The sequence below is a fragment of the Cherax quadricarinatus genome, chromosome 76, assembly GCF_038502225.1.
Source record: "Cherax quadricarinatus isolate ZL_2023a chromosome 76, ASM3850222v1, whole genome shotgun sequence".
Lineage (NCBI taxonomy): Eukaryota > Metazoa > Arthropoda > Malacostraca > Decapoda > Parastacidae > Cherax > Cherax quadricarinatus.
In genome coordinates this window covers 18,497,101-18,785,458 of record NC_091367.1, presented here as the reverse complement: position 1 = coordinate 18,785,458, position 288,358 = coordinate 18,497,101, and the positions used below count along the sequence as shown (strand labels likewise).

Sequence of the window (288,358 nt, the reverse complement as noted above, 5' to 3'; positions counted from 1 at the left end):
GGCACGACATGCTGGTGCCATCGAGTGAGGCATCGACAAAACTCGGCAACTGGGCAGGACTTCTGGCAAGCGACTCAGGAGGACACTTCTTGACTGGTACTGTCACTGGGCTGTCACTGCCGGCGAGCATGGAGTGAGCTGCGGAGTGAGTCGTGGCAGAGACGACTGTGCAAAACATCTGGGAGTCATAACATCATACACCAGACTGCAGTGAGAGAGCTAGCAGTCAAAGTGACATCTTCTTTGTGCAGGCTGCTCACTGAAGCTTGTGACACGAGGCTGACACAGCGCCTGCCGACAGGGCTAACTGCGGCTTGACGAGTATCATTCTCTCGGCAGTTGGAGTTATAGCAGAGGTTAGTCTAAGTGTCCCCAGACTTGTTTCTGTACATATAACTGCCCTCTGAAGGTCTGGAGGTGAAGTGAAACAAATCTCGATGGAAATCGTAGCAGGTACGATTCTGCAGAACATCTATGAGCGACGAGCATAAGAGCTTTCTGTACAAGGGGGCTCGGGCTCAGGTGACTTAGCACAGTGATGCTACTCAGGTCTGGCTCAGACCTCACTGGACACACGGAAACTACACACACCCGCGGTACATGCGGTACACTAACATGTGAGAACACTGACTGAGAGGAATTATTTAACACACGACATATATCTTCTCTCAATCTACTCGACAATACTGAAATAATTACTAGAAACACTCGATGTGACATTATGTGATGTCAGGCGTGATGTCACGAGGTGACGTCAGCAGACATCTCGAGGTGACGTCAGGCAGACATCGTGACATCATGAAGTTGGGCAGCAGCATCGGTGACATCAATGTGATGCAGGCAGAACATACAAGTGATGCTGAACACGTGACTTGAGAAACAGCGTGGGACGCTGTAGCATAGGGTCACTGGGACACCACTTACAATTCTCGAAGAAATTCGGCAAATTTCGGCTAGATCCTGCTTGTACCTGTGTCTGAATGCTCAAACGTGCAGACACGACATCAGGATAACTCGTTGAGAGATGGATGCTTCTTGTATAGGGTGATAAAGTGAAGATGACTTCATACTTTCCTTCCTCTCTCCGGGCAAACAACTGCTGCGACCACTGCTTCCCACTAATGTGAGCCACGATTAATTGGTAATGCTGGTAGCAGGGAGTAAATGATACGTCTTTGGAGGCTTCTTACTTTATTTGCAAAGTCGTGGTGGGTACACAGGCTTGTGTGTTGTGCCCATGACCCAGGAGAGCCATCCCACGAGAGAGAGCTAGTAGTAGGCCTTGTGTCCTCCTGCTAGGCCGCTGTGTGAGCGAGTGTGGGACCAGCTTCCCACAGACCTGGACAGGCCCAGAGGGCAGCACTTGAGTGGCGCGAAATATGAACTAAGCTGGCAGACAGCATGGCTATCTGTGCAGACAATACAGGCTGTCTACACATCACCCACACCATCACCCACCCATTACACACCCATCACTAGTACCATCACCTACATCATCATACACACCACCCAAACGATCTCCTACACCAAAATCCACACCATTACTCGCCTGTCAGCCCATTTATTAGTCACCTCTACACTTAACACTGACAAAACTTTATATATCCTGTTTGGTAACAGAGCAGGTGCTGCACAACTCTGTTGTGACACCGTGCAGGAAGGTGGGTGATGGTGGTGCTGTGTTAGTCGTGGCTGTGATACCGTGCAGGAAGGTGGGTGATGGTGGTGCTGTGTTAGTTGTGGTTGTGACACCGTGCAGGAAGGTGGGTGATGGTGGTGCTGTGTTAGTCATGGCTGTGACACCGTGCAGGAAGGTGGGTGATGGTGGTGCAGTGTTAATCGTGGCTGTGACACCGTGCAGGAAGGTGGGTGATGGTGGTGCAGTGTTAGTCGTGGCTGTGACACCGTGCAGGAAGGTGGGTGATGGTGGTGCAGTGTTAGTCGTGGCTGTGACACCGTGCAGGAAGGTGGGTGATGGTGGTGCAGTGTTAGTCGTGGCTGTGACACCGTACAGGAAGGTGGGTGATGGTGGTGCTGTGTTAGTCGTGGCTGTGACACCGTGCAGGAAGGTGAGTGATGGTGGTGCAGTGTTAGTCGTGGCTGTGACACCGTGCAGGAAGGTGGGTGATGGTGGTGCAGTGTTAGTCGTGGCTGTGACACCGTGCAGGAAGGTGGGTGATGGTGGTGCAGTGTTAGTCGTGGCTGTGACACCGTGCAGGAAGGTGGGTGATGGTGGTGCAGTGTTAGTCGTGGCTGTGACACCGTACAGGAAGGTGGGTGATGGTGGTGCTGTGTTAGTCGTGGCTGTGACACCGGCAGGAAGGTGGGTGATGGTGGTGCTGTGTTAGTCGTGGCTGTGACACCGGCAGGAAGGTGGGTGATGGTGGTGCAGTGTTAGTCGTGGCTGTGACACCGTGCAGGAAGGTGGGTGATGGTGGTGCTGTGTTAGTCGTGGCTGTGACACCGTGCAGGAAGGTGGGTGATGGTGGTGCTGTGTTAGTCGTGGCTGTGACACCGTGCAGGAAGGTGGGTGATGGTGGTGCAGTGTTAGTCGTGGCTGTGACACCGTGCAGGAAGGTGGGTGATGGTGGTGCAGTGTTAGTCGTGGCTGTGACACCGTGCAGGAAGGTGGGTGATGGTGGTGCAGTGTTAGTCGTGGCTGTGACACCGGCAGGAAGGTGGGTGATGGTGGTGCAGTGTTAGTCGTGGCTGTGACACCGTGCAGGAAGGTGGGTGATGGTGGTGCAGTGTTAGTCGTGGCTGTGACACCGTGCAGGAAGGTGGGTGATGGTGGTGCAGTGTTAGTCGTGGCTGTGACACCGTGCAGGAAGGTGGGTGATGGTGGTGCAGTGTTAGTCGTGGCTGTGACACCGTGCAGGAAGGTGGGTGATGGTGGTGCAGTGTTAGTCGTGGCTGTGACACCGTGCAGGAAGGTGGGTGATGGTGGTGCTGTGTTAGTCGTGGCTGTGACACCGTGCAGGAAGGTGGGTGATGGTGCTTCATCCACTTCTGCTCTCCAGGTAAAAAAAAATTGTATTTTATAGACAGGGTGAGATTTAATATTTACACACACACACACACACACACACACACACACACACACACACACACACACACACACACACACACACACACACACACACAACGAGTCATGGTACGCGACGAGGTGTCAGAGTGGGCGCCTGTGACAAGCGGGGTTCCACAGGGGTCAGTCCTAGGACCTGTGCTGTTCTTGGTATACGTGAACGACATAACGGAAGGGATAGACTCAGAAGTGTCCTTGTTTGCAGACGATGTGAAGTTAATGAGAAGAATCGAATCGGACGAGGATCAGGCAGGACTACAAAGAGATCTGGACAGGCTACAAGCCTGGTCCAGCAACTGGCTCCTTGAATTTAACCCTGCCAAATGCAAAGTCATGAAGATTGGGGAAGGGCAAAGAAGACCGCAGACACAATATAGTTTAGATGGCCAAAGACTGCAAACCTCACTAAAGGAAAAAGATCTGGGGGTGAGTATAACACCGAGCATATCTCCTGAGGCGCACATCAATCAGATAACTGCTGCAGCATACGGGCGCCTGGCAAACCTACGGATAGCGTTCCGATACCTCAGTAAGGATTCGTTTAAGACTCTGTACACCATCTACGTCAGGCCCATACTGGAGTATGCAGCACCAGTTTGGAATCCACACCTAGTCAAGCACGTCAAGAAATTAGAGAAAGTGCAAAGGTTTGCAACAAGACTAGTCCCAGAGCTACGGGGACTGTCCTATGAAGAAAGGTTGAGGGAAATCGGCCTGACGACACTGGAGGCCAGGAGGGTCAGGGTAGACATGATAACGACATATAAAATACTGCGCGGAATAGACGAGGTGGACAAAGACGGGATGTTCCAGAGATGGGACACAGACACAAGAGGTCACAATTGGAAGTTGAAGACTCAGATGAATCAAAGGGATGATAGGAAGTATTTCTTCAGTCATAGAGTAGTCAGGCCATGGAATAGCCTAGAAAGTGATGTGGTGGAGGCAGGAACCATACATAGTTTTAAGGCGAGGTATGATAGAGCTCATGGGGCAGGGAGAGAGAGGACCTAGTAGCAATCAGCGAAGAGGCGGGGCCAGGAGCTGTGACTCGACCCCTGCAACCACAAATAGGTGAGTACAAATAGGTGAGTACACACACACACACACACACACACACACACACACACACAAGGTTAGTTACAAGACTACGGGGAATGACCTATTAAGAAAGGGTAACGGAATTCTGCCTGACGGCACTATAGGACTGGAGGGTTAGGGGAGACATGATAACGATATACAAAATACTGCGTTGAATAGACAAGGTGGACGGAGACAGGATGTTCCAGAGATGGGACACAGAAACAAGGGGTCAGACTTGGAAGTCGAAGAATTTCAAGTTAGGAAGGATTTCTTCAGTCATAAAGTTGTCAGGAAGTGGAATAGTCTAGCAAGTGATGTAGTGCAGGCAGGAACCATACATAGCTTTAAGACTAGGTATGATAAGGCTCGTGCAGCAGGGAGAGAGAGGACCTAGTAGCGTTCAGTGAAGAGGCGGGGCCAGGAGTTGAGTCTCGACCTCTGCAAATACATATAGATGAGTACAAATAGGTAACTGAAGATTGAGACACTTATGCAGCATATGGGAATCTTTATTCAGGAAACGTTTCGCCACACAGTGGCTTCATCAGTCCAATACAAAGAGGAAGGCTTAAGGAGAGGAGGAGTATGAGGTAATCAGTCCCTCAGCCTGGAGTCGATGTGTTCAGTCCATCAATCTTGTAGAATGTACAGCATAGGGCCGTAGACGTGGCTTATGTACTGTAGTGAGGTGAGGTGAAGCAGGCGGAGGCGGGGTCATAGTGGTACCATCCACTAGTCGAAGTAGGTCTTCGTCCAAAGGTTGTATTGGACTGATGAAGCCATTGTGTGGCGAAACGTTTCCTGAATAAAGATTCCCATATGCTGCATAAGTGTCTCAATCTTCAACTTGTCGGTTTTCAAACCATTCATCACAAAATAGGCAACTACATATACAACTGGCCTAGTGTCTAATCGACATGTACCTAGGACAACATGGTAACAGTCAGCTAGAGGCGATGATCTTAATACGTCAGTGGAAACAGGGTAGCTGAGTGGTCTAGAAAACAGCTAACATATTCACGATATTTCAAGACGGGGACAGTCAAGCAGCAGTGTCACTCATACATCTTGTTTCGAAGGTTACCTGGAGTTTACCTGGAGAGAGTTCCGGGGGTCAACGCCCCCGCGGCCCGGTCTGTGACCAGGCCTCCTGGTGGATCAGAGCCTGATCAACCAGGTTGTTGCTGCTGGCTGCACGCAAACCAACGTACGAGCCACAGCCCGGCTGGTCAGGAACCGACTTTAGGTTCTTGTCCAGTGCCAGCTTGAAGACTGCCAGGGGTCTGTTGTGTATTATTATTATTATAATCAAGGGGGAAGCGCTAAACCCGGCGGATTATACAGCGCCTGGGGGGGGGGGGAAATGTGGAAGTCATTCAGGCTTAATTCGGGGAACTGGAGCACAGATCCAATTCCCTAAATCAAGAGCCCCTCACCAACATCAAGGAACCTTCCTTGAGGGGTGAAGGTTATGTAGAAATTACCAGAAGAAGCGTAGTCATCAGTAACACCAGGACGATTACAGAGATAACAGAACTGACTCGACTCACGAAATTGTAATGACACGATTGTAAACAAACTATACCAAGCTGGTCCAGTGGCAAACGTGACGGTCTGGAGTTTTGAGACTCTGATCGCGGGTTCAAACCCCACCCGTGGTATGGTTTATAACAGATCCTACCGCACAAATCTGTTAAGAGCTCTTTGACAAGCTAACGTTAGACAGAAAAGAAAATAATTAAATAATTTTGAACTGTTAGGACGCGTTTGATGCAGTACATAGCGAGAAACTGGAACAATATTGATAGAAATAGTCAGGAATACCAGGGAAATACAACACAATAGATGGATATTACTTAACACTATGGCAGTAACGAGTTACTGTCTGGGAGGAGGTGTCGGTATGAGTGAAATAAGTGGAGTTCCACGAGGGTTATTTGTACAAGTACTGTGTCTTATGTAAATACCTTTGTAAATTGTGAGTTCATTACCTTTGTAAATTGTGAATTCATTACCTCTGTAACTTGCTCAGCTATCAAAACTTTGAGGCCCAGTCCCTGGACCCATTATGTACCTCTGTAATCTTTTGACTACCGCCCACAGGATGGGTATGGGGTGCATAATAAACATATTAAACTAACTTATGTAAATGTCGTGCCGAATAGGTAAAACTTGCGATTTTGGCTTAAATAACAATGATCATCTTACCGAATAAAGCAAGCGAAGATATGTGTATGAAATAATTTCGCAAAAATCATTCTGAACATAACTAAAAATATATTTCATTGTGTTTATTATTAAATTACTGTAAATTTATCTAAAATATATTTAGTTAGATTAGGCTAAATTAAATTGCGCTTGTTATTTTAAGGATACATAAGTTTTCTAAGGTTCTTTTGGAACAAAATTATTAATTTTTGCATTAACATATATGAAAAAATGAATATCTTTAAACGTATAAGAGAAAATTTTATAAAGGGTTTAATTATGAGTTCATTGTAATTGACCAGTTTTACGTATTCTGCTCCACATAAACATGACAGAAGAAACTGAATCAGTGGAGTCGTTGTTTACAAATGATATTCAACAGGTAATGTTATAGACCAGTGCTAGTCCAGAAAAACTACAAATGTATTTTGACAAACTGCAAAATTTTCCATTTTAATGAGCCACGTTTCCTTTGTATAATTTATAGAGTCTCCCCTTTAAATGGTCCCGTTTTCTTGATAATTGCCAAGGGCTTCTATATCACTGGCAATATAATTATGTATATAAAATTACTTATAGCAGAGTATGGCCGAATTTTTGATAATTGCCACATTGCATTAATTTAGGCTATTATTACAATAATATAATAATGTCTTTATTTACTACCAGTACATGTACAAGGTATACAGACCATAGCTGACATCAATGACATACTACTGTATAGAAAGCCACTTGTAAATTAGGTACTTGTCCCAGGATGCGACCCACACCAGTCCAGTAACACCCAGGTACCCATTTTACTTATGGGTAAACAGACAATCGATGTAAAGAAACACCCAATGTTTCTACCAGCGCTGGGAATCGAACGCAGACCTTCGCCATGGGGTTCTTTTCTGGCTATGGGTACTGGTATGCCTTGGGACACCTAAAATATACAAGCACATCAAGCTTGATGTAGCCCAGAAATTAGTGTATCAAGTTATGATCGTGGAAAGCTTGAAACCAATCATGTGCGGCATTGTTTTTTTCCAATTTCGTCCAGAAATGTGATGTGGGACCTACGTAGGTCTAAATTAATTCAAGCTTTCCTCTAAGTAATAATAACCAGCTTTTAATAAAGAGAGTAAGCTTTATGTAAGCCTAGTATTTGTAGATGAATGGTTCAGAGAACCGACATGTTGATAAATTAGACACATGTGCAACTCTTGGGTATCTTTATTGAGGAAACGTTTCACCACACAGTGGCTTCATCAGTCCATACGTAGGAGAAACTTGAAGAACAGGAGGAGAATGAGGTAATCAGTCCCTCAACCTTGAGCCGATGTGTTCAGTCCATCAATCTTGGACTGATGAAGCCACTGTGTGGCGAAACGTTTCCTCAATAAAGATATCCAAGAGTTGCACATGTGTCTAATTTATCAAGCCTAGTATACACAACATACAATTAATTAAGAATGATTTTAACGGATTGCATGGACACATAAGAGAACTTTACACTGATTTAACCTAAGATAAGAAAATAGTCAAGCACTGAATTATTTCTGATCAGAAGAGACATTCTCCAGTTATTTCGTCAAAAACAATTTGATTAATAAAACTGACACATGATAACTTACTGTTGCGGCCCCCTGCCAAACTAGCGGTTAAATAGTTAACCTGCCGGCCGGCAGTACCACTGGGTGCGTCATCAAACCCAATGTGGGGACTGCTGAGCCGGCCTTAGAGTAGTAAGTTCCTGAGTGCCTCACGGTGCACATCTAAGCAGTAGGTACCTGACCACCTAAGGGTACAGTCTACTGGCTTTAGTAACAGTATGTACCTGAGCGCCTCAGGATACGCACCTAAGCAGTAGGTACCTGCACACCTAAGGGTACACGTCTACTGGCTTCAGCAACATTAAGTACCTGAACTCCTCAGGGTACTCATCTACGCAGTAGGTACCTGACCACCTAATCGTACCTATCTACTGGCGTTAGAAGAACCACTCACCGCAGCTCACTGAGTCTGTTGGCCTCAGTTACTTGACGGCCGCATTCAGTGAGCCTGCAGCATGGTGTTCGGCTAGCGGTGTGTCAACCGGCTTTGGAAAGGATTTACTGGACTACCGGTGATGTCTGTGGACTCACCGTCTACGCTGATCAACTGTGGGCTGGAATCATCAGATGCTGTTTAGTGGGACATTACATGAAGAAAAGGTTGGAGTGTTACACTGAACTGGGCCAGGACCGTAGTGTGACACTTAGGAACGTATGATGGAGTGGAACACTGAGATATGCACAGGACCGTAGTGGAACACTGAGATGAAAAGGGTGTCGTGGGACACTGAAGATGGCCTGGTTGTAGTGTACACTGAACAGTGTCGTGTGACTCCTCTTCAAGGGGGGCTCCTTGGCGTGGTGAAGAGGCTCTTGGTCTGAGGAATTAGACCTATCGGTCTTCTTCCTCAGACCGAACCTAATTACCCCCCAATCTCCCCTCCCCTATCCCATCCTCCCCTTTTTCCTTTCCTCCTCCTCCTCCCCACTCCTCCCTTTTGCCCTTCCTCTTTTTGTCCTTTGGGATTTCTCCCACAGGCGCGCTAGTTCCTAGGTAGGGGAAAGGACACCGGGGTCCATCCCATTCCGTTGAGGTTTCTTGGCGGTGGCGTAGTTTGCCGTGGCATCTGGATTGCCTAGGGATGTCCCGATCCCTCTCCGGTATCCCGGAGTAGCTTTGGGTGTCTTTTGGGCGACGGGTGTATCTCTGGAAGCCACCTTTCGGATTCCGGGGGTGGTGGCTGAAGGAGGTATGCTTTGTGGCGGATATCCGGCCGCCCTCTCTTTTGTCCACCGAGGTAGCTCGGCAGATGTGAGGTTGCTATCCCAGATTGCTGGTTTACTGGCATGAAGGGTAGGGTATGGCATGGGTTCCATGCTGCATCTGCGCTACTAGCGGTGTCGAGTCCTCTTGGGCGCGGAGGGAGATTTCTGGCCCTTTCATTCCTCCTAGGAACTATCCCTCCCCGGTCCCCCCTTTTTTTTTTCTTTTTTTTTTATTTTTATTTTCTTTTCTTCTTTCTTTTTTTTTCTTAAAAACAAAAAGAAAGAAGTAACCTAACCATGGCAGCCCTAGTCCATGAACCTGGTACCCCCGGGCCCCTTCTTGATACCGCACCCCGTTCTGACCCCGCCTCATCTTTGGACCACTCTTCAGACATTCCTCATGCCTCTGTACCTATTGCCGGTGCTGTTTCCTCACCCGCTTCAGGTACTGAGGCCTCGACTGACTCCTTCGATTTATCAGACCTTCGCTCTCCTCTGACTATGCTTCCGGCCTCTCCCTCTACGGTGCGGCACTTTTCAAATCGCCGACCCTTTCCACGTCGGACCAACTCTGGTCCCACGCCTAAACGTCAACGACAATTACCTGCTGATGATACTTCTCCACCTTCACCTTCTCGTTCTTCTCAGAAACGATCGACACGTCCTTCACTACCTTTCCACGCTCAGTTTCAGACTGAACAGTGGACTAAATTCTTCACTTTACGACCAACTTCCTCTACTGCCTATCTTTCTGACCATAGTATTGGCAAGGCACTCCTACGCCATGTTGGTAAAGATATTTCTTTTCATGCTCTTAAGAGCGGTACGCGCATCATTACCGTACAGAATGCTACCCAGGCTCGTGAGCTCTCTCGTCTTTCCCATATAGATACTGTTCCTGTCACCCTTGAAAAACATCATTCCCTCAATTCTTGTAGTGGTACCGTTATTCTGCCCCATACCATAGTTCAACAAAATTTCCAGACATGTGGCACCGACATTCTAGAACAGCTGGAACTCCAAGATCTCCCAATCCTCAAGGTAGACACTTACGTTCTTCCTGCCCGTGGGCGGAGACGATACCCTAGCAATGTGGCTCGTTTAACTTTTGACAGCCGAGAACTCCCATCCTCAGTTTATATAGCAGGACATCGGTTACAAGTTCGAAAGGTGATCCCTACACCACAACAGTGTAGAAATTGCTGGCGATTTGGCCATCCAGCGAAATATTGCAGATCTATCGCCGAATGCCCAGTCTGTGGTGCCGATGACCATTCTAATATGTCTTGCAATCGATCTCCCTCTTGCCTTAACTGTCATGAGGCTCACCCTTCGTACTCTCGCCGTTATCAGGTCTATTTAAACGAGCGGGAAATCCGTTACCTCAAAGAGACAGAAGGTCTCCCTTATGCCATGGCAGTTTCTCATCTCCGCCTCCAAGGGAGACTCCCACGTGTTTCTTATTCCCGTGTTTCAAAACGTCCCCCCACTTCTGGTATCCCATCTTCTACACCCACCTCTGTGGTTACCTCTCCCATAATCACTCCTGTATCTAATCCTTTTGCTGTCCTCGGCTCAGACGTCCCTACTTCAACGCCTCAGTCTAATCTCGCTTCTTCGAGTTCTCTCTTACAAGCCTCAGTATCGACGAGACCTCGTACGACACCTCTTCCCAATCGTCCCTCTACTTCTCAAAAGTCAAAAAAAGGTCCAGTAACACCTCCTACCCATCTTCCACCTCCTCATTTTACCCTCCCTATCTCTGTCCCTAGTTCTTCCCCTCTCACTGGCTCAGTTACAAGTGCAGAGGTTCACCCTCCTCCTCGTAATGTACCTTCCTCCCCTGTTCCCCCCCAAGTTTCTTCCTCTTCTGCCACCTCCCAGGTTCCTGTCTCTTCTGTCCCCTGCCACGCTTCTCCAGTTCCCTCCACCCTTTCGCATCCCCCTACCTTGGTACAGTCCAATACAGTTCCAATCTTTACTCATCCTCCCCCTACCATTCCCAATATTGTCTCCCATACGACATCTCTGAATTCCGAAACACTTGAAGCAATCTCTGAATATATTGCAGAGACCAAACCATCAATGGACACTGATCCACCTTCCGCTCTTTCTCTCTCCTCTGCTCCATCTGCGCAACTCCTTTCTTCACAGCGCACCGTTCCTTCGCTGCTTGAACATTTTCCACTGCCTCCGCATGTGGACTTTTCTAACCCTTCTAGTCCGTAGGAACCCTTACCTGCGGATTTCAAGTATCTTTATCATTGCCAATCATGGCCTTTTTACAGTGGAATATACGCGGCCTCAGGGGTAATCGGGGTGAGCTTCAGATGTTACTCTCCGAGTTTGCCCCTGTTGGTGTTTGCTTACAGGAACCAAAATTACACTCTGCTATTATTTCTCACATCTCAGGCTATAATTTATTGTATTCTTCAGATCCTTTTCCTGATGGGACCTTTAATGAAAGTGCCCTTCTTCTCCGCACTGATATTCCGTACCATCAGCTATTTGTTCATACTTCGCTGCATTACACAGCAGCCCGTATCCACTTACATAGGTGGTATACGCTCTGTTCTTTATATCTCTCTCCTTCTCGGGCATTATCTATTCCGGATTTTGCCTTCCTTGTTTCGTCATTACCGCCACCGATTCTGTTACTTGGTGATTTTAATGCCCACCATTTCCTCTGGGGGGGGTCTCACTGTGATTCCCGTGGAATTCAGTTAGAGGCTTTTCTTGCCACCCACCCCCTCCATGTTTTAAATACAGGTACTCACACCCATTTTGATCCTCGGACTCATACTCTCTCTTGCATCGATCTCTCAGTTTGCTCTTCCTCCGCCGCATTAGACTTCACTTGGTCTGTTCTCCCGGACTTACATGACAGTGATCATTTCCCAATCATTCTTACTTCCCCTTCATATTCGCCACCTCTTCACACCCCATGCTGGCAATTTAATCGGGCAAATTGGAACCTTTACTCACACCTGACTGTTTTTAAAGAGGTTCCTTCTTCGTCCTCCATCGATGAGCTTTTACACCTCTTCTCGTCCTCCGTTTTCACCGCAGCTTCTCATTCTATACCCCAAACTTCGGGCAGGCATTCTCAGAAATGCGTGCCTTGGTGGTCTCCTGCTTGTGCTCCTGCAGTACATTTGAAACGCGCTGCATGGGGCAGGTACCGGTACAATAGAACCACAGAGCGACTCCTTGATTTTAAACAGAAGCGTGCGATCGATCGCCGTGTCATCCGTGACGCTAAACGCACTTGCTGGCGAGATTATGTCTCCACCATCACCTCTGCTTCCTCTATGAGTGCAGTCTGGAAAAAAGTACGAAAACTGAGTGGTAAATATTCTCCTGACCCGGCTCCTGTTCTGCGGGTTGCCGGTGTTGATATAGCAAACCCACTAGATGTTGCCAATGAAATTGGCAATCATCTGGTCCGTATTTCTCAGGGACTCCATCTATGCCCCTCATTTCTTTCCTCAAAGTCTGCCAGAGAGTTAGCACCCTTGGACTTTTCTTCTCTCAGAGAAGAACAGTATAATGTGCCTTTTACACTTCAAGAACTGGAGGCAACACTCTCAGCTTGTCGATCATCGGCAGCTGGGCCCGACGACATTCATATTCGTATGCTACAACATTTACATCAGTCAGCCCTTGCAGTCCTATTACGCCTTTACAATCTTATTTGGTCACAAGGAGTTCTTCCACAGCTGTGGAAATCCGCCATTGTTCTCCCTTTCCGCAAACCAGGCACTACGGGACATGAAACCTCCCACTATCGTCCCATTGCTCTTACCAGTGCAGTTTGCAAAGTAATGGAACGTCTAGTAAATAGACGTTTAGTGTGGTATTTAGAGACACACAACAGTCTCTCCACTCGTCAATATGGCTTTCGTAAGGGACGTTCTACCATAGACCCCATACTACGCTTGGATACGTATGTTCGTAATGCCTTTGCGAATAACCACTCAGTTATTGCCATATTTTTTGACCTTGAGAAGGCATATGACACAACTTGGAGGTATAATATTTTAGCCCAAGCCCACTCCTTAGGCCTTCGAGGCAATCTACCATGTTCGGGTTAATAATGTGCTCTCCCCGGACTTTATCCAAGCTGAAGGTGTCCCCCAGGGATGTGTTCTGAGCACAACACTTTTTCTCCTTGCTATTAATGATTTGGCCTCTAGTCTTCCATCAAATATTTGGTCATCACTCTATGTTGATGACTTCGCTATTGCCTGTGCAGGCGCTGACTGTCACCTCCTTACAGTTTCTCTCCAGCATGCAGTCGACCGTGTTTCCAATTGGGCCTCCACACATGGGTTTAAATTTTCCAGCACTAAAACCCACCAAATTACTTTCACTAGACGCTCTGTCATCTCCGATCATCCTTTGTACCTCTATGGCTCACGTATCCCTGAACGTGATACAGTCAAGTTTCTGGGCCTCCTCTTTGATCGTAGGTTATCCTGGAAACCTCACATTACCTCTCTGAAGGCAACTTGTCACAGCCGGCTGAACCTTCTTAAAACCCTTGCTCATCTTTCGTGGGGAGCTGATCGTCGAACCCTCCTTCACCTACATTCCACCCTTATTTTATCGAAACTTGATTATGGTGACCAGATCTATTCAGCGGCATCTCCTGCTACTCTCTCTAGCCTTAACCCCATTCATCACCAAGGATTACGTTTATGCCTTGGTGCTTTTCGCTCTTCCCCTGTCGAAAGCAGAAGTGAACGTTCCATCCTTATCCGATCGCCGTGATGCCCATTGCCTGCGCTACTATGTACGCTCTCATGATCTCCGCAATCCTTCCATTTATAGAATGGTCACTGATATTAGTAGACATTCTTTATTTGTTTGCCGCTCTTGCTTACTCCATCCCTTCTCTCTTCGCCTTCATTCGCTCTTGTCTTCTCTTCAACTACCACCTTTCTATGTACATGTAGCATCTCACTTTTCCCTACCCCCCTGGGAAGTTCCAGCTGTTCGAGTCTGTTCTTTCTCCCTCCCTTGCTCGAAAGCCCAACTGTCTACGGTCGCTTCCCGCTCTCTTTTTCTTGACCACTTTCACTCTCATTCTCATGCCATTGCTGTGTACACAGATGGCTCTAAGTCTTCCGACGGCGTAGGATTCGCAGCAGTGTTTCCGGACAGCGTCGTACAAGGGCATTTACTATCTTCGGCTAGTATTTTTACTGCTGAATTATATGCCATCCTTACAGCACTTATCCGTATTGCATCTATGCCTGTGTCATCATTTGTGGTTGTCTCAGACTCCCTTAGTGCTTTTATACAAAAATTTGATACACCTCACCCCTTAGTCCTCCATATCCAACTTTGGCTACGCCGCATCTTTACCAAGCATAAAGATATTGTTTTTTGTTGGGTCCCTGGTCATGTTGACGTACAGGGCAATGAACAGGCAGACACTGCTGCGCGGTCAGCAGTACATGACCTACCAGTTTCTTATAGAGGTATTGCATGTACGGACTATTTTGCTGTAATATCTTCATACCTTCACACCCGTTGGCAACAACGTTGGTCTACTATGCTCGGCAACAAACTTCAGTCTATTAAACCGAGTATAGGATACTGGCCGTCTTCTTATCACCAGTGTCGAGGTTGGGAGACTACTCTCTCCCGTCTTCGCATTGGCCATACTCGTCTTACTCATGGATATCTCATGGAGAGGCGTCTTGCTCCTCTCTGTGAGAATTGCCAAGCTCCATTATCAGTCAGCCACATTCTGTTGGACTGCCCACTTTATCAACGAGCACGCAGAATTTACCTCTGTCGTCGTCTTCGCCCCGCTGCTCTCTCTTTACCTTCCCTTCTCGCTGATGGACCCACCTTTCATCCGGACTCTCTCATTGACTTTTTGACAACGACTGACTTACTTCACAAATTCTGATACTTTCAGCCCTTTCTACTTGAATCTCTTGCTACCCTCTACCCCCGTACTATCCCCTGCCCCGCTGTTTTCTGTAACCTGCTGATCATCCCCCCTCCCTTCTGCCATCCAATTCCCTTGCTTCCTTCCCTACCCTGCAGCGCTGTATAGCCCTTGTGGCTTAGCGCTTCTTTTTGATTATAATAATAATAAACAGAGAGATTATTCCACTTGACTGTTTCCACGCTACCCCTCAAGGAAGGTTCCTTGATGTTGGTGAGGGGCTCTTGATTTAGGGAACTGGATCTGTGCTCCAGTTCCCCGAATTAAGCCTGAATGCCTTCCACATCCCCCCCCCCAGGCGCTGTATAATCCTCCGGGTTTAGCGCTTCCCCTTGATTATAATAATAATAATAATGTTTCCACGCTAGAAGTTTGAAGCTGACCAGAAGATGTATTTTCCAGTTATTTCACAAAATCCAACAAAGTTTGTGCCTACGCATCCTTAACTCCACAAACGTTTCACCCATTTCATACGATGTATCACCCATTGAAGACTGACAAATCGTCAGAAATGTTATATATTAGGGGTAATATACTGCCTGTGGAACGGGAGACATTGTATTTCGATTCGTTCAAGAGAAAGACAAGTCTGGTTCCGTAAATCGAGACTCAGTCACCAGCATCATCGAGAAAATAATGGAATAAGGTATTAAATTAGCAAACTGGCCGACCAGAGGAGCCTTTGTGTAGTCATCCCGGGAAAATCAAAATATGGGTGTCCCGTAGCTCGATCACTAGCGCACTCGGCTCACACACTGAGGTCCGGAGTTCGAATCTCCTCTGGTAAGGCTGGAAAACATTAGGGACGTGTTTCTATAAGACACCTGCTGTCCTTGTCTCTGTTAACCAATCAGTTTAAAATGGGTACCTGGGTGTTAATCGACTGGTGTGGGTCGCATCCTGGGACAAAACTGACCTAATTTACCCGAAATGCTCAGCGTAACAAGCGACTTTCTATATAGTAGTATGTCATTGATGTCAGCTAGACCTGTATACCTGGTATATGTACCTGTAATAAGTTTATTATTATTATTATTATTATTATTATTATTATTATTATTATTATTTCTGCCTGTGTAGCAGTGAGCAGCCACGTATGCTAATACTCCCGGGAAACTTACACAAAATATATTAAATAAGCGATGAAATCTTGAAGATCATTAAATAAAGTGTTCTCGAGAAATAAACGAAATTTTTCTGATAATGTTTCGAGAAATTGGAAAGTTTTCCCTCGTTAAACTTAAAACGCCATAAAGTGGCAGATTATTTTTAGTTTGCTTTTTACATTTGCATTCTATTTAAAATTCTCTGCAATATTTTAAAGATTAATTTAGTTTTTTTATAAACCAAATTTGATAAAATTGGCAAAGTGACACAGCTTAAAATTAATAAAAATTCTTCTTAAGATGGACGATCATGTAGGTTTGAAGCTGATCGGAAGAGTCATTCACTAGTTATGACATGGGAAACAATTTGCATTAACACATTGACCGTTTCCCACCAAGGCAGGGTGACCCGACGAAGAAGAAACTCATCATAATTCACTCCATCACTGTCTTGCCAGAGGCGCGCCTACACTACAGTTATAAAACTGCAACATTAACACCCCTCCTTCAGAGTGCAGACACTGTACTTCCCATCTCCAGGACTCAAGTCTGGCCTGCTGGTTTCCCTGAATCCCTTCATAAATGTTACTTTACTGGCACTCTAACAGCACGTAAAGTCATAAAATCCATTTGTCTTCATTCACTCCTATCTAACACTCACGTACGATTGCTGGAAGCCCAATCCCCCTGCACACAAAACCTCCTTTATCTCCTCCCTCCATCTTTTTTTAGGAAGACCCCTACCCTGCCTTCCTTTCCCCACAGATTTATATGCCCTACAAGTCATTCTATTATGTTCCATTCTCTCTAAACGTCTGAACCACCTTAACAACCCCTCCTCAGCTCTCTGGAAAATACTTTTATGATCCCCGCACCTTCTAATCTCCAAGTTATGAATTCTTTGCATAATATTCACACTGCACATTGCCCTCAGACACATCTCCACTGCCTCCAGCCTTTTCCTTGTTGCAACATTCACTACCTGTGACTCACACCCATACAAGAGTGATGGTACCATTATTCTCTACGTTCCCTTCTTTGAATACTTGGATTACGTTCTTTGTCTCCACAGACTCCTCAGTGCTCCACTCACCTTTCCCCCTCCCTCATCAATTCTATGATTCACCTTGTCTTTCATAGACACATCTACTGACACGTCCACTTCTAAATATCTGAACACATTCACACCCACCATACTCTCTCCCTCCAATCTGATACCCAATCTTCCATTACCTAATTTTTTTGTTATCTTCATCACCTTACTCTTTCCTATGTTCACTTATAATTTCCTTCTTTTACATACCCTACCAAACTCGTTCGCCAACCTCTGCAACTTCTCTTCAGAATCTCCCGGAAGCTCAGTGTTATCAGTAAAAAGCATTTGTAACAATTCCCAGTTTGTTAGATTTTTTATCTCTTAATCACATACCTCTTACGAATACCCAAGCATTCACTTCTCTTACAATCCCATCTATAAATATATTGAACAGTCATGCTGACATCATGCATCCTTGTCTAATGCTTACTTTTATTAGATAATAATGTCACTTTCTCCTACATACTCTAACCTGAGCCTCACTATCTTCCTAGAACCTCTTTACTGCTATCAGTAACCTGCCACCTATTCCATAGGTTTGCAACATCTGCCACTTTGCTCCCCTATGCTCTTTCCAAATCCATAAATGAAGCAAAAACTATTTTACCCTTATCTAAATGCTGTTCACTTATATGCTTCACTGTAAACACTTGGTGTACACAACCCCTACCCTTCCTAAAGCCTCCTTGCTCATTTGCGATTCTGCTCTCTCTGTCTTACTCTCAACAGGTTTATTTTTACTCTTTTTTGCCTCCCTTGCCTTCAAACAAAGGAACTATGCATACTCTCTGCCAATCCTTACGTACCTTCCCTTCTTTCATACATTTATTAAATAAAAGCACCAACCATTTCAGAAATATATCCCCACCTGCTTTTAACATTTCTGTCTTTATCAAATCAATCTCAACTTCTTTACCCCCTTTCAATCTACCCACTGCCCCATGCATCTTTCCTACACTCACAACTGGCTCTTCCTCACACCTACAAGATGTTATACCTCCCTGTCCAATGCATGAAAACACAGCTTCTCTATCTTCATTATCATTTAACAGTTCCTCAGAATATTCCCTTCATGTTCCCTATACTTCCAACTCTCCATCAAATAACTTTCCTTCCTTATTTTTAGCTTTCAGATCTGTTTGTTCCCTAGGCTTTCTCAACTTAATAATCTCCAAAACTTTTTCATATGCTCAGCAAAAGCTGTTGATAGCATCTCACCCACTTTCTCAATTGCTCTCTTTTTACATTCCTTCACCACTCTCTTAGCCTCTCTTTTTCTCTCCATATACTCCTCCCGCCTTGTATCACTTCTACTTTGTAAAAATATCTCATATGCTAACTTTTTCTCGCTTACTACTCTCTTTATCTCACCATTCCACCAACTGCTCTTCTTCCCTTCCGCACCCACTTTTCTGCAACCACAAACTTCTGCTGAACACTCTAACATTACATTCTTAAATCTATCCCGTACATGTTCACCCTCATTGCCTCTACTTTGTAACTTGTAAATAACTTTATTTACAAGTTAAGTGCTTGATTTCTTTAGTCAACTACTTTATTTTGTTGATGTCTTTATGATGTACGAAAATATTTAATGACTCGAGTCATCTTAGGAATTAATGATCCCTGAAGAAATGATACCTGGGGAAGGGTACTGCCAGAGTAGAGTTGTTTGCTGTCCGTCTTGCTGTGTAGAAGTTCACTTCTCGATGTCCACGGAGTGAAGCCAATTGCGGTACTAAGAGAAATTGGCCTTATACAGTATCACTAAGGCCACTCATATCCTTCCTGTGTTGAAGGCAGTTCTGCCCAGGTCGGGTCCAGACGAGAGGTGACTCTGTTCTCTATGCTGTTAAGAAGTCGCAGATGAGACGGGGGATAGGCAATCCAAGAAAGTGGAGCATACAGTAAGTGTGAGAGTACTTATGCCTCATACAGAATCTTGCAACCACTACTACTGAGCAGATGAAAGATATGTCTAAGTGCTGTAAGCTTCCTGGCCTCTTTCTATGCAAGATTTACAACTGGGTCTTCATAGTCAGTCTAGAATCATATTTCACACCAAGTATCATCCCCGGGTACCAGCACTTTCCTATTCATTCTTGCCACTGATCCAGCGTTACCATCATTGTGTCTAGAGACGATCATCATTTGTGATTCCTCAGGAGAAAATGCAACCTTCCATCATTTTCCCCAGGCTGATATAGCTGTAAGCTGGTGATTGATGTAACTTAGAGCAGCTGGCATTTCCTCTCATGGATAAGTAAATGTCAGAATACAGCCGTTTGCATATGCATGGGATTCTGGGATTAGATGTGGTGTCGTTGAAATAGATATTCCATAACACTGGCCCAAGCACACTGTCCTGTGGAACACTTGCACCGAAAGAGCGTCTTGAAGGTAGTCACTGAGGAGGCATAGTTAAGAGCCGGCGATTCCTAGTGCTTACAGTTTTGCCAAATCTCTGTTACAATACTCAGTCGAAAGCACAGCAATGCCCCGTGCTATAACACAGTTGACCTTGGTTTCATCCAGTGACTGGTGCCACTTAATGGAGAGGTTTAACAGCAGATCTGCAGCAGAGTGAACGTTTCTGAAGACATGTTGACGGTCACACAGACGCGAGTAGTAGTCGAGAAACGCTGACACATGCCGTTAGATTATTGTCTCAAGAATCTTTCCATTGATTGACAGGAGTTACACTAGTCTGTAGTTGCTGATTCTCACACTTCTTACTTTTTTGAACACGGACTACATTTTTCTCTTTCCACAGAGGCCATTTTCACTGTGCTAGGCAGTGCTGATAGATGCGAGCTAGAGGTGTAGCTAGATGGGTGTGTACATCTAATTAGCAATCTTGGGCTCAATTTATCTGGGCCCGCAGCCTTTTCTTGGTCTAGCAATTTGAGGAGATAGGCTTCATCCTGCCTCATTGTCACTTCTGACAACTTTGACACAGGTTTTGCGGCTAGCCAAAAAGGGTCCCTTGCTAGATCAGGAACTTGCATCATGGCAGCAAAGTGTTCGGCAAAGAGGTCAACTTTCTCTTGACTGCTAGTAGAGATGATCACATCCTGGCGATTTATAGGTAGAATAATTTCATTAGGTGAATAACCTTGCCGGTCCGTGACCATAGGCCACCAAGTTTTGGAGTGCACTCTACCTGGCGCCAACTATCTTTTTGTGTCAGCTTTCCATCTAGAGATGGCCCACTGTTGCACTACTTCTATTTTGCCAACTGTCTTGCCTGTGCAGGTTCCCACTATGGAGAGTGTGATACCTCTCATACCTTCGCCAATCATTGTACTTAGCAGTATCAGCCTCTCTACAACAGAAGCCAAACAATAAATAACAAAAAAGGCACAATACCGTGACTGGAACGATACACAAATAACCCGCACATAGAAGAGAGGAGCTTACGACGACGTTTCAGTCCGACTTGGACCATTTACAAAGTCACACAGTGTGACTTTGTAAATGGTCCAAGTCGGACCGAAACGTCGTCGTAAGCTCCTCTCTTCTATGTGCGGGTTATTTGTGTAAAAGCCAAACAAGGCTGATTTGAGGGCTTCGTCATATACTGCAGGCGAGGGATGTGTTTCTGTTCAAGATTAAGGGTGTGTTCAATGGTTGTCAATGTCACATTGGTGGTGGTGAGCTCAGAGCAAAGGGCTGGCCAGTTTCTTCTTTCCTACAGCCAGGTTGTGCGTGTAGATTCTTCACCTCGTTCTGTTGCAATCCTCAAAGTCGTAAAGACAACCTTATGGTCAGATGATCCAACATAATCCAAGGGATGGCAAGTGACTGTACCTTCAGATATATCAGTCACTACTGGCTCTAGGGAGGAGGCAGAGATGTGAGTAGGGAAATCAACAGTTTCTTATGTCAAACACTGAAAGAAATCATCAAAGTCTCTCTGTATAAGGTATTGGTTGAGGCTATCAACAGTTATATGATGTTGAAATTTTTGTTGAAGCAGAAGGGGGTCCACTCCTCTCTCTCTCTCTCTCTCTCTCTCTCTCTCTCTCTCTCTCTCTCTCTCTCTCTCTCTCTCTCTCTCTCTCTCTCTCTCTCTCTCTCTCTCTCTCTCTCTCTCTCTCTCTCTCTCTGCAAGTGTTGGGAGACCAATGCTTTGTTATAATATATGTATGAGAGTTGCTTCACTGTGTCAAGAACCTGATTTAAGGCAGCTGAGAGAGTTAAGGCTCATTAGTATTTGCTGTGGATCAGCCCGAGCTGCCTCGTTGTGTTATAATAATTATGACAGTCTTCATAATGTCTGCTATTACCCATTATATGCTTTAAGACATGGCTCATTGAAGTTCCTTGTAGTATTTCTATTAATTATGTGGCTTAGTACAGCCACAAGTGATGATTTTTCATTTGGTATCATTCTTACTACGAACTGCAAGGATTTTCGATCATTTGAGTGAGCATTTCCTTAATAACCTTTACCCAAGGGTTATCTTTCTGTGTATTAAGTCACATGAATTAAATAACCCATATGTTATTATTTTAAACCTCACAATTTCTAAGAGACATACTCCTATCTGTGTAAACCCCCTGAATGCTTAAATCTCTTGGTATACTGTATATTACACAGTGTAAACGTACATCATTCAGTGGATGTAATGCGTTATACACTCTTCGGTATATATAATTGAAGGACATACACCTCTCAGTGTATATATACTGATAGATACATCTCTTGGTATATGCAGACTGAGGGTCATACACCACTCAGTATACGTATATAACCTTGTGTAAATATCCAAGGTGCGATACATAGTGTTGTCTAGAGTAGTAATCAGTAGTGAGGTGTTTCCCTTTCTAGATGAGACTACGAGTGCGTCTGGTGATGGTGTTAGCGGGGGCAGCAGCGTCTGCGGGGGCAGCAGCGTCTGCGGGGGCAGCAGCGTCTGCGGGGAAGACACCAAGAAACAAACGATATATTTTCTTCAACACTGACGCGCCTATCCTTCTGGGTGAGTTGACTCAATATCTCTGACCAACTCGGTATATTTTTTTTTAGCTAGGTTACTATTATTATTTGTGTGGCGAAGTGATAAATTCGTGCAAGATTGCAACTCCTGGGAGAATGGAACCTGTGGGGAGGAAAGCTTTTGATACAGTAGACCACGGCATCTTACTCCAAGAACTTGACCATTACGGTATAAAAGATCACGCACTTGTATATCTCAAATCCTACCTCACTAACAGGTATCAATATGTCTCCATTAAGGACTCAACCTCATCTACATGGCCACTTGGGAAGTGTCCTTTGTCCCTTGCTCTTCCTCTTATATATCAATGATCCTCCCAATGTATCATAACACCTGAAACCAATTCTCTTTGCTGACGACAAGACTTATGTCATCTCCCCTCCCCCCAAAATCTTGCCTCAACACCATTGTTAATGAAGAACTACAAAATATATCAACTTGGATGACTGCCAATGAACTTACACTTAACACTGACAAAACCTATATTATGTTTGGTAACAGAACAGGTGTTTCACAACTGAATATTAAGATCGACAACACTCTTATTGCTAAACATAATGAGGGCAAATTCCTGGGCCTACACCTTAACAGCAACCTGAATTTCAACACCCATATCCAACACATAGCAAAAAAAAGTACCCAAATCGGTTGGGATCCTCTCTAAGATACGTTATAACGTACCACAATCAGCACTACTCGCACTATACTATTCACTCACCTATCCCTACCTCACCTATGCTATTTGTACTTGGGGATCAACAGCACCAACACACCTAAAGCTAATAATAATCCAACAAAAAGCCATGGTAAGAATTATCACACAATACAATGCTAGGCAACTCCCCCCTCCACTCTTCAAAAACCTAAACTTACTGTGCAGAACATCCACACTTACTACTGTGCAACCTACATAGAACCATAAATTCCAATATTAACCTGAACTATAAAGCTTTCTTGATAGTTGTGACAGGACCCACAGGCACAATACCAGACACAAAAAATCTCTATGACAGTCACCGTGTCCGGCTAAATCTATACAAATGTTCAATTTACATTAAAAGACCTAAAATCTGGAACTGTCTGCCTGAAAACTCTACAACTGCAGACTCAGCCACCATTCCAAAACTTTTGTCAAAAAAACATATCTCCCTAACACAGCCCACCATCAGCTAACTACATGAAAACAATCCATTCATACACACACACACACACACACACACACACACACACACACACACACACACACACACACACACACACACACACACACACACACACACACACACATACACACAACACACACACACAACACACACACACAACACACACACACAACACACACACACACACACACACACAACACACACACACACACACACACACACACACACACACACACACACACACACACACACACACACACACACACACACACACACACACACACACATCCTCCTCATTTACACCTACACTGACCCAAATGACTGTTTAAAACATAAAACTCCAAATATAGCTGTTGCCTGATAAATCTCAAGGTAGTCATAAGTTAACCTGAGATACCCAATATAGGAGTTTTATGGATACTGTTTATCATACCAAGACAAAACCATTCTCAATACTAACTTTACAAATTGTTATATTCTTAAATGTTCTGAACTACCTCACTGTTGTAAATTTATTTAATTATTTGTAATTATAGAGTAAGAATTATTATAAGCCTACCCGAAATGCCTAGGCTTGCTAGGCATGCTAGTGGCCTTCTTTGTAATTATTGTTTTGTAATATGTAAACCACCCACAGAGAAATAGAGATTTGAATTTCGATTTGAGTTTGAGGAAGGGTAGAGCAGCAACAGCTCTGTGGATCAACAATTCTTTACGAGAGTCAAATTATCGTTGCTAGTAAATTATAAGTCAGAATAATTACTTAACTGGTTCATTGTATCACTCTTTATACTTACTTTGATGTTATACAAGTACCTTGATGATTTACCACTACTACCTTGATGAATTATCACCAGTACCTTGATGATTTACCACTACAACCTTGATGACTTATCACCAGTACCTTGATGACTTATCACTACAACCTTGATGACTTATCACCAGTACCTTGATGATTTACCAGTACTACCTTGATGACTTATCACCAGTACCTTGATGATTTACCACTACTACCTTGATGACTTATCACCAGTACCTTGATGACTTATCACGAGTACCTTGATGATTTACCACTACTACCTTGATGACTTAGCACCAGTACCTTGATGACTTATCACCAGTACCTTGATGATTTACTACTACCTTGATGAATTGTCACCAGTACCTTGATGATTTACCACTACTACCTTGATGACTTATCACCAGTACCTTGATGACTTATCACCAGTACCTTGATGATTTACCACTACTGCCTTGATGACTTATCACCAGTACCCTGATGACTTATCACCAGTACCTTGATGATTTACCACTACTGCCTTGATGACTTATCACCAGTACCTTGATGACTTATCACCAGTACCTTGATGATTTACCACTACTGCCTTGATGACTTATCACCAGTACCCTGATGACTTATCACCAGTACCTTGATGATTTACCACTACTGCCTTGATGACTTATCACCAGTACCTTGATGACTTATCACCAGTACCTTGATGATTTACCACTACTGCCTTGATGACTTATCACCAGTACCTTGATGACTTATCACCAGTACCTTGATGATTTACCACTACTGCCTTGATGACTTATCACCAGTACTTTGATGATTTACCACTACTGCCTTGATGACATCACCAGTACCTTGATGATTTACCACTACCTTGATTTATCACCAGTACCTTGATGATTTACCACTGCTAACTTGATGACTCACCACCAGTACCTTGATGATTTACCACTACTAGTAGCCTTGACTTATCACCAGTACCTTGATTTACCACTACCTTGATGACTTATCACCAGTACCTTGATTTACCACTACTGCCTTGATGACTTATCACCAGTACCCTGATGACTTATCACCAGTACCTTGATGATTTACCACTGCTACCTTGATGACTTATCACCAGTACCTTGATTTACCACTACTGCCTTGATGGCTTATCATCAGTACCCTGATGACTTATCACCAGTACCTTGATTTACCACTACTGCCTTGATGACTTATCACCAGTACCTTGATGATTTTCCAGTAGTACCTTGGTGACTTATCACCAGCACCTTGATGACAACAGTACCATGATGTCTCACCACCAGCACCTTGATGAATCACCACTATTACCTTGATGACTTACCACCAATACCTTCATGAGTTGTCACTAGAATCTTGATGATTCTTCACCAGTACATTAATGACTCTTCACCAGCACCTTAATTACTCAAGGGGACCTTGATGATTCTTCACCGGTACATTGATGACTCATCACCAGCACCTTGATGACCCTTCACCAGGTCCTTGATGACTCGTCACCAGGTACAGTGGTGACTCTTCACCAGTATTTTCGTGACTCTTCACCATCGCCTTGACGATCCTTCATTAGCACCTTGATTACTCATTATCAGCTTCTTAAATACACCTCACCAGCACCTTGGATACTTATCACCACTATATTGGTGACTCTTCACCAGTACCTTGATAACTTATCACCGGCATCTTGGTGACTCTTCACCATCACCTTTGCTTTTTCACCACCACCTTTATGACGTATCACCCACAGCTATGTGATCCTTCACCAGCACTTTAATGACCTTTATCAGCTACATGATTCATCAGCAGTACCTTCATGATTCATTATCACCTTGGTGAATCTTCACCAGCACTTTCATGACTCATTATCACCTTGGTGAATCTTCACCTGCACTTTCATGACTCATTTTCACCTTGGTGAATCTTCACCTGCACTTTCATGACTCATTATCACCTTGGTGAATCTTCACCTGCACTTTCATGACTCATTATCACCTTGGTGAATCTTCACCAGCACTTTCATGACTCATTATCACCTTGGTGAATCTTCACCTGCACTTTCATGACTCATTATCACCTTGGTGAATCTTCACCAGCACTTTCATGACTCATTTTCACCTTGGTGAATCTTCACCTGCACTTTCATGACTCATTATCACCTTTGTGAATCTTCACCAGCACTTTCATGACTCATTTTCACCTTGGTGAATCTTCACATGCACTTTGATGACTCATTATCACCTTGGTGAATCTTCACCAGCACTTTCATGACTCATTATCACCTTGGTGAATCTTCACCAGCACTTTCATGACTCAGTAACAGCACACTGGTGACACTTCACCAACACTTCGGTAATGCGTCACTAGCAACTTAGACACACTTTACCAGCACATTGACGACTCTTAACCAACAACTTGGTGACAATTCACACTCTGGGGTCCTTCACTAGTTATTTCATGATACATCACCAGCAGCCTGATGGACGTTTGTCAGATCTTGGTGAATAATCACCAGCAGCTTAGTGATCATTCGTCAGCTCCTTAGTTACCCTTCACTTTCTCCTTGATGACTTCTCACCAGCACCTTGATGATGTCCCTTCAACAGCATCTCAGTTACCCTTCACCAGCGCTTTAATAGCCCTTCACCAACCCCCTTGATAATAATAATAATAATAATAATAATAATAATAATAATATTAATTCTACAATTATAAATACAAGGTATACAGACTATAGCTAACATCAGTGACATACTACTATATATATTTTTTTTTATTCGCCGGTATTCTCCCGGCTCGGGTCTTTTCCAATAGTGGTGACCCGGTCTTGGCTCCCTATCTGGGGAGTGTCTCGAGACCTAAGTCTCCCATGGGAGGAGGTACAAGTACCCCCTCATCTTTGGGACCAAGTGTCCCCAGGCCTAGCCACAGTCCCCGCCCTCACGGGGCTCGCAGGGAGAAGCTAGGCCTCTGGTCTGCCATCTGTCCCGCCCCACAAAGGGGCTCGTGAGGATGGCAGTCTTGTGAGCTGCAGGTGGTAATAAGCTCAGGCCTCTTACTGCTATATGTTATGTTGTTATGCTGAGCATTTCCCGCAAATTAGGTCAGTTTTGTCCCAGGATGCGACCCACACCAGTCCACTAACACCCAGGTACCTATTTTATTGCTAGGTTAACATGGACAGCAGGTGTTTTAAGGAAACACGTCCTAATGTTTGCACTCGCACCAGGGATCGAACCACGGATTTTAGTGTGTGAGCTGAGTGCGCTACCAATCGAGCTATGGACACCCTTGCCTAAGACTTTTTTGTCTATTCACCAGAATTTTGGTGACTTTTCAATAGCCTCTTTACGAATTTTCATCAACACCTTGGTGACACATCACAGCACTTGGTGACTCATCACCAGTTCCTTGATGACTATTCACCAGTACCTTGAAGACTATTCACCAGTGCCTTGATGACTATTTACCAGTACCTTGATGACTATTCACCAGTACCTTGATGACTCTTCTCCAGCATCTTGGTGACTCATTTTTATAATCCTGAGTGGCTAACCCTCCAGGGTTAAAAATCCGAACGAAATCTTGTAACAACCCACCTAAAACGGAGAGTTACCAAACAGAAATCAACTATTTAAAAAATCACACGTTAAGGTTACAGGCAACACACATTCAGAAGTCTTAATTTACCTTACAAGACATTCACACCTACTTCTGTGTAATCTTTATAGGAAACTTAGCACTTAAATCTTCAACATTTCCTGGACATCTGCAATAAAATACGTAGGCATAATATAAGAAACAAGTACTCTTTGATATGCCTCGTGCTTGACTCACCTTATTTACAAAAAATTAATGCAAATTTAGGGTCCAAAAATTTGAAATTCCCTTTTGGTTTATCGTCGTATAACTGTTGGGGTCCCATAATTATACGGTAACTACCAGTTATTAGTTTCAAACAGTCGGGATAAGGGGTTAAACTACAAATTAGTTTATTCTTACACTCAGGTCTGGAGGTCAGTCTCTCTCTAGTTCCTGCTGATTAGCACCTGCTGGGACGTCTCATGAGTATAAGAGCCAAAGTCAAACTCATACATTACATATGTTTACCTGGAGAGGGTTTCAGGGGTCAACGCCCCCGCGGCTCGGTCTGAGACCAGGCCTCATGGTGGATGTTACTTGCTGCTCTGTTACACACTTTGTAAATATTGATATTGGTGGTGGGAAAATACAGGAACTCGAAGAACTGCTTTCGGTGTTTGGTATTTCTTGAAATACTACTACACTGCTGTACAAGTAATCTATCTTATAGCCTAGTACAGTGGTTCCCAACCTTCTCTTACTACTACACTGCTGTACAAGTAACCTATCTTATAGCCTAGTACAGTGGTTCCCAACCTTCTCTTACTACTACACTGCTGTACAAGTAATCTATCTTATGGCCTAGTACAGTGGTTCCCAACCTTCTCTTACTACTACACTGCTGTACAAGTAACCTATCTTATAGCCTAGTACAGTGGTTCCCAAACTTCTCTTACTACTACACTGCTGTACAAGTAACATATCTTATAGCCTAGTACAGTGGTTCCCAACTTTCTCTTACTACTACACTGCTGTACAAGTAACCTATCTTATAGCCTAGTACAGTGGTTCCCAACCTTCTCTTACTATTACACTGCTGTACAAGTAACCTATCTTATAGCCTAGTACAGTGGTTCCCAACCTTCTCTTACTCCCGCTCCCCTCAAGGAAGGTTCCTTGATGTTGGTGAGGGGCTCTTGATTTAGGGAATTGGATCTGTGCTCCAGTTCCCCAAATTAAGCCTGAATGCCTTCCACATCCCCCCCCAGGCGCTGTATAATCCTCCGGGTTTAGCGCTTCCCCTTTGATCATAATAACAATAATAATCTTACTCCCGCTCCCCTATAAAATTTTTGCTCTAACCTCGCCCCCCCCCCTACAATTTAAACTTTGTTCAAGGATAAACGATGTGGAATCATACTAAATTTTATCAAAAGATATTTATTTTACTTTCTAATATAATATGTGAACAAAAATCAGACTTACAGAAAAGAAACATATCACAGAATATTTGAATACACCTTACAAAAATAATAACTCTTGCTTGAAATATATACAAAAAAGTCAAATCAAGAACTAGGTGTCAAACCTTTAGAAAGGAATTTTATTTTTTTAATAAGTAAAAAAATCAAACATATGGACAAAAATGGATGTCTCCGATTAACATTTGAATATACCATACAAAAAATAGTTACTTTCTTTAAATATGTACAAGATAATAAAATCAAAAGGCTGGTAATTTTACTATGACAGTGAATGAATTTCCTGTTATTAAGAAGGACGCTTCTCGCACCCCTGGAATGATGTCTCGCACCCCCTGGTTGGGAACCCCTAGCTTAGTATCACAGACTTAATTGTACCTGTGTTCTTAACAACTGTTACCTTGATACAGCTTCACTACTACCGTGTTTATCCTTCACCACCGTCATAGTGACCATTCAACAGTCTCTTGTTGACTCTTCACCAGCAGTTTGGTGATCCTTCACTAGCGTTTTGTTGATCTTATTGTCTTTGTAAGTCTTGTTCTGGCAAATGTATTTTTTATATCTTTCCCGAATGTTGCACTTCGAGAATATCTGTAGCTTATGTGTTGATGTTGTCAGGTGTTTAACATATCACTTCAGATGGTGTTGTTAGGTGTTTAACATATCACTCAAGACGGTGTTAAGACCGGGTTATCATGTTAACGTAATGTCAGCTTTAAGACGGTGCTAAGACCTGGTCTTTATGTTCATCTAATGTTAGCTTTAAGACTGTGTTAAGACCAGGTCTTCACGTTCACGTAATGTTAGCTTTAAGACGGTGTTAAGACCAGGTCTTCATGTTCACGTAATGTTAGCTTTAAGACGGTGTTAAGACCAGGTCTTCATGTTCACGTAATGTTAGCTTTTAAATTTCCCCCTTTGTACTCTTTCCAGCCTTTCAGTTACTGGTGCCAATTAGCTTGGCACTGCCTTCAATGGCACCATTAGAAGGACGATCTTTAGACTTGGACACCGTGATGGCTGGGGAGGTGGTGGCTAAGAACCTCACGTGGGATCCTGCATATCAACAATCTTTGACTCAACTCTCTGTTTACTTTGCCCATCTTGAGGTAAATTTGGTGGATTTATGATTATTTTGATCGATATTTGCACTGAAGTGTATACGGTTTATATATGCAGTAATTTTTTTTTCTATTAACATATCGGCCATTTCCCACCAACATAAGGTGACCCGAGAAAGTAGAAACACTATCGTCATTATTCACTCCATCACTGTCTTTCCAGAGGCGTGCCTACACTTCAGATATTAAACTGCAATATATCAACACCCCTCCTTCAGAGCGCAGGCACTGTACTTCCCACCTCATTATCTCTCATTTCTCAGTGCACAGCAGGATTCAAACCTACACAGTCTGCGTGCATCTTGATAGTTGACAGGACCCACAGACATAATACCTGACACAAAAATCACTATGACATTTCCCGTGTCCGACTAAATCTATACAAAAATTCAATGTACATAAAGGGACCTAAAATCTGCAACTCTCTGCCTGAAATATATATAAATATATATATATATATATATATATATATATATATATATATATATATATATATATAATGTATATGTATATATGTATATATGTATATATATATATATATATATATATATATATATATATATATATATATATATATATATATATTATATATATATATATATATATATATATATATATATATATATATATATATATATATATATATATATATATATATATATATATATATATATATATATATACAGTGGACCCCCCGCATAACGATCACCTCCGAATGCGATCAATTATGTAAGTGTATTTATGTAAGTGCGTTTGTACGTGTATGTTTGGGGGTCTGAAATGGACTAATCTACTTCACAATATTCCTTATGGGAATAAATTCGGTCAGTACTGGCACCTGAACATACTTATGGAGTGAAAAAATATCGTTAACCGGGGTTCCACTATATTATGATAAATAATGTAAAGAACAGGAAGGGATATAGTTTTGGGAAGGTTGGTGCTATTATTTAATAAACATATAGAAGAGGTAAGGTACCTAAGGACTGGCAGAGAGCATAAGAACATAAGAAAGAAGGAACACTGCAACAGGCCTACTGACCCATACGGAGCAGGTCCATGTCTTCCCCGGATTAGCCCAATGACCCCCCCCCCACCCTAGCATGCATAGTTCCTTTGTATAAATGCAAAGGGGATAAAAGAGAGTGCAAAAATTATAGGGGAATAAATCTGTTGAGTATACCTGGTAAAGTGTATGGTAGAGTTATTATTGAAAGAATTAAGAGTAAGACAGAGTAGGATAGCAGATGAACAAGGAGGCTTTAGGAAAGGTAGGGGGTGTGTAGACCAAGTGTTTACAGTGAAACATATAGGTGAACAGTATTTAGATAAGGCTAAAGAGGTCTTTGTGGCATTTATGGATACACAAATAACCCGCACATAAAAGAGAGAAGCTTACGACGACCGAAACGTCGTCGTAAGCTTCTCTCTTTTATGTGCGGGTTATTTGTGTATCGTTCCAGTCACGGTATTGTGCCCTTTTTTGTTATTTGTTATGCATTTATGGATTTGGAAAAGGCGTATGACAGGGTGGATAGGGGGGCAATGTGGCAGATGTTGCAGGTGTATGGTGTAGGAGGTAGGCTACTGAAAGCAGTGAAGAGTTTTTACTAGGATAGTGAGGCTCAAGTTAGAGTATGTAGGAGAAAGGGAGATTATTTCCCAATAAAAGTAGGCCTTAGACAAGGATGTGTGAGGTCACCGTGGTTGTTTAATATATTTATAGATGGAGTTGTAAAAGAAGTGAATACTAGGGTCTTGGTAAGAGGTATGGAGTTAAAAGACAAAGAATCAAACACAAAGTGGGAGTTGTCACCGTTGCTCTTTGCTGATGACACTGTGCTACTGGGAGATTCTGAAGAGAAGTTGCAGAGGTTGGTGGATGAATTTGGCTGGGTATGTAAACGAAGAAAATTAAAAGTGAATATAGGAAAGAGTAAGGTTATGAGGATAACAAAAAGATTAGGTGATGAAAGTTTGGATATCAGATTGGAAGGAGAGAGTATGGAGGAGGTGAATGTATTCAGATATTTACGAGTGGACGTGTCAGCAGATGGGTCTGCAGAGGAGGGGTTGTTGAGGTGGTTCGGACATGTAGAGAGAATGGAACAAAACAGAATGACTTCGAGAATATTTAAATCTCTAGTTGAGGGAAGGCGGGGTAGGGGTCGGCATAGGGAAAGGTCGGAGGGAGGGTTTACAGAAGGTTTTGTGTGCGAGGGGCTTGGACTTCCAGCGAGCGTGCATGAGCGTATTTGAGAGGAGTGAATGAACACAAATGGGTTTTAATACTTGACGTGCTGTTGGAGTGTGAGCAAAGAAACATTTATGAAGGGATTCAGGGAAACCGGCAGGCCGGACTTGAGTCCTGGAGATGGGAAGTACAGTGTCTGCACTCTGAAGGAGGGGTGTTAATGTTGCAGTTTTATAACTGTAGTGTAAAGCATCCCTCTGGCAAGACAGTGATGGAGTGAATGATGAAAGTTTTTCTTTCTCGGGCCACCCTACCTCAGTGGGTCACCCTGCCTTGGTGGGTCACCCTGCCTTGGTGGGTCACCCTGCCTTGGTGGGTCACCCTACCTTGGTGGGTCACCCTACCTTGGTGGGTCACCCTACCTTGGTGGGTCACCCTACCTTGGTGGGTCACCCTGCCTTGGTGGGTCACCCTACCTTGGTGGGTCACCCTACCTTGGTGGGTCACCCTACCTTGGTGGGTCACCCTACCTTGGTGGGTCACCCTACCTTGGTGGGTCACCCTACCTTGGTGGGTCACCCTGCCTTGGTGGGTCACCCTACCTTGGTGGGTCACCCTGCCTTGGTGGGTCACCCTGCCTTGGTGGGTCACCCTACCTTGGTGGGTCACCCTGCCTTGGTGGGTCACCCTACCTTGGTGGGTCACCCTTCCTTGGTGGGTCACCCTGCCTTGGTGGGTCACCCTACCTTGGTGGGTCACCCTACCTTGGTGGGTCACCCTACCTTGGTGGGTCACCCTACCTTGGTGGGTCACCCTACCTTGGTGGGTCACCCTTCCTTGGTGGGTCACCCTGCCTTGGTGGGTCACCCTACCTTGGTGGGTCACCCTGCCTTGGTGGGTCACCCTGCCTTTGTGGGTCACCCTGCCTTGGTGGGTCACCCTACCTTGGTGGGTCACCCTACCTTGGTGGGTCACCCTGCCTTGGTGGGTCACTCTGCCTTGGTGGGTCACCCTGCCTTGGTGGGTCACCCTACCTTGGTGGGTCACCCTGCCTTGGTGGGTCACCCTGCCTTTGTGGGTCACCCTGCCTTGGTGGGTCACCCTACCTTGTTGGGTCACCCTACCTTGGTGGGTCACCCTACCTTGGTGGGTCACCCTACCTTGTTGGGTCACCCTACCTTGTTGGGTCACCCTACCTTGGTGGGTCACCCTACCCTGTTGGGTCACCCTACCTTGGTGGGTCACCCTACCTAGGTGGGAATCGGCAGATGTGTTAATAAAAAATAATAATAAATATTTATTTCCTTGCAAAGCTTACAATGAATGATTTACATATTACAAAATATTAATTACAAAGAAGGCCTCTAGCAGGCCTAGGCATTTCGGGCAGACTAATCCTAATTCTTACTCTATATTGACACAGGTTATGGAGCAGTACATTTTAATATATCTTATTACATACTGGGTAACTAAAGCAATAAATAAGATTTAAAATAATGAGGTAGAAAACATACAACAATAAAACAGTAAATTTAGTTATGGGAATGATAAGTCTTGGTATGATACACAGTTTCTGTAAAAGTTCCTATATTGGGAGTTTCTTAGGCAAACTTACCTGGAGTTTACCTGGAGATAACTTAACTTAAGATTTATTAAGCAGTAGTTGTATCAGGAATTTTTTGTTTACAGTCATTTGGGTGAGTGTAAGTGTAAATTAAGGGAATCACAGATTTCGAGAGTAAATCTGTTTTATTTTGGATGGGTTCATGATATGAATAAGAGAATACGTGGTTTTGATATAATTAGCTGATGGTGAGGTGTGTTAGGGAGATAAGTTCCAGATTTTAGGCCCTTTTATGTATATTGAATTTATATATAGATTTAGCCGGACACGGTGACTGTCATAGAGATTTTTTGTGTCTGGAATTGTGCCTGTGGGTCCTGTCACAACTATCAAGAAAGCGTTATAGTTCAGGGTTAATATTGGAGTTTATGGTTCTATGTAGGTTGCACAGTAGTAAGTGTGAATGTTCTGCACAGTAAGTTTAGGTTTTTGAAGAGGGGGGGGGGAGTTGCCTAGCATTGGATTGTGTGATAATTCTTACTATGGCTTTTTGTTGGGTTATTATTAGCTTTAGGTGTGTTGGTGCTGTTGATCCCCAAGTACAAATTGCATAGGTGAGGTAGGGATAGATGAACGAATAGTATAGTGTGAGTAGTGCTGATTGTGGTACATAGTAACGTATCTTAGAGAGGATCCCAACCGTTTTGGATACATTTTTTGCTATGTGATGGATATGGGCGCTGAAATTCAGGTTGCTGTCAAGGTGTAGGCCCAGGAATTTGCCCTCATTATGTTTAGCAATAAGAGTGTTGTCGATCTTAATATTCAGTTGTGCAACAACTGTTCTCTTACCAAAAATAATATAGAAGGTTTTGTCAGTGTTTAGTGTAAGTTAATTAGCAGTCATCTAGGTCGATATTTTTTTAGCTCTTCGTTAACAATGGTGTTGAGTGAGGCAAAATTTGGGTGGGAGATGACATACGTTTGTCGTCAACAACGAGAATATATATATAAACACTGATCTCTGGCCGAAGGAGACTCGAACCTACGAACCCTGGTACAAGGTACGCAGTGCTTTACCATTCTCACCACACTGGACCAATACCTTGGCGTCCAGCTTACGCTAGACGTTGATCCAAGGCAGCCTTTTCATCTCATCCCCTGCATGCATCGACCAACTAGAGATTTTAACAATGCAAGGAATTCGCAAGAGCAGGCGAAATATACACAAGGTTCGTAGGTTCGAGTCTCCTTCGGCCAGAGATCAGTGTTTGTGCATATATCGCCTGCTCTTGCGAATTCCTTGCATATATTCGCAAACAGGCGAAATTATTTACATTGTCTCTACGTCCACAGCAGGACTCGAACCTGCTAACTCTATATCAGAGTCCACAGTACTTTACCATGGAGCTAGACCCGCGATAAGTATGGACGCTTAGCCGAGGCTAAGCGATGTTTCCCCATACCCCCGGGCACCATACCCCCGGGCACCAAGCTCGTTTTGAAAGTTATTTCATCGAATCCTGCCACATGCAGTAGACAACGAAAGAGATTTGAAATGTTTAACAATTCGCAAACAGGCGAAATTAAGTACTGTAAAGTACTGTGGACTCTGATACAGAGTTAGCAGGTTCGAGTCCTGCTGTGGACGTAGAGACAATGCTTATATATATATATATATATATATATATATATATATATATATATATATATATATATATATATATATATATATAAATATATATATTATTTTTATTATCACACTGGCCGATTCCCACCAAGGCAGAGTGGCCCGAAAAAGAAAAACTTTCACCATCATTCACTCCATCACTGTCTTGCCAGAAGGGTGCTTTACACTACAGTTTTTAAACTGCAACATTAACACCCCTCCTTCAGAGTGCAGGCACTGTACTTCCCATCTCCAGGACTCAAGTCCGGCCTGCCGGTTTCCCTGAACCCCTTCATAAATGTTACTTTGCTCACACTCCAACAGCACGTCAAGTATTAAAAACCATTTGTCTCCATTCACTCCTATCAAACACGCTCACGCATGCCTGCTGGAAGTCCAAGCCCCTCGCACACAAAACTTCCTTTACCCCCTCTCTCCAACCTTTCCTAGGCCGACCCCTACCCCGCCTTCCTTCCACTACAGACTGATACACTCTTGAAGTCATTCTGTTTCGCTCCATTCTCTCTACATGTCCGAACCACCTCAACAACCCTTCCTCAGCCCTCTGGACAACAGTTTTGGTAATCCCGCACCTCCTCCTAACTTCCAAACTACGAATTCTCTGCATTATATTCACACCACACATTGCCCTCAGACATGACATCTCCACTGCCTCCAGCCTTCTCCTCGCTGCAACATTCATCACCCATGCTTCACACCCATATAAGAGCGTTGGTAAAACTATACTCTCATACATTCCCCTCTTTGCCTCCAAGGACAAAGTTCTTTGTCTCCACAGACTCCTAAGTGCACCACTCACTCTTTTCCCCTCATCAATTCTATGATTCACCTCATCTTTCATAGACCCATCCGCTGACACGTCCACTCCCAAATATCTGAATACATTCACCTCCTCCATACTCTCTCCCTCCAATCTGATATTCAATCTTTCATCACCTAATCTTTTTGTTATCCTCATAACCTTACTCTTTCCTGTATTCACCTTTAATTTTCTTCTTTTGCACACCCTACCAAATTCATCCACCAATCTCTGCAACTTCTCTTCAGAATCTCCCAAGAGCACAGTGTCATCAGCAAAGAGCAGCTGTGACAACTCCCACTTTGTGTGTGATTCTTTATCTTTTAACTCCACACCTCTTGCCAAGACCCTCGCATTTACTTCTCTTACAACCCCATCTATAAATATATTAAACAACCACGGTGACATCACACATCCTTGTCTAAGGCCTACTTTTACTGGGAAAAAATTTCCCTCTTTCCTACATACTCTAACTTGAACCTCACTATCCTCGTAAAAACTCTTCACTGCTTTCAGTAACCTACCTCCTACACCATACACTTGCAACATCTGCCACATTGCCCCCCTATCCACCCTGTCATACGCCTTTTCCAAATCCATAAATGCCACAAAGACCTCTTTAGCCTTATCTAAATACTGTTCACTTATATGTTTCACTGTAAACACCTGGTCCACACACCCCCTACCTTTCCTAAAGCCTCCTTGTTCATCTGCTATCCTATTCTCCGTCTTAATTTTAATTCTTTCAATAATAACTCTACCATACACTATATATATATATATATATATATATATATATATATATATATATATATATATATATATATATATATATATATATATATATATATATGTATATATATATATATATATATATATATATATATATATATATATATATATATATATATATATATATATATATATAGTTGTGTGTTGCGTGTGTGTATTGTGTGCGTGTTGTGTGTTGCGTGTGTGTGTTGTGTGTGTTGTGTGTTGTGTGTGTGTTGTGTGTTGTGTGTGTGTGTTGTGTGTTGTGTGTTTGTGTGTGTGTGTGTGTGTGTGTGTGTGTGTTGTGTATTGCGTGTGTGTTGTGTGTGTGTTTTGTGTGTGTTGTGTGTGTTTTGTGTGTGTTGTGTGTGTGTGTGTGTTGTGTGTGTGTGTGTGTGTGTGTTTTGTGTGTGTTGTGTGTGTGTTTTGTGTGTTGTGTGTGTGTGTGTGTTGTGTGTGTTGTGTGTGTGTTGTGTGTGTGTTTTGTGTGTGTGTGTGTGTGTGTGTGTGTGTGTGTGTGTGTGTGTGTGTTGTGTGTGTTTTGTGTGTGTTGTGTGTGTGTGTTGTGTGTTTTGTGTGTGTTGTGTGTGTTTTGTGTGTGTTTTGTGTGTTGTGTGTGTGTGTTGTGTGTGTGTGTTGTGTGTGTTGTGTGTGTGTGTGTTGTGTGTGTGTGTGTGTGTGTGTGTTTGTGTGTTGTGTGTGTGTGTGTGTGTTGTATGTGTGTGTTGCATGTGTGTGTTGTGTGTGTGTGTGTGTGTGTGTGTGTGTGTGTGTGTGTGTGTGTGTGTGTGTGTGTGTGTTGTGTGTGTGTGTGTGTGTGTTGCATGTGTGTGTGTGAGGGGGGAAAGTAGAGTGATAGCTCTAGGTCTTTCGTGTTGCAATCAACACATCATCAGGAGCTTGGAAAATTGCAGAAAAGAGGAGTACAAACAAGTAACGTTCCCCGAGCACTGCCTTTACTGGAGTGAGGACTATATATATATATATATATATATATATATATATATATATATATATATATATATATATATATATATATATATATATATATAATCGCGAACAAGCGATACAAGAAGGAATTGAATGACAGCTCTTGGCCTGTGATCTAGCTCAGACCTGTGAAACAGAATAATCGTCAAAGATACGTCAAGTTATACCATGAATTAAGTAAAGATCCTGGACTTCACCTTACGAAAGCAAACAAAGCAAATGCTATAGTAATTATGGGTAAGGCAGATTATACCGGAAAAAATTAGCATTTTTCTAGAAGACAGGGATACTTATGCGCCACTTAATAGGAACACATTGGACCAGTTTAATATTAAGTTGAATAAAGAACTTAGAACCTCACTGAGAGGTATTGAGGAACTGGTTAAAGAGTTACCAGCTAGGTCGGCGACACTCCCTTATATATACGGTTTGATTAACACCCACAAGCCTGGTTTTGTAGCAAGACTATTATTACCTAAGTAGTTTGTCAGTATTAACTCCATTGCTTGGCAACATCTCTGAAGCCTGCAAAAAAAAAAAGTTGAACTTATTGACAAATTGCAAAATGTTATGGCTAATGAGTTTAGAAAAGTAATTTTTGAAATCACGGTGTTGTTCACCAGAGTTCCTGATATCATTACTGAGTTGATTAACTTGTGTGTAGTTGATTGTAAGTCTGAATTTGAAGGGAAATATTACAATCAAGGGCAGTAAATGGCTATGAGAAATTTATCGACTTCCTTATTAAGCAATCTGTTTATGGAGGTTCTTGAGGCTAAGCTGTTGAAAGACGTCCTGTCCTGTGAGGCTAAATGGCTCGGATATATGAATGACATCTTGTGTCTTTGGCCAAATGATCTGGACCTGGGCCCCAGTGATCTGGACCTGGGCCCCAGTGATCTGGACCTGGGCCTCAGTGATCTGGACCTGGGCCTCAGTGATCTGGACCTGGGCCTCAGTGATCTGGACCTGGGCCTCAGTGATCTGGACCTGGGCCTCAGTGATCTGGACCTGGGCCTCAGTGATCTGGACCTGGGCCTCAGTGATCAGGACCTGGGCCCCAGTGATCTGGACCTGAGCCCCAGTGATATGGACCTGGGCCCCAATGATATGGACCTGTGCCCCAGTGATATGGACCTTGGCCCCAGTGATATGGACCTGGGCCCCAGTGATATGGACCTGGGCCCCAGTGATATGGACCTGGGCCCCAGTGATATGGACCTGGACCCCAATGATATGGGCCTGGGCCCCAGTGATATGGACCTGGGCTCCAGTGATCTGAACCTGGGTCCCAGTGATATGGACCTTGGCCCCAGTGATATGGACCTGGGCCCCAGTGATATGGACCTGGGTCCCAGTGATATGGACCTGGGCCCCAGTGATATGGACCTGGGCCCCAGTGATATGGACCTGGGCCCCAATGACATGGGCTCCAATGGAAATAAGTCACTCTGACTTGTTTGGGTTATCCCAGGTTCTCTACACATATGCTGCCATGTATGATAATTTATGTAACTGTTTTTGTGTATACCTGAATAGACTTACTACACCCCACTCCACTCGCCCTCTCATGCGGCGAGTGGGAGGGTGACGCTGGCTGGTGACTCATTATACTCAGCTCCACACTGCCAACTCGACCTTGATTCTTCCATACATCAACGTGCATTTATTTTTAAGATATCTGGGTGCATGGTGCTAGAGATAGGTGTGAATAACAAAGTTTTTCATGGTTTAAATGATAGTCTTCGCGGGTACACAAGCACGTTAAACCTCTCTTTCACTCTCCATTTCCCACATCCACCATCTCCCTGCTATCCACAACATTCACACATCCACCGTCTCCCTGCTATCCACAACATTCACACATCCACCATCTCTCTGCTATCCACAACATTCACACATCCATCATCTCCCTGCTATCCACAACATTCACACATCCACCATCTCTCTGCTATCCACAACATTCACACATCCACCATCTCTCTGCTATCCACAACATTCACACATCCACCATCTCCCTGCTATCCACAACATTCACACATCCACCATCTCCCTGCTATCCACAACATTCACACATCCACCATCTCTCTGCTATCCACAACATTCACACATCCACCATCTCCCTGCTATCCACAACATTCACACATCCACCATCTCTCTGCTATCCACAACATTCACACATCCACCATCTCCCTGCTATCCACAACATTCACACAAACGCCGCAACAATTTCACTATTTACATCAAAATTCTGCACTAGATTGGGCTATTTGCTGCACTGAAATCTTATTCAGGTATTTACAGTGAGAAACAAACCATACCACGGGTTCTAACCCCACCCATGGTATGGTTTGTTTATAATCGTGTCATTATGATTTCGTGAGTCATTTACAATGAGACCTGTTCATAATTAAATTAGGGATATATATATATATATATATATATATATATATATATATATATATATATATATATATATATATATATATATATATATATATATATATATATATATATATATATATATATATATGAGAGAGAGAGAGAGCAGCATGATAGAGAATCGAACCAAGGCATATCTTAATATTACTGATTGCGAAAAGGATTTAGGAGTTCTGGTTAGCGGTAATCTGAAACCAAGACAACAACAGTGCATTAATTAGAATAACAGAATCATTGGCTTCATATCAAGAAGTATATATAATAGAAGTCCATAAGAGCAGGGGACCCTAAGCCTTATCCACTACACTGCCGTACCTTTTAGCATCAGGTGGCCAGCAGGAACGTTAGCCATGTTTCTTAGTAATGCAGATCATTCGGGTGTGTCGTTTTAGAGTTGTAGAGGTGCATGACTGGACAAGTTTGAGAACTGACGTGTTAGGTAGCAGAGTAGGGCAGTGGCAAGCATGACTGACTGCAGGAAGTATATCTACGAAAGGTAACACCAGACTGAGCATGTAGAGGGAGCCAGAGCCAGGTTTTCGGAGAGGGACATGTGAATAGAGTGAAGGTCAGTCGTAGAAGACTAGGCACAGAGAGTGTATCTTGAGCTGCTGGGCAGCACAGGGATCACAGACATAAACCCACAGGATTGGTGTTAAGTAAGAAATGCTGCATGGAGTATGTTTACATTGGTATAAACCTTGATAATAGATAACGATCAAGGTCCCAGAACCGAAATGTTTTCTAATTAACATGTCCTAGTGTTTGCTCACGTGTCTGCCTAAACTATGCTAACCCAGTTAACCCAGCCAGACACAACTGGTATGCAGCAACCGAAAACTGAAATACTCTGTAGAACGTGGTTCTGGATTATTCTTTATATAAAAAAAAATTGCAAACTCAATACCAGGGTCTTCAAGAATTCTTCAATGTTAGCTGTGAAAGAGGAAAAGAAGTTGGAATTGCTGGCGAGATAGAGATGGATGGCTCAAGTGAGCCTCATGACATCACCGGTATGCTAGCTGGGCTGCATAGGACATCAGGCATTGTCTGCAAGACAAGGGACATAGATGCGTCTTCACATTTGTAAATCAATGCCAGGCAGCAACATTTCCAAGGGTGTGATATGTCACACACGAGGGTGGTACTGCCCTGGCCCACGACACACATCATATACTCGTAGTTACATACTGCATAAGAGATGAAAAATTGCAATTACGGAATTTGCAAGGAAGATTCAGTGGATATACATAAACAAATAGAATATATATATATTATATATATATATTATATATATATATATATATATATATATATATATATATATATATATATATATATATATATATATATATATATATATATATATATATATATATATAATGTGTGTGTGTGTGTGAAGTATATGAACAGTGTTGTACACTGTAACTCCAACATGTGAACATTAACTGATTGTAAAGCGTATGAGTGTTTATATCTATTTCAGAGAGAAGACAATGTAGTCAGTATAGGTCGGGCAAGTCATGGGATGTATCATTGTCACAGAAATATACTCTGTCCTTGGTCGTAGATCGTAAGGCAGATTGTTGTCGTGTGTCAGCTGGAATAATAGTTTTCTGGTTGTGGTGTCCCAACGCTCGTTCTTTCAGCTCGGCTTCGGCTTGAACGTTGCCAGTAGTACCACTGGATTCTCTAATTGCACTACTGGTAATCTCCTTCGCCTTGAACTTGAAACTCTCATAAGATACGATAAGAAATGGCAAAATAGGGAACTAGCTTGTTCATGCCAGGTCTGGAGCGAAATTTTGCAACATGACTTTACAACCTCGTACGACGTTACTCTATTTAGCGATCGCATTCCTTGTCGTACTAACCTTATCTATTTCCTTAAGATTTTCCCCTTAGTCTCTCTGAAATATTCCAAATCATAGACTGGATGAGGTGGAGCGAACAAAATTGGAATGGTAAACCTTGTCGTACCAACACAATTCTAAAGTGTCAACAGTCAAGCTACTGTTCTGCTGTGCTCAGCACATCTGGAATGGCGTAGTTCCATGTGGTGTAACATGGACTGTTGGCTCTCTTAGCACCTCTAGGATTTTACGATTTTGCTCAAGAGATAACATGTAGCTATGGGGACTTGATGAATGCTGAACCTTCTGCGAAGATCCTGCATTGTGGCATTAATGAATTCTGACCCATAGAGGACACATGGATAGGTTAGGCATAAGATGTACTCACTGAAAGAATTTGAGTCTATCTCTGCAGTTTTATTAGCAATGGATATGCGTTCATTACTGCATCAAGTTATCGACCATCAGAAGCACGTGTTTGTCTGTCTCTGAGGTCAAGAAATTCGCCAACAGGGGCTCTCTTAAAGCTCTTTTGTGACGGGATACTTGAGGATGAGGATAGTATCGGTGACGGTGCCTTTGTTCTGGAGACAGAAAACTCATTTATGTACATATCCTGTGATCTCAGTGGCTGTCTTATACCAGAAGCATTTCATTCTTGCCTGTCTGCCACTAGAATCGTTACCTGGATATAGTGTACTTGGAACATCGTGAATCATCTTCAGGGTTGCTGGTGCCAATGACTCTGGAATCGCCAGCTTGTGGACGGCTCTACCAGAATCCGTAGATTTAGCCACTAAGAACAGTACTCCTTAGTTGATGACCGAGTACTTCACAGGTACACGCGGTTCGATCTGCAGGTTGATATCTCTTTTGGTAAGAAAGAGAACAGGTGACCAAACAGGATCTTGATGTTGGGCTCTCTCTAGATCCTTAATGGACGAAGAGTTGTCAGAGCTAACAAAAGCGATATGCCTAGACAGAGTGACAGCAAGGACGTTCTGCATAACAGTAGCATATAAAAATATCGTTGAAAGTAAGAGACCACCGAGCATACTTCCTGAGAGACCTTTGCAAAGAGAGAGAACAGACAACAGAGGCAAATCTGCGTAAATCTTCATGCCATATTACTAATTTCTCGAAAATGACTCAAAACCCAGATATGGCCTCAAGTTCTATGACCGAGTAGATTTTCTCGGTTTCGGTAAGAACACGACTAGTGTAAAGTATTGGTTGTTACCACCGGACTCTTGAAACAATACAGTGCCATTGCTAACTTTACTGATATCGGTCATCAAGGTTAATTCCTTGGTGAAGTCAGGAAATTTGAGAACAGGAGCTGACGTTAACCTATTCTAAGCGTGACAAATGCGCTTTTTTGGTTACAAGACCACTCAAGGGAAACTTTGTGCTTGAGAAGCTGAGTCAGAGGTGTAGCAGTAGTAGATAAATTGGCACTGAAAGTGTGATAGAATCCGTCTAGGCCTATGAAAGAGCGAATCGCTTCTGCCATCATAGGACTAGGAAAATTCTGAATGTCAGAGTTTAAACGCATTTGTCTTTGTGCCCTCCTGGGCCACCATGTTGTATAATCCTACGGGTTTAGCTTTTCCCGATAATTATAATAATAATAATGGGCCACCATGTGGTCCAAAAACTTGAACAGTTCTTGAGAAACAGAGGACTTGACTATGCGTTTAACCTTGGCTAAACTCTTCGATACTGCTCAGGTTTACGAGATGTGAAGATACAAAGTGAGAAATTACAATGAGGTCTTGTAGGAAAAAATAGGGTGTCCCCTAGGGTACCCAAAATGGCATCTTCAGAACTGTTAAAGATCTACTAGTGCTGTCAACTGGTTGCTGTGGTTATCAAAAAGAATATGCCGAAATATATTCAGAATGTGTCGAAAGAATATGCAGGAAAATATTCAGAATGTGTCGAAAGAATATGCAGGAAAATATCAGAATGTGTCGAAAGAATATGCAAGAAAATATCAGAATGTGTCGAAAGAATATGCAGGAAAATATTCAGAATGTGTCGAAAGAATATGCAGGAAAATATTCAGAATGTGTCGAAAGAATATGCAGGAAAATATCAGAATGTGTCGAAAGAATATGCAGGAAAATATCAGAATGTGTCGAAAGAATATGCAGGAAAATATTCAGAATGTGTCGAAAGAATATGCAGGAAAATATCAGAATGTGTCGAAAGAATATGCAGGAAAATATCAGAATGTGTCGAAAGAATATGCAGGAAAATATTCAGAATGTGTCGAAAGAATATGCAGGAAAATATTCAGAATGTGTCGAAAGAATATGCAGGAAAATATCAGAATGTGTCGAAAGAATATGCAGGAAAATATCAGAATGTGTCGAAAGAATATGCAGGAAAATATTCAGAATGTGTCGAAAGAATATGCAGGAAAATATTCAGAATGTGTCGAAAGAATATGCAGGAAAATATCAGAATGTGTCGAAAGAATATGCAGGAAAATATTCAGAATGTGTCGAAAAAATATGCAGGAAAATATCAGAATGTGTCGAAAAAATATGCAGGAAAATATTCAGAATGTATCGAAAGAATATGCAGGAAAATATTCAGAATGTGTCGAAAAAATATGCAGGAAAATATTCAGAATGTGTCGAAAGAATATGCAGGAAAATATTCAGAATGTGTCGAAAAAAATTAAAACCAATGTTCTGCAATAAGTATTTAGAATTAGGAATGGAAAGTGATCTGGGACTGTACAAGCATTGGGTTTTCAGTAGTCGATTACAAGGTGCCATGTCCAATCCTTCGTCATGAAATAGCTATGAGATGCCCAGAAAAATAATCTTTGAGAATGAGTTGAACGATATGCAGCTACGTAAATAGGTTTGGCATCCTTTTCCAAAGAGATACGATCTGAAATCAGGTGTGTCAGTCTTATAGGTTCACCATCTGGTGAGATCGCTGACTGGGCATTGTAAAAATCTTTGAGAAGTCGAAAAAATTTGTCAGGATAGTGTGTCGTGTCTAGGTCAGCCTCTAAAACTGTCAGTGCTTAAAAATTCAGAAGATTTTTCCTGATGAATTTTCCCTACGAGGTGCCTGCCAACATGTTGCGTTCAAATTTCACAGGGAAAGAAAATTTGACGAGGTAAAATCTCTAGCGTGAATGTTCATAACAGGGACTTGTATGTTACCAAGACGTACAGTATATTAGGACGGTTTTATGGACACACCGTAAACTCTGCATGTGTTGTCAACTAGCAAGTGGTTGTCTTCAAAAGTTCTGTTCACAAACATCGTAACTGGAGGGAGTGAGTTAGCTGACAGTGACATCATTCTTTATACAAGCCATTACGTGATTCAGATAGTCACCTGCCATCAGGGATCCGCCTGAGGCTTGATTACGAACACAGGTGTAGAATGGGTTGCACACCTTGCTGTAATTGAACAAATAGTGGTGCAAGCAAAACTCTCCAGCAGTATATGACTTGTATTTCCTTCACCAAATAGATAAGCAGGTATTTACAATATATACACTATTTACAATATATACAGAAATGTATATATCGAACAAAGGAGGCAAAATGGAAGGGCCAAAGAATGCACCATGTAGGACCAGCAGCCCAGACAAGTCTGCCAGTTTGCATGTCACAAGTGAACCACATAGTTTCACAGCCTTGGTGGGCTTATCAGTGATTGGCCAGTAAACCAAGGTACTGATATAACGATGGGGCCCCTATTGATTATTAAATTCTTAGCACCTGGTTCACTTCTCATGAGGTAGCCTACATGGGAGTGTTACGCTGAATAAAATGTAACATAGGGAGAATGGATATGTTACATGGCTGCATCCTGAGACCCCAGCTTAGCAATCGTGTGTTATGGTTCTTCATGGAGTTTAAGTAGATAAGCAGGTTGTGATCACTGTAGATGGGGATCACACGAATGCCCCAAGAAGACATCAAAGTGCTCCAGTACAAGTATCAGGGCTAGAGTTTTCTTGTTTGTTGAATAGGCCTGTTGAGCCTGATACTTGACTGAGTAATACCCCACAGGCTGCAAACATTTCTCCTCGGACACTTGTAGTAATACTGCCCTGGCGCCAGGTTGACAGGCATCAACCTGCAACATGAAAGGTTTTGAAAAAATCAGGATACATAAGAATGGGTGCAGTACATAAACGCTTATCACGATTAAATGCCCCTTTGCAATCTGAGGTCCAACAAAGGGGGGTCTTTTACTGGTAAGTGAGGTTAGGGGGGGCTACTACATCTGCAAAGGTCCTGCAGAAATGACTCACGAAATCGTAATGACACGATTGCAAACAAACCATACCACGGGCTAACGCGACGATTTGGAGTTTTGAAACTCTCTGACGGCGGGTTCAATCCCGCCCGTGATATTGTCGTGCAGAAATGCATATTGAACCCTGTCATTCCTAAAAATCTTTGTATTTCTTATCATGAGCTACTGGGTAATTCCTTCAGCACATTTAGGGGCCACTTTACCACTACCCACTTCATGGCCCAAGAAAGTTGTAGTAGATGGGCCAGAGGATGACTTACATAATTTATCTGTTAACTGAAAGTTTTTGAATCTCTTAAAGATAGCTTTAAGTTGGGAAATATGTTTATTCCACATACTGGAAACTACTACTGTATCGTCCAGACAATCTATCGTGTCTTCAGATCCTTTAATAGACTGATGGATCTGCTTTTGGAACATGGCAGACGAGTTACACATTCTGAATAGGATCACAGTATATTGATAATGTCCTTGAATTATGATGGCAGACATCTTTCTCACTTTATCTGTTAAAGGTACCTGATGGTAACCTTTAAGGAGGAAACAAAAGAGGCTTTACCCACAAAGTCCATTACTTCATCTAAATGTAGCAAAGGGTAAGCATCTGGAACGGTGACCTCATTCACTTTAAGGTAGTCTATGCACATTTGGAATCCTCCACCAGACTTCTTAACAAGGATGCACGAAGCCCATGGGCTGGACCCCTCCACTAATCCATGTTCTAACAGAAATGCCACTTCCTGCTGAAGGAGTCTTTGTTTTTCAGGATTAGTTGTGTAGTGTGAGAGTTTAATAAGTTTAGTGGTCCCAGCATCAACATCGTGATATCCTAGAGTGCATTTTTTCAGAACATCCCGAAAGATGTCGGGATAAGTTTCTAAGAGAGTAGTTAAGTTTCTGTTTGAACTTTAGAAAGTCCCTACGTTAATGAGTGAGGGTCCTGGAGGGGGACTGAGAGAGCTTAATCTGAATATCCGGAAAAGTGTGCAAGGAATCAGAGTCGTCGACAGAGGTGGAGGACAAAGTCATTATTGGGACTTTAGGTGAGTCATAGAAAGTTTTGATCTGATTAATGTGATGAACTTTACTTGTCTTGGACTTTTTGATTATAATAATAATAATAATTTACTTGTCTTGGACTTATCAAGAGGTGCTACCACATAATTTAAATCAAAAAGTTTATTTATTGTTTGCATTGTTCCAGTGAATCTAGCTTTTAAGGTATACCTGGAGTTTGCCTGGAGAGAGTTTCGGGGGTCAACGCCCCCGCGGCCAGGTCTGAGACCAGGCCTTGTGGTGGATCAGGGTCTGATCAACCAGGCTATTACTGCTGGCCGCACGCAAGCTGACGTACGAACCACAACCTGGTTTGTCAGGTACTGACTTTGGGTGCCTGTCCAATGCTTTCTTGAAGACAGCCAGGGGTCTAATAGTAATCCCCCTTATGTATGCTGGGAGGCAATTGAACAGTCTTGGGCCCCTGCTTTTAATTGGGGGAATGTTGCATCTCCTGCCGAGTCTTTTGCTTTCATATGGAGTGATTTTCTTGTGTAAGTTTGGTACCAATCCCTCCAGGACCTTCCAAGTGTATATTATCATGTATCTCTCTCGCCTGCGTTCGAGGGAATACAGATCAAGGATCTTCAACCGTTCCCAATAGTTTAGGTGCCTTATCGTACTTATATGTGCCGTGAAAGTTCTTTGTACACTCTCCAGGTCTGCAATGTCGCCAGCCTTGAAGGGGGCCGTTAGTGTACAGCAGTATTCCAGCCTAGAGAGCACAAGTGATTTGAAGAGAATCATCATGGGCTTGGCGTCCCTAGTTTTGAAGGTTCTCATTATCCATCCTATCATTTTCCTAGTGGATGAGGTAGATACATTGTTGTGGTCTTAAGGGTGAGATCCTCTGACATTATAACTCCCAGGTCCTTCACATTACTTTTCTGCTCTATTGTATGGTTAGAATTTGTGGTATACCCTGACACATTTTTAATTTCTTCAAGTTTTCCATATCTGAGTAGTTGAAATTTCTCCTCGTTGAACTTCGTATTGTTTTGAGTGACCCATTCGAAGATTTGGCTGATGTCCGCCTGGAGTCTCGCAGTGTCTTCGATGGAGGTCACTGCCATGGTGATCCGGGTGTCATCCGCAAAGGAAGACGCGGAGCTATGGCTTACATCTCTGTCAGAAATGAGGATGAGGAATAGAATGGGAGCGAGTACTGTGCCTTGTGGAACAGAGTTTTTTACCATGGCTGCCTGGGACTTTACTCTGTTTGCTATTACTCTTTATGTTCTATTTGTCAGGAAGTTGTAGATCCATCTACCAACTTTTCCTGTTATTCCTTTATCCCACATTTTGTGTGTTATTACACCATGGTCACACTTGTCGAAAGCTTTTGCAAAGTCTGTGTATACTACATCTGTATTTTGTTTATCCTCGACAGCATTCAGGACCTTGTCATAGTGGTCCAGTAGCTGGGACAGACAGGAGCGACCTGCTCTAAACCCGTGTTGCCCTGGGTTGTGTAATTGATGGGTATCCAGGTGGTTGGCTATCTTGCTTCTTAGAACCCTCTCAATGATTTTTATGGTGTGATGTTAGTGCTATCGGTCTGTAGTTCTTTGCAATTGCTTTACTGCCACCTTTGTAGAGTGGGGCTATGTCTGTTGTTTTTAGTGTGTGTGGGATGACCCCTGTGTCCATGCTCCCTCTCCATTAAATGCTGAAGGCTTGCGATAGGGACTTCTTGCAGTTCTTGATGAACACGGAGTTCCATGAATCTGTGCCTGGGGCAGAGTTCATGGGCAGGTCATTAATTGCCTCTTCAAAATCTTGTGGAGTTAGAATAATATCCGAGAGTTCTGGGATGACCAGATTTTGGATTTTGTCCATAAAGAATTCATTTGGATTGCCTACCCTTAGTCTGGGCAGTGGATCGCTGAACATTGAGTCATATTGGGACTTTAGTATCTCACTCATTTCATGGGTATCATCTGTGTATGTCCCATCCCACCTAAACAGGGGCCCAATACTGGATGTTGTTTTTCCCTTAGACTTGGCATAAGAAAAGAAGTATTTTTTTTAATTTTCTTTATGGCATTTAGTTCTTCCTGTGATTCTTGTCTCCTATAAGATTCCTTCAGCTTAAGTTCGATATTTGCAATTTCATTGACTAGTTCTTCCCTTCGTATTTCAGATATATTGACCCCACTCAGCAGCTCTGTGACTATTCACCTTCGTCTGTATAGGGAATGTCTCTCTCTTTCTAGTTTACATCTTCTCTTTCTTTTTCTTAATGGAATGTGCCTTGAGCAGATCTCAGGAACCACAGAATTCATTTTTTCAAGGCAGATGTTCGGGTCCATGTTGTTCAGGATATCTTCCAGCTTGTTTCATTTAGGACATGGTTTACTTGATCCCATTGTATGTTTTTGTTATTGAAATTGAATTTCGTGAAGAGACCTTCATGACTGCTCACATTTTCCTGGTCCGGAGCCCTGTGCATACATGTCTGTACCTCTGTTATGTTGTGATCTGAGTGAATTGTCTTTGATACAGTTATATTACGTATCAGATCATCATTGTCAGTGAAGATGAGGTCCAGTGTATTTTCTAGTCTTGTAGGCTCTACTATTTGGTGGTTTAAGGTGAATTTATTGCAGAGATTTAATAGTTCGTGTGTGTGTGAATTTTCATCATAGCTGCCTCCCAGGGTGATCTCTGCTAAAACATTATTTGCTATATTCCTCCATTTTAGGTGTCTCAGGTTGAAATCTTCTAGTAGTAAGATGTTTGGGGCAGGAGTTGGGAGACTTTCCAGACAGTGGTCAATTTTCTCAAGCTGTTCCTGGAATTGCTGGGAAGTTGCATCTGGAAGTTTGTATACAACCACAATGACAAGGTTTTGGTTTTCGATCTTTACCGCCAAAACTTGAACTACGTCATTTGAGGTGCTTAGTAGTTCTGTGCAAATGAGCGACTCTGTGGCCAGGTACAGGTTCCTGGACCAACCCCTTGTCTCACATGCATTTCTGTCATACATGTGTTTCACAGTATTTTGAGCAGATTTTAAGTTAGCTTTAGTCAACTGATGGGCCACCTGCAACCTTGAAGAAGGATTGTAGAGTGATTTGCAGGCGTCTTCTCCCATCTATCCTTCCTTGAGCACCCGTAAGGGACCTCTTACAATGTACCCGAAGATTAGCTTAAATGGATTGTACCCTGTTGATTCCTGTACAGTTTCTCGCATTGCAAACAGCAACAGAGGAAGCTATTCATCCCATTTTGTAAGAAAATGAATGCAAAAGGTCCTCATCATAGTTTTTTAAGTCATGTGAAATCTTCCCAATGTGCTTTGGGACTGAGGATGATAGGTGGTGGATAGTTGGTGATTAATACCTAGCCTTGTTAAAATCTCTGAATGATTTTGCTGTAAAATTAGTACCCTGGTCACTCTGGACAAACAAACAGTAGTGTCTTTTATTTCCTTTGCGGAATAGACAAGCTGGTATTTACAGAATGTTGACTATTTACAATATGTACAGAAATGTAAGAGTAAGTGTACAACATTGGTAAACAAAGAAAGCAAAATGCAAGATCCAGAGAATGCACTGTGTACTACCAGCAACCCAGACAAGTCTGTCAATTTGTGTGTCACAAGTGAACCTCATTGCTTCATAGCTTTAGCGAGCTTGTCTGTGATTGGCCGATGAACCCAGGTACTGATTTATAGATGGGGGCCTTATTAATTGTTAAATCCTTAGCACCTGGCTCGCTGGTTGAGAGGTGCCAAAATTACTATTGACATCGTCCCCAAAAATGCAGTTAGAGCAAAGGATAGACTGAGCGCTTCCTGACTGCTTTCTACTCGGTCAGAAGGCGAAGTGAAACATTCTTGTTGTGAGTTCAGGCTGAGGAAGAGTTCAACCACTTGGAGACTGCTACTACGGAAACCCTCGATTTCAAAGGGAAATTGAAACGAAATTGAAATTGAAACGATACGCATCTCCGAGAAACGAACATTGCCACCAACAAAATGGGCTTTCCAGTCAGCTGAATCAGTTAATCTTGAGGTCTGCCATGGTCTTAAGACCGATAATGTCTCCAGGGAAGACAACATTATCAATCACTAGGAACGTGACTGACAGCTCCTGAACCTCGAAATGAATGGTAGTCTTTCCCTGTACTGCCAGGGACCACCGGACACGTAACTGAGGGTCTGAATATAAGAACATAAGAACATAAGAACGAAGGAACACTGCAGAAGGCCTACTGGCCCATGCGAGGCAGGTCCAAGTCTCCTACCGGCTTAAGCCAATGCACCCAACCTAGTCAGGTCAGGTCACATTGACTTAAGGGAGGAACACGGCAACCGACCTGTTAGCACAAGCTATCAGGTCTAACTCACACCCACCCACATCTACTCATGTATTTATCCAACCTATTTTTAAAGCTACACAACGTTCTGGCCTCTATAACGGTACTTGGGAGTTTGTTCCACTCATCCACAACTCTATTACCAAACCAGTACTTTCCTATATCCTTCCTGAATCTGAATTTTTCCAACTTAAAACCATTGCTGCGAGTCCTGTCTAGGCTAGATATTTTCAGCACACTATTTACATCCCCTTTATTTATTCCTGTCTTCCACTTATACACCTCAATCATATCCCCCCTAATTCTACGTCTTTCTAGAGAGTGCAGTTTCAGGGCCCTTAGTCTATCCTCATAGGGAAGGTTTCTGATACATGGGATCATCTTTGTCATCCTCCTTTGTACATTTTCCAGAGAATTTATATCCATTCTGTAATACGGTGACCAAAACTGTGCAGCATAATCTAAATGAGGCCTAACCAAGGAGGTTTAACAGGTTTGCTATAGAACGAAACTTGACCAAGGGACCGGTCAAGTTGTCGCACTGAACATGTAGACACGAGAGTTTGACCATATTGTCAGAGTCAGGGCTGCTGGTGGTTCGATGCTTGGTGGCAAGGTTAGAGCTTCTAGGGAAGGCTTGTACCAAATTCATCACCACTTTGAGAATACTAGATATTCAGTCTGGCAGTAGGCACGTCTTCACTTAGAGTGACAAGACAAAATACTTATTATATGAATTCTTCTGTGGATTTTGCTGTGGACGAAGACCTACTTACACTAGTGGATGGTCCCGCTGTGATCCCGCCTCCTCCTGCTTCGACTCGCCTGACTACAGTATATAAGCCACTTCTCAGGCCATATGCTGTACTTTCTACGAGAGTAATGGACTGAACACATCGCTTCCAGGCTGAGGGACTGATTATCTCAAACTCCTCCTCTCCTTACCCATTTCTGCTTTGTATTGGACTGATGAAGTCACTGTGTGGCGAAACGTTTCTTCAATGAAGATTCCCATATGTTACATAAGTGTCTTAATCTTCAACTTGTCGGTTTCAAAACCATTTATCACACCACAATTACTCTGTCGCTTGGTTTAAAAGTCCCCAAGCACTTAATGAGCATCTCCCAAAATCTCAATCTCTCTCTCTCTCTCTCTCTCTCTCTCTCTCTCTCTCTCTCTCTCTCTCTCTCTCTCTCTCTCTCTCTCTCTCTCTCGTTATATATAATTTTGATTTTATCTTAGTTCTTGTTCTAATTACATTTCCTTTTATATCCATGGGGAAGTGGACTAAGAATCTTTCCTCCGTAAGCCATGCATGTTGTAAAAGTCAACTAAAATGCCGGGAAGTCTGAATGTGCGTGGATGTTGTGCAAATGATAAGAAAGAGATGATTGTGGATGTTATGAATGAGAAGAAGCTGGATGTCCTGGCTTTAAGTTAAAGCTGAAGGGGGTGGGAGAGTTTCAGTGGAGAGGAATAAATGGGATTAGGTCAAGGGTTTCAAATAGAGTTAGAGCTAAAGAAGGAGTAGCAATAATGTTGAAGGATAAGCTATGGCAAGAAAAGAGGGACTATAATTGTATTAATTCAAGGATTATGTGGAGTAAAATAAAGGTTGGATGTGAGAAGTGGGTTATAGTAAGCGTTTATGCACCTGGGGAAGAGAGAAGTATAGAGGAGAGAGAGATTTTGGGAAATGTTGAGTGAATGCGTGGGGAGTTTTGAAGCAAGTGTGAGAGTACTTGTGGTTGGGGATTTTAATGCTAAAGTGGGAAAAAATGTTGTGGAGGGAGTAGTAGGTAAATTTGGGGTGCCAGGGGTAAATGTAAATGGGGAGCCTTTAATTGAGCTATGTGTAGAAAGAAATTTGGTAATAAGTAATACATATTTTATGAAAAAGAGGATAAATAAATATACAAGGTATGATGTAGCACGTAATGAAAGTAGTTTGTTAGATTGTGTATTGGTGGATAAAAGGTTGATGGGTAGGCTCCAGGATGTACATGTTTATAGAGGGGCAACTGATATATCGGATCATTATTTAGTTGTAGCTACAGTTAGAACAAGAGGTAGATGGGAAAAGAGGAAAATGGCAACAAGTAAGAGGGAGGTGAAAGTGTATTAACTAAGGGAGGAGGAAGTTCGGGTGAGATATAAGCAACTATTGGCAGAAAGGTGGGCTGCTGCAAGTATGAGTAGGGGGGGGGGTTAAGAGGGTTGGAACAGTTTTAAAAATGCAGTATTAGAATGTGAGGCAGGAGTTTGTGGTTATAGGAGGGTGGGTGCAGGAGGAAAGATGAGTGATTGGTGGAATGATGAAGTAAAGGGTGTGATAAAAGAGAAAAAGGTAGCTTTTGAGAGGTATTTACAAAGCAGAAGTGTTATAAGAAGAGTAGAGTATATGGAGAGTAAAAGAAAGGTGAAGAGAGTGGTGAGAGAGTGCAAAAGGAGAGCAGATGAAAGAGTGGGAGAGGCACTGTCAAGAAATTTTAATGAAAATAAGAAAAAAAAACTTGGAGTGAGTTAAACAAGTTAAGAAAACCTAGGGAACAAATGGATTTATCAGTTAAAAACAGAGAAGGGGAGTTAATAGATGGGGAGACGGAGGTTTTTGGAAGATGGCGAGAATATTTTGAGGAACTTTTAAATGTCGACGAAGAAAGGGAGGCGGTAATTTCATGCACTGGCCAGGGAGGTATACCATCTTTTAGGAGTGAAGAAGAGCAGGATGTGAGTGTGGGGGAGGTGCGTGAGGCATTACGTAGAATGAAAGGGGGTAAAGCAGCTGGAACTGATGGGATCATAACAGAAATGTTAAAAGCAGGGGAGACATAGTGTTGGAGTGGTTGGTATTTTTGTTTAATAAATGTATGAAAAAGGGAAAGGTACCTAGGGATTGGCAGAGAGCGTGTATAGTCCCTTTATATAAAGGGAAGGGGATAAAAGAGAGTATAGTCCCTTTATATAAAGGGAAGGGGGATAAAAGAGATTGTAAAAATTATAAAGGAATAAGTTTACTGAGTATACCAGGAAAAGTATACGGTAAGTTATTATTAAAATAATTAGAGGTAAGACAGAATGTAGAATTGCGGATGAGCAAGGAGGTATCAGAGTGGGTAGGGGATGTGTAGATCAAGTGTTTACATTGAAACATATATGTGAGCAGTATTTAGATAAAGGTAGGGAAGTTTTTATTGCATTAATGGATTTAGAAAAGGCATATGATAGAGTGGATAGGGGAGCAATGTGGCAGATGTTGCAAGTATATGGAATAGGTGGTAAGTTACTAAATGCTGTAAAGAGTTTTTATGAGGATAGTGAGGCTCAGGTTAGAGTGTGTAGACGAGAGGGAGACTACTTCCCGGTAAAAGTAGGTCTTAGACAGGGATGTGTAACGTCACCATGGTTGTTTAATATATTTATAGATGGGGTTGTGAAAGAAGTAAATACTAGGGTGTTCGGGAGAGGGGTGGGATTAAATTATGGGAAATTAAATACAAAATGGGAAGTGACCAGTTACTTTTAGCTGATGATACTGTGCTTATGGGAGATTCTAAAGAAAAATTGCAAAGGTTAGTGGACGAATTTGGGAATGTGTGTAAAGGTAGAAAGTTGAAAGTGAACATAGAAAAGAGTAAGGTGATGAGAGTATCAAATGATTTAGATATAGAAAAAATGGATATCAAATTGGGGAGTACTATGGAAGAAGTGAATGATTTCAGATATTTGGGAGTTGACGTGTCAGCGGATGGATTTATGAAGGATGAGGTTAATCATGGAGCTGATGAGGGAAAAAAGGTGAGTGGTGCATTGAGGTACATATGGAGGCAAAAAATGTTATCTATGGAGGCAAAGAAGGGAATGTATGAAAGTATAGTAGTACCAACACTCTTATATGGGTGTGAAGCTTGGGTGGTAAATGCAGCAGCGAGGAGACGGTTGGAGGCAGTGGAGATGTCCTGTCTAAGGGCAATGTGTGGTGTAAATATTATGCAGAAAATTCGGTGTGTGGAAATTAGGAGAAGGTGTGGAGTTAATAAAAGTATTAGTCAGAGGGCTGAAGAGGGGTTGTTGAGGTGGTTTGGTCATTTAGAGAGAATTCAATTCAATTCAAAGTTTATTCTCTATAAGGATTACAATGCTGAGTTTACAGAAATTTGGTTATTGTGTGGTTTACATGTAGTAAAATTGTGATTACAGAGTGTACCACTAGAACGCTTAGCATGGCTAGGCATTTCGGGCATACTTAGTTTTATTCTTAATTGTAAAATATTACAAATTATGAGGTAAGTTGGTATTATGGCTAAGTGCTAAATACTAGTTTGTAAGTTTAGCAATGTGAATGCTTTTGTTTTGGCACAGTACATAGTTTCAGTATTGGAGTATCACAGGATTCATTATTTTAAGACTGAGATTAATATTTCTGTTTATGGTCAAATGAGTGAGTGAGTGTAAGTGTGAACCACCAGGTGGTATTCGTGTAGTTAGTTGACGGGGTGTATCAGGGAGATAAGATGTTTTCTAATGGTAGTTTTGAAGGTGATGAATGTGTCTGCAGTTCTAGAGTTCTCAGGTAGGGTATTCCAGATTTTAGGGCCTTTGACATACATTGAATTTTTGTAAAGGTTTAGTCGGACACGGGGAATGTCGTAGAGATGTTTGTGTCTGGTGTTATGCCTGTGAGTTCTGTCACAACTATCAAGAAAGCGTTTTAGGTCAAGGTTGATATTAGAGTTTAAGGCCCTGTAGATGTAGATTGCACAGTAGTAAGTGTGGATGTACTGAACTGGGAGTAAGTTTAGGTCTATGAAGAGTGGGGGGGTGTGTTTCCAGGGATGGGATTTAGTGATTATTCTTACTGCAGCTTTTTGTTGGGTTATTATTGGCTTTAGGTGTGTTGCTGTAGTTGATCCCCAAGCACAAATAGCATAGGTGAGGTATGGATAAATAAGTGAGTGGTATAGTGTGAGAAGGGCATTTTGCGGCACGTAGTATCGTATCTTGGAGAAGATCCCAACCGTTTTGGATACTTTTTTGGTTATGTGTTGGATATGGGTGCTGAAATTCAGGTTGTTGTCAAGGTATAGGCCTAGGAATTTGCCCTCATTATGTCTGGTAATTAGAGTGTTATCGATCTTAATGTTAATTTGTGCATCTCCTGCTCTGCTACCAAACATAATATAGTAGGTTTTGTCAGTGTTAAGCGTAAGTTTATTGGCTGTCATCCAAGTCGATATTTTAATCAGCTCCTCATTCACAATGGTGTTGAGGGTGGCAAGATTAGGGTGAGAGATGACATAAGTCGTGTCATCAGCAAAGAGAATGGGTTTCAGATGTTGGGATACGTTTGGAAGGTCATTGATGTATATGAGGAAGAGCAGGGGACCAAGGACACTTCCCTGCGGAACTCCAGTATCAAGTGGCCGTGTTGCTGATGCTGTGTCTTTAATGGTGACGTACTGATACCTATTAGTAATGTAAGATTTGAAATAAGCAAGCGCATGGCCTCTTATACCGTAATGATCAAGTTTGTGGAGTAGGATGTCGTGGTCTACTGTGTCAAAAGCTTTTCTTAGGTCAATAAAAATTCCTAGTGGATATTCCTTATTTTCCAACGCTGTGTAAAGCAGATCTAGCATTTTTATGATTGCATCATTAGTGCTTTTATTTTTCCTGAATCCAAATTGGCAGGGGTTGAGTATGTTTTGAGCCGTTATAAATGAATACAGTCTCCTGTGCACGAGTTTCTCAAAGATTTTGGATAGCAATGGTAAGTTAGATATTGGCCTATAGTTGTTTAAGTCTGTAGGGTCACCACCTTTATGTATTGGTGTAACCCTTGCCATCTTGAGTAGTTTTGGGAAGGTGCTAGTCTCTAGTGACTTGTTAAAAAGTAATGAAATTGCATGCGAAAGGACATGGGCCGCTCGCTTGTACAGTAATGGTGGGACATGAGACAGATTCCCCGAGTTATTTTTAAGTGACTTTATAATCTCAATGACTTCCGTGGGCTCAGTTGGTGCAAGATAGAAGGAATTAGGGAAATTCCCATCTAGGTAGTCCCTGGCATGGGCATTGGTATGTGGGATTTTACTGGCGAGATTAGATCCTATGTTTGAGAAGAAGTCGTTTATCTTGTTAGCTGTGTCAGTGGGATGTAGTGGTGTTTCATTAGGTTTAGTTAGGACAATATTCTTGGTTTTTCTCAGTTTGTGGGTCCCTAGAATCTGAGAGAGTGTTTTCCAGGTCTTTTTTATATCTCCTCTAGTGTCTGTGAATCTACTGGAGTAGTATAGTTGTTTGGCTTTCTTTATTACTTTGGTGAGAGCTGATGAATAGTGTTTAAGAGTATCTTTGTGTATTAAGCCCTATCTATATTGCTTTTCATATTGGTGTTTCTTGTCAATGGATTTCAGAATGGTGCTGGTTAGCCATGGGCAACCAAGCCGTTTGTTTGTGATCTGTTTTGTTTTTATAGGACAATGTTTGTTGTATAGTCTAAGTAATTTGTTAAGAAAAATGTCTGTCCAGTCATCACTACCATTGGCCTTGGAGAATTCTGTAGGCCAATCAACAGTCTCTAGGTCAGCTGTGAACTTCCTTATTGAGGCCTCGTCATGGAGTCTAAATGAGACTTTGTTGTATTCAAGTGGTGGTTTACTAATGTTTGTCAGGAGGAAGGTAGGGTAGTGGTCTGTAGTGCTATCTGTGATTATCCCTGATTTAAGGGGGGCTAGTATATTGGTCCATATGTGGTCTATTATGGTTGTACTTGTCTCAGTGAGCCTGGTTGGTTTAGTTATTGTTGGTATGAGAAGTGTGTTGTTCATATTGTTGATGAAATCAGTTACAGGCTGATCATCTAGTAAGCCAAGGTTGATGTTGAAGTCTCCAGCTAAGAGAAGGTGGTGCTTATTCATTTGTCTGTTTGTTATTAGTGACTTTAATTTCTCACTGAAATTTGGGATGTTTTTGTGAGGTATCCGGTAAATGGCACCGATTGTTATAGGCGCCTTAAGGTTTTTTACAGTAAAATTAGCAAAAATGTATTCCCCATGGCTCAAAGTAGAATGACATGAAGAGCATTTAAATCTGTAGGGGAAGGAAGGCGGGGTAGGGGGTCGTCCTCGAAAAGTTTTGTTGGAGGGAGGGGGTAAAAGAGGTGTTGTGGGCGAGGGGTTTGGACTTCCAGCAAGCGTGCGTGAGCGTGTTAGGAGTGAATGGAGACAAATGGTATTTGGGACCTGACGATCTGTTGGTGTGTGAGCAGGGTAATATTTAGTGAAGTGATTCAGGGAAACCGGTTATTTTATATAACCAGACTTGAGTCCTGGAAATGGGAAGTACAATGCCTGCATTCTAAAGGAGGAGTTTGGGATATTGGCAGTTTGGAGAGATATATTGTGTATTTCCATACGTATATACTTCTAAACTGTTGTATTCTGGGCACCTCTGCAGAAACAGTGATTATGTGTGAGTTAGGTGAAAGTGTTGAATGATGAAAGTATTTTCTTTTTGGGGATTTTCTTTCTCTTTGGGTCACCCTGCCTCGGTGGGAGACGGCTGACTTGTTAAAAAAAAAATGTCGTGCATAATAGGTAAAACTGGTCAATTACCAAGAACTCATTTAAAATTAAGTTATTTCTAAAATTTTCTCTTATACGTTTAAAGATATATTTTTTTCATTAATGTTAATGTAAAAAAAAAATTAATTTTTGCACCAAAAGAATCTTAGAAAACTTACCTAACCTTATTATAACAAGCGCAATTTATTTTACCTTAATCAAACTAAATATATTTTAGATAAGTTTACAATAGTTTAATACTAAACAAACACAATGAAATATATTTTTTTCGTTCGATTCAGAATAATTTTTGCGAAATTATTACATACACAAATTTTCGCTTGTCTTATATAGCAAGATGAGCGTTGCTATTTAAGCCAAGATCGCAAGTTCTGCCTATTCGGCACGACATATATATATATATATATATATATATATATATATATATATATATATATATATATATTTTTTTTTTATTTATTATTTTTTATTATCACACCGGCCGATTCCCACCAAGGCAGGGTGGCCCGAAAAAGAAAAACTTTCACCATCATTCACTCCATCACTGTCTTGCCAGAAGGGTGCTTTACACTACAGTTTTTAAACTGCAACATCAACACCCCTCCTTCAGAGTGCAGGCACTGTACTTCCCATCTCCAGGACTCAAGTCCGGCCTGCCGGTTTCCCTGAACCCCTTCATAAATGTTACCCTGCTTTTATGAAAGGGTTTATATATTATATATATATATATATATATATATATATATATATATATATATATATATATATATATATATATATATATATATATATATATATATATATATATATAATATATATATCGTTTAACGCTTTAAGTTGGAACTTATAAACACTGACAGGAAAGACGAGACTGTGTATATATGTACATAGGTTTATATGTAAGCATACTATAATATATGCTACAAAAATAGTCTCTCAATTAAATAAGAGGAAAACCATTAGGTATCTTGCTAAGCAAGGTTATGTGTACCAAGTTATGTGTACCAAGTTATGTGTACCAAGTTATGTGTACCAAGTTATGTGTACCAAGTTATGTGTACCAAGTTATGTGTACCAAGTTATGTGTACCAAGTTATGTGTACCAAGCTATGTGTACCAAGTTATGTGTACCAAGTTATGTGTACCAAGTTATGTGTACCAAGTTATGTGTACCAAGTTATGTGTACCAAGTTATGTGTACCAAGTTATGTGTACCAAGTTATGTGTACCAAGTTATGTGTACCAAGTTATGTGTACCAAGTTATGTGTACCAAGTTATGTGTTCCAAGTTATGTGTACCAAGTTATGTGTACCAAGTTATGTGTACCAAGTTATGTGTACCAAGTTATGTGTACCAAGTTATGTGTACCAAGTTATGTGTACCAAGTTATGTGTACCAAGTTGTGTACCAAGTTATGTGTACCAAGTTATGTGTACCAAGTTATGTGTACCAAGTTATGTGTACCAAGTTATGTGTACCAAGTTATGTGTACCAAGTTATGTGTACCAAGTTATGTGTACCAAGTTATGCATCTTTATCAGAATACAATGAAAGTTCACGTTAATTTCTGATTTATAAAGTATTTTTAACAGCTTGAGAAAGAGTTTATAAGCAGATTTTAAGACCCTCGTGTTGTTGATAGTATTAATTTCTAATTAATCTGTTAACCTTTCTGAAGTGCTATTTACCGTTGACAGGTGTCAAGCTTATCCTGTCAAGAGCGTCTTATATGCGAGGTAACAGCAGATCCTCTCACTTTCTTCCCCATCAGTCAGATCTTCTTAAAGGAACTCAGGTAAGATGAACAGGAAATAGAAATTGTTCAATATTTAATTAGCTTATTATAGTGTAAGTGGAATAAATTATGTATTTTGTCTTCCATGAGCAAATTTGTAAAGGGACCCTTTTTTTTTTTTTTTTTTTGTCCCAGGCAACATGAGAGTGGGTGGACGTGGGTATTTTTTCTTCTGGAAAGAGGACAAAATCAACTGTTGATCTCTTCATAGTTTCAGTGTTGGTTTATCTAAGCAAGGTTTTCCAACCCATTTGTAATAAACCACCACATTACGATGTTGTTGGTTGATTAATTGGGTAAAAACATATCGACTACACAAGTGGCCATTAAAAGTTCTTCTGTTCGTAATTTGCTAGTATATAAACAGTGAGAGTTATTCATCTCTCGGTGTAACAACCTTGTGTATAGCAGAGATCTCAAATATTGTCTTGCCATTGTCTTGTTGAGGGTCCGGGTTCCATTCCCGGCGAGGGTGGAAACATTGGAGGTGTTTCCTTACACCGGTTGTCCATGTTCACCCATCAGTATAAATGAGTACCTGGGTGTTAGTGGACTGGTGTGGGTCGCATCCTGGGACAAAACTGACCTAATTTGCGGGAAATGCTCAGCATAACAAGTGACTTTCTATATAGTAGTATGTCACTGATGTCAGCTATGGTCTGTATACCTTGTACATGTACTTGTAGTAAATAAGCTCTATTATTATTATTATTATTATTATTATTATTATTATTATTATTATTATTATTATTATTATTATTATTATTATTATTATTGGTATTATGGTTTGTTAATCCAAACTCCTGTCGACTTTATGAGGATCATTTAGGCTGCGTGTGACCTGGTTTTTTTTTCATTGCATATACACCGTGAGAGAAACACTTCAGTTTAATGAATTAAGACAAATTTTCTAGCATTTGTTGCTTTGTTTATGTAGCAACAAGTAGATACAGTAGTCGGCGTGGTTATTGTAGATCGCATGTTGGTGGAGAACCAGAACACGGGTGACATAAGCCACACTGCTTGGCTAGGCTTTCACGGGTTTTCTCAGCTTAATAGCATCTTCAATGAAATTCCTGGGAATATTGTTTGATTCTTGCATGTCAGGTAAATTGACAGTAGACGATAATGTAAAAAAATAATTAAATGCAAGTTGGAAGCTCCTGTGTAGACTGGCGTCATGCTGGATCTTGTTTCTTGTCTGCTCAGGCAGACAAGAAACAAGATCCAGCTTCCATACAATTCCGGAACAAACTGCAGACTAATCCAGTTAAGAGTTTGAAAATTGTGTTTTACCCGTGGCCAAGGGAACATGCACTAAATCAACTGAATCTAAATCTTATAAAAATTGCTAGCAAGTAGTACTCAGGGCATCTTGTTGCATATTTTACAAAAGCCAGGAACTAAATATCAGAATGATAAAATAGACACATGTGGAACACTTGGGTATCTTTAATGAGGAAACGTTTCGCCACAGTGGCTTCATCAGTCCATACTGTCCTTCAGGACAGGAGGAATTTTGAGGTAGTCAGTCCCTCAGCCTTAAGTCGATTGATTTAATGAGCAGTACAACTCCTCCTTCCCCTCTGTTCCATCTATCTTTCCTCAGGAGCTGATATCTGAGTGGAAAGATTGTATCTGTTATCATCCCAGTGAGTTTCGTTTCTGTGAGTGCTATGATGTCTTTGGACGTTACCTCGATTCTTTCATGCCACTCCTCACATTTATTTTCTATTGAAATCAAATCAAATTTTATTTCTTTGTAAGATTACATTGAGATAATGAAATTACAATAATGAGTTGCAGTGCAAGGAGAGCCACTATCATGCCTAGGCATTATAGGCAGACTTAATTTAATGGCTTACATACTTCTTAATACTAAATAAATTATTCATATTTTAAGTTTGCTTCTGTTTTTGTTTATAGTAGATAGTAATTTTGCTCTAATTACATTAGTTTCATTAATGAATATTGTAATTATATTATGGGAATATAACATTGCGAGTTGTAGAAGGTTGACAATATGAGAATTTTATAATTGGATATAAGGCAGTATTATTTTGGTAGATATTTATAATACAATGTAGTATTAATAATGTATGAACTTTGGGCTTCGAAATTTGAAGTTTTAAGATTTAGGTAATTGGGAGATTAAATATGAGTAGTTTAGGGTGAGTAGTTTTTTTTTTTTTTTTTTTTTTTTACACAGGGTTTGACAAGGTTAGGTTAAGGATCCCTAGCTTTATTGACAAGCTATTTACAGGAGCCTTAAATTGGTGTTCCGACCGGGTTACTCTATGGGCTGGTAATAAATTCCAAATTTTGGGGCCCTTTATGTTTACCTGGAGTTTACCTGGAGAGAGTTTCGGGGGTCAACGCCCCCGCGGCCCGGTCTGTGACCAGGCCTCCTGGTGGATCAGCGCCTGATCAACCAGGCTGTTGCTGCTGGCTGCACGCAAACCAACGTACGAGCCACAGCCCGGCTGATCAGGAACTGACTTTAGGTGCTTGTCCAGTGCCAGCTTGAAGACTGCCAGGGGTCTGTTGGTAATCCCCCTTATGTGTGCTGGGAGGCAGTTGAACAGTCTCGGGCCCCTGACACTTATTGTATGGTCTCTTAACGTGCTAGTGACACCCCTGCTTTTCATTGGGGGGATGGTGCATCGTCTGCCAAGTCTTTTGCTTTCGTAGTGAGTGATTTTCGTGTGCAAGTTCGGTGCATAGAGTTTTTACACAGTGTGACATGGACACGAGGTATATCAAAAAGAGATCTGTGTCTTGTGTTGTGGTCGTGTGTCCTGTTTAAGTTGATGAGAAGTTTGAGTGGAGGGTTTATGTTTGAGTTTAGTGTTTTGTATATGTAATAGGCGCATTAATAAGTATGGATGTTCTTTATGGTGAACAGTATTAGACTTCTGAATATTGGTGGAGTATGCTGTCGGGAGTGGGAATTTATTATCATTCTGACTGCTGCCTTTTGCTAGGTTATTAGTGGTATTAGGTGATTTAATGTTGTTGATCCCCATGCACAAATTCCATATGTGAGATACGGGTAGATGAGTGAACGATACAGTGCAACGGGAGCTGATTGTGGAACATAGTACCGTATCTTTGATAGTATGCCTACTATCAAATGGAAATTTGTTGTATGTGTGTCTGGAATTTGAGAAAATGAGTCAAGGTTCATTCCTGGGAATTTTCCCTCTGTGAGTCTTGTGATGGGTGATCTGTTTAGCGTTATGTTAAGTGGAACATTTGAAGCTCTGTTTCCAAACTGAATGAAATAGGTTTTGTCAGTATTGAGGGTAAGCTTATGTGTCATTATCCAGGTAGATATTTTCTGTAATTCGGCATTAACAGTGTTAGCCAGTATGACTGGGTTTGGGTGAGAAAAGACGTATGTTATGTAATCTGCAAATAATATAGGTTTGAGTATCTGTGATGCATTCGGTAGGTCGTTGATGTAAATGAGAAAGAGGAGTGGGCCAAGGACACTTCCTTGTGGGACACATCCATATTCGTATACCAAACTTTCAATGCTGAGGGTTGGGGGAATGTTAGACCTTGCCGGGAACTATGGAGTGTTGCTGTGGGGTGGGGTTTGTGATGAGTGGGGTGGGAACAGGGGGTACAATGTGTGAGTTTTGGGTTAGATTGTTTGGTTGCATTAGGGTTGTCGTGGTTGAGATCCTTCTGTTAGTGGTTCCGAGGAAGGTTGTATTTGCTCTTCTGCCTGAGTCTGATTCTTGATTTTCCTTGCATCTTTGTACCCTCTATTTCAGTTTCTGCCTTTCTTCTTGTGTTCTGTTGCAGTCGAGGTACACCCTCTGGTACTTCGGTATGCCCCTTAGTTGTGCTGTCTCCTGCAGGACTCTGTTTCGAGCTGATTCTGCCTTGAAAATCACTTTGACTGGTCGGTTTTTTCCTCTTGCAAACTACCCTATTCTCAGAAAATTTGTCAACTGGGTCGTGTCGTCCTCTCCTACTGCTTTCATGATACTTTCAATTTTTCTTCTCATGTCTTCTTGCTCCATAAGTTTTCCCTTCAACTTCCTGGAGCCCATAAACAAAAACTGACCTTTCCCTTTTATCCTCCCACTATATTCCCCTTTGCCTCCCCCTAAGAAGATTCGGTTGCCTCCATTGCAGCATTCCTTCAGTCTCTTTTCTAGTTGATGTCCCTGTGCTCAGTGGTCTGTCATTTTCCCCTCTCAGCTTTTCATGGGTACTGCTGTGGTCTGTTAGGACCTCTGCATATAGCTTAGCTCTTTCATTTTCTTTAGTCCCCTCTTTTGTTCCTGGTATGCTTCTCATCTTTTCTCAGGTTCCATGGTGGTCTGATAGGACCTCCACATATAGTATAGCTCCTTTGTTCCCTCAGTCTCCTCGTTTGTGACTGATGTGGCAGTTCCTGATGTCATGCCTGTACTGCTCGTCAGTTCTTTAGACTCAGATTTTTTAGTTCCTCTTCTAAGAACTGCATCTTTGCTTCTGCTGCTGTGACTTGTAGCTCCTATTTCTTGCTCTCTACAGCTATCCTCTCCTCCATTTTCTTGCTAAGTAGTTCAAGCTTCCTTCCCAACTCTTTCTCCCTTTTCTTGAGCTCTGCCACCCAATCTTCCCTCCCAGGCTCATCCATTAGTCCCCTGGTTCTCCTTCCTGTTCTTTGGCAACCCCTTTTTTTGTCACCATAGAAAGAAAACCTTATGTGTTTTCATGTGTTCATTTGTGATGTGTGTAGGGAAGGGGAAGAGGGATAGAGAGTGGGAGGGGGAGACAGTGGCAGAGGGGGAGAGAGATGAGAGGGAAAGATAGGGGTACTGGGAGAGAGGGGGAAAGGAAGAGAGGGAAAGGCAAGAGGGGAGAGGGGAGGAAAATAGGGAGAGGAGGAGGAAGAGGAAGAGAGAGTGAGTGGGAGGGAGGAGGAGTGTAGGATAGTGTGGTATGTGTGGCAGAGGGTGGTTAGTGTAGGTGTGTGTGTGTGTATGTGTGTGTGTGTGTGTGTACTCACCTATTTGTGGTTACAGGGCTCGAGTTATTGTTCCTGGCCCCGACTCTCTGCCAGTTACTACTAGGTCTACTCTCTTCCTGATACACGAGCTTTGTCGTAAGTCTTCTTAAAGCTAAGGATCCTGTTTCCACTATGTCACTCTCCAGACTGTTCCACTTCCGACTGACTAGCCAGGGGATCAAGCCGATGTTGTTTTAGCCCACCACATGGTGAGCAAAAATTCACAATGCTCTAACCCATGGGTTCGATCCCCTGGCTAGTCACAGTGTTGTTATTGATTAAATACCACTTGTTCGTGGTTACCAAGCTATATGTACTGATTGTGGAGGTTAGTGCACCAAACGGGGAGTAGAATGAAATTAGCCCTGAAGCACCCACACCATCGTATGTTCTCGGATCATGGTACAACACACATGTCTGCTGGGTGCATGATTCTTGTAAGATTGTATAGTGCAGTGGGTCAGTGTGTCGTGAATTTTCACTTACCATGAGGCGGGCTAAAATGACACGGGCTTGATCCCCCAGCTCCTTAGTGTTATAAATATGCATTTATATATATATATTATATATATATATATATATATATATATATATATATATATATATATATATATATATATATATATATTGTGAAGGCTTACTCAGCCCTGTAACAACTTCAGTCAGTATTACCAAGGCTGGCTCCTCCTCAGGAAAATTAATGAATAGAAAAAGATATAATAACAGACAATGATAAACACTTTATTATTTAGAAACGAAAAATGTAAAACAATAAAACATGAATGGGTATCCTAATTGAAAAAAAAATGAAAAATGAAATGAAAAAAATTACATTTGAACTCAACACTAATATAGGTATATCGTGGTAATGGGGTGTCAGGTGTTGGTGACACTGCGTGTTGTTGAAATCGTAGCCGTTGCTGATGTGGGGGGAGGGAGGGGTAGCAGGTGTTGGTGACCACCACCGGCTCGTTCTTCACCAAGTATAGCCGTGTGTAATTACTTCATATGACAGGAAAACAGGTTCGTTACCACTGCTATGATGAGGGGTTAGGTCCTGTGTTGGCTTAGATAACAGGTAAGTAGACTAAACATGGGATGTTTCAGGACGTTAGTCCATCTCCTTCTATTCTTCTCTTGGTTGGCAGGTGACCCTCTCTGTCATTCCAAGAGCTGTGAGTCGAGTGATTTATTGTTTGACCGGAGCCCCACACGTCACCTTTCGGGGGGGGGGGAAGTGGGAGGGGAAGGGATAGCGGGAGCTAGACTGACCCTACCTTAACAAGCAGCCGGCAATCAAACTATCACTTTCGGGGAGGGGGAGAAAGGGGGGAGGGGAATAGCTGGAGCTGGACTTACCCTACCTTAACAAGTAGCCGGCAATGAAACTATTGTTACTATATACTCCCTCGCTACTCCTATCTATTGAACTTTTCCCTCACACTCCCCCATACCAAGACATATAGTCAAGGAGTATAAGAAGAATAGGAGAGGAAAAGTTCTAACATGTGGAAGTCGCGTAAGGCAACATATCTTCTACTGACTGTCACGACTTAACCAGTCAGAGAAATAATTGGATGAACCATTGATATACACAATATGGAATTTAAAAGCCTGGAGTGCCAATATCCACCTCAAGAGGCGACTGTTGGTTCCCTTAAAAGTTTCTAGGTATATCAAAGGTTTGTGGTCCGTTTCTAAAATGAATTCTTTTCCCAGCAAATAAAATTTACGTTTGGAGATAGCCCACACAAGGGCCAAACATTCCTTTTCTATTGTGGAGTACCTCGTTTCTGCAGGAGGGAAGTTTTAGATTTAATAAATATACAGGAACTAGGAGTGTGTATTTTGTGCAGTAAGCACCTGACACCTGTTGCAAGAACTATACTTCTTTGTAGCCTGACAGTACATGCTTGGCCAAAAATAAGTGTGCTTGAGCTTATGCCATGTCTTACGATGGGCCAAGTGTTTGGTCACTGGCACATCATGAGCCATTTGAAGAACAGTCTCTCGACATGGTTTAGGAACAACAAGGAGGAAATAATCTATCACTGAAGAATGAGATTTAAATACAGATTTACATAGGATACCATTAATATATTCAAACTTATGAGATACGTATCTCCCGTGGATAACTTTGTTAAAAGCTTGATTATGACAATCCCGAAGTGAAGGGCAATTGTGCTGTATATTGACAAAGTCATCCTTGGACATAAAATCTGGGAAAATAAAAGTACTTATGGTGGGAGAAGAGGAGGTAGGAGAAACCAGGGTTATGGTCTGAGTCCTAGTCAAGACATTGAGAGTGCCGGTGGCAATACCTTACTTTCACCTGACGAGTGGACAGGTGATCCTGCTACCTCACTATCGAGAGCAGTATCAACTGTTTCCACCCCCAAATGAACAGAACGAGACAATGCAGCTTCCTGTGCGGAATTGTTAAGGTGATTATTTAACTTGCAAGGAAGAAGAGCTGGAAAACTTAGATCCACGGGTGGTGACGAAAGATCCGTCTCCGAAGGAAGAACGGCGCCTTTAATGTTACCCACTATTATAGAACAAGTAATTGGGGCTAGTACCGCATTAGTCCAACCGGTGAACCATTTAGTTTTCAAGTAACAACGTATTGTAGGGAAAGTATTTTCACGTCCCAAGTAATCTGAAAGAATAGTGGACACACGAGAGGTTTTAAAGTAAGGGAACAGTTTGTCCGAAATTACGATGCACGTACATCCAGTGTCACGTAATATGTCTGAGGCTTTTATACCATTAACTGTTCCTGAGCAGAAGGGTGCTTGGTCATTACCGTCAACAAAACATCTACTAACTTTCTCTAATTTCTTGGAAGGACAATCTGGACGTTTATGTCCGATACCACCACATCGATGACAGGTTGGTATAATAGCTGGTGACTTTGCTTCTACTGTAGGCTTCTTAATCTTTGGTTCAGGTGAACCATTGCCCTTAAGGTTCGATCCCTTTAGGTCTTTATAGGAATTGTGAGCCTCAGCATACAGGTCAGCAGCCTCAGCAACTTCCTCAGCTTTAATCAGGTTACGTTCTCTAATGAATGTTCTTATCTGGTGGGGAAGAGCTGTCAGGAACTGGTCAGCAACCATGAAGTCTCTAAGAGATTCATAACTGCGATGAATTCCTGAACTCTCTATCCAAAAGTCAAACAAACGAAAGAGTGTTACCTGTAACTGCTGAAAGTTTTGGCCATGCTGTAAGGTGGCATACCTGAAATCTTTCCTGTAAGAATTTGTGTTTTTTTTATATGCTTTAAGGATTGCCTTCTTCAGTAGGTTATAATTACATATGATATCCTGTGACAAAGTTGCATAGATATTCAAGGCTGTATCAGAAAATAACATTCCTAACCTGGTAGCCCAGGTGTCAGCAGGCCATTCACAGAGGGTAGCGGTATTTTCAAACCTGATAATGTATGAAGTTATGTCTTCCCCCTCTGTGAAGGGAGGTAAATTAGGTGTTGGAATATGTGCACTAGCTGCACGTTGTTCCATTACTCCTTCCTCTAATTGTTGTTGTGTAAGAGTTAACTTTTTATTCTCTAATTCAAGGCGAGTTTTTTTGAGCTCGCGATCCTTTTCTCTCTCTATTAACTCAAGTTCTCTAGCTTTTTCCTCACATTCTCTAGCTCTTTCCTCAACTTCTCTATCATTTGCTCTTTCCTCAAGTTCTCTTAATTTAACTTGTTCCTCACATACTTTAGCTTGTTCCTCACGTACTCTAGCTCTCTCCTCACGATCAAGTCTATCACGCTCCTTTTTGTCTTCTCTCTCTCTTTCTAACTGTCTATCTTGGTTTTCTCTTTCAATTCAGTCTCTCTCCTTTTCATCCTCTCTCTCTCTTTCTGTCTTTCTTGATTCTCTCTCTCTATTCTTTCTCTCTCCTTATTCTCTTCTCTTTCGATTCTCTCTCTCAAGTCTTTCCTGGATCTTAGCACTAATGAAAGATTCTAAAATATTCCGTTATTCCTAACTTACCTCCAGCATTCATCCAAAACTATTATTCCTCCATTCTTGCAAGAATAACTTAAACTACCAGGGGAAAAATGAAACGGATGTATCAAAGAAAATGGAGGGTTCAATTCCTGCTCTGCTCAAACTGTAAATAAACCAGAGGGCTCAATCCCTACTTCAATTAAACAATATGTTAATGAAAACGAAGGTTTCTATGCCGGCTCCGAGCAAACAGTAAGTAGAATGGGGTCCCATGACCATCCAATCTTCTCACCCACAAACCAAAGTGTCCTACGACAGTTCCCTTGATATAATAAAGAGCTCAATGAAACAAATTGTCACTGGAAAATCTGGGGTCCCTAGAGTCTAATCCTACAAAGTGTTTCAAGCTCGAAAACATGGCAGAATTAAATATTATATCCTGCCTGACTTGACTTACAATAAATTGAGACTATAACAATCTCCAAATCTTTTAAATACCTGTACCATAGTCCTACCATAGAGAATGATTACTCATGGCTGGTGGTAACCGTCTGTAGTATGCGGCATTGAAGTTCCAAAGGTAGATTCGAGATGGAGTTGAATCTTGATTCAGTCGAGTTGATCCTGGCAAGGTCGCCACTTGTGAAGGCTTACTCAGCCCTGTAACAACTTCAGTCAGTATTACCAAGGCTGGCTCCTCCTCAGGAAAATTAATGAATAGAAAAAGAAATAACAGACAATGATAAACACTTTATTATTTAGAAACAGAAAATGTGAAACAATAAAACATGAATGGGTATCCTAACTGAAAGAAAAATGAAAAATGAAATGAAAAAAATTACATTTGAGTTCAACGCTAATATAGGTATATCGTGGTAATGGGGTGTCAGGTGTTGGTGACACTGAGTGTTGTTGAAATTGTAGCTGTTGCTGATGTGGGGGGGGGGGGTAGCAGGTGTTGGTGATCACCACCGGCTCGTTCTTCACAAAGTATAGCCATGTGTAATTACTTCAGATGACAGGAAAACAGGTTCGTTATCACTGCTATGATGAGGGGTTAGGTCCTGTGTTGGCTTACATAACAGGTAAGTAGACTAAACATGGGACGTCTCAGGACGTTAGTACGTCTCCTTCTATTCTTCTCGTTGGTTGGCAGGTGACCCTCTGTCATTCCAAGAGTAGTGTTGGGAGCTGTGAATCGAGTGATTTACTGTTTGACCGGAGCCCCACACGTCACCTTTCGGGGGGGGGGGGAAGAGGGAGGGGAAGGGATAGCTGGAGCTGGACTTACCCTACCTTAACAAGTAGCCGGCAATGAAACTATTGTTACTATACACTCCCTCGCTACTCCTATCTATTGAACTTTTCCCTCACATATATATGTCGTGCCGAATAGGCAGAACTTGCGATATTGGCTTAAATAGCAACGCTCATCTTGCCATATAGGACAAGTGAAAATTTGTGTGCAATAATTTCACCAAAATCATTCTGAACCTAACGAAAAAAATATATTTCATTGTGTTTGTTTAGTATTAAATTATTGTAAACAAATCTAAAATATATTTGGGTTAAGGTAAAATAAATTGTTCTTGTTATAATAAGGTTAGGTAAGTTTTCTAAGATTCTTTTGGTGCAAAATTAAAAATTTTTACATAAACATTAATGAAAAAAATATATATCTAAACGTATAAAAGAAAATTTCAGAAAGGACTTAATTTTAAACGAGTTCTTGCTAATTGACCAGTTTTACATATACGGCACGACACACACACACACACACACACACACACACACACACACACACACACACACACACACACACACACACACACACACACACACACACGAACGCACACACACACACACACACACACACACACACACACACACACACACACACTCACACACACACACACTCACATATATATATATATATATATATATATATATATATATATATATATATATATATATATATATATATATATATATATATATATTATTTAATAACACATCAGCCGATTCCCACCAAGGCAGGGTGGCGCGAAAAAGAAAAACCTTCATCATTCACTCCATCACTGTCTTGCCAGAAGGGTGCTTTACACTACAGTTATAAAACTGCAACATTTACACCCCTCCTTCAGAGTACAGACACTGTACTTCCCATCTCCAGGACTCAAGTCCAGCCTGCCGGTTTCCCTGAATCCCTTCATAAATGTTACTTTGCTCACACTCCAACAGCACGTCAGTCTTTAAAAATAATTTGTCTCCATTCACTCCTATCAAATACACTCATGCACGCTTGCTGGAAGTCCAAGCCCCTCGCACACAAAACCTCCTTTACCCCCTTCCTCCAACCCTTCCTAGGCTAACCCCTAGCCTGCCTTCCCTCCACTATAGATTTATACACTCTCGAAGTCATTCTGTTTTGTTCCATTCTCTCTACATGTCCGAACCACCTCAACAACCCTTCCTCAGCCTTCAGGATAATAGTTTTGGTAATCCCACACCTCCTAATTTTCGAACTACGAATTCCCTACATTATATTCGCACCACACATTGCCCTCAGACATGAAATCTCCACTGCCTCCAGCCTTCTCCTCGCTGCAACATTCATCACCCATGCTTCACACCCATACAAGAGTGTTGGTTCAACTATACTCTCATACGTTTTCCTTTTTGATTCCACTGACAAAATTCTTTGTCTCCACTGTTTTCCCCTCATCAATTCTATAGTTCACCTCATCCTTCATAGACCCATCTGCTGACACGTCCACTCCTAAATATCTGAATACATTCACCTCCTCCATACTCTCTCCCTCCAATCTGATATCCAGTCTTTCGTCACCTAATCTTTTTGTTATCCTCATAACCTTACTTTTTCCTATATTCACTTTTAATTTTCTTCTTTTATATACCCTACCAAATTCATCCACCAACCTCTGCAACTTCTCTTCGAAATATCCCAAAAGCACAGCGTCATCAGCAAAGAGCAACTGTGACAACTCCCACTTTGTGTTTGATTTTTTATCTTTTAACTCCACACCTCTTGCCAAGACCCTAGCATTCACTTCTCTTACAACCCCATCTATAAATATATTGAACAACCTCGTAAAAACTCTTCACTGCTTTCAGTAACGTACCTCCAACACCATACACCTGCAACATCTGCCACATTGCCCCCCTATCCACCCTGTCATTTGCATTTTCTAAATCCATAAATGCCACAAAAACCTCTTTAGCCTTATCTAAATACTGTTCACCTGTAAACACCTGGTCCACACACCCCCTACCTTTCCTAAAGCCTCCTTGTTCATCTGCTATCCTTCTCCGTCTTACTCTTAATTCTTTCAATAATAACTCTACCATACACTTTACCAGGTATACTCAATAGACTTATTCCCCTATAATTTTTTCACTCTCTTTTATCTCCTTTGCCTTTATACAAAATAACTATGCATGCTCTCTGCCAATCCCTAGGTACCTTACCCTCTTCCATACATTTATTAAATTATAGCACCAACCACTCCAGAACTATATTCCCTCCTTATCCCATCAATCCCAGCTGCCTTAACCCCTTTCATTCTATCCACTGCCTCATGAACTTCCCCCACACTCACTACTGGGTCTTCCTCACTCCTACAAGATGTTATTCCCCTTTGCCCTATACACGAAATCACAGCTTCCCTATCTTCATAAACATTTAACAATTCCTCAAAATATTCCCTCCATCTTCCCGATACCTCTAACTCTCCATTTAATAGCTCTCCTCTCCTATTTTTAACTGACAAATCCATTTGTTCTCTAGGCTTCCTTAACTTATTAATCTCACTCCAAAACTTTTTATTTTCAATAAAATTTGTTGATAACATCTCACCCACTCTCTCATTTGCTCTCTTTTTACATTGCTTCACAACTCTCCTAACCTCTCTTTTTCTCTCCATGTACTCTTCCCTCCTTGTATCGCTTCTACTTTGTAAAAACCTCTCATATGCTAACCTTTTCTCCCTTACTACTCTCTTTACATTATTCCACCACTCACTCTTCTTCCCTCCCGCACCCACTTTCCTGTCACCACAAACTTCTGCTGAACACTCTAACACTACATTCTTAAACCTACCCCATACATTTTCGACCCCATTGCCTGTACTCTCACTTGCCCATCTATTCTCCAATAGTTGTTTATATCTTACCCTAACTGCCCTACATCATATCTTGTATATTTATTTATCCTCTTTTTCTTAAAATATGTATTACTTATAACTAAACCCCTTTCTATACAAAGTTCAATCAAAGGGCTCCCATTATCATTTACACCTGCCACCCCAAACTTACCTACCACACCCTCTCTAAAAGTTTCTCCTACTTTAGCATTCAGGTCCCCTACCACAATTACTCTCTCACTTGGTTCAAAGGTTCCTATATATTCGCTTAACATCTCCCAAAACCTCTCTCTCTCTCCTCTACACTCCTTTCTTCTCCAGGTGCATACACGTATTAATACCCACTTTTCACATCCGGCCCTTATTTTAATCCACATAATCCTTGAATTTACACATTTATATTCCATCTTCTCCTTCCATAACTGGTCCTTCAACATTATTGCTACCCCTTCCTTAGCTCTAACTCTCTCAGCTTTGTTTCGCTTACGGCCAGGACATCCAACTTCTTTTCATTCATAACATCAGCAATCATCTCTTTCTTATCATCTGCACAACATCCACGCACATTCATGCATCCTAGTTTTATAAAGTTTTTCTTCTTCTCATTTTTAGTAAATGTCTACAGGAGAAGGGGTTACTAACCCATCGCTCCCGGCATTTTAGTCGCCTCATACAACACGCATGGCTTACAAAGGAGAGATTCTTTTCCACTTCCCCAAGGACAATAGAGAAAAAAACAAGAACAAGAGCTATTAAAAAAAAGAAAAACCCTAGATGTGTGTAAGTGTGTGCTTGCCTATGTAGTGTGACCTAAGTGTAAGTAGAAGTAGCAAGATATCCCTGTTATCTAGCGTGTTTATGAGACAGAAAAAAGACACCAGCAATCCTACCATCATGTAAAACAGTTACAGGTTTGTGTTTCACAGTCACCTGGCAGGACGGTAGTATCTTCCTGGGTGGTTGTCGTATCTGAGCGCCTCTGCAACGACAGTGATTATGTATGAGGGGAAAGTGTTGAATGATGATAGTATTTTCTTTTTGGGGATTTTCTTTCTTTTTGGGTCACCCTGCCTCGGTGGGAGACGGCCAACATGTTGAAAAAAAAATATGTATATATTATTGTAACCACGAACGAGTGGTATTTAATCAATAACACTGTGACTAGCCGAGGACTCAGACCCATGACGTTTTGGCCCGCCTCATGGTGAGCGAAAATCACAAGATGCTCTAATCTACAGGTTCTGTCGGTTACAGCGTCATGTGATTTCGTTCACCATGAGGTGGGTCAAAACGACATGAATTCGAGTCCTCGGCTAGTCGCAGTGTTGTTATTGATATATATATATATATATATATATATATATATATATATATATATATATATATATATATATATATATATATATGCAAAACAACCACTCTGAAAGAATAGAGAAATTCCAAGCGCTTTCCTGACTACTCACAATTTTGTGAGTAGTCACGAAAGCGCTTGGAATTTCTCTATTCTTTCAGAGTGGTTGTTTTGCATATTCTGAAATCACCTGTTTACTGTGATCTTATTGCATATATATATATATATATATATATATATATATATATATATATATATATATATATATATATATATATATATATATATATATATATATGTGCAAGGAATTCGCGAGAGCATGCGAAATATACACAAACACTGATCTCTGGCTGAAGGAGACTCGAACCTACGAACCTTAGGACAAGGTACGCAGTGCTTTACCAATCTACCCACACTGGACCAATACCTTGGCGTGTAGTATGCGCTACACGTTTGATCCAAGGCAGCCAGCTTTCAGGGAGAAGGCTTACAGCTTCTCATCTCATCCCCTGCATGCATCAGCCTTACTAGAGATTTGAACAATGCAAGGAATTTGCGAGAGCATGCGAAATATACACAAACACTGATCTCTGGCTGAAGGAGACTCGAACCTACGAACCTTAGGACAAGGTACGCAGTGCTTTACCAATCTACCCACACTGGACCAATACCATGGCGTGTAGCATGCGCTACACGTTTGATCCAAGGCAGCCAGCTTTCAGGGAGAAGGCTTACAGCTTTTCATCTCATCCCCTGCATGCATCAGCCTTACTAGAAATTTGAACAATGCAAGGAATTCGCGAGAGCATGCGAAATATACACAAACACTGATCTCTGGCTGAAGGAGACTCGAACCTACGAACCTTAGGACAAGGTACGCAGTGCTGATGCATGCAGGGGATGAGATGAAAAGCTGTATGCCTTCTCCCTGAAAGCTGGCTGCCTTGGATCAAACGTGTAGCGCATGCTACACGCCAAGGTATTGTCCAGTGTGGGTAGATTGGTAAAGCACTGCGTACCTTGTCCTAAGGTTCGTAGGTTCGAGTCTCCTTCAGCCAGAGATCAGTGTTTATATATATATATATATATATATATATATATATTATAATATTATATATATATATATATATTATGCAAGAATCGTGGACAAGCAACACATTATGCAAAACCACGCGGGGAGTTGAATGATAGCTCTAGGTCTTTCGTGTTGTAATCAACACATCAGGAGCTTGTAAAGTTACAAAAATGAGTAAGTAATTATAGCAAATTCGTCCCTCTGACGAATTTGCATATTTTTGCAATAAAATTTGCATATTATGCGGTAAAAACACTTCTCAAAGGCTTTTTAATGAACCAGTGTTGTTACCACTGTAACACTGGTGACTTCTCGGGCTTGTTAATGAACCAGTGTTGTTACCACTGTAACACTGGTGACTTCTCGGGCTTGTTAATGAACCAGTGTTGTTACCACTGTAACACTGGTGACTTTTCAGGCTTGTTAATGAACCAGTGTTATTACCACTGTAACACTGGTGACTTCTCAGGCTTGTTAATGAACCAGTGTTGTTACCACTGTAACACTGGTGACTTTTCAGGCTTGTTAATGAACCAGTGTTGTTACCACTGTAACACTGGTGACTTTTCAGGCTTGTTAATGAACCAGTGTTGTTACCACTGTAACACTGGTGACTTCTCAGGCTTGTTAATGAACCAGTGTTGTTACCACTGTAACACTGGTGACTTCTCAGGTTTGTTAATGAACCAGTGTTATTACCACTGTAACACTGGTGACTTCTCGGGCTTGTTAATGAACCAGTGTTGTTACCACTGTAACACTGGTAACTTCTCAGACATGTTAATGAACCAGTGTTATTACCACTGTAACACTGGTAACTTCTCAGACATGGTAATGAACCAGTGTTATTACCACTGTAACACTGGTGACTTCTCAGACATGTTAATGAACCAGTGTTATTACCACTGTAACACTGGTGACTTCTCAGACATGTTAATGAACCAGTGTTATTACCACTGTAACACTGGTAACTTCTCAGACATGTTAATGAACCAGTGTTATTACCACTGTAACACTGGTAACTTCTCAGACATGTTAATGAACCAGTGTTATTACCACTGTAACACTGGTAACTTCTCAGACATGTTAATGAACCAGTGTTATTACCACTGTAACACTGGTAACTTCTGAGACATGTTATTGAACCAGTGTTATTACCACTGTAACACTGGTGACTTCTCAGACATGTTAATGAACCAGTGTTATTACCACTGTAACACTGGTAACTTCTCAGACATGTTAATGAACCAGTGTTGTTACCACTGTAACACTGGTGACTTCTCAGACATGTTAATGAACCAGTGTTATTACCACTGTAACACTGGTAACTTCTCAGACATGTTAATGAACCAGTGTTATTACCACTGTAACACTGGTAACTTCTCAGACATGTTAATGAACCAGTGTTATTACCACTGTAACACTGGTAACTTCTCAGACATGTTAATGAACCAGTGTTATTACCACTGTAACACTGGTGACTTCTCAGACATGTTAATGAACCAGTGTTATTACCACTGTAACACTGGTAACTTCTCAGACATGTTAATGAACCAGTGTTGTTACCACTGTAACACTGGTGACTTCTCAGACATGTTAATTAACCAGTGTTGTTACCACTGTAACACTAGTAACTTCTCAGACATGTTAATGAACCAGTGTTGTTACCACTGTAACACTGGTGACTTCTCAGACATGTTAATTAACCAGTGTTGTTAAATATAACATTTGTATCCTCACAGGCTTGTTAACGGACCAGTGACAATGACTGATGACTCTCTGATGTGGCGCTATATGACAGCTGCTCGTCAAGGCTTCACATCACACACTGACAGTTGTGTCCCTGCCTACAGTAGCTGTCATCTGCCTGCTGACAGCTTCCTCAACATGCCCGTGCTTAAAGTCTGGCAATATATCTCATCCAAAGTCAAACTTGAGTTTATTTGAAAACAATAGTTAATTAGAGAAGTAAATTATTTAGCGTTGTACCATATTAATGTTTATTGTAAGAACAGGAACCAATTATAATGAATGTTGAATGTTGATGTTGTGATTCTTACTTGAGATGTTTAGGCGATATTTGTGTTGTTTTTTTCATAAGGGGTTCCTTGATGCCGGTAGAAGGCTCTTGATTCAAGTAATTTAACCGTGGCACGTGGCCTGGTAGCAAAAGCCTTTGTTTCAGACGATGATCATCAGGGTTCGATTCCCAGCGAGGGTAGAAACATTGGGCGTGTTTCCTTACACCGGTTGTCTATGTTCACCCATCAATAAAGTGGGTACCTGGGTGTTAGTCGACTGGTGTGGGTCGCATCCTGGGACAAAACTGACCTAATTTTCTCTGCTTAACAAACAGCTTTCTATATAGAGGTGTGTCATTGATGTCAGCTAGACCTGTATACCTGATACATGTACTTGTAGTGATGCAGATATAATGATATAATACTATCCTGTTCCTTGAATGAAATGTATTTGCCTTCCATTCTCCAGGTACTGTTACCCCTAGTACTTAGCGGTTCCTCATATACATGTATGGCAAGACTTACTGGCTGGATTTGGTGCTGATTGTTGGTTGAATAAGTCCTGGAAAGATAATGCAGAAGCTGGAACCACTGTGATGTAAGCCAGTGATGAGGGGCTGGAGGGGCTTTCTTTTTTGTATGGGGCTTTAAACTAGAGTTTTGTGACTCTCTGATGACGGGTTCTAACCCCACCCGTGGTATGGATTAAACTAGAAATTTTTAGAGACAACACTTTCACTGTCACTCGATCACTGTCTTGTCAGAAGCACGCTAACATTACTGTTCACATGCCCCTCCAAACCGCAACATTTCCACCCCATCTTCAGAATGCACTGTGCCTTCCCACCTCCAGGACTCATGTCCGACCAACTAGTTTCCTCTGAATCCCTTCATAAATGTTACCTTGCTCACACTCCATCAGTACGATTATAGATTTATGCCAAATTATCAAAAGTATTATTTATTTTAGAAAAAAAATAACGGTTATCAAGGGAGTTAAACTTTTTAGTAATACTGATTAATGATGATAATTATAAGTGATAATGGAAGAGCAGAGATGAACAGGGAGAAGAGATCAGAAGTTTCTTGACAGGAATTAAATAAGTAGTTTCTGTAATAAACAATAGATAAATAAGTTATGCTGGTTACATGTGGTTTAAGTTGTTTAACGTTATAAATAATTGGAAGAGGGATGGAGAGGCACTATATGTCCGAGAAAACAAATTTCTGCCTAAAAAACAGGAATTCTGAAGGAACAGACGAAATTCCTGTTTGGAGAGAATTTTTAAAACAAGAAAAGCTAAACTGACGTGTAAAATAAAACCCCTAGAATCTAGAAAATAAAAACATGGACACTTGTTAGGGACACTTGTTAGAGACACTTGTTAGGGACACTTGTTAGAGACACTTGTTAGAGACACTTGTTAGGGACACTTGTTAGGGACACTTCTTAGGGACACTTGTTAGGGACACTTCTTAGAGACACTTGTTAGGGACGAAATTTAAAATAAATCAATTTGTTTCACTTCATAATAAACATATTTCTGTGAGTCTCGTTATTTTGAAGCTAATTTATTCTAGATTTTATTACATCTAACTCATTTTCAAAATCATATGCAGTATATATATCAGTGAAATAATGTAGTGCATCAAGATTTTAATTTCAGCCAAATTGGCTGGAATTAGTTGACTGGGAATTTAGAATCCAATCACTTCCCAGGAATATTTCAGAACTGGTTACTGAAGTAGTCTGTAACAGAACCAGCCAGAGGAAACAGCCCGTTTGATCTGTTTATTCAGACCAGAAGACCGCATGTGTTTACACTTCTGTAAACAATAATGGGAGTGTGATAGTTAAAATATTGCAGATATGGTCCAGGATTTTCGTTTAAATTATAAAGGTCTTTCGGAATGTTTGTCAGACATTAACTTCGGCTTCATATTTGTGATTATATTGGAGAATTTCTTACAAAGAGTAAAGAAAGAAGGTGAGAATACGAAATTTGTCATAATAATTTAGGTCCAAAGTATATATAACCCCCCAGATACAATTTAAAAAAATGTACGACGTGGATAAACAGGTGACTGAAATATCTCTCAGAAGACGATTGTTGTTATTGCAATTATAATCATGGAGCGCTAAATCCGTAGGATTATACAGAGCACGTGGGGGGGGGGATGGAAGGTTTTCAGGCTCAATTCAGGGAACCGGAGCACAGATCCAATTCCCTAGATCAAGAACCGCTCACCAGCATCAAGGAACCTCCCTTGAAGGGATCAGAAGAGGAGAGGATCACCCATATGCTCACATCTTGGAACCTTCAAAGTACCATTAAACTCTGTCCTCTCATTAAGGACAAAAATACGTTATTGCACATACATTATAAAATTAACGCAGGATCTATGTACTAATTTTCCTCTTAGACTGTTTATTTTACTGGTAACCCAATAAAATTTCCTGCAGTTTTGAACCAGTTGTCTGGGATGAGGTGACGATGGTCAGTCAAAGTTACTGTCATCTGAGACTCGCAGAATGATTGAACATGTTGTTAGGTAAGACACAAAGGCAACAGTTAGGCAACTTTATTCCGAAACGTTTCGCCTACACAGTAGGCTTCTTCAGTCGAATACAGAAAGTAGGCAGGAACAGTAGAGATGTGAAGACGATGTAATCAGTCCACCCTTGAAGTCGTAGAATTTGAGGGTGAATTCAAGGGTGATGGACTGATTACATCGTCTTCACATCTCTACTGTTCCTGCCTACTTTCTGTATTCGACTGAAGAAGCCTACTGTGTAGGCGAAACGTTTCGGAATAAAGTTGCCTAACTGTTGCCTTTGTGTCTTACCTACCAACCTGTCGGTATTTTATACCACTTTGATGTTCATTGAACATGTTATACGAGTCATTGATTGATCCCTCGCCACAGTTAACACTGACAGTCTTGTTAACACTGACAGTCTTGTTAACACTGACAGTCTTGTCATATACAAGCACTATTCTTAAAATTGTGAATACCATGACACGTAAATAACAGAAAAAGGCACAATACCGTGACTGAAACGATACACAAATAACCCGCACATAAAAGAGAGGAGCTTACGACGACGTTTCGGTCCGACTTGGACCATTTACAAAGTCACACTGGTCCAAATCGGACCGAAACGTCGTCGTAAGCTCCTCTCTTTTATGTGCGGGTTATTTATGTATCATGACCCAAAATATCTTATGCTCAAGGGGATCCACACGTTCATAACTCGTTATTTCGACCCAGTGTTCCTGGCTACAGACTGTGGCAGACCATTAGGGTTGTGTGCACATACAGTAATGGTAATATCAACTACAATATAAAGAAAAAAATCATACCACGGGCGGGGTTCGAACCCGCGATCACGATTCGTAGTTTTATAGGCAGTAACCTTAATTGTACAACTGATTTAAATGTAAAATATTATGTAACAGCTTGCACTAATTATCAGTTATTAATAAAAAATAGGTTAATTATTGCTTATCAGTGAATTCAACATGGAACCGTCTGATTATCACAAAAGAAAATAGTTAGTGTAAATTATCACAAGAGCAATTATAATAATTAGTGTGGAAGATTGCAACAAAAATTAATAATAATTAAACTGGAAAATCATAATGATGCTGAATCTCACAATTATCACAATCATCACAATCATCACAATCATCACAATCATCACAATCATCACAATCAGCACAATCATCACAATCAGCACAATCATCACAATCATCACAATCAGCACAATCATAATCATCACAACCATAATCATCACAACCATAATCATCACAACCATAATCATCACAACCATAATCATCACAACCATAATCATCACAACCATAATCATCACAACCATAATCATCACAACCATAATCATCACAATCATCACAATCAGCACAATCATCACAATCAGCACAATCAGCACAATCATCACAATCATCACAATCATCACAATCATCACAATTACAATCATCACAATCATCACAATCATCACAATCACAATCATCACAATCATCACAATCATCACAATCATCACAATCACAATCATCACAATCATCACAATCATCACAATCAGCACAATCACAATCATCACAATCATCACAATCATCACAATCAGCACAATCATCACAATCATCACAATAACAGCAACAGAGAAATATTATAGTCCAACAATAATAATATTTCTGTTGTTAACTAGAATATTGCTAATAGCTAATAATTAAATTCTCATAAACATCCATATACATTAGAAAGTTGCTAATTATTCCTTACCCAAGTTTATATAAAGTAACTTTTAATGGGGAACCGTTACAAATTGTCGGTATTTATACAATAATTGCATTTATAATAATTTATAATAATTGGATTTATAATTGCATTTATAATAATTTATAATAATTGGATTTATAATAATTGCATTTACAATAATTTATAATAATTGGACTTATAATAATTGCATTTATAATAATTTATAATAATTGGACTTATAATAATTGCATTTACAATAATTTATAATAATTGGACTTATAATAATTGCATTTATATCCTTCCTCTCTTCCCTCTTTTAAATTGTTTCTGAAATGATAAAGAAATAATAAAAACCGAAGCTTAAGTTATTTTTTCAGTCCAGACACACAATGTACATGTTGCCTTATCCACTCAGCCATCGATCCGACAAACAACATGAGCCTAGCGAACTAGGCTTGTTTCATGTTGCGAGGACATTCGTGGCAGCTGTGTGCTCAAGGATTAATCTCAGACTCCTCCTGTTTGAATACCCGCCTCCACAAGCAGTCTATATAGCAATGAAACCACAGAACAAGTGGCTTTGAATCATTTACCAAACTGCGGCAGTCCAGGATTCGATCCCACGACACATTGTTTCGCTTCAAGAAGTCACACAATGTGCATGTCACCTTATCTACTCAGCCTTCGATCCTACATCTATCCTGCCTCTTGTTTCGTGGTTTTTATATATATATATATATATATATATATATATATATATATATTATATATATATATATATATATATATTATATATATATATATATATATATATATATATATATATATATATATATATATATATATATATATATATATATATATATATATATATATGTCTTGCCGAATTTGTAAAACTGGTCAATTAGCAAGAATTCATTTAAAATTAAGTCCTTTCTAAAATTTTCTCTTATACGCTTAAAGATATATTTTTTTTTCATTTATGTTAATGTAAAAATTAATAATTTGTACCAAAAGAACCTTAGAAAACTTACCTGACCTTATTATAACAAGCGCAGTTTAATTTAGCCTAATCCAACTAAATATATTTTTAAATAAATTTACAATAATTTAATTATAAAGAAACACAATGAAATATATATTTACCGTTAGGATCAAAATGATTTTTGCTAAATTATTACATACACAAATTTTCGCTTTCCTTATTCGGCATGAAGAGTGTAATTATTTAATCCAAAGTAGCAACCTTTACCTATTCGGCACACACACACACACACACACACACACACACACACACACACACACACACACACACACACACACACACACACACACACACACACACACACACACGGCCTGACGACACAGGAGGACAGGAGGGTTAGATTGGTGGATGAATTTGGTAGGGTGTGCAAAAGAAGAAAATTGAAAGTGAATACAGGAAAGAGTAAGGTTATGAGGAAAACAAAAAGATTAGGTGATGAAAGATTGGATATCAGATTGGAGGGAGAGAGTATGGAGGAGGTGAATGTATTCAGATATTTGGGAGTGGACGTGTCAGCGGGTGGGTCTATGAAAGATGAGGTGAATCATAGAATTGATGAGGGGAAAAGGGTGAGTGGTGCACTTAGGAGTCTGTGGAGACAAAGAACTTTGTCCTTGGAGGCAAAGAGGTGAATGTATGAGAGTATAGTTTTACCAACGCTCTTATATGGGTGTGAAGCGTGGGTGATGAATGTTGCAGCGAGGAGAAGGCTGGAGGCAGTGGAGATGTCATGTCTGAGGGCAATGTGTGGTGTGAATATAACGCAGAGAATTCGTAGTTTGGAAGTTAGGAGGAGGTGCGGGATTACCAAAACTGTTGTCCAGAGGACTGAGGAAGGGTTGTTGAGGTGGTTCGGACATGTAGAGAGAATGGAGCGAAACAGAATAACTTCAAGAGTGTATCAGTCTGTAGTGGAAGGAAGGCGGGGTAAGGGTCGGCCTAGGAAAGGTTGGAGGGAGGGGGTAAAGGAGGTTTTGTGAGCGAGGGGCTTGGACTTCCAGCAGGCATGCGTGAGCGTGTTTGATAGGAGTGAATGGAGACAAATGGTTTTTAATACTTGACGTGCTGTTGGAGTGTGAGCGAAGTAACATTTATGAAGGGGTTCAGGGAAACCGGCAGGCCGGACTTGAGTCCTGGAGATGGGAAGTACAGTGCCTGCACTCTGAAGGAGGGGTGTTAATGTTGCAGTTTAAAAACTGTAGTGTAAAGCACCCTTCTGGCAAGACAGTGATGGAGTGAATGATGGTGAAAGTTTTTCTTTTTCGGGCCACCCTGCCTTGGTGGGAATCGGCCAGTGTGATAATAGAAAAATAATAAATATATATATATATATATATATATATATATATATATATATATATATATATATATATATATATATATATATATATATATATATATATATATATGTCGTGCCGAATATGTAAAACTGGTCAATTAGCAAGAACTCATTTAAAATTAAGTCCTTTCTAAAATTTTCTTTTATACGTTTAAAAATATATATTTTTCATTAATGTTAATGTAAAAAATTTTAATTTTGCTACAAAAGAATCTTAGAAAACTTACCTAACCTTATTATAACAAGAACAATTTATTTTAGCCTAACCCAACAAAATATATTTTAGATATGTTTGCAGTAATTTAATACTAAACAAACCCAGTGAAATATATTTTTTTCGTTAGGTTCAGCATCATTTTGGCGTAATTATTGCATACACAAATTTTCGCTTGTCCTATATGGCAAGATGAGCGTTGCTATTTATGCCAAGATGGCAAGTTCTGCCTATTCGGCACGACATATATATATATATATATATATATATATATATATATATATATATATATATATATATATATATATATATATATATATATATATATATATATATATATATACATATATATGACTTCTTCTTATTTTATATAAGATGCTGAAAGACCACGATTTATGTATTTATATATCCATTGGCTTTATCTGAACAATATACAGACATAATCTGATGAATGTGAAAATAGATACGTGGCATCTTCAAAGTCTTCTTTCTTCTTGACCTGCAAATCCTTGAGGAAAAATACTTTTTCACTGAGGAAGCATTTTCTAAACTGCGTTCCCCTTGTCTCTTAAAAGAGACTAATGATGCCGGGAATACAGCATCTTCAACTCGCCCGAACAAGATACCGCCGAGAGGAGATACATAGTCCTGATGATGCCGGAGATACATCTTCAACTCGCCCAAACAAGATACCACCGAGAGGAGATACATAGTCCTCCCTCCTAACACCGTTGCCAAACACTTCTCCAGCATCTTCTCCAATACCTCATTCAAAGTATCTGCCTCTATATCCAAAACCATCAAAGACATCCCAACAAAGTTCAATCCTCTACATGGGTAAATATAATCCCTTGCATCGATTGCAATCAATTTTACATGGGAGTGACATCCAGAGACCTTAAGACAGGTATTTCAGGACACGAATGCACCAGTAGAATGAATGACATGAAGAACGCTTGTGTTTGACTCCGTAACTCTCACAACCATTTCATTAAATACGAAAGCTGAAGTCATTACCAGGGAAGAAGACAGCGTCGCATGATCCCCTAACTTGCACAACATAGCTGAACTCATTGCCAGGAAACTTCATCGTTATCTTACATAGCAACAGGCCTAATGGCCCATGCCAGGCTGGTCCTTCTCATATCCAACCTCCTCTCAGCAGTCAAGTCCAACATTACTCACCTGACCCTTCAAGTCACTCTGCTTCCTATATATGCTCATTATTCTCTGCTTCGCTACATCTGTTTGTGACTTGATAAATTCCATTGTGTGGGCGAAACGGTGTAAATAAAGAATCGCATTATTCTGTATTGTCTACTTTTCTAAAAAAAAAAATCGTATTTTTTAATCAAAAAACTGTCCTCATATGCTTTAGTGAAAAAAAAATCAGTAAAACAGTTAGGCAGGAACAGCCCCTAGTGAATCCATGCTTAGTATTACAAATCAAATTATGCTTATCAAGATGGCTTATTTTAATCTCATAATTGGGCTGTAATTTGACGATAATGACTTATCTCCTGCTTTAAAAATAGGAATTAGGCCATCTTCTACCTCTCATACTGTATGAGAGGTAGAAGATGACCTAATTCCTATTTTTAAAGCAGGAGATAAGTCATTATCGTCAAATTACAGCCCAATTATGAGATTAAAATAAGCCATCTTGATAAGCATAATTTGATTTGTATGAGTCATACACTACATCTGTTTGAAAATGGTTAGTAAATGATTCACAAATTTTCATTTTGCATTCATGAATAATCCTTGAAAAAAATTCATCAGCGTCCGGGGATTTATTTTATTTTAATCGATCTACTTGTTACATAACCATGTCCCAAGTGACGGTTATTACGTAATTTATTTTCTTCAGGCCCACTATATAAAATAAGGGATATTCTTTGTGTCTTCTTGTGTGAAAATCATGGGGAAATAATTACTAATAATCCAGCAATTTTCTTTGTTTTAAGTTAGTGTTATGAGGACCTACATTTTCTCAAACCTTCGTTCTGTATTCCTGGGAAAAAGACTTTCGGGTTTGTTGTCGAATCCCGTTAGTTTTGTTATTTATTTTTAACCTCCCTCTTAATGTGAATATATTGATTCATAAGGTGACCAAACTAATATAAATTAAATTCTTCTGCTCTAAAAGATGATAATTATCTTCGTTACCTCTAGTTCACACATGATTAGTGTTCTCTAGGGCCATTATAATCTGATAATAGAAAATCTAGGACAGTTACTGAATTATTCCTATCAGACTTCCAGTCAATGTTAAAGGTCACTTACGTCAAGATCCTCTATAATCTCTAGATTATTAACAAGGGTAACCTTGTTAGCCAGAACCAAATCAAGCGAGTTATTTCCCCTCATTGGTTCTGTAACAAAATGGTTTAAAAAACAGTCCTGAAGTACCTCTACGAATTCGTTAGATCCTAAATTCCCAGTCGAGGAATTCCAGTCAATCTAACTAAAGTTAGACTCTTATAATTCCTGCGTTATCGTGTCTTGTAGCTTTAATAATTTCTTGCCAAAGTTGTGTCCCTTGGTCCCTATCCAAGGTTGGCGGAGAGTATATCACGGCTAAAATAAAATTTTCATGCCCCTTCGTAAATTCTGCCCAGAGAGACTCTTGTTTTTCCTCGTTTTTCTTACCTGTTTTTTTTTAGGACTTAAAGATTTAGGACTTGAATATTTGTTATGCTTATCATTACAGTGGCCCGGTGGCCTGGTGGCTAAAGCTCCCGCTTCACACACGGAGGGCCCGGGTTCGATTCCCGGCGGGTGGAAACATTTCGACACGTTTCCTTACACCTATTGTCCTGTTCACCTAGCAGCAAATAGGTACCTGGGTGTTAGTCGACTGGTGTGGGTCGCATCCTGGGGGACAAAATTAAGGACCCCAATGGAAATAAGTTAGACAGTCCTCGATGACGCACTGACTTTCTTGGGTTATCCTGGGTGGCTAACCCTCCGGGGTTAAAAATCCGAACGAAATCTTATCTTATCTTACAGTAAACCGTCCATCAACAGAACACAGAAATACGGAACAGTTTACGCTGGGTTCATTAGATTTGGAAAAAATGGAGAAAGTCCGTTGGTCGCAGAAGTGTTCATTATTGTTACAATGACAATAAAACAATGTTTTTCTTTTAAAGGATACGTGAGTCAACCACGGGACATAGTGCTTACTCATGTGCCTTTTTAAACCAATTTGCCGTATCAGTTTCCAAAGTATATATTCCCTAATTAGTCCTTATATGGAGGGTTTACTGTGAGTGTAACAAGCATTTTAGTGACTGACCAGCAGGTAAGAAGACAGTTGTAAAAACCTGGAAGTAGGAATCAAAACACTGGTAGCAAAAAAAATAATTTTAATACAAAATTTCGCTCAAGGTTGGGTTTTATCACGTACATATGAGGTTATTAAATTGCGAAAACAGGTCACAAATGAGGTCATTAAATTGGGATATCGAGTCTAGTAAGGTCAATTATTGGTGGGAGTCGGGGGTGGTGGCAACATATCAAGTTTATTATGTTTATTACATAAATCGTGGACAGTGTGGGTGATAGGTCCAGCCAACATGTACATTTCACTGTTTTGTTCAATGATTTTGGTAAGATGGATCACTGCTGCTTACAAATTTCTGGTCTAACAGCTGTTCTTTTTCTCTGTCCATGACGTGAGAATGAAGACTGCGATGGACCAGTCTCCCCGACGTAGAATTTATTGCAGCCACCACAAGGTATGAAGCACATGGATGCTGTCCATATAGTTCTGGTTTCAGGGCTTCTGATGATCTCTTTGATAGTGTTGATAGTTTTGTAGATGAATGGTTCAGAGAACCGACATGTTGATAAATTAGACACATGTGCAACTCTTGGGTATCTTTATTGAGGAAACGTTTCGCCACACAGTGGCTTCATCAGTCTGTATTCTATTCAAGATTGATGGACTGACCACATCGACTCAAGGTTGAGGGACTGATTACCTCATTCTCCTCCTGTTCTTCAAGATTCTCCTTTGTATGGACTGATGAAGCCACTGTGTAGCGAAACGTTTCCTCAATAAAGATACCCAAGAGTTGCACATGTGTCTAATTTATCAGTGTTGATAGTGTTTGGCGATGGTGATGGCAGTCTGCCCAGTGGGAGGACCAGTTGTCTCTTATGTTGGTATCTGTTTCGTGTCCTTTGAAAGAATAAGACTTTCTGCTTGCAGAAGTTAATGTGCTTTGGGAATTTTAAGTTGGTAAACACCACCTGAATATACTCTTCCTCTTCTAAGTTATATTCATCACTGCAATTTCAATGTTCTTGGAGTTATCATAGGTTCTTTCCTCCAAGCACTTGGATTTTGCAGTAATGAACATCATTTAAAGGGACGAAGACATATTGAGATGTTCGCCATCTTAAATTCCCAACACACATTATCCACTCCTGCAGACAGAGAGCCTCATTCACAACGCACCCAACGAAGACTCTAACATCGACAGACCACTGGTCTTCCCTACTAGGAAGACTACCGTCACTACCGCTCCGTTTCTCCGAAAAATCAACATGGATGTCCTGTACGCACACTTCAGGGAGGACTGGAAAGCCACAGGGAGAATGGTCTGCATTGTTTCCCACAACTCAGTAGGTTCTTTTACACTTATCCACCTGGTGAGGCAGCCCTGATGATGGAGATACGGTCTGTGCAGAGACATGACCGCCATTATAGACAGTTCTTGCTACATGCTGTAGTAAGACTGCACTGAATGGAGGAATCAGAACTATCGATCTTCCACTGAGTCAACAAAAATGTTTTGTAGGCCTCAGGAACTCCAGCGACGATGAAGTTCTATTTCAAATGAAAATTTATTTACATTCTGAGGAAAAACGAAAGTCGACGTTTCGGTTGTCCTGGTCAATTGTCAAATAACGATATGCGACACAAAGTTTCACATTTACATTAGGTTCGTGGAATGTAATTTAGACGTGAGGGGAGATTAATTAATTACAGTGTAAAGAACATCAACAAAATTGAAGTGTTTGATGAAAAGCTGCAGCCGCCAGCACACCTACACTAGCAGTGATAAGATGCAGCCGCCAGCACACCTACACTAGCAGTGATAAGATGCAGCCGCCAGCACACCTACACTAGCAGTGATAAGATGCAGCCGCCAGCACACCTACACTAGCAGTGATAAGATGCAGCCGCCAGCACACCTACACTAGCAGTGATAAGATGCAGCCGCCAGCACACCTACACTAGCAGTGATAAGATGCAGCCGCCAGCACACCTACACTAGCAGTGATAAGATGCAGCCGCCAGCACACCTACACTAGCAGTGATAAGATGCAGCCGCCAGCACATCTACACTAGCAGTGATAAGATGCAGCCGCCAGCACATCTACACTAGCAGTGATAAGATGCAGCCGCCAGCACATCTACACTAGCAGTGAAAAGATGCAGCCGCCAGCACACCTACACTAGCAGTGATAAGATGCAGCCGCCAGCACACATACACTAGCAGTGATAAGATGCAGCCGCCAGCACATCTACACTAGCAGTGATAAGATGCAGCCGCCAGCACATCTACACTAGCAGTGATAAGATGCAGCCGCCAGCACACCTACACTAGCAGTGATAAGATGCAGCCGCCAGCACACCTACACTAGCAGTGATAAGATGCAGCCGCCAGCACACCTACACTAGCAGTGATAAGATGCAGCCGCCAGCACATCTACACTAGCAGTGATAAGATGCAGCCTCCAGCACACCTACACTAGCAGTGATAAGATGCAGCCGCCAGCACACCTACACTAGCAGTGATAAGATGCAGCCGCCAGCACACCTACACTAGCAGTGATAAGATGCAGCCGACAGCACACCTACACTAGCAGTGATAAGATGCAGCCGCCAGCACACCTACACTAGCAGTGATAAGATGCAGCCGCCAGCACATCTACACTAGCAGTGATAAGATGCAGCCGCCAGCACACCTACACTAGCAGTGATAAGATGCAGCCGCCAGCACACCTACACTAGCAGTGATAAGATGCAGCCGCCAGCACACCTACACTAGCAGTGATAAGATGCAGCCGCCAGCACACCTACACTAGCAGTGATAAGATGCAGCCGCCAGCACACCTACACTAGCAGTGATAAGATGCAGCCGCCAGCACACCTACACTAGCAGTGATAAGATGCAGCCGCCAGCACACCTACACTAGCAGTGATAAGATGCAGCCGCCAGCACATCTACACTAGCAGTGATAAGATGCAGCCGCCAGCACATCTACACTAGCAGTGATAAGATGCAGCCGCCAGCACACCTACACTAGCAGTGATAAGATGCAGCCGCCAGCACATCTACACTAGGAGTGATAAGATGCAGCCGCCAGCACACCTACACTAGCAGTGATAAGATGCAGCCGCCAGCACATCTACACTAGCAGTGATAAGATGCAGCCGCCAGCACACCTACACTAGCAGTGATAAGATGCAGCCGCCAGCACACCTACACTAGCAGTGATAAGATGCAGCCGCCAGCACATCTACACTAGCAGTGATAAGATGCAGCCGCCAGCACACCTACACTAGCAGTGATAAGATGCAGCCGCCAGCACATCTACACTAGCAGTGATAAGATGCAGCCGCCAGCACACCTACACTAGCAGTGATAAGATGCAGCCGCCAGCACACCTACACTAGCAGTGATAAGATGCAGCCGCCAGCACACCTACACTAGCAGTGATAAGATGCAGCCGCCAGCACACCTACACTAGCAGTGATAAGATGCAGCCGCCAGCACACCTACACTAGCAGTGATAAGATGCAGCCGCCAGCACATCTACACTAGCAGTGATAAGATGCAGCCGCCAGCACATCTACACTAGCAGTGATAAGATGCAGCCGCCAGCACACCTACACTAGCAGTGATAAGATGCAGCCGCCAGCACATCTACACTAGCAGTGATAAGATGCAGCCGCCAACACACCTACACTAGCAGTGATAAGATGCAGCCGCCAGCACACCTACACTAGCAGTGATAAGATGCAGCCGCCAGCACATCTACACTAGCAGTGATAAGATGCAGCCGCCAGCACACCTACACTAGCAGTGATAAGATGCAGCCGCCAGCACACCTACACTAGCAGTGATAAGATGCAGCCGCCAGCACACCTACACTAGCAGTGATAAGGTGCAGCCGCCAGCACATCTACACTAGCAGTGATAAGATGCAACCGCCAGCACACCTACACTAGCAGTGATAAGATGCAGCCGCCAGCACACCTACACTAGCAGTGATAAGATGCAGCCGCCAGCACACCTACACTAGCAGTGATAAGATGCAGCCGCCAGCACACCTACATTAGCAGTGATAAGATGCAGCCGCCAGCACACCTACACTAGCAGTGATAAGATGCAGCCGCCAGCACATCTACACTAGCAGTGATAAGATGCAGCCGCCAGCACACCTACACTAGCAGTGATAAGATGCAGCCGCCAGCACACCTACATTAGCAGTGATAAGATGCAGCCGCCAGCACACCTACACTAGCAGTGATAAGATACAGCCGCCAGCACATCTACACTAGCAGTGATAAGATGCAGCCGCCAGCACACCTACACTAGCAGTGATAAGATGCAGCCGCCAGCACACCTACATTAGCAGTGATAAGATGCAGCCGCCAGCACACCTACACTAGCAGTGATAAGATGCAGCCGCCAGCACATCTACACTAGCAGTGATAAGATGCAGCCGCCAGCACACCTACACTAGCAGTGATAAGATGCAGCCGCCAGCACACCTACACTAGCAGTGATAAGATGCAGCCGCCAGCACATCTACACTAGCAGTGATAAGATGCAGCCGCCAGCACATCTACACTAGCAGTGATAAGCTGCAGCCGCCAGCACACCTACACTAGCAGTGATAAGATGCAGCCGCCAGCACACCTACACTAGCAGTGATAAGATGCAGCCGCCAGCACACCTACATTAGCAGTGATAAGATGCAGCCGCCAGCACACCTACACTAGCAGTGATAAGATGCAGCCGCCAGCACATCTACACTAGCAGTGATAAGATGCAGCCGCCAGCACATCTACACTAGCAGTGATAAGATGCAGCCGCCAGCACACCTACACTAGCAGTGATAAGATGCAGCAGCCAGCACATCTACACTAGCAGTGATAAGATGCAGCCGCCAGCACATCTACACTAGCAGTGATAAGATGCAGCCGCCAGCACATCTACACTAGCAGTGATAAGCTGCAGCCGCCAGCACACCTACACTAGCAGTGATAAGATGCAGCCGCCAGCACATCTACACTAGCAGTGATAAGCTGCAGCCGCCAGCACACCTACACTAGCAGTGATAAGATGCAGCCGCCAGCACACCTACACTAGCAGTGATAAGATGCAGCCGCCAGCACATCTACACTAGCAGTGATAAGATGCAGCCGCCAGCACACCTACACTAGCAGTGATAAGATGCAGCCGCCAGCACACCTGCACTAGCAGTGATAAGATGCAGCCGCCAGCACACCTACACTAGCAGTGATAAGCTGCAGATGCCAGCACACCTACACTAGCAGTGATAAGCTGCAGCCGCCAGCACACCTACACTAGCAGTGATAAGCTGCAGCCGCCAGCACACCTACACTAGCAGTGATGATAAGCTGCAGCCGCCAGCACACCTACACTAGCAGTGATAAGGTGCAGCCGCCAGCACACCTACACTAGCAGTGATAAGATGCAGCCGCCAGCACACCTACACTAGCAGTGATAAGATGCAGCCGCCAGCACATCTACACTAGCAGTGATAAGATGCAGCCGCCAGCACACCTACACTAGCAGTGATAAGATGCAGCCGCCAGCACACCTACACTAGCAGTGATAAGATGCAGCCGCCAGCACATCTACACTAGCAGTGATAAGATGCAGCCGCCAGCACACCTACACTAGCAGTGATAAGATGCAGCTGCTAGCACACCTACACTAGCAGTGATAAGATGCAGCCGCCAGCACATCTACACTAGCAGTGATAAGATGCAGCCGCCAGCACACCTACACTAGCAGTGATAAGATGCAGCCGCCAGCACACCTACACTAGCAGGGATAAGATGCAGCCGCCAGCACATCTACACTAGCAGTGATAAGATGCAGCCGCCAGCACACCTACACTAGCAGTGATAAGATGCAGCCGCCAGCACACCTACACTAGCAGTGATAAGATGCAGCCGCCAGCACACCTACACTAGCAGTGATAAGATGCAGCCGCCAGCACACCTACACTAGCAGTGATAAGATGCAGCCGCCAGCACATCTACACTAGCAGTGATAAGCTGCAGCCGCCAGCACACCTACACTAGCAGTGATAAGATGCAGCCGCCAGCACACCTACACTAGCAGTGATAAGATGCAGCCGCCAGCACATCTACACTAGCAGTGATAAGATGCAGCCGCCAGCACACCTACACTAGCAGTGATAAGATGCAGCCGCCAGCACACCTACACTAGCAGTGATAAGATGCAGCCGCCAGCACACCTACACTAGCAGTGATAAGCTGCAGCCGCCAGCACACCTACACTAGCAGTGATAAGCTGCAGCCGCCAGCACACCTACACTAGCAGTGATAAGATGCAGCCGCCAGCACACATACACTAGCAGTGATGATAAGCTGCAGCCGCCATCACACCTACACTAGCAGTGATAAGGTGCAGCCGCCAGCACACCTACACTAGCAGTGATAAGATGCAGCCGCCAGCACACCTACACTAGCAGTGATAAGATGCAGCCGCCAGCACATCTACACTAGCAGTGATAAGATGCAGCCGCCAGCACACCTACTCTAGCAGTGATAAGATGCAGCCGCCAGCACACCTACACTAGCAGTGATAAGATGCAGCCGCCAGCACATCTACACTAGCAGTGATAAGATGCAGCCGCCAGCACACCTACACTAGCAGTGATAAGATGCAGCCGCCAGCACACCTACACTAGCAGTGATAAGATGCAGCCGCCAGCACATCTACACTAGCAGTGATAAGATGCAGCCGCCAGCACACCTACACTAGCAGTGATAAGATGCAGCCGCCAGCACACCTACACTAGCAGTGATAAGATGCAGCCGCCAGCACATCTACACTAGCAGTGATAAGATGCAGCCGCCAGCACACCTACACTAGCAGTGATAAGATGCAGCCGCCAGCACACCTACACTAGCAGTGATAAGATGCAGCCGCCAGCACACCTACACTAGCAGTGATAAGGTGCAGCCGCCAGCACATCTACACTAGCAGTGATAAGATGCAGCCGCCAGCACACCTACACTAGCAGTGATAAGATGCAGCCGCCAGCACACCTACACTAGCAGTGATAAGATGCAGCCGCCAGCACACCTACACTAGCAGTGATAAGATGCAGCCGCCAGCACACCTACACTAGCAGTGATAAGATGCAGCCGGCAGCACATCTACACTAGCAGTGATAAGATGCAGCCGCCAGCACACCTACACTAGCAGTGATAAGATGCAGCCGCCAGCACACCTACACTAGCAGTGATAAGATGCAGCCGCCAGCACACCTACACTAGCAGTGATAAGATGCAGCCGCCAGCACATCTACACTAGCAGTGATAAGATGCAGCCGCCAGCACATCTACACTAGCAGTGATAAGATGCAGCCGCCAGCACACCTACACTAGCAGTGATAAGATGCAGCCGCCAGCACACCTACACTAGCAGTGATACGATGCAGCCGCCAGCACATCTACACTAGCAGTGATAAGATGCAGCCGCCAGCACACCTACACTAGCAGTGATAAGATGCAGCCGCCAGCCACCTACACTAGCAGTGATAAGATGCAGCCGCCAGCACATCTACACTAGCAGTGATAAGATGCAGCCGCCAGCACACCTACACTAGCAGTGATAAGATGCAGCCGCCAGCACACCTACACTAGCAGTGATAAGATGCAGCCGCCAGCACACCTACACTAGCAGTGATAAGGTGCAGCCGCCAGCACATCTACACTAGCAGTGATAAGATGCAACCGCCAGCACACCTACACTAGCAGTGATAAGATGCAGCCGCCAGCACACCTACACTAGCAGTGATAAGATGCAGCCGCCAGCACACCTACACTAGCAGTGATAAGATGCAGCCGCCAGCACACCTACATTAGCAGTGATAAGATGCAGCCGCCAGCACACCTACACTAGCAGTGATAAGATGCAGCCGCCAGCACATCTACACTAGCAGTGATAAGACGCAGCCGCCAGCACACCTACACTAGCAGTGATAAGATGAAGCTGCCAGCACACCTACATTAGCAGTGATAAGATGCAGCCGCCAGCACACCTACACTAGCAGTGATAAGATGCAACCGCCAGCACATCTACACTAGCAGTGATAAGATGCAGCCGCCAGCACACCTACACTAGCAGTGATAAGATGCAGCCGCCAGCACACCTACATTAGCAGTGATAAGATGCAGCCGCCAGCACACCTACACTAGCAGTGATAAGATGCAGCCGCCAGCACATCTACACTAGCAGTGATAAGATGCAGCCGCCAGCACACCTACACTAGCAGTGATAAGATGCAGCCGCCAGCACACCTACACTAGCAGTGATAAGATGCAGCCGCCAGCACATCTACACTAGCAGTGATAAGATGCAGCCACCAGCACATCTACACTAGCAGTGATAAGATGCAGCCGCCAGCACATCTACACTAGCAGTGATAAGCTGCAGCCGCCAGCACACCTACACTAGCAGTGATAAGATGCAGCCGCCAGCACACCTACACTAGCAGTGATAAGATGCAGCCGCCAGCACACCTACATTAGCAGTGATAAGATGCAGCCGCCAGCACACCTACACTAGCAGTGATAAGATGCAGCCGCCAGCACATCTACACTAGCAGTGATAAGATGCAGCCGCCAGCACATCTACACTAGCAGTGATAAGATGCAGCCGCCAGCACACCTACACTAGCAGTGATAAGATGCAGCCGCCAGCACACCTACACTAGCAGTGATAAGATGCAGCCGCCAGCACATCTACACTACACTAGCAGTGATAAGATGCAGCCGCCAGCACACCTACACTAGCAGTGATAAGATGCTACACTAGCAGTGATAAGATGCAGCCGCCAGCACATCTACACTAGCAGTGATAAGATGCAGCCGCCAGCACACCTACACTAGCAGTGATAAGATGCAGCCGCCAGCACACCTACACTAGCAGTGATAAGATGCAGCCGCCAGCACATCTACACTAGCAGTGATAAGATGCAGCCGCCAGCACACTTACACTAGCAGTGATAAGATGCAGCCGCCAGCACACCTACACTAGCAGTGATAAGATGCAGCCGCCAGCACACCTACACTAGCAGTGATAAGGTGCAGCCGCCAGCACATCTACACTAGCAGTGATAAGATGCAGCCGCCAGCACACCTACACTAGCAGTGATAAGATGCAGCCGCCAGCACAACTACACTAGCAGTGATAAGATGCAGCCGCCAGCACACCTACACTAGCAGTGATAAGATGCAGCCGCCAGCACACCTACACTAGCAGTGATAAGATGCAGCCGCCAGCACATACACTAGCAGTGATAAGATGCAGCCGCCAGCACACCTACACTAGCAGTGATAAGATGCAGCCGCCAGCACACCTACACTAGCAGTGATAAGATGCAGCCGCCAGCACACCTACACTAGCAGTGATAAGATGCAGCCGCCAGCACATCTACACTAGCAGTGATAAGATGCAGCCGCCAGCACATCTACACTAGCAGTGATAAGATGCAGCCGCCAGCACACCTACACTAGCAGTGATAAGATGCAGCCGCCAGCACACCTACACTAGCAGTGATAAGATGCAGCCGCCAGCACATCTACACTAGCAGTGATAAGATGCAGCCGCCAGCACACCTACACTAGCAGTGATAAGATGCAGCCGCCAGCACACCTACACTAGCAGTGATAAGATGCAGCCGACAGCACATCTACTACACTAGCAGTGATAAGATGCAGCCGCCAGCACACCTACACTAGCAGTGATAAGATGCAGCCGCCAGCACACCTACTACACTAGCAGTGATAAGCTGCAGCCGCCAGCACACCTACACTAGCAGTGATAAGATGCAGCCGCCAGCACATCTACACTAGCAGTGATAAGCTGCAGCCGCCAGCACACCTACACTAGCAGTGATAAGATGCAGCCGCCAGCACATCTACACTAGCAGTGATAAGATGCAGCCGCCAGCACACCTACACTAGCAGTGATAAGATGCAGCCGCCAGCACACCTACACTAGCAGTGATAAGCTGCAGCCGCCAGCACACCTACACTAGCAGTGATAAGATGCAGCCGCCAGCACACCTACACTAGCAGTGATAAGATGCAGCCGCCAGCACATCTACACTAGCAGTGATAAGATGCAGCCGCCAGCACATCTACACTAGCAGTGATAAGATGCAGCCGCCAGCACACCTACACTAGCAGTGATAAGATGCAGCCGCCAGCACACCTACACTAGCAGTGATAAGATGCAGCCGCCAGCACACCTACACTAGCAGTGATAAGATGCAGCCGCCAGCACACCTACACTAGCAGTGATAAGATGCAGCCGCCAGCACACCTACACTAGCAGTGATAAGATGCAGCCGCCAGCACACCTACACTAGCAGTGATAAGGTGCAGCCGCCAGCACACCTACACTAGCAGTGATAAGGTGCAGCCGCCAGCACAGCAGTGATAAGATGCAGCCGCCAGCACACCACTAGCAGTGATAAGATGCAGCCGCCAGCACACCTACAGTGATAAGATGCTACACTAGCAGCCGCCAGCACACCTACACTAGCAGTGATAAGCTGCAGCCGCCAGCACACCTACACTAGCAGTGATAAGGTGCAGCCGCCAGCACACCTACACTAGCAGTGATAAGATGCAGCCGCCAGCACACCTACACTAGCAGTGATAAGATGCAGCCGCCAGCACATCTACACTAGCAGTGATAAGATGCAGCCGCCAGCACACCTACACTAGCAGTGATAAGATGCAGCCGCCAGCACATCTACACTAGCAGTGATAAGATGCAGCCGCCAGCACACCTACACTAGCAGTGATAAGATGCAGCCGCCAGCACACCTACACTAGCAGTGATAAGATGCAGCCGCCAGCACACCTACATTAGCAGTGATAAGCTGCAGCCGCCAGCACACCTACACTAGCAGTGATAAGGTGCAGCCGCCAGCACACCTACACTAGCAGTGATAAGGTGCAGCCGCCAGCACACCTACACTAGCAGTGATAAGATGCAGCCGCCAGCACACCTACACTAGCAGTGATAAGATGCAGCCGCCAGCACACCTACACTAGCAGTGATAAGATGCAGCCGCCAGCACACCTACACTAGCAGTGATAAGATGCAGCCGCCAGCACATCTACACTAGGAGTGATAAGATGCAGCCGCCAGCACATCTACACTAGCAGTGATAAGATGCAGCCGCCAGCACACCTACACTAGCAGTGATAAGATGCAGCCGCCAGCACATCTACACTAGCAGTGATAAGATGCAGCCGCCAGCACATCTACACTAGCAGTGATAAGATGCAGCCGCCAGCACATCTACACTAGCAGTGATAAGATGCAGCCGCCAGCACACCTACATTAGCAGTGATAAGATGCAGCCGCCAGCACATCTACACTAGCAGTGATAAGATGCAGCCGCCAGCACACCTACACTAGCAGTGATAAGATGCAGCCGCCAGCACACCTCCACTAGCAGTGATAAGATGCAGCCGCCAGCACACCTACACTAGCAGTGATAAGATGCAGCCGCCAGCACACCTACATTAGCAGTGATAAGATGCAGCCGCCAGCACACCTACACTAGCAGTGATAAGATGCAGCCGCCAGCACATTTACACTAGCAGTGATAAGATGCAGCCGCCAGCACATCTACACTAGCAGTGATAAGATGCAGCCGCCAGCACATCTACACTAGCAGTGATAAGATGCAGCCGCCAGCACACCTACATTAGCAGTGATAAGATGCAGCCGCCAGCACATCTACACTAGCAGTGATAAGATGCAGCCGCCAGCACACCTACACTAGCAGTGATAAGATGTAGCCGCCAGCACACCTACACTAGCAGTGATAAGATGCAGCCGCCAGCACACCTACATTAGCAGTGATAAGATGCAGCCGCCCGCACACCTACACTAGCAGTGATAAGATGCAGCCGCCAGCACACCTACACTAGCAGTGATAAGATGCAGCCGCCAGCACACCTACACTAGCAGTGATAAGATGCAGCCGCCAGCACACCTACACTAGCAGTGATAAGATGCAGCCGCCAGCACACCTACACTAGCAGTGATAAGATGCAGCCGCCAGCACATCTACACTAGCAGTGATAAGATGCAGCCGCCAGCACACCTACACTAGCAGTGATAAGATGCAGCCGCCAGCACACCTACATTAGCAGTGATGATAAGATGCAGCCGCCAGCACACCTACATTAGCAGTGATAATAAGATGCAGCCGCCAGCACAACTACATTAGCAGTGATGATAAAATGCAGCCGCCAGCACACCTACATTAGCAGTGATGATAAGATGCAGCCGCCAGCACACCTACATTAGCAGTGATAATAAGATGCAGCCGCCAGCACACCTACATAAGCAGTGATAATAAGATGCAGCCGCCAGCACACCTACATTAGCAGTGATAATAAGATGCAGCCGCCAGCACACCTACATTAGCAGTGATAATAAGATGCAGCCGCCAGCACACCTACATTAGCAGTGATAATAAGATGCAGCCGCCAGCACACCTACATTAGCAGTGATAATAAGATGCAGCCGCCAGCACACCTACATTAGCAGTGATAATAAGATGCAGCCGCCAGCACACCTACATTAGCAGTGATAATAAGATGCAGCCGCCAGCACACCTACATTAGCAGTGATAATAAGATGCAGCCGCCAGCACACCTACATTAGCAGTGATAATAAGATGCAGCCGCCAGCACAACTACATTAGCAGTGATAATAAGATGCAGCCGCCAGCACACCTACACTAGCAGTGATAAGATGCAGCCGCCAGCACACCTACACTAGCAGTGATAAGATGCAGCCGCCAGCACACCTACACTAGCAGTGATAAGATGCAGCCGCCAGCACACCTACACTAGCAGTGATAAGATGCAGCCGCCAGCACATCTACACTAGCAGTGATAAGATGCAGCCGCCAGCACACCTACACTAGCAGTGATAAGATGCAGCCGCCAGCACACCTACATTAGCAGTGATGATAAGATGCAGCCGCCAGCACACCTACATTAGCAGTGATAATAAGATGCAGCCGCCAGCACAACTACATTAGCAGTGATGATAAAATGCAGCCGCCAGCACACCTACATTAGCAGTGATGATAAGATGCAGCCGCCAGCACACCTACATTAGCAGTGATAATAAGATGCAGCCGCCAGCACACCTACATAAGCAGTGATAATAAGATGCAGCCGCCAGCACACCTACATTAGCAGTGATAATAAGATGCAGCCGCCAGCACACCTACATTAGCAGTGATAATAAGATGCAGCCGCCAGCACACCTACATTAGCAGTGATAATAAGATGCAGCCGCCAGCACACCTACATTAGCAGTGATAATAAGATGCAGCCGCCAGCACACCTACATTAGCAGTGATAATAAGATGCAGCCGCCAGCACACCTACATTAGCAGTGATAATAAGATGCAGCCGCCAGCACACCTACATTAGCAGTGATAATAAGATGCAGCCGCCAGCACACCTACATTAGCAGTGATAATAAGATGCAGCCGCCAGCACAACTACATTAGCAGTGATAATAAGATGCAGCCGCCAGCACACCTACATTAGCAGTGATAATAAGATGCAGCCGCCAGCACAACTACATTAGCAGCGATGATAAATTACAGCCGCCAGCACAAGTACATTAGCAGTGATGATAAGATGCAGCCGCCAGCACAACTACATTAGCAGTGATAATAAGATGCAGCCGCCAACACAAGTACATTAGCAGTGATGATAAGATGCAGCCGCCAACACAAGTACATTAGCAGTGATAATAAGATGCAGCCGCCAACACAAGTACATTAGCAGTGATGATAAGATGCAGCCGCCAACACAAGTACATTAGCAGTGATAATAAGATGCAGCCGCCAACACAAGTACATTAGCAGTGATGATAAGATGCAGCCGCCAACACAAGTACATTAGCAGTGATGATAAGATGCAGCCGCCAACACAAGTACATTAGCAGCCATGGTGTCAATTCTGTTGCCCTTATTAAAGATGATTTGGTATTGTGAGGAACACTTACAATTATACATTTGTCAGCTAGATATGGAAATAACCAGAACTAGTTGTTGCCATGTCTAAGAAATGTCACCCAGTTTCCTGACAGTCTGGAGTAAATCCAGAGCGTGTCTGGAATATTCCCATCCCGAACAATATACACACTACACTTGTTCTAAATTTTCTTTGTACTTTTTAGGAACTCCTGGCATAAAAAAATAATGCTAAAATATATATTATGGTACCCACGAAACGAGTGGTGTAGATAACACCACTGCACTAGCCAAGGAGTCGAACCCATGCTGTTTTGGCCTGCCTCATGTGAGCGAGAAAGAATGACGCTCACCATGAGGTGGGCCAAAACAGCATGGGTTCGACTCCTTGGCTAGTTCAGTGTTGTTATTGACTAAAACATATATAAACAACTGAAGTTTGATGGAGAAATGACACATGTCCTTCAAGGGCGATGTGTTCATGTCCTTCACAGGTCATATCCTTCACATTTCTACATAAATTTAATATAAAAGTTACAGATGTATGGTTCAAAACTTGTTTCTCACATCGGTACAATTGTCTTTATAATTTAGGAATAAGAGAAGCATCAGCATCAACACTGTTTACAAGACTTGTTACAGTAGATCAACATGTAGTCAGGGTTGCTTCTACACTCACCAGACTTGGACCACTCCACACAATACTTGTGTTTATCTTAACATTCACCCGACGCCGCTGAAGAGACAAATAAATTATGTTAATTTTGCCATTTTGGGCGATGTTTGTCGGTAAAATATGCATAAAAAAAATTTTCCTAAGAGAGAGAAATGTTTTTATTGGTGAATGTTATAATTATATCGACTGGGAAGCGCTAAACCCTCAAGGATAATACAGGGTTGGGGATGTGAGGCAATTATCATTATATTACAACCATAAAAAAGGCTGAATTAAAAGGAAGGATTTTTCAGAGGGAGAATGAGCAATTGTCACAGTGGATGACTTGTGCCGGTGAAGAGCTTTTGATCCAAGAATCTGGTGCTATCTTACATTTTCTTTGACCAAACCAGATTATAATAATCACCACAAAAATAATACTACTACTACTACTACGAATAATACTACTACTAATAATAAAAATAATAATAATAATAATAATAATAATAATAAAAATAATAATAATAATAATAATAATAATAATAATAATAATAATAATAATAATAAAAATAACAATAATAATAATAATAATAATAATAATAATAATAATAATAATAATAATAATAAAAATAACAATAATAATAATAATAATAATAATAATAATAATAATAATAATCATAATAAAAATTAATAATAATAATAATAATAATAATAATAATAATAATAATAATAATAATGATAATGTAAAGAAGAAAAAGCCACTTATAAAGTCAAACAGAAGGTGGGGAATGGGAGGTAAACAAGGTGGGGAATGGGAGGTAAACAAGGTGGGGAATGGAAGGTAAACAAGGTGGGGAATGGAAGGTAAACAAGGTGGAGAATGGAAGGTAAACAAGGTGGGGAATGGAAGGTAAACAAGGTGGGGAATGGAAGGTAAACAAGGTGGGGAATGGAAGGTAAACAAGGTGGGGAATGGAAGGTAAATAAGGTGGGGAATGGAAGGTAAATAAGGTGGGGAATGGAAGGTAAACAAGGTGGGGAATGGAAGGTAAACAAGGTGGGGAATGGAAGGTAAACAAGGTGGGGAATGGAAGGTAAACAAGGTGGGGAATGGAAGGTAAACAAGGTGGGGAATGGAAGGTAAATAAGGTGGGGAATGGAAGGTAAACAAGGTGGGGAATGGAAGGTAAACAAGGTGGGGAATGGAAGGTAAACAAGGTGGGGAAAGGAAGGTAAACAAGGTGGGGAATGGAAGGTAAACAAGGTGGGGAATGGAAGGTAAACAAGGTGGGGAATGGAAGGTAAACAAGGTGGGGAATGGAAGGTAAATAAGGTGGGGAATGGAAGGTAAACAAGGTGGGGAATGGAAGGTAAACAAGGTGGGGAATGGAAGGTAAACAAGGTGGGGAATGGAAGGTAAACAAGGTGGGGAATGGAAGGTAAACAAGGTGGGGAATGGAAGGTAAATAAGGTGGGGAATGGAAGGTAAACAAGGTGGGGAATGGAAGGTAAATAAGGTGGGGAATGGAAGGTAAACAAGGTGGGGAATGGAAGGTAAATAAGGTGGGGAATGGAAGGTAAACAAGGTGGGGAATGGAAGGTAAACAAGGTGGGGAATGGAAGGTAAACAAGGTGGGGAATGGAAGGTAAACAAGGTGGGGAATGGAAGGTAAACAAGGTGGGGAATGGAAGGTAAATAAGGTGGGGAATGGAAGGTAAACAAGGTGGGGAATGGAAGGTAAACAAGGTGGGGAATGGAAGGTAAACAAGGTGGGGAATGGAAGGTAAACAAGGTGGGGAATGGAAGGTAAACAAGGTGGGGAATGGAAGGTAAATAAGGTGGGGAATGGAAGGTAAACAAGGTGGGGAATGGAAGGTAAACAAGGTGGGGAATGGAAGGTAAACAAGGTGGGGAATGGAAGGTAAACAAGGTGGGGAATGGAAGGTAAAAAAGGTGGGGAATGGAAGGTAAACAAGGTGGGGAATGGAAGGTAAACAAGGTGGGGAATGGAAGGTAAACAAGGTGGGGAATGGAAGGTAAACAAGGTGGGGAATGGAAGGTAAACAAGGTGGGGAATGGAAGGTAAACAAGGTGGAGAATGGAAGGTAAACAAGGTGGGGAATGGAAGGTAAACAAGGTGGAGAATGGAAGGTAAACAAGGTGGGGAATGGAAGGTAAACAAGGTGGGGAATGGAAGGTAAACAAGGTGGAGAATGGAAGGTAAACAAGGTGGGGAATGGAAGGTAAACAAGGTGGGGAATGGAAGGTAAACAAGGTGGGGAATGGAAGGTAAACAAGGTGGGGAATGGAAGGTAAACAAGGTGGGGAATGGAAGGTAAAGGTGGGGAATGGAAGGTAAACAAGGTGGGGAATGGAAGGTAAACAAGGTGGGGAATGGAAGGTAAACAAGGTGGGGAATGGAAGGTAAACAAGGTGGGGAATGGAAGGTAAAGGTGGGGAATGGAAGGTAAACAAGGTGGGGAATGGAAGGTAAACAAGGTGGGGAATGGAAGGTAAACAAGGTGGGGAATGGAAGGTAAACAAGGTGGGGAATGGAAGGTAAACAAGGTGGGGAATGGAAGGTAAACAAGGTGGGGAATGGAAGGTAAACAAGGTGGGGAATGGAAGGTAAACAAGGTGGGGAATGGAAGGTAAACAAGGTGGGGAAAGGAAGGTAAACAAGGTGGGGAATGGAAGGTAAACAAGGTGGGGAATGGAAGGTAAACAAGGTGGGGAATGGAAGGTAAACAAGGTGGGGAATGGAAGGTAAACAAGGTGGGGAATGGAAGGTAAACAAGGTGGGGAATGGAAGGTAAACAAGGTGGGGAATGGAAGGTAAACAAGGTGGGGAATGGAAGGTAAACAAGGTGGGGAATGGAAGGTAAACAAGGTGGGGAATGGAAGGTAAACAAGGTGGGGAAAGGAAGGTAAACAAGGTGGGGAATGGAAGGTAAACAAGGTGGGGAATGGAAGGTAAACAAGGTGGGGAATGGGAGGTAAACAAACTGGTGAATGATAGGTAAACAAGCTGGGGAATGGAAGGTAAACAAGCTGGGGAATGGGAGGTAAACTGAGGAATGGGTGGTAAACAAGCTGGGGAATTGGAGGTAAATAAATTAGGGAATGGGAGGTAAACAAACTGGGGAATGGGAGGTAAACAAACTTTGGAATGGGAGGTAAACAAGGTGGGGAATGGGAGGTAAATAAACTGGGGAATGGGAGGTAAACAAACTGGAGAATGGGAGTTAAACATACTGGTGAATGGGAGGTAAACAAACTGGGGAATGGGAGGTAAACAAACTGGGGAATGGGAGGTAAACAAGCTGGGGAATGGGAGGTAAATAAACTGGAGAATTGGAGGTAAACAAACTGGGGAATGGGAAGTAAACATACTGGGAAATGGGAGGTAAACAAACTGGGGAATGGGAGGTAAACAAACTGGGGAATGGGAGGTAAACAAACTGGGGAATGGGAGGTAAACAAACTGGGAATTGGGATGTAAACAAACTGGGGAATGGGAGGTAAACAAACTGGGAAATGGGAGGTAAACAAACTGGGAAATGGGAGGTAAACAAACTGGGAAATGGGAGGTAAACAAACTGGGAAATGGGAGGTAAACAAACTGGGGAATGGGAGGTAAACAAACTGGGGAATGGGAGGTAAACAAACTGGGAAATGGGAGGTAAACAAACTGGGGAATGGGAGGTAAACAAACTGGGGAATGGGAGTTAAACAAACTGGGGAATGGGAGGTAAACAAACTGGGGAATGGGAGGTAAACAAACTGGGGATTGGGAGGTAAACAAACTGGGGAATGGGAGGTAAACAAGCTTGATATAAGAAAGGAGAGATCTAATTCCTTGAATGATAAGGTGTTGATCAGCTTCAGGACTGAACAAATAAGATACCTGAACGTTGACAGATGTCGCAGGAGAGCTTGCAGAAGATGGTCATATATGAGGGGTTGTGTGTACACTCTCCTGCCTCGGCCCACACCTTGCAGTGTTTGTTCTCGTCTTGACACTCTTTACCTGCACAAACACCAGATGGTAGTGTCAGTCTTCTCCAAACACACACACACACATACACACACACACACACACACACACACACACGCATGCGCACACTCTCCTTGGTGAAGATGATCTGGTGTTGTGAACAACACTCCACAGTTATAGGTCATCTAAATACGGAAATAACCAGGCCTTGTTATTTTCATCTCTAAAAAATGTCTCCCAACTTCCTGACAATCTGCTGTGAGGCGGAGAGTACCTTTTTTTTTTTTTTTTACACAGGGTTTGACAAGGTTAAGGATCCCTAGCTTTATTGACAAGCTATTTACAGGTTAAGGATTCCTATCTTTATTGGCAAGCTAAGAGCTGTTACCTACATCAGCTCATTTGAAAGCATTTTTATTGTTATGAGACATACAAGTAGGGAACAGGATGAAGTTGGAGCCATCTGTGGGCCAGCAGGTCTGCCTCATAAACTAAGTGCTTAGGTTTTGATGGTATGCAGCTCCTGGAACCGCCAGGAGCTGCGACTTGACCCCTGCAACGACATATAGGTGAGTACATAAGCACATCCTCACATACACACATAAACATGCACACATACACATGCCCACACACTCTAGTGATCTGTATAGTGATGTAGTTTTGTTTCCTAACAAAAGCTGCAGTCCGAAGGAGTTATTGTACCGGGTTAGAAGAATCTTGAAGAACAGAGAACCTGGAACCCCAAAACGAACTAGAATAGGCAAAGAAACTGAGAAGAATCTGGATGTGAGTGAATCAAAATGGAATTCATGTTTGCTAGGCTTCGATACATGACGGAAAAAAAAGGTGGGCAAAAAAGTTCATTGAGTTTTACGAAGGGATGGAAGAAAGGGACAAAGGGTATCTGTAAAAGAAAAAGAAAGCATGAAACAGAAAGTGCTACAGCTGCCAATGCAAAGGTACAAAGCCTGGAAGAGGTTATACATGAGAAAGAAACTGCAAGAGATAAATGGAAAGAGGTGGAGACAGGAATAGTAATAGCAGGTGAGGAGGCAGAAGGTAGAGAAGAGGGCTTAAACAAGACCTTTGCAGAAATGCTCTTAAGCAACCGGGAGGTGTCAAAGATGATAAGTAGAGCAGCAAAGAATTGCTCAAAACAGACACAGATATCTGGTAGAACAGAAGTGAGAGGAGAGAGGGAGGCTGTTGATTATCCCTGGGCTTCAGGAGGCCGATAGCAGCCATGAATATATTTGGAGAGCGGAGGAACAGGAGATTCAAACTCTCATTAAACTGACAGGTAGGGAGGTCGAAGTGAGTTTGGTGACACAATTTCAGACTTAAAGAAGTCAATGACGTAGATATATACCCAGTCAGAGTGAACCTCACAACATAAATGGCGCAATAGATTGTTAAGTGGAAACCATAGTTACAGCAACCAAAGGTGTCAACTTGTGTACCTAGATGGGACAGAACAGCAAGGGAAAGAGTACAATGGAAATAAAGAATGGGAATACCACAGTCTATGGAAGGTAATCAAGAGAATCCAATAACAAGTGTGGAAGCTCAGCCTCTGTAGGAGCACTAAGTACACCCACATTGAGATCTTCCTTGTCCTGAAGCCCTGGTTTCCCCTCCCGCTCAAACACAAAGCAAAACAATCCTTAAGCAGCCTTCATACATCAACAGTCTAAACCTATCTTAATGCAAACACTTTCCTCACAACTTCGCCACACCCCAACCATCAGCCTCCACTTTCCCATAAACCCCAACCCCTCCTTCCACCCTTACTTAAATCCACTCTCCTATCCCCTTCCAGTGCTAGAACTCCATCCTTAACTACCTCTCCCTCCGACCCCCAACCTGTGTGCATGGACCAGGAAATCAGGAACCTGAGAGCCAGAATACAGACACAAAACTGAAAGTATAGAGCTCAAATGCTGATAGAATAGCAAATTAGCACTATTTAACAAACGAATAGTTAAGACGTCCCCAGACATTATAACGTTCACAGAGACAAGGCTCAAAGAGATGATAACAAATGCAATCTTCCTGGATGGATATCAGATTACAAAGAAAGACAGAGGGACGCAAGGAGGCGGGGGTGTGGTGTTGTTAATCAGAAACCAATATAGCTTTGAAGAGGTGAGAGGAATAAACAGAGAGGTAGCAAATAACTATACAGTAGGCACCTCAAGACCAGGGGTCCCAAGGTGGAGATAGTGGTAATGTACAACCCTTCACTAAACAATAGGAGACCAAGACAAGAATTTAGTGACAATAACAGATTGATGAAGTCTGCTGGAAGAGCGCACATGAGTAATCCAAAGCTACTGATCATGGAAGACATTAACCATAAAGAAATAAACTGGGAGTAACTGGACCCCCACATAGGGGACCAGAAATATGGAGCGCTAAGATGCTAGAGGAAGTAATGGAAAACTTCAAGCACCAACATACAAGGGAGAGAGAGAGAGAGAGAGAGAGAGGGAGTGAGATATGAATTAGCTCAGGGAATATTGATTAGGACAGTCCCCTCGGTAATAGTGACCACACTGTCTACAGTATCGAAAATCTTGTGGAAATAACTTGTGAGAGATATTACAAGGGAAGGATGACAGAAGCAAAGCTGAGTACAACATATTAGTACACAAATGCTGTCTATGTATCCGACATACTAGCATGCACATATTTTGGTACTCACAAATCTTCCTCCTGCCATTATTCTGTACTTCAGGACAAGTCTTTGGGTCTTCCATTCATTCATACATTTGAAAAAATCTAAGGCCAGAAGTGTCCATACAGTGTATCATGGTTAACTGCTCAGAGGTCTGAGTAGTTAACCATGAAACACTGTATGTTCAACGTACTGGTACACCTCACTAGCAAAAGTAAACAAAGGAACCAGGAGCTGTTGCTCCACTACCAGCTTCTCTACTATCAACCAGGGTGTGCAAGTGGCTGAAAGATGACTTATTCATTCCAAGTTTATTGCAAAACCGTGATACTAAAAGAAGTTTGCAACAAGACTAGTCCCGGAACTAAGGGGAATGTCCGACGAGGAGAGGTTAAGGGAAATCGACCTGACGACACTGGAGGACAGGAGAGATAGGGGGGATATGATAAAGGCATATAAAATACTGAAAGGAATCGACAAGGTGGACAAAGACAGGATGTTCCAGAGATTGGACACAGCAACAAGGAGACACAGTTGGAAGTTGAAGACTCAGATGAATCACAGGGATGTTAGGAAGTATTTCTTCAGTCACAGAGTTGTCAAGAAGTGGAATAGTCTAGGAAGTGACGTAGTAGAGGCAGGATGCATACATAGCTTTAAGAAGAGTTATGATAAAGCTCACGGAGCTGGAAGAGTGACTGAGTAGTGGCAGTGAAGAGGCGGAGCCAGAGGCTGTGATTCGACCCCTGCAACCACAACTAGGTGAGTACAAAATATACTAAGAATATTTACCCCAAGATAACCAAGTGAATAATGTGAATAATTTCTGTTTTCTGAAGTATTACACTCTATAACAAGTGTAATATAAGTATTACACTCTGTAACAAGTGTAATATAAGTATTACACTCTATAACAAGTGTAATATAAGTATTAAACTCTGTAACAAGTGTAATATAAGTATTACACTCTGTAACAAGTGTAATATAAGTATTACACTCTATAACAAGTGTAATATAAGTATTACACTCTGTAACAACTGTAATATAAGTATTACACTCTATAACAAGTGTAATATAAGTATTAAACTCTGTAACAAGTGTAATATAAGTATTACACTCTGTAACAAGTGTAATATAAGTATTACACTCTGTAACAAGTGTAATATAAGTATTACACTCTGTAACAAGTGTAATATAAGTATTACACTCTATAACAAGTGTAATATAAGTATTAAACTCTGTAACAAGTGTAATATAAGTATTATAAGTATTACACTCTGTAACAAGTGTAATATAAGTATTACACTCTGTAACAACTGTAATACAAGTATTACACTCTATAACAAGTGTAATATAAGTATTACACTCTGTAACAACTGTAATATAAGTATTAAACTCTGTAACAAGTGTAATATAAGTATTATAAGTATTACACTCTGTAACAACTGTAATATAAGTATTAAACTCTGTAACAAGTGTAATATAAGTATTACACTCTGTAACAAGTGTAATATAAGTATTACACTCTATAACAAGTGTAATATAAGTATTACACTCTATAACAAGTGTAATATAAGTATTACACTCTATAACAAGTGTAATATAAGTATTACACTCTGTAACAAGTGTAATATAAGTATTACACTCTATAACAAGTGTAATATAAGTATTACACTCTATAACAAGTGTAATATAAGTATTACACTCTATAACAAGTGTAATATAAGTATTACACTCTATAACAAGTGTAATATAAGTATTACACTCTATAACAAGTGTAATATAAGTATTACACTCTATAACAAGTGTAATATAAGTATTACACTCTATAACAAGTGTAATATAAGTATTACACTCTATAACAAGTGTAATATAAGTATTACACTCTATAACAAGTGTAATATAAGTATTACACTCTATAACAAGTGTAATATAAGTATTACACTCTATAACAAGTGTAATATAAGTATTACACTCTGTAACAACTGTAATATAAGTATTCACCGTACATAGAACTAAAAACCAAAATAGTCAAAAAAAAAAAAAAGTCATATACGGTATATATAACCCAGTAAAGTCAATCAACATGACTCATTTCCCCGTTTTGAGAAGTGATAAACTCTGAGACACTTGTAATGTTAAGAATATTTCCTGTACATAGCCTTAGAAGACCAAAATAGTATAAACAAACTAACCATATATACCATAGAGTATATGCCATGATATTACACAGTTTAGAGCAACACAAGAATGAGGCAGTTTGTGAATGAGGGACAGTAGGAGAGGAAAGTGGAAATGGCAGGAGAGTCAATGATGTTACTGAGTACATAGGTAGAGAGTGCTGAGAGGCAGAGGAGAGTCATACTCAGGAGTAAAAGATGAATAATGAGAGGAGAGTCCATTATTCACCCAGACGTGCACAGCTGTGATAGCTAAAAGTGGTGTGTGGTAGAGGGTGTGACCAGAGTAGTGTGCACTACGTGGTGTGTGGTAGAGGGTGTGACCAGGGCAGTGTGCACTACGTGGTGTGTGGTAGAGGGTGTGACCAGGGTAGTGTGTACTACGTGGTGTGTGGTGGGGGGGTGACCAGGGTAGTGTGCACTACGTGGTGTGTGGTGGGGGGTGACCAGGGTAGTGTGCACTACGTGGTGTGCGGTAGGGGGGTGACCAGGGTAGTGTGCACTACGTGGTGTGTGGTAGGGGGGTGACCAGGGTAGTGTGCACTACGTGGTGTGTGGTGGGGGGTGACCAGGGTAGTGTGCACTACGTGGTCTGTGGTGGGGGGTGACCAGGGTAGTGTGCACTACGTGGTGTGTGGTAGGGGGGTGACCAGGGTAGTGTGCACTACGTGGTGTGTGGTGGGGGGTGACCAGGGTAGTGTGCACGACGTGGTCTGTGGTGGGGGGTGACCAGGGTAGTGTGCACTACGTGGTGTGTGGTAGGGGGGTGACCAGGGTAGTGTGCACTACGTGGTGTGTGGTAGGGGGGTGACCAGGGTAGTGTGCACTACGTGGTGTGTGGTAGGGGGGTGACCAGGGTAGTGTGCACTACGTGGTGTGCGGTAGAGGGTGTGACCAGGGTAGTGTGCACTACGTGGTGTGTGGTAGAGGGTGTGACCAGGGTAGTGTGCACTACGTGGTGTGTGGTAGGGGGGTGACCTGGGTTGTGTGCACTACGTGGTCTGTGGTGGGGGGTGACCAGGGTAGTGTGCACTACGTGGTGTGTGGTAGGGGGGTGACCAGGGTAGTGTGCACTACGTGGTGTGTGGTAGGGGGGTGACCAGGGTAGTGTGCACGACGTGGGGTGTGGTAGAGGGTGTGACCAGGGTAGTGTGCACTACGTGGTGTGTGGTAGGGGGGTGACCAGGGTAGTGTGCACTACGTGGTGTGCGGTAGGGGGTGTGACCAGGGTAGTGTGCCCTACGTGGTGTGTGGTAGTGGGGTGACCAGGGTAGTGTGCACTACGTGGTGTGTGGTAGAGGGTGTGACCAGGGTAGTGTGCACTACGTGGTGTGTGGTAGGGGGGGTGACCAGGGTAGTGTGCACTACGTGGTGTGTGGTAGAGGGTGTGACCAGGGTAGTGTGCACTACGTGGTGTGTGGTAGGGGGGTGACCAGGGTAGTGTGCACTACGTGGTGTGTGGTAGGGGGGTGACCAGGGTAGTGTGCACTACGTGGTCTGTGGTGGGGGGTGACCAGGGTAGTGTGCACTACGTGGTGGGTGGTAGGGGGGTGACCAGGGTAGTGTGCACTACGTGGTGTGTGGTAGGGGGGTGACCAGGGTAGTGTGCACTACGTGGTGTGTGGTAGAGGGGGTGACCAGGGTAGTGTGCACTACGTGGTGTGTGGTAGGGGGGGTGACCAGGGTAGTGTGCACTACGTGGTGTGTGGTAGGGGGGGTGACCAGGGTAGTGTGCACTACGTGGTGTGTGGTAGGGGGGGTGACCAGGGTAGTGTGCACTACGTGGTGTGTGGTAGAGGGTGTGACCAGGGTAGTGTGCACTACGTGGTGTGTGGTAGGGGGGGTGACCAGGGTAGTGTGCACTACGTGGTGTGTGGTAGAGGGTGTGACCAGGGTAGTGTGCACTACGTGGTGTGTGGTAGGGGGGTGACCAGGGTAGTGTGCACTACGTGGTGTGTGGTAGGGGGGTGACCAGGGCAGTGTGCACTACGTGGTGTGTATTAGAGGGTGTGACCAGGGTAGTGTGCACTACGTGGTGTGTGGTAGGGGGGTGACCAGGGTAGTGTGCACTACGTGGTGTGTGGTAGAGGGTGTGACCAGGGTAGTGTGCACTACGTGGTGTGTGGTACGGGGGTGACCAGGGTAGTGTGCACTACGTGGTGTGTGGTAGGGGGGTGACCAGGGTAGTGTGCACTACGTGGTGTGTGGTAGGGGGGTGACCAGGGTAGTGTGCACTACGTGGTGTGTGGTCCGGGGGTGACCAGGGTAGTGTGCACTACGTGGTGTGTGGTAGGGGGGTGACCAGGGTATTGTGCACTACGTGGTGTGCGGTAGGGGGTGTGACCAGGGTAGTGTGCACTACGTGGTGTGTGGTAGGGGGGTGACCAGGGTAGTGTGCACTACGTGGTGTGTGGTAGGGGGGGTGACCAGGGCAGTGTGCACTACGTGGTGTGTGGTACGCGGGTGACCAGGGCAGTGTCCACTACGTGGTGTGTGGTAGGGGGGGTGACCAGGGTAGTGTGCACTACGTGGTGTGTGGTACGGGGGTGACCAGGGTAGTGTGCACTACGTGGTGTGTGGTAGGGGGGGGTGACCAGGGCAGTGTGCACTACGTGGTGTGTGGTACGGGGGTGACCAGGGTAGTGTGCACTACGTGGTGTGTGGTACGGGGGTGACCAGGGTAGTGTGCACTACGTGGTGTGTGGTAGGGGGTGTGACCAGGGTAGTGTGCACTACGTGGTGTGTGGTAGGGGGGTGACCAGGGTAGTGTGCACTACGTGGTGTGTGGTAGAGGGTGTGACCAGGGTAGTGTGCACTACGTGGTGTGTGGTAGAGGGTGTGACCAGGGTAGTGTGCACTACGTGGTGTGTGGTAGGGGGTGACCAGGGTAGTGTGCACTACGTGGTGTGTGGTAGCGGGGTGACCAGGGTAGTGTGCACTACGTGGTGTGTGGTAGAGGGTGACCAGGGTATTGTGCACTACGTGGTGTGTGGTGGGGGGTGACCAGGGTAGTGTGTACTACGTGGTGTGTGGTAGGGGGGTGACCAGGGTATTGTGCACTACGTGGTGTGCGGTAGGGGGTGTGACCAGGGTAGTGTGCCCTACGTGGTGTGTGGTAGTGGGGTGACCAGGGTAGTGTGCACTACGTGGTGTGTGGAAGAGGGGGGTGACAAGGGCAGTGTGCACTACGTGGTGTGTGGTACGGGGGTGACCAGGGCAGTGTCCACTACGTGGTGTGTGGTAGGGGGGGGGTGACCAGGGTAGTGTGCACTACGTGGTGTGTGGTACGGGGGTGACCAGGGTAGTGTGCACTACGTGGTGTGTGGTAGGGGGTGTGACCAGGGCAGTGTGCACTACGTGGTGTGTGGTACGGGGGTGACCAGGGCAGTGTGCACTACGTGGTGTGTGGTACGGGGGGTGACCAGGGTCGTGTGCACTACGTGGTGTGTGGTACGGGGGTGACCAGGGCAGTGTGCACTACGTGGTGTGTGGTAGGGGGGTGACCAGGGTAGTGTGCACTACGTGGTGTGTGGTAGGGGGGTGACCAGGGCAGTGTGCACTACGTGGTGTGTCGTAGGGGGGTGACCAGGGTAGTGTGCACTACGTGGTGTGTGGTAGGGGGGGGTGACCAGGGCAGTGTGCACTACGTGGTGAGTTGTAGGGGGGTGACCAGGGTAGTGTGCACTACGTGGTGTGTGGTAGGGGGGTGACCAGGGTAGTGTGCACTACGTGGTGTGTCGTAGGGGGGTGACCTGGGTAGTGTGCACTACGTGGTGTGCGGTAGGGGTGTGACCAGGGCAGTGTGCACTACGTGGTGTGTGGTAGGTGTGACCAGGGTATTGTGCACTACGTGGTGTGCGGTAGGGAGTGTGACCAGGGCAGTGTGCACTAGGTGGTGTGTGGTAGGGGGTGACCAAGGCAGTGTGCACTACGTGGTGTGTGGTAGGGGGTGACAAGGGTAGTGTGCACTACGTGGTGTGTCGTAGGGGGGTGACCAGGGTAGTGTGCACTACGTGGTGTGCGGTAGGGGGTGTGTCCAGGGCAGTGTGCACTACGTGGTGTGTGGTAGGTGTGACCAGGGTATTGTGCACTACGTGGTGTGCGGTAGGGGGTGTGACCAGGGCAGTGTGCACTAGGTGGTGTGTGATAGGGGGTTACCAAGGCAGTGTGCACTACGTGGTGTGTGGTGGGGGGACCAGGGTATTATGCACTACGTGGTGTGCGGTAGGGGGGTGACCAGGGTAGTGTGCACTACGTGGTGTGTCGTAGGGGGGTGACAAGGGTAGTGTGCACTACGTGGTGTGCGGTAGGGGGTGTGACCAGGGCAGTGTGCACAACGTGGTGTGTGGTAGGTGTGACCAGGGTATTGTGCACTACGTGGTTTGCGGTAGGGGGTGTGACCAGGGCAGTGTGCACTAGGTGGTGTGTGGTAGGGGGTGACCAAGGCAGTGTGCACTACGTGGTGTGTGGTGGGGGGACCAGGGTATTGTGCACTAAGTGGTGTGCGGTAGGGGGGTGACCAGGGTAGTGTGCACTACGTGGTGTGTGGTGGGGGGTGACCAGGGTATTGTGCACTACGTGGTGTGCGGTAGGGGGTGTGACCAGGGCAGTGTGCACTACGTGGTGTGTGGTAGAGGGTGTGACCAGGGTAGTGTGCACTACGTGGTGTGTGGTAGGGGGGTGACCAGGGTAGTGTGCACTACGTGGTGTGTGGTAGAGGGTGACCAGGGCAGTGTGCACTACGTGGTGTGTGGTAGGGGGTGTGACGAGGGCAGTGTGCACTACGTGGTGTGTGGTAGGGGGGTGACCAGGGTAGTGTGCACTATGTGGTGTGCGGTAGAGGGTGTGACCATGGCAGTGTGCACTACGTGGTGTGTGGTAGGGGGTGTGACCAGGGTAGTGTGCACTACGTGGTGTGTGGTAGGGGGGGTGACCAGGGCAGTGTGCACTACGTGGTGTGTGGTAGGGGGGGTGACCAGGGCAGTGTACACTACGTGGTGTGTGGTAGGGGGTAACCAGGGCAGTGTTCACTACGTGGTGTGTGGTAGGGGTGTGACCAGGGCAGTGTGCACTACGTGGCGTGTGGTAGGGGGGTGACCAGTGTAGTGTGCACTACGAGGTGTGTGGTAGGGATGTGACCAGGGCAGTGTCCACTACGTGGTGTGTGGTAGGGGTGTGACCAGGGCAGTGTGCACTACGTGGCGTGTGGTAGGGGGGTGACCAGGGCAGTGTGCATTACGTGGCGTGTGGTAGGGGGGTGACCAGGGCAGTGTGCACTACGTGGCGTGTGGTAGGGGGGTGACAAGGGCAGTGTGCACTACGTGGTGTGTGGTAGGGGGGTGACCAGGGTAGTGTGCACTACGTGGCGTGTGGCAGGGGGGGTACCAGGGAAGTGTGCACTACGTGGTGTGTGGTCGGGGGTGACCAGGCAGTGTGCACTACGTGGTGTGTGGTAGGGGGTGACCAGGCAGTGTGCACTACGTGGCGTGTGGTAGGGGGGAGACCAGGGTAGTGTGCACTACGTGGCGTGTGGTAGGGGGGTGACCAGGGCAGTGTGCACTACGTGGTGTGTGGTAGGGGGGTGACCAGGGCAGTGTGCACTACGTGGCGTGTGGCAGGGGGGTGACCAGGGCAGTGTGCACTACGTGGTGTGTGGTAGGGGTGTGACCAGGGCAGTGTGCACTACGTGGTGTGTGGTAGGGGGGTGACCAGGGCAGTGTGCACTACGTGGCGTGTGGCAGGGGGGTGACCAGGGCAGTGTGCACTACGTGGTGTGTGGTAGGGGTGTCACCAGGGCAGTGTGCACTACGTGGTGTGTGGTAGGGGGGTGACCAGGGCAGTGTGCACTACGTGGCGTGTGGTAGGGGGGTGACCAGGGTAGTGTGCACTACGTGGTGTCTGGTAGGGGGTGACCAGGGCAGTGTGCACTACGTTGGGTGTGGTAGGGGGGTGACCAGGGTAGTGTGCACTACGTGGTGTGTGGTGGGGGGTGACCAGGGTAGTGTGCACTACGTCGCGTGTGGTAGGGGGGTGACCAGGGTAGTGTGCACTACGTGGTGTGTGGTGGGGGGTGACCAGGGCAGTGTGCACGACGTGGCGTGTGGTAGGGGGGTGACCAGGGCAGTGTGCACTACGTGGCGTGTTTTAGGGGGGGTGACCAGGGTAGTGTGCACTACGTGGTGTGTGGTGGGGGGTGACCAGGGTAGTGTGCACTACGTGGCGTGTGGTAGGGGGTCGGTGACCAGGGTAGTGTGCACTACGTGGTGTGTGGTGGGGGTTGACCAGGGTAGTGTGCACTACGTGGCGTGTGGTAGGGGGTGACCAGGGTAGTGTGCACTACGTGGTGTGTGGTGGGGGGTGACCAGGGTAGTGTGCACTACGTGGTGTGTGGTAGGGGGGTGACCAGGGTAGTGTGCACTACGTGGTGTGTGGTGGGGGGTGACCAGGGTAGTGTGCACTACGTGGCGTGTGGTAGGGGGGGTGACCAGGGCAGTGTGCACTACGTGGTGTGTGGTAGGGGGGTGACCAGGGCAGTGTGCACTACGTGGTGTGTGGTAGGGGGGGTGACCAGGGTAGTGTGCACTACGTGGCGTGTGGTAGGGGCGTGACCAGGGTAGTGTGCACTACGTGGTGTGTGGTAGGGGGGGTGACCATGGTAGTGTGCACTACGTGGCGTGTGGTAGGGGGTTGACCAGGGTAGTGTGCACTACGTGGTGTGCGGTAGGGGGTGACAAGGGTAGTGTGCACTACGTGGTGTGTGGTAGGGGGGTGACCAGGGTAGTGTGCACTACGTGGTATGCGGTAGGGGTGTGACCAGGGCAGTGTGCACTACGTGGTGTGTGGTAGGTGTGACCAGGGTATTGTGCACTACGTGGTGTGCGGTAGGGAGTGTGACCAGGGCAGTGTGCATTAGGTGGTGTGTGGTAGGGGGTGACCAAGGCAGTGTGCACTACGTGGTGTGTGGTAGGGGGTGACAAGGGTAGTGTGCACTACGTGGTGTGTCGTAGGGGGGTGACCAGGGTAGTGTGCACTACGTGGTGTGCGGTAGGGGGTGTGTCCAGGGCAGTGTGCACTACGTGGTGTGTGGTAGGTGTGACCAGGGTATTGTGCACTACGTGGTGTGCGGTAGGGGGTGTGACCAGGGCAGTGTGCACTAGGTGGTGTGTGATAGGGGGTTACCAAGGCAGTGTGCACTACGTGGTGTATGGTGGGGGGACCAGGGTATTATGCACTACGTGGTGTGCGGTAGGGGGGTGACCAGGGTAGTGTGCACTACGTGGTGTGTCGTAGGGGGGTGACAAGGGTAGTGTGCACTACGTGGTGTGCGGTAGGGGGTCTGACCAGGGCAGTGTGCACAACGTGGTGTGTGGTAGGTGTGACCAGGGTATTGTGCACTACGTGGTTTGCGGTAGGGGGTGTGACCAGGGCAGTGTGCACTAGGTGGTGTGTGGTAGGGGGTGACCAAGGCAGTGTGCACTACGTGGTGTGTGGTGGGGGGACCAGGGTATTGTGCACTAAGTGGTGTGCGGTAGGGGGGTGACCAGGGTAGTGTGCACTACGTGGTGTGTGGTGGGGGGTGACCAGGGTATTGTGCACTACGTGGTGTGCGGTAGGGGGTGTGACCAAGGCAGTGTGCACTACGTGGTGTGTGGTAGAGGGTGTGACCAGGGTAGTGTGCACTACGTGGTGTGTGGTAGGGGGGTGACCAGGGTAGTGTGCACTACGTGGTGTGTGGTAGAGGGTGACCAGGGCAGTGTGCACTACGTGGTGTGTGGTAGGGGGTGTGACCAGGGCAGTGTGCACTACGTGGTGTGTGGTAGGGGGGTGACCAGGGTAGTGTGCACTATGTGGTGTGCGGTAGAGGGTGTGACCATGGCAGTGTGCACTACGTGGTGTGTGGTAGGGGGTGTGACCAGGGTAGTGTGCACTACGTGGTGTGTGGTAGGGGGGGTGACCAGGGCAGTGTGCACTACGTGGTGTGTGGTAGGGGGGGTGACCAGGGCAGTGAACACTACTTGGTGTGTGGTAGGGGGTAACCAGGGCAGTGTTCACTACGTGGTGTGTGGTAGGGGTGTGACCAGGGCAGTGTGCACTATGTGGCGTGTGGTAGGGGGGTGACCAGTGTAGTGTGCACTACGAGGTGTGTGGTAGGGATGTGACCAGGGCAGTGTGCACTACGTGGTGTGTGGTAGGGGGGTGACCAGGGCAGTGTGCATTACGTGGCGTGTGGTAGGGGGGTGACCAGGGCAGTGTGCACTACGTGGCGTGTGGTAGGGGGGTGACAAGGGCAGTGTGCACTACGTGGTGTGTGGTAGGGGGGTGACGAGGGTAGTGTGCACTACGTGGCGTGTGGTAGGGGGGCTACCAGGGAAGTGTGCACTACGTGGTGTGTGGTCGGGGGTGACCAGGCAGTGTGCACTACGTGGTGTGTGGTAGGGGGTGACCAGGCAGTGTGCACTACGTGGCGTGTGGTAGGGGGGAGACCAGGGTAGTGTGCACTACGTGGCGTGTGGTAGGGGGGGTGACCAAGGTAGTGTGCACTACGTGGTGTGTGGTAGGGGGGGGTGACCAGGGTAGTGTGCACTACGTGGTGTGCGGTAGGGGTGAACAGGGCAGTGTGCACTACGTGGTGTGTGGTAGGGGGGTGACCAGGGCAGTGTGCACTACGTGGCGTGTGGTATGGGGGTGACCAGGGCAGTGTACACTACGTGGCGTGTGGTAGGGGGGTGACCAGGGTAGTGTGCACTACGTGGTGTGTGGTAGGGGGGTGACCAGGGCAGTGTGCACTACGTGGTGTGTGGCAGGGGGGTGACCAGGGCAGTGTGCACTACGTGGCGTGTGGCAGGGGGGTGACCAGGGCAGTGTGCACTACGTGGTGTGTGGTAGGGGTGTGACCAGGGCAGTGTGCACTACGTGGTGTGTGGTAGGGGGGTGACCAGGGCAGTGTGCACTACGTGGCGTGTGGCAGGGGGGTGACCAGGGCAGTGTGCACTACGTGGTGTGTGGTAGGGGTGTCACCAGGGCAGTGTGCACTACGTGGTGTGTGGTAGGGGGGTGACCAGGGCAGTGTGCACTACGTGGCGTGTGGTAGGGGGGTGACCAGGGTAGTGTGCACTACGTGGTGTATGGTAGGGGGTGACCAGGGCAGTGTGCACTACGTAGTGTGTGGTAGGGGGGTGACCAGGGTAGTGTGCACTACGTGGTGTGTGGTGGGGGGTGACCAGGGTAGTGTGCACTACGTGGCGTGTGGTAGGGGGGGTCACCAGGGTAGTGTGCACTACGTGGTGTGTGGTGGGGGGTGACCAGGGTAGTGTGCACTACGTGGCGTGTGGTAGGGGGGTGACCAGGGTAGTGTGCACTACGTGGCGTGTGGTAGGGGGGGTGACCAGGGTAGTGTGCACTACGTGGTGTGTGGTGGGGGGTGACCAGGGAAGTGTGCACTACGTGGAGTGTGGAAGGGGGTCGGTGACCAGGGTAGTGTGCACTACGTGGTGTGTGGTGGGGGTTGACCAGGGTAGTGTGCACTACGTGGCGTGTGGTAGGGGGTGACCAGGGTAGTGTGCACTACGTGGTGTGTGGTGGGGGGTGACCAGGGTAGTGTGCACTACGTGGTGTGTGGTAGGGGGGTGACCAGGGTAGTGTGCACTACGTGGTGTGTGGTGGGGGGTGACCAGGGTAGTGTGCACTACGTGGCGTGTGGTAGGGGGTGACCAGGGTAGTGTGCACTACGTGGTGTGTGGTGGGGGGTGACCAGGGTAGTGTGCACTACGTGGTGTGTGGTAGGGGGGTGACCAGGGTAGTGTGCACTACGTGGTGTGTGGTGGGGGGTGACCAGGGTAGTGTGCACTACGTGGCGTGTGGTAGGGGGGGTGACCAGGGCAGTGTGCACTACGTGGTGTGTGGTAGGGGGGTGACCAGGGCAGTGTGCACTACGTGGTGTGTGGTAGGGGGGTGACCAGGGTAGTGTGCACTACGTGGCGTGTGGTAGGGGGGTGACCAGGGCAGTGTGCACTACGTGGTGTGTGGTAGGGGGGGTGACCATGGTAGTGTGCACTACGTGGCGTGTGGTAGGGGGTTGACCAGGGTAGTGTGCACTACGTGGCGTGTGGTAGGGGGGGGGTGACCAGGGTAGTGTGCACTACGTGGTGTGTGGTAGGGGGGTGACCAGGGTAGTGTGCACTACGTGGTGTGTGGTAGGGGGGTGACAAGGGCAGTGTGCACTACGTGGTGTGTGGTAGGGGGGTGACCAGGGCAGTGTGCACTACGTGGTGTGTGGTAGGGGGGTGACCAGGGTAGTGTGCACTACGTGGCGTGTGGTTGTGCACCTGGACGGGCCTGGTTGTGTTAACAATAGCTACCAAGTTCAGAAGTGGCAAATCTTTTATCAACCTGTTGGGGTGAGAGAGAGAGAGAGAGAGAGAGAGAGAGAGAGAGACAGACAGACAGAGAGAGAGAGAGAGAGCTTCTACGCAAGATGGGCAGCAAGCATCAACTTGACTCTGACTGTAACCTTCTCCAGGACATCGGTACGTCTGCGATCATTTATTCCTAGGATGACTTGGGTCTGGAACTTATTCCTACAATATAATGATATCAGCGAAATAAAGTCAGTTGATCAAATGAAATTGGTGGCCTACAAATGGCTCCAACTTCACCCTGTTCTCTACCTTTGTCTCATAACAATTAAAAAAGGCTTTTAAATGAGCTGAAATAGGTAACAGCTCTCAGCTTGTAAATAAAGTTAGGAAACCTTAACCTTACCTTGTAAAGCCCTGTGTAAGAAGAGAGAGAGAGAGAGAGAGAGAGAGAGAGAGAGAGAGAGAGAGAGAGAGAGAGAGAGAGAGAGAGAGAGAGAAGGGGGAATTGGATAAGTGGACAATACAACAAGGATCAAAGAATAAATACCTTTGTGGAACGAAGCTAACATGATTGTCCGGGAATGGATGTCATAATGGGGAAGAGCAACAAGCCAGGTTCCACAAATATTATTTCTGGTTGATGCGGTTGCTACAGAAGATTGGACTGAGTCAGATGTACAACTCTCTGCTGATGTAAAACTAATGAGAATAAAAACAGAAAAGGTACAGCCGAGGATACAAAAAGATCTGAATAAACTGCAAGAATGATTTTATAAGAGGTTACTTGAATTCGACTCGAGCAAATGCCAGGGAAAGATGACTGGACACTGTATATAGCCTCCAGAAACAAAGGCTGCAGACCACGCTCAAAGAAAAAAACCTATATGTGAGCATACTGCCGGGCATACTGCCGGGCATACTGCCGGGCATACTGCCGGGCATACTGCCGGGCATACTGCCGGAGCCTATCATCAACCGAATAGCCTCTGCAGCTAGTGCTCATCCGGCAAATATATGACTGACTCATCTCGGAGTACATAGTACCAGCATGGAATCCACACCCGGAAAAGCTTGTTAAGATAGTGGGAAAAGTGCCTAGCTATGCAGCTCAAGTTACTAAGCTAGTTCCAGAGCTAAGGGATGTAAGCTACAAAGATATGAGAACAGAACTGAATTTAACGACGTTGAAGGGCAGAATATCTATGGGCGATATGATAACATTCAAAATACTCAGATGAATTGAAAAGGGCTAACAGGGTTAGGCTGTTAACCCTTTTTAATTCCTCTGGAATCGAAAAGAGCTGGAAGCTGGAGACATAAATGAACCACAGGGATGTCAGGGTAGTCAGGAACTTAACTGAACTCGACGTCTTAGAGGCAGGCAGCATGCATACTGTAGTTTCAAGAACAGGCACAGTAGAGCCCACGAGGCTAGGAAGAAGCAATTCTGGCAAACAGCAGGTTGAGAGGCGAGACCAGGAGCTAATGCTCGATCCCTGCTGTGACATATAGGTGAGTGCACACACACACACACTTACCACACTTACGGCAGGCTTTGCGACAGTTAACCACCATCCAGGAAGGGTTAGAGGTGCACTCTCCCCGTTTTGCCCAAGTTACGCAGTGTTCATTGTTGTCCTCGCACGCTTCTGTGAATCATAAGTTGATTATTTACTTAGATAAGTGATTACTTATAAACAATACGCACAATTACCTGAGGTTAGTTTTCAGTCTCCTAAGTTTCTTGGGATCAGTGGTCAAGGAAGGTCATACCTGTCCTGAGCTAAGAGTTCCTGTGAAAGCTGAGTCTTACTGCTCGCTAACATAGCTTCAGTAAGTTTTAAAGAACATTCTAATGTTTTCAAAACAGATCAAAGTGATGAAGAATGAGGTTGTACTTCCCAAGGAGAACACCAAGACACTGAAAATTCATTTAGTGTAATAATTAATGCGAAGTGATTAGGGCTACTGAAAGAAAATATATTGGTAGTAACAAAGGGAAAAAAATATCGGCAGTAACAAACTGAAGTTGTTTATAGAAGAGAGAGAGATGAGATAGAGAAATGTTAAAGAAACAGAACTAAAGACAGAAAATTGTACTGCAGTATTCCAAAACGAGTGTTCAGGGGTCAACGAGGAGACTGGCGTCATTAACCCAACGACTAATAACGGTAAGAATATTTTCATTATATGGAATGAACATTCTGTAATCTGTAACATGGATAGAAAGATGAGACAGAGAATATATATGGCTGATACAGTTACCAGATTATCATATCTGGTAATGGGAACAATCCCGTTATTTGCCTCACTGCTGGAGGAAAAGTTAATGGGAAATGCAAAATACTAGACAACTGTAGCTATAATTTGATCAAAGGAAGACATCCAAATGGTATGTAGCATTTTGCTTAGAAGTGAATGGATGTTCAGGGAAATTGGTGTAAACTGCTGGCTAGACAAGTTCTGTATAGAACCTGTGCTGATAAGTGAATAGTGTCTATGATAAACATGATTTGTATACAATAGTTCAGGCACATTAGTCGGGGAAAGTATGTACTTATTAACTGTATAAGATTTTAAAATGATTGAGGACGTGTGTGTGTGTGTGTGTGTGTGTGTGTGTGTGTGTGTGTGTGTGTGTGTGTGTGTGTGTGTGTGTGTGTGTGTACTCACCTAATTGTGGTTGCAGGGGTCGAGACTCGGCTCCTGGCCCCGCCTCTTCACCGACCGCTACTAGGTCCTCTCTCCCCCTGCTCCATGAGCTTTATCATACCTCGTCTTAAAACTATGTATAGTTCCTGCCTCCACTACATCGCTTACCAGACTATTCCACTTCCTAACTACTCTATGACTGAAGAAATACTTCCTAACATCCCTTTGACTCATCCGAGTCTTCAGCTTCCAATTGTGACCCCTTATTTCTGTGTCCCATCTCAGGAACATCCTGTCTCTGTCCACCTTGTCTATTCCACGCAGTATTTTGTATGTCGTTATCATGTCTCCCCTGACCCTCCTGTCCTCCAGTGTTGTCAGACCGATTTCTCTTAACCTTTCTTCATAGGACATTCCCCTTAGCTCTGGAACTAGCCTTGTTGCAAACCTTTGCACTTTCTCTAATTTCTTGACGTGTTTGACCAGGTGTGGGTTCCAAACTAGTGCTGCGTACTCCAGTATGGGCCTGACGTACACAGTGTGTAAAGTCTTGAACGATTCCTTACTGAGGTACCGGAACGCTATTCTCAGGTTTGCCAAGCGCCCATATGCCGCAGCAGTTATCTGGTTAAAGTGTGCTTCTGGAGTTGTACTCGGTATTATACTCACTCCTAGGTCTTTCTCCTTGAGTGAGGTTTGCAGCCTTTGGCCACCTAGCCTATACTGTCTGCAGTCTTCTTTGCCCTCCTCCGATCTTCATGACTTTGCATTTGGCGGGGTTAAATTCTAGGAGCCAGTTTCTGGACCACACATCCAGCCTGTCCAGGTCTCTTTGTAGACCTGTCTGGTCCGCGTCTGATTTAATTCTCCTCATTAACTTCACGTCATCTGCAAACAGGGACACTTCTGAGTCTGTCCCTTCCGTCATGTCGTTCACATGTACCAAGAATAGCACTGGTCCCAGGACTGACCCCTGTGGGACCCCGCTCGTCACTGGCGCCCACTGTGATACATCACGGACCATGACTCGCTGTTGCCTCCCTGTTAGGTATTCTCTGATCCATTGCAGTGCCCTTCATGTTATACGTGCCTGTTCCTCTAGCTTCTGTACTAATCTCTTGCGAGGAACTGTGTCGAAGGCCTTCTTGCAGTCCAAGAAAATGCAATCAACCCACCCCTCCCTCTCATTTCTTACTTCAGTTACCTTGTCGTAAAATTCTAGGTTTGTGACACAGGATTTGCCTTCCATGAATCCGTGCTGGCTGTCGTTTATAATCTTGTTCCGCTCCAGGTGTTCCACCACTCTCCTCCTGATAATCTTTTCCAAGACTTTGCATACTATACATGTCAGTGACACTGGTCTATAATTCAGTGCTTCATTTCTGTCTCCCTTCTTAAAGATGGGGACTACATTTGCCTTCTTCCATACTTAAGGTAGTTGCCCAGTTTCAAGGGAAGTATTGAAGATTTTGGTTAGTGGCACACGTAGTGTCCCTGCTTCCTCTCTAAGGACCCAACAGAGAGGAGATGTCCGGTCCCACCGCCTTTGAGGTATCAAGGTCACTTAGGAGCTTCTCCACCTCCTCCTCAGTTGTGTGTAATTCATCCAACACTTGTTCGTATATCCCGTGTGTGTGTGTGTGTGTGTGTGTGTGTGTGTGTGTGTGTGTGTGTGTACGTACGTACGTACGTACGTACTCTCCTAATTATGGTTTCAGGAGTTGAGTCACAGCTTCTGGCCCCGCCTCTTCACTGGCCGCTACTCGGTCACTCTTCCTGCTCCATGAGCTTTATCACACCTCTTCTTAAAGCTATGTATGGATCCTGCCTTCACTAAATCACTACCCAGACTATTCCACATCCTGACATCTGTGACTGAAGAAATGCTTCCTAACATTCCTGTGGTTCATCTGAGTCTTTAACATTCATCTGTGTCCCCTTGTTGCTGTGTCCCATATCTGGAACATAATGTCTCTGTCCACCTTGTCCATACCTCTCAGTATTTTGTGTGTGTGTGTGTGTGTGTGTGTGTGTGTGTGTGTGTGTGTGTGTGTGTGTGTGTGTGTACTCAATAGTGGTTGAAGGGGTCGAATCACAGCTCCTGTGTGTGTGTGGGGGGGGGAAGTAATGACGTGTTGCAGCACAGATTATGGAAGGAGCAAGAATTGTCCAGGTACTGGTCTACTGGTCTACAACAAGAGACAACTGTGACAAGCTTTAGACTAATGCTTGTTCATAAGATTATTGGAGTTTCTAGATCATATAATTGATAAAACGATTAGAAGTCAATTTGGGGAAATATATGAAAATAAGCATTAAAAATGGAAAATCCCAAGAACCTAGGAAATTGTCAGTCAAAACTGTCTATTGCTCGTAATAAAGTTGGTAGAATTACCGACAATATGTAAAGTAAAAGGACACAAGTGCAACTAATGTGACATTTATTGTGGCAACGTTTCGCTCTCCAGGAGCTTGACAAAGCTCCTGGAGAGCGAAACGTTGCCACAATAAATGTCACATTAGTTGCACTTGTGTCCTTTTACTTTACATGTCTATTGCTCGGTTAATAAAAAGTGAAAGAAGAAAGAGCTGGTCTTCGATGATTGCTGACAGGTTTTATGGGTTTTACTTATGTAATGCACGTATGTATACCTGGGGTATACCTGGAGTTTCGGGGGTCAACACCCCCGCGGTCTGGTCTGAGATCAGGGTCTGATCAACCATGGTGTTACTGCTGGCCGCACGCAAACTGATGTACGAACCACAGCCCGGCTGGTCAGGTACAGACTTTAGGTGCCCGTCGAGTACCTTCTTGAAGACAGCCAGGGGTCTATTGGTATGCTGGGAGGCAGTCGAACAGTCTTGGGCCCCTGACACTTATTGAGGTGTCCCTCAGTGTACTTGTGGCGCCCCTGCTTTTCACTGGGGGAATGTTGCATCTCATACCAAGTCTTTCGCATTCATAGGGAGTGATTTTAGTGTGCAAGTTTTGTACTAATCCTTCTAGGATTTTCTAAGTGTATATTATCGTGTATCTCTCTCGCCTGCGTTCCAGGGAATACAAATCAAGGGACTTCAACAGTTCCCAGTAATTCAGGTGGTATATCGTACTTACGTGTGCCGTGAAAGTTCTTTGAACATTCTCCAGGTGAACAATTTCGCCTGCCTTGAAGGGGACACTTAGTGTACAGAAGTATTCCATATATATGGTTTAGAAAGACACGTAAGCAAACACTATGACATATTTATTAGAAAACGTTTCGGTCCTGGGACCTTGATCACTTCTAACATGTTAGAAGTGATCAAGGTCCCAGGACCGAAACGTTTTCTAATAAATATGTTATAGTGTTTGCTTACGTGTCTTTCTAAACCAACTTGTCGGTATTTATTACCAAGGTTTATACCATTCCATGTATGTATGTATGTATGTATGTATGTATGCATGTATGTATGTATGTATGTATGTATGTATGTATGTATGTATGTATGTATGTATGTATGCATGTATGTATGTATGTATGTATGTATGTATGTATGTATGTATATATGTCGTGCCGTTTAAGCAGAATTTAGCTAAAAAAATTGTTAATTAACAGGAGAATAGGTGAGGTTTGTGTTAATTTTTGTCCATAAATAATAATCTTCATATAAATTTTTAATGGAAAAAAAATATAAATATGTAAATTTTTTTTGGAAAAAGTGCAATATTTAAATGAGTTTGTCCTATATATATATATATATATATATATATATATATATATATATATATATATATATATATATATATATATATATATATATATATATATATGTCGTGCCGAATACTCAAAACTTGCGATTTTAGCTTAAATATCAACGCTCTTCTTGCTGAATAAGGAAAACGAAAATTTGTGTATGTAATAATTTCGCAAAAATCATTCTGAACCTAACGAAAAAAATATACATTATTGTGTTTGTTTATTATTAAATTATTGTAAACTTAGCTGAAATATATTTAGTTGGATTAGGCTAAATTAAATTGCGGTTGTTATAATAAGTTAGGCAAGTTTCCTAAGGTTCTTTTGGTACAAAAAATATTAATTTTTATACTAACATAAATGAAAAGGATATATCTTTAAACGTATAAGAGAAATTTTTAGAAATGGCTTAATTTTAAATGTGTTCTTGTTAATTGACCAATTTTATATGTACGTAAATGTCGTGCCGAATAGGTAAAATTGGTCAATTAACAAGAACTAATTTAAAATTAATACCTTTTTAAAATTTTCTCTTGTACGTTTAAAGATATATATTTTTTTTTAATTTATGAGAATGTAAAATTAATAATTCTTACCAAAAGAACATTAGAAAACTTACCTAACTTTATTATAGCAAGCAGCGGCGGCGCTGCTGCTGCTGCTGCTGTTGTTGTTGTTGTTGTTGTTGTTGTTGCTGCTGCATATTAAAGTGAACCACAAGAAAATTAGGTGTTTATCTGGAGAGAGAGTTTATCTGGAGAGAGTTCCGGGGGTCAACGCCCCCGCGGCCCGGTCTGTGACCAGGCCTCCTTAGGTCAGTGTCCCAGGATGCGACCCACACCAGTCGACTAACACCCAGGTACCCATTTTACTGATGGGGAACATAGACAACAGGTTGAAAGAAACACGTCCAATGTTTCTACTCTGGCTGGGAATCGAACCCAGGCCCTCACCGTGTGAAGCGAGAGCGTTAACCACCAGGCCACCAGAGCCAGGTGAACCTACGCAAATTGAAGTTTTTTTTTTAGGTGAAGGTAAGTAACCTTAGGTGATTATTTAAGTGTCATTAGATTGATTTTGGTGAATATTTAGGTGACTTTATGGGAAGCAAGTAAGACGAGACTTACCCGGAAGTGGGGTGGTAACAGGTGACTTTGTGGAGGCTACAGGTGACTTTGTGGAGGCTACAGGTGACTTTGTGGAGGCTACAGGAGAGACTGTAGTGGCTACTGGTTTTACTGTCTCACTGGAGCAGTTGTAGAGAGCCTCTAGCTTCTTTATATCATTCTGAAAGTAGATTATCTTTATTCTTAAAGTTACGTAGAGAAGCACTAGTACCTAAGTGATATAGAACATAATGAGTAGGTAATAACTGTGAGAGGTAATAACTGTTAGAGGTAATAACTGTGAGAGGTAATAACGGCGAGAGGTAATAACTGCGAGAGGTAATAACTGCGAGAGGTAATAACTGCGAGAGGTAATAACTGTGAGAGGTAATAACGGCGAGAGGTAATAACGGCGAGAGGTAATAACGGCGAGAGGTAATAACGGCGAGAGGTAATAACGGTGAGAGGTAATAACGGTGAGAGGTAATAACGGTGAGAGGTAATAACGGTGAGAGGTAATAAGGTTAGGTCATAAGACGGTTAGGGTATTTCTTATTCCTTGGATCACGAGCACTTGACCAGAAGTAAAACATCTATTGTTCCCTTGGAAGAAATATAGCAAAGCTGTGCAGTGCTGGACCATGTTTGTGACACTGCAGAGAACACTGACCAAGTTATTGTGAAGTGATAATTGTTGTTGTTCTTGTGTCAGTCTGAAGAGATATCGAAAATTCCCTTTTTCTCCTATATCCTCTTCCAACCAAACTCTCCCTTCCTCTTGTCTTTCTTCCCACCCTTCCAACCAAACTCTACCTTCCTCTTGTCTTTCTTCCCACCCTTCCAACCAAACTCTCCCTTCCTCCTGTCTTTCTTCCCACCCTTCCAACCAAACTCTCCCTTCCTCCTGTCTTTCTTCCCACCCTTCCAACCAAACTCTCCCTTCCTCCTGTCTCTCTTCCCACCCTTCCAACCAAACTCTCCCTTCCTCCTGTCTTTCTTCCCACCCTTCCAACCAAACTCTCCCTTCCTCCTGTCTTTCTTCCCACCCTTCCAACCAAACTCTCCCTTCCTCCTGTCTTTCTTCCCACCCTTCCAACCAAACTCTCCCTTCCTACTGTCTTTCTTCCCACCCTTCCAACCAAACTCTCCCTTCCTTCTGTCTTTCTTCCCACCCTTCCAACCAAACTCTCCCTTCCTCCTGTCTTTCTTCCCATCCTTCCAACCAAACTCTCCCTTCCTTCTGTCTTTCTTCCCACCCTTCCAACCAAACTCTCCCTTCCTCCTGTCTTTCTTCCCACCCTTCCAACCAAACTCTACCTTCCTCCTGTCTTTCTTCCCACCCTTCCATCCACAACTCTCCCTTCCTCCTGTCTCTCTTCCCACCCTTCCATCCACAACTCTCCCTTCCTCCTGTCTTTCTTCTCACCCTTCCATCCACAACTCTCCCTTCCTCCTGTCTCTCTTCCCACCCTTCCAACCAAACTCTCCCTTCCTACTGTCTTTCTTCCCACCCTTCCATCCACAACTCTCCCTTCCTCCTGTCTTTCTTCCCTCCCTTCCGACCAAACTCTCCCTTCCTCCTGTCTTTCTTCCCACCCTTCCAACCAAACTCTCCCTTCCTCCTGTCTTTCTTCCCACCCTTCCAACCAAACTCTCCCTTCCTCCTGTCTTTCTTCCCACCCTTCCAACCAAACTCTCCCTTCCTCCTGTCTTTCTTCCCACCCTTCCAACCAAACTCTCCCTTCCTCCTGTCTTTCTTCCCACCCTTCCAACCAAACTCTCCCTTCCTCCTGTCTTTCTTCCCACCCTTCCAACCAAACTCTCCCTTCCTCCTGTCTTTCTTCCCACCCTTCCAACCAAACTCTCCCTTCCTCCTGTCTTTCTTCCCACCCTTCCAACCAAACTCTCCCTTCCTCCTGTCTTTCTTCCCACCCTTCCAACCAAACTCTCCCTTCCTCCTGTCTTTCTTCCCACCCTTCCATCCAAACTCTCCCTTCCTCCTGTCTTTCTTCCCATCCTTCCATCCACAACTCTCCCTTCCTCCTGTCTTTCTTCCCACCCTTCCAACCAAACTCTCCCTTCCTCCTGTATTTCTTTCCACCCTTCCAACCAAACTCTCCCTTCCTCCTGTCTTTCTTCCCTCCCTTCCAACCAAACTCTCCCTTCCTCCTGTCTTTCTTCCCACCCTTCCAACCAAACTCTCCCTTCCTCCTGTCTTTCTTCCCACCCTTCCAACCAAACTCTCCCTTCCTCCTGTCTTTCTTCCCACCCTTCTAACCAAACTCTCCCTTCCTCCTGTCTTTCTTCCCTCCCTTCCAACCAAACTCTCCCTTCCTCCTGTCTTTCTTCCCACCCTTCCTACCAAACTCTCCCTTCCTCCTGTCTTTCTTCCCACCCTTCCTACCAAACTCTCCCTTCCTCCTGTCTTTCTTCCCACCCTTCCATCCACAACTCTCCTTCCTCCTGTCTTTCTTCACACCCTTCCATCCCCAACTCTCCCTTCCTCCTGTCTGTCTTCCCACCCTTCCATCCACAACTCTCCCTTCCTCCTGTCTTTCTTCCCACCCTTCCATCCCCAACTCTCCCTTCCTCCTGTCTTTCTTCCCACCCTTCCAACCAAACTCTCCCTTCCTCCTGTCTTTCTTCCCACCCTTCCAACCAAACTCTCCCTTCCTCCTGTCTTTCTTCCCACCCTTCCAACCAAACTCTACCTTCCTCCTGTCTTTCTTCCCACCCTTCCAACCAAACTCTCCCTTCCTCCTGTCTTTCTTCCCACCCTTCCATCCCCAACTCTCCCTTCCTCCTGTCTTTCTTCCCACCCTTCCAACCAAACTCTCCCTTCCTCCTGTCTTTCTTCCCACCCTTCCAACCAAACTCTCCCTTCCTCCTGTCTTTCTTCCCACCCTTCCAACCAAACTCTCCCTTCCTCCTGTCTTTCTTCCCACCCTTCCAACCAAACTCTCCCTTCCTCCTGTCTTTCTTCCCACCCTTCCAACCAAACTCTCCCTTCCTCCTGTCTTTCTTCCCACCCTTCCAACCAAATTCTTCCTTCCTCCTGTCTTTCTTCCCACCCTTCCAACCAAACTCTCCCTTCCTCCTGTCTTTCTTCCCACCCTTCCAACCAAACTCTCCCTTCCTCCTGTCTTTCTTCCCACCCTTCCAACCAAACTCTACCTTCCTCCTGTCTTTCTTCCCACCCTTCCAACCAAACTCTCCCTTCCTCCTGTCTTTCTTCCCACCCTTCCAACCAAACTCTACCTTCCTCCTGTCTTTCTTCCCACCCTTCCATCCCCAACTCTCCCTTCCTCCTGTCTTTCTTCCCACCCTTCCAACCAAACTCTCCCTTCCTCCTGTCTTTCTTCCCACCCTTCCAACCAAACTCTCCCTTCCTCCTGTCTTTCTTCCCACCCTTCCAACCAAATTCTTCCTTCCTCCTGTCTTTCTTCCCACCCTTCCAACCAAACTCTCCCTTCCTCCTGTCTTTCTTCCCACCCTTCCAACCAAACTCTCCCTTCCTCCTGTCTTTCTTCCCACCCTTCCAACCAAATTCTTCCTTCCTCCTGTCTTTCTTCCCACCCTTCCAACCAAACTCTCCCTTCCTCCTGTCTTTCTTCCCATCCTTCCAACCAAACTCTCCCTTCCTCCTGTCTTTCTTCCCACCCTTCCAACCAAACTCTCCCTTCCTCCTGTCTTTCTTCCCACCCTTCCTTCCGTGTCATTCATATTACATTGTTATGGATTTACATTTGATCCAGACATAAAAGTAAGTAGGTATCCGAGTTAATGCTGCCCATATTTAGTACCTAAGCCACGGTGCTCAAAGAGGACTTCATAAGCCTTTTACATAGTGCTATTGTTATTGGCTTCTCCTTTGCCTTTTACGACACTAGTGTGTCTATGTGAGTGACAATGTCGAGTGATCTGATTCTCATAATTTAAACCTTTTTAAATCAGTACATGTAATGTAGAGTATGTAACTACACGACGTAATAACCAGGGATGCTGATCATGTATGTAACTACACGACGTAATAACCAGGGATGCTGATCATGTATGTAACTACACGACGTAATAACCAGGGATGCTGATCTTGTATGTAACTACACGACGTAATAACCAGGGATGCTGATCTTGTATGTAACTACACGACGTAATAACCAGGGATGCTGATCTTGTATGTAACTACACGACGTAATAACCAGGGATGCTAATCTTGTATGTAACTACACGACGTAATAACCAGGGATGCTGATCATGTATGTAACTACACGACGTAATAACCAGGGATGCTGATCATGTATATAGAGTGTTAAAAGTAGGCAGTTGGTTTTGGAAAAATGCCTATCAAAAATAAAAACATGGAAAGTTTTGACTCTCTTTCGAATTTGTGAAATAACTGTAGATAATACATTTAGTGAATGTAAACATATGTCAAATTATATATATATATATATATATATATATATATATATATATATATATATATATATATATATATATATATATATATATATATATATATATACTCATGGCATACCACTGCCATGAGTATCCTTGCAACATGAAACAAGCCCAGTTCACTAGGCTCACGTTGTTTGTAGGATCGATGGCTTAGTGGATAAGGTGACATGTACATTGTGTGGTCTCTTGAGGCGGGACAATGTGTCGTGGGGTCGAACCCTGGCCTGCCGCACTTTGGTAAGTGATATATATGCTGATATGTTAGAAAGTTAAGGTAATCGTTATTGTTTGATTGTGCTTGATTATATTATTGTTTGATTGTGCTTGATTATATTATTGTTTTATTGTGCTTGATTATATTATTGGTTTGATTGTGCTTGATTATATTATTGTTTGATTGTGCTTGATTATATTATTGTTTGATTGTGCTTGATTATATTATTGTTTGATTGTGCTTGATTATATTATTGTTTGATTGTGCTTGATTATATTATTGTTTGATTGTGCTTGATTATATTATTGTTTGATTGTGCCTGATTATATTATTGTTTGATTGTGCCTGATTATATTATTGTTTGATTGTGCTTGATTATATTATTGTTTGATTGTGCTTGATTATATTATTGTTTGATTGTGCTTGATTATATTATTGTTTGATTGTGCCTGATTATATTATTGTTTGATTGTGCCTGATTATATTATTGTTTGATTGTGCCTGATTATATTATTGTTTGATTGTGCCTGATTATATTATTGTTTGATTGTGCCTGATTATATTATTGTTTGATTGTGCCTAATTATATTATATGCAGATGTTTAGTTTTTCTGGATAAATTATTTACTGGAAGAATGTGAAATTCTTAATGTAATTAACAAATTCGATGTTAAATATTACAAATATTAAATTTTAAATATTAAATTTTACAAATATTATACCTAAATAAAATATAAAAAGATCGGTAATTATAATGGGTTTTGGAAGGGGAAAAGATTTAACATTAATAAGTACAGTTCCTAGACCAAGACGTCCAGGTACAAGGCTTGTAGCGGGATGATGCAGGTACAAGGCTTGTAGCGGGATGATGCAGGTACAAGGCCTGTAGCGGGATGATGCAGGTACAAGGCTTGTAGCGGGAAGATGCAGGTACAAGGCTTGTAGCGGGATGATGCAGGTACAAGGCTTGTAGCGGGATGATGCAGGTACAAGGCCTGTAGCGGGATGATGCAGGTACAAGGCTTGTAGCGGGATGATGCAGGTACAAGGCTTGTAGCGGGATGATGCAGGTACAAGGCTTGTAGCAGGATGATGCAGGTACAAGGCTTGTAGCGGGATGATGCAGGTACAAGGCCTGTAGCGGGATGATGCAGGTACAAGGCTTGTAGCGGGATGATGCAGGTACAAGGCTTGTAGCGGGATGATGCAGGTACAAGGCTTGTAGCGGGATGCAGGTACAAGGCTTGTAGCGGGATGATGCAGGTACAAGGCTTGTAGCGGGATGATGCAGGTACAAGGCTTGTAGCGGGATGATGCAGGTACAAGGCTTGTAGCGGGATGATGCAGGTACAAGGCTTGTAGCAGGATGATGCAGGTACAAGGCTTGTAGCGGGATGATGCAGGTACAAGGCTTGTAGCGGGATGATGCAGGTACAAGGCTTGTAGCGGGATGATGCAGGTACAAGGCTTGTAGCGGGATGATGCAGGTACAGGGCTTGTAGCGGGATGATGCAGGTACAAGGCTTGTAGCGGGATGATGCAGGTACAAGGCTTGTAGCGGGATGATGCAGGTACAAGGCTTGTAGCGGGATGATGCAGGTACAAGGCTTGTAGCGGGATGATGCAGGTACAAGGTTTGTAGCGGGATGATGCAGGTACAAGGCTTGTAGCGGGATGATGCAGGTACAAGGCTTGTAGCGGGATGATGCAGGTACAAGGCTTGTAGCGGGATGATGCAGGTACAAGGCTTGTAGTGGGATGATGCAGGTACAAGGCTTGCAGCGGGATGATGCAGGTACAAGGCTTGTAGCGGGATGATGCAGGGACAAGGCCTGTAGCGGGATGATGCAGGTACAAGGCTTGCAGCGGGATGATGCAGGTACAAGGCCTGTAGCGGGATGATGCAGGTACAAGGCTTGTAGCAGATGATGCAGGTACAAGGCTTCTAGCAGATGATGCAGGTACAAGGCTTGTAGCGGGATGATGCAGGTACAAGGCTTGTAGCGGGATGATGCAGGTACAAGGCTTGTAGCGAGATGAGGCAGGTACAAGGCTTGTAGCGGGATGATGCAGGTACAAGGCTTGTAGCGGGATGATGCAGGTACAAGGCCTGTAGCGGGATGATGCAGGTACAAGGCTTGTAGCGGGATGATGCAGGTACAAGGCTTGCAGCGGGATGATGCAGGTACAAGGCTTGTAGCGGGATGATGCAGGTACAAGGCTTGTAGCGGGATGATGCAGGTACAAGGCCTGTAGCGGGATGATGCAGGTACAAGGCTTGTAGCGGGATGATGCAGGTACAAGGCTTGTAGCGGGATGATGCAGGTACAAGGCTTGTAGCGGGATGATGCAGGTACAAGGCTTGTAGCGGGATGATGCAGGTACAAGGCTTGTAGCGGGATGATGCAGGTACAAGGCCTGTAGCGGGATGATGCAGGTACAAGGCTTGTAGCGGGATGATGCAGGTACAAGGCTTGTAGCGGGATGATGCAGGTACAAGGCTTGTAGCGGGATGATGCAGGTACAAGGCTTGTAGCGGGATGATGCAGGTACAAGGCTTGTAGCGGGATGATGCAGGTACAAGGCTTGTAGCGGGATGATGCAGGTACAAGGCTTCCAGCAGATGATGCAGGTACAAGGCTTGTAGCGGGATGATGCAGGAACAAGGCTTCCAGCAGATGATGCAGGTACAAGGCTTGTAGCGCGATGATGCAGGTACAAGGCTTGTAACGGGATGATGCAGGTACAAGGCTTCTAGCAGATGATGCAGGTACAAGGCTTGTAGCGGGATGATGCAGGTACAAGGCTTGTAGCGGGATGATGCAGGTACAAGGCTTGTAGCGGGATGATGCAGGTACAAGGCTTGTAGCGGGATGATGCAGGTACAAGGCTTGTAGCGGGATGATGCAGGTACAAGGCTTGTACTGGGATGATGCAGGTACAAGGCTTGTAGCGGGATGATGCAGGTACAAGGCTTGTAGCGGGATGATGCAGGTACAAGGCTTGTAGCGGGATGATGCAGGTACAAGGCTTGTAGCGGGATGATGCAGGTACAAGGCTTGTAGCGGGATGATGCAGGTACAAGGCTTTTAGCGGGATGATGCAGGTACAAGGCTTGTAGCGGGATGACGCAGGTACAAGGCTTGTAGCGGGATGATGCAGGTACAAGGCTTGTAGCGGGATGATGCAGGTACAAGGCTTGTAGTGGGATGATGCAGGTACAAGGCTTGTAGCGGGATGATGCAGGTACAAGGCTTGTAGCGGGATGATGCAGGTACAAGGCTTGTAGCGGGATGATGCAGGTACAAGGCTTGTAGCGGGATGATGCAGGTACAAGGCTTGTAGCGGGGTGATGCAGGTACAAGGCTTGTAGCGGGGTAATGCAGGTACAAGGCTTGTAGTGGGATGATGCAGGTACAAGGCTTGTAGCGGGATGATGCAGGTACAAGGCTTGTAGCGGGATGATGCAGGTACAAGGCTTGTAGCGGGATGATGCAGGTACAAGGCTTGTAGCGGGATGATGCAGGTACAAGGCTTGTAGCGGGATGATGCAGGTACAAGGCTTGTAGCGGGATGATGCAGGTACAAGGCTTGTAGCGGGATGATGCAGGTACAAGGCTTGTAGCAGGATGATGCAGGTACAAGGCTTGTAGCGGGATGATGCAGGTACAAGGCTTGTAGCGGGATGATGCAGGTACAAGGCTTGTAGCGGGATGATGCAGGTACAAGGCTTGTAGCGGGATGATGCAGGTACAAGGCTTGTAGCGGGATGATGCAGGTACAAGGCTTGTAGCGGGATGATGCAGGTACAAGGCTTGTAGCGGGATGATGCAGGTACAAGGCTTCCAGCAGATGATGCAGGTACAAGGCTTGTAGCGGGATGATGCAGGAACAAGGCTTCCAGCAGATGATGCAGGTACAAGGCTTGTAGCGGGATGATGCAGGTACAAGGCTTGTAACGGGATGATGCAGGTACAAGGCTTCTAGCAGATGATGCAGGTACAAGGCTTGTAGCGGGATGATGCAGGTACAAGGCTTGTAGCGGGATGATGCAGGTACAAGGCTTGTAGCGGGATGATGCAGGTACAAGGCTTGTAGCGGGATGATGCAGGTACAAGGCTTGTAGCGGGATGATGCAGGTACAAGGCTTGTAGCTGGGATGATGCAGGTACAAGGCTTGTAGCGGGATGATGCAGGTACAAGGCTTGTAGCGGGATGATGCAGGTACAAGGCTTGTAGGGGGATGATGCAGGTACAAGGCTTGTAGCGGGATGATGCAGGTACAAGGCTTGTAGCGGGATGATGCAGGTACAAGGCTTGTAGCGGGATGATGCAGGTACAAGGCTTGTAGCGGGATGATGCAGGTACAAGGCTTGTAGCGGGATGATGCAGATACAAGGCTTGTAGCGGGATGATGCAGGTACAAGGCTTGTAGCGGGATGATGCAGGTACAAGGCTTGTAGTGGGATGATGCAGGTACAAGGCCTGTAGCGGGATGATGCAGGTACAAGGCTTGTAGCGGGATGATGCAGGTACAAGGCTTGTAGCGGGATGATGCAGGTACAAGGCTTGTAGCGGGATGATGCAGGTACAAGGCTTGTAGCGGGATGATGCAGGTACAAGGCTTGTAGCGGGATGATGCAGGTACAAGGCTTGTAGCGGGATGATGCAGGTACAAGGCTTGTAGCGGGATGATGCAGGTACAAGGCTTGTAGCGGGATGATGCAGGTACAAGGCTTGTAGCGGGATGATGCAGGTACAAGGCTTGTAGCGGGATGATGCAGGTACAAGGCTTGTAGCGGGATGATGCAGGTACAAGGCTTGTAGCGGGATGATGCAGGTACAAGGCTTGTAGCGGGATGATGCAGGTACAAGGCTTGTAGCGGGATGATGCAGGTACAAGGCTTGTAGCGGGATGATGCAGGTACAAGGCTTGTAGCGGGATGATGCAGGTACAAGGCTTGTAGAGGGATGATGCAGGTACAAGGCTTGTAGCGGGATGATGCAGGTACAAGGCTTGTAGCGGGATGATGCAGGTACAAGGCTTGTAGCGGGATGATGCAGGTACAAGGCTGATGCAGGTACAAGGCTTGTAGCGGGATGATGCAGGTACAAGGCTTGTAGCGGGATGATGCAGGTACAAGGCTTGTAGCGGGATGATGCAGGTACAAGGCTTGTAGCGGGATGATGCAGGTACAAGGCTTGTAGCGGGATGATGCAGGTACAAGGCTTGTAGCGGGATGATGCAGGTACAAGGCTTGTAGCGGGATGATGCAGGTACAAGGCTTGTAGCGGGATGATGCAGGTACAAGGCTTGTAGCGGGATGATGCAGGTACAAGGCTTGTAGCGGGATGATGCAGGTACAAGGCTTGTAGCGGGATGATGCAGGTACAAGGCTTGTAGCGGGATGATGCAGGTACAAGGCTTGTAGCGGGATGATGCAGGTACAAGGCTTGTAGCGGGATGATGCAGGTACAAGGCTTGTAGCGGGATGATGCAGGTACAAGGCTTGTAGCGGGATGATGCAGGTACAAGGCTTGTAGCGGGATGATGCAGGTACAAGGCTTGTAGCGGGATGATGCAGGTACAAGGCTTGTAGCGGGATGATGCAGGTACAAGGCTTGTAGCGGGATGATGCAGGTACAAGGCTTGTAGCGGGATGATGCAGGTACAAGGCTTGTAGCGGGATGATGCAGGTACAAGGCTTGTAGCGGGATGATGCAGGTACAAGGCTTGTAGCGGGATGATGCAGGTACAAGGCTTGTAGCGGGATGATGCAGGTACAAGGCTTGTAGCGGGATGATGCAGGTACAAGGCTTGTAGCGGGATGATGCAGGTACAAGGCTTGTAGCGGGATGATGCAGGTACAAGGCTTGTAGCGGGATGATGCAGGTACAAGGCTTGTAGCGGGATGATGCAGGTACAAGGCTTGTAGCGGGATGATGCAGGTACAAGGCTTGTAGCGGGATGATGCAGGTACAAGGCTTGTAGCGGGATGATGCAGGTACAAGGCTTGTAGCGGGATGATGCAGGTACAAGGCTTGTAGCGGGATGATGCAGGTACAAGGCTTGTAGCGGGATGATGCAGGTACAAGGCTTGTAGCGGGATGATGCAGGTACAAGGCTTGTAGCGGGATGATGCAGGTACAAGGCTTGTAGCGGGATGATGCAGGTACAAGGCTTGTAGTGGGATGATGCAGGTACAAGGCTTGTAGCGGGATGATGCAGGTACAAGGCTTGTAGCGGGATGATGCAGGTACAAGGCTTGTAGCGGGATGATGCAGGTACAAGGCTTGTAGCGGGATGATGCAGGTACAAGGCTTGTAGCGGGATGATGCAGGTACAAGGCTTGTAGCGGGATGATGCAGGTACAAGGCTTGTAGCGGGATGATGCAGGTACAAGGCTTGTAGCGGGATGATGCAGGTACAAGGCTTGTAGCGGGATGCAGGTACAAGGCTTGTAGCGGGATGATGCAGGTACAAGGCTTGTATCGGGATGATGCAGTTACAAGGCTTGTAGTGGGATGATGCAGGTACAAGGCTTGTAGCGGGATGATGCAGGTACAAGGCTTGTAGCGGGATGATGCAGGTACAAGGCTTGTAGCGGGATGATGCAGGTACAAGGCTTGTAGCGGGATGATGCAGGTACAAGGCTTGTAGCGGGATGATGCAGGTACAATGCTTTTAGCGGGATGATGCAGGTACAAGGCTTGTAGCGGGACGATGCAGGTACAAGGCTTGTAGCGGGATGATGCAGGTACAAGGCTTGTAGCGGGATGATGCAGGTACAAGGCTTGTAGTGGGATGATGCAGGTACAAGGCTTGTAGCGGGATGATGCAGGTACAAGGCTTGTAGCGGGATGATGCAGGTACAAGGCTTGTAGCGGGATGATGCAGGTACAAGGCTTGTAGCGGGATGATGCAGGTACAAGGCTTGTAGCGGGGTGATGCAGGTACAAGGCTTGTAGAGGGGTAATGCAGGTACAAGGCTTGTAGCGGGATGATGCAGGTACAAGGCTTGTAGCGGGATGATGCAGGTACAAGGCTTGTAGCGGGATGATGCAGGTACAAGGCTTGTAGCGGGATGATGCAGGTACAAGGCTTGTAGCGGGATGATGCAGGTACAAGGCTTGTAGCGGGATGATGCAGGTATAAAGCTTGTAGCGGGATGATGCAGGTACAAGGCTTGTAGCAGGATGATGCAGGTACAAGGCTTGTAGCGGGATGATGCAGGTACAAGGCTTGTAGCGGGATGATGCAAGTACAAGGCTTGTAGCGGGATGATGCAGGTACAAGGCTGGTAGCGGGATGATGCAGGTACAAGGTTTGTAGCGGGATGATGCAGGTACAAGGCTTGTAGCGGGATGATGCAGGTACAAGGCTTGTAGCGGGATGATGCAGGTACAAGGCTTGTAGCGGGATGATGCAGGTACAAGGCTTGTAGTGGGATGATGCAGGTACAAGGCTTGTAGCGGGATGATGCAGGTACAAGGCTTGTAGCGGGATGATGCAGGTACAAGGCTTGTAGCGGGATGATGCAGGTACAAGGCTTGTAGTGGGATGATGCAGGTACAAGGCTTGCAGCGGGATGATGCAGGTACAAGGCTTGTAGCGGGATGATGCAGGTACAAGGCTTGTAGCGGGATGATGCAGGTACAAGGCTTCTAGCAGATGATGCAGGTACAAGGCTTGTAGCGGGATGATGCAGGTACAAGGCTTGTAGCGGGATGATGCAAGTACAAGGCTTGTAGCGGGATGATGCAGGCACAAGGCTTGTAGCGGGATGATGCAGGTACAAGGCCTGTTGCGGGATGATGCAGGTACAAGGCTTGTAGCGGGATGATGCAGGTACAAGGCCTGTAGCGGGATGATGCAGGTACAAGGCTTGTAGCGGGATGATGCATTTACAAGGCTTGTAGCGGGATGATGCAGGTACAAGGCCTGTAGCGGGATGATGCATGTACAAGGCCTGTAGCGGGTTGATGCAGGTACAAGGCCTGTAGCGGGATGATGCAGGTGCAAGGCCTGTAGCGGGATGATGCAGGTACAAGGCCTGTAGCGGGATAATGCAGGTACAAGACCTGTAGCGGGATGATGCAGGTACAAGGCCTGTAGCGGGATGATGCAGGTACAAAGCCTGTAGCGGGATGATGTAGGTACAAGGCCTGTAGCGGTATGATGCAGGTACAAGGCTTGTAGCGGGATGATGCAGGTACAAGGCTTGTAGCGGGATGATGCAGGTACAAGGCCTGTAGCGGGATGATGCAGGTACAAGGCTTGTAGCAGATGATGCAGGTACAAGGCCTGTAGCAGTATGATGCAGGTACAAGGCCTGTAGCGGGATGATGCAGGTACAAGGCCTGTAGCGGGATGATGCAGGTACAAGGCTTGTAGCGGGACGATGCAGGTACAAGGCCTGTAGCATGATGATGCAGGTATAAGGCCTGTAGCGGGATGACGCAGGTACAAAGCCTGTAGCGGGATGATGCAGTTACAAGGCTTGTAGTGGGATGATGCAGGTACAAGGCCTGTAGCTGGATGACGCAGGTACAAGGCCTGTAGCGGGATGATGCATGTACAAGGCTTGTAGCGGGATGATGCAGGTACAAGGCCTGTAGCGGGATGATGCAGGTACAAGGCCTGTAGCTGGATGATGAAGGCACAAGGCTTCTAGCGGGATGATGCAGGTACAAGGCCTGTAGCGGGATGATGCAGGTACAAGGCTTGTAGCGGGATGATGCAGGTACAAGGCCTGTAGCGGGATGATGCAGGTACAAGGCTTGTAGCGGGATGATGCAGGTACAAGGCCTGTAGCGGGATGATGCAGGTACAAGGCTTGTAGCGGGATGATGCAGGTACAAGGCCTGTAGCGGGATGATGCAGGTACAAGGCTTGTAGCGGGATGATGCAGGTACAAGGCTTGTAGCGCGATGATGCAGGTACAAGGCTTGTAGCGTGATGATGCAGGTACAAGGCTTGTAGCGGGATGATGCAGGTGCAAGGCTTGTAGCGTGATGCAGGTACAAGGCTTGTAGCGGGATGATGCAGGTACAAGGCTTGTAGCGGGATGATGCAGGTACAAGGCTTGTAGCGGGATGATGCAGGTACAAGGCTTGTAGCGGGATGATGCAGGTACAAGGCTTGTAGCGGGATGATGCTTTTACAAGGCTCTTAGCGGGATGATGCAGGTACAAGGCCTGTAGCGGGATGATGCAGGTACGAGGCCTGTAGCGGGATGATGCAGGTACGAGGCCTGTAGCGGGATGATGCAGGTGCAAGGCCTGTAGCGGGATGATGCAGGTACAAGGCCTGTAGCGGGATGATGCAGGTACAAGGCCTGTAGCGGGATGATGCAGGTACGAGGCCTTTAGCGGGATGATGCAGGTACGAGGCCTTTAGCGGGATGATGCAGGTACAAGGCCTGTAGCGGGATGATGCAGGTACGAGGCCTTTAGCGGGATGATGCAGGTACGAGGCCTTTAGCGGGATGATGCAGGTACAAGGCCTGTAGCGGGATGATGCAGGTACAAGGCCTGTAGCGGGATGATGCAGGTACAAGGCCTGTAGCGGTATGATGCAGGTACAAGGCCTGAAGCGGGATGATGCAGATACAAGGCCTATAGCGGGATGATGCAGGTACAAGGCTTGTAGCGGGATGATGCAGGTACAAGGCCTGTAGCGGGATGATGCAGATACAAGGCCTGTAGCGGGATGATGCAGATACAAGGCCTGTAGCGGGATGATGCAGGTACAAGGCTTGTAGTGGGATGATGCAGGTACAAGGCTTGTAGCGGGATGATGCAGGTACAAGGCCTGTAGCGGGATGATGCAGGTACAAGGCTTGTGGCGGGATGATGCAGGTACAAGGCCTATAGCGGGATGATGCAGGTACAAGGCCTGGTGCGGGATGATGCAGGTACAAGGCCTGTAGCGGGATGATGCAGGTACAAGGCCTGTAGCGGGATGATGCAGGTACAAGGCCTGTAGCGGGATGATGCAGGTACAAGGCCTGTAGCGGAATGATGCAGGTACAAGGCCTGTAGCGGGATGATGCAGGTACAAGACCTGTAGCGGGATGATGCAGGTACAAGACCTGTAGCGGGATGATGCAGGTACAAGACCTGTAGCGGGATGATGCAGGTACAAGACCTGTAGCGGGATGATGCAGGTACAAAACCTGTAGCGGGATGATGCAGGTACAAGACCTGTAGCGGGATGATGCAGGTACAAGACCTGTAGCGGGATGATGCAGGTACAAGACCTGTAGCGGGATGATGCAGGTACAAACCTGTAGCGGGATGATGCAGGTACAAGACCTGTAGCGGGATGATGCAGGTACAAGACCTGTAGCGGGATGATGCAGGTACAAGACCTGTAGCGGGATGATGCAGGTACAAGGCCTGTAGCGGGATGATGCAGGTACAAGACCTGTAGCGGGATGATGCAGGTACAAGACCTGTAGCGGGATGATGCAGGTACAAGACCTGTAGCGGGATGATGCAGGTACAAGACCTGTAGCGGGATGATGCAGGTACAAGGCCTGTAGCGGGATGATGCAGGTACAAGGCCTGTAGCGGGATGATGCAGGTACAAGACCTGTAGCGGGATGATGCAGGTACAAGACCTGTAGCGGGATGATGCAGGTACAAGACCTGTAGCGGGATGATGCAGGTACAAGACCTGTAGCGGGATGATGCAGGTACAAGACCTGTAGCGGGATGATGCAGGTACAAGACCTGTAGCGGGATGATGCAGGTACAAGACCTGTAGCGGGATGATGCAGGTACAAGACCTGTAGCGGGATGATGCAGGTACAAGACCTGTAGCGGGATGATGCAGGTACAAGACCTGTAGCGGGATGATGCAGGTACAAGACCTGTAGCGGGATGATGCAGGTACAAGACCTGTAGCGGGATGATGCAGGTACAAGACCTGTAGCGGGATGATGCAGGTACAAGGCCTGTAGCGGGATGATGCAGGTACAAGGCCTGTAGCGGGATGATGCAGGTACAAGGCCTGTAGCGGGATGATGCAGGTACAAGGCCTGTAGCGGGATGATGCAGGTACAAGACCTGTAGCGGGATGATGCAGGTACAAGGCTTGTAGCGTGATGATGCAGGTACAAGGCCTGTAGCGGGATGATGCAGGTACAAGGCCTGTAGCGGGATGATGCAGGTACAAGGCCTGTAGCGGGATGATGCAGGTACAAGACCTGTAGCGGGATGATGCAGGTACAAGACCTGTAGCGGGATGATGCAGGTACAAGACCTGTAGCGGGATGATGCAGGTACAAGACCTGTAGCGGGATGATGCAGGTACAAGGCCTGTAGCGGGATGATGCAGGTACAAGGCCTGTAGCGGGATGATGCAGGTACAAGACCTGTAGCGGGATGATGCAGGTACAAGACCTGTAGCGGGATGATGCAGGTACAAGACCTGTAGCGGGATGATGCAGGTACAAGGCCTGTAGCGGGATGATGCAGGTACAAGGCCTGTAGCGGGATGATGCAGGTACAAGACCTGTAGCGGGATGATGCAGGTACAAGACCTGTAGCGGGATGATGCAGGTACAAGACCTGTAGCGGGATGATGCAGGTACAAGACCTGTAGCGGGATGATGCAGGTACAAGACCTGTAGCGGGATGATGCAGGTACAAGACCTGTAGCGGGATGATGCAGGTACAAGACCTGTAGCGGGATGATGCAGGTACAAGACCTGTAGCGGGATGATGCAGGTACAAGACCTGTAGCGGGATGATGCAGGTACAAGACCTGTAGCGGGATGATGCAGGTACAAGACCTGTAGCGGGATGATGCAGGTACAAGACCTGTAGCGGGATGATGCAGGTACAAGACCTGTAGCGGGATGATGCAGGTACAAGACCTGTAGCGGGATGATGCAGGTACAAGGCCTGTAGCGGGATGATGCAGGTACAAGGCCTGTAGCGGGATGATGCAGGTACAAGGCCTGTAGCGGGATGATGCAGGTACAAGACCTGTAGCGGGATGATGCAGGTACAAGGCCTGTAGCGGGATGATGCAGGTACAAGACCTGTAGCGGGATGATGCAGGTACAAGACCTGTAGCGGGATGATGCAGGTACAAGACCTGTAGCGGGATGATGCAGGTACAAGACCTGTAGCGGGATGATGCAGGTACAAGACCTGTAGCGGGATGATGCAGGTACAAGACCTGTAGCGGGATGATGCAGGTACAAGGCCTGTAGCGGGATGATGCAGGTACAAGGCCTGTAGCGGGATGATGCAGGTACAAGGCCTGTAGCGGAATGATGCAGGTACAAGGCTTGTAGCGGGATGCAGGTACAAGGCTTGTAGCGGGATGATGCAGGTACAAGGCTTGTAGCGTGATGATGCAGGTACAAGGCCTGTAGCGGGATGATGCAGGTACAAGGCCTGTAGCGGGATGATGCAGGTACAAGGCCTGTAGCGGGATGATGCAGGTACAAGACCTGTAGCGGGATGATGCAGGTACAAGACCTGTAGCGGGATGATGCAGGTACAAGATCTGTAGCGGGATGATGCAGGTACAAGACCTGTAGCGGGATGATGCAGGTACAAGGCCTGTAGCGGGATGATGCAGGTACAAGGCCTGTAGCGGGATGATGCAGGTACAAGACCTGTAGCGGGATGATGCAGGTACAAGACCTGTAGCGGGATGATGCAGGTACAAGACCTGTAGCGGGATGATGCAGGTACAAGGCCTGTAGCGGGATGATGCAGGTACAAGGCCTGTAGCGGGATGATGCAGGTACAAGACCTGTAGCGGGATGATGCAGGTACAAGACCTGTAGCGGGATGATGCAGGTACAAGACCTGTATCGGGATGATGCAGGTACAAGACCTGTAGCGGGATGATGCAGGTACAAGACCTGTAGCGGGATGATGCAGGTACAAGACCTGTAGCGGGATGATGCAGGTACAAGACCTGTAGCGGGATGATGCAGGTACAAGACCTGTAGCGGGATGATGCAGGTACAAGACCTGTAGCGGGATGATGCAGGTACAAGACCTGTAGCGGGATGATGCAGGTACAAGACCTGTAGCGGGATGATGCAGGTACAAGACCTGTAGCGGGATGGTGCAGAATAGGGTGTGTGTTGAAGCAAACTCCGTGTATCTTAATAAAAAATCTGGTTGTTAGAGATACGTGAATGAACAATTAGACGCATGTGCGCCTTATCTATCTTTAATTTGTATCTTTAAATTGTAGATATCTGGAATAAAGATACCCAGATGTTGCACATGTGTTTAATTCTTTATATTGTCTGTATTGCATACCACTGATATTTAGACACAGGTAACAAAAAAAGACACAATTCCGTGACTGGAACGATTCACAAATAACCCGCACATAAAAGAGAGGAGCTTACGACGACGTTTCTGTCCGACTGGGACCATTTACAAAGTGAGTTTTTAAATGGTCCAAGTCGGACCGAAACGTCGTCGTAAGCTCCTCTCTTCCATGTGCGGGTTATTTGTGTATACACAGGTGTTCTGATTGGGTGACTTGTGTTCCCTTTATAGTAGAACGTAATATACGTATTATACGTATACATATTGCAATACGGTAAATATGTGTAAAAAAAAATGTTATTCGTTTAGCGGTTATTCTGCCCATGTTTTCTTAATAAGTTGCTGATTACGGCATTATTTTGGGTAGCGAGATGCATGAAAACGTCGAGCATAGTATAGTGGATCATACCATGGGTGTGGGTTAGAACTGGCGATGAGAGAGTTGCAAAACTCCAGACCGACGTGTTAGCCACTGGGTCAACTAGTTTCAAATTTTGGTCACAGTGGTGGCCTACGCTAACCTTCCTATGGTGTAGAAATATCTAGTGGGATGAGACCTGAGTTTTTCAGTAGCCGAATATTTTTAATACGTTATGCATAAGCGATTTAACTCGTCTAACATAAATTAATAAATTTTTTGCTTCTCTAACAATCAAAGGTCAGTTATAATACAATTTGTTAATTATAACTCGTAATGTTAATCTTTATGACAGTATTAACCCAAGTTGTGTGAGTGACATTCTCCTTAACTCTCACCTCTGATTTGATTTTTGTTTGAGGTTTTCCTGGTGAGTTAACACCAGTTGTTACATTAGTTAACTATGTTACTGTACTAGTGTTAGCATGGATAATAATAAATATATTTGTTCTTTACCAAATTAATTGCTATCGTAGAATTTAACTTTTAAAAACTCCATTTTTGTAAACATATTAAAAACTAGTTATTGGTTTTTATTTCATTTTTCTTTATTTCTGTTTATAATGTTTATAATGTGCCGGTACCTGCTGAGTATAGTTTCGTGACCTTTGGAATTCAAACAAATCCTACAATGATTTTGCAAAGTGCAAAAATACTGGTGATGTAGGTCACGACTTTAACAAATTGGTAAGTTCCATATTTTTTAGATTTTCTTACTAAAATGCCAAGTGATGTGCAACCTTGTATAGAGGATAAAAAGTGCTCATCGCTGGAGAAGGTGGAAGAATTAGCCATTGCGTATGTTGGGCGTCATGCAATTGAGCGTTGGACACTTGTCACACTTGTCATGGGTTAACAACCGCAGGCAAGACCTAACAAAGGCAACACAACAGAGGTGAGGTGTTAAGGGAAATCAACCTGACGACACTGGAGGACAGGAGAGATAGGGGGGATATGATAACGACTTACAAAATACTGAGAGGAATTGACAAGGTGGACAAAGACAGGATGTTCCTGAGACTGGACACAGCAACGCGGGGAAACAGTTGGAAGCTGAAGACACAGATGAATCAAAGGGATGTTAGGAAGTATTTCTTCAGCCACAGAGTAGTCAGGAAGTGGAATAGTTTGGGAAGCGATGTAGTGGAGGCAGGATCCATACATAGCTTTAAGCAGAGGTACGATAAAGCTCATGGTTCAGGGAGAGTGACCTAGTAGCGACCAGTGAAGAGGCGGGGCCATGAGCTTGGACTCGACCCCTGCAACCTCAACTAGGTAAGTACAACTAGGTGAGTACAACAGAGGTGTTACGTACCTGTGGCACGCATGTCTCTGGGTCCCTTGTTATGAGGTGATTGGTGACTGGGTAAGAGGGGAAACAAACCTATTCTCAGAATACTCTCAAAATTCAGGGTCCCAAAGAGTGAAGTGCATCGCTAGTAACAAGCTGGGTCTCGGTTACACTTAGTTGATTAGATTGTTACATAAGCATAATCATCAACAGTCAGCAGGTCCCTCTCTAGCTATCCGTCTCACCTCCTTAGTTCCACTACTACAGCTACTACCACCTCTACCAACACGTCACTTCACCTGACTCCTGCCACTATATATACGCATTTTCTTAGTTTTCTCCGTATTAGGACTGAAGAAGTCACTCATGGCGAAACGTTTTCCTTTAATAAATGTCCTGAACTGTACATAAGTGTCTTTTTCCACACAATACAAGAAACTTGTCGACCAGATGAAATTCAGGGTCGTTGAGAACTTTTGTTTACCTTATAACGGGTGATAAAGAACGTCTGTATATACACACATGATCAGTAAGATAGTTGATCTGATGTTCCCTTCAACTGCACATCTCGGGTTTCGGAAATATGTCATTAATTGGAGTCGTCACTTTCATGGTCTCTGAGGTGTATTGCACCTTACTGCTATCCTCAGTATTGTTTTATATACAACATATATACTGAGATTATCCTATTAGAAGCTTATTGCGGACCTATGTTTAGTGTTCCTACGCAGAGTTTCTATACTGAAAGAAAATATGAATTATTATGAGAGAAATTACCTGCATGAGGTTTACAGAGTATTACCTAAATTATTACGTGCAAGTAATCTGGGTGAGGTAAGCGAGACTAATCACAGTAGGTCGCAGAACTGTCACTCCTTCGTTGCTCACTCCATCACAACTCTCACAAAACGCTAAACCTGACATTAAAATAATAATTACAGTATTTAAACCAGCTAATCTGGTAAATTAAAATTATGTGGACAGTATACTTTGGTTTACTTTCTGGGTACAATACATATAATACAATAATGTTATTAGAAAAGAAATTCGTATTATCACTTACCATTTAATTAGTGGATCACAATTATTGTGTAACACACCCTAACACAACCATAATAACTGGAATTTATGGTGGCCAACACAAACAGAGGTGGCCTTACGAGGTGCGGGGCCGAACTGGGAACAGTTTAGGTGGGGCCCATATATGGAAAGTAATCAAACTGTGCACTTAAAAAACACATGCGAGCTAATATACCAGATGTAAACTACATTCTAACCTAAAATTGCATACATGTAAGTCTACAAGTTACAAATTAAATTTGTATATCACCTCTGAAAAGTACAGTCACAATACCACTTGCTTTAGTCACTGGTAAATGATTTATTGAGAATATTTATTTATTTTTGTTCCGAAAAAAAAATCAGAATTGAAGTGCACTGTTGCAAACAAATTATCTTTTTTGAACTTTTAAAAATCACTTAACACGCGTAGACTATAAATGAATCATATTATTATCTTTTATTAGAGAAATATATTTTTCTCTGCAAAGTCTTTTAGAATTTTGTCGACGTTTAAACTCCTTTGTGGCAATATAAACACAAATGCAGTATAATGTGATCCTTTATTGACTACGTTTCGCCCACACAGTGGGCTTTTTCAAGTCACAAACAGAACTACCTGGGGTAGCAAGCAGGTCTGACGACACAAGGAATGCCTGCGTACAACACCGTAATTCACACAACCACTTGATAAACTACAGAAACTCAAGACTTATCGCCACAGAAGACAACACTCAATACCGAAGAATCCTGGAATCATCACTCATTTCTATATCCGACAACTTCAACCAAAATAGTGGCTTCTATAACATAGCTGAACCACTTGCCAAGAAACTTCTTCATCGCTATCCCACATAAGAACACTGTAGAAGGTCTGCTCACAAACTTATCCAATCTCCTTTCCAAGCTACCCAAGTTTTTAGACTCTATAACCCCACTCGGTACATCATCAGATGCAGCATTCTTCACCTGACCTCAGCCGGACTATAAATACTCGCGTTCCTTCCACCCCAGGTAGTTCTGTTTGTGACTTGAAAAAGCCCACTGTGTGGCCGAAACGTAGTCAATAAAGGATCACATTATACTGCATTTGTGTTTATATTGCCATTGTGTCGGTATTTTATACCATTTATTTCCTAAACTCCTTTGTGTTGTTGTGTGCACTTGGCAAGCTGAGAATAGATTACACTCTAGCGCAGGGCCCCTTTAGGCGCTGGGCTCAATTGGGAGCAACCAGTCCAATCAGATTAAGACCGGCCCTGAATACGAAATTACTGTACATTATGGGTAAGATGGGAAGAATCAGACTCCTCTATATTTCCATCCTTGTTGCCGAATTGTAAGGGTTTTCCACACTATTTATCTCAATTCGTCAGCAGGAACGTATCAGCAATTTCTAAATAACGGATTGAGGCTGATATACATCAATTGGACCTCGAAGATGCCTGGTTACATTACACAAATAAAAGACCAGTGTTCACACATTTTCACTATGGCGTCCTCCCATCTGCTTCGCTCTGCGGCTGTTTCACATCCAACCCGCTCGAAATTTTTCAAAGGGTCAAATCAGCATCACGTTTTAGTACACAATTATAATCAAGTTTACACTCGCTAAATTTAGGAAAATTCAGAACTTTCGTTGACAAAAAAATGGTTGTTGGAAAATGGTTTAAATTGGTTCTTCCTCTATGAGACGATTCCAGCCAACTCTAGCTTGAGTGGCTGTTCTTCTAGGCCTTATTGCAATTTCTTCCTCTTAAATTCCTTGTTTAGCATTATCTTCAGTTTCAATCATGTCACTTTCCCTTGGATTACAATGTACATTTAGTTGAGCACCATTTAATTCCAAGGGAATTAATTTATTAATTGTACACAAACTTGCATGACTATGACATACCTTGACATTCCTAACAACACCTTGTGCATCTGGGAATAATGTTAGTACCTTACCCAGAGGCTACAATGTTCGATGTTGCTCAGTATCAGTTAATACAGTGTCACCTGGTTGAATGTTCTGTCGATTTACAGCCTCTGTCGCACCAAACATTGGATCATTGATTGATCACTATATTTAACACCTCAGATTTATTAGCAATTTTTTCAGGATTATTTCTGTAGATAGGTGCAGTTTCCAGTTTTCATCCACATGTTAAGTTATGTGTTAATATGTCTACATCAATTATTTATTCGATATTCTGCCTCCATTGATACAGTACAGAATTCCAAAATAATTCATTCCCTGTGTAGCACCCTCCATAGACACCTTTTTATTGTACCTATAAATTGTTCATAAATCCCACGAAGCTCTGAGAATAATAAATTTCCAAACACATCATCGCTGGGTTAACAGAGACTGCACCTCATTATTTTCCCGTAATTCCATCAAATTCTGGGCACCTGCTACAAAATTAGTGGCATTATCTGATATTATTAATCTTGGACAGGCTCTCCTTGCTGCAAATTTGCAACAAAACAGCTGTATAAACTGTTCTGCAGACAAGTCCTGAGCCACTTCTAAATGAACTGCCCTGGAAGCAGTGCAAGTAAATAAACATATACTTTAAAACGAGGTGTGATAAAGCTCAGGGAGAGAGAGAGAGAGGACCTAGTAGCGTTCAGTGAAGAGGCGGGGCCAGGACCTGAGTCTCGACCCCTGCAACCACAATTAGGAGAGTAAAATTAGGTGAGTACAATTAGGTGAGTACAATTAGGTGAGTACAATTAGGTGAGTACCATCTGTGAGCTTAAGTTGAGGCTGTACAATGGAGCTCCGAGACGGAACAATGCTCTTCTCCAGACTGAGGGACTGACCACCTCAAAACTTTAAGGGTGATGGACTGATTACATCGTCTTCAAGTATCTTCTGCTTCTATCAACTTTTCTGTACTTGACTGAAGAAGCCTACTGTGTAGGCGAAACGTTTCATAATAAAGATACCTAACTGTTGCATATGTGTCTTACCTAACAACATCCTCCTCACACACAGGTTAGGTTAGGTAAGGTTCGTCAGTTAACAGGACAAATGTTCCCTGACGCGGGTCTTAGTCAGATGATGACCCGCCTTTGGAGATCTGACCGAGGCCTTCCGCTGGCTTACCGGTCCACCCCTTTAAAAATTACGGTCATTTATAACCATTGTTATTTTTTTGTTAGTATTTCCTCACACACACATCTTTTCCCAGCTCCACCTCAGTGAAGGTAACAAGCAATAAATAAAATTTTACATGTAATATTATATAAATCAAAGCATTTTTACCGCTTGTATGATTTTTGTGAGGATTTAATAGAAATATTCCGCACACGTGCGTGACACTTTTGCGCAGTGTGGGTGAGCTCTTTGTTGACTCTCCCAGCAGCTGGTACTGAGTCAGTGCGCAGGTACAGATGCGGTAAGATATGATTTTCTTCGGATTTCTAACCCCGGAGGGTTAGCCACCCAGGACAGACCAAGAAAGTCAATGCGTCTTCGAGAATTGTCTAACTTATTTCCATTGTGGTTCTCAATCTTGTCTCCCAGGATGCGACCCACACCAGTCGACTAACACCCAGGTACATACTTGCCTGTAGGTGAACATGACAACAGGTATATGGAAAAACGTCGAAATACACAACCCGCACATAAAAGACAGAAGCTTACGACGACGTTTCGGTCCGACTTGGACCATTGACAAAGTCACACAGTGTGACTTTGTCAATGGTCCAAGTCGGACCGAAACGTCGTCGTAAGCTTCTGTCTTTTATGTGCGGGTTATTTGTGTATCGTTCCAGTCACGGTATTGTGCCTTTTTGTTATTTATAAACGTCGAAATACTTCCACTCCGCGGGAATCGAACCCGGGCCCTCCGTGTGTGAAGCGAGAACTTTAGCCACCAATCCACCGGAGCACCTACTACTATCCTTGTGTTACGCCTCAACTGCTGCACACTTTTCTGTTTACCATTTTTCATTGATGTTTCCCCCAAACTGCATTATTCTGATATAAATGCCCTAAGTACCAGAAGGTTTATCTGGAGTTTACCTGAAAGAGGTTTCGGGGGTCAGTCTGAGACCAGGCCTCACGGTGGATCAGGGTCTAATCAACCAGGCTGTTACTACTGACCGCACGCAAGCTGACGTACGAACCACAGTCCGGCTGGTCAGGTACTGACTTTAGGTACCTGTCCAGTGCCTTCTTAAAGACAGCCAGGGGTCTATTGGTAATCCCCCTTATGTAGGTTGCACATATTTGACAGTAGGATTGTAAGACAGTCATGGAAGGTGGTGTGACAGTTTGGTACCTGAGAAGCTGACTGGCATGTATGTTAGGTTATTAATATATAATCTGACAAGTTAAGGAGCTAATCTATATAATTCATATAATGGGCATGCAATCTAAACACTAATTTATTTGTTAATTAGCAACGATTTTGTATTCATGGTGGTGGTGTATTGTGGGTATTGTGGGTATTGTGGGTATTGCATATGTAGGTATTTTGCTTATTTAATAATACCTTGTATTTATAAAGGAGGTTAATGATTTAGATTTTTATTAGTAGTAACTTATGCATAAAAATACAGGAAGGCAGTATATATATATATATATATATATATATATATATATATATATATATATATATATATATATATATATATATAAATGTCGTGCCGAATAGGCAGAACTTGCGATCTTGGCTTAAATAGCAACGCTCATCTTGCCATATAGGACAAGCGAAAATTTGTGTATGCAATAATTTCGCCAAAATCATTCTGAGCTAACGAAAGTGTGTGTGTGTGTGTGTGTGTGTGTGTGTGTGTGTGGTGTGTGTGACTCAACAATCAATATTTGCACCAATAACTCATTACAGTTGTGACCGGGTGTGGAAGTGTGAATTGCTCATTACTCTATAATTTGTTCATGATTGTAGCCAAAGTATAAACGTAAGTAACCATTCTACAGAATTCATTACCTTTGTAACTTGTGAGCTTATTACCTTTGTACCTAGTTCAGCTATCAAAACTTTGGGGGCCCAGTCCCTGGACCCATTACGTACCTCTGTAATCTGTAAATACCTTTGTAACTTGTCATGATTGTGACCAGACTTACCTGGAGTTCATTACCTTTGTAAATTGTGAGTTCATTACCTTTGTAAATTGTGAGTTCATTACCTTTGTAAATTGTGAGTTCATTACCTCTGTAACTTGCTCAGCTATCAAAACTTTGGAGTCCAGTCCCTGGACCAATTATGTACCTCTGTAATCTTTTGACTACCGCCCACAGGATGGGTATGGGGTGACTACCGCCCACAGGATGGGTATGGGGTGACTACCGCCCACAGGATGGGTATGGGGTGCATAATAAACATATTAAACTAACTAAACTAAGCCTAACGAAAAAAATATATTTCACTGAGTTTGTTTAGTATTAAATTATTGTAAACAAATCTAAAATATATTTAATTGAGTTAGGCTAAAATAAATTGTTCTTGTTATATATCTTGTTAATATATCTTTAAACTTATAAGAGAAAATTTTAGAAAGGACTTAATTTTAAATGAGTTCTTGCTAATTGACCAGTTTTACATATTCGGCACGACATTATATATAATTATATATATATATATATATATATATATATATATATATATATATATATATATATATATATATATATATATATATATATATATATATAAAGATATTTAATTTTACAAGGATGCAGGAAAAATAATTACTGGTACGTTGTGTGTAGAGCGGACTCAACATGGACCGTGGTGGGAGAGTTCGTACTCTAACAGAGACGGTGATGGCTGATGAGACTTCAGAGTACGAGTGTGTTGTACTGACCTTAAATTTTGTTATATTCTTGCGTGTCATAATTGCTGAAATACTTTGACCTGAGTGATGATTCATTTTCTTTGGGACCCACTGTATATACGGTATAAAATTGTGGTTATATGGAAATATATTTTTTCATATAGAGTTATAATGGACCCATATCCACATTAATAATAGGGATAATGGGTAGTTCTGACAACCAGTTAGTGGTGTAGCCAAATATTTACATACGTAAGCTGTCTGATAGTATATTATGGCCATGGCTGGTTCAGAGGGACAAGTGAGTGTAGTTCTGAGATAAATACGAGTGATATTGGACAGTAAAACGTGACATATGTATTCTTATGCTTAGGAAAGTAAGTTTGGGCATAATATTGGTGAGGAAAAGATGGGCTTGACACCCTCCTTTACCTTAGAGAAGCCCCGACGCTGACCAATCTCCGCCCCAGTCTTCTTCGGTATGATGGTGGGCTGGTTGCGGTCCTTGGCGAAGGCGTATGGTCCGTAGTGCATCACTGATCCTGCGAAGACAGAAGACCAACTCACCCTGTGTTAAGAAGGTAACTTTTTCACAGTTTTGCAAGTTCTCAATGAAAGAGAGGGAGAAAGAGAGGGAGAGAGAGAGAGAGAGAGAGAGAGAGAGAGAGAGAGAGAGAGAGAGAGAGACAAGAAGATAGTCAGAAAGAGAAATATTATTCATGTCGTTGTGAATAACACATGTCATAATGACATACCACATAATCACATACTACAGTATAATCTCACAGTAAATATTATAATTACATATGTGACATAAGTCACAATCATATAGTACGTGTCATAATTTCATTCTGCATGTCATAATAACATTTCACATATTGGATTATACCACATGTATAATCATATACCACGTGTCGTTATCACATACCGCATATCATGACTTATCACATGATGCTAAGCTGGGAATTTATTGATTTATATTGAGAGAAATGAAACTCGAGGTAATGTAGCAGCTGAAGTGGCGTTTTTAGAAGTTCACTTCGCCGCACTGCAGCGAGGAAGTGATGTCACAGGCAAAGTCCGCCTCGCCACATATTATGAAGCGAGGCACGGATGTCACATGCAAAGTCCGCCTCGTCACACTGTCTACAGCGAGACATGGACGTCACATGCAAAGTCCGCCTCGCCCACTGTCTACAGAGAGGCACGGATGTCACATGCAGGCGATGTGTTGGTCTCAGGTAGAATCAACTTATCTAACCCTTCGAAGATGGTGAAAAATCCCGAATTATGTGAAACGGTGTTGGTGGTAGAAGTGATTAAAGGCAATTCCAGACATACTCTGCTACGTCAACCTTATTTGATAACAATTCTTGCTTCATTGAAGTTGTTCAGGTGATTACCAGTGTTACAGTACACGAGTACTTCGCTCTTGTTATTGTCGTCCCGCTGACACGCTTATCAGTGTTCATTGATTCTAGTGTTTAAGTTTCCTTCATGTGAAATTCGTCACATCCTATGCAGAGAATGATGTAGATCCCTGAGAAAGTATTTTCTGTTTTTGTCACTTGATCTGACTTGTCCTTGATGGCAGTGGGGGCTATGTTTTCAACTGTTGCTAGTTTTGGTTAGAGTTGGCTAGTGTGGCATGCAGAGTATGTTACAATTTATTCAGCGTATGTCACACTCCCATATAGACTGCATCCTAGCCAGTGAACCGGGCGCTAAGGGTTTAACGATCAATAAAAAACCCGTCGTTAAATAAGTGCCTTGGTTCATTGACCAATCAGACAAGCCCGCCAAAGCTGAAGCAATGTGGTTCACTTGCGATAAGCACTGGCAGACTTGCCTGGCTGCTGGGTGAGCACGGTGAACACTCTGTCTTTTGCTTTACCATCTGTCACTGTGGTGTACACTTTGTTCCATCTGTACATAGTGTACATACTTGTATATATCTGGTGAAGGCAAATATACTTTATAGTTTACTGTTTAGTTTTATTTGCTCAGATATTTTATAAACCATACCACGAGTGGGGATAGAACCCGGTAGCCACTGGGCCAGTAAGTCCAATGGTTAGCGTGTCGGTCTGGAGTTTTATGACTCTCTGATCGTGGGTTCTAGCCCCACCCGTGGTATGGTTTGTTTGCAATCTTGTCATTACGATTTCGTGTGTCATGATGACGGGTTTGAGGGGACTTGAGCTAGAGCTAGTCGTGGCCACGCTGGTGGGAGATTCGTCTGTAAAAATTTGAATTTGTGGTCTCAGTGGTTCTTATGCTAACCTTCCTATGGTGTATAAATATACCTAATTGGACGAATTCTATTGTACGTAGCTGGTCCAGTGGCTAGCGTGTCTATCTGATCGCGGGATCTATCCCCACAATCGTGTCATTACAGTTTCGTGAGTCAGATACTATATGATCTAAACAAAGCAGAATGCGTACATAGGAATTCTCATACTCATCCTAACAGTTTGTCTGAAAAAAAATAATGATATAACAACAGATCCTCTGGAAAACTTCCTGTCTCTCGCCAAAACCTTATTTGCCAGAGTTACGAAACACTTCCGAAGTTGTGCTGGCTTGATAACGAGGGTCAGTTGTTATTAAAATAAAACTCAAACCTCAGTCCTGAGTAATTAATGGTTCAACTCATAAGTTTCTTTCTTCTGTGTGCGAGTTATTTGTGTATTGCTCCAGTCACGGTACTGTGACTTTTTGGTAGGTAAGACACATAGGCCTAACTGTTGCCTATGTGTCTTACCTATCAACCTGTTGGCATTGTATACCATTTTGACATTCACATTTTGACTTTTTGTTCGTTTGAGTCGTTTGGTTCACCATGAGACCAGTTATTCAAATTCAAATTTTATTCTCTATAAGGATTACAATGTTGATAAATTAGACACATGTGCAACTCTTGGGTATCTTTATTGAGGAAACGTTTCGCCACACAGTGGCTTCATCAGTCCATACATAGGAGAAACTTGAAGAACAGGAGGAGAATGAGGTAATCAGTCCCTCAACCTTGAGTCGATGTGTTCAGTCCATCAACTTCTACTCAAGATTGATGGACTGAACACATCGACTCAAGGTTGAGGGACTGATTACCTCATTCTCCTCCTGTTCTTCAAGTTTCTCCTATGTATGGACTGATGAAGCCACTGTGTGGCGAAACGTTTCCTCAATAAAGATACCCAAGAGTTGCACATGTGTCTAATTTATCAACATGTCGGTTCTCTGAACCATTCATCTACAAAGGATTACAATGTTGAGTTTACAGAATTTGGTTATTGTGTGGTTTACATGTAGTAAAATAATAATTACAGAGTGTACCACTAGAACACCTAGCATGGCTAGGCATTTCGACTAGGCATATCATGACCGTTGTAGCTTACAGGGACGTACGATGATTTTTTCGACTGTTTTGTCGGAAGAAAATAATTGAAGGAATCCAGAATAAAACATAACAAACAACTGGATATTTATTTCCAGTTGGTATCCTCGTGACATGAGGAATGCATGATTTTCCAGTTGGTATCCTCGTGACATGAGGAATGCATGATTTTCCAGTTGGTATCCTCGTGACATGAGGAATGCATGATTTTCCAGTTGGTATCCTCGTGACATGAGGAATGCATGATTTTCCAGTTGGTACCCTCGTGACATGAGGAATTCATGATTTTCCAGTTGGTATCCTCGTGACATGAGGAATGCATGATTTTCCAGTTGGTACCCTCGTGACATGAGGAATGCATGATTTTCCAGTTGGTACCCTCGTGACATGAGGAATGCATGATTTTCCAGTTGGTATCCTCGTGACATGAGGAATGCATGATTTTCCAGTTGGTATCCTCGTGACATGAGGAATGCATGATTTTCCAGTTGGTATCCTCGTGACATGAGGAATGCATGATTTTCCAGTTGGTACCCTCGTGACATGAGGAATGCATGATTTTCCAGTTGGTATCCTCGTGACATGAGGAATGCATGATTTTCCAGTTGGTATCCTCGTGACATGAGGAATGCATGATTTTCCAGTTGGTATCCTCGTGACATGAGGAATGCATGATTTTCCAGTTGGTATCCTCGTGACATGAGGAATGCATGATTTTCCAGTTGGTATCCTCGTGACATGAGGAATGCATGATTTTCCAGTTGGTACCCTCGTGACATGAGGAATGCATGATTTTCCAGTTGGTATCCTCGTGACATGAGGAATGCATGATTTTCCAGTTGGTATCCTCGTGACATGAGGAATGCATGATTTTTCGGGGCAAAAAATCAAAAAAACATTTATGTCGTCAAACACTCCACTAGCATCTAGCGCTAGTTAGTGTTGTAAGTGATTTCTCAGTTGTAAAAAAAACATCTTACTCCCTTAACGAAGCTCTCTGATAAATATTTCGAGAAATATTTCTTCAAGACGGAGAGACATCACTATAATGGTTAGGTTAGGTAAGGTTCGTCAGTTAACAGGATAAATGTTTCCTGACGCGGGTCTTAGTCAGATGATGACCCGCCTTTGGAGCTTTTGGTCATCTGACCGAGGCCTTCCGCTGGCTTACCGGTCCACCCCTTTAAAAATTATGGTCATTTATAACCATTGTTATATACACATCACTATAATGATTTATCACTTTGCGGATAGAAAAAACTAATATGAGAAAATTGAAATTCATCATATTTCATTATAGCTTTTTTGTGCCTTACAAAATCAGTTTCACTTATTATTGACATTTTTGTATAATTTCCGTATAATTAGCTATTTCATTTACCGGAAATGCATGTTTTATATTAATCACTATTAAAGAATGTACAATGGATATGTAACTATATTAAAATTGAGGATATAAGACTCGGATTTTTGATATTATTCCACTAGTCACGAAGAGCAGTAATAGTGATAGTAGTATGTATTAATATCATGCAACATTTTACCAAGAGTAGCTGAAGCGGCGGTGCTATTGTAGCAACAGTGGCAGCACCGCTGCTATTTAAAAGTCGCGGTCATTGCACAACCTAGCAAACACCACCGCAGGGACCAGCAACCTAGCAAACACCACCGCAGGGACCAGCAACCTAGCTAACACCACTGAAGGGACCAGCAACCTAGCAAACACCACTGCAGGGACCAGCAACCTAGCAAACACCACTGCAGGGACCAGCAACCTAGCAAACACCACTGCAGGGACCAGCACCCTAGCAAACACCACTGCAGGGACCAACAATCTAGCAAACGCCATCAAAGGGACCAGCAACCTAGCAAACACCACCGCAGGGACCAACAACCTAGCAAACACCACTGCAGGGACCATCAACCTAGCAAACACCTCCGCAGGGACCCTTAACCTAGCAAACATCACCGCAGGGACCAACAACCTAGCAAACACCACCGCAGGGACCAACAACCTAGCAAACACCTCTGCAGGGACCAACAACCTAGCAAACACCACCGCAAGGACCAGCAACCTAGCAAACACTACCGCAGGGACCAACCAAGCAAACACCACTGCAGAGACCAACAATCTAGCAAACACCATCGCAGGGACCAGCAACCTAGCAAACACCATTGCAGAGACCAACTGCGTAACATACCTTGTGGAGGTGGCGATAAATCTTACGTGACAAGATTTCAATGTCTTACCAGAGGAACGAACCTAGTAACACATGTACAGTATATCACGACACCTGACCTGTAACCACGTGAAGAACATCCCTAAAACAAGTTTAGTTATCAGGGAAGCAGACCAACTTAGAGAAGCAGACTGTCTTCTGAATCGGACTTAATCATTACTTCCAATAGCACTTCGCATCACTCGGGGTCTTTCACTATCTTCTACGCTTTAGCAAAGGCAAAGTTGATTCTGTCTACAAGCCCTCCTCAAGGGGGGGCTCCTTGACACGGTGAAGAGGTTCTTAGTCTAAGGAATTAAACCCTTTGGTCTCCTTCCTCAGGCCGAATCTAAGTACCCCAATCCTCCCTTCCTTATCCCATCTTCCCCATAGCCCCCTTTTCTCCTCTTTCCTTCCCCCTCCCAACCCTCTCTATTCCCCATCCTGTTTGTAGTCTCTGGGGTCCTCCCCTCTGGCATTATGGTTTCTAGGTAGGGAGAAGTGTGCTGGGGTTCATCCCACTCCGTAGGGTCCCTCGGGGGTGGTGTAGTTTGCCATGGAATCTGAATTGTCTGGAGGTGCCCTGTTCCCTTCATGGAATTCCGAGAAGTGGGAGGGGTGTGCTGCAGATGATGGATGTATCTCCAGAGGCTGCCTGTGGGATCTGGGAGGTGACAACCGAAGGAGGTATCCTTTGTGGCAGGTTTCCAACCACCCTTTCTTTTGTCGGCCAAGGTGGTTCAGTAGATGTGAGGTTGCTATCCCGGAGTTCTGGTTCACTGGTATGAAGAGTAGGGTATAGCACTGCCACGCTAGCTGGACATTCGAATGTAAAAACTTGCATTTGTGGTCACAGTGGTGCCTATGCTAACCTTCCTATGGTGTAGAAATATACCTAGTTGGACGAATCTTATTGTGGCTAGCTGGTCCAGTGGCTAACGTGATGGTCTGGAGTTTTGAGACTCTGATCGCGGGTTCTATCCCTGCCCGTTGTATGGTTAGTAGGGTATAGCATGGGTTCCACGCTGCATCTGCACTGCTTGTGTGCTCGAGGCCCTCTCGGATGAAAGGAAGAACTTATGGCTCATCCATGCCTTCTAGTGACTGTCCCTCTACTGCCCCCCTTTTTTTTTCCTTCTTTCTTTTTTTCTTTAAAATAACAAGAAAGAAGCACCACAATCATGGAGACTTCGTTCTGCCATAACCCTCCTCCTCCTAGGCCCCTTTCTGTTCCCACATCCTGTTCTGACCCAGCTTCGTTATTGGATCATTTTCTAGATTCATCTCATACCCCTGTACATTCTGCTGGTGATGCTCCATCATCTGTTCCAGGTGCTGAGGCACCACCCATTTCTGTTAATGCCTCTGCCTCTTGCACGTGGTTTTTGGGTTGTCCACCTCCCTCAGGTCGGACCACCCACTGTACTACTCCTAAACATTCCAGACCACCTACTGACGACGGTTCTTTGATGTCTACCCAAAAACGACCTACGCGACACCCACTTTTTTTTGCGTACCATGTTTACTAGTACACAGTGGACTAAATTCTTTTCTCTACAATCGATATCTCCAACTGATTATCTTTCTGATCACAGTATTGGTAAAGCTCTTTTGTGACACATTGGCCAAAATATATCCTTTCACGTTCGTCGAAAAGGTACATGCGTTATTACAATTCAGAATTCAGAACAAGCTCACGATCTTTCCCACATAACTTCCATAGATAACATTCCAATCACAGTTTATAAGCACACTACTCTGGATTCTTGCAGTGGTACGGTGGTTTTACCGCATACCATTATGCAGAGTGATTTTCTCTCTTGTGGCGATGATATTTCAGAGCAATTAGGCCTTCAGGACATTCCTATTCTCAAAGTGGATACATACGTTCTGCCTGCTCGTGGGTGGAGGTGCTTTCCCAGTAACATTGCCTGCTTAACCTTCAACTGCCGTGAACTTCTGTCCTCCGTTTACATTGCAGGCCATCGCCTAGAGGTCCTTAAAGTAGTCCCTACTTCCCAAACAGTGTCGTAATTGCTGGCACTTGGGACACCTGGTTAAATACTGGAGATCTGTGGTGGAGTGCCTGGTCTTCGGTGCCACAGATCATTCCAAGTCTAAATTGCAGTCTTTCCCCCCTCTTGTCTCAATTGTAATGAATGTCGTGCTTCTTTTTCACGCCGTTGTCAAGTCTATCGTAATGAACGAGAAATCCATTATCTTTAGGAGAGTGAAGGCCTTACACTATGGCTGTCTCTCAGCTCTGCCTTCAGGGAAATCTTCCTCGAGTTCTTTATTCTCGAGTAGCTCAGAGACCTCCAACCTTGATGGTCCTCCCGCCTACCATCTCTGTTACCATATCTTCCAGGGTCACTCCCGTTTCTAATTCTTTTGCAGTTTTACCATCTGAAACTCCTTCCTCCATACCTCTTCCTACTTCTACTTCTTTATCTCACTCTCTAGTTTCTCAGTCAACAAGACCTCACAGGCCTACACTTTCTTCACGTCTATCACCTGTGAAATTGAATCTATCTTCTATGTAGGTGCCTAGCTCTTACCCCCATTTCTAACTCTCACATGAAGGTGGAGGTTCACCTCCCTTGTGTAGTCCCCTCATCTCACCCCCTTTCTAACTCTCACATGAAGGTGGCGGTTCACCCCCCTCGTGTAGTCCCCTCTTCTGTTTTCCCCCAGTCTTCTTCCCTAGTTCCCTTTCAACCTCCTTGCTCTCCTGTTCCACTGCAGGACACTTCTGCCCCCACCAGTGCATCTCTCCAGGTTCATACTCCCTGCTCCTCTCAGACCTCTTTGGTTCCCTCCATAGTCTCCCTGATCTTTATTTGCTCTACCTCACCTGTCTCTGAAATCATGGTATCGGCATCTTCCTTATTCGCTGAGACACTTGATGCTATCTCCAACTTTATTGCGGAGACAAAACTCTCAATGGACATGACACATCTCCTTCTACCCCTTCATTTCCACGACCTTTGCAACAATATTTTGCTTCATAGCATTCTGATTCCTTCTTGCTTACACACCTTTGCCCCCACACGTTGACTTCACTTACCCTGACAGATTTCATTGCTTCTTATTGTTGGCATACCTGTCTTTGTAAATAATGTCTTATTTACAACGGAATATTCGTGGCCTCATGGGTAATTGGGGAGAACTCCAAGTGTTTCTCTCCCAGTTTTCCCCAATATGTGTGGGTTACAAAAGCCCAAAATTTGTTCAGCTGTTATCGGTCCCGTTTCGGGACATCTGCTGTTACATTCTTCTGATCCCTTTCCTGATGAATCATTTAATGAGTGCGTGCATCTTGTGAGCGTTTGTATACCGTATCAACACTTTTTGTTCATTCTCTGCTGCATTATAATGCAGTTTGTCTTTATTTACACAGATACTATACAATTTGCTCTCTATATCTTCCCCCCATTCATTCTGTATCTCGGATATTGCATTTTTGATGTTTAATCTACCACCCTCCATTTTGTTATTGGGCGATTGTTAATGCTCACCATTTGTGGGGAGGGTCCCACTGTGACTCTTCTGGTGATCAGTTGGAGACTCTTCTCGCTTCTCATTCTCTTCATGTTTTAAATATGGGTGCTCCTACCCATTTTGACTCTCGCACTCAGTCTCTCTTTTGCATTGATGTTTCTATCTGTTCCTCGTCAATTGCACTTGATTACACTTGGTCTGTTCTCCCAGATCTACACGACAGTGATCACTTTCCTATTCTTCTTACTTCTACTACATATTCCTCCCGCCTTGTAACCCTTGTTGGCAATTTGGACGAGCAAACTAGGACTTATACTCTCGTCTTACCACCTTTTGTGAGGACTCTTTTTCATACTGGTACACCAGTTTTCAACCTTAGTTTTGATTGCAGCATCGTGCTCTATTCCTCAAACCTCAGGCAGGCATTCTCAGATATGCATCCCTTGGTGGTCTCCTGCTTGTGGCTGTACAGTGCATTTGAAACATGCTGTGTGGGGCCGTTATAGATATAATTGAACCTCGGAGCTTTTTGATTTTAAGCTGGCAAGGGCAGTTGCTCACCATGTCATACGTGACACTAAATGCACTTGTTGGCAAGAGTGTGTGTCTACCATTACCTCATCTTCCCCTATGTGTGCTGTTTGGAAGAAGGTACGGAAGTTGTGTGGCAAGTACACTCTAGACCCAGCTCCCTTTTTGAGGGTTGCTAGAGTTAGCATTGTGGAACCTCTTGAAGTTGCCATGGAAATTGGAAACTTTCTTGTCTGTCTCCCCCAAGGGCTTCACTTTTGCCCCTCATTTCTTGAATCTAAGTCTACCAAGGAGCAATTGCTCTAGGATTTCTCCTCTAATGGAATGAAGCCATATAACATACCTTTCACTTTCCTAGAGCTAGAGTTCACTCTTTCCACTTGCCAGTCGTTGGCAGCTGGACCTGATGATATTCATATCAGTATGCTACAACTTCTACATTCTATGCCCCTTACAGTCCTTTTGTGTCTTTTCAATCTTATTTGGGCACTAGGGGTTCTCCCTCAACAATGGAAATCTGCCATTGTGCTACCGTTTTGCAAACCAGGCACTTCGGGGTTAGATACCTCTCACTTTTGTCCCATTGCCCTGACCAGTGTAGTCTGCAAGGTGATGGAAAGATTGGTGAATAGACGTCTGATATGGTTCTTGGAGACTCGCAATACTCTTTCCCCTTGCCAATATGGCTTTTGCAAGGGCCGTTCTTCTTTGGACCCCTGGCTCCACTTAGATACATATGTGCAAAATACATTTGCTAACAAACACTCCGGCCTAGTAGTCTTTTTTCATCTTGAGAAGGCATATGGCACCACTTTAATCCAGCTGTTGGCAACAACGGTGGTTGTACATGCACCATAACAAATTGCACTCTATTAATTAAACCAGTTTTAGGTTTGTGGGTTTTTATCTCCTTATCACCATTGTCGTTCTTTGGAGACTGCACTCTAACGGCTCCGCATCGGCCATACTCACCTTACGCTTGGATATTTCATAGAACGACACCCTATTCCTCTCCGTGAGGTTTGTCGGGTCCCTATTTCGATTCTTCACGTTTTTGTCAATTGTCCAGTTTACCAGCGAGCAGCAGGATTTACCTCCAACAACGCCGCCACCCTACCACTCTTACCTTTTCTTCCCTTCTTGCAGACGGTCCTGCTTTTGACTTACAATCACTTTTTGGCTTTTTGTCAGCAACTGCTTTACTCTACGAACTATGACACATAGCCCTTAGCGTCCCTTCCTCCCCTTTTCTCCCCTCACCTCTGATCCCCTCTCCACCTAGCTGTTTATAGCCTCAGCACTATTTTCTACCCTGCTTTGATTATAATAATCTATGTACAAGCGACACAGCTACAACCTGAGACCTCTCTCTCTGTCGCAAGTGACGTCACTATCTCTCACCACAGACCATGTTGAACTTTCTCAGCATCTCACTGACCTCTCCTCAGCTACATACGTGAGTACAAATAGGAAGAGCGTCTGTCTGGCGCTCAGCAGAGGGAGGATCAAACCTCCACGCCTTGCACTGAATGACCCACATGGGTTTAGTGCTTAACATGAATTAAACATCCTCAGCTCCTATATAACATGACATTTTGTCTATGGTTAAATTAATAATCTGCAGTGGACGAAAAGTCTTCAAAGAAAAAAAAAAAACATACCACAGGCGGGGTTAAAACCCGCGATCAGTCTCAAAACTCCAGACCGACCGTTGCATTTGTGGTCACAGTGGTGTTTATGCTAACCTTCCTATGGTGTATAAATATATCTAGTTGGATGAATCTTATTGTGGCTAGCTGGTCCAGTGGCTTACGCAACGGTCTGGAGTTTTGAGAGACTCTGATCGCGGGTTCTAACCCCACCCGTGGTATGGTTTGTTTGCAATCGTATCATTACGATTTCGTGAGTCAGCATGTTATTATCATCATACTGTCAATATATAATAATTTTATCAATCGTAATCGAATTTCATAATCACGTGATATAATCACGTGTCGTATGTCATAACTGCATACTATATATTATTGTAACCACGAACGAGTGGTATTGATCAATAACAACACTGCGCTAGCGCCACAGGACCACCCAACCCTACAAGAATGGCGCAGCCAGCACAGCCCAACAGCTAGCTGTGTGCTGGCTGCGCCATTCTTGTAGGGTTAGGTGGTCCTGTGGTTTAAAGCGTCATGTGGTTCTCGCTTACCATGAGGCAGGCCAGTACAACATGGGTTCGAATCCTTGGCTAGCGCAGTGTTGTTATTGCATACTATATGTCGAAATCAATTACCACATCATCATAATTACCCATCACAAGTCAGTCACATGCAGCCATAATCGCATATCACACATCAATCACTTTCCACTCATCACTCGGGACTTTATAATTGTGGGTTAACTGTGAACTCTACCAGTTAAGGTATTCTGACTTATGTTTATAACTTACATCTACAGTTATTTTACCTTATTTTATCTTGATGGTACCTAGTGTCTCTACGAATGTACCCATAATGTACCACTACGACTCGACTTAGTGTACCTCGACGACTATACCCAGAGAACACCCATCACAATTGTATCCACAGTGTTCCCCACCACTGTACTCCAGGGTGTTCCCTCCATGACCGTACCTCACCACTCTGCCCAGAGTCTACCTCCACAACTCTACCCAGAATATACCCTCTTGACTGTGTAAACAATGTTCTGATTATACTCAGAGCGTATACTCGCCACTGTACCCAAAATGTACCCTCGACTAGCCCAGCGTGTACACCCACGGGATTACTCAGTGTTTCCCGACGAGTTTACGATCGTGTATCCTCACGAATTTACCCTGAGTGTACACCCAAGAGTTTACCTACCGTGTACTCCCACGGGTTTACCCAGAATGTTCCTCCACGAGTTTACCAACGTGTATCCCCACGAGTTTACCCAGAGTGTGCCCCCTACAAGTTTACCTAGCATGTACCCCCACGAGTTTACCCACATGTTTACCTAGAGTGTACTCCTATGTACTCTCAAACTTACCTGGAGTATACCTCCACACCTAACCAGAGTTTGCTCCCAGACTTACACATAGTGAATCTACTCCACTGAACACTGTAACCTTCCTCCTGTACCCAGCATGTACCACTACCACAGTACCAATAGTGCGCCCCCACGACTGTACCCAGCATGTACCACCACCACAGTACCAATAGTGCGCCCCTACGACTGTACCCAGCATGTACCACTACCACAGTACCAATAGTGCGCCCCCACGACTGTACCCAGCATGTACCACCACCACAGTACCAATAGTGCGCCCCTACGACTGTACCCAGCATGTACCACTACCACAGTACCAATATTGCGCCCCCCACGACTGTACCCAGCATGTACCACCACCACAGTACCAATAGTGCGCCCCTACGACTGTACCCAGCATGTACCACTACCACAGTACCAATATTGCGCCCCCCACGACTGTACCCAGCATGTACCACTACCACAGTACCAATAGTGCGCCCCCACGACTGTACCCAGCATGTACCACTACCACAGTACCAATATTGCGCCCCCCACGACTGTACCCAGCATGTACCACTACCACAGTACCAATAGTGCGCCCCTACGACTATACCCAGCATGTACCACTACCACAGTACCAACAGTGCGCCCCCCCACGACTGTACCCAGCATGTACCACTACCACAGTACCAATAGTGCGCCCCCACGACTGTACCCAGCATGTACCACTACCACAGTACCAATAGTGCGCCCCCATGACTGTACCCAGCATGTACCACTACCACAGTACCAATAGTGCGCCCCCACGACTGTACCCAGCATGTACCACTACCACAGTACCAATAGTGCGCCCCTACGACTGTACCCAGCATGTACCACTACCACAGTACCAACAGTGCGCCCCTGCGACTGTACCCAGCATGTACCACTACCACAGTACCAACAGTGCGCCCCCACGACTGTACCCAGCATGTACCACTACCGCAGTACCAATAGTGCGCCCCCACGACTGTTCCCAGCATGCACCACTACCACAGTACCAATAGTGCGCCCCTACGACTGTACCCAGCACGTACCACTTCCACAGTACCAATAGTGCGCCCCCACGACTGTACCCAGCATGTACCACTACCACAGTACCAATAGTGCGCCCCCCACGACTGTACCCAGCATGTACCACTACCACAGTACCAATAGTGCGCCCCTACGACTGTACCCAGCATGTACCACTACCGCAGTACCAATAGTGCGCCCCCACGACTGTACCCAGCATGTACCACTACCACAGTACCAACAGTGCGCCCCTACGACTGTACCCAGCATGTACCACTTCCACAGTACCAATAGTGCGCCCCCACGACTGTACCCAGCATGTACCACTACCACAGTACCAATAGTGCGCCCCCCACGACTGTACTCAGCATGTACCACTACCACAGTACCAACAGTGCGCCCCCACGACTGTACCCAGCATGTACCACTACCACAGTACCAACAGTGCGCCCCCACGACTGTACCTAGCATGTACCACTACCCCAGTACCAACAGTGCGCCCCTGCGACTGTACCCAGCATGTACCACTTCCACAGTACCAACAGTGCGCCCCTACGACTGTACCCAGCATGTACCACTTCCACAGTACCAACAGTGCTCCCCCACGACTGTACCCAGCATGTACCACTACCACAGTACCAATAGTGCTCCCCTGCGACTGTACCCAGCATGTACCACTACCACAGTACCAATAGTGCGCCCCTACGACTGTACCCAGCATGTACCACTACCGCAGTACCAATAGTGCGCCCCCACGACTGTACCCAGCATGCACCACTACCGCAGTACCAATAATGCGCCCCCACTACTGTACCCAGCATGTAGCACTACCACAGTACCAATAGTGCGCCCCCCACGACTGTACCCAGCATGTAGCACTACCACAGTACCAATAGTGCGCCCCCCACGACTGTACCCAGCACGTACCACTACCACAGTACCAATAGTGCGCCCCCCACGACTGTACCCAGCATGTACCACTACCACAGTACCAATAGTGCGCCCCTACGACTGAACCCAGCATGTACCACTACCACAGTACCAATAGTGCGCCCCTACGACTGAACCCAGCATGTACCACTACCACAGTACCAATAGTGCGCCCCCCACGACTGTACCCAGCATGTACCACTACCACAGTACCAATAGTGCGCCCCCACGACTGTACCCAGCATGTACCACTACCACAGTACCAATAGTGCGCCCCTACGACTGTACCCAGCATGTACCACCACCACAGTACCAATAGTGCGCCCCCACGACTGTACCCAGCATGTACCACTACCACAGTACCAATAGTGCGCCCCCACGACTGTACCCAGCATGTACCACTACCACAGTACCAATAGTGCGCCCCCACGACTGTACCCAGCATGTACCACTACCACAGTACCAATAGTGCGCCCCTACGACTGTACCCAGCATGTACCACTACCACAGTACCAATAGTGCGCCCCCACGACTGTACCCAGCATGTACCACTACCACAGTACCAATAGTGCGCCCCTACGACTTAACCCAGCATGTACCACTACCCCAGTACCAATAGTGCGCCTCTACGACTGTACCCAGCATATACCACTACCACAGTACCAATAGTGCGCCCCTACGACTGAACCCAGCATGTACCACTACCACAGTACCAACAGTGCGCCCCTACGACTGAACCCAGCATGTACCACTACCACAGTACCAATAGTGCGCCCCCACGACTGTACCCAGCATGTACCACTACCACAGTACCAATAGTGCGCCCCTACGACTGAACCCAGCATGTACCACTACCACAGTACCAACAGTGCGCCCCTACGACTGAACCCAGCATGTACCACTACCACTTGTCAATTAGTGCGCCCCGACGACTGTACCCAGCATGTACCACTACCACAGTACCAACAGTGCGCCCCCACGACTGTACCCAGCATGTACCACTACCACAGTACCAATAGTGCGCCCCTGCGACTGTACCCAGCATGTACCACTACCCCAGTACCAACAGTGCGCCCCTACGACTGTACCCAGCATGTACCACTACCACAGTACCAACAGTGCGCCCCTACGACTGTACCCAGCATGTACCACTACCACAGTACCAACAGTGCGCCCCTACGACTGAACCCAGCATGTACCACTACCACAGTACCAACAGTGCGCCCCTACGACTGTACCCAGCATGTACCACTACCACAGTACCAACAGTGCGCCCCCACGACTGTACCCAGCATGTACCACTACCCCAGTACCAACAGTGCGCCCCTACGACTGAACCCAGCATGTACCACTACCCCAGTACCAACAGTGCGCCCCCACGACTGTACCGAGAGTGTTGCCACAACCTCTGTGGAGACTGGACAATAAAGGTCGTGTTTCCTGTCCGGCAACTGAGAGTTTACTTAGGGAATCTGGGTGGAGTGTTAAGTTTGCCAACGTGACTTGCTCAATAAGAGTTGAATAACCTTGTCCTGTTGAGAATCGGAATATATATTTATAAAGGAGAAGGATCTAATTCTTGCGCAAGAAAATATGAAGTATAAAATTCGTTAGGATAAGTGTGAGTTATGTTTTCCAGGAAAAGAGATGAAAGTTAAGATTAATGAATCTTGAGGAAACTAGACTAAAAAACGTATAGTTTTACTGTGATGTACATAATAGTTATGGGCAATGAATATTTTTCTCTTCTTTTACAGTGTTCTCTACAGGAGAAGTTGTTACTGTCCCATTGCTCCCGGCATTTTAGTCGCCTCATACGACACACATGGTTAACGGCTTAAAGATTCTTTTCCACTTCCCCATGAGGAATAGAGGAAATAAAGAAGAACAAGAACTATTAAGAAAAAGTAGAAAAACCTAGATGTGTTTATATGCATGTGCATGCCTGTGTAGTATGACCTAAGTGTAAGTAGAAGTGCAAAGATGTACCTGTTATCCAGCGTGTTTGAGACAGAAAAAAGACACCAGCAATCCTTCCATCATGTAAAACAGTTACAGGTTTCTGTTTCACACTCACTTAGCACGACGTTAGTACGTCCCTGGGTGGTTGCTAACAACGTACTACGTAAAAGTAGGCCTTAGATAAGGATGTGGGATGTCACCATGGTTGCTCAATATATTTATAGATGGAGTTGTAAAACGAGCGAATGGTCGGGTGTTGGCAAGAGGTGTGGGATTAAAAGATAAAGAATCAAACACAAAGTGGGAGTTGTCACAGTTGCTCTTTGCTGATGACACTGTGCTACTGGGAGATTCTGAAGAGAAGTTGCAGAGGTTGGTGGATGAATTTGGTAGGGTATGTAAAGGAATAAGATTAAAAGTGAATATACGAGAGAGTAAGGTGACGAGGATAACAAAAATATTTGGTAACGAAAGACTGGCTATCAGATTGGAGGGAGAGAGTATGGAGGAGGTGAATGTATTCAGATATTTAGGACTGGACGTGTCAGCAGATGGATCTATGAAAGATGAGGTGAATCATAGAAGTGACGAGGTGAAAAAGGGTGACTGGTGCACTTAGGAGTCTGAGGAGACAAAGAACTTTGCCCCTGGAAGCAGAGAGGAGAATATATGAGAGTATAGTCATACCAATACTCTTATGTGGGTGTGAAGCATGGGTGATGAATGTTGCAACAAGGAGAAGGCTGGAGGCAGTGAAGATGTCATGTCTGAATGCACTGTGTGGTGTAAATATAATTCAGAGAATTCGTAGATTTGGAAATTAGGATTACTAAAAGTATTATCTAGAGGGCTGAGGAGGGGTTATTGAGGTGGTTCGGACATGTAGAGAGATGGAACGAAATAAAATGATTTCGAGGGTTTATAAATCTGTAGTGGAAGGAAGGTGGGGTAGCGGTCGGCCTAGGAAAGGTTGGAGGGAGGGGGTAAAGGAGGTTTTGTGTGAGCAGGGCTTAGACCTCCAGCAAGCGTGCGTGAGCGTGTTAAATAGGAGTGAATGGAGGTAAATGGTTTTTAGGACTTGACATGCAGTTGGAGTGTAAGCAAGGTAACATTTATGAAGGGGTTCAGGGAAACCGACAGGCCGGACTTGAGTCCTGGAGATGGGAAGTACAGTGTCTGTACTCTGAAGGAGGGGTGTTAATGTTGCAGTTTTATAACTGTAGTGTAAAGCATCCTTCTGGCAAGACAGTGATGGAGTGAATGATGGTGAAAGTTTTTCTTTTTCGGGCCAAACTGTCTTTGTGAGAGACTGCTAATGTGTTAATAAAAATAGAAAAAAAATAATGAAAATTGCTTATGCGAAAAATCCGCGAAAATCTATCTAACCATAAAGAAAAAATATATTTCATTATATTTTGAATACTAAATTTAAACTGATCTATCGTGTATTAAGCAGAATATAGCTAAAATAAATTAGTTTAGGATAGGTTAGATTAGGTTTCTAGGCTAGGCTTGGAAAAAAAATATTTTTGCAATCCTAAACCGATATTCAAATTAAAACCAAAACTACAGTACTAAAGAGATATAAGTCTAATATTGTGTTCCTTCAGGTGACAGATTTTTTTACCATTTATATTTTTGATTTTAATATGAATATTGGTTTATGATTATGTAAATTATATTCATATACGATTAATAAAATTTTTGAAAAATGTAATCCATGACTGACAAATTAGAATCATAAAGTATGGGAAGAATTTAAGCTATGTTTGAGGAGTCCATGACCATCCCACCCGCATCATAACTGGACGAGTCCATGACCATCCCACCCGCATCATAACTGGACGAGTTCATGACCATCCCACCCGCATCATAACGGGACGAGTCCATGACCATCCCACCCGCATCATAACGGGACGAGTCCATGACCATCCCACCCGCATCATAACGGGACGAGTTCATGACCATCCCACCCGCATCATAACTGGACGAGTCCATGACCATCCCACCCGCATCATAACTGGACGAGTTCATGACCATCCCACCCGCATCATAACGGGACGAGTCCATGACCATCCCACCCGCATCACGAGTCGACCATCCTACCCCCATCATAACTGGACGAGTCCATGACCATCCTACCCGCATCATAACTGGACGAGTCCATGACCATCCCACCCGCATCATAACGGGACGAGTCCATGACCATCCCACCCGCATCAGCGGGACGAGTCCATGACCATCCCACCCGCATCATAACTGGACGAGTCCATGACCATCCCACCCGCATCAGCGGGACGAGTCCATGACCATCCTACCCGCATCATAACTGGACGAGTTCATGACCATCCCACCCGCATCATAACTGGACGAGTCCATGACCATCCTACCCGCATCATAACTGGACGAGTCCATGACCATCCTACCCGCATCATAACGGGACGAGTCCATGACCATCCTACCCGCATCATAACTGGACGAGTTCATGACCATCCTACCCGCATCATAACTGGACGAGTCCATGACCATCCTACCCGCATCATAACTGGACGAGTCCATGACCATCCCACCCGCATCATAACTGGACGAGTCCATGACCATCCCACCCGCATCATAACTGGACGAGTCCATGACCATCCCACCCGCATCATAACTGGACGAGTCCATGACCATTCTACCCGTATTATAACTGGACGAGTCCATGACCATCCCACCCGCATCATAACTGGACGAGTTCATGACCATCCCACCCGCATCATAACGGGACGAGTTCATGACCATCCCACCCGCATCATAACTGGACGAGTCCATGACCATCCTACCCCCATCATAACGGGACGAGTCCATGACCATCCTACCCCCATCATAACGGGACGAGTTCATGACCATCCCACCCCCATCATAACGGGACGAGTTCATGCATTATAACTGGACGAGTCCATGACCATCCTACCCGCATCATAACTGGACGAGTCCATGACCATCCTACCCCCATCATAACGGGACGAGTCCATGACCATCCTACCCCCATCATAACTGGACGAGTCCATGACCATCCTACCCGCATCATAACTGGACGAGTCCATGACCATCCTACCCCCATCATAACTGGACGAGTCCATGACCATCCTACCCCCATCATAACTGGACGAGTCCATGACCATCCTACCCGCATCATAACGGGACGAGTCCATGACCATCCCACCCGGATTATAACATAACTGGACGAGTCCATGACCATCCTACCCGCATCATAACTGGACGAGTCCATGACCATCCTACCCGCATCATAACGGGACGAGTCCATGACCATCCTACCCCCATCATAACGGGACGAGTCCATGACCATCCTACCCCCATCATAACGGGACGAGTCCATGACCATCCTACCCCCATCATAACTGGACGAGTCCATGACCATTCCACCCGCATTATAACGGGACGAGTCCATGACCATCCTACCCGCATTATAACTGGACGAGTCCATGACCATCCCACCCGCATTATAACGGGACGAGTCCATGACCATCCCACCCGCATTATAACGGGACGAGTCCATGACCATCCTACCCGCATTATAACGGGACGAGTCCATGACCATCCCACCCGCATTATAACGGGACGAGTCCATGACCATCCTACCCGTATTACAACTGGACGAGTCCATGACCATCCCACCCGCATCATAACTGGACGAGTCCATGACCATCCCACCCGCATCATAACTGGACGAGTCCATGACCATCCCACCCGCATCATAACTGGACGAGTCCATGACCATCCCACCCGCATTATAACGGGACGAGTCCATGACCATCCTACCCGCATTATAACGGGACGAGTCCATGACCATCCTACCCGCATTATAACGGGACGAGTCCATGACCATCCTACCCGCATTATAACTGGACGAGTCCATGACCATCCCACCCGCATTATAACGGGACGAGTCCATGACCATCCTACCCGCATTATAACTGGACGAGTCCATGACCATCCCACCCGCATCATAACGGGACGAGTCCATGACCATCCCACCCGCATCATAACGGGACGAGTTCATGACCATCCTACCCGCATCATAACGGGACGAGTCCATGACCATCCCACCCGCATCATAACGGGACGAGTCCATGACCATCCTACCCGCATCATAACTGGACGAGTCCATGACCATCCCACCCGCATCATAACTGGACGAGTCCATGACCATCCTACCCGCATCATAACTGGACGAGTCCATGACCATCCCACCCGCATCATAACTGGACGAGTCCATGACCATCCTACCCGCATCATAACGGGACGAGTCCATGACCATCCTACCCGCATCATAACGGGACGAGTCCATGACCATCCTACCCGCATCATAACGGGACGAGTCCATGACCATCCTACCCGCATCATAACTGGACGAGTTCATGACCATCCTACCCGCATCATAACGGGACGAGTTCATGACCATCCTACCCGCATCATAACGGGACGAGTCCATGACCATCCTACCCCCATCATAACGGGACGAGTTCATGACCATCCTACCCCCATCATAACGGGACGAGTTCATGACCATCCTACCCGCATCATAACTGGACGAGTCCATGACCATCCTACCCGCATCATAACTGGACGAGTCCATGACCATCCTACCCGCATCATAACGGGACGAGTCCATGACCATCCCACCCGCATCATAACTGGACGAGTCCATGACCATCCTACCCGCATCATAACGGGACGAGTCCATGACCATCCCACCCGTATTATAACTGGACGAGTCCATGACCATCCTACCCGTATTATAACTGGACGAGTCCATGACCATCCCACCCGTATTATAACTGGACGAGTCCATGACCATCCCACCCGCATTATAACTGGACGAGTCCATGACCATCCCACCCGCATTATAACTGGACGAGTCCATGACCATCCCACCCGCATTATAACTGGACGAGTCCATGACCATCCCACCCGCATTATAACGGGACGAGTCCATGACCATCCTACCCGTATTATAACTGGACGAGTCCATGACCATCCCACCCGCATCATAACGGGACGAGTCCATGACCATCCTACCCGTATTATAACGGGACGAGTCCATGACCATCCTACCCGCATTATAACGGGACGAGTCCATGACCATCCCACCCGCATCATAACGGGACGAGTCCATGACCATCCCACCCGCATTATAACGGGACGAGTCCATGACCATCCCACCCGCATTATAACGGGACGAGTCCATGACCATCCCACCCGCATCATAACGGGACGAGTCCATGACCATCCTACCCGCATCATAACTGGACGAGTCCATGACCATCCTACCCGCATCATAACTGGACGAGTCCATGACCATCCCACCCGCATCATAACTGGACGAGTGTAATGTCAGACGAGACAGTGAGCTGATATCTCAACATTATATAGCCTTATTCCGCGTCTATCATTTTGTGAGAAATCGCGATAGAACTTGGAATTTCACAATTTTTTGACAGTGGTTTGCTCTGCAGTTTTGTGATTTCACGTGTTTACTGTGATTTTATTGCATTCATATATATATAAATATTCAATGAACTGACCATATCCCACCGAGGCAGGGTGACCTGAAAAGAAAAACGATAATTTCTCTCTTTAAATTTATTAATATATACAAGTTTAAGGTTACTAGTCCCTTGCTCCTGGCACTTTAGTTCCTTTCTCACAAGGGTGGGCATGATGACGCAGGATCGAATCCTGGCTAGCCACATTTCTGTTAATGATTCAAAATCGAACCTACGCACCTTGAAACAAGGTACGCAGTGCTCTACCACCGTACCACACTGATCCAATACCTTGGCACCCAGCTAACGCTAGACGTTGTGGTCCAAGGCAGCCAGCTTTCAGGCAGGTGCGTAGGTTCGAATCTCCTTCGACCTGAGATTAATGTCTGTGAATATTTCGCCTGTTCTGCGAATTCTAAACATTGTAAAAATCTCTAGACGTTCGATACATGCTGGGGATGAGATGAAAAGCTGAAAGCCACCCGCCTGAAAGCTGGCTGCCTTGTATCGAAACGTCTAGTGTTAGCTGGGAGCCAAGGTATTGGCTCAGTGTGGTACGGTAGTAGAGTACTGCGTGCCTTGTTCCAAGGTGCGTAGGTTCGAATCTCCTTCGACCTGAGACTAATTTCTATTATCACACTGGCCGATTCCCACCAAGGCAGGGTGGCCCGAAAAAGAAAAACTCTCACCATCATTCACTCCATCACTGTCTTGCCAGAAGGGTGCTTTACACTACAGTTTTTAAACTGCAACATTAACACCCCTCCTTCAGAGTGCAGGCACTGTACTTCCCATCTCCAGGACTCAAGTCCGGCCTGCCGGTTTCCCTGAACCCCTTCATAAATGTTACTTTGCTCACACTCCAACAGCACGTCAAGTATTAAAAACAATTTGTCTCCATTCACTCCTATCAAACACGCTCACGCATGCCTGCTGGAAGTCCAAGCCCCTCGCACACAAAACCTCCTTTACCCCCTCCCTCCAAACTTTCCTAGGCCGACCCCTACCCCGCCTTCCTTCCACTACAGACTGATACACTCTTGAAGTTATTCTGTTTCGCTCCATTCTCTCCACATGTCCGAACCACCTCAACAACCCTTCCTCAGCCCTCTGGACAACAGTTTTGGTAATCCCGCACCTCCTCCTAACTTCCAAACTACGAATTCTCTGCATTATATTCACACCACACATTGCTCTCAGACATGACATCTCCACTGCCTCCAGCCTTCTCCTCGCTACAACATTCATCACCCATGCTTCACACCCATATAAGAGCGTTGGTAAAACTATACTCTCATACATTCCCCTCTTTGCCTCCAAGGACAAAGTTCTTTGTCTCCACAGACTCCTAAGTGCACAACTCACCCTTTTCCCCTCATCAATTCTATGATTCACCTCATCTTTCATAGACCCATCTGCTGACACGTCCACTCCCAAATATCTGAATACATTCACCTCCTCCATACTCTCTCCCTCCAATCTGATATCCAATCTTTCATCACCTAATCTTTTTGTTATCCTCATAACCTTACTCTTTCCTGTATTCACTTTCAATTTTCTTCTTTTGCACACCCTACCAAATTCATCCACCAATCTCTGCAACTTCTCTTCAGAATCTCCCAAGAGCACAGTGTCATCAGCAAAGAGCAACTGTGACAACTCCCACTTTATGTGTGATTCTTTATCTTTTAACTCCACGCCTCTTGCCAAGACCCTCGCATTTACTTCTCTTACAACCCCATCTATAAATATATTAAACAACCACGGTGACATCACACATCCTTGTCTAAGGCCTACTTTTACTGGGAAATAATTTCCCTCTTTCCTACATACTCTTACTTGAGCCTCACTATCCTCGTAAAAACTCTTCACTGCTTTCAGTAACCTACCTCCTACACCATACACCTGCAACATCTGCCACATTGACTCCCTATCCACCCTGTCATACGCCTTTTCCAAATCCACAAATGCCACAGACCTCTTTAGCCTTATCTAAATACTGTTCACTTATATGTTTCACTGTAAACACCTGGTCCACACACCCCCTACCTTTCCTAAAGCCTCCTTGTTCATCTGCTATCCTATTCTCCGTCTTACTCTTAATTCTTTCAATAATAACTCTACCATACACTTTGCTAGGTATACTCAACAGACTTATCCCCCTATAATTTTTGCTCTCTCTTTTATCCCCTTTGCCTTTATACAAAGGAACTATGCATGCTCTCTGCCAATCCCAAGGTACCTTACCCTCTTCCATACATTTATTAAATAATTGCACCAACCACTCCAAAACTATATCCCCACCTGCTTTTAACATTTCTATCTTTATTCCATCAATCCCGGCTGCGTTACCCCCTTTCATTTTACCTACTGCCTCACGAACTTCCCCCACACTCACAACTGGCTCTTCCTCACTCCTACAAGATGTTGTTCCTCCTTGCCCTATACACGAAATCACAGCTTCCCTATCTTCATCAACATTTAACAATTCCTCAAAATATTCCCTCCATCTTCCCAATACCTCTAACTCTCCATTTAATAACTCTCCTCTCCTATTTTTAACTGACAAATCCATTTGTTCTCTAGGCTTTCTTAACTTGTTAATCTCACTCCAAAACTTTTTCTTATTTTCAACAAAATTTGTTGATAACATCTCACCCACTCTCTCATTTGCTCTCTTTTTACATTGCTTCACCACTCTCTTAACCTCTCTCTTTTTCTCCATATACTCTTCCCTCCTTGCATCACTTCTCCTTTGTAAAAACTTCTCATATGCTAACTTTTTCTCCCTTACTACTTTCTTCACATCATCATTCCACCAATCGCTCCTCTTCCCTCCCGGACCCACTTTCCTGTAACCACAAACTTCTGCTGAACACTCTAACACTACATTTTTAAACCTACCCCATACCTCTTCGACCCCATTGCCTATGCTCTCATTAGCCCATCTATCCTCCAATAGCTGTTTATATCTTACCCTAACTGCCTCCTCTTTTAGTTTATAAACCTTCACCTCTCTCTTCCCTGATGCTTCTATTCTCCTTGTATCCCATCTACCTTTTACTCTCAGTGTAGCTACAACTAGAAAGTGATCTGATATATCTGTGGCCCCTCTATAAACATGTACATCCTGAAGTCTACTCAACAGTCTTTTATCTACCAATACATAATCCAACAAACTACTGTCATTTCGCCCTACATCATATCTTGTATACTTATTTATCCTCTTTTTCTTAAAATATGTATTACCTATAACTAAACCCCTTTCTATACAAAGTTCAATCAAAGGGCTCCCATTATCATTTACACCTGGCACCCCAAACTTACCTACCACACCCTCTCTAAAAGTTTCTCCTACTTTAGCATTCAGGTCCCCTACCACAATTACTCTCTCACTTGGTTCAAAGGCTCCTATACATTCACTTAACATCTCCCAAAATCTCTCTCTCTCCTCTGCATTCCTCTCTTCTCCAGGTGCATACACGCTTATTATGACCCACTTCTCGCATCCAACCTTTACTTTAATCCACATAATTCTTGAATTTACACATTCATATTCTCTTTTCTCCTTCCATAACTGATCATTCAACATTACTGCTACCCCTTCCTTTGCTCTAACTCTCTCAGATACTCCAGATTTAATCCCATTTATTTCCCCCCACCGAAACTCCCTTCAGCTTTGTTTCGCTTAGGGCCAGGACATCCAACTTCTTTTCATTCATAACATCAGCAATCATCTGTTTCTTGTCATCCGCACTACATCCACGCACATTTAAGCATCCCAGTTTTATAAAGTTTTTCTTCTCTTTTTTAGTAAAAGTCTACAGGAGAAGGGGTTACTAGCCCATTGCTCCCGGCGTTTTAGTCGCCTCATACGACACGCATGGCTTACGGAGGAAAGATTCTTTTCCACTTCCCCATGGACAATAGAAGAAATAAAGAGGAACAAGAGCTATTTAGAAAAAGGAGAAAAACCTAGATGTATGTATATATATATGCATGTGCGTGTCTGTGAAGTGTGACCAAAGTGTAAGTAGGAGTAGCAAGATATCCCTGTTATCTAGCGTGTTTATGAGACAGAAAAAGAAACCAGCAATCCTACCATCATGCAAAACAGTTACAGGTTTCTGTTTCACAGTCATCTGGCAGGACGGTAGTACTTCCCTGGGTGGTTGCTGTCTACCAACCTACTACCTGAGATTAATATATATATATATATATATATATATATATATATATATATATATATATATATATATATATATATATATATACATGTGCCGAATAGGTAATATTTGCGACTTTGGCTTAAACATCAACACACTTCTTGCCAAATAAGGCAAGTGAAAATTTGTGTATGCAATAATTTCGCAAAAGTCATTCTGAGCCTAATGAAAAAAAATATATTTCATTGTGTTTATTATTAAATTATTGTAAACTTAAAATTTTTCTAAAATACATTTAGTTAGATTAGGCTAAATTAAATTGCGCTTGTTATAATTAGTTAAGGAAAGTTTTCTAAGGTTCTTTTAGTACATTTTTATTTTTACAATAACATAAATAAAAAATATATCTTTAAATGTATAAGAGAAGATTTTAGGACTTAATTTTGAATTGGTTCTTGCTAATTGACCAATTTTACCTATTCGGCACTACATATATATATATATATATATATATATATATATATATATATAATATATATATATATATATATATATATAATGTCGTGCCGAATAGGCAGAACTTGTGATCTTGGCCTAAATAGCAACGTTCATCTTGCCATATAGGACAAGGGAAAATTTGTGTATGCAATAATTTCGCCAAAATCATTCTGAACCTAACGAAAAAAATATATTTCACTGTGTTTGTTTAGTATTAAATTATTGTAAACAAATCTAAAATATATTTAGTTGGGTTAGGCTAAAATAAATTGTTCTTGTTATAATAAGGTTAGGTAAGTTTTCTAAGTTCCTTTTGGTGCAAAATTATAAATTTTTACATTAACATTAATGAAAAAAAATATCGTTAAACGTATAAGAGAAAATTTTAGAAAGGACTTAATTTTAAATGACTTCTTGCTAATTGACCAGTTTTACATATTCGGCACGACATATATATATATATATATATATATATATATATATATATATATATATATATATATATATATATATATATATATATATATATATATATATAATTTCAAAACATCATAGGGGAGCAGAATGATAGTTTTTCGTGTTGCAATGAACACATCTTCGAGCTTGCAATGTTGCAAAAATGAGTAGGAAGTCCAGGTAGATTCGTTAAAAAAAAAGTCTTCTAGAATGAGATTGTATCAAGCAGACCAGTCCTGGGTGCCAGAAAAATTTAGGCAGGATATTTAAACAGTAGAACGCACATACAAATCCAACAACATTAAATATTTAGTAATGACTTAGTGAGCACAACATAACTGACATGTCAATTATCACCAACATGCCATCAGACGCTATATCATATCATTTAGAGAAGACCTTAATATTCTGATCTCAAAAAGAGATGGTATTTTCAGAGATTGTCCCACCTCGCCCTTAGGTAAACGCTGGTTTATCCATGACGGTGAGTGTGAGCACCAGATCCGGAGTGCTCCTCAAATCGTCAGTGTATAACTGCATTTACAACAGTCCAATGAGCTCATGTAGGTATCCAGATCCAGATTATGTACACGACCCTGCCTTTATTTTCACTGTTACACATAAATATGTCTGTCTGTCGGTCTTTGTCTGAATAAGCCGAATGAACATTTATTATGTTTTATTATTGCTGATTTTAAAATATTTCTTTCTAGCTAAGAGAGGCAAGGAACTCCGACTCTGGCCTCTGACCAATTTGCAGAGTTATTTCACTCTATAGTGAAGTTGAAAATTGTATTTAATTCCTGTGCAGTTTGTATCAAATATCGGTGTTGTGTTAACTGACATATAGAGGTTTGTGGGTGTGTCCCATATGAGATGAGTTGCTGCCATTACAACCCGGACAGTGCTAGGGTATGTGTTATGTTTCGCACCTACTAGTGAGGGCAGTAATTATGATAACCTTGCCAAGTCTTTTTGCAATCTGGAAAAACAAGGGGATCTCTCCCCGGATACGTTTAACATGATATATGGGACATTGCTCAGACCTGTGGAGCCGAACTGCCCTCAAAGATTTGTTAAGATATTCCATGAAAACAAAGCAAATGGAATAGTAATTATAAACAATATAGATTATAGAGGAAAAATATACATGTTATTAGAAGACACATTTTCGTTGGATGCGACGAAAGAAATATTCCTGGAGTTTACCTGGAGAGAGTTCCGGGGGTCAACGCCCCCGCGGCCCGGTCTGTGACCAGGCCTCCTGGTGGATCAGAGCCTGATCAACCAGGCTGTTACTGCTGGCTGCACGCAAACCAACGTACGAGCCACAGCCCGGCTGATCAGGAACCGGCTTTAGGTGCTTGTCCAGTGCCAGCTTGAAGACTGCCAGGGGTCTGTTGGTAATCCCCCTTATGTGTGCTGGGAGGCAGTTGAACAGTCTCGGGCCCCTGACACTTATTGTATGGTCTCTTAACGTGCTAGTGACACCCCTGCTTTTCATTGGGGGGATGTTGCATCGTCTGCCAAGTCTTTTGCTTTCGTAGTGAGTGATTTTCGTGTGCAAGTTCGGTACTAGTCCCTTTAGGATTTTCCAGGTGTATATAATCATGTATCTCTCCCTCCTGCGTTCCAGGGAATACAGGTTTAGGAACCTCAAGCGCTCCCAGTAATTGAGGTGTTTTATCTCCGTTATGCGCGCCGTGAAAGTTCTCTGTACATTTTCTAGGTCAGCAATTTCACCTGCCTTGAAAGGTGCTGTTAGTGTGCAGCAATATTCCAGCCTAGATAGAACAAGTGACCTGAAGAGTGTCATCATGGGCTTGGCATCCCTGCTAATAGATGCCAGATACTTTTGAAATAAGAATATTGAAGACTTTTATAACGATCCCATGTGGAGTCTGATGACATGCTGGTGATACTTGACATGTTAGTAATGTTGTGCTCGCTAAGTTATTACTAAATATTAAATGCAAATGGGCTTTTACATGTTTTCTACTGTTTTAATATTTTGCCTTCGTTTTTTTGGCACCTGGAACTGGTTTGCTTGATGTCTTCTCATACTTTGTACATATCTAACTTGACTTCCTTATTTATGCAACATTGCATGCTCAGAAGATGTGTTAATTTCAACACGAAAGGCCTAGAGCTATCATTCAACTCCCCCAGTGGTTGTTTTGCATCTTGTATTGCTTGTTCATAATCATCAATACTACAACTAGCCGGAGATCGAACTCCCGATAGTTCAGCACGCCTCCCTAGAAGTAGCAATTATGTACTTATTTTCGTAAAAGGTACATATGTACTGTAACCCAAATGGCGACTTATACACAGCCCAGGAGCTTTAACAGTAGATCTATTCTCGCCTCCCTCAAAGCCATATAATCTATGAACTCCAAGTTGTAAACAACTGTCAATGAATAAACAAAAGAGTGGATAGGGGTCTCGAACTTAGAAATAGACAATCCTCTGGTCTACTGGGCTTCCAAAAGTACTTAATACACTGTATTCCATGAGAGGCACCAACAACCACCCAACTGAACTCCACTCTTCAGCCCAGGGAGGCAAGTAACTCGGTTCTTGCCTCACGCAAAGATATTTTTAATTATCACACTGGCCGATTCCCACCAAGGCAGGGTGGCCCGAAAAAGAAAAACTTTCACCATCATTCACTCCATCACTGTCTTGCCAGAAGGGTGCTTTACACTACAGTTTTTAAACTGCAACATTAACACCCCTCCTTCAGAGTGCAGGCACTGTACTTCCCATCTCCAGGACTCAAGTCCGGCCTGCCGGTTTCCCTGAACCCCTTCATAAATGTTACTTTGCTCACACTCCAACAGCACGTCAAGTATTAAAAACCATTTGTCTCCATTCACTCCTATCAAACACGCTCACGCATGCCTGCTGGAAGTCCAAGCCCCTCGCACACAAAACCTCCTTTACCCCCTCTCTCCAACCTTTCCTAGGCCGACCCCTACCCCGCCTTCCTTCCACTACAGACTGATACACTCTTGAAGTCATTCTGTTTCGCTCCATTCTCTCTACATGTCCGAACCACCTCAACAACCCTTCCTCAGCCCTCTGGACAACAGTTTTGGTAATCCCGCACCTCCTCCTAACTTCCCAACTACGAATTCTCTGCATTATATTCACACCACACATTGCCCTCAGACATGACATCTCCACTGCCTCCAGCCTTCTCCTCGCTGCAACATTCATCACCCACGCTTCACACCCATATAAGAGCGTTGGTAAAACTATACTCTCATACATTCCCCTCTTTGCCTCCAAGGACAAAGTTCTTTGTCTCCACAGACTCCTAAGTGCACCACTCACTCTTTTTCCCTCATCAATTCTATGATTCACCTCATCTTTCATAGACCCATCCGCTGACACGTCCACTCCCAAATATCTGAATACATTCACCTCCTCCATACTCTCTCCCTCCAATCTGATATTCAATCTTTCATCACCTAATCTTTTTGTTATCCTCATAACCTTACTCTTTCCTGTATTCACCTTTAATTTTCTTCTTTTGCACACCCTACCAAGGATATATCCTCTATAAAGTCAGATTAGATTAAATTGTAACAAATATCTGTCAATGAATAAACAGAAGGGTGGACGAGGGGCACGAACCGCGGTCCATAAACTAACAAACATAGGTCTGTATGCTTGTATATACGTCTGTTTATATCTTGGTGGTGCACTGATGTAACTCGTGAGGTCAGAACATGCAGGAGAAGAATGAAATAGCTGGACAACTTGCCTGAGACTCGGTGGTAAGCTCGATGCTAGGCAGCCTCTCATGTTGCAATCATCACAGCATCAGAAGCTTGCAATGATGCAGAAATAGAAAAGGAACATTTAACAGGTCCTCAAAATATTCACGCCATCTTACCAATGCCTCCAACTCCAAGTTTCATAACTGCCCTGTTTTGTTTAAACTCTTAAATTCATTCATTTTCCAGAGGTTATTTACCTCTCTCGAGACCTTTTTCGTATTATCAGCAAAATTAGATGACGGAACCTCACCCACCTTCAACCACTCTGCTGTACCTTCAACCACTCTGCTGTACCTTCAACCACTCTGCTGTACCTTCAACCACTCTGCTGTACCTTCAACCACTCTGCTGTACCTTCAACCACTCTGCTGTACCTTCAACCACTCTGCTGTACCTTCAACCACTCTGCTGTACCTTCAACCACTTTGCTGTACCTTCAACCACTTTGCTGTACCTTCAACCACTCTGCTGTACCTTCAACCACTCTGCTGTACCTTCAACCACTTTGCTGTACCTTCAACCACTTTGCTGTACCTTCAACCACTCTGCTGTACCTTCAACCACTCTGCTGTACCTTCAACCACTCTGCTGTACCTTCAACCACTTTGCTGTACCTTCAACCACTCTGCTGTACCTTCAACCACTCTGCTGTACCTTCAACCACTTTGCTGTACCTTCAACCACTCTGCTGTACCTTCAACCACTCTGCTGTACCTTCAACCACTTTGCTGTACCTTCAACCACTCTGCTGTACCTTCAACCACTCTGCTGTACCTTCAACCACTTTGCTGTACCTTCAACCACTTTGCTGTACCTTCAACCACTTTGCTGTACCTTCAACCACTTTGCTGTACCTTCAACCACTCTGCTGTACCTTCAACCACTTTGCTGTACCTTCAACCACTCTGCTGTACCTTCAACCACTTTGCTGTACCTTCAACCACTCTGCTGTACCTTCAACCACTTTGCTGTACCTTCAACCACTCTGCTGTACCTTCAACCACTTTGCTGTACCTTCAACCACTCTGCTGTACCTTCAACCACTTTGCTGTACCTTCAACCACTTTGCTGTACCTTCAACCACTCTGCTGTACCTTCAACCACTCTGCTGTACCTTCAACCACTCTGCTGTACCTTCAACCACTCTGCTGTACCTTCAACCACTCTTCTGTACCTTCAACCATTCTGCTGTGCCCTCACCCATTCTGCTATACCCTCACCAATTCTGCTATGCCCTCACCCATTCTGCTATGCCCTTACCCACTCTGCTATGCCCTCACCCGCTCTGCTATGTCCTTACCACTCTGCCATGTCCTCACCAATCTGCTATGTCCTCATCACTCTGCGGTGAACTAGCCCACTCTTCTATACCCTCACCCAATCTGTTATGCACTCGCTCACTCTGGTATACCCTCAGCAACCCTTCTGTAGCCTCACCCACTCTCTTATACCCTCACCCAACATGCGCTAACCTCACCCACTCTGCTATGCACTCACCCACTCTGCTATGCACTCACCCACTCTGCTATGCACTCACCCACTCTGCTATGCACTCACACTGCTATGCTCTCACCCACTTTGCTATGCCATCACTACCCTGCTATGCCCTCACGACTGTGCTATACCTTCACCCACTATGCTCTGCCCTCACCAACTCTGCTCTGCCCTCACCCACTATGCTATGCCCTCACCACTCTGCTATGGGCTCACCGCTCTGCTATGCCCTCAACCTCTCTGCTATGCCATCACCACTCTACTATGCCCTCACAACCCTGCTATGCCCTAATCCACTCTGCTATGCCCTCACCACTCTGCTATGCCCTCACAACTCTGCTATGCCCTCCTCCTACTCTTGTATGCCCTCACTCTGCTGTTCCCTTCTCCACTCTGCTATACCTTCACCCACTCTGCTATGCCCTCACCACTCTGCTATGCCCTCACCCACTCTGCTATGCCCTCACCCACTCTGCTATGCCCTCACCCACTCTGCTATGCCCTCACCACTCTGCTATGCTCTCACCCTGTCTGCTATGCCCTCACCCACTCTGCTATGCTCTCACACTCTTTGCTATACCCTCACCGCTCTGGTATGCCCTCAACCTCTCTGCGATGCCCTCACCCACTCTGCTATGCCCTCATTCTGCTATGCCCTGAACTCTCTTCTATGCCCTCACCCACTCTGGTATGCCCTCACCCACTCTGCTATGCCCTCACCACTCTGCTATGCCCTCACCACTCTGCTATGCCCTCACCACTCTGCTATGCCCTCACCACTCTGCTATGCCCTCACCACTCTGCTATGCCCTCACCACTCTGCTATGCCCTCACCACTCTGCTATGCCCTCACCACTCTGCTGTGCCCTCACCGCTCTGCTGTGCCCTCACCCACTCTGGTATGTCCTCACCCACTTTTCTATGCCCTCACTCTGCTATGCCCTCACCACTCTGTTATGCCCTCACCACTCTGCTATGCCGTCACCCACTCTGCTATGCCCTCGCACATTCAGTGCCCTCACCGAATCTGCTATGCCCTCATCTGCTCTGCTATGCTCTCTTTTTGCTATGCCTTCACTCGCTCTGCTATGCCCTCACACTGCTATGCATTGATCCACTATTCTATGCCTTCACTCTGCATTGCCCTCACCCACTCCGCTATGCCCTCATCCGCTCTGCTATGCCCTCACCCACTCTGGTATGTCCTCACCCACTTTTCTATGCCCTCACTCTGCTATGCCCTCAACCATTCAATTCGCTCGCCCACTCTGTTATGCCCTCACCCACTCCGCTATGCCCTCACCCACTCTGCTATGCCCTCGCACATTCAGTGCCCTCACCGAATCTGCTATGCCCTCACTACTCTGCTATGCCCTCACAACTCTACTATGCCCTCACCTACTCTGCTATGCCCTCACCACTCTATGCCCTCACTACTCTACTATGCCCTCACCACTCTACTATGCCCTCACCACTCTACTATGCCCTCACCACTCTACTATGCCTTACCACTCTGCTATGCCCTCACCACTCTATGCCCTCACCACTCTGCTATGCCCTCACCACTCTGCTATGCCCTCACCACACTTTTTAGCTGTTCTCCTCCATATCTCATTTTTACTCTGTAAAATCCTCTGTTGTAATAACATTCTCGTACCATTCTTCCTCTCTTCACTCTTCGCTGATGTTTCCTTCCGCACCTCCATCCATGATCCACAAAGTTCTCCTGCACACTCTAACACTTCATTTTTAAATTCGAGTCCCACGTTGTAGTCTGGAAGACTGGAAGAATGAAGAATCCACACGCCAGTGGTGGAGGATTGGTATAACCTGCAGCTCTCGGGATGGTGCAGAATGTTTAAGTGTTATTATGAAAATTAAAGCGATACCTGTGTGTGACATGGGACGATTATGCTAGTTTATTCAACGTATGTCACACCCATTTTGTCATGTCTTCCCGACCAGTGAACCAGCAGTTAAAAGTATAACAGTCTTGACGCCAGTGTTAAGCTAGTTGGTTCATCAGCGCAACGTGTGAAGGGCCCCTATGGAAATAAGTCACTGTGTCTGACTTTTTTGGGTTATCCCAGGTTCTTTACACATAAACTGCTATGTATGATAATATATATAACTGTATTTGTGTATACCTGAATGAACTTACCCACCAACTCTGTTAAGTGATGTCTTCAACTCGTGGAGAAAGGCTTCCATTGTTCTAAAGTGGCTCTTGCTTCTTATATACCATTTTGTAATTTTTTTTTAACAGTTTTTGTAAAGAAATACACGAATTAAGAATTTCTCTCTGGTGGTGCGCTTTGTCCCTGCGCTGCGTTGTTAATACTTTGCTGAGTTGTTTAGGAAAAGTGCTTTATGCCCACTATACATCACCTGTGTTTGTAATACTCCGGCAGATGGCACAGTCAGAGAATATAGAACATATATATATAAATGGCTAGTTGATTACAGCCATTAAAATATATATTTGGACAGTTTATTCTCCATCTGGATGAGTCTACCGATGTTAGTGATGTTACCAGATCACGTATTGTATGAAGGTCCAAAAGATTTGGAAGAGAATTTCTGTTTTACCGGTTATTATACATCACAACAGGAAAAGATATTTTCAAGTTTGTGGACTTATTCTTCAAGGAAGGAGAGGTTTCAGTGGAATCAGTGTTTTAATGATTGTGCCTCAGCAGTCTTGGGAGCAGGTCAAGGTTTCACTGCTAGAATGAATGAGAAAAATCCGTGTGTGCTGATTATTCACTGTCTACATAGTGAAAATCCTGCTTCTCAGAGACTACCTTGCGAATTACAGAATGTGATTAAAGAGGTCGTTAATTTCATTCAGGTCGTTAATTTCATTCAGGTCGTTAATTTCATTCAGGTCGTTAATTTCATTCAGGTCGTTAATTTCATTAATGCTTCAGCTCTTAACTCCAGGATCTTCACTCTAAAAAAAAAAAAAAACATACCACGGGTGGGGATAGAACTCGCGATCAGTCACAAAACACCGGACCGACGCGCTATCCACTGGGCCAGCTGGCTAGCGCGTCGGTCTGGAGTTTTGTGACTCTGATCGCGGGTTCTACCCCCGCCCGTGGTATGGTTTGTTTGCAATCGTGTCATTACGATTTCGTGAGTCATCTTCACTCTGATGTGTTCTGATTTTGGTCGGAAACACGAACTTCTGTTCCATCAGTCTGAGGTTCGGCGGTAGTCACAACGATTGCTTGAAATGCGGAACGAGACAGTTTGAAAAATGATGCAAGTGGCTTCCGATATTTTTACTCAGAATAACGCCTAGAATATTTCAATACGAGATAGCGATCACTCGTTTATTGAGCTGTTAAAGAAACTAACAAAATTTAAGGGAAAATTTGAGTTTTGGAATAGTGAAATTGAGGCTGGGAAGACTAAATGTACTTCTGGAGGGAAAATTATTTTAACTCTTGCGGGTCCAGAGCATCACCGTAGAATATATTTTCAAGCTGATCACAGAGCTTGATCACTATATTCACGAGAATGTGATGAAGTTCCCCTGGGCAAGAAACTCCTTGAACATGAGGACTTACTTGACCATATTTCCAACGTCAGAAGACTACAGGAACGTCAGCAGACTACAGGAAGGTCAGCAGACTGCAGGAAGGTCAGCAGACTGCAGGAAGGTCAGCAGACTGCAGGAAGGTCAGCAGACTGCAGGAAGGTCAGCAGACTGCAGGAAGGTCAGCAGACTGCAGGAAGGTCAGCAGACTGCAGGAACGTCAACAGACTACAGGAACGTCAACAGACTACAGGAACGTCAACAGACTACAGGAACGTCAACAGACTACAGGAACGTCAACAGACTACAGAAACAACTCGTCTAGATTCAGAATGAAGAAAATCTTCATTACAATCTGGTATTACAGATAATACCAGATTATAGGTGGTGAATTATTATAAAAAAGGGCTAAACCTACAAGGGTCATACAGTGCAGCAGGGCAGGGACGGGTGCAGGGGTATTGGGTAGCAAGAGGGAGAGGGATTATTATTGGTTCATAGGGTGCAGTGGGGCATTGGACAGTGAAGGGGTAGAGGGTAGCAAGAGATTGAGGTAGAAAGGACCGTGAGGAGTACTAGAGGCATCATCATAATCATCATCATCAGAGTTTGTGCAGTAATTCAGTTGCTGTCAAAAAGTCAGTGATATAGTCTGGGTTAAAGGAGGTAAAGTAAGGGCAGGTAAAGTAAGAGCAGCAGAGCAGTGACGATGTTGGAGGTAAATTCTGCGTGCTCGTTGATAGTATGCAGTCCAACAGAATGTGGCTAACAGAAACTGGAACCTAACAATTCTCACAGAGGAACAGGATGCCTCTCCATGAGATACCCGTGAATAAGACAAGTGTGGCCGATGCGATGACGGGAGAGTGTAGTCTCCCAACCTCGACATAGATGACAAGATGGCCAGAAACCTATACATGGTGTAATAGAATGCAATTTATTATGTAGCAGATCAGACCAACGTTGTTGCCAAAGGGTGCGAAGGTGGGTAGCAGTTATAGCAAAATAGTCTGAGAAAGGAACACCTCTATACGAAACTGGGAGATGATATACTGCTGATCGTGCAGCAGTGTCTACCTGTTCATTGCCCTGCACGTCAACATGACCAGGGACTCAAAAAGCAATATCTGTGTGTGCTAGAGATACTACGTAACCAGGGTTGGATACGAAGAGCCACGGGATGAGGTGTATCAATTTTTTTTTATAGCCTGTAAAGCACTTAGGGAGTCTGAAACGACCACAAATGGTGACAGACATAGATGCAATATGGTTAAGTGCTACGAGAAGGGCATACAATTCAGCCGTAAAAACAGCCGAGGATAAATGCCTTCGCATGACGCTGTTCGGAAATACCACTGCGAATCCAACGACCTTGTCAGAAGACTTGAAACCATCGGTGTGTACTGGGCACATGGCTGTGGGAAAGAACAGATGCGAACCGTTGCAACTTCCCAAGGGTGGTAACTGAATGGTGGTAACTGAAGAGAATACAAGAGTGAATGTAGGTGAAGAGAAAAGGGATGGAATAAATAGGGGCGACGAAGAAATAAAGAACGTCTACTAACGTCAGTCACTATCCTATATATGGAAGGATTGAGAGGTCATAGGAGAGAACATAATAGCGAAGGCAATGCGCATCACGGCGATCGGTCAAGGATGTGATGACCAAATATTGGATGGAATAGATGCCAGATCATTTATAACGACTAGAAAAAGTGTTGTGCTCAAAACGCATCCCTGTGGGACACCTTCAGCTTGGACAAAGTCTGGGGAAAACATGCTATTATCCCGAACACGAAAATGTTTCTCAGTTAAGTTCTTAAGGAAAAATGGTAGATTGCCTTGGAGGCCTAAGAAGCGAGCCTTGACCAAGATATACCTCCAAGTTCGAAAAGGCGTTAAGAGCATACGTATCCAAGCGTAGTAAGGGGCCAATGGTAGAACGGCCCTTGTGAAAGCCATATTGTCTAGTGAAGAGACTATTGTGTGTCTCTAAATACCACATCAAACGTCTATTTACCAGACTTTCCATCATTCTGCAAGCTCCTCTGGTAAGAGCAATGGGACGATAGTGGGAGGCATCATGTCCTGTAATACTCGCTTTGCGGAAAGGGAGAACAATGGCAGATTTCCACAGCTGGGGAAGAACTCCTTGTGACCAAATAAGACTAAAGAGTCGTAAGAGGACGACAAGGGCTGACTGATGTAAATACTGAAGTATACGAATATGAATGCCGTCAGGCCCAGTTGCCAATGATCTGCAAGCAGAGAGTGTTGCCTCCTGTTCCAGAAGTGTAAATGGCACATTATAAGATTCTTCTCTGATAGAAGAAAAGTTTAAGGGCTCTAACTCTCTGGCAGACTTGGAGGAAAGAAGCGAGGGGCATAGATGGAGCCTCTGAGAGATACGGACAAGATGATTACCAATTTTAATTTTGGTGGCAACGTCAATAGGGTTAGCTATAGCGACACCGGCAACCTGAAGAACAGGAGCCGGGTCGGGTATTTACCGCTCGGTTTCCGTACTTTTTTCAGGCTGCACTCACAGAGGAAGCCAAAGTGACGGTAGAAACATAACCCCACCAGCAAATGGGTATAGTGCCACTGATGACAAGGCAAGTGACTGCTTTCTTCTGCTTAAAATCAAGGAGTCTTTCTGGGGTTCTGTTGTACCGGTACCTGCCCCATGTGCGTTTCAAAAGCACTGCTTGAGCACAAGCAGGAGACCAAGGCACGCACTTCTGAAAATGCCTGCCCGATGCTTGGGGTATAAAATGTGAAGCTGTGGTTAAAACTGAGGTCGAGAAGAGGTGAAAAAGCTCATCAGTGGAGGAAAAAGCTTGCCAAAGCAGTTTGACGCAAGTAAAAGTCCTAATTTGCTTGGTCATATTGGCAGTGTGGGGCATCGAGAAGGTGGTGAATATGAAGGAGAAGTAAGGATGATTGGAAAAATGATCGCAGCATGCAAGTCCAGGTGGACAGATCAGATAGTCTAGTACAGATGAGGAAGAGCAAACAGAGAGATCGATGCAAGACAGAATGAGTACGAGGATCAAAATGGGTGGGAGTACTCGTATTTAAAACATGGAGGGGGAGTGAAGTGAGAAAAGCCTCCATCTGAATGGTGCGGGAGTCACAGTGAGACCTCCCCTCCCCAGAGGAAATGGTGAGCATTAAAATCACCAAGTAAAAGAAGTGGAGGCAGTAAGGAAGAAACCAGAAATGCAGCATCTGGGATAGATAAGGCCCGAGAAGGAGAGATATACAGATTGTATACCGCTGCAGTGTAATGCAGCAAAGTATGAACAAAGAGCTGATGGTATTGAATACCAGTGCATATAAGAAGTGCACTTTCATTAAAGGTTCCATCGGGAAAAGGATCCGAGGAACATAAATCATAGACCGAGATGGGATGGTAAAGTAAGAGCAGCAGAGCAGTGACGATGTTGGAGGTAAATTCTGCGTGCAAAGTGTAATTTGGGTTCTTGTAAACAAACACAAAAAGGGGAGAACTGGGAGAGCAACACTTGAAGCTCATTTGCGAAGAGAAGGCTACAAGAAATCTGAAGGTAGAGGTATCTACAGATTAGAAAGGTTAGAAATGTCCACATGTGGAGGCACCGAAAAGCGTTCAAGCAAAAAGGATTGGGACAGCGAAGAAAGGAGATATGCAGACGAAGAGTGAAGAGGAGGAACAGGAGGTGGATCGGTGTCCATTAATATATTCGGAGATAGCTTCAAGTGTTTCAGAGGACAAGGACGTTGTATGTGGGACGATATTGGAGATGGAAGGAGGAGGGTGAGTAAAGATCGTGGTGACGATGGACTGTACCAAAGTAGGTGGGGACAAATGGGTAGAGGGAACTGGAAAAGAGGCTTTGGAGGGGACAGAAGAGAAAGTGACATGGGAGGGGGCAGAAAAAGAATAAACTTGGAAGGGGACAGGGGCGGAAGGTACAGTACGAGGAGGAGGAGGATGAACCTCCACACTCATAAAAGCCAGTTAGAGGTGAAGAACCAGGTACAGAGACTGGAAATGAAAAAATGCTGGGAGAAGAAAGGAAGGAGGGGTTAAAGGAGATTTTAACAAAGGGGATTTTTTTTGGACTTCGGAGAGGTAGAGGGGCGATGGGGAGGTGTTGTACCGAGTCCAGGACAGCAAAAGAATTAGAGACGGGGGTAAATGGAAGGGGTGACCACAGAGGAGGCTGCAGAAGTTGGGAACCCCAGAGGTGAGGGAACGTTCAGTAAGTCAAGAATAAGAAATATGGGGAAGCCTACCCTGGAGGAGTAAATGAGAGACTGACATAGCATATGGGAAGCCTTCTGCCTCTTTGAGACAACGGATTTCTCGCTCATTTAGGTAAACTTGGCAATGGGGAGAGTAAGATGGGCGAACCTCATGACAATTAAAGCAAGAGGGAGGTAGACTACAAGACGTATTGGTGTGGTCATCGGCACCACAGACTGGGCATTCGGTCATGTACCTGCAATATTCCACTGGATGACCAAAATGCCTGCAATTTCTACACTGTTGTGGTATATGGATATCACCTTTCGAACTTGTAAACGGTATCCTGCAATATAAACCGAGAACAGAAGCGAACGGCAGTTAAAAGTTAAGCGAGCTACATTGCAAGAACATTGTCTCCGCTTATTGGCAGGAAGGACATAAGTGTCTACTTTGAGAGCTGGAAGGTCTTGGAGCTCAAGCTGTTCCAGATTTTCATTACCACATATCTGGAAATTCTGTTGGACAATGGTATGAGGTAGAATGACAGTGCCACTACAAGAAGTGAGAGAAAAATGTTTTTCAATAGTTACAGGAATAGCATCTATGGTTGTAAGGAGAGAAAGATGGTGAGCTTGGGAAGCATTCTGGACCGTGACGATGCGTGCACCGCTCTTGAGAGCATGAAAGGATACATCTCTACCAACATGGTGTAGGAGCACTTTGCCAATACTATGACTGGAAAGATATTTAGTAGAGGAAGTCGGTCGCAGAGTAAAACACGTAGTCCATTGTGTATTTTGAAATATAGCTTGTAAGGGCAGGGGTGTCGTGCCAGTCTTTTCTGGGCAGATTGAGAAGAAAGAGAAGGAGTATCATCACGTAATGGTCTTGGGCGTTTAGGTGTGGGACCAGAGTCAGTGCGACGTGGGATGGGTGGGTGATCCGAAAATCGCCGCACCATAGGGGGAGAAACCGGAAGCATGGTCAAAGAAGTGCAGAGGTCAGATGTATCAAAGGAGTCAGACAGAACCCCGGTACCTTGAGCAGGTGACAAAACAGCACCAGCAGGAGGTATGGGGGCATTAGAGTGGTCAAATAACGAGGGAGGATCAGAAGAAAGTGTGCTAGCAGAAAGAGGCCCGGGGGGAGCTGTTTTATAGATTTCGGACTCCGTGGTTATGTCTCTTCTTTCTTTTTTTTCTTTTTTAGAAAAAAGGGAAAAAGAAAAAAAGAAAAAAAAAGAAAAAAGGGAAGAGAGTGGAGGGATAGCTCCTAGGAGGAAAGAAAGGGCGATAACCCCTTTCCCGCGCCCAAGAGGACCCCAACACCGCAATTAATGCAGATGCGGCATGAAACCCATGCCATACCCTACCCTTCATGCCAGTAAACCAACAATCTGGGATAGCAACCTCATATCTACCGAGTCACCTCGGTGGACAAGACAGATGGCGGCTGGACACCTGCCACAAAGCATACCTCCTTCGCCCCCCCCCCCCCAGAATCTGAAAGACATCTTCCAGAGATACACCCGTCACCCATAAGACACCTAAAGCCACCCCCCAGGAGACCAGAGAGGGAGTGGGAAATCCTCAGATTCCGCAGCAAACTACATCACCGCCACAGACCTCAACAGAATGGGATGTACCATGGTTTCCTTTCCCTTACCTAGGAACTAGAGTGCCTGTGGGGAGAATCCCAAAGGTTGAAAATAGGGAGTAGGGGAGGGATGGGTAGAAGGATGAGGAAAGAGAAAATGGGGGATGGGGAGAATGGGATAGGGAAGGGAGGATTGGGGAGTAATTAGGTTCGATCTGAGGAAGACCAAAAGGTCTAATTCCTCAGAGCAAGAGCCTCTTCACTGAGCCGAGGAGCCTCTCTTTCAAGAGGCTTGGTGGTGAAGCTATGGTAGCGCTCCTTCTCTCTATTACAAGTTTCCTGTGTGAGGCAGAATTGTCAACAAAGTACAGAAACCATCTTCAATCAGAGCATGACACAAGGCACAAGCTGTCATCTAAATCACCTCTATTTCAAGAGTTGGTTCAAGGCTTACAGTGCCACGGATCTCTCTAATTACTCATACGTCTCACACGATATCCAAATCCACTTATTGAATAAGTGTTATATTTCTTACGGATATTCATTATGATTTCTGTTTATTACCATTAATAAAATATTACCATTTACCTTTCGTTTTTGGGGCAATTTTTGTTTAAAACCAAAATAGCTTTTTATTTATTTAGGTTGCTACTTAAGGTTATGAAGATAGAGGTGGTCATGTAAATTATCTCCAGAATTTTGGGTCACTGCAAAAAAAAGGTTAAGAACCACTGACCTAAGTCCATCGAAATTTGAATTGATGTTCAGAAAACACAGCATCGAGGAAGTCAGCTGCTGTGCGAGGAGTCAGAGTTGTTGATCCCACTGATTACATTCTCCTTGATGGCTCCACTTGGTCCAATGTCAATGATAAAATCTTGGAAAACAAAATTTCTAACGTCTAGCGGATGGAAAACAAAATCAGTTACACTGATGGTCATGACGGCTCGTATCTCCTCATTAAGTGCCTTTCCTTCCCTAAGTTCACTTACTTTTTACGATGCTCTCCATTTTTTTGGCAGTCATAAACTGGGAGTATAACTTCCTAGTTATACTCCCATTAAAAGTCATAACCATTTCCCTGGAGGAATCATAGTTGGGATAAGACACTTCCAGTCAGATTTGGCAGTAGAGGGCATACGACTGACCGCTTAATCAATGGAGACCATGGCAAGCCGTCCAAGCACTGGCTTGCTAGTTTTAGAACTGGCTTGTCATATTGTGGGCCAGTAGGCCTTTTGCAGTATTCCTCAATTCTTTTTTTCATTCCTATGTTTGTTGAGAAGCGTTATCAATACATTTTCTCCGAAATTCTATTATCCCAAAAACAGTACTAAAAGTCTACCAAAAGACTTACCCAGATCATAATCAATGCCAAGGCTCTGGATTCTGTCCCATGGGTATTTCTCAAAGTTATACCATTTGCCGGACTGAACATTATTTATGTTAATTGTTATGTGGTTGTCACGGTCTGGTCGGGACTGCTCGTGCCAGAAGCCAGCCACATGCATCAGTTCATGCATAATAATACCCACGTAGAGACATTCTGACCCTAGGGAGACCATCTGAGCGCCTCCCACTCGACCCACAAAACTGGAACACCTGTCGGAGAAGATGGAGGTTTGAGATTAGGTTCCAGAACACGAAAAAGTGTTGCTATGTTTTATAAACAGACTTGGAAACCTTGTTCCGTTATGCTGGCAGTTGTTTAATACGCTTAGCCTAGCAATACGACCCCGGTGGTTTAGCGCTTAATTTTTATTGTAATAAAATGGCTATATATAAATCTAGAATCACTAAACAAGCCATACTTTACTAGTAAGTATATAATATTGGCGAGTCAGTAGATGCTTAGCCACTAATATACAGCAAACTTTACAGAATTTGACAAAGCAACTCAATAATCATAAGAAATCTGAAATTTTGAGGTACCAACATTTTGCATTGACTAGATAAACAAACGGTTATTATAGCTGCAGTCCAGTTATAACCAATATTTTTTTTAGTAGTAATAAGACATAAATTCTTTGAGATCGTATTTCTTACTGTAATGTGTACAGCTCTATAAAGTAACTGTAAAATACGAAATGGCTAATATTTCTTTCAGTTGATGTTACGAAGACCCATTGTGACATGTGATGCTGCTGACTGATCTGTGATCCTGCGGCTGTGATAAACTAGCCTCTCCGCTCACAGGATGATCCTGCGGCTGTGATAAACTAGCCGCTCCGCTCACAGGATGATCCTGCGGCTGTGTGATAAACTAGCCGCTCCGCTCACAGGATGATCCTGCGGCTGTGATAAACTAGCCGCTCCGCTCACAGGATGATCCTGCGGCTGTGATAAACTAGCCGCTCCGCTCACAGGATGATCCTGCGGCTGTGATAAACTAGCCGCTCCGCTCACAGGATGATCCTGCGGCTGTGATAAACTAGCCGCTCCACTCACAGGATGATCCTGCGGCTGTGATAAACTAGCCGCTCCGCTCACAGGATGATCCTGCGGCTGTGATAAACTAGCCGCTCCACTCACAGGATGATCCTGCGGCTGTGATAAACTAGCCGCTCCGCTCACAGGATGATCCTGCGGCTGTGATAAACTAGCCGCTCCGCTCACAGGATGATCCTGCGGCTGTGATAAACTAGCCACACCGCTCACAGGATGATCCTGCGGCTGTGATAAACTAGCTGCTCTGCTCACAGGATGATCCTGCGGCTGTGATAAACTAGCCGCTCCGCTCACAGGATGATCCTGCGGCTGTGATAAACTAGCCGCTCCGCTCACAGGATGATCCTGCGGCTGTGATAAACTAGCCGCTCCGCTCACAGGATGATCCTGCGGCTGTGATAAACTAGCCGCTCCACTCACAGGATGATCCTGTGGCTGTGATAAACTAGCCGCTCCACTCACAGGATGATCCTGCAGCTGTATGATAAACTAGCCGCTCCACTCACAGGATGATCCTGCGGCTGTGATAAACTAGCCGCTCCACTCACAGGATGATCCTGCGGCTGTGATAAACTAGCCGCTCCGCTCACAGGATGATCCTGCGGCTGTGATAAACTAGCCGCTCCACTCACAGGATGATCCTGTAGCTGTATGATAAACTATCCGCTCCACTCACAGGATGATCCTGCGGCTGTGATAAACTAGCCGCTCCACTCACAGGATGATCCTGCAGCTGTATGATAAACTAGCCGCTCCACTCACAGGATGATCCTGCGGCTGTATGATAAACTAGCCGCTCCGCTCACAGGATGATCCTGCAGCTGTATGATAAACTAGCCGCTCCGCTCACAGGATGATCCTGCGGCTGTATGATAAACTAGCCGCTCCACTCACAGGATGATCCTGCGGCTGTGATAAACTAGCCGCTCCACTCACAGGATGATCCTGCGGCTGTGATAAACTAGCCGCTCCACTCACAGGATGATCCTGCGGCTGTGATAAACTAGCCGCTCCACTCACAGGATGATCCTGCGGCTGTATGATAAACTAGCCGCTCCGCTCACAGGATGATCCTGCGGCTGTGATAAACTAGCCGCTCCGCTCACAGGATGATCCTGCGGCTGTGTGATAAACTAGCCGCTCCGCTCACAGGATGATCCTGCGGCTGTATGATAAACTAGCCGCTCCGCTCACAGGATGATCCTGCGGCTGTGATAAACTAGCCGCTCCGCTCACAGGATGATCCTGCGGCTGTATGATAAACTAGCCGCTCTGCTCACAGGATGATCCTGCGGCTGTATGATAAACTAGCCGCTCCGCTCACAGGATGATCCTGCGGCTGTATGATAAACTAGCCGCTCCGCTCACAGGATGATCCTGCGGCTGTATGATAAACTAGCCGCTCCGCTCACAGGATGATTCTGCGGCTGTATGATAAACTAGCCGCTCCACTCACAGGATGATCCTGCGGCTGTGAGATAAACTAGCCGCTCCGCTCACAGGATGATCCTGCGGCTGTATGATAAACTAGCCGCTCAGGCGGCACGACTAAAAACTAACTGGTATACTGGTATACCGGTGATTCAGCCGTTGCTGAATCACGGGTATGTTGTACCATTAAACCAACGATTACTTAACCCTGGGAATATACCCAGTGGGTACTTAACGAAGAGTAGATAGTCATTGGGTACTTAACCATGAGCATATAACCAGTGGGTATTTAACCATGGGTATATTGCCAGTGGGTATTTTACCATAGATATATAGCCAGTGGGTACTTAGCCATAGGTATGTCGTGCCGAATATGTAAAACTGGTCAATTAGCAAGAACTCATTTAAAACTAAGTCCTTTCTAAAATTTTCTCTTATACGTTTAAAGATATATTTTTTTCATTAATGTTGATGTAAAAATTTAAAATTTTGCACCAAAAGGAACTTAGAAAACTTACCTAACCTTATTATAACAAGAACAATTTATTTTAGCCTAACCCAACTAAATATATTTTAATTTGCTTACAATAATTTAATACTAAACAAACAGTGAAATATATTTTTTTCGTTAGGTTCAAAATGATTTTGGCGAAATTATTGCATACACAAATTTTCACTTGTCCTATATGGCAAGATGAGCCTTGCTATTTAAGCCAAGATCGCAAGTTCTGCCTATTCGGCACGACTTAACCATGGGTATATAGCCACTGGGTACTTAACACTGAGTAGATAGCCAGTGGGTACTTAACCATGGGTATACATCCAGTGGGTACTTAACCATGGGTATATAGCTAGCAGGTACCTAGCCATGAATATATAGCCAGTGGGTACTTAACCAGGGGTATATAGCCAGTGGGTACTTAACCATGGGTATATAGCCAGTGGGTACTTAACCATGGATATATAGCCAGTGGGTACTTAACCATGGATATAAAACCAGGGAGTACTTAGCCTTGGGTATATAGCTAGTAGGCGCTTAACCATGGGTATATAGCCAGTGGGTCCTTACCAGGGGTATGTAGCCAGTGGGTACTTAACCATAGGAATATATAGCCAGTGAGTACATAACCATGGGTATATAGCCAGTGGGCACTTAACAATGGATATATATACAGTGGATACTTAACCATGAGAATTTATCCAGTGGGTACTTAACCATGGGTTTGCAGCCAGTGCGTATTTAACCTAGGGTATATAGAACCAGTAAGCCGGCGATTATATAGCACAAGTCAATTGGTATATTGTACCAGTAAGCCAACGATTGCATAGTACTAGTAAGCCAGCGATTATATTGTACCAGTAAGCCAGCGATTACATAGTACTAGTAAGCCAGCGATTATATTGTACCAGTAAGCCAGCGATTACATAGTACTAGTAAGCCAGCGATTATATTGTACCAGTAAGCCAGCGATTACATAGCACTATTAAGCCAGCGATTATATTGTACCAGTAAGCCAGCGATTACATAGTACTAGTAAGCCAGCGATTATATTGTACCAGTAAGCCAGCGATTACATAGTACTAGTAAGCCAGCGATTATATTGTACCTGTAAGCCAGTGATTACATAGTACTAGTAAGCCAGCGATTATATTGTACCAGTAAGCCAGCGATTACATAGTACTAGTAAGCCAGCGATTATATTGTACCAGTAAGCCAGCGATTACATAGTACTAGTAAGCCAGCGATTATATTGTACCAGTAAGCCAGCGATTATATTGTACCAGTAAGCCGGCGATTATATAGCACAAGTCAATTGGTATATTGTACCAGTAAGCCAGCGATTACATAGTACTAGTAAGCCAGCGATAATATTATACCAGTAAGCCAGCGATTACATAGTACTAGTAAGCCAGCGATTATATTGTACCAGTAAGCCAGCGATTACATAGCACTATTAAGCCAGCGATTATATTGTACCAGTAAGCCAGCGATTACATAGTACTAGTAAGCAAGCGATTATATTGTACCTGTAAGCCAGCGATTACATAGTACTAGTAAGCCAGCGATTATATTGTACCAGTAAGCCAGCGATTACATAGTACTAGTAAGCCAGCGATTATATTGTACCAGTAAGCCAGCGATTACATAGTACTAGTAAGCCAGCGATTATATTGTACCAGTAAGCCAGCGATTACATAGTACTAGTAAGCCAGCGATTATATTGTACCAGTAAGCCAGCGATTACATAGTACTAGTAAGCCAGCGATTATATTGTACCAGTAAGCCAGCGATTACATAGTACTAGTAAGCCAGCGATTATATTGTACCAGTAAGCCAGCGATTACATAGTACTAGTAAGCCAGCGATTATATTGTACCAGTAAGCCAGCGATTACATAGCACTAGTAAGCCAGCGATTATATTGTACCAGTAAGCCAGCGATTACATAGTACTAGTAAGCCAGCGATTATATTGTATCAGTAAGCCAGCGATTACATAGTACTAGTAAGCCAGCGATTATATTGTACCAGTAAGCAAGCGATTACATAGTACTAGTAAGCCAGCGATTATATTGTACCAGTAAGCCAGCGATTACATAGTACTAGTAAGCCAGCGATTATATTGTACCAGTAAGCCAGCGATTACATAGTACTAGTAAGCCAGCGATTATATTGTACCAGTAAGCCAGCGATTATATTGTACCAGTAAGCCAGCGATTACATAGTACTAGTAAGCCAGCGATTATATTGTACCAGTAAGCCAGCGATTACATAGTACTAGTAAGCCAGCGATTATATTGTACCAGTAAACCAGCGATTACATAGCACTAGTAAGCCAGCGATTATATTGTTCCAGTAAGCCAGCGATTACATAGTACTAGTAAGCCAGCGATTATACTGTACCAGTAAGCCAGCGATTATTTTGTACCAGTAAGCCAGCGATTACATAGTACTAGTAAGCCAGCGATTATATTGTACCAGTAAGCCAGCGACTATACAGTACTAGTAATATAGCGATTATATAGCACTAGTAAGCCAGCGATTACATAGTACTTGTAAGCCAGCGATTACATAGTACCAGTTAGCCAGCGATTACATAGTACCAGTTAGCCAGCGATTACATAGTACCAGTTAGCCAGCGATTATATAGTACTTGTAAGCCAGCGATTATAAGGCACCAGTAAGCCAGCGACTGTATAGCACCAGTAAGCCAGCAACTATATTGCACCAATAAGCCAGCGACTATATAGCACCAGTAAGCCAGAGATTATATAGCACAAGAAAGCCAGCGATTACATTGCACCAGTAAGCCTGAGATTACATTGCACCAGTAAGCCAGCGATTATATACCACCAGTAAGCCAGCGATTATATACCACCAGTAAGCCAGCGATTATATACCACCAGTAAGCCAGCGATTATATAGCACCAGTAAGCCAACAATTATGTAGCAGCAATAAGCCAGCGATTATATAGCACCAGTAAGCCAGCGATTATATAGCACCAGTAAGCCAGCGAATATATAGCACCAGTAAGGCAGCGATTATATTGCGCCAGTAAGTTACCGATTGTATAGCACCAGTAAGCCAGCGATTATATAGCACCAGTAAGCCAGCGATTATATAGCACCAGTAAGCCAGCGATTATATAGCACCAGTAAGCCAGCGATTATTTAACACCAGTAAGCCAGCGATTATATAGCACCAGTAAGCCAGAAATTATATAGCACAAGAAAGCCAGTGATTATATAGCACTAGTAAACCAGCGATTATTTAACACCAGTAAGCCAGCGACTATATAGCACCAGTAAGCCAGAGATTATATAGCACAAGAAAGCCAGCGATTACATTGCACCAGTAAGCCTGAGATTACATTGCACCAGTAAGCCAGCGATTATATACCACCAGTAAGCCAGCGATTATATACCACCAGTAAGCCAGCGATTATATACCACCAGTAAGCCAGCGATTATATAGCACCAGTAAGCCAACAATTATGTAGCAGCAATAAGCCAGCGATTATATAGCACCAGTAAGCCAGCGATTATATAGCACCAGTAAGCCAGCGAATATATAGCACCAGTAAGGCAGCGATTATATTGCGCCAGTAAGTTAGCGATTGTATAGCACCAGTAAGCCAGCGATTATATAGCACCAGTAAGCCAGCGATTATATAGCACCAGTAAGCCAGCGATTATATAGCACCAGTAAGCCAGCGATTATTTAACACCAGTAAGCCAGCGATTATATAGCACCAGTAAGCCAGAAATTATATAGCACAAGAAAGCCAGTGATTATATAGCACCAGTAAGCCAGAGATTATATTGCACCAGTAAGACAGCGATTATATACCACCAGTAAGCCAGCGATTATGTAGCACCAATAAGCCAGCGATTATATTGCACCAGTAAGCCAGGGATAATATAGCACCAGTAAGCCAGCGATTATTTATCACCAGTACGCCAGCGATTATATTGCGTTAGTAAGTCAGCGATTATATAGCACCAGTAAGCCAGCGATTGTATAGCACCAGTAAGCCAGCGATTATATAGCATCAGTAAGCCAGCGAATATATAGCACCAGTAAGCCAGCGATTATAGTGCATAAGTAAGCCAGCAACTGTATAACACCAGTGAGGCAGCTATTATATTGCACCAGTAAGTCAGCGATTGTACAGCACCAGTAAGCCAGCGATTATATAGCGCCAGTAAGCCAGCGATTATGTAGCACCAGTAAGCCAGCGGTTATATAGCACCAGTAAGCCAGCGGTTATATAGCACCAGTAAACCAACGGTTATATAGCACCAGTAAGCCAGCGGTTATATAGCACCAGTAAGCCAGCGATTATATAGCACCAGTAACCCAGCGATTATGTAGCACCAGTAGGCAAGCGATTATATAATACCAGTTAGCCAGCGATTGTATAGCACCAGTAAGCCAGCAATTATATAGCATTGGTAAGCCATCAAATATATTGCACCAGTAAGCCAGCGATTATGTACCACCAGTAAGTCAGCGATTGTATACCACCAGTAAGTTAGCGATTATATAATACCAGTTAGTCAGCGATTATGTAGCACTAGTAAGCCAGAGATTATATAGCAGCAGTAAACCAGTGATTATGTAGCAGTAAGCCAGCTATTATATAGCAGTAAGCCAGCGATTATATAGCAGTAAGCCAGCGATTGTATTGCACCAGTGTAGACAGCCTGTACTGTCTGCACAGACAGCCTATGCTGTCTGCCAGCTTAGTTCATATTTCACGCCACTCAGGTGCTGCCCTCTAGACCTGCCCAGGTCTGTGGGACGCTGGTTCCACACGCTCTGACTCAGCGGCCTAGCAGCAAGACACAATGCCTACTAGTTCTCTCCCTCTCGTGGGCATGGGCCTACCCGGGCCATGGGCGCAACACACAAGCCTGTGCAAAGACGTTTATCATTTACTCCCTGCTGCCAGAACACCAAATAATTCTGTTTCACATTGGTAGCAGCGGTGGTCGCAGCAGTTGTGTTTGCCCGGAGAGAGGAAGAAGGAATGAAGTTGTTCACTTCATCACCCTACACTTGTAACATCCGTCTCTCAACGAGTTTTCCTGATGTCGTGTCTGCACGTTGCAGCATCCAGACACAGGTACAAGCAGGATTTGGCTGACATTTCCCAAATTTCTTCGAGAAATATAAGTGGCGTCCCAGTGACCCCATGCTACAGCGTCCCACGCTGTTTATCAAGTCACGTGTTCAGCATCACTTGCATGTTGCTGTTGTTGTTCAGCTCAGCACAACTATTTCAGCAAGCTAGAGGTGAGTTTTGTGGTGATTTCTGCGTCCAGTGTGTCTCCCTGTGTTTGTGGGTGGGAGAGGAGAAGAGGAAGAAGTGGCCGTTCCTTGCCTCGCCCACGCTCGCCCTACTGTACACTCACACTTCACCAGCCTACCATACACCACCATGCCATCACTCCCTCTGCTGTGTTTTTCTGCTGTTTTTTGTGTGATTCAGTGCCCGAGGCCACTCAAAGCTACGTGGATCAGCATGCCACGTAGATCACTCGAAGCTACGTGGATCAGCAAGCCACATAGATCACGACGCCACGTGGATCTCGATGCCACGTGGGGTTTGGGTGACGTCACGTGGATCTACACGCCATGTGGGTTACCAAGCCAGATGCCCCAGGTCTCATGCTGTGGTCTGCTGCCCGCATCACATTGACGTCACCGATGCTGCTGCCCGACTTAATGACATCACGCCTGACATCACATGATGTCACATCGAGTGTTCTAGTAATTATTTCAGTATTGTCGACAAGATTGAGAGAAGATGTATGTCGTGTTAATTAATTCCTCTCAGTCAGTGTTCTCACATGTTAGTGTATAGCTTAGTGTCAGTTTTGTGCACAGAAAAGCATCTTTTGCTAGTTTAAGCCATGTTGTACCGCAAGTACCGCGGGTGTGTGTAAAGTTTTCCGTGTGTCTAGTGTGGTCTGCTGCCAGACCTGAGTAGCACCACTGTGTTAAGTCACCTGGTGTGACCAGCGCGTTTGACAGCTGATATTACACAGCCCCGAGCGACTGAACCCCTTTGTACAGAAAGCTCTTATGCTCGTCGCTCGTGATCTGCAGAATCGTACCTGCTACGATTCTCATCAAGATTTGTTTCACTTCACCTCCAGACGATCAGAATGCAGTTATATGTAGAGAAACAAGTCTGGAGATGCTTAGACTAACCTCTGCTATAACTCCAACTGCCGAGAGAATGACACTCGTCAAGCCGCAGTTAGCCCTGTCGGCAGGCGACATGTCAGCCTCGTGTCACAAGCTTCAGTGAGCAGCCTGCACAAAGATGATGTCACTTTGCTAGCTCGCTCACTGCAGTCAGGTGTATGATGTTACGACTCCTAGATGTTTCGCCCAGTCGTCTCTGCCACGACTCGCTCCACGACTCGCTCCACGCTCGCCACAGTGACAGCCCAGCGACAGTACCAGTCGAGAAGTGTCCTGAGTCGCTTGCCAGAAGTCCTGCCCAGTTGCCGAGTATTGACGACGCCTCACTCGAGGGCACCAGCATGTCGTGGCCCAGGTTGAGTGAAACCTGCAGTGACTCCTACGATGACTGCTTCACCATTCTAGAAGAGACCGTAACCTGTTAAGTCACAGCTCAGCCGCAGCGATGTCTCCTGTGTTGCAGTATCTGTCCAGACGCAGGAAGGCATGCAGTGATGCCCATCAACGCTCACTGCCTTTGACCACGATGTTTAGCACACCCACATGTTTTTTTCTTCTCTCCGTGTAGGAAGTTTTTTTTTTCCATGTCCATATGTATATATATATGTTTTATTTTGTGTTCTGTGCCTACGAGAGAGAGACTGAGTTTTTTTTACCACCAGTATTGTCTCGTCGGGACGACGCGCGGTAGGTGGCCGAGTGTATGTAGACAGCCTGTACTATCTGTACAGGCAGCCTATGCTGTCTGCCAGCTTAGTTCATATTTCGCGCCACTCAGGTGCTGCCCTAGGGCCTGCCCAGGTCTGTGGGACACTGGTCCCACACTCTCTCTCAGCAGCCTAGCAGCAAGACACGAGGCCTACTAGCTCTCCCTCGTGGGCATGGCCCTACCCGGGCCATGGGCACAACACACAAGCCTGTGTACCCACCACTACATTACAAATAAAATAAGAAGCCTCCAAAGACGTATCATTTACTCCCCGCTATCAGCAGTACACCAAATAATTCTCGTTATACCAGTATGCCAGCGATTGTATAGCACCAGTAAGCCAGCGATTGTATAGCACCAGTTAACCAGCGATTGTATAGTACCAGTAAGCCAGCGATTGTATAGTACCAGTAAGCAGCAATTGTATAGCACTGGTAAGCCAGCAATTATATAGCACTAAGCCAGCGATTGTATAGCACTAGTAAGCCAGCGATTGTATAGCACTAGTAAGCCAGCGATTGTGTAGCACCAGTAAGCCAGCGATTGTATAGCACCAGTAAGCCAGCGATTGTATAGCACCAGTAAGCCAGCGATTGTATAGCACCAGTAAGCCAGCGATTATATAGCACTAGTAAGCCAGCGATTATATAGCACTAGTAAGCGAACAATTAAATTGCACCAGTAAGCCAGTGATTGTATAGCACCAGTAAGCCAGCGATTGTATAGCACCAGTAAGCCAGCGATTGTATAGCACCAGTAAGCCAGCGATTGTATAGCACCAGTAAGCCAGCGATTGTATAGCACCAGTAAGCCAGCGATTGTATAGCACTAGTCAGCCAGCGATTGTATAGCACCAGTAAGCCAGCGATTCTATAGTACCAGTAAGCCAGCGATTGTATAGCACCAGTAAGCCAGCGATTGTATAGCACTAGTAAGACAACAATTATATTGCACCAGTAAGCCAGCGATTGTATAGCACCAGTAAGCCAGCGATTGTATAGCTCCAGTAAGCCAGCGATTATATAGCACTAGTAAGCCAACAATTGCACCAGTAAGCCAGCGATTTTATAGCACCAGTAAGCCAGCGATTATATAGCACCAATAAGCCAGCGAATTTGTAGCATCAGTAAGCCAGCGATTATATAGCACCAGTAAGCCAGTGATTATATTACCCGTCTGGAGTTTTGAGACTTTGATCGCGGGTTCTAACCCCATCCGTGGTATGGTTTGCTTGCAATTGTGTCATTACGATTTCGTGAGTCATTGCACCATTAAGCCAGCGATTATATTGCACCAGTAAACCAGCGGGTAAGAAGTACCAGTAAACCAGCGGGTAAGAAGTACCAGTAAACCAGCGGGTAAGAAGTACCAGTAAACCAGCGGGTAAGAAGTACCAGTAAACCAGCGGGTAAGAAGTACCAGTAAACCAGCGGGTAAGAAGTACCAGTAAACCAGCGGGTAAGAAGTACCAGTAAACCAGCGGGTAAGAAGTACCAGTAAACCAGCGGGTAAGAAGTACCAGTAAACCAGCGGGTAAGAAGTACCAGTAAACCAGCGGGTAAGAAGTACCAGTAAACCAGCGGGTAAGAAGTACCAGTAAACCAGCGGGTAAGAAGTACCAGTAAACCAGCGGGTAAGAAGTACCAGTAAACCAGTGGGTAAGAAGTACCAGTAAACCAGCGGGTAAGAAGTACCAGTAAACCAGCGGGTAAGAAGTACCAGTAAACCAGCGGGTAAGAAGTACCAGTAAACCAGCGGGTAAGAAGTACCAGTAAACCAGCGGGTACCAGTAAACCAGCGGGTAAGAAGTACCAGTAAACCAGCGGGTAAGAAGTACCAGTAAACCAGCGGGTAAGAAGTACCAGTAAACCAGCGGGTAAGAAGTACCAGTAAACCAGCGGGTAAGAAGTACCAGTAAACCAGCGGGTAAGAAGTACCAGTAAAACAACTGCTTCTCTACCGCTAACTGAAGCATCAGATAAAATCCCTTGTCAAGAGACACTTTAATTTTTAGTGCCCAGCAAAATACCAAGCATTTAATACCTTACATTAATAACAAATAAGCCGAAATATTACAAACTATATAGAAAGAGTAAACAGAAGCTGGACTAGGCGTTCGACCTCGGTCCGTAAATTGACAGTCGGACGCTGTACCGTCTCGGTTGTCGAACTGTTAATTTTCGGACCTCGGTCACCGCTTCGTCATCCTTGTGTTTATTCATTGACAATTTTTTATTATAACTTTAATATGTGTTTATATAAAAAAAAAAGAATAAGAATTATTGACACTAAAATTATGAGGTTTGAAGGCATTTTAATTGGTAAAATATTAAGGGAATAAAATTAGTTTTAAATTTCTATAAATTATTAAAGCAAATCTCAACCTGCCTTAAAAAAATTTAACCTAATATAACCTAAATTAAATCTAGCCTACAGTAAAATAATTTCTTACCATAACTTAACCAAACCTAACTGAATTTTTCATACGATTGTCAGACCTAACTGCAATTAACCTAAATTATCCTAATTATCCTAATTATCATCGCCTAAACCTAAGCAGCTAAATTAACATTACCTATCGTAAAGTAATCTAAGTTAACATCACTTAACCTAATCTAATTTAATGTAACGTTATTGCCTAACATGATCTAACCAAACCTAGTTAAATTTAATTAATACAGTTTAACTGAACAATGCTTAATTTAACCCTGCCTACCTTAGTTAATCTATTCTAGCATATCGTAACGTAATCTAACAAAATAAAGCCTAACTTAACATCATTTATCTAGTGTAACCCAACTTACCTTCCCAATACTGATCGAACGTAACCTAACCTAACGTAACCTAACGTAACCTAACGTAACGTAACGTAACATAACTTAACCTAACGTAACCTAACGTAACGTAACATAACCTAACGTAACCTAACCTAACGCAACCTAACCTAACGTAACCTTGCCAAACGTACCTAACGTAACATAACCTAATGTAACATAACGTAACCTAACATAAGCCCTCCCTGCCTTGTACTTTCACTCCTCCCTCTCACACCCTCCCTACATCGTACCTTCACTCCCTCTCCTCCCTCTCACACCCTACCTTATACCTTCACTCCCTCTCCTCCCTCTCACAGCTCACTTACCCATAACTTTTTAGAATATGAATATAATCTTTCTGAGTAGTACGAGGCACCAGCCTCACACATGTGTTCTTGTGGAAGTGATCAATAGCCATGGCGATGGTTCCTCTCTCCAGCATGTCTGAAAATACTAGATATATTCAGTACATAATATATGTGTGTCGGTGGCGCTGAGTGGGCATGAGATCACATATTATAAATACCTAAATATGAAAGTGAATTTTTCTAGGTCTTCTAGGTTTAACTTAGAAGGAATGATTGTGTTTTCAAAAAGAACTAATTTTTTTTCTGATATAAAGTAGGTTTGTTATGATTACGCTATATATCCCATGGGTAAGTGGAACAGAATTCTTCCTCCGTAAGCTATGCGTGTCGTAAGAGGCGACTAAAATGCCTGGAGCAAGGTGCTAGTAACCCTGGCTTGGTAGCTAAAGTTCTCGCTTCACACGCTGAGGGTCCGGGTTCAATTCCCGGCGAGGGTTGAAACACTGGGCGTGTTTCCTTACACCAGTTGTCTTTGTTTACCCACCAGTAAAATAGGTACCTGGGTGTTAGTCGGCTGGTGTGGGTCGCATCCTGGGACAAAAATGACCTAATTTGCCAGAAATGCTCAGCATATCAAGCGGCTTTCTATGTAGTAGTATGTCATTGATATCAGACCTGAATACCATGTAGTAAATAAAGATATTATTCTCCTGTATACAGTACTAAATGTTTCTTTTTAGGTCACCCTGCCTCTGTGGGACATGGCTGGTTTGTTGATATATATATATAGGTTGGTAGACAGCAACTCAGGGAGGTACTACCGTCTTGTCAAGTGAGTGTAAAAAGGGAACCTGTAACTGTTTTACATGATGGTAGGATTGCTGATGTCTTTTTTCTGTCTCATAAACACGCTGGATAACAGGGATATCTTGCTACTTCTACTTATACTTACGTCACACTACACAGGCATGCACATGCATACATATATACACACACAGAGTCTCGTCAGTGCGTGCGTGAGTCACGCCTTCCGTGCTCCGCGAATATAAGTGTTTTCGAGGGCTACCCAAGTGATCTGAAGGGTAGCTAAGTGTGTTAGGGTAGTGAACAATTCCTTGAAGCGATTTATAATCTGCCTGAGCCACATAAGTGTAGGGAGAGCCGCAATTTTGTAAGTGATCTAGAAAGTAAAACGTGGTGGCGCAGTCAGAGCGGGCAGGGCAGGCCACGTTGCCACGTGTCACCCAAGAAAGATAATAAAGTGAAACAATCGTGTGACCAGTGAGAGAAATACAGTGAATAGGGTACATTATATAAAGAGAAGAAATTGAAGTGGATCTATGCCAGGACGTCACATCGAGCTGGACAATCTACAGGCTGCTACAGCTGCATTGCAAGTACTGTATTCACCTATGAGTGATTGTATGGGTGTGGGGTTTCAGGTTCCAATTAACCGCCAAGCTGATTGTGAATGATCCAACTCTCATAGCATGATAAATAATAGGCACTCAAGTATTCAATAAGGAATAGCAATTGCTAATCCATTGAACAAGGCGAGTAAGCTACTATAAAGTAGGTGGCAGGACAAGCATAAAGGGCAACATTGTAAGTAGATGCAGGTCAAGTCCCAGGAGGGTGGGGGTCAGGTCACAAAAGGTTGTGGTCAGGCAAGAGAGCACTGAGACTCCACATTACACTCCAATGCACAATTCATCTTCTTTTCAGACACATAATAAACCCACACATTATTCCACACATAATTACACACACACACACATACAGACTCACACACACACTCCCCCCTTCCCCCACAAACCTCTCAATCCTTCCCCTGATCCCACCCCTCCCTCTTTCACCCTCCCCCTCCCCACCTATCCCTCCTCCCCCCTCTCCCTCTCCCATTCACCCACTTGCTTCTCCCTCCTTCCCACTCCCCATATTTCCCCCTAAATCCCCCTCCCCATCCCTCTCCCACATAGCCACAGTTCCTCCTCTACCTTCCCCCCCCCACACTCTGGCAAACACACTACTAACCTAACACACAGAATTACATAGGTTTCCCACTGTGAGGCAATCAAAATAAAACAAAAATGGGTTGCCAGAGAGCAGGAAGGAAAACCAAGGGACAGGAGGAGGAATCTGCAAAGGAAGATTGTGCAGCAGAGCTCATAAAAAGGGAACATGAATGGGAAAAGAAACTAGAAGAACTTAGCATGAGAATGGAAGAGAGGATAGATATGGAAAGCAGGAAGTGGGAGGTGCAAGTCAAAGCAGCAGAGGCTAGGATACAGAGTTTAGAAGAGGAACTGAAAAATCTGAAACAGCCTAAAGAACTAAAGAACATTTTGGGATTGACATCAGAGACTGCTACCTCAGTCACAAATAAGGGGACTGTAGGGAAAGAAGGAGCAAAACTGCACATAGAAGCTCTATCAGAGGAGACTGCAGTAAATGAAAGAGCTAAGCTATATGTGGAGGCCCTAACAGACCACAGCAGAGCCCAGGAAAAGCCGAGAAGGGAAAATGACAGGCCACTGAGCCCAAGTACATTAGCTAGTGAAAATGAAGAAAGGAAAGCTGCAATGGAGGAAATTAAATTGAATGAGTTGATACACAAGGATATGCAGTGAGAGAATGAAAGGGAGAGGTCAGTCTTTGTGTATGGGCTCTAGGAAGCTGAAGGGGAAACATATGAAGCAAGAAAAGAAGAGGAAAAAAAACAATTGAAAGCATCATAAAAGCAATAGGAGAAGACGACATGACCCAGCTGGAAAATTTTCGGAGAATAGGGGGGTTTGCAAAAAAAAAGAACCCGGCCAGTGAAAGTGACCTTCAAGGCAGAATCGACTCGGAACAGGATCCTGCAGGAGAAAGCGCAATTAAGGGACATGCCAGCATACAGGAAGGTGTATCTCGACCGCGACAGAACACAAGAAGAAAGGCAGAAACTGAGAGAGATGGTACAAAGGTGAAAGGAGGAAAGAGAGGGGACAGACAGGAGATCCTAGACCCAGGAAGAAGATCAAATACAGCCTCCCTCACAACTTCCTATAGAAGCCCCCCAACCAGGTCAACCCCAGTGCAACCAAACACTCTAAACCAAAACACCCATGCCATATCCAATGCCCCCACCAACTGCATTAAACTCCACCCCCACAGCAACCACCCATAGTTCCTTATCAGGTCTCCCACTTCCCCAACCCCAATATACCTCCCAGACCACAGTCTTAGAAAAGAAGTTGAAGGTGTGGTATACAAATGCAGATTGAATAACAAATAAGTATGAGGAGTGGCATGAAAGAATCAAGGAGACATCCCCAGACATAATAGCACTCACAGAAACAAAACTCACCAGAATAATAACAGATTCAATCTTTCCATTCAGATATCAAATTCTCAGGAAAGACACAGGGAGGAGAGGGGGAGGAGGAGTTGCACTGCTCATTAAAAACCAGTGGGGTTTTGAGAAAATGGAAGGAATGGATGGCACGGGCGAAAGGGACTACTTAGTAGGAACAATCCAGTCTGAGGGACATAAGGTGATAATTGCAGTAATGTACAACCCACCACAGAACTGCAGGAGGCCAAGAGAAGAATACGATGGGAGCAACAGAGCAATGGTCGACACACTAGCCGAGGTGGCCAGGAGAGCACACATGAGAAGAGCATAGTTACTGGTTATGGGTGATTTCAATCACAAGGAGATTGACTGGGAAAACCTGGAGCCCCATGGGGGTCCTGAAATATGGAGAGCCAAGATGATGGATGTGGTACTGGAAAACCTCATGCATCAACATGTTAGAGACACTACCAGAGAGAGAGGAGAGGATGAACCAGCAGGACTGGGCCTTGTATTCACCTTGAGTAGTTCGGACATCGAGGATATCATGTATGAAAGGCCCCTGGGAGCTAGTGATCATGTGGTTCTGTGCTACGACTGCATAGTTGAGCTTCAAGTGGAGAGAGTAGCAGGAATAGGTTGGGAAAACCAAATTACAAAAGGGGAAACTACTCAGGCATGAGGAACTTCCTGCAAGACATTCAGTGGGAGAGGGAACTGACAGGAAACCCAGTACAAGAAATTGACTATGTGGCAACAAAATGCAAGGAGGCAGAGGAGAGGTTTGTTCCCAAGGGAAACAGAAATAATGGGAAGAACAGAATGAGTCCTTGGTTCACCCAAAGGTGTAGGGAGGCAAAAACTAGGTGTACTAGAGAATGGAAAAGGTACAGAAGACAGAGAACTCAGGAAAATAAAGAGATTAGCCGAAGAGCCAGAAACAAATATGCACAGATAAGAAGGGAGGCTCAGCGACAATATGAAAATGACATAGCATCGAAAGTCAAGTCTGACCCGAAGCTGTTGCATAGCCACATCAGGAGGAAAACAACAGTCAAGGACCAGGTAATCAGATTGAGGAAGGGTGATGGGGAGTTCACAAGAAACGACCGAGAGGTATGTCAGGAGCTCAACACGAGATTTAAAGAAGTATTTACAGTGGAAACCAGTAGGATTCCAGGAAATCAGAACAGGGGGGTACACCAGCAAGTGCTGGATGAGGTACATATAACAAAGGAGGAGGTGAAGAAGCTGCTATGCGAACTTGACACCTCAAAGGCGGTGGGACCAGACAACATCTCTCTGTGGGTCCTTAAAGAGGGAGCAGAGATACTGTGTGTGCCATTAACAAAGATCTTCAACACATCAATTGAAACTGGGCAACTTCCTGAGGTATGGAAGATGGCAAATGTAGTCCCAATTTTTAAAAAGGGAGATAGACATGAGGCACTAAACTACAGACCTGTATCACTAACACATATAGTATGCAAAGTCATGGAGAAGATCATCAGGAGGAGAGTGGTGGAGCACCTGGAAAGAAACAAGTGTATAATTGACAACCAGCACGGTTTCAGGGAAGGAAAATCCTGTGTCACAAACCTACCGGAGTTTTATGACAAGGTGACACAGAGAGGGGTGGATCGACTGCATTTTTTTTGGACTGCAAGAAGGCCTTCGACACAGTTCCTCACAAGAGGTTACTGCAAAAGCTAGAGGGTCAGGCACACATAACAGGAAAGGCACTGCAATGGATCAGAGAATACCTGACAGGGAGGCAACAACGAGTCATGGTACGTGACGAGGTGTCAGAGTGGGCGCCTGTGACAAGCGGGGTTCCACAGGGGTCAGTCCTAGGACCTGTGCTGTTCTTGGTATATGTGAATGACATAACGGATGGGATAGACTCAGAAGTGTCCTTGTTTGCAGATGATGTGAAGTTAATGAGAAGAATAAAATCGGATGAGGATCAGGCAGGACTACAAAGAGACCTGGACAGGCTTCAAGCCTGGTCCAGCAACTGGCTCCTTGATTTTAACCCTGCCAAATGCAAAGTCATGAAGATTGGGGAAGGGCAAAGAAGACCGCAGACACAATATAGTTTAGATGGCGAAAGACTGCAAACCTCACTCAAGGAAAAAGATCTGGGGGCGAGTATAACACCAAACATATCTCCTGAGGCGCACATCAATCAGAGAACTGCTGCATACGGGCGCCTGGCAAACCTATGGATAGCATTCCGATACCTCAGTAAGGATTCGTTCAAGACTCTGTATACCATTTACGTCAGGCTCATACTGGAGTATGCAGCACCAGTTTGGAATCCACACCTAGTCAAGCACGTCAAGAAATTAGAGGAAGTGCAAAGGTTTGCAACAAGACTAGTCCCAGAGCTACGGGGATTGTCCTACGAAGAAAGGTTGAGGGAAATCGGCCTGACGACACTGGAGGACAGGAGGGTCAGGGGAGACATAACAACATATAAAATACTGCGCCGAATAGACAAGGTGGACAAAGACGGGATGTTCCAGAGAAGGGACACAGACACAAGAGGTCACAATTGGAAGTTGAAGACTCAGATGAATCAAAGGGATGTTAGGAAGTATTTCTTCAGTCATAGAGTAGTCAGGCCGTGGAATAGCCTAGAAAGTGAAGTAGTGGAGGCGGGAACCATACATAGTTTTAAGGCGAGGTATGATAAAGCTTATGGGAGAGGGAGAGAGAGGACCTAGTAGCAATCAGTGAAGAGGCGGGGCCAGGAGCTATGAATCGACCCCTGCAACCGCAAATAGGTGAGTACAAATAGGTGAGTACACATCTAGATTTTTTTACTTTTCTCGCAATTGCTCTTGTACTTTTTTGTTTCTTGTATTTTCCATGGGAAAATGGAAAAAGAATCTTTCGTCCGTAAGCCATGCGTGTCATATGAGGCGACTAAAATGTAAGTAAGTAAGTAAGTAAATTTATTCAGGTATACACAATACAGTTACATAGAATTATCATACATAGCAGCATATGTGTAGAGAACCTAGGATAACCCAAAAAAGTCAGACAGAGTGACTTATTTCCATTGGGGTCCTTTTACCTTATTATTATAATATAAAGGTTATAATATTTTCTTATTATTCTATAATGAAGATAACATCTTATTATCATACTAAAAAGACTATCTACTACACGAGGGTCATTAAGACTATCTACAATACGAGGGTCATTAAGACTATCTACTACCCGAGGGTCATTACGACTATCTACAATACGAGGGTCATTACTAGGGATAAGGTAAAATTTACACGTATTTTAGCTAAAAAATAGAAAATCATTCCCCTCCCTTTCTGTTGCTTCGTTCATCAGACACTTTTTGGCAGTCTTCTTGAACTGGTTCAAGCTATGACTGGCCTTGACATTTGTGGGTAGTCTGTTCCATTCCTTTATTGCTGTACAATAAAAGGTGTTTGAAGCCTGGCCACTGACTGTGGGTACTACAAAGTTGTGCTCTCTCCCCCTAGTACTATGATTGCTTTGGTTCCCAACCTTGACAAAATTGACAGCAAGATATTCTGGACACTGTTCGTGAGCAATTTTATAAACATGATTTAGCTTCAGTTGTTTTACTCTGTCTTCAACATTCAGCATATCCAACTGCTGTAATTCATCCTGGCCTACATGTTCTCTTGGTCCCAGCCCCAGGATGAATCTTACGATTTTGTTCTGGGTGATTTGCAGTCTATCTTTCAGTTTTTTTGTCAAGGCAGAGTACCAAGAAGAGCAAGCGTAATCCATATGGCATTGTATAAGGGCTAGACATAGGGTCCTGCGAGCCTCAGTAGGTAGACACCGTGCTTGTCTATACAGGAACTTCAGCCTGGCATTCGCTTTCTTTACTACACTGTTCCCTATCAATTCTCCTGACATGCATGGGTCAAAGGGGATTCCCAGATATTTAACTGATGAAACCAAAGTGATGGACTCCCCATTACACTGAACATTAAAATTATTTACCCTTCTCAGTTTATGTTTCGTTCCAAAGAGAATGGCTTCAGTTTTCCCTAGGTGTAATGATAGTTTGTTGTCTACTAACCATTTGCTGCAGGACTCCAGTTCCAGTGTTAAAACATTAGCAATATCTTGTGGGTCTTTACCTGTCACTAACAGAGCACTGTCATCTGCATACAGTAGGAGTTTGCACTTGACACTGATAGGCATATCATTGACATAACATAAGAATAGTAAGGGACCCAGAATACTACCTTGGGGAACTCCACATGTTATCGGCAGGGGTTCTGATTCTGTTTTGTTGATTTTGACTATTTGTCTCCTGTTGCTAAGGTAGGACTTAAACCAGTCTACAGAACCTATACCGATAGTTTGAAGTTTATTACATAATATATTGTGGTTGACAGTATCGAAGGCCTTTTGCAGGTCTAAGGTTACCATACCTATGAGGTTCCCTTTTGACATTTCAGTTCTCAGGTAATCCATCAGATTAATAAGGGAGGTATCGGTTGAGTAGGATCTTCTAAAGCCCGATTGATAGCTATGGAGAATGCTGTTGTCATTAAGGTACTTAACTACTTGAGAATACACCGCCCTCTCCAGAATTTTAGATATTATACTGAGTATACTAACAGGTCTATAGTTGCTTACATCAGACCTATTATTTTTCTTGAAGATAGGAGTAACTCTGGCCTCCTTGAACCCCTCTGGTACGGTATTAGTGGTGATTGATAGATTTATTATGTGAGCAATAGGGATTGACAGTTCAAAAGCACCATCTTTTAGGAACTTAGACGGGATGTTATCAGGGCCTGTGCTCTTAGTTGGGTTTAACCTGCTTAGTTCTTTTTGAATGAAGTCATGAGATACACTTACTAGTTGACAACTGTTTGGGGTTACCCCTTTATTGGTATAGTATGTTTGAAACTTATCAGAGTCTGTGTTAAAGGTATTTGATGCAGCTGGTAGTTTACTTACTAGTGTTGATGCAACAGATGTGTAGTAGGAATTAAAGCAATTTGCCACCTTAGATGTTTCGTGGCATACCTCATTATCGATAGTGAGTACTATGTTAGACCTATCTACTGGCTTATGGCTATACCCCAACTGTTTTAGTTGTTGCCAGAGCTTTCTGGGGTTATGCTTATATTCTTCAATTTTTGAGCAATAGTGCTTTGCCTTTGCTCCTTTTATAAGCCTCTGTACTCTGTTCCTCACCCTTTGGAATTCATTTAGTGCTGCAATATCCTGTCTGTTTGCTTTAAATCTTTTTAGCAGCTGGTCTCTGAATTTCATATTATCTAATATCTCAGTAGTCATCCAGGGTTCAGTTCTTCGTTTAATCCTAACCTCTTTAACTGGTGCAATATTATTAAGAATGGTAGTGAACATTGTTTTGAATTTTTCCCAGGCATCGTTTACGTCCGTGCAACTTGTTATCTCTGTCCAGTCACAATTGTGTAGCCTATTTACCAGTGTTTCTTTACTGTAGTTTCTAGTTGACCTCATTTTTATTGTCCTGTGTAGGCCTATCCTATCCCTAGTGATTTTCCTGGTGCAGTAAATGATGAAATGATCACTAAGACCTGTGGTAATGACGCCTGACTGACTAATGTTCTCAGCGCGGTTGCAAAGTATGTGGTCAATTAGGGTGGCTGAGAACTGTGTGATCCGGGTTGGTTTATTAATTAGTTGGGTGAAGCTATTTAATCCTAGAATTTGCTTATACCTTTTGCATAGCCCGTTATTTTGTTGCTGAAAACAGATATTGAAGTCGCCCAGTATTATTGTTTCGCAATTGCTTTCAACTCCGGACAAGACTCTGGAAAAGTCTTCTAAGAACTGGTCCTGGGTAGGAGGGCGGTAACTAGTTCCTACTAAGATGGGTTTGGTCTTGGGAAGCAGCACTTCAAACCATAGAATCTCCAGTTTATTGTTATTTAAATCAGGTCTTGGGTTGTAAGCTAAGTCATTTCTAATGTAGGCACATACTCCACCGCCCTTTCTGTTCCTATCTAAGCGTTTTATATTGTAACCATCTATTTTGACCTCGTCGTCAGTCACCGTATCATCCAACCAAGATTCAGAGATGGTTATAACTGCCGCCCTAATTTTGTTAGCTAGAATCCTAATCTCTGCCAATTTAGGAAGAAGTGATCTTGCATTGACATGAATAAAGTGAAGGCCTGTTTTCATAAAACAATCATAATCATCAATATATGGCAATGGGTCATTTGTATTAAAATTAGGTAAATCAATGTCATCACTGCTAAAGGGTAACTGTGCCAAAGTGCATTTGTTACACACAAAATGAATTCTGGCACCGTTGCTATAATTGTACATACATCCATCATGCACCCACCCCTTACACATTTTACATAAGGTGCCTTTTCTGTTTTTCATGCGTACTTTAGTACAGTGTATGCATCTGTTTGGTAGTGTTTGAGATAATAATGGCTGTATTGTCTCACATTGACCTATGTATGCATTACATATGGAGTTAAGGTTATCATCCCTAGCTACTAGACCGTCATTATTGCCGTCATTTATCTGTCTGTTTTGCCTCTGCACAATAGTTTGAGGTCCTGGATTAATTTGGATATCACCACTTAAGAGCGCTACAATAAGAGCTGTGTGCCATTGTTTTTGTTTGGGTATGCGGTGTTGCCATACCTTGCGGCGATAGTGAGGTTTACTTTTCTGGTAGGATGGCAACTGTTGGGCTTTTACTGTCCAGGGCGCTGTTACTCCATTCACCTTTTCCAACCCCCATGACTGATTTCTTTCTTCATGGAATTGAAGAAGAAATATAAATATAATTATGGCAGCCTGTACCCCTCTAATGCCTGCCATTTTCACTCTTCGCTCTTTTACTCATATACAATAATATTTATTTCTCTTTTCCAGTCCCTAGTACACTTAGTATCTGCTTTAATTACACTGAATTACTAGTAAAATTTCCTCTTCAAAACCCTCTTCACTGCTCACTTTTCCCTTAACTTCACAACACCCTTACATTTAACCCCTTATTCACCCTCCCCTACCCACCTCACTTCACAGTCTGGCTTCACCAATTAACTTCTAACTCCTTTCCATTCTGGTAGACCAGAAAGGTTTAATCAATGGTTTTATCCTTCCAAATCCCCCTCAATTCCATTTATCGGGGGTTGTGTCGTGTTGTTGTCTCCTGACCTGTTTTGCTGACTCAGCCATTTTTAAAACACTGAGGGGAGTAACACCACCTGACTTTCCTTGAGTTTATAGATATATTTGGCTTTTTCTGCTATGATTCTCTCACTGTACACTGGTCAGCTGAATATAGGTCAGCTACTAAAATATTAACCTTGACTATTTAACTATTCACTTCTTTCCCACGACTGGCACTGAGGGATAACCGTCCTATACCTTGGAGTTTTGTACTGTTGATTTGACGATGTCTCCTGTGTTTCCCTCTCGTTAGCACTGGTACAGGTGATATGATGGTGGTACAGATATGATGCTACTGTCAACAGATGAACGTCAGTAAAGATGAGAATTTCACTTCGCTAGTTGTACGTCTGGCAGTAGCTGCTGTTTGAATGCCGGTCAGCCATGTTTAAAGGCTCAAATCTTTCCCTCGTTTGGCACTGACGAAAAAAGTCCTACAGACCTGGCATTTCCTTGGAGATTTAGTTGATCAGGATTTCTGCCATGTTGTCTTCCCGTTAAACACTGGTGCAGTTGATATGGAGGTCAGTTATTTCATTTGGTGGAAAACGTCTTGTGTCTGGTTCACGTCTGGCAGCAGGTCTGGTACTTGAATGCCGGTCCCTCTTCTGTCATATTTAGTCCATTTCGTTGTCGTCACCGTCAGTTTTTATGTAACTATAGTTAACTTGCATGTTGTTGCAGCAGTACTTGCAAATTTGGCCATCACTGGAGTTCGGATAGGCCCAGGGGACGGCAAGATATAGGAGCAGCCTTGTTGCTGCTTGCTGCGGCTGCAGCTGGAAAAAAAAAGATAAAAAAGTTTACAAGATATGATATAGGGCGAGAAGACAGCAGTTTGTTGGACTATGTATTGGTAGACAAAAGATTGTTGGGTAGACTTCAGGATGTACACGTTTATAGAGGGGCCACAGATATATCACATATTAGTTCACTGTAGATCACTTTTTAGTTGTAGCTACAGTGAGAGTAAAAGGTAGATGGGATACAAGGAAAATGGTAGCAGCAAGTAAAAGAGAGATGAAGGCTTATAAGGAGGAGGCAGTTAGGGTAAGATATAAACTATTGGAGGACAGATGGGCTAGTGAGAGAATAGGCAATGGGGATGAAGATGTATTGAGTAAGTTTAAGTATGTAATGTTGGAGTGTTCAGCAGAAGTTTGTGGTTACAGGAAAGTGGGTGCGGGAGGGAAGAAGAGCGATTGGTGGAATGATGTAAAGAGAGTAGTAAGAGAGAAGATAGCATATGAGAGGTTTTAACAATGTAGTAGTGATTCAAGGAGGGAGGAGTATATGGAGAGAAAGAGACGATAAGAGATTGGTGAAAAATATATAAAAAAGGAAAGCTAATGAGAGAGTGGGTGAGATGTTATCAATAAATTTTGTTGAAAATAAAGTTTTGGAGTGAGATTAACAAGTTGAGAAAGCCTTGAGAACAAGTGGATCTGATAGTTAATAACAGGAGAAGAAAGTTATTAAATGGCGAGTTGGAGGTATAGGGAAGATGAAGAGAATATTTTTAGCAACTGTTTATGTTGATGAAGATAGGTAAGCTGTGATATCGTGTATAGGGCAAGGAGGAATAACATTTTATAGGAGTGAGGAAGAACCAGTTGTGAGTGTGGGGGAAGTGTGTGGGGCAGTGAGCAGAATGATAAGGAGGGGGAAGGTTAAGGCAGCAGGAATTAATGGGATAAAGATAGAAATGTTAAAAGTAGGTGGGGATATAGTTTTGCAGTGGTTAGTGCTTATATTTAATAAATGTATGGAAGATGGTAATATACCTAGGGACTGGGAGATAGCATGCACAGTTTCCTTGTATAAAGGCAAAGGGGACAAAAGAGTGTAAAAATTATATGGGATAAAGTGTAAGAGTTATTACTGAAGGAATTAAGAGTAAGACAGCAGGATAGCAGATGAACAAGGAGGCTTTAGGAAGGGTAGGGGGTGTGTAGACCAAGTGTTTACAGTGAAACATTTAGGTAAATAGTATTTAGATTAGGGTAAAGAGGTTTTTGTGGCATTTATGGATTTGAAAAAGGCGTACGATAGGGTGGATAGGAAGGGGGTAATGGGACAGATGTTGCAGATGTATGGAATAGGAGGTAGGTTACTGAAAATAGTGAAGAGTTTTTATGAGGATAGTGAGGCTCAGGTTAGATTATGTAGGCAAGAGGGAGATTATTTCCCAGTAGAAGTAGGCCTTAGACAGGAATGTCTAAGGCCTACTTCTGGATAATGAGAACGTCAAAACAAAAGATGCCAAGCCAATGATGATCCTTTTCAAATCATTTGTTCTCTCTAGACTGGAATATTGCTGGACATTAACATCTCAATTCAAAGCAGGTGAAATTGTAGATCTAGAGAGTGTACAGAGAACCTTTACTGCACATATAAGGTCCATTAAACACCTCAACTACTGGGAACGCTTGGAAGCACTTGACTTGTACTCGCTGGAACGCAGGCGAGAGAGATTTATCATAATCTACACTTGGAAAATTCTAGAATGAATTGTCTCGAATCTGCACACAGAAATCACTCCCTACTAAAGTAAAAGACTGGGCAGGCGGTGCAAAATACCCCCAATGAAAAGTAGGGGCGCCATTGGTAGACTAAGAGAAAACACCATAACTATCCGGGACCCAGAACTGTTCAACAGCTTCTCACCACGCATAAGAGGAATTACCAATAGGTCCCTGGCTGCTTTCAAGAGGGAGCTGGACAGATAGTCGTTTTAGGATCAGCCGGGCTGTAGTTCGTACGTTGGACTGCGTGCGGCCAGCTGTAACATCCTGGTTGACCAGGCCCTGATTCACCGGGAGACCTGGTCGTGGATCGGACCGCGGGGACGTTGACCCCCGATACCCTCTCCAGGTAAACCTGTCAGGACTACTGTTTGAATTCCTGTCCATTCTTCTGTTTATTCAATGGCAGTCATTTACCTTGAGTTTGTATGCAATGTGACTTTCTGGGGCATAAGAATAGACCTATGAAACTTCTCCAGGCTGAGGGAATGAGAACCTTAAAACTACATAATCAAGGCTGATGGACAGATCATATCACCTTTAACTCTCCACTGCATCTGCTCTCTCCATATTTATTCCCCTGTGTAGGCGGAACACTTCAGAAATAAAGGTACCTAACTGTGCAGGTGTGTTCTCATTAGAAGGCGCTATGATAATAGGTATAGTTATGACACCCAGGTGACCGTGATATAACACGTTGATGGTAGTATAATTTATGACGCCATGTGACCGTGATATGTCACCCTAGCTGACATCAATGACATACTACTAAATAGAAAGCTGCTTATTACACTGAACATTTCGGGCAAATTAGGTCAGTTTTGTCTCAGGATGCGACCAATACCAGTCGACTACCAGCCAGGTACCCATTTACTGATGGGTGGACATAGACAACAGGTGCAAAGAAACACCCCCAATGTTCTACCCTGGCTGGGAATCGAACCCTCGCCGTATGAAGTGAAAGCTTTAACCACCAGGCCACCAGATAGTATCTATAGATATAACCTTTTAGATGACTCTAAGGTACAAGGTGTTAAATTTGTGACACAAATATCCCGTCAGTTCACGTCATACGCTCGTGACCATTTATCTGACCACCAATGATCTTACCATAAGAGGAAGAGATGATGTAAGGAATGATACCATTCGGCCAGAGGCGACTTACAGAGATGACAGCGTTCCTTCGTGTACGGAATATCGACATGAAGCGATCCTGAAAATACAGAGGTCTATATTAAAGAAAAAAAATGGTTAAAATTGGTGCAAAATACAAATAGATGTATGAAAGGGTCCCCAAAGTTATTAAAATCGAAGTGAAAAAATATGAATTTAATACAAATAGAGGTAAATGGGTTCAAATAATTTTAATTGGACTAAAGTGAGCGCGCGCACACACACACACACACACACACACACACACACACACACACACACACACACACACACACACACACACACACACACACACACACACACACATCTACCTCATCACAAACTCCACCCCCACAGCAACCCCCTATAGTTCCCTACCAGGTCTACCACACCCTCAGCCCCAACGTTCTCCCCAGACAATATTTTTAGAAAGGAAGGTGAAGGTTTGATATACGAATGTGGATGAAATAAATAAATGTGAGGAGTGGCATGAAAAAATCAAGGAGACATCCCCAGACATTATAGCACTCACAGAAACGAAACTCGCAAGGATAACAGACGCAGTCTTCCCACCCGGATATCAGATCCTGAGGAAAGATAGAGGGAGTGGAGGGTAAGAAGAGTTGCACTGCTCATTAAAAACCGATGGGGATTTTAGGAAATGGAAGGAATGAACGAAATGGGCGAAAGGGACTACATAATAGGTATAATTCAGTCTGGAGGAAATAGGGTAGTCGCAGTTGTGTATAAACCGCCACAAAACTGCAGAAGGCCAAGAAAAGAATATGAAAAGAGCAACAGAGCAATGGTGGGCACACTAGATGAGGTGGCCAGAAGAGCTCACACGGGTAAAGTTACTAGTTACGGGTAATTTCAATCAAAAAGAGATTGATTGGAAGAACCTGGAGCCACATGGGGTTCCCAAAACCTGGAGAGCCAAGATGATGGATGTGGTACTGGAAAACCTCATGCATCAACATGTTAGGGACACTACCAGAGAGAGAGGTGAGGATGAGCCAACAAGACTGGACCTCGTATTCACCTTGAGCAGCTCAGACATCGAGAACATCACATATGAAAGGCCACTCGGAGCTAGAGGTCACGTGGTTCTGAGATTTGAGTACATAGAGTTACAAGGTAACACGAGCAGGATGAAATAAGTGAAACTACAAAAGAGGGGACTACACAGGCATGAGGAACTTTCTGCAAGAGGTTCATTGGGAAAGAGAATTGGTAGGACAATCAATTAATGAAATGCTGGATTACATGACAAAATGCAAGAAGGGAAAGAAGTGATGTGTTCCCTATAGCAACAGAAATAATGGGAAGGGAATGGAAAAAAGTACAGAAGGCAAAGGAACCAGGAAAATAGAGATTAGTCGAAGAGCCAGAAAGGAGTATACAGAGATAAGGAGGGAGGCCCAGCGACAGTACGAAAACGATTTTGCATGGAAAGTCAAGTCTGATCCGAAGCTGTTGTATAGCCACATCAGGAGGAAGACAATAGTCAAGGACCAGGTAATTAGACTGACGAAGGAAGCGACCAAGAAGTATGTGAGGAGGTCAGCATTAGTTTTAAGGAAGTATTTACAGTGGAGACAGAAAGGGTTCCAGAAAGTCAGAATAAAGGGATATACCAACAAGGGATATACCAACAAGGGATATACCAACAAGTGCTGGATGAAATACAATCGAGGAGGAGATGAAGCTAAGTGAACTTGATACCTCAAAGGGTGTGTAACCAGACATCTCTCCATGGGCCCTTAGAGAGGGAGCAGAGATGCTGTGTGTGCCACTAACAATTTTCAACACATCCAATGAAACTGGGCAACTGGGCTCTGGTGGCCTGGTGGTTAATGCTCTCGCTTCACACGGCGAGGGCCTGGGTTCGATTCCCAGCCAGAGTAGAAACATTGGACGTGTTTCTTTCAACCTGTTGTCTATGTTCCCCATCAGTAAAATGGGTACCTGGGTGTTAGTCGACGGTGTGGGTCGCATCCTGGGACACTGACCTAAGGAGGCCTGGTCACAGACCGGGCCGCGGGGGCGTTGACCCCCGGAACTCTCTCCAGGTAAACTCCAGGTAAACTACCTGAGGTATGGAAGACGGCAAATGTAGTCCCCATTTTTAAGAAAGAAGACAGACACAAGGCAATAAACTACAGACCAATGTCACTGACGTGTATAATATGCAAAATCATGAAGATGATTATCAAGTGGAGAGTGGTGGAGCACCTAGAACGGATCGAGCTTGCAAACAACAACTAGCACAGATTCAGGAAAGAAAATCCTGTGTCATGAACCTTCTGGAGTTTTATGGCAAGGTAACGCAAGTACGACACGAGAGAGAGTGGTGGGTAGATTGTATTTTCTTGGGCTGCAAGAAGGCCTTTGGCACAGTTCCTCACAAGAGATTAGTGCAAAAGCTGGAAGACCAGGCACATATAACAGCCACTGCAATGGACCAGGGAATTCTTAACAGGGAGGCAACAAAGAGTTATGGTACGTGATGAGGTGTCAGAGTGGGCGCCTGTGACGAGCGGGATTCCACAGGGGTATAAGTGAATGACATGATGGAAGGGATAGACTCAGAAGTCTCCCTGTTCGCAGATAATGTAAAGTTAATGAGGAGAATTAAATCGTATTATTATTATTGGTAGAATTACAAACAATATGTTAAGTAAAAGGACACAAATGCAACTAATGTGACATTTTTATTGTGGCAACATTCGCTCTCCAGGAGCTTTAACAAGCTATTAAGTTGCCACAACAAAAATGTCACATTAGTTGTATCTGTGTCCTTTTACTTAAAAGAATTAAATCGGATGAGGATCAGGCAGGACTACAAAGGGACCTGAACAGGCTGCAAGCCTGGTACAGCAATTGGCTCCTTGAATTTAACACCTCCAAATCCAAAGTCATGAAGATCGGGGAATGGCAAAGAAGACTGCAGAGTACAGGCTAAGTGGCAAAAGACTGCAAACCTCACTCACTGACACATCTCCTGAGGCGCACACCAACCAGATATCTGCTGCAGTATTTGGGCGCCTGGCAAATCTGGGAATAGCGTTCTGATACCTCAGTAAGGAATCGTTCAAGACTCTGTACACCGTATCTGTCAAGCCCATACTGGAGTATGCAGCACCAGTTTGGAACCAACTCCTCGTCAAGCATGTCAAGAAATTAAAGAAAGTGGAAAGGTTGGCAACAAGACTAGTCCCAGAGATAAGGGGAATGCCATATGAAGAGAGATAGAGACAGGATGTTCCAGAGATGGGGCACAGAAACAAGGGGTCACAATTGGAAGCTGGGGACGTAGATGAGTCAGAGATGTTAGGAAATTTCTTTAGTCATAGAGATGTCAGGAAGGGGAATAGTCTACTAAGTGACGTAGTGGAGGCAGAAAGCATAGAGTTTTAAGATGGTACGATAAAGCTCACGGAGCAGGGAGAGAGGAGATCCAGTAGCAATCAGTGAAGAGGCGGGGCCAGCAGCTATGTCTCGACCCCTGTAATCGCAAATAAGTGAGTACACACACACACTACGTGACAATATATGAAAATTCTATAATAAAATACAAGGAAGTTGAGGAGAGGTTCGTTCTCAAGGGCAACAGAAATAGTGGGAAGACGAGAAAGAGCCCTTGTTGCACCCAAAGGTGTATAAAGGCCATAAGTGCACTACAGAATGGAAAAAAGTATTGAAGACAAAGGACCCAGGAAAATAAAGAGATCAGTCGAAGAACCAAAAACGAATAGGGACAGATAAGGAGGGAGGCTCAGCGGCAATATGAAAATGACAGAGCATCGAAAGCCAAGTCTGTCCCGAAGCTGTTGTACATCAGGAGGAAAACAGTCGAAGACCAGATAATCAGGCTGAGGAAGGAAGGAGGGAAGTTCACAAGAAACGACCAACAAGTATGTGAGGAGCTCATAAGATTTACAGAAGTATTCACAGTGGAGATAGAAAGGATTCCAGAAAGCCAGAAAGGTAGGGTATATCAACAAGTGCTGGACACAATGCTCACAACCGAGGAGGAGTTGAAGACACTGTTAAGTGAACTAGATACCTCAAAGGCTCTAGGACTGGTGTGAGGGAAAAGTTCAATAGATAGGAGTAGCGACGGAGTGTATAGTAACAATAGTTTCATTGCCGGCTACTTGTTAAGGTAGGGTCAGTCTAGCTCCCGCTATCCCTTCCCCTCCCTCTTCCCCCCCCCCGAAAGGTGACGTGTGGGGCTCCGGTCAAACAGTAAATCACTCGACTCACAGCTCCCAACACTACTCTTGGAATGACAGAGAGGGTCACCTGCCAACCAACGAGAAGAATAGAAGGAGACAGACCAACGTCCTGAGACGGCCCATGTTTAGTCTACTTACCTGTTATGTAAACCAACACAGGACCTAACCCCTCATCATAGCAGTGGTAACAAACCTGTTTTCCTGTCATCTGAAGTACTTACTCACGGCTATACTTTGTGAAGAACGAGCCGGTGGTGGTCACCAACACCTGCTACCCCCCCACATCAGCAACGGCTACAATTTCAACAACACGCAGTGTCACCAACACCTGACACCCCATTACCACGATATACCTATATTAGCGTTGAGTTCAAATGTAATTTTTTTCATTTTTCTTTCAATTAGGATACCCATTCATGTTTTATTGTTTTACATTTTCTGTTTCTAAATAATAAAGTGTTTATCATTGTCTGTTATTATTTCTTTTTCTATTCATTAATTTTCCTGAGGAGGAGCCAGCCTTGGTAATACTGACTGAAGTTGTTACAGGGCTGAGTAAGCCTTCACAACTGAACATCTCTCTGTGGATCCTGGGGGAGGGAGCAGAGGTGCAGTGTGTGCCACTAACAACAATCTTCAACATATCCATCGAAACGTGGCAACTACCTGAAGTGTGGAAGACAGTAAATGTAGTCCCCGTTTATAAGAAAGACAGACACATGGCATTAAACTACAGACCAGTGTCACTGACATGGAGAAGATTATCAATGGTGGAGCACCTAAAAAGGAACAAGCTTTTACTGGACAACCAGTATGGTTTGTGAGACAGGAAAATCTTGTATCACGAAAGTACTGGAGATTTATGACAAAGTGATGGAAGACAGGAGAGAGAGAGGAGGGTGGGTAGACTGCATTTTTTTTGGACTGCAAGAAGAGATTAGTGTAAAAGCTAGAGGATCAGGCACGTATAACAGGAAAGGCACTGTAGTGGATCAGAGAATACCTGACGGGAAACCATCAGAGTCATGGTAGGTGTCGAGGTGTCAGAGTGGGGTCCTGTGACGAGCGGGGTTCCACAGGGGTCAGTCCTAGGACCAGTGCTGTTTCTGGTATATGTGTGAATAACATGACGGAAGGTATAAATTCAGAGGTGTCCCTGTTTGCAGAAGATGTGAAACTAGTGAGGAGAATTCAACCGGATGAGGATCAGGCAGGACTACAAAGGGATCTGGCCAGGCTGGAAGCCTGGTCCACCAACTGCCTTCTGGGGTTTAACCCCTCCAAGTGCAAGGTCATTAAGATCAGGGATGGACAAAGAAGGCCTCAGAGTACAGGCTAGGGGGCCAAAGACTGCAAACCTCATTCAAGAAAAAGGATCTTGAGATGAGTATTATACCGAGCACATCTTCTGAGGCACAAATCAACCAAATAACTGCTGCAGTATATGGGTGCTTGGGAAATCTAAGAATACTGTTCCAAGATCTGAGTAAGGGATCGTTCAAGACTGTACACAGTGTACGTGAGGCACATATTGGCGTATGCAACACCAGTTTGGAACCCACATCTGGTAAAGCACGTCAAGAAATTAGAGAAAGTGCGCAGGTTTGCAACAAGACTAGTCCCAGAGCTAAAGGGCATGTCCTGCGAGGAGAGGTTAAGGGAAATCTATCTGATGACACTGGTGGACAAGAGGGTCAGGGAAGACATGATAACACATAAAACACTGAGAGGAATTGACAAGGTGGACAGAGGCAAGATGTTACAGAGATGGGACACAGCGACAACGGGTCACAATTGAAAGTTGAAGACCCAGATGAGTCACAGGGATGTTAGGAAGTTTTCCTTCGGTCACAGAGTTGTCAGGAAGTGGACCAGTTAGGAGAGGGATGTAGTGGAGGCATGATCCATTTATAACTTTAAGAAGAGGTACGATAAAATTCATGGAGCAGGGAGAGAGTGGACCTAGTAGCGACCAGCGAGGAGGCGGGGCCGGGAGCTGTGACTCTCCCCCTGCAACTACAAATAGGTCAGTATACACACACACACACACACACACACACACACACACACACACACACACACACAGTCATCTCTCCTTGTACTTACCATAGGAGAATCAGCTACAAAATCCATTCTGTTAAGAATAATATCACCCTGGTACATGCCAGCAAGTTCTATAGGATCAGTCTGGCTGCTGGTATTTACTGCTGCGTGAACTGTGGAGAGTAAGTCAGAAACTTGCTCAGTTACATATATTACGATTAAATATTTCTCTTTTCTAAATACGATTGATCTGAATAATATTAACAATCAAAATTAGTGAATAAACAAAAGCGAACAGGGAGAAGATACAGAACTATTTTAGCATATATTATTTCAGTCGTTTTAGCGATGGAAATAAGATATAAACGGGTTGAGATGAATGGCTTGTGAAGGAAACATTGGTGTTTAAACATTCGAGAAAAAAGTTTAATTTGTTGAGTTTGCAATTGGCTTCCGATTGACACATTCAGAAGTTTGATAAAGTAGACACATGTGCAACACTTGGGTATCTATTTTGAAAGCGTGTCACCTGACAGTGGCTTCATAAACCATACCCCCGGCCGGGATTGAACCCGCGGTCATAGAGTCTCAAAACTCCAGCCCGTCGCGTTAGCCACTAGACCAGCTAGCCACAATAAGATTCATCCAACTAGGTATATTTCTACACCATAGGAAGGTTAGCACAGGCACCACTGTGACCACAAATGCAAGTTTTTATAGACGAATCTCCAGCTAGCGTGGCCGTGACGAACTCTAGCTCGAGTCCCTTCACTGCCGTCAACATGACTCAAGAAATCGTAATGACGGCAGTGAAGGGACTTGAGCTAGAGTTCGTCACGGCCACGCTAGCTGGAGATTCGTCTGTAAAAACTTGCATTTGTGGTCACAGAGGTGCCTGTGCTAACCTTCCTATGGTGTAGAAATATACCTAGTTGGATGAATCTTATTGTGGCTAGCTGGTCTAGTGGCTAACGCGACGGGCTGGAGTTTTGAGACTCTATGACCGCGGGTTCAATCCCGGCCGGGGGTATGGTTTGTTTGCAATCGTGTCATTACGATTTCTTGAGTCAAGTGGCTTCATCACTCCAACACAAAGAAGAAAGGTTTAAGATCAGAAGGAGCTTGAGGTGATCAGTCCCTCAGTCTGGAGTTAATGTAATCAATCGATAAATCTTTTCCACATCTTTCTAATTTTTCAATTTGTCGGTTCTCAGAATCATTTATTTGCATTAAGGGATTCAAAGACTAGCCCAAAAGGGTTCTTTCAGGTATACAGAAGTAAGATTAGGGACAAGATTGGACAACTTAAGAGTAACTCTGGTCAGATCACTGACAGTGATAAGGATATGTGTGAAATTCTCAATACCTACTTCCTCTCAGTTTTCACCCAGGAAAATACTAGCGATATTCCTAACAAATCCCCAGGTCCTGATGAACTGTTTGCAAGGGTGTTAAAGGAATGTAAAGAGGAACTTAGCATACCTTTGGCTAATCTTTTTAACATATCACTACAAACTGACATAGTGCCTGATAAGTGGAAAATGGCAAATGTAATACCTATTTACAAGGCAGGTGACAGGTCCTTGGCTTCGAACTATAGACCAATAAGCCTAACCTCCATAGTGGGAAAATTTATGGCATCAATAATTACCCAAGCAATTCGTAGCCATCTTGATAGGCACAGATTGATTAATGATTCTCAACACGGTTTTACAAAGGGGCGTTCCTGTCTTACGAATTTACTAATTATTTTCACTAAGGTGATTGAGGAGGTAGATCATGGTAATGAATATGATATTGTGTATATGGACTTCAGTAAGGCTTTCGATAAAGTTCCACACCAGAGGCTATTTAGGAAACTTAAGGCACACACAATAGGAGAAATTTTTTCCTGGTTAGAGGCATGGTTGACAAATAGGCAGCAGAGAGTTTGCATAAATGGGGAGAAATCAGAATGGGGCACGTCACAAGCAGTGTTCCTCAGGGGTCAGTGTTGGGCCCGTTGTTGTTCACAATTTACATAAACGACATAGATGAGGGAATAAATAGCGACATAAGCAAATTTGCTGATGACACCAAAATAGGCCGTCCAATTTATTCTAATGAGGACACTAGAGCAATCCAGGATGATTTGAATAGACTGATGCAATGGTCGGAAAAGTGGCAGATGCAGTTTAATATTGACAAGTGCAAAGTTCTAAATGTTGGACAGGCAAATAACCATGCCACATATAAACTAAATAACATTGATCTTAATACTACTGATTACTGGTTAGCAGTAATCTAAAACCAAGACAACAGTGCATTAGTGTTCGCAATAAAGCTAACAGAATTCTTGGCTTCATATCTAGAGGTATAAATAATAGAAGTCCTCAGGTTGTTCTTCAACTCTATATATACTTGGTTAGGCTTCATTTAGTTGACGCTGCTCAGTTCTGGTCACCGTATTACAGAATGGATATAAATGCTCTGGAAAACGTACAGAGGAGGATGACAAAGATGATCCCATGTATCAGAAATCTTCCCTATGAGGATAGACTGAAGGCCCTGAATCTACACTCTCTCGAAAGGCGTAGAATTAGGGGGGATATGATCGAGGTGTATAAATGGAAAACTGGAATAAATAAAGGGGATGTAAATAGTGTGCTGAAAATTTCCAGCCAAGACAGGACTCGCAGGAATGGTTTCAAGTTGGAAAAATTCAGATTCAGGAAGGATATAGGAAAGTACTGGTTTGGTAATAGAGTTGTGGATGAGTGTGACAAACTCCCGAGTACAGTTATTGAGGATAAAACGTTGTGTAATTTTAAAAACAGGTTAGATAAATACATGAGGGGGTGTGGATGGGTGTGAGTTGGACCTGACTAGTTTGTGCTGCTGGGTCTGGTGCAGTGCTCCATCCTTGAGTGGAGGTGGCCAGACTGGGTGGGTCATTGGGCTAATCCGGGGGAGACATGGACGTGCTTCGCATGGGTCAGTAGACCTGTTGCAGTGTTCCTTCTTTCTTATGTTCTTGTATATGCAAGACAAGCCACGGGGGGGGGGGCGGAAATCTAAGCTCAAGTACTTTCACACTTCTCAGTGCATCATCAGGAGCTGTGCAATGTTGCATGGGAGCAACCAAAGCAGGGAGAGAGGTCTCAGAGTAGCGTAGGTGTCACTGGCCACGGTTACCCTTAGACTGGGTTAGTGGTAGGTGCCAACCCCAACCTACCATCATCCTCCAACTACCCAGATGGGGTACGAGGGTTTCTGAGATGTCACGTAGGAAATTATAAGATATAAAAAGCCAGCCTCAAGCTTTTCCTAATCGTTTATAACACGTCATATGTTTTGAGAAAATAAGTTTCTCGTTAGATACTGTAGACATGGATAGCTACTGTGTGACCTTTTCAAATAAAAGAAAGGAATACAATGTGCTTTCTTTCCGTTTAAATGTCCTGCTCTGGGGTACTCGAATGTTCTACCCATGTACTCACGACTGTTCTTTAGTCAGCTTTGATGTCACAGCTCACAGCTCTGTTCACCAAAGTCCCTGTCCCTGACTTGCTTTCGTACCTCGAAGAGGAACTTGAAAACTTCTCCATGCTCTTCCCCACGAAAACAATATTTGAATTGATAAAACTTTGTGTTACTGATTGCAAATTCGTGTTTGAAGGGAAATTCTATGCTCGAAAACAAGGCATGGCAATGGGAAATCCCCTTAGCCCCTTACTCAGCAACCTATATATGGAATTCTATGAGACTAGACTTCTTAAAGACATTCTCCCAGATAAAGCTAGTTAGTTCAGATATGTAGATGATGATCTCTGCTGTGGCCTAATGATCACAACATTGATGAGTTTCTTCCCAGACTCAGTGTCTTAGTACCTTCCATTAAGTTCACTACAGAACATGAAATAAATAACACTTTTCCGTTCCTTGATGTTTTAATCGATCGTGTCGATAGGAAATTCAGATTCACAGTTTATAGGAAGTCCACCAATGTGTCGTCATACATTCACTACTATTCCAACCACGAAACAAGATCGCCCGTCTGCGATTTTTTGGCATATATATATATATATATATATATATATATATATATATATATATATATTATATATATATATATACACATCGGCCGATTCCCACCAAGGCAGAGTGACCCGAAAAAGAAAAACTCTCATCATTTATTCCATCACTGTCTTGCCAGAGGCGTGCCTTACACTACAGTTATAAAACTGCAACATTAAGACCCCTCCTTCAGAGTACAGACACTGTACTTCCCATCTCCAGGACTCAAGTCCGACCTGCTGGTTTCCCTGAATCCCTTCATAAATGTTACTTTGGTCACACTCCAACAACACATTAAGTACTAAAACCATTTGTCTCCATTTAATCCTGTCAAATATGCTCACGCATGCTTGCTGGAAGTCCAAGCCCCTTGCACATGAAACCTCCTTTACACCCTCCCTCCATCCTTTCCTAGGCCGACCCCTACCCCGTCTTCCCTCCACTACAGATTTATACACTCTCGAAGTCATTCTGTTTTGTTCCATTCTCTCGACATGTCCAAACCCCCTCAACAACCCCTCCTCAGCCCTCTGGATAATAGTTTTGGTAATACCGCACCACCTAATTTCCACACTGTGAATTCTCTGCATTATATTCACACCACACATTGCCCTCAGACCTGACATCTCCACTGCATCCAGCCTTCTCCTCCTTGCAGCATCACCCATGCTTCACACCCATACAAGAGTTTTGGTACAACTATACAGTGGACCCTTGGTTTTCGTCGATCTTAGTTATCGCCGATTTTGGTTTCGGCCGACTTTTTTTCGTCGATTTTTGGCTTTAGTTTTCGTCGATCATACGGAACCTGTCCCGTCCCCAGCGCTCAGACAAAGCCGCCTCCCACACGCATCTCAGCCAGTGAAGCGTTGTTTCTCGGCCAGTGAACATATCCTGCCAGGTCATACAAAACATTTCATAATAATCCATTGTTTTTGCCACCTGTTTATCGTGTGTGACTGCTAAATAAGCGACCATGGCCCCAAAGAAAGCTCCTAGTGCCAGTGCTTTGGTAAAGAAAGTGAGGAACACCGTAGAACTGAAAAAAGAAATCCTAAGAAAATATGATGGCAGGATGTACGGGAAGTCTCCATCAACAATCAGCTTCATTGTTGGAAAGAGAAAAGAAATAATGGAAGCTGATGTTGCGAAAGGGGTGAATGCTATAACCAAACAGAGATCCCAAACAATTGAAGAAGTGGAGAAATTATTGTTGGTGTGGCTCAGAGAGAAAGAGTTAGCAGGAGATAGTGTTGTGCAGTCCATTATTTGTGAAAAGGCAAGGCAGTTGCATGAGGATCTCATAAAGAAACTGCCTGAAACAAGTTGTGAAGGTGAATTCAAGGCAGCAAAGGCTGGTTCGAAAATTTCAAGAAGAGAAGTGGCATACACAGTGTTGTAAGGCACAGTGAGGCTGCCAGTTCACACAAGCGGCTGAAAAATTCGTTGGGGAATTCTAATGTTATGTAGAGTCTGAAAAATTCCAATCCCAACAAGTGTTGAATTGTGATGAAACAGGCCTCTTTAGGAAGAAAATGCCAAAGAGGACCTACATCACGCAGGAGGAAAAGGCACTGCCAGGACACAAGCCTATAAAAGAAAGGCTAACACTCTTGTTGTGTGGTAATGCTAATGGGGATTTGAAAGTGAAGCCTTTACTGGTGTATCACTCTGAAAGTCCCAGAGTGTTTAAGAAAAACAGTGTTAAGAGTAAATTGTGTGTGATGTGGAAGGCAAACAGTAGGGCATGGGTCACGAGGGAAATTTTCCTGGAATGGTTTAATGAAGTGTTTGGCCACAGTGTGAAAAAATACCTCCTGGATAAGAAATTGCCACTCCAGTGCCTCCTGTTAATGGACAATGCTCCTGCTCATCCTCCTGACTTAGAAGATCAATTGTCTAAGAAATTCAGTTTTGTAACAGTGAAGTTTTTGTCCCCTAACACCACTCCTATCCTCCAGCCCATGGACCAGCAGATCATTGCAACCTTCAAAAAACTGTACACCAAAGCAATGTTTCAAAGGTGCTTTGACATAACCTCGGACTCTGAATTGACCCTAAAAGAGTTCTGGAAGAATCACTTCAATATCTTCCACTGCATAGGTCTTGGCAGGGAGTGACTTCCAGGACGATGAACTCTGCTTGGAGAAAATTGTGGCCAGATTGTGTCCAAAAGAAGGATTTTGAAAGGTTTGAGGCTGACCCTGTCGATCCTACACCAGTTGTGCAATCAGTTGTGGCATTGGGGAATTCCAAGGGGTTGGATGTGAGCTTGGAGGATGTGGAAGAGTTGGTGGAGGACCACAATGAAGAACTAACCACTGATGAGCTGCAAGAGCTTCATCTGCAACAACAAGAGATCACAGCTCAGGAAATTGCTTCAGAGGAGGAAGAGAGATGGAACAAGGTGCTTTCTTCAAAGATTAAGGAGATTTGTGCAATGTGGACTAAAGTGCATTCATTTGTGGAGCAACATCACCCTGAGAAAGCTGTTGCAATCCGTGCTGGTGACTTTTACAATGACAATGCCATGTCCAATTTTAGGCAAATCTTAGAGACGCCAGAAACAGACCTATCTGGCCAGATATTTTGTGCAACAGGGGTCCAGTGACTCTCAAGCTGGTCCTAGTGGCAGTAAAAAACAAAGGAGGGAAGTGACCCCAGATAAGGACTTGATACCTAGAGTGCTTATGGAGGAGGATTCCCCTTCCAAACAATAACCTATCTTCCCCCTCCCTTCCTCTCTGCCTTCCTTCCAGCAACAACAGCTTTCAAAAAAAGGTAAGTATCATGTTTAATGTTCATTATTTTGTGCTTGTAAATGTATAAGGTAAATTTTTTTTTGTTGATGCTTCTAGGTGTCTGGAACGGATTAATTACATTTATATTATTTCTCTGCAACTTTTTTCAGAATCTGCCAGTAGCACAGTGCCATCAGCAAAGAGCAACTGTGACAACTCCCACTTTGTGTTTGATTCTTTATCTTTTAACTCCACACATCTTGCCAAGACCCTCGCATTCACTTCTCTTACAATCCCATTTATAAATATATTAAACAACCACGGTGACATCACACATCATACTAGGAAATAATCTCCCTCTCTCCTACATACTCTAACTTGAGCCTCACTATCCTCGTGAAAACTCTTCACTGCTTTCAGTAACCTGCCTCCTATTTCATACACCTGCGACATCTGCCACATATTCCCCCTATCCACCCTGTCATATGCCTTTTCCAAATCCATGAATGCCACAAAAACCTCTTTAGCCTTATCTAAATACTGTTCACTTACATGTTTCACGGTAAACACCTGGTCCACACACCCCGTACCTTTCCTAAAGCCTCTTGTTCATCTGCTATCCTATTCTCCGTCTTACTCTTAATTCTTTCAATAATAACTCTACCATACACTTTACCAGGTATACTCAGCAGACTTATTCCCCTATAAATTTTGCACTCTCTTTTGTACCTTTTTCCTTTATACCAAGGAACTATGCACGTTCTTTGCCAATCCCTAGGTAATGTATATATATATATATATATATATATATATATATATATATATATATATATATATATATATATATGTCGTGCCGAATAGGCAGAACTTGCGATCTTGGCTTAAATAGCAACGTTCATCTTGCCATATAGGACAACTGAAAATTTGTGTATGCAATAATTTCTCCAAAATCATTCCGAACCTAACGAAAAAAATATATTTGATTGTTTAGTACTAAATTATTGTAAACGTATTTAAAATATACTTAGTTGGGTTAGGCTAAAATAAATTGTTCTTGTTATAATAGGTAAGTTTTCTAAGATTCTTTTGGTTCAAAATGAATTTTTTTTACCTTAACTTTAATGAAAAAAATATATCTTTAAAAGTATAAGAGAAAATTTTAAAAAGGACTTAATTTTAAAAGAGTTCTTGCTAACTGACCAGTTTTACCTCTTAGACACGACAGCTCTAAACTTACCCATCTTACTGCTGGTTTCAAAATCCGCCGGACTGAGAGCGTCTCCAGGAATGTCTTCATCCATCTGTGGATGGAAGGATAGAAACTTCAGAATAATTGTCCCTTCTAGGAAGTGGACAGGGAAGGATGTATTGAAACTGGTGAAGGACTCTCAATACCCCGTCCTTCCCCTCTTCTCCCCAAAAAATAACGCTATCCTATTTTATCTTTAATAAAGATTTTCTCACAAGTGCAACTAATGTGACATTTATTGTGGCAACGTTTCGCTCTCCAGGAGCTTTATCAAGCCATTACAAACAATACATGGACACAGAGGGTATATAAAGGCTCAGAGTGAGGTGAATACTAGTGAGGTACCATTTCGATGTTCACTAGTAGTAGTAGTAGTAGTAGTAGTAGTAGTAGTAGTGGTAGTAGTGGTAGTGACAAAAGTAATACAACATGGTAGAGCAATTAATTCGTACATGAGTAATAGCTTTTATATCCTTTTACTCATGTACGAATTAATTGCTCTACCATATTGTATTACTTTTGTCACTACCACTACTACTACTACTACTATTACTACTACTAGTGAACATCGAAATGGTACCTCACTAGTATTCACCTCACTCTGAGCCTTTATATACCCTCTGTGTCCATGTATTGTTTGTAATGGCTTGATATAGCTCCTGGAGAGCGAAACGTTGCCACAATAAATGTCACATTAGCTGCACTTGTGTCCTTTTACTTTACATATTGTCGGTAATTCTACCAACTTTATTACGAAGATTTTCTCAAAACGAAATAGTATCACATAGCTTGGTCAGCATGTGTCTTTTTTTATAAACTGGGGACTTGTCTTTCCCCAGCTAAAATTGCAAATTATTACACAAACTTTATGTTTCATGTACTTAAGAGTAAAACTAATTGTAATTATTATTATTAAATTCAGTAAAAAGGGTCGTTAAACTTTATTTCTCATGATAATTCACATATATGGAGAAGCGTTAAGACCGTAAGAGTTAAATATCGTCTGGGAAATGTGATAAAATCAAGGCTGACACAGAGTTAACTTGACCTGTTTTAGTCAAGATTCCTTCATTCTTGAAAGAATATTAATCTTCCTCTCGGGGATAAGTAATCATCTATCTAAGGACTCAACAAGAAAAGAGTATTTCCTGAACAATTAATGTTAACTGAAACATTAACATTGTAACTGAGACATTAACATTTCGAAGACGGAATCTTAGTTGATATTTCAGGCCACTGCTGACTATGTTTATGTCAACCTGCCCTCTCTTCTAGGCCTCTCTCCGTCTTCTCTCTCATTTTTCACCTGGTAATGTTCCAGGACGGATAACTTACAGGTTAGCTGTGGAATGTTCCAGTCATTGAATTGTATCTTCTGTTTAATGAAGCATCCGGTGCACTATCTTACCCCAAGATGATTGTGTTACTTGACTCACGAAATCGTAATGACACGATTGCAAACAAACCATACCACGGGAGGGGATAGAACCCGCGATCAGAGAGTCTCAAAACTCCAGACCGTCGCGTTAGCCACTGGACCAGCTAGCCACAATAAGATTCGTCCAACTAGATATATTTCTACACCATAGGAAGGTTAGCACAGGCACCACCGTGACAACAAATGCTAGCTGGTCCAGTGGCTAACGCGACGGTCTGGAGTTTCGAGACTCTCTGATCGCGTGTTCTATCCCCACCCGTGGTATGGTTTATGATTGTGTTAGCTAGAGAATCTACGTTTTTTTTCTGTTTATATCTTGTTTATTGCATCAAGCTGAACCTAAAAATATGAAGCATATCAACCACACAACATTAGGGCTACGAGCCAAGAAATATCAAGCTAATCAACCACACAATATCAGGGCTACCAACAAAGAAATAATCTTTTCAACCACACAATATCAGGGCTACCAATGAAACAGTCAAATTTACCAGCCACACAGTATCAGTTACTAACCACACAGTATTAGGCTCACTTGTCAAACGGCATCTGAACTATCAAGCACTCCTAGTCAGGGCTACCATCCACACAATACCAAAGCTGCAAATTAGACAGTTTCAGGGGAACCAACCCCATAACACAAAAAGTCATGGCTAGCAACCACTGTAAATCAAGCCTACTAACCGAATTAAGATTTTTCTTGGGTACTTGGGGCAGGATACGTGGAGGCGACTGAGAGGCCCGTGATGTGTGTACACGATCTGAAGAACCGACCATCGCTCGCGCTCCCGCTGTCAAAGTTAATATCACCGCGATAACAGCCACAAGAAGCGTTCTGCTGGGAGAAATATTGCCACATGATTATTATTGTTTATTATGTTTTATTAACCCCTCGGGGAAGGTTCCTTGATGTTGGTAAGGGGCTCTTGATTTAGGGAATTGGATCTGTGCTCCAGTTCCCCGAATTAAGCCTGAATGCCTTCCACATCCCCCCCCCCCCAGGCGCTGTATAATCCTGCAGAGGCGGCAGGATGACACGCAAAAATAAACGCTTTCATAATCACTCACTCCACTGTTTTGCCAGAGTCGTGCCTAAACTACAATTCAAAAACTGTAACATATGTCTGCTCCTCGTTTCGACTGCAGGCACTGTAGTTCCTACCTCCAGGACTCAAGTCCTGCTAACCGGTTTCCCTGAATCCATTGATAAATGTTACTTTGCTCAAACTACAACAGCACGTCAAGTGATATAAACCACTTACCTCCTCTCTTATCTGACAAGTTCACGCATCCTTCCTGGAAGTCTAAATCCCTCGCACACAAAACCTCCTTTACCCTCTCCCTTCAACCTTACCCTGGACGACTCCTACCTCGCCTTCTCTCCACTACAGATTTATAAATCCTCCAAGTCATTTTATTTCGCACTACTCTCTCTAAATGTTCGAACAACCCCTCTTCAACCCACTGGATAATACTTTTAGAAATCTCTCGCCTCATTCAAATCTCCAAGCAATGGATTTTCTACATAATATTCGCACCACACATTGCCCTCAGACACGATATCTCCACTGCTTGCAGCCTTCTCCTTGTTGCAACATTCACCACTCATGATTGATACCCGTAAAAGAGCATTGGTACCACAATACTCTCAAACATTCCCCTGTTTGTTTCCATGGATAGTTTTTTTTGTCTAGTGCACCACAGACAATTTTTTTCCCTCATTGGTTCTGTGGTTCACTTCGTGTTCTATAGACCCGTTTGCTGACAAGTCCACTTCCAAATATCTGAACACATCCACTTCCCCCTTACTCCCTCCCTCCAGTCTGATATCCAATCTTCCATTTCCTAATTGTTTTGTTTTCCTCATCACCTTACTCTTTCCTACGTTCATTTTTAATTTCCTTCTTTAACTTGCCCTCCTAAATTCGTCCACCAACCTCTGCAACTTCCCTTCAGAATCTCTGAAAAGCACAGAGTCATCAGCAAAGAGCAACTGTGGCTACTCTTAATAACCATGGCAACATCACACATCCCTCTCTAAGGTCTGCTTTTACTGGGAAATATTTTTTTTCCATACTCTAACCTGAGCCTCATTATCCTCGTAAAACATTACTTTCAGTAACCTACCACCTGTTACATACATTTGCAATGTCTGACACATTGTTCTTCTGTCCACCCTATCAAATGCCTTATCCAAATACACAAATGAAACGAAAACCTATTTACCCTTATCTAAATGCTGTTCACCTATATGCTTCACCGTAATCACTTGGTCTACACGCTCCCTACCCTTCCTAAAGCCTCCTTGTTCAACGGCGATCCTGCTCTCCATCTTTTATTTTTTTCAATAATGACTCTACATTTTTGCCAGGTATATTATTATTATTGTTAACTATTTATCCAAAAGCAATTGAAACTCTCCTTTTTTGTCTTCTTAGCAGTTATCTATTATTTTCTCATCTCTTTCCTAATCCTGGCTTCTAGCTAATCAACTGTGAATTACAGCAGGGGTCCCAAAAGTGCGGCCCGCGGGCCACATCCGGCCTGCCTCAAATTTTAGTTCTAATATTTTAATTTTTTTAGTTATACCCTTCAGTTGTGGAAGCAAAAAGAAAAAGACCATTGGAGAGTGAGTGCCGCTGTTTACTGAAGAATGGAACGTAAAGTACGTCTTTGTACAAGTACGTCTTTGTACAAGTACGTCTTTGTACAAGTAGGTCATAAAGCTTCGCGTGTCGTTTGCCACGAAACTGTTGCAATTTTTAAAGATTACAATATACGTTGCCACTATCAGACCAAACATAAAGTTATTTCCACTTCACAGGTACATAGCGCTCTAAAAAAAATTGAATCAATACAACGCAGGTTGATCTCTAAACAAAGTTTTTCTTACATGCAGATGAGAGCTGTAAATGTAGCTTTAACGAGGGACAGTTATAAAGTAGCTTATGCGTTAGCTTAAAGAGGAAAGCTATTTACCGCTGGAGATCTGATCAAAAAATGTATGGTGGAAACATTGAGACTTATACCCATATAAAGCAAATCTTGTCAAAATCCTCAGTCATGGGCCAAATACTGTTCCTCATAGAACTGACAATATAGGAAGCAATATATTTCTTCAGATTGCAGAGAAAGAAAGAAATTTTAAGTTTGTCTCTCGCACTTGAAGCACATGAACCAGAGAAGACATCTTCAAAGAACTGCGTAAAACTGTATAAGAATATAACCTGGAGTGGAATAGACTCAATGCGTGACAATTGATGGAGGAGAGAACATGTCTTGGGTAAAGGATGGTTTGGTTAGACAAATCACAAATGCTTATGAGAATGGTGGATTCTCAAAGCCGATGTTTCAGTATTGCCTTATCCATCTGCAAGCATTGTGCGGAAAATATGTGGATATGTCTTGCATTCTGGAAACTGTTGTTTCAGCAGTGAATTTCATTCGATCTCAAGGGCTTATTCATCGCCAGTTTCGTGATTATCTGCAAGAAACTGATTTTGACTTCGTTGACTTGCTCTATTATACAGCAGTTAAATTGTGGGAAGGTTCTAACTTGGTTCTTTCAGCTTAGAAAGGAAATTGACTCATTTCTCACAGAAGAATTATTCAGAAACATTTTTATCAAACGCTGACTGGTTTTAGAAACTGGCATTTTTTTGCAGACATAACAAGCCAGATCAATTGAATGTACAGTTGCAAGGTGAAACAAACTTGATTTGTGATCTATTCAAGAATGTCAAGGTATTCAGGACAAAATTGATGCTATTTGAAGGACTGGTGAGAGTTTCTAACTTGGTTCATTTCCTATGTTGTGAAAAATTTCATGAAACTGAAGCAGAATTTCCTTCATCATTTCCAACAGAAATCATTAATGATTTGTAAAAACAATGTCAGAAACGATTTTCTGATCATGATGAAAAAACATAAAAAAAAACCTGTTTCACTTCCAAGTCAGTATCAGATGTATAGAAAAGGAAATCTGATCGAATACTATAAATCTTTACAGCCTGAAGAGGTTTCTGTATTTAAAGGGACTTGCTTGAGAATTCGTATCAGTTTTGGTACAATGTACCTTTGTAAACAAACCTTTTCAAACATACAGTATGTCAAGTCAAAATATCGCAAAAACTTATCTAATGAGCATTTGAGGTCCATTCTAATAATTGGCTCCTCAAACCTGAAACCTCAGTTCAGAAATATTGAGAAATTAACAAAAAAATAGTTCTGCCATTCCCATTAATCCTGTGTTTCTTTGGACAGCTTTCCTCATCTGCAGTTCAGTAATTGATTATATTGTCAGAGAATTGGCTTATGTGATGAATGGTTTAGAAAACCGACAAGTTGAAGAATTGAGACACTTATGCAACACATGGGAATCTTTATTGAAGAAACGTTTCGCCACACAGTGGCTTCATCAGTCCATCACTCTTGTAGGAAATTTCCTACAAGAGTGATGGACTGAACACATCGATTCCAAGTTGATGGACTGATTACCTCAAACTTCTCCTCTCCTTACCCCTTTCTACTTTGTATTAGACTGATGAAGCCAATGTGTGGCGGAACGTTTCTTCAATAAAGATTCCCATGTGTTGCATAAGTGTCTCAATTCTTCGAATTGGCTTAAGTTTGAAATTTTGACTTCTTATACATCATTTCCCAGTGTAAGCACCATATTGTTTCTTTTGATTATCACATTTCTCTTTTGTTCTGAATCATATCATGCTGATTGCAAAAAGAATATAAATAAAACTCATTTATTTATATTTATAAGACTGACTTTCTTTTGGCTCTGGAAAATGTATCAGTTATACGATGTAACCCTTGTATTGGAAAGTTTGGAGACCCCTGAGTTGCACAATTCTACGTTATACCTTGTGTTTCCTTGCTTGTAATTATAATTACTTTGCTCTCTGCCTTCTTGTTACCGCCCATTCAAAGTCTCTCATATTTACGAGGATTTCTCTTTCCATCTGCCCCGGTGGCCTGGTGGGTAAAGCTCCCGCTTCACACACGGAGGGCCCGGGTTCGATTCCCGGCGGGTGGAAGCATTCCAACACGTTTCCTTACACCTGTTGTCCTGTTCACCTAGCAGCAAATAGGTACCTGGGTGTTAGTCGACTGGTGTGGGTCGCATCCTGGGGGACAAGATTAAGGACCCCAATGGAAATAAGTTAGACAATCCTCGATGACGCACTGACTTTCTTGGGTTATCCTGGGTGGCTAACCCTCCGGGGTTAAAAATCCGAACGAAATCTTATCTTATCTTCACCATTGCAGTTTCCCATCTGTTTCACGAACCTTACCGACAGCCATTTTTACGAGTTACAGACACGGTCTCAAAAAATGAATGAGCTGATTTTAGAGACGCACTAAGCTCACACTTCTGTTAATTTTCCTAGTAGACGCTTTCCGTCTGGTACTGAGCAGTCACCTCAGCAGGAACTGTTACAAATCAAGTTTTGGATTGGAAAAAATTGGATTGGTGAGAAAAACATTTCTGTAATAAAGTTCCTTCACATTGCATACGTCTGGCTTTTGCATGGGTGAGTAGGCTGACTACAGTGTTCCTATGTTCACTCAATCTTATGGTATAAACCTTGGTATTTGATTATATATATATATATATATTTATTTATTTATTTATTTATTTATCACACTGGCCGATTCCCACTAAGGCAGGGTGGCCCGAAAAAGAAAAACTTTCACCATCATTCACTCCATCACTGTCTTGCCAGAAGGGTGCTTTACACTACAGTTTTTAAACTGCAACATTAACACCCCTCCTTCAGAGTGCAGGCACTGTACTTCCCATCTCCAGGACTCAAGTCCGGCCTGCCGGTTTCCCTGAACCCCTTCATGAATGTTACTTTGCTCACACTCCAACAGCACGTCAAGTATTAAAAACCATTCGTCTCCATTCACTCCTATCAAACACGCTCACGCACACCCGCTGGAAGTCCAAGCCCCTCGCACACAAAACCTCCTTCACCCCCTCCCTCCAACCTTTCCTAGGCCGACCCCTACCCCGCCTTCCTTCCACTACAGACTGATACACTCTTGAAGTCATTCTGTTTTGCTCCATTCTCTCTACATGTCCGAACCACCTCAACAACCCTTCCTCAGCCCTCTGGACAACAGTTTTGGTAATCCCACACCTCCTCCTAACTTCCAAACTACGAATTCTCTGCATTATATTCACACCACACATTGCTCTCAGACATGACATCTCCACTGCCTCCAGCCTTCTCCTCGCTGCAACATTCATCACCCATGCTTCACACCCATATAAGAGTGTTGGTAAAACTATACTCTCATACATTCCCCTCTTTGCCTCCAAGGACAAAGTTCTTTGTCTCCACAGACTCCTAAGTGCACCACTCACCCTTTTCCCCTCATCAATTCTATGATTCATCTCATCCTTCATAGACCCATCCGCTGACACGTCCACTCCCAAATATCTGAATACATTCACCTCCTCCATACTCTCTCCCTCCAATCTGATATCCAATCTTTCATCACCTAATATTTTTGTTATCCTCATAACCTTACTCTTTCCTGTATTCACTTTTAATTTTCTTCTATTGCACACCCTACCAAATTCATCCACCAATCTCTGCAACTTCTCTTCAGAATCTCCCAAGAGCACAGTGTCATCAGCAAAGAGCAACTGTGACAACTCCCACTTTATGTGTGATTCTTTATCTTTTAACTCCACGCCTCTTGCCAAGACCCTCGCATTGACTTCTCTGACAACCCCATCTATAAATATATTAAACAACCACGGTGACATCACACATCCTTGTCTAAGGCCTACTTTTACTGGGAAATAATTTCCCTCTTTCCTATGTACTCTAACTTGAGCCTCACTATCCTCGTAAAAACTCTTCACTGCTTTCAGTAACCTACCTCCTACACAATACACCTGCAACATCTGCCACATTGCCCCCCTATCCACCCTGTCATACGCCTTTTCCAAATCCATAAATGCCACAAAGACCTCTTTAGCCTTATCTAAATACTGTTCACTTATATGTTTCACTGTAAACACCTGGTCCACACACCCCCTACCTTTCCTAAAGCCTCCTTGTTCATCTGCTATCCTATTCTCAGTCTTACTTTTAATTCTTTCAATAATAACTCTACCATACACTTTACCAGGTATACTCAACAGACTTATCCCCCTATAATTTTTGCACTCTCTTTTGTCCCCTTTGCCTTTATACAAAGGAACTATGCATGCAAAAGACTTGGCAGACGATGCACCATCCCCCCAATGAAAAGCAGGGGTGTCACTAGCACGTTAAGAGACCATACAATAAGTGTCAGGGGCCCGAGACTGTTCAACTGCCTCCCAGCACACATAAGGGGGATTACCAACAGACCCCTGGCAGTCTTCAAGCTGGCACTGGACAAGCACCTAAAGTCAGTTCCTGATCAGCCGGGCTGTGGCTCGTACGTTGGTTTGCATGCAGCCAGCAGCAACAGCCTGGTTGATCAGGCTCTGATCCACCAGGAGGCCTGGTCACAGACCGGGCCGCGGGGGCGTTGACCCCCGAAACTCTCTCCAGGTAATCTCCAGGTATGCTCTCTGCCAATCCCTAGGTACCTTACCCTCTTCCATACATTTATTAAATAATTGCACCAACCACTCCAAAATTATATCCCCACCTGCTTTTAACATTTCTATCTTTATCCCATCAATCCCGGCTGCCTTACCCCCTTTCATTTTACCTACTGCCTCACGAACTTCCCCCACACTCACAACTGGCTCTTCCTCACTCCTACAAGATGTTATTCCTCCTTGCCCTATACACGAAATCACAGCTTCCCTATCTTCATCAACATTTAACAATTCCTCAAAATATTCCCTCCATCTTCCCAATACCTCTAACTCTCCATTTAATAACTCTCCTCTCCTATTTTTAACTGACAAATCCATTTGTTCTCTAGGCTTCCTTAACTTGTTAATCTCACTCCAAAACTTTTTCTTATTTTCAACAAAATTTGTTGATAACATCTCACCCACTCTCTCATTTGCTCTCTTTTTACATTGCTTCACCACTCTCTTAACCTCTCTCTTTTTCTCCATATACTCTTCCCTCCTTGCATCACTTCTACTTTGTAAAAACTTCTCATATGCTAACTTTTTCTCCCTTACTACTCTCTTTACATCATCATTCCACCAATCGCTCCTCTTCCCTCCCGCACCCACTTTCCTGTAACCACAAACTTCTGCTGAATACTCTAACACTACATTTTTAAACCTACCCCATACCTCTTCGACCCCATTGCCTATGCTCTCATTAGCCCATCTATCCTCCAATAGCTGTTTATAACTTTCCCTAACTGCCTCCTCTTTTAGTTTATAAACCTTCACCTCTCTCTTCCGTGATGCTTCTATTCTCCTTGTATCCCATCTACCTTTTACTCTCAGTGTAGCTACAACTACAAAGTGATCTGATATCTGTGGCCCCTCTATAAACATGTACATCCTGAAGTCTACTCAACAGTCTTTTATCTACCAATACATAATCCAACAAACTACTGTCATTTCGCCCTACGTCATATCTTGTATACTTATTTATCCTCTTTTTCTTAAAATATGTATTACCTATAACTAAACCCCTTTCTATACAAAGTTCAATCAAAGGGCTCCCATTATCATTTACACCTGGCACCCCAAACTTACCTACCACACCCTCTCTAAAAGTTTCTCCTACTTTAGCATTCAGGTCCCCTACCACAATTACTCTCTCACTTGGTTCAAAGGCTCCTATACATTCACTTAACATCTCCCAAAATCTCTCTCTCTCCTCTGCATTCCTCTCTTCTCCAGGTGCATACACGCTTATTATGACCCACTTCTCGCATCCAACCTTTACTTTAATCCACATAATTCTTGCATTTACACATTCATATTCTCTTTTCTCCTTCCATAACTGATCATTCAACATTACTGCTACCCCTTCCTTTGCTCTAACTCTCTCAGATACTCCAGATTTAAGAGACAGAAAAAGAAACCAGCAATCCTACCATCATGCAAAACAGTTACAGGTTTCTGTTTCGCAGTCATCTGGCAGGACGGTAGTACTTCCCTGGGTGGTTGCTGTATATATATATATATATATATATATATATATATATATATATATATAATATATATATATATATATATATATATATATAATATATATATATATATATATATATATATATATATATATATATATATATATATATATATATATATATAATGTATGTATAATATATATATATATATATATATATATATATATATATATATATATATATATATATATATATATATATATATATATATATATAACATATCTTTTAGGAGTGAAGAAGAGCAGGATGTGAGTATGAGGCAGGTGCGTGAGACATTACGTAGTATGAAAGAGGGGCTGAAGTGGTTGCATTAGCCAAATCGATTTAGGGGGTCATTGATGACTTGTCTAGGACTTTAAACTGATAGATTAAAGAGGTATGGGTGTTTGTGGGAAACAGTCAGGCTGCAGCATTAAGGTTGAAAACATTAGATAATAACAGAATATCCCAGGAATATGTTTAAAAGACAATATTCAAAATAAAGTTGCAAGTAAAGACAAATCAATTGATCAACGAAGAGTGATAGAGGGCAACGAGTGACTAGCTCCCTTAAGGTTTACTATACAAATAGTAGGAGTCTGAGAAATAAGATAGATGAGATAGGATTACTTGCAAGTGCAGGTAATATAGATATTATTGGTATAACAGAGACCTGGTTCAACCTGAAAGATAAAGAAATGCCTTCTGAATGCAACATACAGGGTTATAAACTATTCCACACTGATAGGGACAACAGGAAGGGTGGTGGAGTGGCGATGTTTGTCAGAGAAAATTTAAATTGTTGTGTTAGACATGATATAAGATTAGAAACATCGAACACAGAATCTGTTTGGCTACAGTTTCTCGAGGTTCGTGACAAATTAGTTTTGGGTGTGATTTATAGGCCCCCAAACCTTGATAGGGAGTGCAGTAAGCTGTTATGGGACGAAATTCATAAGGCATCTAGATATGAAAATGTTGTGATAATGGGAGATTTTAACTTTAGACAAATTGATTGGAACAATATGACAGGAAATCTTGAGTCTAGTGACTTTCTTGATACGGTTCAGGATTGATTTTTAGAACAGGTTGTGACAGAACCAACTAGAGGAAACAATCTGCTTGACTTGGTTCTTGCCAACAAAGATTCACTAATTAATAATCTTGAAGTTAATGATGAGCTTGGGGAAAGTGATCACAAATCACTTAGTTTCAATATATTATGGCGTTACCCGAATAAATGCAATCAAATCTCTGTCCCAGACTTTGGCTTGGCTGATTTCATGGGACTGAAAAATTACTTGGGTGGGCTAAATTGGGATGATTTGACTGTGGGTCAGGTAGGTGATCTTGGTTGCCAATATGACGTTTTTCAGAGCATAGTTCTAGCTGCCCAGACAATTTTTGTTCCGAGTAGGGAAATTAGATCTAACAAAAATGATTCCAAATGGATGAACAATAGATTAAAACATCTCATTGGTCAAAAGAGAGGCATATATAGGCGTATCAAAAGAGGGGATGGGCAGTTAAGAAATCAATATATTCAATTAAAGATAGAAATAAAAAAAAAGAATAAGAAAAGCAATAAGGGATTATGAGGCTAAGGTCTCAAGGGATTCAAAGACTAACCCATAAGGGTTCTTTCGGGTATACAGAAGTAAGATTAGGGAGAAGATAGGCCCACTTAAGAGTAACTCTGGTCAGATCACTGACAGTGATAAGGAAATGTGTGAAATTCTCAATTCTACTTCCTCTGTTTTTACTCAGGAAGATACTACCGAAATTCCAGAAATAATAGATTATGTAGAACAGAACGATAATAAACTACGCACGGTTGCGGTAACTAGTGACATGGTCCTCAGACAAATAGAGAAATTAAGACCCAACAAATCCCCAGGTTCTGATGAACTATTTTGCAAAGGTGTTCAAGGAATGTGAAGAGGAACTTAGCATACCTTTGGCTAATCTTTTCAATATATCACTACAAACTGGCATAGTGCCAGACAAGTGGAAAATGGAAAAAGTAATACCTATTTACAAGGCAGGTGACAGGTCTTTAGCTTTGAACTATAGACCAATAAGCCTTACCTCCATAGTGACAAAATTATGGAATCAATTGCCGAAGCAATTCGTAGCCATCTCGAAAGGCATAAATTAGTTAATGAAGCTCAGCACGGTTTTACAAAGGGTCGTTCCTGTTTTACGAATTTACTAACTTTTTTCACTAAGGTATTTGAGAAGGTAGATCATGGTATTGAATATGATATTGTGTATATGAACTTCAGTAAGGCTTTCGATAGTGTTACACATCAGACACTATCGAGGAAACTTAAGGCACACGGAATGGGAGGAAAATTTTTTTCCTGGGTAGAGGCATGGTTGACGAGTAGGCAGCAGAGAGTTTGCATAAATGGGGAGAAATCAGAATGGGGGCACGTCACAAGCGGTGTTCCAATAGCGTCAATGTTGGGCCCCTTGTTGTTCACAATCTACATAAACGACATAGATGAGGGAATAAATAGCGACATAAACAAATTTGCTGATGACACCAAAAGAGACCGTCCAATTCATTCTAATGAGGACATTAGAGCACTCCAGGATGATTTGAATAGACTGATGCAATGGTCGAAGAAGTGCCAGATGCAGTTTAATATAGACAGATGCAAAGTTCTAAATGTTGGACAGGAAAATAACCATGCCACATATAAACTTAATAATGTAGATCCTAATATTACGGATTGCGAAAAGGATTTTGGAGTTCTGGTTAATATTATCTAAAACGAAGACAACAGTGCATTACTGTTCGCAAAAAAGCTAACAGAATCGTTGGCTTCATAGCAAGAAGTATAAATAATAGAAGTCCTCAGGTTGTTCTTCAACTCTATATATCCTTGGTTAGGCTTCATTTAGTTGACGCTGCACAGTTCTGGTCACCGTATTACAGAAAGGATATAAATGCACTGGAAAACGTACAAAGGAGGATGACAAAGATGATCCCATGTATCAGAAATCTTCCCTATGAGGATAGACTGAGGGCCCAGAATCTGCACTCTCTCGAAAGGCATAGAATTAGGGGGATATATTGAGGTGTATAAATAAAAAACAGGAAATGATAAAGGGGATGTAAATAGCTTGCTGAAAATATCTTACATAGACAGGACTCGCAGCAATGGCTTTAAATTGAAAAAAATCAGATTCAGGAAGGATATAGGAAAACACTGGTTTGGTAATAGAGTTGTGGATGAGTGGAACACTCGAGTACTGTCAGAGACGCTAAGACGTTTTGTAGTTTCAAAAATAGGTTGGATAAATGCACGAGTGGGTGTGGGTGGGTGTGAGTTGGGCCTGACTAGCTTGTGCTACCAGGTCGGATGCACTACTCTTCCCTTAAGTGACATGTCTGACCTCACTAGGTCAAGGCATTGGCTTAAGCCGGTACGAGAATTGGAGCTGCCTCGCACATGCCAGTAGGCCTGTTACGGTGTTTCGTCTTTCTTATGTTCTAATGTAAAGCAGCTGGAACTAATGGGATCATGACAGAAATGTTAAAAACAGGTGGGATGTAGTGTTGGAGTGGTTGGTCCTCAGACAAATAGAGAAACTAAAACCTAACATGATGAACTGTTTGCAAGGGTGTTAAAGGAATGTAAAGAGGAGCTTAGCATACCTTTGGCTAATCTTTTTAACATATCACTACAAAGTGACATAGTGCCTGATAAGTGGAAAATGGCAAATGTAATACCTATTTACCAGGCAGGTGACAGGTCCTTGGCTTCGAACTATAGACCAATAAGCCTTACCTCCATAGTGGGAAAATTTATGGAATCAATAATTGCCGAAGCAATTCGTAGCCATCTTGACAGACACAGATTGATTAACGAATCTCAAAACGGTTTTACAAAGGGACGTTCCTGTCTTACTAATTTACTAACTTTTTCACTAAGGTATTTGAGGAGATAGATCATGGTAATGAATATGATATTGTGTATATGGACTTCAGTAAGGCTTTCGATACAGTTCCGCACCAGAGGCTATTGAGGAAATTTAAGGCACACGGAATAGGAGGAGAAATTTTTTCCTGGGTAGAGGCATGGCTGGCAAATAGACGGCAGAGAGTTTGCATAAATGGGGAGAAATCAGAATGGGGGCAGGTCACAAGCGGTGTTCCTCAGGGGTCAGTGTTGGGCTTGTTGTTGTTCACAATTTACATAAACGACATAGATGAGGGAATAAATAGCAACATAAGCAAATTTAAACCATACCCCCGGCCGGGATTGAACCCGTGGTCATAGAGTCTCAAAACTCCAGCCCGTCGCGTTAGCCACTAGACCAGCTAGCCACAATTTGTGGTCACAGAGGTGCCTGTGCTAACTTTCCTATGGTGTAGAAATATACCTATTTGGATGAATCTTATTGTGGCTAGCTGGTCTAGTGGCTAACGCGACGGTCTGGAGTTTTGAGACTCTATGACCGCGGGTTCAATCCCGGCCGGGGGTATGGTTTATTTGCAATCGTGTCATTACGATTTCTTGAGTCATGTTGACGGCAGTGAAGGGACTTGAGCTAGAGTTCGTCACGGCCACGCTAGCTGGAGATTCGTCTGTAAAAACTTGCATTTGTGGTCACAGAGGTGCCTGTGCTAACTTTCCTATGGTGTAGAAATATACCTAGTTGGATGAATCTTATTGTGGCTAGCTGGTCTAGTGGCTAACGCGACGGGCTGGAGTTTTGAGACTCTATGACCGCGGGTTCAATCCCGGCCGGGGGTATGGTTTGTTTGCAATCGTGTCATTACGATTTCTTGAGTCATAAGCAAATTTGCTGATGACACCAAAATAGGCCGCTCAATTCATTCTAATGAGGACACTAGAGCACTCCAGGATGATTTGAATAGACTGATGCAATGGTCGGAGAAGTGGCAGATGCAGTTTAATATTGACAAATGCAAAGTTCTAAATGTTGGACAGTTAAATAACCATGCCACAAATAAACTAATTAATGTAGATCTTAATACTACTGATTGCAAAAAGGATTTAGGAATTCTGGTTAGCAGTAATCTAAAACCAAGACAACAGTGCATTAGTGTTCGCAATAAAGCTAACAGAATTCTTGCCTCATATGTAGAAGTATAAATAATAGAAGTCCTCAGGTTGTTCTTCAACTCTATGTATCCTTGGTTAGGCCTCATTTAGACTATGCTGCTCAGTTCTGGTCACCGTATTACAGAATGGATATAAATGCTCTGGAAAACGTACAGAGGAGGATGACAAAGATGATCCCATGTATCAGAAATCTTCCCTATGAGGATAGACTAAGGGCCCTGAATCTGCACTCTCTCGAAAGGCGTAGAATTAGGGGGGATATGATCGAGGTGTATAAATGGAAAACAGGAATAAATAAAGGGGATGTAAATATCATGCTGAAAATTTCCAGCCAAGACAGGACTCGCAGCAATGGTTTCAAGTTGGAAAAATTCAGATTCAGGAAGGATATAGGAAAGCACTGGTTTGGTAATAGAGTAGTGGATGAGTGGAACAAACTCCCGAGTACAGTTATTCAGGCTAAAACGTTGTGTAGTTTAAAATATAGGTTAGATAAATACATGAGGGGGTTTGGGTGGGTGTGAGTTGGACCTGACTAGCTTGTGCTGCTGGGTCTGGTGCAGTGCTCCATCCTTGAGTGGAGGTGACCAGACTGGGTGGGTCATTGGGCTAATCCGGGGGGGGTCATTGGTCTTATCCGGGGGGGGACATGGGCCTGCTCCGCATGGGTCAGTAGGCCTGTTCGATATATATATATATTGATATATATATATATATATATATATATATATATATATATATATATATATATATATATATATATTTTTTTTTTATTATTATTATCACACCGGCCGATTCCCACCAAGGCAGGGTGGCCCGAAAAAGAAAAACTTTCACCATCATTCACTCCATCACTGTCTTGCCAGAAGGGTGCTTTACACTACAGTTTTTAAACTGCAACATTAACACCCCTCCTTCAGAGTGCAGGCACTGTACTTCCCATCTCCAGGACTCAAGTCCGGCCTGCCGGTTTCCCTGAATCCCTTCATAAATGTTACTTTGCTCACACTCCAACAGCACGTCAAGTATTAAAAACCATTTGTCTCCATTCACTCCTATCAAACACGCTCACGCATGCCTGCTGAAAGTCCAAGCCCCTCGCACACAAAACCTCCTATATATATATATATATATATATATATATATATATATATATATATATATCAGAAACAACACTGAGCTAGCCAAGGACTCGAACCCATGTTCACCATGAGGCAGGCCGGTACATCATTGGTTCGAGTCCTTGGCTTGCGCGGTGTTATTGCTCAGTGTCACTCGTTTGTGGTTACAATAACATATACTGCTTGTGGAGGCTAGTACACCAAACAGGGATAAGAATGGAATTAGCTTAGAGGCGCCCACACCACCGTATGTCCTCTGACCAAGAGTAACACACTTACCTTGGCTGGGTGCTTGGGTTTTGTAGGATTGTGTGGTTCAGTGGGTTAAGGCGCCATGTTGTTATCGCTCACCACGAGGCAGGGCCAAAACTACATGGGTTCGAATCCTCGGCTAGTCGCAGTGTTGTTATTGATTCAATACCACTCGTTCGTGGTCACAGTAATTATATATATATAATTACATAGGCACCCGAACGCAGCTTATTAACTTATTATGTACAGTTAGATTCCAAATGTTTTATGGTTTGGTAAAAGTATTTCCAAAAAACTAATTAATCCCTTATTCTAATAGACGTTCTGATATATCTGTTAGTTAGCTGTAACGGTAACACAAATCAGTGTATATCCAAATACATTTACTTATGAGAAATCAGAAAGCTAACATAGTTTATGGTTTATAGATAGATCCTGGAATCCAGTAAGAGATAAGATAAGATAAGATTTCGTTCGGATTTTTAACCCCGGAGAGTTAGCCACCCAGGGTAACCCAAGAAAGTCAGTGCGTCATCAAGGACTGTCTAACTTATTTCCATTGGGGTCCTTAATCTTGTCTCCCAGGATGCGACCCACACCAGTCGACTAACACCCAGGTACCTATTTGCTGCTAGGTGAACAGGACAACAGGTGTAAGGAAACGTGTCGAAATGTTTCCACCCGCCGGGAATCGAACCCGGACCCTCCGTGTGTGAAGCGGGAGCTTTACCCACCAGGCCACCGGGCCACCCAATAAAACCCAATCCAATAAAACCTTGTTAAGTTTACTCAGGTACAGGTACACATAATTACAGTTACATAATAGCATATGTGCAGATTACCTAGGATAACCCTAAAACACTCGCTTTACACCCTTAGGGTCCGGGCTCGATTCCCAGCGAGGGTAAAAACATTGGTCGTGTTTCTTTTGCACCAGTTATCTATGTTCACCCATCAGTAAACTGGGTACCTGGGTGTTAGTGGACTGGTGTGGGTCGCATCCTGGGACAAAACTGACCTAATTTACCCGAAATGCTCAGCATAAACGGCTTTCTATATAGTAGTATGTCATTGATGTCAGCTATGGTCTGTATACCTTGTACATGTACTGGTAGTAAATAAAGATATTATCATCGTCATCAATCATCATCAATCATCATCAATCATCATCATCAATCATCATCAATCATCATCATAAATCATCATCAATCATCATCATCAATCATCATCAATCATCATCAATCATCATCAATCATCATCATCAATCATCATCAATCATCATCAATCATCATCAATCATCATCAATCATCATCATCAATCATCATCAATCATCATCAATCATCATCAATCATCATCAATCATCATCATCAATCATCATCAATCATCATCAATCATCATCATCAATCATCATCAATCATCATCATCAATCATCATCAATCATCATCATCATCATCATCATCATCACCACCACTGTGGAAATTATTTAATTTCCAAAGCTATAGTGCCTAATAAGTGTTTAATGTGTTGATTTGGGTCAAAATGTATTTGAATTTTGAATAGAACCAACCGGGTTCCCGCTGCGCCTGCGTGGATGTGCGGGGAGGACAGGTCGACTCAGAGCAGGGGTTGGCGGCAGTGTTTTGAATGTAGTGAAGAGGCTGTGAAAACATGGGATCAGGAAATTGGCGTTCACGGCGGCCTAAGGATTAATATAGGCCTCACTTCATAATAGGAAGTGTCGTAACTGTTCCTGGTGAAGAGTGAGGGAACGTGATTTATGTGACCACCGTAATGAAGTGGTAAAATGAGTGGATAATAGTAGGACCGAGGGTGACGGGTGCGCCGCCACGGAATGTGTCCAGGGGAAATTACCTGTGAGTTAATCCTCACTCATCTGTCTCAGATCTTAATGGAGTGACCTCTAATGTGTATAATAATTGTGAGACATTAAATCGTCTTGTGAATTGTTTACCTGGAGATACCTGGAGAGAGTTCCAGGGGTCAACGCCCCCGCGGCCCGGTCTGTGACCAGGCCTCCTGGTGGATCAGAGCCTGATCAACCAGGCTGTTGCTGCTGGCTGCACGCAAACCAACATACGAGCCACAGCCCGGCTGGTCAGGAACCGACTTTAGGTGCTTGTCCAGTGCCAGCTTGAAGACTGCCAGGGGTCTGTTGGTAATCCCCCTTATGTATGCTGGGAGGCAGTTGAACAGTCTCGGGCCCCTGACACTTACTGTATGGTCTCTTAACGTGCTAGTGACACCCCTGCTTTTCATTGGGGGGATGTTGCATCGTCTGCCAAGTCTTTTGCTTTCGTAGTGAGTGATTTTCGTGTGCAAGTTCGGTACTAGTCCCTCTAGGATTTTCCAGGTGTATATAATCATGTATCTCTCCCGCCTGCGTTCCAGGGAATACAGTTTTAGGAACCTCAAGCGCTCCCAGTAATTGAGGTGTTTTATCTCAGAGAACCTTCACGGCGCGCATAAGCGCGCCGTGAAGGTTCTCTGTACATTTTCTAGGTGAGCAATTTCACCTGCCTTGAAAGGTGCTGTTAGTGTGCAGCAATATTCCAGGCTAGATAGAACAAGTGACCTGAAGAGTGTCATCATGGGCTTGGCCTCCCTAGTTTTGAAGGTTCTCATTATCCATCCTGTCATTTTTCTAGCAGATGCGATTGATACAATGTTATCGTCCTTGAAGGTGAGATCCTCCGACATGATCACTCCCAGGTCTTTGACGTTGGTGTTTCGCTCTATTTTGTGGCCAGAATTTGTTTTGTACTCTGATGAAGATTTAATTTCCTCGTGTTTACCATATCTGAGTAATTGAAATTTCTCATCGTTGAACTTCATATTGTTTTCCGTAGCCCACTGAAAGATTCGGTTGATGTCCACCTGGAGCCTTGCAGTGTCTGCAATGGAAGACACTGTCATGCAGATTCGGGTGTCATCTGCAAAGGAAGACACGGTGCTGTGGCTGACATCCTTGTCTATGTCGGATATGAGGATGAGGAACAAGATGGGAGCGAGTACTGTGCCCTGTGGAACAGAGCTTTTCACCGTAGCTGCCTCGGACTTTACTCTGTTGACTACTACTCTCTGTGTTCTGTTAGTGAGGAAATTATAGATCCATCGACCGACTTTTCCTGTTATTCCTTTAGCACGCATTTTGTGCGCTATTACGCCATGGTCACACTTGTCGAAGACTTTTGCAAAGTCTGTATATATTACATCTGCATTCTTTTTATCTTCTAGTGCATTTAGGACCTTGTCGTAGTGATGCAATAGTTGAGACAGACAGGAGCGACCTGTTCTAAACCCATGTTGCCCTGGGTTGTGTAACTGATGGGTTTCTAGATGGGTGGTGATCTTGCTTCTTAGGACCCTTTCAAAGATTTTTATGATATGGGATGTTAGTGCTATTGGTCTGTAGTTCTTTGCTGTTGCTTTACTGCCCCCTTTGTGGAGTGGGGCTATGTCTGTTGTTTTTAGTAACTGTGGGACGACCCCTGTGTCCATGCTCCCTCTCCATAGGATGGAAAAGGCTCGTGATAGGGGCTTCATGCAGTTCTTGATGAACACGGAGTTCCATGAGTCTGGCCCTGGGGCAGAGTGCATGGGCATGTCATTTATTGCCTGTTCGAAGTCATTTGGCGTCAGGGTAACATCGGACAGGCTTGTGTTAACCAAATTTTGTGGCTCTCTCATAAAAAATTCATTTTGATCTTCGACTCTCAGTCTGGTTAGCGGCTTGCTAAAAACTGAGTCATATTGGGACTTGAGTAGCTCACTCATTTCCTTGCTGTCATCTGTGTAGGACCCATCTTGTTTAAGTAGGGGCCCAATACTGGACGTTGTTCTCGACTTTGATATGGCATAGGAGAAGAAATACTTTGGGTTTCTTTCGATTTCATTTATGGCTTTTAGTTCTTCCCGCGATTCCTGACTCCTATAAGATTCCTTTAGCTTAAGTTCGATGCTCGCTATTTCTCTGGCCAGTGTCTCCCTACGCATTTCAGATATATTTACCTCTTTTAGCCGCTCTGTTATTCTTTTCCGTCGCCTGTAAAGGGAGCGCCTGTCTCTTTCTATTTTATATCTACTCCTCCTTTTTCTTAGAGGAATAAGCCTTGTGCATACATCGAGTGCCACCAAGTTAATCTGTTCTAGGCATAAGTTGGGGTCTGTGTTGCTTAGTATATCTTCCCAGCTTATATCTGTTAGGACTTGGTTTACTGGGTCCCACTTTATGTTTTTGTTATTGAAGTTGAATTTGGTGAATGCTCCCTCATGACTAGTCTCATTATGTCGGTCTGGGGCTCCACGCATACATGTCTGAACCTCAATTATGTTGTGATCTGAGTATATTGTTTTTGATATGGTGATATTTCTTATCAGATCATCATTGTTAGTGAAGATGAGGTCTAGTGTATTCTCCAGTCTAGTAGGCTCTATTATTTGCTGGTTTAAATTGAATTTTGTGCAGAGATTTCAAAGCTCGTGTGAGTGTGAGTTTTCATCAGAGCTGCCTCCTGGTGTTATTACTGCAACAATATTATTTGCTATATTCTTCCATTTTAGATGCCTTAAGTTGAAATCCCCCAGGAGGAAGATGTTGGGTGCAGGAGCTAGAAGATTTTCCAGACAGTGGTCAATTTTTAACAGCTGTTCCTGGAATTGCTGGGATGTTGCATCCGGAGGCTTGTAGACTACCACAATGACTAGGTTTTGGTTCTCGACCTTTACTGCTAAAACTTCCACTACATCATTTGAGGCATTTAGCAGTTCTGTGCAAACAAGTGACTCTGCAATGTACAGGCCAACCCCCCCCTTTTGCCTGTTCACTCTGTCACATCTGTATAGGTTGTAACCTGGGATCCATATTTCGTTGTCCAAGTGATCCTTTATGCGGGTCTCAGTGAAAGCCACGAACATTGCCTTTGCCTCTGCAAGCAGTCCACAGATGAAAGGTATTTCGTTGTTTGTTGCTGGCTTTAGACCCTGTATATTTGCAAAGAAGAATGTTATCGGACTGGTGGTATTGTTGGTACTGGGGGGGGGGGATTTTTTTTCTGGCATTAGTATCTGTATCTGTTGGTTTGGAGTGGAGGCCATCGACTGTGGTTCCACTCCAGGAATGACTGGATTTGGTGTACGATTTCTGCCATTTCCTGCCAGTTTTTTTTCCTTCCTGGCACTAAAAAACCTCTCCCTCTTGAGTGGCTGTGGCTACCCAGGTTTTCCCATGGCCTGGATGTTTTGTATCTTTTTGTACCCTTTAGATGGTGTGCCTGGCAATTTAAGTTATAGCACAGTCTTTCCTGTACTGAAGAGGTACACATTTCAGGGTGAAAAAGCTTACAGGAAGGGAGTTTGCATTTTCCTGTTGTCATATGGGCATGGCATTTTCTAGGGTGGTCATAGTTGCACGTCCCATCTGTTTTTCCAGATTTCCCATGTCTGCAGATACCAAGTGCATAGTATGTGCACAGGCTTGGTTTCCGTTTGCCTTGGGTTTCTGTGACTGTATTCCCTGTTGGTGCATGTTTCCCTGTCTTATTCCTATCCTCCCTAGCACCAACAATGGAGCTCTCACCAGTTGTTTTTGGTAATATATCCTCGCTATTGCTAGTGGAGTCCTCTTGTTTGCTATTTCCTGTGGTATTTCTAGTTTGCAATATTGGTTTTATCTTATCTTTGACTACACTTGTTTCCTCACTATGGCTCCTGTCCCGTATGAGGTCATTTATATGTATTCCTTCCTGCGTATAATTCCCGACTACCTGGACAAAATCTCCAGCTTCACCATTACTGTCTCCCAGCACAGCACCTCCAGCTTCACCATTACTATCTCCCAGGACAGCACTATCAGCCCCACATTTACTGACTACCAGGACATCACCTCCAGCCTTACAGTTTGTGACTACATGGCCAGTATCAAGGGCAGTACCATTCAGCCCAGACTTTTTATGTTCCCATCTGTTGCAGAAAGCTTCCAGGTTGTCTATGAAAGCAGCTTTGATGTTATCCTCTTTTAATACCCTTGTGATTTTAGTCCACAGATTTTCCTCATTTGGGCATACCCAAAAACACTTCCCTGTAATGTAATCAGTGATAATAACACTAAGTTAAGGAATCGTTGAAGCGATATGAGCTGCCATTCCCAGATTGTGTGTGCACATGTTTACCTCGTTGTTCCTGTCTCGAGGATAGTGAAGTTTTTATGGAGTCACGACTTCTAAACCAGAATAAACCAACGGATACCTAGTCCTGCTGGAATAAGAACCGTGTCAGTGTAACAGGACATCGAAATGAGATGGTGAATGGAGGAAATAAGGAGCATCAATCACCCACAGCTAAGTAACCTTTCTAGTTATAGCAGACTGATACTGGCCAGTTAGGTATGTTGTAATTGGATGGGTTATGGGTGATCCAGCTACATCAAGTGACCACCAGAGAATATCTGGTAAGTGGTGGGATTATGTACAAGTGTTTTTCCTTGATGGATATATCCATATGTAACCTACCCCTCCCCTTCATTCAGTTACACTAATCTATACAGTCCACAATTAATTAGTAGCACCGTACTTGAGGGTGCTATCCAATTTATACTGGTCTCGGATAGATATGGATAAGATTTGACGGTCCAGGGGGCCACCTGCAGTGACCAGAGGTGGTTAAGTTTTCTCACATGTCTACACGGGGTGACTGCGGTAAACAATATTGTTGTCTCCCAATGAGATTACTCATATGTATGTAATGTTGAGGTATATACAGGCAATCACCCCTATAAAATTTTCCATTTCTGCCCACTGGTCCTTCGAACCGGATGCAATCAGTGAAAAATTAATTGAATTAATTACTTAATAATTAAGTGACTGATTGAAGAAAGTGGGTATAGGGTACACAAATTTAATCAGTCGTGTGGTGGATGATAATTAGCCCAGTTACTTACTAGCACATGGGTGGCTAGGATTTATACAAGAGTAAAATGCAAGAATTACTCTCACAAGGTGTCTACTTAAGTTGTATAATTGGTGATTATTAATTCCCTAACCATGGCTGGGTCTGAGGAAGTTAGTGCGGCTGGCAAGTCCATGGATGCCAAAGGAAAGGAAGTGTCACTACAAGCTCGGAAGGGTCATGTTACTAAATCATACAAGAAGTGTATGGAGTTAATGGGACAAGAAACGGTAAACCCTGATGAATTAAAGTTACACCTAGATGCCTTAGAAAATATATATGAGTCATATAAATTGTGGTATAAGGGCTGTGAGAGCGATCTTCTGGTGAATTGCGCAGATGATGCTGAAAGGGAGAGGCTGCTGGATCAATATTATGAAGTGGAGGACAACATTGTGTCCTGCAAAACTAAGGCTTTGGAGAAGGTAAAGGGTGTAAACAATGTTGTTGGTCAACCTAGTAAGGAAAATCAGAGGTGTCTGCCAAAACTCCCAGAATTATGCATGCCTGTGTTTAATCCGGGAGAAAACTGGGAGGAGTTTTGGTCGATCTTTAAAGCAGTCGTACATGATAGGAGTCATCTTGCAAGTGTTACCAAATTATGCTATTTAAAGGGACAAGTAAGGGGAGATGCGCGTGTTCTCATACAAGCATACCCAAATGTAGATGACTCCTATAGTGAGGCAGTTGACTTGTTGCAGGTCACTTACGGTAACTTGGAGCAAAGTAGGCTGGATCTAGTAGCTAATTTGGCTAGTTTGAAGACTCAAGATCACAACAGCAACGGCTTACAGCAATTTAGGATCAAACTACAAAGCACTCTTAAGACCTTGAGTAATAAATATGATCTGGAGGGAGCAGAGTGGTTGTTGAGTGCCTTGATTCAGAATAAATTGAACCACAAGACAGTAGAGTGGCTATCTAACAGATATCACAAGTGTTACTTCGGGATGGAAGAAATAAGAGTGGGGCTGCAGGAGCTAATTGTCCAACTGCAGACCAGCCAACTCATTACCTCTAGGAATACCACGTCTACAGACCCCAGTGCACCTGTCAAGTTCCACAAAAGGAAACTTTATCCCAATATCAATAATCATAAGTCGCCTACTAAACGGGGTTACGTAGGCACATATCAAGTGACAGGGGCCAGTAATAGTGGTTCTCCACATCAAAGCAAGAGGAGGAAGTACCACAATAAGGGTAGCCCAGTTGATAAGAGGTCAGGCAAAGAAAGGAGAGATTGTATCTTTTGCAACGGTACTCATTTCTCTAAGAACTGTAATGCCTATAATTCATGGGATGTTAAAGTGGAAAGATTGGAATAGCTTGCTAGATGTATCAGGTGTCTAGGAAATCATAATGTAAGGGATTGCCGGGCTAACTTGCACCATTGTTATCAGTGTAACAAGGGGAGACACTACATAGCTATGTGTAAGGGCGGATCTAATCGTAATGATGGTAACAATAGTACTGATAGTGATAATAACCCGGACACAACAGTAGCCAACGTAAAGATTGCAGCTAATGTCGGTAATGATGGCCTAGCTGAGGTAGCTTTACCTGTGTTGGATGTGGTGATTAATGATAAAAGGCGTAAATCCAAAACTGTAACAGCATTACTGGATCAGGGATCACAACGTACCTTCATAAAACGTAATTGCCTTAATGGGATGAAGGTACAAATGGGAGATCCTGCTATACTCAAGTTATCTGGCTTTCTCTCGAATAAGAAGGCCCAGTCATACGACACTGTTTATGTAACTGTTAGGGTGGGCAATGAGAGAAAACGTATTAATGCTGTAATTGTGGATAGGCTCCCAGAGAAAATATCTACAATAGGGCTTGGTAACGCTACTGAAAGGCTTTCAAGTAAGGTAAATTTGGCACCTTCTGGTGTAAATAATGATTCTGTGGGGCCAGTAGATATTTTGATAGGTAGTGACCATTATGTCACCTTTGTAAAGGGTATGACAAAGAAATGCGGAGTCACCCTTCTAAGGACCGCACGAGGTCACATGATGTATGGCAGGCTTCCTCATACTGATAATGAATGACTGAAGGAAGCCATAAATGCAGTTACTGTGTGTCTTACTCATGAAATATCACCCCAATATAAATATACTTCAATAGAGGATGAAGTCGAACCTGTGTATAAATTATGGGAATTGGACAGCATAGGGATCAATGTAAATGAAGAAAGTCCAGATGATTCCTTTACTCAAGAACAATACCAGAAGGATGTTAAATTTGAATCTGGACAATACTGGGTGAGACTTCCGTGGAAGCTGAACCATCCAGACCTACCAACTAATTACCGGATGGAGTATGGACAATTAAAGGCTCAGCTCCACGAACTGAGCAAGACACCAGAACTGTTGACTGCTTACGATGATATAATTAATGAGCAGTTAAATAATAAATTCATAGAGGAGGTACCTCCCGAGCAAGCCCAGATTTATGGTCACTATTTGCCACATCACAGAGTGAAGAAGGATTCTAAGACCACTCCTCTGAGGATTGTGTTTAATTGTAGTGCCAGGAGTAACAAAAATGTACTTAGTTTAAATGACTGTTTGATGACAGGTCCGTTGTTGATGGAAAAACTGGGAGACATATTATTAAACTTCAGGGTTAAGAATTATGCCTTTACAGCGGACATAAGTAAAGCTTTCCTGAGAGTGGGTCTGCAGGAGGCTGACCGGGATTTCACAAGGTTCTTATGGCCCGAGAATCCTAGTGACCCACTTAGTCCCCTGAAGACTTTTCGCTTCAGGAGTGTATTGTTTGGTGCTACCTCCAGTCCGTTCCTACTCCAGGCAACGATAAATGCACACCTTAAGTGTATGGGTGGTCCACTGAGTGGAGTAATGGGTAAACAATTTTATGTGGACAATTTCCTGGGGGTGACGTATACTGAAGAGGAACTAATGAGCATATATGAAGGGGCTAACGAAATAATGCAAGGTGCAAATATGCCCCTGAGGGAATGGAGCAGTAATTCGTCCAGTTTAAGGGCTCAAATAAATAAAGACAACCCTGGAGTTGAAGTGTCTAAATATAGTAATGTGCTGGGACTGACTTGGGACACAGAGAGAGACTTGTTATCGTTAAAGTCTAATAACTACAGCATGCCCAATAAATTAACCAAGAGAGTCTTACTTGCGGAAGTTTCAAAATGCTTCGATCCACTAGGCTTAGTGTCACCACTTACCATAAGAGGAAAATTGTTGATACAAGAAGCATGGAAGCTTAAGAGTGCTTGGGATGAAACCCTACCTGAGGAATTTGTTGAAAGGTGGGAAGAACTACTAGGTGAATATGTAAAATTACCAATGTTGGAGTTCCCACGTAATGTGGCCAGTCAAGATGGAGGAAATGTACTCCACATTTTTTGCGATGCTTTGAAATTAGCATATGGAGCAGTCGCTTACCTTCAATGTAATAGTGCCATTTCTCTTTTTAAGTCTAAGGCTAAGGTGGCTCCAATCAAATCACGTACCTTACCTCAGTTGGAATTAACGGCAATTTATGTAGGTGTCAAATTAGCCAATTATATAAGAAATAAATTGCGTGAGATAAATATCAGCGACACCGTAATTTGGTCTGATAATGAGGTATCCTTACAATGGATTCGCAATGGTAACAGTAAGATTGTGTATGTACAAAACAGAGTCGCTGAAATCAATCAAATGCAGGAGAAATATAACAGTTTGGGTCAGCATATGTTAACCTTTAATCACATTCCTGGTGATGAGAATCCGGCTGACTTCTTGTCTCAAGGCTTGACTTATGGAAAATTTGTGAGTGCTTTATCGTGGTTTAAAGGGCCAAGTTGGCTGGTGGACAAAATTAACTGGCCGGTGCAAAAGACACATATTGCTCCTGTCGAAATTACGGTGAGCACCGCTCCAGTCAGTAGTCCCTCCTTAGCCATTGACATTAATAGGTATTCTTCCTTATCCAAGCTGATTAGCGTGACAAGGTTAGTGTTTAAATTTATAAGATGAATATCTCGTATAATTTTCCCCATCCCCTGAAATACTGGCTACAGAGGGTACAAGAAGAAACCTACAGGGATGAGATTAAATTAATGATGGAAGGAAAAATTGTGAAAGGCTCAGTAATAGAAAAGCTGGGGCTGTATTTAGGGGATGATGTAATTAGGTGCAGAGGCAGGTTACAAAATGCTGAATTGGGGGAATATGCTAAGCACCCTATCTTGCTGCCCAAAACTCATCGCCTGACAACCTTGATTGTCTTTAATGCCCATAACGTGATGCATGGTGGGGTACAGGATACCTTAAACTGTATTCAGGAAAGCTTCTGGATTCCACAAGGACGGCAAAGTGTAAAAAGGGTTATCAAGTCGTGTGTAATATGTCGCCGGGTGCATGCCAGAACCTACATGTACCCAGGTCCTCCACCATTGCCCAAGGAACGCGTGCAGTTGGTAAAACCATTTGATGTGACCGGAGTGGACTATAGTGGGCCAATCATTTTAACAGGTACTTCAGATGGTGTTCCTTTGAAGGTGTATGTATGTCTATTTACTTGTACAGCTACTAGGGCTGTTCATCTAAAAGTGGCTCAGGACTTGTCTGCAGAACAGTTCATACAGCTGTTCCGTAAATTTGCACCTAGGAGATCCTGTCCAAGATTGATGATCTCAGATAATGCCACCAATTTTGTAGCGGGTGCTCAACACTTGATGGAATTAAATAAGAGTGATGATGTACAGTCTTTGTTGACCCAGCGAGGGTGTGTCTGGAAATTTATTACTCCCAGAGCCCCTTGGCAGGGAGGACTGTATGAAAGAATGATTGGTACAATGAAAAGATGTCTTCGTAAGGTGCTACACAGGAAGAGAATTAATTTGGAGGAATTCCGTGCAGTGTTGGTAGAAGCAGAGAATCGGGTAAACAATCGCCCTCTGTCATACATGAGCGACACTCCTGATGCGGAGATCCTGACTCCCTCTCACCTAATATGTGGACGAAGATTAGAAGCTGCACCTATCTATAGAGATAATCCCGAGGGAAGTGATGAGGATTACAATAACGTGACCGTGTTGAGTGATAAGTTCAAGATGTTAAATAAGGTAATTACTCATTGGTCCGATGTGTGGCGTAAAGAATATCTTCTTACACTACGTGAACACTTTTATGGTGCGCCAGAGACAGTAAACCGACAGAACATTCAACCAGGTGACATTGTGTTAATTGATACTGAACAACATCGAACATTGTGGCCTCTGGGCAAAGGTAGTTACATTATACCCAGATGCACAAGGTGTTGTCAGAAACGTCAAAGTGTTGTGTCGTGGTCAGGAAAGTTTGAGTACCATTAATAAATTAATTCCCTTAGAATTAAATGGTGTTCAATCCAGTGCAGATGGAAATCTAAGGGAAAATGACACAAGTGATATTGAAGACATTGACCGAGTAATGCAAGAAGAAATTGTAGTAAGACCCACTAGGAAAACAGCAGCGCAATCTAGAGAGGGCTGGAATCGTCTCCTGGAGGAAGACGCAATTTAAGTCGTCTAACAACGACTTCCGCCCGGCCGCAGTGTGGAAATTATTTAATTTCCAAAGCTATAGTGCCTAATAAGTGTTTAATGTGTTGACTTGGGTCAAAATGTATTTGAATTTTGAATAGAACCAACCGGGTTCACCCTGCGCCTGCGCGGATGTGCAGGGGGGACAGGTCGACTCAGGGCAGGGGTTGGTGGCAGTGTTTTGAATGTAGTGAAGAGGCTGTGAAAACATGGGATCAGGAAATTGGCGTTCACAGCTGCCTAAGGATTAACATAGGCCTCACTTCATAATAGGAAGTGTCGTAACTGTTCCTGGTGAAGAGTGAGGGAAAGTGATTTAAGTGACCACCATAATAAAGTGGTAAAATGAGTGGATAATAGTAGGACCGAGGGTGACGGGTGCGCCGCCATGGAATGTGTCCAGGGGAAATTACCCGTGAGTTAATCCTCACTCATCGGTCTCAGATCTTAATGGAGTGACCTCTAATGTGTATAATAATTATGAGACATTAAATCGTCTTGTGAATTGTAATGTAATCAGTGATAATAACACTAAGTTAAGGAATCGTTGAAGCGATATGAGCTGCCATTCCCAGAATGTGTGTGCACATGTTTACCTCGTTGTTCCTGTCTCGAGGATAGTGAAGTTTTTATGGAATCACGACTTCTAAACCGGGACAAACCAATGATACCTCGTCCTGCTGGAATAAGAACCGTGTACGTGTAACAGGATATCAAAATGAGATGGTGAATGGAGGAAATAAGGAGCATCAATCACCCACAGTTAAGTAACCTTTCTAGTTATAGCAGACTGATACTGGCCAGTTAGGTATGTTGTAATTGGATGGGTTATGGGTGATCCAGCTACATCAAGTGACCACCAGAGAATATCTGGTAAGTGGTGGGATTATGTACAAGTGTTTTTCCTTGATGGATATATCCATGTGTAACCTATCCCCCCCTTCATTCAGTTACACTAATAATCTATACAGTCCACAATTAATTAGTAGCGCCGTACTTGAGGGTGCTATCCAATTTATACTGGTCTCGGATAGATATGAATAAGATTGTGAGGGTCGAGGGAGCCACCTGCAGTGACCAGAGGTGGTTAAGTTTTCTCTCATGCCTACACGGGGTGACTGCGGTAAACAATATAGTTGTTGTCTCCCAATGAGATTACTCGTATGCATGCAATGTTGAGGTATGTACAAGTAATCACCCCTATAAATTTTCCACATCTGCCCGCTGGTCCTTCCTGAACCGGATACAATCAGTGAAAAAATTACTTGAATTAATTTCATAATAATTAATTACTGATTGAAGAAAGTGGGTATAGAGTACACAAATTTAATCGATCGTGTGGTGGATGATAATTAGCCCAATTAATTGCTAGCACATGTGTGGCTAGGATTTATACAAGAGTAAAGTGCAAGAATTACTCTTATAAGGCGCCTACTTAAATTGTATAATCAGTGATTAATAATTCTCTAACCATGACTGGATCTGATGGAGTTAATGTGGCTGACAAGCCCGTGGATTTTAGAGTAATGAAAACATCATTACAGGCTATTAAAGGCCATTTGACGAAGGCATTTGATTTAATGAATCAAAGAACCGTGAACCCTAATGAATTACAGTTATATTTAGATGCTTTAGAGAGTAGATTTGATTGGTACAAATTGTGGTTTAAAGACTGTGAAAGAGATCTGCTGGAGAATTGTGCAGATGGAATGGAAATGAATGTTTTAATTAATCAACATTACGAATTGGAAGAAAAACTGTCTTGTAAAAGTAAGGCTTTGAATAAATTAAAGGGTGTAAGCCAGGCAGTTGATCAACCTATTAATGCAAAGGGTGTGTTTGCCAAAACCTCCAGAGTACGGTCTGGAGGAAATCAGACTAGGTCGGCAGGAATTAATTGTTCAATTGCAGACCGGTCAGCCAAACAGTTCTAAGGATATAACACATAATGACTCTGAAGTATCTGTCAAGTCTCAAAAGGGAAAAATAATCCCAGTGGTAATAATCATAGTTAAGAGTTAAATAGGCACATATCAAGTCAGGAATCAGTAATAGTGGTTCCTCACATCAAGGTAAGATGAATAAGTACCTCAGTAAGGGTAACCCAGTTAATAAGAGGTCAGGCAAGGAAAAGAGAGACTGCCTCTTCTGCCAGGGTACTCATTTCACTAAAAATTGTAATGCCTATAATTCATGGGATATTAAAGTGGAGAGGATGAAAGAACTTGACAGATTTATCAGATGTCTAGACAATCATAATGTAATGGATTGTCATACCAAATTGAACATTTGCTATCAATGCAACAAGGGAAAGCACCATACAGTTATGTGCAGGGTTGTATGTGATTCTTATAATAATGGTGACAATAATGATAATGTTAATAACCCTGACACTACAGTGACTGATGTAAAGGTTGCAGCTAATGGCAATAATGATGGCCTAGCTGAGGTAGCCTTGCCGGTGTTGGATGTAAAAATTCAGGATAAAGGGCATAAATCCAAAACCAATCGGCGTCACTCTCCTCAACACTGGTACGGGCCATGTAATATATGGCAGACTACCGCCTAGTAATAATGACTAGAAGTAGTGAATACAGTCACGGTGTCTTGCTCATGAAAGGTCAACCCAGTACAAGTATTCTTCTATCGAGAATGATGTTGAACCAGTCTAATTTGTGGGAGCTGGACAGCATAGGGATTTATATAAATGAGGAAAGTCCAAATGATTCCATTACTCAGGAACAATACCTGAAGGATGTTAAATGCGAATCTGAACATTACTGGGTGCGACTTCCGTGGAAGCTCGACCGTCCAGAATTACCTACTAATTATAGGATGGCGTAAGGACAGTTATAGGGCCCAGCTCTGCGAACTGAGCAAGGCACCAAAATTGTTGACTGCTTATAATGATATAATTAATAAACAGTTAAATAATAAATTGTTCTTACTTCAGGCGACGATAAATGCACACCTTAAGTGCACAGGTGGTCCACTGAGCGAAGTAATTGGGTAAATAATCTTATGTGGACAATTTCCGGGTGTGACATCAACTGAAGAGGAACTAATGAGGATATGTGAAGGGGTTAATGAAATAATGCAGTAATGTGCTGGGACTGACTTGGGATACTGAGAGAGACTTGTTATTGTTAAAGTCTCATAATTCCAGTATGCCCAACAAATTAACCCAGAGAGCATAGGCTTAGTGTCACACCTTACAATAAGAGGGAAATTGTTAATACCAGAAGCATGGAGGCTTGAGTGTGCTTTGGATGGAGCCCTACCTAGGTGGCCAGTGAAGATGGGAAAATTGTACTCCACTTAAGTCGTCTAACAATGACCTCCGCCCGACCGCAGTGTTTACCTGGAGAGAGTTCCGGGGGTCAACGCCCCCGTGGCCCGGTCTGTGACCAGGCCTCCTGGTGGATCAGAGCCTGATCAACCAGGCTGTTTCTGCTGGCTGCACGCAAACCAACGTACGAGCCAGAGCCCGGCTGGTCAGGAACCGACTTTAGGTGCTTGTCCAGTGCCAGCTTGAAGACTGCCAGGGGTCTGTTAATAAATTCCCATAATTATACTGTATATATTTTTATAATGTAAACATACATGATTAATGCATTACTATTGTTCTAAATTGTATTTTGAATAGAACCAACCGGGTTCGCCCTACGCCTGCGCGGATGTGCGGGGGAGAGAGGTCGAGTCAGGGCAGAGAGAGGCGGGAGTGTTTTGAATGGAGTGAGGAGGTTGTGAAAACATGTGACCAGGAAATTGGCGTTCACGGCGGCCTAAGGATTAATATAGGCCTCACTTCATAATAGGAAGTGTTGTAACTGTTCCTGGTGAAGAGTGAGGGAACGTGATTTACGTGACCACCGTAATAAAGTGGTAAAATGAGTGGATAATAGTAGGACCGGGGGTGACGGGTGCGCCGCCATGGAATGTGTCCAGGGGAAATTACCCGTGAGTTAATCCTCACTCATCGGTCTCAGATCTTAATGGAGTGACCTCTAATGTGTATAATAATTATGAGACATTAAATCGTCTTGTGAATGGTAATGTAATCAGTGATAATAACATTAAGTTAAGAGAATGCGGGAAGTGAAATAAATCGCCCTGCTCCGAGTGAACACGTGGTTCCCGTCCCGAGGATAGTGAAGTTTTATGAAATCACGACTTCTAAACTGGGACAAACCAACGGATACCTTGTCCTGCTGGAATAAGAACCGTGTCGGTGTAGCAGGACATTGAAATGAGATGGTGAATGGAGGAAATAAGGAGCATCAATCACCCACAGTTAAGTAACCTTTCTAGTTATAGCAGACTGATACTGGCCAGTTAGGTATGTTTTAATTGGATAGGTTATGGCTGATCCAGCTACATCAAGTGACCACCAGAGAATATTTGGTATCTGGTAAGTGGTGGGATTATGTACAAATGTTTTTCCTTGATGGATGTATCCATGTGTAACCTACCTCCCCCCCTTCATTCAGTTAAACTAATATAATCTATACAGTCCACAATTAATTAGTAGCGCCGTACTTGAGGGTGCTATCCAATTTATACTGGTCTCGGATAGATATGGATAAGAATGTGAGGGTCGAGGGGCCACCTGCAGTGACCAGAGGTGGTTAAGTTTTCTCACATGTCTACACGGGGTGACTACGGTAAACAATATAGTTGTTGTCTCTCAGTGAGATTACTCATATGCATGCAATGTTGAGGTAGTACAAGTAATCACCCCTATAAATTTTCCACGACCACCATCATTATTATTTCCACTGGGGTCCTAATTTGAGTAGAGAGAATCTGACAACAATAGTTACGTAATTGGTACTGCACTATGGTACCTAGTTAATACTACTTAAGTTACAGAGCGATAGTAACTCAGGTAGTAATTACCCAGTATTTTAAAATAATATTAGGATACACGACCATCAAAATGCTGGAATGAATTATTCACATTATTAATAATATATAATAGTCAGTGTTGTCTTCTTAAAGAAAACTTGCGGAAGACATGGCAGGCAGAGGATGAGGAAGTGAAGGTGACTGTAATATTCACTTCCCAGGTGAAGGTGAAGGTTTAACTCGTGAAGGTTAACATTGTGGCTTGTTGAATGTTAGTTTTCGGACGTTCATTGAGAGGTGTTTAAACCGGAAAATGAAAAGCATGAGGCTGACCATTCCTGAAACTATAATTATAAAAATAACGATGATGATGGTAATAATAATAATAATAATAATAATAATTATAATGACAGTATCTCCAAGTATATGATACAACTTATACAGACCATAGCTGACATCAATGACATACTATATGCATAACAAGCGGCTGACATCATTGATGTCAGCTAGGCTTGTACACCTTGTACATGTGCTTGTAGAAATAAAGATGTCATTATTATTATTATTATTATTATTATTATTATTATTATTATTATTATTATTATTATTATATAGAAAACCCATGGTTATGCAGAGCATTTCGGGTAACTTAGGCTAATCTAATCCCCCGGGATGCGACCCCCACCAGTCGGCTAACACCCAGGTACCTACTTGCTGCTAGTTGAACAGGGACAGCAGGTGTAAGGAAACACGTCAGGGACATAGTGTGGGTGAGCAACTAGCAGAGCTACGGGACAACAGTACAGCACAAGCAGCCAGGGACATAGTGTGGGTGAGCAACTAGCAGAGCTACGGGACAACAGTACAGCACAAGCAGCCAGGGACATAGAGTGGGTGAGCAACTAGCAGAGCTACGGGACAACAGTACACCACAAGCAGCCAAGGACATAGTGTGGGTGAGCAACTAGCAGAGCTACGGGACAACAGTACACCACAAGCAGCCAGGGACATAGAGTGGGTGAGTAACTAGCAGAGCTACGGGACAACAGTACACCACAAGCAGCCAGGGACATAGTGTGGGTGAGCAACTAGCAGAGCTACGGGACAACAGTACAGCACAAGCAGCCAGGGACATAGAGTGGGTGAGCAACTAGCAGAGCTACGGGACAACAGTACAGCACAAGCAGCCAGGGACATAGTGTGGGTGAGCAACTAGCAGAGCTACGGGACAACAGTACAGCACAAGCAGCCAGGGACATAGTGTGGGTGAGCAACTAGCAGAGCTACGGGACAACAGTACAGCACAAGCAGCCAGGGACATAGAGCTGATGACTATTTCAGACAAGGATGTTAGTTAAGTTCACTGGGCTGCTTCTTGGTTACTGTTGTACCTCAGTAAAGGTTATTAAAGGTTGTATGTTTTCATTCTCATTCCCTTTAAGTCATGTAGTAATTAAACTCAAGTTGTAATGAATGACTGTCATTGAATAATCAAAACATGGATTTGGATTCGAACCGTAGTCCTGTTTAAACATTTGAAAATTTGTTTATTGACATCCGCTAATTGCAATTTTTCTTGAGTTTTTGGAGTATATTACTTAAAGGGATACGAGAATAAGTGTACTGTCAAAACTCCTGGTGCTGTGGGAAGAGGAAGTTGGGCCACAGTTGGTACCGCTGATATATATAAGTCACAGAAATGCTATTTTCTAGTCATCGCATTGCAAGCTCGTGATATAGCACTGGGCTGGCTACCGCAAGCACCCCAGTTAGAATCTCTGCATATTTTCCGTTTATTCATTGACGGTCTCTCATCATCACTTATGTGGAGTTCACAGACTATGTGTCTTTGATGGACATACCTGGGAGGGTTTCAGGGGTCAACGCCCTCACGGCCTGGTCTGAGACCAACCCTAATGGTGGATCAGGGTCTGATCAACCAGGCTGTTACTGCTGACTGCACTGTCCAATGCCTTTATGAAGACAGCCAGGAGTCAATTGGTACTCCCCCTTATGTATGCTGGGAGGCAGTTGAACAGTCTTAGGCCCCGGACACTTATTGCGTTGTCTCTGTGTACTCGTGGAGTTCCGCTTTTCGCTGAGGATAGGGAGTGTTTTTCGTGTGAAAATTTTTTACTTATCCCTCTATGATTTTCCAAGTGTATATTATCATGTATCTCTCTCGCCTGCATTCCAGAGAATACAAATCATGGGACTTCAACCGTTCACAGTAATTTAGGAGCTATATCGTACTTACGTGTGCCGTGAAAGTTCTTTGTACACTCTGTAGGTCAGCAATTTCGCCTGCCTTGAAGGGGGCCGTTAGTGTACAGCAGTATTCCAGCCTAGAGAGAACAAGTGATTTGAAGAGAATTATCATGGGTTTGGTGTCCCTAGTTTTACAGGTTCTCATTATCCATCCTATCATTTTTCTAGCAGATGCGATAGATGCATTGTTGTGGTCTTAAGGGTGAGATCCTCTGACATTATCACTCCCAGGTCCTACACATTATTTTTTCGCTCTATTGTAGAGTTAGAATTTGTTGTATACCCTAATACAGTTTTAATTTCTTCAAGTTTTCCATTTCTGAGTAGTTGAAATTTCTCTTCATTGAAATTCATATTTTGAGTGGCCCATTTGAAGATTTGGTTGATGTCCGCTTGGATTCATGCAGTGTTTTCGATGGAGGTCACTGTCATGGAAATCCGGGCGTCATCCACAAAGGAAGCCACGGAGCTATGGCTTACATCTCTGTCTGTCAGATATGAGGATGAAGAATAGGATGGGAGCGAGTACTGTGCCTTGTGGAACACAACTTTTCACCGTAGCTGCCTCAGATTTTAATCTGTTTACTATTACTCTTTGTGTTCCATGTAATATGATAGCTTCTAGGGTTGTGGGAAGAACCAGAAGGATCAGGTTTGTGAAGTTGATAAACTCTAAGTTACAGAAGAAATGTTTTTCATGTCTATCTATTGTAAGTTTCAAGGCTCAGTGGTGAAGCTTTGTGCATAGCACCTCCACCAGCAATACTCTCACACTCTCTCTGCCTGTCTCTGTACTCACCTAATTGTGGTTGCAGGGGTCGACACTCGGCTCCTGGCCCCGCCTCTTCACCGACCGCTACTAGGTCCTCTCTCCCTCTGCTCCATGAGCTTTATCATACCTCGTCTTAAAACTATGTATAGTTTCTGCCTCCACTACATCGCTTGCCAGACTATTCCACTTCCTAACTACTCTATGACTGAAGAAATACTTCCTAACATCCCTTTGACTCATCTGAGTCCTCAGCTTCAAATTGTGACCCCTTGTTTCTGTGTCCCATCACTGGAACATCCTGTCTCTGTCCACCTTGTCTATTCCATGCAGTATTTTGTATGTCATTATCATGTTTTCCCTGACCCTCCTGTCCTCCAGTGTTGTCAGACCGATTTCCCTTAACTTTTCTTCATAGGACATTCCCCTTAGCTTTGGAACTAGCCTTCTTGCAAACCTTTGCACTTTCTCTAATTTCTTGACGTGTTTGACCAGGTGTGGGTTCCAAACTGGTGCTGCGTACTCCAGTATAGGCCTGACGTACACAGTGTATAAAGTCTTGAACGATTCCTTACTGAGGTACCGGAACGCTATTCTCAGGTTTGCCAAGCGCCCATATGCCGCAGCAGTTATCTGGTTAATGTGTGCTTCTGGCGATGTACTCGGTATTATACTCACTCCTAGGTCTTTCTCCATGAGTGAGATTTGCAGCCTTTGGCCACCTAGCCTATACTCTGTCTTCAGTCTTCTTTGCCCTCCTACGATCTTCATGACTTTGCATTTGGGGGGGGTTAAATTCTAGGAGCCAGTTTCTGGACCACACATCCAGCCTGTCCAGGTCTCTTTGTAGACCTGTCTGGTCCACGTCTGATTTAATTCTCCTCGTTAGCTTCACGTCATCTGCAAACAGGGACACTTCTGAGTCTATCCCTTCCGTCATGACGTTCACATATTCCAAGAATAGCACTGGTTCCAGGACTGACCCCTGTGGGACCCCGCTCGTCACTGGCGCCCACTGTGATACCTCATCACGGACCATGACTCGCTGTTGCCTCCCTGTTAGGTATTCTCTGATCCATTGCAGTTCCCTTCCTGTTATACGTGCCTGATCCTCTAGCTTCTGTACTAATCTCTTGTGAGGAACTGTGTCGAAGGCCTTCTTACAGTCCAAGAAAATGCAATCAACCCACCCCTCCCTCTCATTTCTTACTTCAGTTAGCTTGTCGTAAAACTCTAGTAGGTTTGTGACACAGGATTTGCCTTCCATAAATCCGTGCTGGCTGTTGTTTATAATCTTGTTCCGTTCCAGGTGCTCCACCACTCTCCTCCTGATAATCTTTTCCAAGACTTTGCATACTATACACGTCAGTGACACTGGTCTATAATTTAATGCTTCATTTCTGTTTCCCTTCTTAAAGATGGGGACTACATTTGCCCTCTTCCATACTTCAGGTAGTTGCCCAGTTTCAAGGGAAGTGGAAATAAATGGTATCAAATACCGACACAGTGGAAATATAAACACATATGCAGTATAATGTGATCCTTTATTCAATAAAGGATCACATTATACTGCATATGTGTTTATATTTTCAAGGGAAGTGTTGAAGATTTTGGTTAGTGGCACACGTAATGTCCCTGCTTCCTCTCTAAGGACCCATGGAGAGATGCTGTCTGGTCCCACTGCCTTTGAGGTATCAAGGTCACTTAGGAGCTTCTCCACCTCCTCCTCAGTTGTGTGTAATTCATCCAACACTTGTTGGTATATCCCTTGTTGCTGTACGCCACTGCTTTGTCTTCCCATTGTCCCTTCAGCCTCCACTGTAAATTCTTCCTGAAATCTCATGTTGAGCTCCTCACATACCTCCTGGTCGTTTCTTGTGAGCTCCCCACCTTCTTTCCTCAGCCTGATTACCTGGTCCTTAACTGTTGTCTTCCTCCTGATGTGGCTGTAGAGTAGTTTTGGGTCAGACTTGACTTTCGATGCTATGTCATTTTCATACTGCCGCTGCGCCTCCCTTCTTATCTGTGCATACTCATTTCTGGCTCGTCGACTAATCCCTTTATTCTCCTGAGTCCTTTGCCTTCGGGTAAACCAAGGGCTCGTTCTGTCCTTCCCATTATTTCTATTACCCTTGGGAACAAACCTTTCCTCTGCCTCCTTGCATTTTGTTGTTACAAAGTTCATCATTTCGTTTACTGATTTTCCTACCAACTCCTGTTCCCACTGAACCTCCTACAGGAAGGTCCTCATTCCTGTGTAGTTCCCCCTTTTATAGTTTAGCTTTACCCTTTCTACTCCTGTTAACCTCTCCACTTTTAGCTCCACGATGTATTCAAAGCTCATAACTACATGGTCACTAGCTCCAAGGGGCCTTTCATATGTGATGTACCCAATGTTTGAGCTACTCAGGGTGAACACGAGGTACAGTCTTGCTGGTTCATCCTCCCCTCTCTCTCTGGTAGTATCAGTAACATATTGGTGCATGAGATTTGCCAGTGCCACATCCATCATCTTGGCTCTCCATGTTTTGGGGCCCCCATGTGGCTCCAGGTTTTCCCAATCAATCTCCCTGTGATTGAAGTCGCCCATGACCAGTAACTTTGCTCTACTTGAGTGGGCCCTTCTTGCCACCTCAGCTAGAGTGTCCACCATTGCTCTGTTGCATTCATCATATTCCTCTCTTGGCCTCCTGCAGTTCTATGGTGGGTTATACTTAACTGAAATGGCTACCTTGTGTTCCCCTGACTGAACTGTACCTACTATGTAATCCCTGTCTCCAATCTCGTCCATACCTTCCATTTCTTGATAACCGGTTTTTTATTAGTAGTGAAACCCCTCCTCCCCCCCTGCTCCTTCTATCCTTCCTCAGGATCTGATATCCGGGTGCGAAGATTGCATCTGTTATTATCCCAGCGAGTTTCGTTTCTGTAACCGCTACGATGCCTGGGGACAACTCCTTGATTCTTTCGTGCCACTCCTCACATTTATTCGTTATTCCATCCGCGTTCGTGTACCAAACCTTCAACTTCTTTTCAATAACTGTGGTCTGGAGAGAGAGGTGGGTTAGGGGGAACAGGGGCCTATAGTGGGTTGGTGTGGGGGTGGAGTCTGGGGTGTGGGGGAAGAGGGCCTATGGGGGGGTTCAGTGGGGGTGGGGGTGGTGGTGAGGGAAATGGGGGAAGAGGGCCTATGGGGGATTACAATGGGGAAGGGGGTTGTGGTGAGGGGGATGGGGATAGAGGGTACAGTGTGTGAGTTGCTGTGGGTTACTGTGAGGGTGGTGTCTGACTCTCTCTCTTTTGCATATTTATATATATATATATATATATATATATATATATATATATATATATATATATATATATATATATATATATATATATATATATATATATATATATATATATATATATATATATATATATATATATATATATATATATATATATATATATACATATTTTATTATCACACTGGCCGATTCCCACCAAGGCAGGGTGGCCCGAAAAAGAAAAACTTTCACCATCATTCACTCCATCACTGTCTTGCCAGAAGGGTGCTTTACACTACAGTTTTTAAACTGCAACATTAACACCCCTCCTTCAGAGTGCAGGCACTGTACTTCCCATCTCCAGGACTCAAGTCCGGCCTGCCGGTTTCCCTGAATCCCTTCATAAATGTTACTTTGCTCACACTCCAACAGCACGTCAAGTATTAAAAACCATTTGTCTCCATTCACTCCCATCAAACACGCTCACGCATGCCTGCTGGAAGTCCAAGCCCCTCGCACACAAAACCTCCTTTACCCCCTCCCTCCAACCTTTCCTAGGCCGACCCCTACCCCGCCTTCCTTCCACTACAGACTGATACACTCTTGAAGTCATTCTGTTCGTTCCATTCTCTCTACATGTCCGAACCACCTCAACAACCCTTCCTCAGCCCTGTGGACAACAGTTTTGGTAATCCCGCACCTCCTCCTAACTTCCAAACTACGAATTCTCTACATTATATTCACACCACACATTGCCCTCAGACATGACATCTCCACTGCCTCCAGCCTTCTCCTCGCTGCAACATTCATCACCCATGCTTCACACCCATATAAGAGCGTTGGTAAAACTATACTCTCATACATTCCCCTCTTTGCCTCCAAGGACAAAGTTCATTGTCTCCACAGACTCCTAAGTGCACCACTCACTCTTTTTCCCTCATCAATTCTATGATTCACCTCATCTTTCATAGACCCATCTGCTGACACGTCCACTCCCAAATATCTGAATACGTTCACCTCCTCCATACTCTCTCCCTCCAATCTGATATTCAATCTTTCATCACCTAATCTTTTTGTTATCCTCATAACCTTACTCTTTCCTGTATTCACCTTTAATTTTCTTATTTTGCACACCCTACCAAATTCATCCACCAATCTCTGCAACTTCTCTTCAGAATCTCCCAAGAGCACAGTGTCATCAGCAAAGAGCAGCTGTGACAACCCCCACTTTGTGTGTGATTCTTTATCTTTTAACTCCACGCCTCTTGCCAAGACCCTCGCATTTACTTCTCTTACAACCCCATCTATAAATATATTAAACAACCACGGTGACATCACACATCCTTGTCTAAGGCCTACTTTTACTGGGAAAAAATTTCCCTCTTTCCTACATACTCTAACTTGAGCCTCACTATCCTCGTAAAAACTCTTCACTGCTTTCAGTAACCTACCTCCTACACCATACACTTGCAACATCTGCCACATTGCCCCCCTATCCACCCTGTCATACGCCTTTTCCAAATCCATAAATGTCACAAATACCTCTTTAGCCTTATCTAAATACTGTTCACTTATATGTTTCACTGTAAACACCTGGTCCACACACCCCCTACCTTTCCTAAAGCCTCCTTGTTCATCTGCTATCCTATTTTCCGTCTTACTCTTAATTCTTTCAATTATAACTCTACCATACACTTTACCAGGTATACTCAACAGACTTATCCCCCTATAATTTTTGCACTCTCTTTTATCCCCTTTGCCTTTATACAAAGGAACTATGCATGCTCTCTGCCAATCCCTAGGTACCTTACCCTCTTCCATACATTTATTAAATAATTGCACCAACCACTCCAAAACTATATCCCCACCTGCTTTTAACATTTCTATCTTTATCCCATCAATCCCAGCTGCCTTACCCCCTTTCATTTTACCTACTGCCTCACGAACTTCCCCCATACTCACAACTGGCTCTTCCTCACTCCTACAAGATGTTATTCCTCCTTGCCCTATACACGAAATCACAGCTTCCCTATCTTCATCAACATTTAACAATTCCTCAAAATATTCCCTCCATCTTCCCAATACCTCTTACTCTCCATTTAATAACTCTCCTCTCCTATTTTTAACTGACAAATCCATTTGTTCTCTAGGCTTTCTTAACTTGTTAATCTCACTCCAAAACTTTTTCTTATTTTCAACAAAATTTGTTGATAACATCTCGCCCACTCTCTCATTTGCTCTCTTTTTACATTGCTTCACCACTCTCTTACCCTCTCTCTTTTTCTCCATATACTCTTCCCTCCTTGCATCACTTCTACTTTGTAAAAACTTCTCATATGCTAACTTTTTCTCCCTTACTACTCTCTTTACATCATCATTCCACCAATCGCTCCTCTTCCCTCCTGCACCCACTTTCCTGTAACCACAAACTTCTGCTGAACACTCTAACACTACATTTTTAAACCTACCCCATACCTCTTCGACCCCATTGCCTATGCTCTCATTAGCCCATCTATCCTCCAATAGCTGTTTATATCTTACCCTAACTGCCTCCTCTTTTAGTTTATAAACCTTCACCTCTCTCTTCCCTGATGCTTCTATTCTCCTTGTATCCCATCTACCTTTTACTCTCAGTGTAGCTACAACTAGAAAGTGATCTGATATATCTGTGGCCCCTCTATAAACATGTACATCCTGAAGTCTATTCAACAGTCTTTTATCTACCAATACATAATCCAACAAACTACTGTCATTTCGCCCTACATCATATCTTGTATACTTATTTATCCTCTTTTTCTTAAAATATGTATTACCTATAACTAAACCCCTTTCTATACAAAGTTCAATCAAAGGGCTCCCATTATCATTTACACCTGGTACCCCAAACTTACCTACCACACCCTCTCTAAAAGTTTCTCCTACTTTAGCATTCAGGTCCCCTACCACAATTACTCTCTCACTTGGTTCAAAGGCTCCTATACATTCACTTAACATCTCCCAAAATCTCTCTCTCTCCTCTGCATTCCTCTCTTCTCCAGGTGCATACACGCTTATTATGACCCACTTCTCGCATCCAACCTTTACTTTAATCCACATAATTCTTGAATTTACACATTCATATTCTCTTTTCTCCTTCCATAACTGATCATTCAACATTACTGCTACCCCTTCCTTTTCTCTAACTCTCTCAGATACTCCAGATTTAATCCCATTTATTTCCCCCCATCGAAACTCCCCTACCCCCTTCAGCTTTGTTTCGCTAAGGGCCAGGACATCCAACTTCTTTTCATTCATAACATCAGCAATCATCTGTTTCTTGTCATCCGCACTACATCCACGCACATTCAAGCATCCCAGTTTTATAAAGTTTTTCTTCTTCTCTTTTTTAGTAAATGTCTACAGGAGAAGGGGTTACTAGCCCATTGCTCCCGGCATTTTAGTCGCCTCGTACGACACGCATGGCTTACGGAGGAAAGATTCTTTTCCACTTCCCCATGGACAATAGAAGAAATAAAGAAGAACAAGAGCTATGTAGAAAAAGGAGAAAAACCTAGTTGTATGTATATATATATATATATATATATATATATATATATATATATATATATATATATATATATATATATATATATATATATATGCATGTGCATGTCTGTGAAGTGTGACCAAAGTGTAAGTTGGAGTAGCAAGATATCCCTGTTATCTAGCGTGTTTATGAGACAGAAAAAGACACCAGCAATCCTACCATCATGCAAAACAGTTACAGGTTTCTGTTTCACAGTCATCTGCCAGGACGGTAGTACTTCCCTGGGTGGTTGATGTCTACCAACCTACTACCTATAAGGAAATTTAGCTGTTACTTCTTTGGAACCATCTTGGCTTCCAGCGGTGAAGGACGAGTGCGTCTCGGCGACCATAGTGTCTGTGCTTCCAGTAAACCTCAATCGAGGAGAAGGGATACACAGTTTGCTGAAGATATGAAAAATGACGAAATATCATTAGAAGGAGGAAAAATGTCTTTCTTTGAAGAGGTCACAAGGAAGACACCCGTGAAAGGGTCACTTTCAACAACGGTGCCTTCCCTTCCGTGCTCGACCACTCTTGCATTGCTAATGCCGAGTTCGCCCATTAATTCCAAATCCGAAGCTCCTCCTACCGTAAATTGTGTAATTTCGACTCAACTTCCACACGACGCCAAAAAAAGTTTCACCCACATCTGGATCCATTCAGCATTGTCCATTATTTGCTGACAAAATTTCAGCTCCGCCTATAACCTTTGCTTATCGTTCAGATAAATCTACCAAGTGTGTCAGCGCCTCACTAGTCCAAAATACTAAGGGTATTTTTTTCCCCAGTTAAACTGAGAGGGGGCACCACAACCCCGCCAGTTAAACTGCCAGAGGCAGTATATATATATATATATATATATATATATATATATATATATATATATATATATATATATATATATATATAGTAGTAGGTTGGTAGACAGCAACCACCCAGGGAAGTACTACCGTCCTGCCAGATGACTGTGAAACAAAAACCTGTAACTGTTTTGCATGATGGTAGGATTGCTGGTTTCTTTTTCTGTCTCATAAACACGCTAAGATAACAGGGATATCTTGCTACTCCTACTTACACTTTGGTCACACTTCATAGACACGCACATGCATATATATATATACATACATCTAGGTTTTTCTCCTTTTTCTAAATAGCTCTTGTTCTTTTTTATTTCTTCTATTATCCATGGGGAAGTGGAAAAGAATCTTTCCTCCGTAAGCCATGCGTGTCGTATGAGGCGACTAAAATGCCGGGAGCAATGGGCTAGTAACCCCTTCTCCTGTATACAATTACTAAAAAAGAGAAGAAGAAAAACTTTATAAAACTGGGTTGCTTAAATGTGCGTGGATGTAGTGCGGATGACAAGAAACAGATGATTGCTGATGTTATGAAAGAAAAGAAGTTGGATGTCCTGGCCCTAAGCGAAACAAAGCTGAAGGGGGTAGGAGAGTTTCAGTGGGGGGAAATAAATGGGATTAAATCTGGAGTATCTGAGAGAGTTAGAGCAAAGGAAGGGGTAGCAGTAATGTTAAATGATCAGTTATGGAAGGAGAAAAGAGAATATGAATGTGTAAATTCAAGAATTATGTGGATTAAAGTA

General features: G+C 43.8%; 2 protein-coding genes across 2 annotated transcripts; one reads left to right on the top strand and one right to left on the bottom strand.

Annotated features, from left to right (window-relative positions):
- The first annotated feature begins 22,178 nt into the window (after positions 1 to 22,178).
- On the top strand, positions 22,179 to 82,049 carry LOC128690241 (uncharacterized). The gene is made up of 4 exons (XM_070101393.1): positions 22,179 to 22,329; positions 30,324 to 30,499; positions 61,778 to 61,875; positions 79,183 to 82,049. The coding sequence occupies exons 1-4, from the start codon at positions 22,179 to 22,181 to the stop codon at positions 79,385 to 79,387; spliced, it is 630 nt and encodes a 209-aa protein (XP_069957494.1). The 3' UTR covers positions 79,388 to 82,049.
- Positions 82,050 to 104,225: 22,176 nt separating this feature from the next.
- On the bottom strand, positions 104,226 to 242,542 carry LOC138854975 (zinc metalloproteinase nas-13-like). The gene is made up of 11 exons (XM_070101340.1): positions 242,479 to 242,542; positions 234,508 to 234,617; positions 228,119 to 228,221; positions 213,962 to 214,079; positions 200,872 to 201,116; positions 158,023 to 158,132; positions 131,153 to 131,221; positions 131,062 to 131,086; positions 125,084 to 125,194; positions 108,241 to 108,363; positions 104,226 to 104,413 (listed from the first exon to the last, which is right to left on the bottom strand). Exons 1-11 carry the CDS (start codon positions 242,540 to 242,542, stop codon positions 104,394 to 104,396), a joined length of 1,098 nt encoding a protein of 365 aa, XP_069957441.1. The 3' UTR covers positions 104,226 to 104,393.
- Between the last annotated feature and the right edge of the window lie 45,816 nt (positions 242,543 to 288,358).

Excerpts from the sequence above, each read along its gene's own strand:
- LOC128690241 (XM_070101393.1), top strand. The coding sequence starts at position 22,179 with ATGAGACTACGAGTGCGTCTGGTGATGGTGTTAGCGGGGGCAGCAGCG. Across the intron at positions 22,330-30,323 it reads TGACGCGCCTATCCTTCTGG|CCTTTCAGTTACTGGTGCCA; the intron begins GTGAGTTGACTC and ends TACTCTTTCCAG. Across the intron at positions 30,500-61,777 it reads TTTACTTTGCCCATCTTGAG|GTGTCAAGCTTATCCTGTCA; the intron begins GTAAATTTGGTG and ends TACCGTTGACAG.
- LOC138854975 (XM_070101340.1), bottom strand. The coding sequence starts at position 242,542 with ATGGATGAAGACATTCCTGGAGACGCTCTCAGTCCGGCGGATTTTGAA. Across the intron at positions 201,117-213,961 it reads CATATTCTAAAAAGTTATGG|GTGTTCCAGTTTTGTGGGTC; the intron begins GTAAGTGAGCTG and ends CTTCTCCGACAG. Across the intron at positions 131,222-158,022 it reads AGCGTCGGGGCTTCTCTAAG|AATGATATAAAGAAGCTAGA; the intron begins GTAAAGGAGGGT and ends ATCTACTTTCAG.